At 40.3% G+C, this 287640-nt stretch overlaps 14 protein-coding genes, 2 long non-coding RNA genes, 2 other non-coding genes and 1 pseudogene across 40 annotated transcripts; 14 read left to right on the top strand and 5 right to left on the bottom strand.

Annotated features, from left to right (window-relative positions):
• The first annotated feature begins 23262 nt into the window (after positions 1 to 23262).
• On the top strand, positions 23263 to 62939 carry LOC116047560 (CD166 antigen homolog A-like). 2 transcript variants are annotated; one of them, XM_031296434.2, is made up of 16 exons: positions 23263 to 23547; positions 49146 to 49252; positions 49495 to 49708; positions 49838 to 49902; positions 50325 to 50412; positions 50653 to 50826; positions 52954 to 53078; positions 53219 to 53351; positions 53699 to 53811; positions 53900 to 54026; positions 54743 to 54864; positions 58487 to 58619; positions 59445 to 59474; positions 59952 to 60063; positions 61104 to 61239; positions 61329 to 62939. In XM_031296434.2, exons 1-15 carry the CDS (start codon positions 23487 to 23489, stop codon positions 61204 to 61206), a joined length of 1707 nt encoding a protein of 568 aa, XP_031152294.1. In that variant the 5' UTR covers positions 23263 to 23486; the 3' UTR covers positions 61207 to 61239; positions 61329 to 62939. The 2 variants fall into 2 exon arrangements, with proteins under 2 accessions (XP_031152294.1, XP_031152295.1); XM_031296435.2 differs by lacking the exon at positions 59445 to 59474.
• Positions 62940 to 69606: 6667 nt separating this feature from the next.
• Positions 69607 to 81911, top strand: dyrk1ab (dual-specificity tyrosine-(Y)-phosphorylation regulated kinase 1A, b). Of its 5 annotated transcripts, none has more exons than XM_031296436.2 (12): positions 69607 to 70423; positions 72272 to 72341; positions 74011 to 74207; positions 74541 to 74633; positions 74773 to 74961; positions 75537 to 75684; positions 75797 to 76083; positions 76246 to 76392; positions 76767 to 76907; positions 77029 to 77332; positions 77646 to 77770; positions 78276 to 78863. In XM_031296436.2, the coding sequence occupies exons 2-12, from the start codon at positions 72329 to 72331 to the stop codon at positions 78861 to 78863; spliced, it is 2232 nt and encodes a 743-aa protein (XP_031152296.1). In that variant the 5' UTR covers positions 69607 to 70423; positions 72272 to 72328. The 5 variants fall into 5 exon arrangements, with proteins under 5 accessions (XP_031152296.1, XP_031152298.1, XP_031152299.1 ...); XM_031296437.2 differs by lacking the exon at positions 69607 to 70423 and adding an exon at positions 70989 to 71299; XM_031296438.2 differs by lacking the exon at positions 72272 to 72341.
• A 225-nt stretch (positions 81912 to 82136) lies between these two features.
• trnap-cgg lies at positions 82137 to 82208 on the top strand. Its single transcript has one exon. It is a non-coding gene; the product is annotated as a tRNA-Pro (tRNA).
• A 160-nt stretch (positions 82209 to 82368) lies between these two features.
• trnap-agg lies at positions 82369 to 82440 on the bottom strand. Its single transcript has one exon. It is a non-coding gene; the product is annotated as a tRNA-Pro (tRNA).
• Positions 82441 to 83034: 594 nt separating this feature from the next.
• On the top strand, positions 83035 to 88920 carry thap12b (THAP domain containing 12b). The gene is made up of 5 exons (XM_031296440.2): positions 83035 to 83387; positions 85380 to 85500; positions 85607 to 85714; positions 85826 to 85862; positions 85993 to 88920. Exons 1-5 carry the CDS (start codon positions 83299 to 83301, stop codon positions 87906 to 87908), a joined length of 2271 nt encoding a protein of 756 aa, XP_031152300.1. The 5' UTR covers positions 83035 to 83298; the 3' UTR covers positions 87909 to 88920.
• Positions 88921 to 89397: 477 nt separating this feature from the next.
• On the top strand, positions 89398 to 96912 carry map6b (microtubule-associated protein 6b). Of its 5 annotated transcripts, none has more exons than XM_031296444.2 (4): positions 89398 to 90570; positions 92285 to 92540; positions 93136 to 93184; positions 95061 to 95146. In XM_031296444.2, the coding sequence occupies exons 1-2, from the start codon at positions 89825 to 89827 to the stop codon at positions 92538 to 92540; spliced, it is 1002 nt and encodes a 333-aa protein (XP_031152304.1). In that variant the 5' UTR covers positions 89398 to 89824; the 3' UTR covers positions 93136 to 93184; positions 95061 to 95146. The 5 variants fall into 5 exon arrangements, with proteins under 5 accessions (XP_031152304.1, XP_031152305.1, XP_031152302.1 ...); XM_031296442.2 differs by having other exon boundaries at positions 89402 to 90570; positions 92285 to 92498; positions 95061 to 95297; XM_031296441.2 differs by lacking the exon at positions 93136 to 93184 and having other exon boundaries at positions 89403 to 89729; positions 89806 to 90570; positions 92285 to 92498; positions 95061 to 96912.
• A 5432-nt stretch (positions 96913 to 102344) lies between these two features.
• zgc:112083 (uncharacterized protein LOC550461 homolog) lies at positions 102345 to 111045 on the top strand. 3 transcript variants are annotated; one of them, XM_031296447.2, is made up of 10 exons: positions 102345 to 102487; positions 103017 to 103210; positions 105845 to 106071; positions 106153 to 106264; positions 106357 to 106509; positions 106605 to 106679; positions 107381 to 107501; positions 109289 to 109427; positions 109514 to 109638; positions 110406 to 111045. In XM_031296447.2, the coding sequence occupies exons 2-10, from the start codon at positions 103060 to 103062 to the stop codon at positions 110836 to 110838; spliced, it is 1536 nt and encodes a 511-aa protein (XP_031152307.1). In that variant the 5' UTR covers positions 102345 to 102487; positions 103017 to 103059; the 3' UTR covers positions 110839 to 111045. The 3 variants fall into 3 exon arrangements, with proteins under 3 accessions (XP_031152307.1, XP_031152308.1, XP_031152310.1); XM_031296448.2 differs by having other exon boundaries at positions 102386 to 102452; positions 103018 to 103210; XM_031296450.2 differs by lacking the exon at positions 102345 to 102487 and adding an exon at positions 102521 to 102538.
• Positions 111046 to 111148: 103 nt separating this feature from the next.
• On the top strand, positions 111149 to 114410 carry LOC118495091. Its single transcript, XR_004897415.1, has 3 exons — positions 111149 to 112389; positions 114101 to 114165; positions 114234 to 114410. It is a non-coding gene; the product is annotated as an uncharacterized LOC118495091 (long non-coding RNA).
• Positions 113497 to 118792, bottom strand: LOC116047567. 4 transcript variants are annotated; one of them, XM_036001463.1, is made up of 7 exons: positions 118522 to 118792; positions 116751 to 116963; positions 115526 to 115663; positions 115284 to 115358; positions 115061 to 115129; positions 114501 to 114624; positions 113497 to 114408 (listed from the first exon to the last, which is right to left on the bottom strand). In XM_036001463.1, the coding sequence occupies exons 3-7, from the start codon at positions 115616 to 115618 to the stop codon at positions 113528 to 113530; spliced, it is 1242 nt and encodes a 413-aa protein (XP_035857356.1). In that variant the 5' UTR covers positions 115619 to 115663; positions 116751 to 116963; positions 118522 to 118792; the 3' UTR covers positions 113497 to 113527. The 4 variants fall into 4 exon arrangements, with proteins under 4 accessions (XP_035857356.1, XP_035857358.1, XP_035857357.1 ...); XM_036001465.1 differs by having other exon boundaries at positions 115526 to 115660; XM_036001464.1 differs by lacking the exon at positions 118522 to 118792 and adding an exon at positions 118449 to 118465.
• Positions 118793 to 124623: 5831 nt separating this feature from the next.
• Positions 124624 to 147455, bottom strand: LOC116047565 (mediator of RNA polymerase II transcription subunit 13-like). The gene is made up of 30 exons (XM_031296446.2): positions 146573 to 147455; positions 145563 to 145797; positions 144698 to 144866; positions 142266 to 142411; positions 141219 to 141416; positions 140430 to 140624; positions 140157 to 140313; positions 139961 to 140068; positions 139145 to 139861; positions 138818 to 139034; positions 138068 to 138095; positions 137830 to 137951; positions 137582 to 137672; positions 137292 to 137488; positions 136984 to 137183; positions 133524 to 134413; positions 133230 to 133397; positions 132886 to 133109; positions 132565 to 132760; positions 132090 to 132459; positions 129867 to 130083; positions 128535 to 128726; positions 127771 to 127994; positions 127511 to 127653; positions 127251 to 127409; positions 126959 to 127141; positions 126652 to 126797; positions 126109 to 126273; positions 125671 to 125771; positions 124624 to 125559 (listed from the first exon to the last, which is right to left on the bottom strand). Exons 1-30 carry the CDS (start codon positions 146636 to 146638, stop codon positions 125427 to 125429), a joined length of 6357 nt encoding a protein of 2118 aa, XP_031152306.1. The 5' UTR covers positions 146639 to 147455; the 3' UTR covers positions 124624 to 125426.
• On the top strand, positions 140062 to 140650 carry LOC118495092. The gene is made up of 2 exons (XR_004897416.1): positions 140062 to 140325; positions 140424 to 140650. It is a non-coding gene; the product is annotated as an uncharacterized LOC118495092 (long non-coding RNA).
• Positions 147456 to 148020: 565 nt separating the features above from the next.
• Positions 148021 to 151412, top strand: c18h3orf33 (c18h3orf33 homolog (H. sapiens)). Of its 3 annotated transcripts, none has more exons than XM_031296457.2 (5): positions 148021 to 148267; positions 148713 to 148772; positions 149084 to 149243; positions 150559 to 150719; positions 150870 to 151412. In XM_031296457.2, exons 1-5 carry the CDS (start codon positions 148079 to 148081, stop codon positions 151122 to 151124), a joined length of 825 nt encoding a protein of 274 aa, XP_031152317.1. In that variant the 5' UTR covers positions 148021 to 148078; the 3' UTR covers positions 151125 to 151412. The 3 variants fall into 3 exon arrangements, with proteins under 3 accessions (XP_031152317.1, XP_031152316.1, XP_031152318.1); XM_031296456.2 differs by having other exon boundaries at positions 150867 to 151412; XM_031296458.2 differs by having other exon boundaries at positions 148204 to 148344; positions 150867 to 151412.
• A 1566-nt stretch (positions 151413 to 152978) lies between these two features.
• On the top strand, positions 152979 to 217203 carry plch1 (phospholipase C, eta 1). 7 transcript variants are annotated; one of them, XM_031296453.2, is made up of 24 exons: positions 152979 to 153332; positions 161107 to 161228; positions 178109 to 178255; positions 182077 to 182320; positions 182572 to 182701; positions 185122 to 185292; positions 186168 to 186261; positions 189484 to 189687; positions 191869 to 191989; positions 194616 to 194787; positions 198671 to 198778; positions 201406 to 201561; positions 202276 to 202338; positions 204585 to 204676; positions 206758 to 206855; positions 207564 to 207743; positions 208628 to 208735; positions 209076 to 209200; positions 209386 to 209470; positions 210886 to 211032; positions 211509 to 211588; positions 211714 to 211773; positions 212251 to 212638; positions 213487 to 216236. In XM_031296453.2, exons 2-24 carry the CDS (start codon positions 161150 to 161152, stop codon positions 216234 to 216236), a joined length of 5802 nt encoding a protein of 1933 aa, XP_031152313.1. In that variant the 5' UTR covers positions 152979 to 153332; positions 161107 to 161149. The 7 variants fall into 7 exon arrangements, with proteins under 7 accessions (XP_031152313.1, XP_031152314.1, XP_035857352.1 ...); XM_036001462.1 differs by lacking the exons at positions 152979 to 153332; positions 161107 to 161228 and adding exons at positions 171334 to 171740; positions 213070 to 213094 and having other exon boundaries at positions 213487 to 213617; XM_036001461.1 differs by lacking the exons at positions 152979 to 153332; positions 161107 to 161228 and adding exons at positions 171334 to 171740; positions 213067 to 213094 and having other exon boundaries at positions 213487 to 213617.
• Positions 217204 to 218427: 1224 nt separating this feature from the next.
• LOC116047588 (extracellular calcium-sensing receptor-like) lies at positions 218428 to 222707 on the top strand. Its single transcript, XM_036001529.1, has 11 exons — positions 218428 to 218681; positions 219122 to 219300; positions 219481 to 219572; positions 219732 to 219911; positions 220030 to 220218; positions 220327 to 220872; positions 221013 to 221222; positions 221337 to 221460; positions 221544 to 221737; positions 221886 to 222167; positions 222273 to 222707. Exons 1-11 carry the CDS (start codon positions 218428 to 218430, stop codon positions 222693 to 222695), a joined length of 2673 nt encoding a protein of 890 aa, XP_035857422.1. The 3' UTR covers positions 222696 to 222707.
• Positions 222708 to 233079: 10372 nt separating this feature from the next.
• On the top strand, positions 233080 to 236658 carry LOC116047589 (extracellular calcium-sensing receptor-like). Its single transcript, XM_036001673.1, has 7 exons — positions 233080 to 233318; positions 233436 to 233530; positions 234980 to 235189; positions 235304 to 235427; positions 235511 to 235704; positions 235860 to 236141; positions 236229 to 236658. The coding sequence occupies exons 1-7, from the start codon at positions 233126 to 233128 to the stop codon at positions 236649 to 236651; spliced, it is 1521 nt and encodes a 506-aa protein (XP_035857566.1). The 5' UTR covers positions 233080 to 233125; the 3' UTR covers positions 236652 to 236658.
• A 16424-nt stretch (positions 236659 to 253082) lies between these two features.
• Positions 253083 to 257782, top strand: LOC116047590 (extracellular calcium-sensing receptor-like). The gene is made up of 11 exons (XM_036001593.1): positions 253083 to 253589; positions 253842 to 254083; positions 254230 to 254312; positions 254675 to 254854; positions 254969 to 255157; positions 255279 to 255779; positions 255924 to 256133; positions 256252 to 256375; positions 256485 to 256678; positions 256895 to 257176; positions 257267 to 257782. Exons 1-11 carry the CDS (start codon positions 253330 to 253332, stop codon positions 257687 to 257689), a joined length of 2688 nt encoding a protein of 895 aa, XP_035857486.1. The 5' UTR covers positions 253083 to 253329; the 3' UTR covers positions 257690 to 257782.
• Positions 257783 to 259592: 1810 nt separating this feature from the next.
• LOC116047591 lies at positions 259593 to 263923 on the top strand (annotated as a pseudogene).
• On the bottom strand, positions 263910 to 271520 carry LOC116047570 (extracellular calcium-sensing receptor-like). The gene is made up of 10 exons (XM_031296459.1): positions 271330 to 271520; positions 270825 to 271119; positions 270585 to 270671; positions 270063 to 270332; positions 269636 to 269842; positions 269255 to 269530; positions 268648 to 268872; positions 268418 to 268541; positions 267449 to 268339; positions 263910 to 263932 (listed from the first exon to the last, which is right to left on the bottom strand). Exons 1-10 carry the CDS (start codon positions 271437 to 271439, stop codon positions 263910 to 263912), a joined length of 2508 nt encoding a protein of 835 aa, XP_031152319.1. The 5' UTR covers positions 271440 to 271520.
• Positions 271521 to 273633: 2113 nt separating this feature from the next.
• On the bottom strand, positions 273634 to 282970 carry LOC116047573 (extracellular calcium-sensing receptor-like). Its single transcript, XM_031296461.2, has 9 exons — positions 282492 to 282970; positions 281923 to 282217; positions 281683 to 281769; positions 281153 to 281422; positions 280731 to 280937; positions 280362 to 280637; positions 279757 to 279981; positions 274651 to 274774; positions 273634 to 274571 (listed from the first exon to the last, which is right to left on the bottom strand). Exons 1-9 carry the CDS (start codon positions 282728 to 282730, stop codon positions 273661 to 273663), a joined length of 2634 nt encoding a protein of 877 aa, XP_031152321.1. The 5' UTR covers positions 282731 to 282970; the 3' UTR covers positions 273634 to 273660.
• Between the last annotated feature and the right edge of the window lie 4670 nt (positions 282971 to 287640).

The following is a 287640-nucleotide window of genomic DNA, read 5'->3' as shown; positions in this document are numbered from 1 at the left end:
ATACGGTTTACCATGTTCACCATTTTAGTTTAGCATGCTAACATGAGCTAATTAGCACAAAACACAATCTGAGCTAAGGCTGATGGGAGTATCATTAGTGTTGCAGGTATTTGGTCATCACGAATGTATTGGACAATTACATGTTTGACCTGATGGTGGCTCTAGACAGGTTAACTAAAATTATTACAATGTATCCTATGAACACCATGGATATCAGGGCCAGATTTCATGGCAATCCATCAAACAGTTGTTGAGATATTTCACTCTAGACCAAAGTGGGGGACCGACCTACACACATTGCCGTTCCTTGAGCCTTATGGCTAAAAAAAGGGGAGAAAACAGTATTTGTTCTAATCCAAACCATGTGGCATTTGTGTCCTACTTTGTCTGTATAAAGCTGTGACATTCAGTGTTTAGGTTATAAATACAGTGAAGGTGAGTTTCAATTATGTTGTTACATCGACCAGAAGATACAGCTTTATCATCTGCTAAGAGATAAAGGTGAGATTAAGTTTTTCAGTCAAGTGGCCTAAGGGTAACAGAAATGAACCTAGAGAGGAAGCAGAGCCTTTTTGACTAGAAATAATCTACAATTTCCAGCCCTAAAAGAGAAAGTCCATAACTGTGTTAATGCTGTTTCATGGCAGCACCGTGTTTGAGCCTGTCAGGGAGAAATCTCATGATCAGTGGTGTCAAAAGAAAGCCACAGAATGGTCTAAAAGGATCAAAACAGATGTTTTTCTTGTGTCGGCTGCTAAAAGACATCCATTTAGGGCTTCCATAAAAGTGAGTTTAAAAGCCAGACTGAAACTTCAAAAAAGATTATTTCTATTCTTAATGCAATCAGCTGATTAGCAATCATTTGTTCAAGGATCATTGAGTTGGCTCTCTGGCTCCCTAAGAGTGGATGAATAGCTTCCCAATAGTCAGACATTAGTGACCTGGAATAAACCTAATATCCTGGTGGCCAAAAGTGACTGGATATCTTCGTTGCATGTCACTCCACCACTTGTTTTACTACCAAATGTTTTAATCCTCACTTCTTTTTACCCTTGCGTAATAGGGCAAACAAACATCCGTCACACCTGTTCACATGTAGGAATCTTTAGCCCATTTAACCCTTCTTATAACTCGACACCAACGTGGTGCACAGAGGGCAATGGGACCCGCAGCACTTCACACAAACAACTGCATCCCCTCATACAATACAAATGCCCTTCGACACCACCAGCTGAGATGGGCAGCTTTGCCCTCAATCCATCTGTGGCCACTGGGGAGCATGCAGGGATCATTGTTCATAATTCATCGAGCCAGACATCCAGAGAGAGACAACCCCAGGCAGGCAGGCCCTTTTCATTATGCATTGGATCTCTTTAAGACTCAGAAAGCAAATGCTGGATGCTCTGTGATTTCTTGAGAGCTGTGAATGTGGGTTATTAGCTTAGTCAGATGTGCACACAGTCACACTCTCTGGGCTGGCAGGATATGCTGAATATATAGTAATTGCATAAATTCCTATGTGAAATAGACTCTGCTTGGCGTTTGCATAGGTCAGTGATTAAGCTGGATGAGCAAGCGAACTCCCGGGATGTAAAGCAGCGACAAACAGAACTGCACTAAAGGTTTTGATGAATCTCTTCAGTGAAGTTAGACTCCCACTTCTCAGTTAAATCCTGCAGAGCTGCATCCTGAAGAGTTAAGAGAGATGAGAAATACTAATAGGGAGTTGAGGCCAGAATTAAATTACTCTACTTTCACCTAAGTCATATTTAAGGTGATTTTATTATTGTTTTACATGTTGTCTCTAATACCCTGTGTTGTTTTATGCCGCTGAGGTATAATATCCACTACAGGGGACAACAGAATCGCATTGTATGATTTGTCTGTCTTTAACTATATAGAACAGAGGTCTGCAACCCAAACAGAGCGCAACAAATATTGGTTCTCTTTTCAGCTTCAGGCTCAGAGCCACTTATTTCTCTCAGTAGTTGGTGGAGACCTAAAGTAGAGCTGAAAGGACAGTGAATATCAGATGAATATTCATCAGGTGGCCAGAAACACAAATGAATGATTATGTTGCTCTACATCTGTTGGATGTGTGAATAAATAGCACATTCTCCATATCAACTTAAAGTATGCCAATGTTGTCTTTACAGCTTGTTGCCACCAAAATTATCAAAAATCAGTTATTGCAGGTGGAAAGAGACAGATTTCTCTGTTTCAGGTCTGTGCAGAACTCAAACATACAACAGTTGGAACCTCATGTTAGCAGGATTGAACCCTGCTGGAGTGTCTTTGAGCAAGGCACTAACTCTGCCAGCTCTAAGGGTGCCAGTCTGATGCTCGCTTTACACTTTGACCTTAATGTGCTTAAAGTGAAACACGAATGTTCTAGTGGGACCAATGAAATATCACATTATTATTGAACTGCTTTAAATAATTTAATGTGATGTGAAGCTGATTGTATCCGGTTGGTATTTCCTCCAAGCTTTCAATCGATTGATTGATTGATTAATTGATTGATTGGTTGGTTGGTTAAAATTAATTTGATAAACATTGCTATATTAGGAAGGACAAACACAATAAAGCTGTTAATGTCTTGCGTTCCATCACTGATAATAATGAAGCTATAACCAGCGGACATCATAGTTAATAACATATTACCATTATGGTCCATAGATTGACAAAGTAGGAATGTTTGCTTGTCTAGCAATCACACACTCCATAACTCTCTCACACATTAAAATATTTGATTCCACCTTCAGTCGAGCAGAATGATGAATTGCATTTTATGCTCCTCATTTGTCTCTTCTGTCTTCATCAGCATTTCTTTTAAACGTCCTCTCATTTTTCTCTCTGATAGAGTGTGAAAGAGGGATTTCTCACTTTAAGGTGCAGACGTTCAATGACTTCCTTTTTGTCTTTTTCTTGTTCCACCTGCAGCATCTGTCTCCTCTTGTCTTGGTCTGATTGACTCTTTTTGTTTAGTTTGTCATAGTTTCTGAAATATTTTGGACTATTTATGCATACTAATACTGATGCAGCCTCTCTTTGTTGTTTTTACAGCTTGCTGATTGGGCCATGTATATGACTTCTACCCACTTCATACTGTGCTTTGCAATTGTGCACACATTCATATGCATGTTTGTATAATTAGGAAGAAAAAAACCCCTACTGCCTGTGTTTCCTATGTATTTTCTCTTTTCATCTTTCTTATATGTACATGTCTGCTCCTGTGAGTGCGTGTGCATATGATTTTTGCAAAAGCAAAGACTCAAAGTGAGTAGAACGCAACCTCTTTGAAGTAATTTTTCGCTTTATAGAAAGAAATGATGACACGTTATATTGTGTGGTTGTACGCCTGAGTGTGTGGCAGAGTATTTTCAAAGATTTTCTTTTAGTAAGTAGTCATTTGTTTGAATGGCACCAGCCTTTAGATCAACACAAAACAGAACTGCCTGCCTTTGAGTATATGTAGTTTGCAATCTTTTTGTGCTTTCAAGCTCCATGAAACCTCTACAATGTGACTAAGTGCCTCTGATTTGCTAAAATACTTTCCCATATGCGTGATGAATATCGTCAGTGTATTATAACACTTAACGTGAATGCGGTAATTCAAATAGCACTCAGTGATGCATTGGTTACAGCGTATGAAACCATGTCTAAAGTCTAATGCACCATATGGTTATCTCGCTGAAACTTCCATCTCTTGCTGCCATTAATGTGTTTCATTCATAAATAATCACTTCCTCATTTTACTGCAGCTGTAATGCATGGTTTGCAAGCAGCACTTATCATAAAAATCTATATACTGTCAAGACGCCTGTAGTCTAAACTACTAAAGAAGAGAGACACTCTTGTAGTTAGCATTCCAGGAAGTAATCAGTGAACAACAATGTAGATGTACATACATTAAAAAGGGGGGAAATTGTCTTTTAAAACAGCAGATCTGTATAAAATAGGACCCCAGTGTGGAGGCATCATTTCTGTTTGCCAGACAAAACTTGAATCAGTAAAAAAATATACTTCTCATGAATCCTACATACATTTCCTGTGTCATTTTCTTATTCAGCTCATCCTCAATTTGGTGAAAACTTAATAAACAATCTCACTTTTGCATGTTTATATTAGGACTGTTTTAGATATTTGACTGGAGGCAAAATGATTAACTATGTGCTTCAGTACCTCCTGTTCCTAACCCTTTTGAAAATGCTGAAATAGTGCAGGGTCCCTGTGGGAGTTTCTGAGGAGGGAACCCGAAACACAGCAGCTTTAGTGCACAGAGAGCCGCTCCCATGACACATTTGTACTGGAGAAGGGGATTTATCCTGTTTTGGGGGAAGCAAGATCTCAGATCTCAGCATCTGCTCTCCAGCTTGGCACTGTGAGTGCTGGAGGCAAGGCACATCACCACCGTTTGATTAAAGATTTATACCCTTTCAGACATGTTTTCTCTCATTTTTAGCAAACCATATCTCCTGCGTTTTGCTGAGAGATGTTAAAGGTAAGGGAGTGGCTCTCGTCTTTATTGTTTTGCTACGGTTTTTCAGCATCTAGAATCTCAAATAACAGAGTTGTGGATTTTTAATACATGTATTCAGTTGGGCTGAGTTAAAAAAAATGCTGTAATAAAGGAATGTTGTGGGGCAATATTAGGGCTATTTACATTTTCTCACATATTGAAACAGAGCAAAAATAATGACACATTTCTCACAATTGTATTGATTTTCAGGTTTGGATTATCTCCGCTTAATGCATGACTGGGCCTGGAGTTGAGCTCCATTCACTCTCTATACTAAACAAATGTTTAAAAGCCTCCATTCAGCACATTTACATTTGAATTGGAGATGCCTCAGCACTGTCTCCCGGTCGGCTATTGTACTGTAGCTATTGTACGCGTGGATTTCCCCCCCTCAAGTTTATTAAATAAACAGACATTTTTAATTAAGCCATATTCATATGAAAAACATCCTGAAGTACAATTTAACATTCTGAGAGATGACAGTGCATTTAAAAACACATCTATAAAAAGGGGAATAATATGACCTGTAAAGAGTATTCCTGGATCCATGTTGTTACTTCAGTGGGTCTGTCCTCAGATAACGGACGAAAGGATGGGCAGCAGATGTTAATATCTAGATAATTCAGTATCGCTGTGATACAGATTATTGGGACAACATCCTAAATGTCCAATCTTTCAGTGTGAATCCTTCACAATTTCGAAGAAAAGACTTCTTCTCTAATAAACAGGCTTTAACTTAAAGCGTGCAATTCACACTGTTAATATTTTGTGAAAGTAGTGGACCAAAGATATATTAATGGACCAACCAGCAAGGGAAGAGTAGGGGGGTAACTAATTTGCATTTAGAAGGGGCCTACTACAGAAATCCATTTAACCATAAGTACTTTTTAATTACCCAGCAGTAGTAGTACTTACAGTGCACACAGAGAACCAACAAGCTTAGCCATGTCCTTTTCAAATAAAGGCTTTTTTTCCCCAGCAGACATCTGAACTTGTCATAATAGGAAAGGCACAGGTGTTACTAATAACATTAACAATGTCTCTGTTATCTTAAGTGTCCAATCATGACAGTGTGACAGCGATGCACAATACCAGGACCCTGAAGCTGAAGCAGCTAAATCGTATTCAGTCATCATTCATTAATTTACATCTATGACACAGTTTTGGTCACAATATGGATTCATTGTAACCCAAAACTGCATCAATGTTCCCCGGAAATGTATTATAATAAAATAAATTAAAAAAAACATCCACATAACTATTTTACAGCTATGGCAGTGAAGGTGCACCCTTGTTCTTCTTCTAAGTACAAAACAATGACAATGTAAAGTGTTCCAAAGTGTTTTTGTAACAATATAGCATTTTAAAAATAAATAATACTAATTTTAGTATTTTAATTACATATCATTTTACACTTTTTATTGATCCCCAGTGGGGAAATTACAGTTAAGTACTAATTGTATTACAATATCAGCACTGTTACACACAATGTTAGTCATTCGTGCTAACCACTTTACTCCAGACTGAAATATCTCAACAACTATTGGATGGATCGCCATGAATGGATGGACAAGTCTCAAGTCTCAAGTCTTGCAAACAAGTTTCATCAGTGTTTATTGTTCCAGACCGGATAATCAAACGTTGAAGTGGATGAGCCAATATTATATCTTTACAGTGATCTGTCTGTTTTCTGCTGGTGAGGAGGGGATTCATTCAGGAAACCTTTTCACTGATGTAATTCCCTTTGCTGGAAATGCTCATTGGAAAGAAAAAAAACGGTGGTTGCCATAGTCACACAGTGAACCCCGCTGGCAAGTTAACAGAGTTGAACCATGATAAACTTAGTTGGCAAACAGCCAAATAACCGTAGAAACCCTGTAGTCTTGTTTTTGTCCTTTCACGTTACAATATTGTGTTATGTAATTGTAAAATAGGTACTTAGTGATTAAAAAAATACTTGTACAGTGTCATTTATTTTACACGGTAAGTCATTTTTGTGTAATATTTATTAAGTCCTGTATTCCCTAACCTGTTGTTTTCTTCCCTTCTACTTGTCCTGGAAAATGTACCTAGTAGGTACAAAATAATTACACTGTAATTTGCGGGGGTGCAGTCAGTCGTAACTGGACATAGTGCAGCTAAAAACCATGATGTGTTTTGAAAAAGGATGGTTGACTTATGTGTTTTCTCCACTGGAAAAAAAATAGTTCTCTGACTTCACTGTCCCTGTTGTTGTCGCTTTGAATCTACATGCAACATGTATGGGTGGATTCTGTGGGGAATGTTGAAAGTATTTCTGAAAAACATTAACTGAGGAGAAAATAAGAGCGGCAGGATGAGGTAAAGAGAAAACAGCAAATGTAAATTTAAGCTCTGGATCATAAAATGACCTCCTGGAAAGCCTTAAACATCACAGACTGATTGTGCATGAGAGGAGTAATTTAGCTTTAAAGGATATTGGTTAATGTCCACCTGAGGGTGTCAGTCTGTCTGTGCCCTGCAGCCCTGGACAACACCAGTGACTTTTAATTGGTCTCTCTGTCGGAGAATCAAAATGCAAATCCTGCTTTGAGCCCTTTAATTATGCACTGGTTTGCAGGAGGAAGAGCTTCAAGAAATTTCTTCTTTTTTTTTGAATGTCATAAGATGTAAATGAGCAAGTTTTAATGTGTCATTGCAAATGTTCCCTCATTAGATGTAAAATTGGTTTTGGTGATGTTTTGCTGAGCGACGTCAGGGATCGGGCGAAAACAATTAGCTCATTTATTGATTTATTTTATTTTATTTGTCCATCAATATTTCCTCGAGGAAAAACACGGACACCATCAGGTCAAATCAGTCAAAAATATGGGAAATATGGGATTAAATATTGAATTCAGCAAGCGAGCTTGAGGGTTAACTCCAGGCTGAGTTCATTTTTTATAATACGTGTGTCAGAGTGAGTGAGAGATGAATGTGGAAGCGGTGGACGGTGATTCATTACTCAGGACACTTGATGGACTTGCTCACAAGCACATCATTGTTGCTCTAAAGCCTCTGGAAATAAGAGGTCTCCTCTCTGAATTAGAGAGGGTACCCGGCTGTCAGGATTCGGGGAAGGGTATGGAGCTGACCTCTGACCCCTGTAAGAGGAATGTGGCCAGCGTCTGCGAGGGCGCCTTGTTTGGAGGGAAAAGAAAGTGCCAGAAGGCCATGAGGGGGCCTCAGTAGTAAACCGTCCCTGGAAGCAGAGATACCACGCTATGGATCGTTTACTGGAAATGATATAACGTGAGTTTTAAGGAAATTGTGCCTGTGTTATAATCTCATGACAAGAAACATGAGTCATGAGATTATAACACAGATGCTAAAAAAAAAACAATTCACACAACAGCAAAATTACTTGGTAGTGAGAATGAAGGTGAAAGCACCTGGAATGTTTGTTATAACTGTGTATATAACATTAGAAAATGACCTTTAATGGATCAAACTTGATCCTGGAAGCAGCTCTGCAGCATCTACAAGATGTTCAAACTGAGATCAGGGTTCACATCCTGACTCCAACGTTGGCAGGTTTAGGCAAGAAAAGCACGGTTGGTTCTGGAAATATCATAGTTTGGGCTTAATATTGACATCCTGTCTCATGCTCAAAAAACTTTCCTCATTTTGTTGGCTATAAAATGATCAAGTTTCTCTCAAAATGTACCATCTGTTGCAAATTAGCAGAATATCAATATCATTCCTTGGAGACAGGGTTGTGTTTAAAGCGATATGATTTAGTGTGACACTTCCATAAAGTTGGGAAGCAAATTTTTTAAAAATAAATGTGAAAATTGATGCAGCAGAGGTTTTAATAACCTGACTTTCAGTCCCGAGTATGGATTAGGCTCTGAAAAACACTTGATGTTACTCGTTGAATCTTTCATTAGGCTCTTTAGAAAGCTTTTCAAAGTTCTCTGAAAACCACCGAAAACATTAAATCTCAAAGTGGATATAAGATCAAAGCAATGCTAAGATGTTTTTACCTGTAGACACAGGAATGTATATTTCAAACACTGAAATGAGTGAGTGCAAGGACAAATACAGAACGAGGTTTGGTATTCTGGCTAATATCACACATTAGAAATTATCGAGCGTAGAGGCTCTTGCAGGTGTTCTCAGGAATGTGACAGGCCATCATGCTGTCCACGTATCCCACCAGATTAATGGTTTGTTGTCCCTTGTGGCAGTTACCAAAGCTGCTGGAAGATGAATGGTGAATGATGAATGTGACTTGCTTCTGTAGAAAAGGGACGCCGGGATGCACAAAGAAGGATTTAAAGAGATTGTCTAGTTAGAGATAGAGATAGGCAGTATTACTCATTATCAAGCCATACAGACATCCAACATTAAAACAGGGTTGACAGCGGTGAGTAATTGCATTACCCTCACCTCTACCTCCCCTATACTGCAGCTATATATACTCAGCAAAAAAAGACACGTCCTGTCATTTTCAACTGTTTTTATATTTTAAGCAAACTTAACATGTGCAAATATTTGTATGAACATTAAAAGATTTAACAACTAAGACATAAACTGAACATTTTTTAAAGACATGTGACTAACAGAAATGGAATAATGTGTCCCTGAACAAAGGGGGGGGGTCAAAATCAAAAGTAGCCCTCAATTATCTGGTGTGGCCACCAGCTGCATTAAGTACTGCAGTGCATCTCCTCCTCATGTACTGCACCAGACTGGCCAGTTCTTGCGGTTGTTGTTACCATCCTGTACCTGTCCCGCAGGTGTGATATTCGGATGTACCGATCCTATGCAGGTGTTGTTACACGTGGTCTGCCACTGCGAGGGCGATCAGTTGTGCTTCCTGTCTCCCTGTAGCGCTGTCTTAGGCGTCTCACAGTAGGGACATTGCAATGTCTTGCCCTGGCCTGCTGTCCTCATGCCTCCATGCACCATGCCTAAGGCACGTTCATGCAGATTAGCAGGTACCCTGGGCGTCTTTCTTTTGGTGTTTTTCAGAGTCAGTAGAAAGGTCTCTTTACTTTCCTAATTTTCTTTTAACTGTGACCTTAATTGCCAACCGCCCTTAAGCTGTTATTGTCTTTTCGACCGTTCAACAGGTGCATGTTCATTAATTGTTTATGGTTCATTGAACAAGCATGGACAACACTGTTTAAACCCTTTACAATGAAGATCTCTAAAGTTATTTTGATTTTTACAAAAGTATCTTTAAAATACAGTGTCCTGAAAAAGGGGCATTTCTTTTTTTGCTGAGTTTATAATATGTGTGCCGATTTACCCACATGAGCAGGACACAAGATACACCACTTCAGTGTGACAACATACACTGATGTTTTTTTAATGTTATCAGCCACTTGTTGTAGCGTATAGTTTGGATTACTGCTGACCATTTTCCAATTTTTGAATGTGTTTGAATGCATTTGTATTACTTTCAAAGTTATCTTTGGATTCCATATATTATAAAATAGAACCTGAAAGTCTCAGCCTGAGAGTTCACGTCTGCCAGTCATCTGCGGAAATACAACCACAACGATGAGCTGTGTTGTTGTTGGAAAATCAAATCACAATATGACGAGATGATGTGAATTTATTTCTTGTTTTTTTTAATTAGGCTATGTAATTCTTAAGCATAGGGCTGCAACTAATGATACATTTCAATATTGATTAATGTACTAAAGTCAAAGATGAGGTCCTAAAATAGTTTTTTTTTGGTCCATCCAACAACCCAAAACGCAAAATATCCAGTTTAAACTCACATAAGACTTTAGTTCTACAGCCACACTAGCAGTACTGTGAGGCTGTATTTAGGCACAGTGGTTTGAGCTAAATGCTACTGCTAACATGCTCGGTGCAAACATTCTGATGTTTAGCAGGTATAATTTTCACCATGTTCACAGTTTTAGCATGTTAGCATGCTAACATTTGCTAATTAGCACAAAGTTCAGCTGAGGCTGATGTTCTGCAGGTATTTGGCCGCCAAACAAAACAAAGTATTTGACAATGTAAAATCTCAATGAATTCAAGTTATTACAATTCATCCTTAGCGGGACATGAATATCTGTAACAAATTTAAATGCAATCCATCCAATAGTTGTAGAAATATTTCACATTGGAAACGCTGGAACCATTGATTGTTTGGCTTTTTTGTCTGAAAAATTACTTAGACGATTAATCGATTATAAAAATAGTAGCTGATACTATGTCTACTAATCAACGAACTGTATCAGATATCAGAGTGTCCTTGAACGTACCAATGGTCAGTTTTCAAAACAGTCTTTAGTTCCACACACCAAATCACACAGCAAACATATCATTGACTAAATCAGAGGCGGAAAGGTGGTCATAGTGATAGATTAGCTGTCTCGAGCGAGTTCCAAATCTCTGCAAGCTGATTTTAATAGCGCACTGAAATGAATGGAAAATAATGGCTGGCTGGAAGATAGGAAATCAATCAGCAATCATATGGTTTGCTCTGGAAAACAGCCAGTACACATGAGTTGTAGCTAATGGGATGGAAGATACAAAACTGCCGTTATGATTCTTTAAAGGCCTCTATGATAATATGGGGTGTGCAGGAGAAACTAATTCACACACCATGTGGCCCTAATGTTAAATATTTTGCAGTGTGCATGCATGGAGGCGTGGCAGGTTCACAGGAGGTGTAAGCAGCCCATTATCCATTAGAGCAGCCCCGGCTCGCTAGAGACAGCTAATCTTGTTTTACTTTGCAAATGCATTTGCTTGCACTTAATTGCAGCTGCAAGCCGTCTCTGAGTGGATCAAAATACAAATTTGAGCGATTGTTTGGCCTGATTTTGACCCCTCATAAATTTCAGGGTTAGTCTGGTTAAATTACTGACTAATTAATTAAATTTAAAAAAAAAGTGATCCTCACAGAAATAGCAATAAGCCAGGGAGAAAGCAGAGAAAGGTTTACATTTGACAGTCGTAATGGACAGTGCAAAGGCACACAGAGCTTTTAATGGATATCTCAAAATACTATCCTTCACCTAAGGTATTTAAAAACAGGACTGTATCTTTTTTTTTTAGAGCCGAATGGTTTGCTTACGATGACTCTGATATTTGCATGGCTGACTCAGACACTGCAGAAACTTTCTCTGCATGATAAAATGCACCTCCTGATTCAGCCTGACAGCAGCCCGACAAGCTAATAATGGTCCAGTGAGTCACTCAGGTTTCCTTTAATGTTTTCCATTTCAGTAATATAAGGCTTATTGTGATGGCAAATGCATCAATCTGACTGAAATGTTTATTAATGAATCTACTGCCATCATCTAAAACTGACCTCTTGAGCCCTTCTTTTACTGAAATGCCCATTACTTCTTTTATGAAAGTGCATTTCAGAAATTTGAGGTCAATCAAAAAGTGCACCTTAAACTGGAACAATCCACTGTGCAATATCCAGAGTAACTCTCTATCTCCATCTTTATAGGACAGTAAAATAGTTTTCTAGTTAAAGCAACACTGACTGATCACTTGGGAAAGAATAACATGTAGGGTGGCCTAAAGCCTATACACATTCCTTTTTATGGTGCCCTAAAATATTAAGCTACTCTTTACATATTCATATATCATCATGTTTTAATGTCAAACATACTTGGAAGGCACAGTGAATCCATAAGCCTACCTGTATCATACGTAAGCGTATCTTTAATGTTGTTGAGGTTGTTTTTTGGGGGTTTTTTTACAAATATTTGGCTTATTTATCTTTGCTAATAGTATGTTGGATTCATGTCAATGTATATCTTTTTAGACATATTTTAAGTTTGGGGGGAAATAATTCAGCGGCCCCCCTGCATTGACTCTGAGGACCCCCCAGGGGTCGCACCCCCTGTTGAAGTTCTCTGCTGTAGACGTAACATTGGCACATTATCTGTCATGGTTTTGAATTTTGAAGTCCTCCTGTTTGCTTAATTATGCCTGTGTCTAACTCTGCATTCATTTCAGACCCTGCCACTTCCATCTGCCTGCCCTCCCATCACTTGATTCCCTTCACCTGCTCATCCTCCCCACTCAGCTGTTCCCCATTCACTCATTAGCTTCCTAGTATATCAGTCATTTCAGAAAGTCATTTCCACTAGTCCTCTGCCAGGTTGTCTCAGTGCTCTTGCCCTAGCTTTCCACTGCTTGTTTGTTGCTCTGAACCTTTGCCTCAGCCTTATCCTCTTATGTGCTTTTGTCTGCCTGGAGTCAAATGAAGACATTTTGCCTCTATTTTTGCCTTGTGTGTTGTGCTTTTGGGTTCCTTTGTCTCCGATTCCTGACATTATCACCTTATTAAAGGGGCTGTGCTCGACATTCAGAACATTAATATAGCAGCAAACTAATATTTGCTATGTAAAGCTGTAATGGAGTAATGGTGCCTGAGCAGAGAATGAAGTCACCCTGCCTCTGTGTGTGTGTTGTAATCCGAGCTTCTCTGTTTTTTGTTTTGATAGCCGGTCAGCCGTGCGTGCATGTTGGTGCATGCAACCGGGAAAAAAAACTTACATATTTTAGGTATTGGGAAATGGCCTTTTTACACATCCAACAGATATGGAGCAACACTATATTTCTTTGGTGTTGTGTTTCAGCCCACCTTAAGCTGCTAAATGCACACTGTGTCTGTTGCCATTTGGTGCTGCACCGGGTCATAAACAGGTGGTTTTTGAGGCTCTTTTACTGAAAACAGCTTCCTGTTGAGGCTGGAAATGAGGTTGAAGAGACTGAACCAAAAGACATAAGATTTGTGGGCTGGAAAACCAATTCAATAACCTGATAGATTCTCTGCAGAGCTGAGGGGAACAGCAGAGTACAGTAAGACTGCATGGGATTGTCACCATGCGTGACACCCTAGACAATATAGGAACTAGTTGATCCAGATTTATTGATTAGTGCAGCTTTAAGTCTATTTAAAAAACATTTGTATCTGTGCTGCCACGTACACAGTGTAAACATAACAAGTTCTCACTTTTTAAACTTGGTGTGACTTGTGTAACTCGTGTGTGAAAGGGTATCAAATCAAAACGGTTTCTCTTCAAATACATTTTGTCATTTAGAAGTTTAACTACTGTCTAAATGAGCTACTTAGAAATCACAGGCATGCACCATAACACCTTCTGTGTCTAGAATGATCAGGTTTTGCTGTCACTTCCCTTTCAAAAAAGGCTATTTAGAGCAAACCAGCCTCAAAGAAGTCATGAAATTCAGACCTGTCTTGTCAAAAGCAAGTTTTGACTTGAATGGCACAGCTAGATAGTCTCCACATGAAATGCACACAACAAAAGGGAAAATTAGCTGCAAAAAGTAATTGTTAAGAAGGAGGCATAGAGAAAGTAAGCACGAGAGAGTCAAGGCAGCAGGGCAGAAACCCATCCGTTTTTAGGTCAAGTAATGAACTATATACCCTGTAAATGTCCCACGAGTTCACACGCAGATGCAGTTTTTGCCCAAAGTATTATTAAAAGAATCAGGATTCACTCTGTGTTGATTTCCTAAATAGAACCACTTTGAGGAAAATGCAGAATCGATGCTGGAGCCTGGTGAATTCCGATCAAAAAGCTGATTTAAGCCTGTCACGTCTATACAATTCTTTATGCCGTAAACAGTTCCTAGTCATTGGAATAATTTGATTTTAATATTTTCATCACATAACGGTAAATAAATTCACAGAGAGACAAAACAACGCATTTAAAGTACAGCCGAAAACCAACACAAATCAAACAAGTCAGTGTTCCCTGAGGTGCCTCGCAGTTATTTAAATGTAAACCTGAACCACAGGGCAAAACATGTGGACAATAAACACAGGGAATGTATACAAGGGCAGGTTGTAGATGCTGTTTTTCGGCCTCAGGCAGGTTTCAGGGTCATTTGCATTCTTAGAATCAGTCCTAGAATAAAACAATGCCAAACACTGTGCCCTCCTGTCCTGTGAGCTACGACAGCAGCCAGTTCTGAACCATCCAGCTGTCTCTCTCTCTCTCGCTCTCTCTCTCTCTCTCTCTCTCTCTCTCTCTCTCTCTCTCTCTCTCTCTCTCTCTCTCTCTCTCTGCAGTTGAAGTTGCATTGTCATGGACACGGCATGAGGCGAAGGGAAAACTGGTTCGAAACAGAGCCGATTGTTATGGTAACCCCCTTTCTGGAGGTGTGTTGTAAATGTAGGTGTGGCTAATTGTACTAATGTTCTCGTAAGTCACCACTTGTGAGCATAAAGTCCATGGCTTGTTATTCAGAGCCCGAAGGCGTTGAAGAGATAATGTCAGCCCGGCGTGGGCCAGCAAATAGAACACTGCTCCTGCCCCAGACTGGTTAACCCTCCGGGGCAAAGAGGCTTCAATCTTTCCACATTCTAGAGTCAGGGGGCTTTAGTCATCCCTCTCGTCTGCAGTGCAACAGCCTATGTTTAAACAGTCTTAATCAGATCTATGTGTTGGACTGTTGAGGGCAGGGTTAGATCCGCATTGTTGCTGTAGACAATGACGGGCTTTACAGCAGCGGTGTGGGGTGACACCTGTAAGGCGTTTCTTTCACACCCTGCAAACAAGGGTATAAGGAAGTCAGTAAGTAAGCAAACTTTATGTATGTGGCGCTTCTCAAAACAGGAGTTACAAAGTGCTCTCCAGACAGAGGCCAAAGAAAAGGTCATCAAGATAAACAGACAAGACAATACGCAACGACATGGAGGCATTAAAAGCAGAAAACTATAAAAAAGGTATCATCTCCGCAAAAATCTAAAGTGATTGCAGAAGTGCTGTTTATAATCAGAAGTTCAATCTAGTCCCTAATTAAGTTTCATTTGTTGGCGTTCTCACAGTTTCAAATCCTCAGGTAATGTAAAATAAAAAATGTATTTCAGCTCTGTCTGTAAAATGATTGGTTGTTTAGTTTCTGTCCCTGGCACTTCAAACTGACTGATTTGATCGCTGCAGGATGCAGAAGACGCTTCATCTGTAATTGTTCTGTGAGGGATTCACGTAAATCATCTAGCAAACATCTAGCAATCAGGAAAGTCTGGAGAGAAATCAAAATGCATCTGATAGCAGAGGTGTTTTGGAATAACAGAAATCTGTAAAGTTAAAACCAGAAACAATGAGCAGTAAAACTGTTAACTGTGCCGCTAAGGAACTTGCAATCAATAAATTCAGAAAACAAAGCAAGGTTTTTATCAATGCATGCAATGTGTTGTTATTTGTGTGTGACTGTCACCAATTGGGACCTGCACAGGGATCGTGAGCAGTGGTGCATTCAGAAATGTGACACCCCTCAGAATAAAAAGACAAGTCCTATTCTCAGTTGGAAACGAGCAGAAATACAAAGAAGGTTGGGGAGCTGTGGATGTTTATTTCCTTCACTGCAAACTAGCTTCACTGGAGATGAATGCAGGCTATTTTGGAAAAAGCCCTGGTTTTATTACATGCCAAACTGGAATAAATCAAGAGAGGGTTCGATCAACAGCAGCAATAAAAAGATAAAAGCATCAACCTCCCTCTTTAGGTCAAGATTTAAACCAATAAAACTAAGTAACAGGAATATTCTTTAAGACAGCAGCACTCAGTGGTGGAAAGTACGTTTACTCAAGTACTGTACTTTAGTGCAATTTTGAGGTAGTTGTACTGGAGGATTTCCATTTTCTGCTACTGATACTCCACTACATTTCAGAGGCAAATATTGTTCTTTTTACTATACTACATTTATTCACAAGGGATTCACAAGCAAGCAGTGAATGGAGTAATTACAATATAGTCCCACCTTTACCATCTGCAACATTTAAACGATGTACACATATATGCATAACTAATTATAACCTAATAATATAATATATATTATTCTGTATGAAATGGGCCATTCTGCATAATGAGCATTTACTTTTGGTACTTTACGTATATATTGGATGTTGAGCAGGGTTGTAAAAAACATTGAATACTACTGATGCATTGCAGTTATATTCATTGGATTATTTATTTTACATTTAAAGCTGCTATAATTTATAAAACTTCTGATAATCATCTCCCAACACTACAGTTCCACTCAGCTCTACGGAGCTTTTTTGCATCTTTCAGCTTATTGTTTTTATTTTTTACAGCCTGCAAATTCACTGTTTTTGTTCACTCTACGTGACCTCATCATCTTGTTTTCAGACAAAAGAAAATGCCCTAAACTTACTGTAGGCTAGGCCTACCCAGCCAGCACCAAGCAAGCAGACAGGCAAAGTTAGCAGCTAGCTGGTGAACACAGTGGAGCATTCAGCAGCTAAAGAGCCAGATGTTTCTCTTTGGAGTTGATGGAAACAAAAACAGAGCAAAAAGTTGGTGAATGTTGGACTTACATCCATCAGGTGGACACAAACACGAATCCAACTGATTTGTTAAGCTTAAGTTACCGTGCAACTTGTACATGAAGCATCTTAAGATGATTTACTGTATAATTGTGCATTTTTGGATAGTTACCTCTAGCTAACCCAGTAGAGTGTGCGCCCCATGTACTGTAGGCGGAGACCTTGGCAGCGACTCGGTTTCCAATCCGACCCACGGACCTTAGCTGCATGTTGTCCCTTCTCTCTCAAAAGCCCAAAATAAAATCTTAAAAAAAAAAAAAAAAATCACATCATCATTTCAAATGTGCAAATATTAAACATATCTGTAAGTGCCAACACAACCAGGCTCCTCAGGCACTCAGTGACATGGGGAAACCTCTCGGGGTTTCTGGCGCAGTCACTCAGGGGTATCTTCAGGGCATTGTAAGGTGCCATTTTGGAAAACATTATCTTTCTGTGCCATCCTCACGAATGCTAAAATTTAAGTTGAAACAATTTGTCAGGATCAGATATGTAGTCATAGATGATCAGGTGCTTTCAGTTTTTAGGGTATTGTTTTCTGGTATTACTGTGCTTTTTTGTAAGGGTTTTCCAGTTATGTTGTGTGTATTTGTATCAAGTCCCAAGTAGGAGCCAGTTTAGGCTATTGATGCTGTGTTATTTGGAATTTGTCAAAGCTATGTTAAATAAACTAAGTTATAACAGTGACAGCAATCAATCAATATAGCTACTTTACAACAAATAACCTTCCAAACTCTCAAACCCCATCTGGTGAAACATTATCAAACAGCCGAATGAGAGCAGGATTATTGTAATGTATGCAAAGCTCAAGACAAGAACATCCTCTCTGCGACTGAAAGCAGGAGTCCCTCTTCTTCTACATTGTACAAACTACCTTTCGATTTCCCAGCAGTCTTTACTCCCAGACCATAAATGGCACCAGTTGTTGGAGAAAAAGAGTGTTCATCTTTCACATTTGATTACGTTGTCGTCTGTTTGATATTCTTGACATGCCCTTTTCACTCCAATATATCAAGAGATTGTATCTCACATTGGCTGGTATCTACCCCTTCTTTTTTAAAGATTAACCGGCGAACAGAATGTCAACTTGCTTTCACCACTTTATTGTAGTAAAAAAAAAAATATGAGAGAGGAAAGAAATCACCAGCAAATGACAACTTTTCCTTTGAAATCCCTACGCAGCGAGGAGTTTATTCTTTTTCAATTCTAATAACAGAATTGCCATAACATGACTTATCTTTTGTTTAAGAGTTAATTTCATGGAACATTTGGGTGTTGCACTTCATTATAAGGCAGTAGCAGAAGATGTATTCCCAAAACATTTGCTGCCATAGTAAAGAGGGATAGAAAGAATCTGCCATTTGTGTTTATTCTGAGTTGTTGCTCGAAGCATCAGCCTGCAGCAGGCGGCATTTAAGTACTGCCGATTCCACCGGCAACAAGCCGCCATTAACTGACAAACCAACAACATAGTGTCAGCCTTAGCTGAGGAATAAACAATACTGACAGATGCCTGAGTTGTAGCAGACCGGTCTACATCTTCATGAATAATTTCTCTGCCTTTTATGTTACATTTATGCATTCACAACCAGGTAATTTGGGGAAACAGACACAACCAGCAGCCAAGCCTGCCACACTTTGCCAAATATATCACACAACAACAGCTGCGTCCAACACAGGATGCAGGCAGAGACAGACTGTGAACATTTCACCTGTAACACATCTGAACTCTATTTTTTCCCCCCACAGCTCTCAGTGTAATTGATTCTGCCTCACAGATTGTATCCCTAATCAGCAAGGTTGGTTTCCTTGGCCTTTATATGAATTCCTCAAATAATCCTTGTTTCTTGTGTTAAAGGTTCTCGGTTAATATGTGGATGTGTTGAGACCCAGAAACCTGTTCAATTACATGACAAATATGGAAATGTTTTCATCATAATCATCACTGTTGAGCAAGAATTTGCCGTCTTTGAAGTCTTGCTTGGGTGCCTTGATCTAAATGTCAAGGTAAAGGTAATGTCTCATACAAGAGCCTTGTTTACTCCACTGTATAAATGTGTGTGATGTCCTCTTTAGAAGATCTATATCAAATGTTGTATAATCATTAAATACATTCAGTTTATTTTGAATTGACTCATCTGCGGTAGTTACTCTGTAGCATCAGGCCATGGGGCCTGAAGGAATCGCTTTCTTTCACTAAATGCAATGGTTTCACAAGGAATTTGTCTCGGTAAATTTGCGCTGACATGATACACGGTTCCACAATACAGGATTAACTGACTGCACGCAGGACAAAAAAAACTCACACGTAGTGAAAAGACATACACTGTTATATTAAATTGGAAAAAAAGAAAGAAACTGAGAAACTGTACCAGTGGGTCATCAGGTTAATGGCGTCAAAGTGCTAATGTAATGATATAGTGTCGTAAATAATGTAGGTTATTGTGTTTGTTATTTGAAAGGATCTTTACAAGCTCATTTTCAATGTCTTAATGCACTCAAAACCACCTTTCCAATCTGGGAGGAGACTAGCGTGGCAAAACCTTGTTTTTTTCAGCACTCTGTTGCTACAATCCTACTCCTTCTTTCGCTATTTAAACTGCTACTGTTCTACTATCAATGGAGTTGACAAGAATGTTAAAGAACCATGAAAGACAGTGAAAGAATAGATTATATAAAAGCCAATGACAAAGCATCAGTCAATGTTCTGATAACACTGTAAAGCTGACTTCTTCGGACGTCAGATATTATAACCTGTTAAAGGGATGGCTTGGAGTAATTTCACCCTAGGGTCCTTTGCACCATGACCTCGAGCCAAACACCCCCCCAGAAGCTTTGTGTCCCTTGGTCTAACATTAGTCGAGTTATCGCTATCAGCCGAATGGCTTAGTGCAGGCGCTAATGGATCCAAAGGTGTATCTCGTAAATGACCCCACTAATAATGCCCGGAATGGTACCAAACTTCTAAAGTAGTACGAATAGGTTCTGTACTCATAAAACTAGGCATTGGAAAGTTTGTAAGTACACCAGGAGTTTATTTAAATAATAATTGCATGATGGCTTCTGCTCTCTGCTGCTACTGCTACCGCTGCGTCTACGTCACTTCCGTGATTGTTTGATGATTGGGAGTTTGGCTCGAGGTCATGGTGCAAAGGGTGAAATTACTCCCAACCATCCCTTTAAGAAGAAAAGCTGCCATAATCAATATGTTTGTATTAAAATGGATCAAATAACTACATGCAATGTGGAAGGGTCCCTCGGATTGACAAACCCACAGAGAATTATCACCCGACTCTGCAGTTCCCTTCAGCTCTGTGGAGCGTTTCAGTGTCTTTCAGCTCGTTGTTTTGGTTTTACAGCCTTCAGCTTGGTTCACTCCCAACGCTCTCATTAGCAGCGTTTTTAGCAGGCAGCTGTTTTCAGCAAAAAGCTCTAAAACAGACAAAGTAAGCGACTAGCCGCTGAACACAGAGCGGCATTTAGCAGCTAAAAAGCCAGGAATGGTGGAGACAGGGTTGCCCTTTCAAACCACAAGTAACATTACAACCTGACAACACAAGACATGCCATTTGGTCTCCTTGTTTGTTTTACTTGTTGCTATCAAGAAGCAGTTTCTATTGATCAGCTTTAATATCACTGAGGTATGGCTGGCATGAGGAGCTCAAACAAAAAGATCCATTTTCCTTCGTGTAAATGTGCGGATTAGTTGGGGGGGGAAGTTAGGCTCCACAGGGAACAATGAAATCAATAAAACGCAGACTCCTCACAGAAAGAGAGGTAACTCTGCATCGACTACAGGCTGCTCACACACTCAATCAGATTAACTAATGAAGCAATTATCGATCTAAAGTGGGGCTGCTGGCCGGCACAGGACTAGCCATTAAGTGGATCTTCCCCTCCCTTGGCCATGCAGAAAATGTCAGGGTCAATGTGTTCGCTGCTTGACACAGTTTACTGAAGCCCAATCTGTAGGAGACTAATCACTTGTCTGCCTCCCAGGAGCTGTTGTGAAGGGGCCAACACCTCCATGGGATAGGGGAGGTACAGTTGTTCTCTTTCAAAGCCAAATTAATGTGTGTCATATTTGCTGCTTCAACTGGGTGAAAATGAAGGATTGGAAGAGATAACTGACCGCAGCGGTGCAGCGAATGAGCAGTATCCTGTTCAGTCTGTAGCTGCACAGCCAGGTTGTGTTTACTGCTTTTGTTCCATTCATTCTGACATATCTATACTTGAAACACACCTATGACAATTAGTGTACACCTGCAATATGAGCCAGTAGGCAGAGAGAGGGGGGGTCTGCTGCTGTCTGCAGCATCCCCAAATGTCAAAAATGTGTACTTTCATTGCCCGAGTCCACAGCAACGCAAGGTTGTTTTTTTCCACGCTCATAGTAGGAGTAGTGTCACAAGATGTCTCACAAGATGTCAAAATAGGAACGTTCATTCTTTCATCAAATACGAGACAGCTGGAGCTGGTGCGGTTCCTCCAATATGACATGATATATTGTAATTCATTAGTCTCTGTGTAATCTCTTTCTCCAGTCATGGGGACTGACTGAAAATGCTCTCCCGTGAATACAAAATGAACCTGAGCCTCAGCTGCATTTACTCCACAAAAAAAGAAGTTCTAGCACAGCCGACTCACAGGTTTACTGTAGATGTTTTGGTGACATGTATTTGGGGTTTCTGTTTTTATTATTTGGTGTTTTTTTTCAATATTTAGTACTTGACCAGCCTTACCTGAAATCCCAATTATGACCAAGATGTTATTGTTTGGTAACTGTACATCACGCTCAAGGCTCGGTCTCATTCTCTTTCACTCACACGGGAAAAAAAGCAAATAGTTCTTTTTTTCACACGGCGCACTGAGGCACGGAAAATATTGCTTTGCAGTTAACTTCTAATCAAATTGCATTAGGTTTTCACAGCCTGTGCCCCCACTCCATTTGCACAAACCATCACAGACCTTCATGAATTTCACACCCAGGGTGAGGAATAGTTACTTCTTCGCCCTGATAGGTTTCCTCCCCCAGCCCAACTCACACTGTGCACACACACACATACAGACGCACACATTTTGTGATCAGACAAGCATGATCATGCAGTTACAGCACAGTTGTAAATCATTTTATTTGCAGCGAGTGTGGTTTTAATGACATTGTACACGCTCTGATGTTATTTTTACCAACTTCTGAAATGGACTCGCTGAGACTGTCACTGTTATGCCCGTTTTAGAGCGTGGTACTTTAACAGCCAACAGCCTTCATCTATAGTCACAATCTATTTGTTATCACACCGAAAATCTCACTTGAAACCACCACACGACATGCAAGTAGATATAGACAGCTAGACATAAATGAGTACAAGTGTAGAGAAGGCAATGCCAAAGCACTTAGATTAATTCTAATTATTAACATAGTCATTGTATGGATATTAATTATTGTGGCCCTGCTCTTGAATGTGCTCATTAAAATAATTGTAAAGTAAGGAGACATGAGCAAGGATTTAATTAATTAATTACAGCTAAATTATTTATGCGGACATTTCTTCATTATAATTAACCTTGGACTCACATCCTATAGACTACCCTCTGTCTTCTGCCTGTGAGGCACAAAGCTTCAAGTCTGAGGCAGTGGCTGATTCAAAGTATACCTCAGCATGTATGTGTTTTTGCGTGTGTGTGCGTGTGTGTGAGTGTGCATGTTGGAGACAGCACAAGTGGAAAGTAACATGGACATTTACTCAAGTACAGCAGTTAAGTGCTACAATTTTGAGCTTCTGCCACGCTCCATCTTGGCATTTACTTTTACAACATTTCAGATGTAGATGTTGTACTTTGTACTTCACTGCAAACCTGTTTAGGCAAGTTTCATTATTTATGCATTTACAGTAGATGAACACTCTCAGATCAGTATTTGTAAACTGCTTTTATAGCCAAATATGAATGTGCTTTAATGTACTTTTCTTTTTACGTCAGTTACGTTTTAAATTCAGGTTAAGGATTAGGTATTTATTCCATCTCTGGCTATTCTGCATATAACAAGAGTGAGGTGTTGCTTGGTAGAAGACTCCCCCCCTTGTGTGTGTGTGTGTGTGTGTGTGTGTGTGTGTGTGTGTGTGTGTGTGTGTGTGTGTGTGATTGTCTACATGTGTGCTTTCATGCAGGGTGCATGATGGAAAGAAAGAAGGGTGGGGGGAGAAATAGAGGAGTTGAGGATGAGTAGGGGGTGAGAGGGAGAGAAGAGGGGAGCGGGGTGAGTTAAGGGGGGGTCTTAAGAAAAAGGTGGGGGTGCACTTGTGTGTGAGGAGGGGGAAGGGGGAGCTGCTGGAGGGGAAAGGGCGGGTGGGGAGGTGTGAGGGGCGGGGCTGCAGGCAGTATCCCCCGCCCTTGTCTGTGCGCCCCTCGCAATTACCTGTTCCGCCAGAACTGATGTGAGCGCGAGTTGGCGAGCACATGCCACGTTGGGAGAAGAGCCAAAATCAGAAGTGAACTGCCTTTACAGCACCAGCAACAGGGGCTCGCGAGGACCATTCTAATTTAATCCACCTTCAAAAAAAAAAACCTCAACCAAGTGGTTTTAACAAACCTTTGAAACAAGCAGCCGACTAAGGATCTGAGAGACCCGCAAGGATGCACTTGTTGTCCGCCAGCTGCGTGTGTGCCCTCCTCATCACCTCGCTCCTCCGCCAAGGTAAGCTTTTGTCCCATTAACCGGCTAGTGGTGGTGCTCACGCGGGGTGCGCCCGTGCACTCAAGTCGCAGGTAGCTATATGAAGAGGAAAGTCCCAGCAGTCACACACAGGTGCGACAAACTTCAGCCCGGATTATCGACCACATTACCGGCGAGATGTGGAGCAGTGAAGCTAATGTTTAGTTATAAGTTTATTGCGCTGTAAATTAGCCTAGTTTCTGTTACTCGTATTTAGTCACTGATGCTCCTTTTATGTGAATTTGGTTTGCGTAGCCTACATTTATGCTCAAAATAGTATTCTCTTTTTAAAAAAATCACAAATCATAAAAAAATAAAAAATAAAAAAAATATATTTTATTGTTTTTGGCAGCTTATAAACCACATATAATGCACTGCTCACTTTTAGCCATGGCAATTGTGTTAAACTATGAACAAATCTACACCTACATATCTATAATGCATGACAAAAAGTCAAGATAAATGAGGCCAAGCAGTTTCTTTTAACTTCACTTACCTCAGTAAATTGTTTATGGTCATACATTCTTATATTATAAAAGTGACTTTGTGCATAAACTGCTTTTGTGAAATATTACATGAAATATTGCCCATTGTGCCACCTTTTTTTTGTTGTTAGCCCTCACATAATGGGAGAGGCAGGCAGTGAAGTAGTCATCACCACCCAGTCTTTACATGTGCTCATGCCATGATGTCATCATGATGCCTCGTTTTCTTTATGTTTTCTCTCCTGTTAACGCAGGCTATTGAGCAAAAATGATGCTGCATTTACATCCTGTCTGATTTGTTGTAATTATGGGCTGCTTGCTGGCTGGGTTGGAAAGCGCTCATGACTAGTAATTACATGTAGAATGGGACTAATTTCGAATGTGGGCAGTTGTAATGGGTTGTACAAGTGAATTCTTCCAGGTTTTAAAGAAATTAGGTTCTTTGGTGATGTGAATGCAGCAACTTGGCATTAAGTGGTCATTTTACCCCTTTTGGGTCTCTGAAAAGAAATGATGAAACAAGGACAAAGTATGCTTCTAATCTTTTGCTTGGTATTTAATGTGCAGAAGGTGTTTATGCCTTTCTCCAGGCTTCCATATTGTCTGCTCTGTAAGGCCAACAGGTAGCAGCACCATGTGCTCACATCACTCACCCAGGCCATTAAGCAAAAGTGCACAGGAGCTCAGAGTACTCTCTTGGAAAGGAAAGGGGCGCAGAGGTTGATCTAAAGCTTAAGATGTTAAGATCAACCTCATCTATCTCCCTTCCGCCTTGTCACGCTAGAGTGGCGCCTGTTGTTGTAAATTAACACCATGCAGCACCTATCAGTCAGGCTCAGGTGGTTTATTTGAGAGGAAACGAATGGCTCTTTCAAGGTGTTTTTACACCTCTGTGCTGCTGCAGTGTCGTGTGCTTGAAACAGGAGAGTGCACTGAGTTGGTACTGATGTTAGATTTTATGGTCGTCCACACTGCTGTGTGTTTAGCAGGCATGCTGCCTGAAGTGATGGTCAAAACGTGTGTGTTTGCTTACACAACAGATGGTCAGTCTTCTCCATGTCCTTGCAAAAACTTGAGCTTTCTCTCGAGTTGTTACAAAGCAGAAATATTTGTGATTCTTCAAATTGCTCAATATGGGCAAACAAATCTGACTTTAAGGGTTTATTGGATTTGGGATTTGCAATAAAAACTGCATCAATACTTGTAATAAAAAAACAGGCCTGTGTTTATTATATTATTACAGACAAAAAAAAACAAACAACAGCTCCCAGGGCTTCGGCATTAAAGGGCCGAGCCATGGCCAGTGGCACAACCGGATAGAACAGGAAAAACAGAGCTCTGAATTACTCTTAGAACAAATAGTCAGAAAGATGCATCTGTTTTTTTGTTCACTCCCTTGTCGCCACCCTTCCCCCCCCACCCCCCCCCCCCCCCCCCTCCTGAACAGACAGGCAGCGCTCGGTGTCACAGCTGGTATTACTTGTCAAGCGAGTGCGGTTCTCCCTTTAGCTAATGGACTAATCTCTTGCGGGGGGTCACCCAATTTCACCTGAGATAGATTCGCTCCCCTCTCTTTCATTTTTAACTAGGTTATGTCCAGACCTGCCTCATGAATGTTGTGATGTTAATGCACAGGAAAAGGAAAAAAAACGACTTTGATTGTATACCTGCGTTACATGTGACATTCTGTACAGCTGTGTATTAGTGGGCTTGTGCACGTCTCAACTTGTCCATAGACGGTTTTCCTCTTGATGTTTGAAGACTGCTTGTGGTTGTTTCTTCTTTGAAAAGAGATTTCTTTGTGACTTGCAAAGTATTGTATCCCTTCATGCAAAATTCAGATGCATTCATGAGAAGGATGGCAACTCAACCGAATCATGGCTTTGAATAGAAATGCTGCATCTGTAGGCTACTCACTTTAATACTTCCTCTCTTAAAAATAGTTTAGCTGTGTGTTAATCAAATTTTGCAAATGGCTTGCTGGCTAGCTACAGAACATAATCAAATTGTGAAATCAAGATGAACCATCTGAATAACTGAGGAAATACATGAGGAAATACGAGAATCTGCAGAATTTAAAGAATTGATTATGGCTGCAAAAGATCTTAAACGAACAAAGGGAACAAACCTGCTTATGATCCGTAGTTCTTCTCACTTATTAGAATAGCAAGGCTTAAAATGGCCCCAAATGTGACATCTACACAATTCATCATAGGGATTGATGCTTAACCCAAATTTGGTAGCTCATTATGTCTCTCTGGAAGCTCTGTATGACTCTCAGTCCTGTGTATGGAGCGTGTGAAGTGGAATCTTTTCCAGTATCACACATATCAGCATTATGTCCTCTTCAGGCCTTGATCAGAATAAGAAATAAGAGGAAGTGTGAGCAGAGGTGCTGTTGATGGAGAGAAAAGGGGGACACTTTCATGGGCTCCTCAAACAAGAGAGGGCCATTCAAACAGGCGAGGTCATACTGTAAATTAAAGCAGCTTTAGGGTGGGGAGCCCAGTGTCACTTCCCAGCGGGGGGTGCAGGATTCCTACTAGCGCCCCTGGTAGCAGCGCTTTACAGCCTGGATGTGAAGCTCAAGCTTAATTAACTACTGACATGGTAACTTCAGCTTTAAATTACAAATAACTAAAAATATAGATGAAGCCTTGCGTGACTAAAAATATCTATACAAAGAGCAGATTGTAGTGCAATTTTGAAATTGGGAAATCTCATCTTGGAGTCGATACTAATGATGCTAACCTGCTCTATTTCTGTGAGAGGAGAAAAATCTTTAGATACAACAATATCCAAGAAATTAGGCCGATGCATCAGCTTGTCCCCAGAGAAATGATGCTTATAACATATGCATCTGGACCATATGGTGTGGTAACACCTCACATACAGTAGACCTCGGATTAAACAGACAAATCAATGCTCCTAGATTGTCCAAACAAGAGTACAGTTCCACAAAACTGTAATTCTGATGTAACACAGTTGAATATAGACTAGCATTACTGACACTGATACTTCTTTTGGTCTTTTGTCTGCCACCGCTCACACAGTGTGTTGGAGTGGTACACACACACACACACACACACACACACACACACACACACGCACACGCGCGTCCCCCACACACATGTTTCTCTCCACCCCCAGCAGGACACCGAACAGGTGGAGGAGTGTTGGTTTTAAGGGCGTCTCTTTATGATTCCTGTTTGTGTGTGCAGTTGTTGAAAGAAAACATTTTCTTCCCATTGCTCACGTTGAGCTAAATTATGGCTTTCATGTTTTTGCCTCAGTATTCACTTGATTATAACTTTTAGAGGTATTTGTTCTATGGTTAAAGCTGTAAAGCAGTTTGAGTAACGTCAATGCTTTTAGATTTCCCATCACTAAACCAAACTTCACCTTTAGATTAGATGTAAGTGAGACAGCGGTGAGGAAATATGAGCTAGGACATTAGCACGCTGAGTTTCCTACATGTCAGAGAGAGCAATTCACTCTTTGCTGGACTCACCCGGCAGAGAGATGTATGAGTGGCTTTGCCTTGAGAAAATGAAAGGAAAGCAATCACTCTGAGGCAATGACTCAATGAGGAAAAGGTCTTTTGTTCGCCTGTGACAGTTTTACACACAGGATTATCAGTAAAACAGCAGCAAGTGAATCTTAATTACACTTTAGTGATTGGTTTGCCCCACTTTTAAAGCTGGAGTGTGAGATATATATTCAATTTTTATCCTCGCAGTTAAAATGGCCTTTTCAGCTGTTCATTTCAATGTAATTTGCCAGCCAGGTTAAGAAAGGCTGGTTGAATTTAGCCCTTTATTGGCTTCTTTATACATTGTTGTTTTACAGTTTACGTGCTTATACTGAGGGGAGACCATTTTAAAGTAAGAGAAACCATTGTAATGTTTTACCAAACAGACTATCATCTAAGTTTTCTCTTTGCCATTTTCTCACTTTCCTCTTTTTGCACACAGGTTCCTCGCTCTGCCGTGCAAAATAATGGTTTATTTGTTATCCAAGGGGAGGGACCAGAGTTCTATTGTTTCAGGTTATAAAGAAAGGCTTAACAACAGGAGAGGGATGACTGTGCTATGCGGTAGTGCTTCGTTCTTTATGCAGGAATACCCCCATTGAAATGCATGAAGGCATCCTTGGTTTTGGTGAAAGACCAACAACACTCTGAAATTGGGCAGCCCTTGTCTCAGGGACAAAAAGTGAGGTTGTTTCTGTCTTTTGTCATGGACGCAGCCCCCAGCTTTCACTGGATTCCTGTGGACTCCCGCCGACTGTATTGTGAGGCTGGCTCTTTTTAAACAAATGAGTGTATGATAGCGACTTCTTGCTCCCGCTCCTCTCTTTGTCATTAATATGGAACAGCACACACCCCTCGGAGAGGGCACAGAGTAGCTGCTGCCTGTCCCTGCACTTCACATGTGCAACCTGACTGGGAGGGGGAGCATCCCTCCTCCATATGAAAAGCCTGTGGCCACACCCATATTTAACAGGGCCTGGATCTTTGTTCGAATTCTCCATTAGAGTCGTTGCTCTGTTTTATTGAATTCTTTGAGAGGCCGCCATTAACTGTAATGGTAATTGTTTGACCTTAGAGAATATTTAAGGAATACCATAAAGGGATACATGTGTATGGAAAGCCAGAGAGTGGGTACTTATGTGTCTTTTGTTTTTTGTAAATTACATTTAATGAACTTCTTTTTATCATTAAAATGTTTCTTATAGATTAGGCAAAGACAAAGACACTGTTCCCACCACTGGCAGCAGAGTGTCAGCAGCAGGGGCTCCTACTGGCCCATGAAGGGGGCTAGTGGTGAACCTTTTGATATTTATGCATGCAGTCCCATGGAGTCATTATCCCTGCCTATTTATGAGAGTCAAGTAGCAAGACAGGAGGTTGCTATTTTATCAGGCCTTTACTTTGACTTTGTCTGAGGTTCAGGGAAGTCAGTCGAGATGGCACAGCTGTTGGGCAAAAGGTGAAACATCCATGTGGAGCCCGGGGGGCAACTTATAAAATGACATGGAGGTTTGTCTTCTATTCATTACTGAATCATCCTCTGTTGGGCCAAAAACGTGTTTGCAAGAAGTCGCTTTATTCATTCAAATGCTATTTAGCAATTTTTCATTCATGAAACATTGCACTGCTTCCCCGTTACGCACTGCCTTTGGGACTCAACAGAATGGCCTTGTGTCTGCATTTGACCTCAGTATTCACATTCTTGCCATTTTAAAATTGTTTCTTTGTGCTGATGTCCAACACCCTATCCTCATAGACTGCTGCAGCATTCTGCGATGCCCGAAGCTATCTTTGATTGCATGCTGCTTCGGTTGAACTTGCAGGAGACAGGAGTTCTCATTCAGGGAGACTCTCTTTCACAGGGGATAGCAAGAGTAGAACTCTGATTGGAATTAAAAGGCTGTTATTCTGTTAGTGCCTGAGTACGAAATAAGATAGAAGATTAAATGGTTGGCCTGTCTTCTCTAAGTCATCAATGTATCAATACACTTGGGACTACCCTTGAACCTTTATAGAGGTCTAAAACATGCTCATGGGAGGGGGAGGAAAGCCCAAGCCTGCTTTCACATGCTGGATGCCTCTTCAAAATTTCACAACCTGGTGTTTTTCCTGCAATGGTAGTTATCTTTTTGTAAAACCCGTTATACTGGATTTCAAGCTGCTCTATAGATTCCCAACCGGGGGGGTACTTCTTAAGTAGCTCAGTGAATAAAAAAAACAAACATATGCACGTATTTGTGTATAGAAGGAACCATCCAAATCAGTGGTGTAGTGGTCCCTGGAGAAGTGGGTATACTCTCAGTTTTCACCTTTTTTTCGTCCAGAAAAGTAGTCCTGTTTTAGAAACAGTGACATGTAAGACTATGATTTAGTTTACCCAAAAATCTGTCATTACTACTTGCTCACTATTATAAAATTATCATGACTTGATTAGGAGCAGCTTGTAGTTACTACTGGTCACACAAGCAGCCTGGATGAATGTAAAATGTATTTATCATGAGGCAAACATGGTGTTATCTCTTCTCCTCTAAATGTGCAGTCATATTGCCACTGGCAATTTGCCAGTAGTTTAAAATAATGATTCATTTGGAAACCACCTTAAAACTTACCTCAGAATTATGTCTTCCATCAACTGGGGTGGCACACCGCCGCTTGTGTTATTTCTTCATCTGTTGTTTGGTCTGCTGCCGTTATCGTAGTCAAGTGGCACCGGCACCTGAGGGTTTTTTTTGTTTTTTTTCACTGGCACCTGAGGTATTAGCAATATTTTCCTCGGCATGACCCGCCCTACTCTGCCTCTGATTGGCTCATCAGTCCTCATGCCTAAAGTTAACCAATCTAATCAGTGAAAGCAGCGAGTACCAGCCAATTAGAGGCAGAGGAGGGTGGGTCATGGCTTCACTATCCTTGAGGAAAAAATGGGCAATCTGGCTCACAGATATTACTGAATGGTGCGCATCAGGGGGGATTTAGAAGTGGGTATACGCAATACTGACTGAAAAATAAGTAGGTATACGCCGTATACCAGCGTATACCCTGGACTACACCACTGATCCAAATAGTAGCACGCATTGGTGTGATGTTGATCTTTCTTAAATGTATTGTCACAATAACCAGCATAATAGCGACTACAATATGCTGACTGCACAGTCCACACCTCCCACCAACCTGAGTTACTTGTAACACCTTTACACCAAGAGTTGAAATAGTAAAAGAAAGGATAGACATTTGAAATATTTACCTACGTTATTAAACAGGTGAAATAGCCTTAAAGACAAACAGTTAAAAGAATAAGCTAAAACCAATACAAAAATAGTGTAAATATAAAAAGTAAATAGTTGAATGGGTTAGCTAAAAGTAAACATTTGTAAACATTGACAATTCAAATGTATGAAGAAGAATAGTAGCGTGTTGAGATGATGTGTGGGATGTGACAATATGTCAGACAGGTTAGGGAACCACATATTAGCAGAGCATATTACCAGAGTATTCTTTATATGTTGTTGTAACTACCTACTGATTTTAAGTTGTTACTGGACCATGTCCCTGGAAGGGATCCTTGCTCTTAGTCATGAATCCCATACTCCCCTTTGAAAGAAAGACATTTTCACATTCCAGTCCTTGGAAAACTTCTATCATGGCCCCAGGCAGGGTATGTACTTCCTGATGTGCAGCTTCTTGGAAAGACCATGATTAAGTGTGAAGAAATGTAATCCTCACGTCAAAACAACAGCATAGCAGCACTGTTTCTTCAGATTCAATATCAGTTTTGTTCAAAGAAGTCAAGTGGTGGCTTTTTGCATGGCGATTACACCACTAGCGATGCTTTGCCTGATAAATGACTTGTGGATGTGTTAGATGTTTTACGATAAGACACTCTGCTTTGCTGTTAAGTATTTAGCTGTTCCACTGCCAGGGCATATGAGGAAGGTGAAGAGATGCTTGTCTGGTAATTGGATGCAATACTTCATTTTCTAATGGGATGCTTAGGAGGTCAAGAATCTCTAAGCATTACACATCCCACTGGTGCAATTTAAATACCGACTTTTGTACTGACATATCCTCTTAGAACAGACAAAAATCAACGTGAACGACTCTGATTTCACTCTGGCTCGACTGCTGGGTGGTCGCAAAAAAAAAAAGATCAGGAAGATTTAATAGTATACTCACAAGCAGCCTTTCTACCCGAGGCCCTTGTCATATAAAAGTTGCTTTATTAACGTGCCTGGCTTGTCTGTAGAGTGAGGACATTGTTAAATTAACTTTGCAGTGTTTAATTTTGAGTAATGAAGATGCCATAACCCATTATGCTACCATTCGTTTCCCCTCCATACCAGTAGCAGATACGGAGATGACACATCATTTCCTCATATAATGATAGTGATTTCATTTCAGCATGCGCGGTCACACAGCAAAAAAATGGACTCTGATAAATGAACAATTTCTTTTAGAGAGTGCAAGAGTAAAGCAGCCTGGATTTTCTGCTCTTTTCTGAGGAAATCTCAGGATTACCTGTCTTATTGTGGAGGGCTTGCCAGAGCACGCTCATGTATAAACAGAGCCAACACAAACTGATACACCAAGCCAAGACAACATTACAGCCGCAGTTTGTCATTTGATCACACAATAATATCTCCCAGTGGGTTTCTAGTAATCGTTACCTTTCTGCTAAGGGTGGCATTTCCTCAGATATCATGCTTGAATGAATATATTTCTTATTGTCCTCAGTAATGTCTTGTGTTCACTGCATTTTCATATTTCAGGCCATTACATCTGCAAATTTGCATGTTCTTAATATTACCACGTGAACGCAAGAGGAGCTAGGTAAGGAGTTAGTTTTTAGATTTAATTTTCTCCCTTGTTCTGTTCGTAGTGACATCTTTTTTGGCATCTAACCAAAACCCCATATATAAAAAAAACATTGACTTTGAGACAAGGGAACCAGAAGTGCAACAATGCTAACTAATTTCTGGGTTTTAGGACTAATTACTGCAGCACTCTATTAGGCTTCATCATCTACGCAACATGAATGTCTGTACAAAATGTCATGGTAATCCATGCAACGGTTGTTGAGATATTTCAGTTTGGATGGAACAAAGTGTAAGACCAAACAACAGACCAACATTGCCATCTGTAGCCCCACGCCACAAGCGTACTTACAAATACGTGTGTAGTTTCTACCACTAAGATGTCGTTTTTTTTTAATTACAGCAATGGTCTTAATTTATTAGTGATGCTTTTGTTCTATTACAATTTTTAGCCCTTTCTGGACTTTCAGGGTAGCCGTAGCCCCAAGCCCCTGTATTTTTGTCTGACCCTGCTGTAAAAGCAGCTCGTTGCTCCAGAGGACTTTCTGAACAGCGTATTGACTCAGTTTGCTTGAAGGGGAATAGTCCTTGCACAGCAGTCCCATGGAGGTTTTTACCCCTAAGCTCATTGCAGATATTTTGTAGAACATCTTTCAGAGGCGCTTATTGACAGGTTTTGTGTGAAGTGGGGTGTCTGTCTGCTGCTCACTATCAGTTAGATCTGCAGGGCTTCTACTGCTCTTGTTCTGGATGGACCACACGGGGGTGGGGGGGGGGGGGGTGGTTGTGCTGTGCTGTGCAACGCCAGGGTGGATGGGTAAAAGCACTTACCTTGATGTATGGCTTCTCCTCATGTCATAGTGGAAGAAGATAATGCAATAGCCACTACTAATGAAATTATTATGCCTTAAAGGACCCGCATACCCAGGATGACGGTGACATATGTTGAATTACATAAACTGAGAGTGGTTATCTCATCTTGCAGAAACAAAAGACACAGACAAAAGAGCAAGATTGGGTTTGTTGTGACATTTCTATCTGTTATGTCTCTTTGAAAAAAGGAGGATAACACTTTTAGTGACCTTGCTTGGACAAAAGATAAATTGTCTTTTGGACATAAGGGAATTAATTTCGTATAAACAAAAACTTTATAGAATACATAAATTTCATCATACACAAAAACCAGCTTGGCGCCATTGAAGTTGATACTGGTAAAACCTTTCAGCCAAATCATGTTAGCGTTGTCCCGCCGCGTAAATCTGAAAGTCCTGAAGTCATAGGAAGACTCAGTGGTGGGACAGCGCATGATAATCTCCAACCTTTCACAGTACTCCATCAAAGCAGACGACGGTCCGTGGGTATTAAATGTGAAACCACACAGATTTGATGTGCAAGCAGGTACATAATCCTTTGTATGTATTATCTGCATGCCATTCCTCCCACTGCTCTCTGCTCTGTTTAGCCAGCAGAGGCTTTAGGACCTCCCAGAGCCAGAAGCTAAAGAAGGACGCAATTTGAAACTGTCATGCCTTCTTAATACCAACCAGGCTGTTTGGCTTATTGTAATGGAGAGCATTGCCTGCTCTCTTTCATAGTGAAGGGTTAGAAGGTCAGGCCTATCATTATGAGTCCACAACAGCATACACAACTCTTTGCTCAACTAATGTGAAAGTATCAGCCTCGCCACGGCAATTACAATTACAAGAGATGAAAGCTACACAAGCCATCTGCCGAACAAATAAAAATATCTACCTGTTAATATTTTGTGTTGTTTACAGCGTAACAAGGCATGCATTATTGATATGGCAAAGTAGGTGCTGTGCATTGCATTCAGACAACAGTACAACAATTGCACATTTCCGTTAATCATCCGTTTTGTGTTGGGGAAAATATTAGTCTATGGCTCATGCAGCGTCTAATGAAGCACTTTAAGATCGATAAGTGGATGCATTCTTGTTTACCCTCGTAGAAAAGTGATTCATCCTCCTCTTTCTCCACCGCTCTGGTCAGGGCTGTGTGTGGGTCTGTTGCCAGCTCTGCTGTGTAGAAAAGGCTGCATTTACCTTCAGCGGGGGGGGGGGGATGGTGTTGTTGCAGCAGGTTTCATTGGTATCCTCAGGCACCACCTGCAACTGTGATATGGTCATACAGATAGTATTATAGTAAACACAAGTGCTCCCCCAGGCCCAACGTGCTGCAGATGTTCAAAGGATTTTCTATTGAAGGAAGTGTGGGGACAGAGACAGGGCGGGGCCACTTTAAAGCAAATGGAGCACTTTTGGTACAGGAAGACACGCAGGTACTTGAACAAAAAGCTTATTTCACTTGGTTGAATAGTGTCATGTGTAGCTGCTAGCTGGGGTAATATTTCAAAATTAAATTAAAAAAAAACCTAGCAGAATCGGGATGCTTTTAGTCTGATGGTGCAGTGGATGTTTTAATCTTGACCCTAGTGTACTGTCTGTTTGGATACATAAAATGTTAGGCATGAGGGTTTGGCATGGGTCTCCTTGGCTAGGCCTGCAACTAACAATTATTTTCATTACCGATTTAGCTGTCATTTCTGTCATAAAAATATAGAGGACATGCCCATCACATGTTCCCAGAACCCAAAGTGACGTGTGCAAACCTGGCCAACAGAAGATATTCAGTTTGCAATGATATATAACAGAAAAGTAGCAAGGGTGTTTGACATACCTACTTGATTAACAGCTTTTACGATTAGCGATGAGTTACTTTTTTTTAAGTGGAAATGCCAACCAGTCTGTAGTTCAAGCTTCTCAATTGAGGATTTGCTGCTTTTCTTTCTTTTATATCACAGTAAAATAAAGATATCCTGGACTGTTGGTCAGACAAAATAAGACATTTGAAGACATCACCTTGAGCTCTGAGAAATTGTGATGGGTATTTTTTCATAGACCAAACGAGAACAATCGAATAAAAAACTATACTATATAAAACTAAGTATTTGATGAATCAGTAAGTGGACATCTTCATTAGTAGCAGCCCTAATGTTGTGCGTGAGGGTTGGTAATGGATCATAGCTAGGACTGCAACAAGTGATTCATTTCATTAAGCTGCCAAAGATCCTTTTATAAATGAACTAATCTTTTAGTCTAAAAAAATGTCTCAAGGTGACATCTTTATATTGCTTGTTTTGTCTGACAAACAGCCAAAAGATATTAAATGTACAGTCATATAAAAGAGAGAAAATCAGCAAAAAGCCTTAGAACCAGCTTTATGTTTGACATTTTTGCTCAAGAAAAAAACATGAACATGACTTCTGACAATTTATTTTATGTCAATGGATTAATCAATTAATCGACTAATCGTTGCAGAACCAGTCTGTCTCTCTTTTGCTGTATGACGTTAGTGCAGAGGACCCTTTAGGCTATGAATAAAACTGATTAATCACAGAGCAGATACTTACCCTGGAAGTCAGTCCTGCTCTAGTTGCCTCAGGCAAGCGATGCTGGCAGGTTTTATGGCCTGTATGCAAAAATCGGATACCTCCCGTCTGATGTGGTACGACTTGAAGAGACTTGGTGAAACGACGAGCACTTTGATGTCAAGAAGGTTGTTTTGAATGTGTCAAGAATATTTTAAAGCTGCCTATTAACACATCTAGCTGCACAGGGGGGAGGAAAAACGGTAAGTTGTAAGAACTTGAGGATTCACTTCTTGAACTTGGATTTATAGGTATCAGTTCATACTCTTCAGTTATTCAAAGGGCACTATATTCATTAGTAAAAACATTACTCACTGTTAGAGGCTTCGTCTGGAGTATCACACCATCTGCTGCACCTCTTTAACCCTTGTGTTAACTTCATTAGGCTGTAAACATTTAAACATTATCAGTGTGACTGCATTTTTAAGCCTTAATTGGGTTGATTGCTGGAGGGAAAATGGTCTGGGATTTTAATTACGTAGACTGAAAACAGAGTGTGTGCATTCATCTGTGTCTCATAATCTCAAACACAGTAAAAACACCAGAAAGCCGTGATCAGATTGCTGTTATCGAGGCTAAACTCAGATGCATGCAACTGAAATGTTGTGAGTCTAGTAAGATACACTAATATCCCAAGAATACACACTGTGAACATGAATCTGAGCTGCAGATGTTGGATTAAATGTTATTCTCTTGTATAAAGAAAAAAGGAAAGAGAAAAAGTGTTCTATATCAGTGCTGCTGAAAACATCGTTAAACACTGGCCGACATTGGCCAAAGATTAAAAAAAAAAGTCTTTGGATTTAAGAGCTCAACTTCAGCCCTTAAAGAGACTCTTGGCAGTGTTTCAGATGTGTGTTCAACTAACTGAAATGCAAAGCCTCTGTGATTATAGGCCTAATACTTGTTGGAACCTTCAGCATAATAACGTTTGAAGGCTCCTTGCCATATGAGAAAGTTATCACACTTAAATGACTCAGAAATAATGAAGAATGTGTGAGTGGTTTCTGATCACACGTCTGAATCAACTGAATTGAGAGTTAATAGGTCCTAGCCTTGCTATATTCTACACAAAAGCAGCATTTGAAATTAACCTGTAAACACATTTGATAGCTTTTCATTGGTGCTTTTATCTTTTGAAGTGAGAAGATTCAGTTATGAGGCATATCACTTCTATAAATGAAGGCATAGAGTCAAATGTCTTTTAGTTAGTTATATATTACCATGAAGATACAGTACATTCTGCATTAATATCTCTTTGCAGAGATGGAGTTTTACTTTATTTTTACCTGAGAAACATGGCTATCGTGGCACAGTTGAGACATGGACATACATTAACTATAAAAAAAAGAATGTTCATTCACAACCCACAGACTTGAGCGGGTCGATGTCAGAAACAGGAAAATGAAGTCATTGCCAACAGGCACTGAGTTGCATTAGGAAGGGTTAATGGATAAGTAGGAAGCGGTGTGGCTGTGCTTTGTTAATGGCCTAATGTTGCCTTTAATGGCACGCCATTAATGGGAGTTGTTGGCGGATGTTTAGAGTCAGGACTGTGAGCTCTCCCATGATCGGCCCCAAGTCTACCCACAGGCATCTCACACAAGCACTTCTCCCTTTGGGTCCCCTGGCCTGCGCCCTACATATACATAATTCACGATATAATGGACGTGATTTCTGAGTGCACTTACCACCCGATCACTCCAGCAGCAGGCTGCTGTCTTAAGAGCAGTCCCCACGCTTGTACATCTCATCTGCTGACGCGATTTATGACATTTTTTAAGATGATTTTACGGTGGCTCGTGTGGTCGAGTGTATAGAGGAGAACACTTTAAAGACTAATGATCGTGCCACAAGATCAATTTCTAGGAAACCTTATGGCAAGACATTTAGAGTGATAATCACCCTTCTTGTAATGTGCTTTTATCTTTCCCATCTGTCTCGCTCGGAGAAAAATGTAACAAAATGACTCTGTGATACTGCCAATGATGTGCAGAGGCATATACATATACTTTTTCACAGACACACTATGTAATAAGGTGTGTGTTTTCCATCCTAATTGTATATACATGTGCTCTTAAGCCTTATGGTAACATTTATTTATGCTCCCATTAATTCCAGCACCAACAATAACTTTCCCCCCAGATATTAGCGCTATTCAGTGCTTTGCTCAAGATTTGCAGAACAATTCAAGCCAAATCAAAGCCAAATTGTCTGCTCTGATTGTGCTGTCAGCATCTTTAGAGTGAGCCATTGATTTAAAGGGACTTGAACATCATTTATTAAAAAAACGCTCGACAATGGTTTCTTTTATAAATCACATATTAAACTCATCAAAGGGAAAAATGCAAGAGGTTCTTGAATCTTTTGCAGTTATCGTCTGTATTCTGTGCATTATGTTTGTTTCTCTTATCCAGCTTCAAAGCTTGGATGTTAGTCAATTAATAATGATTCAGAAATTCAGAATGCACATATAGTCGACGTATTGTTTAACTCATCAGAGGATATCTCCGATGGAAGGGATAATGGGAGAAGGTTTTGGCAATCTACGTGGGAGTCTGAGGTCTATTTTCGTTGTTTGGCACTGTTTCTTTCTTATAACCTTGGATAATGAGTCAAACGCAGACATTGTGACATCATGTTGAGATACATCCGCTAAAGCCTCAATGAAATGTAATGAAAAAACTTTACTATCTAACACATCAACAGGAAATATCCCATTTCTGATGTCACTCCCTCAGAATCACATACTTTTTTCCATTACATAAACACAGCGAAAGACAATAAAGCAATAGGTTTCTCTGACAGTGTCCTTAATGGACCAGAATGCAATGCGGTCACAAGACACCCTGTGTTTTGAGCTGCAGAGCTGGACTCACTTCTTTGTTTGGGCTTATTACTCCAGCACTTTTGTTCTCTTCACCCACACATGAATAATCTCCTGCTGATGCAAATGATTTGCACCTGTTCTCTGGGGACTATCAGCAGCTATTCTGGGAATTGTATGAAATCACAAATATAGAAGCAAACAAGATATGATATAACACATGTACTGTGCGTTCAAAAAAGCCTCAGCTTTAACTTAACTCCTGCAAAAATAAACAGATATAGATACAAAAAAAAAGTATCGGCAACTTAGTTTCAAACCTTGTTTCTTTTGATAACATTAGACTTTCATGACTAAATGAGCAACAATCAAAGTTAAAGTTTTGAAAATAAAACATTTATTAGGAGTTTAACAGTCAGAAACTCAAAAATGAGGAAACCGTCGACATCACAGATATAGTAGATGACAGAGAGCGCTAACAAAAAAAAAAACATCAGCCGTCTAGTAGTAGTAGTAGTCTGTGTAGTCTCTCGGTGGATTCATCAGGATAATTTGCTTATCTGCCTCTGTCATCACATTTTGATTCAAATATTGCTGAATTGTGATTGGTGCACAGGAGTATGTGACGTCACATTTTCCAACTAAGCCCCACCCACTTCAAATCAGTGAAAGAAACAGACAAATACAGAAATCTCTCACGTGAAATAACCAAAACTGAACTAACTTGGGCAGAAAATGTTGTTATCATCCCAGACCATATTGGTCATAGAAGGAAGCTGATTCAAAAATAGGTTTCCAGGGCCTTTTAAACCTGCATTGAACAACACCGATCTTTGATATGAAAGAAGTCTCTTGAACAACATAACATTTCTTGAGGGATGCAGCTGCCAATTACACAAGTGGCTTGAAACACCTGAAGGCAAAATCAATCTTTTCCTCCTTCTTGAGCCCTCCTCTCTTTATCTTTTGTCCTCTCGTCTCAGTCCCAGACGGGCGGAAGCAGCAACCTGATCCCTCAGGGGCAGGTCTGCACAGGTACTGAAGGCCCTCCTCAACACGAGTCTGAAACCAGAGAAAATGGAGCCAGCATTTTCAGTCACGAAGCAACAATGGGAGCCCCGACAGGTGGGACTGCTGGCAATGCATTAGCCCTGTTCCCACCTGCTGACATCTGAAGGTGTCTGTTGACCACACATGAAGCAGCAAATGAACATTGTTGGTTTTTTTTTGCCTGAGGGGGAGAGCGCTATCTATATATCTCTCTGGAAAGTTCCCACTGGAAACTCTATTTTATATCTAGTGAGAGGAGAGTTTGAAGCAGGTTAGTCTATTCTTTGCTCAGGTACGTTGAAGTATCGAGATGCATGAGGAGCACTAATGAGGTTTTATTTTCGTGACTCCTCTTATATTTTGTAAAAGCCATTCACATTAGAGTTTTTGCCTTATTTTCCTGAATAACAGTATGAACAGGAGTTCTTTGATTGTGTATTTTGTTTGCAAACCTTGAACATTATTATTCCAGTGGTCTAAAAAATGTTACCATGGTGCTGGGGTGAAGGAGGGGAGAGTCCATTATGCCTAATAGACTCAGACTAATATTACTGTGGGCTGTATACTCTATAATGTCTTCATTTGCCGTCCATCCTCCTCCTTAGCAGCAAACAGGCTCGATTTGCCCTGAGCTGACAAACAGGGCTCTGCTCAGTGCGGCTGTGGACATGTGAGAGGTTTCTGTTCATTTTATTCTCTGGCTTTTAGGGTTGTCCTGTTTTTAACCCCCCCCAAAAAAGTGCATTACAGAGCTCAAATGATTAGTTGATTTATTGATTATTGATAACTATTTTGATAGTCATTTTCAAGACATTTCAGACCCAAACATTTTCTATATTTGCTGCTTTTATCTGTTCTATATGATTATAAACCGAATATATTTGGGTTTTGGGCTGTTGGTCGGACAAAACATTCATTAAGCATGAAAACATTTCATCACTGATCTAACATTCACATTGTTTACGATAACAATTACATAAAAAAGAGAAAAAAAGAAAAGATGTTTGGTGTCTGTGCATGAAAAATTACTCAAACAATTATAGAATGCATTGATTTATTTCAGCTGTAAAGTAGAGGCTGAAATGATCTAAAAATAATATTTTATCATGTGTAATAACGGAACAAATCTTCAGTTATCTGAATGTTGGAAACGGATGAAGTGAAGTTTGAGGACATGAGCCTTGAAAGAGACATCTTGCCAATATTTCATTAGTGTGAAAATAAATGTATCTGCTGTTCATGAAAGTAATTTCCCATTCCAATATTTTTCATGTATTAGACTTTGTACAATGTTTTCTTATGGAACTTGTAGATAAGAATCCACAGAGAGTGGATCACTTATTAAAAAGAATGCAGAAACGATTAGATCTAGTTCAGCTCGTCTGCAGACAGAGCGTGCGTCTGTGAGTAACATTGTAGAAAAATAAACATTTGTCCCAAGTTTTCCTGACCATAAAGGGACCGTCTTTTTACATTTGTTCTCTCTAAAAGACCTTTACACCCTTCTCAAAGAGGTGCAGGGAGACATCTTTAGGGTAGCTTTCTGTGCCCTGGAACAGATGGTGTGGCAGAAAATGAGGCTTGGAAAATGGCTTGAAATCTCCACATCCGACTCTGTGCAGTTCATTTCACACAATGTGGCTTTTGTCAACCCTAAAGTACTTACACATACTCATGCCTGCTGCTTACCGCTGCAAAATAGATGCGTTTAGGCAGCTTGTCAACATCAACACTGGAGCTGAAACCAATTTCAACAATAATTATTCATCAACTTTTTTGATAATCAAAAATACCAAATATTCTCTGGTTGCAGCTTTTCAAATGTGATGATTTGCATCTGCTTTTCTTTATCACAATTGATAGTAAACTGAATGCCGTTATGGATTTGGGTTGTGGATTGTTGATTGCATAAAACAAGGAGAGGGAAGACGTTACCTTGGGACGTCACCAGACAAAATGTTTTATTGACAAAATAATAAGCAGATATACGAAAAATATAAATAAATGTTTGTGCACTTTTACTGAGCAGCAACTTGAAGGACAGCCGACTAAATCCTTGGATGTACTTGTAGGATTGTAAGACTTACTACAATGTGGAATCATCGTCGAGATTTACTCAAAAAAAAAGTCAGGGGTTCACCAAAGTCAGCAGAAGTTTTTCTCTTGGGAACATGAATGTTTGTACCAAATGTCAAGGCAATCGATACAATAGTTGTTGAGATATTTCATTCTGGACCAAAGTGGTGATTTATTGACAGAACGACATTTTCGTCACAAGAGCCATGCCAGCAGCATGGCTAAAAACTTTGCAAACTACTCATAAAAGTGAGAGAGGCGTAATATTTTAGGGAAATACTACCAGCCCCCTCTCCTCACTGCAACACAGAAAACTGAACATACAGGACAATTTCTTGTGTGTGTGCATTCTAGAGCTGGGCAATATATCGATATGATGTTGATATCTTGATATGAGACTAGATATCATCTTAGATTTTGGATATCGTAATATCGTAATATGGCATTAGTGTTGTCCTTTCCTGGTTTTAAAGGCTGCATTACAGTAAAGTGATGTCATTTTCTGAACTTACCAGACTGTTCTAGCTGTTCTATCATTTGCATTTACCCACTTAGTCATTATATCCACATTACTGATGATTATTTATCAAAAATCTAATTGTGTAAATATTTTGTGAAAGCATTAATAGTCAACACTACAATATGGTTGCGGTATCGATATCAAGGTATTTGGTCAAAAATATCGTGATATTTGATTTTCTCCATATCGCCCAGCCCTAGTGCATTCTCATTACATGCTTCAGAAATCAGTCACTTATCTATGGACATTAGTGTTTTTGTCAAGTAAAAAATACAAGCTGATGCCCTTAGTTTTACGCTATAAAGATACTGACAGGCAATTACAGTATGCAGGAAAAAGCAAAATTATAGAGCACACAATGTTGACATTTGGAATGGTGCCTCTGTGGTTCAGCCTGCAACAAAAAGAGAAACTATGTGAAAGGGATGTTTTGCAAGTGTGCTGTTGTCACTTATCCATCAGTGACATGATTACACCCCATCCCTCGAGAGAGAGACACACACACAGACAGAGATAGTGATGATGAAGCTGGGTGTTTTTTTTAAAAGAAAAATCTCTCTTCAGCTAGCTGGTCTGGAACATTTCCTCAGCATGAACTGGTACTCTTATAGAATTAAAATACAGTCATATGCTTGTCATAGTCAGTAGCAAATGAGCTAAGTGTGTCAGCTGCCAAAACAGCAGCCTATAGAGCTCATATATTACTAAATGGCTACAAAGGCTGCTTTGGGGAACCTGGTGGTAGACGGAGAAATTTCCCAAACATTCCCACACCTTTCCATGTGACAGCAGTCCCTCTGTTTTTCTTGACAGCAAGTAATGAGAGGTTGATCTTATTAAATCTCCGATCCCTCCTTTTCAGATACTTATTCAGCACTTTAGCACTTTTAAATTATTAAAGAAAAGACTAGGATGAGAAGCATAATGTCACGGAAGGTTAGCTTTTCTTTGATTTCTCGCTCGGCAAGCACCGTTTGCTATAAGAATCTTGCCTTTTCTCAAGTGTTATTGATCTAGTTGAAGTGATTCGGTCTGCCCCCTCAACTCCGAACCGCTTCTGAAGCGGGGCTATTTGCCGTCAAGTCTTTGCGGACGTTCGCCTTGGGATCTCCATTCACTGCACACTCCTCATTTTCAGCACTTAATAAGTTTGGGCCTCCGTTTTCTTTTGGATGTTGCAACTGAACGACGTGCACACATTCAGACACACACAAACACAAATGGGCGTAAGGTAGCAAAGAGGGATATTGAGACTAGTGTGTGGAGGTAGCTGATTTCCCTGGTGAGCTTGTATCTGAGCTGTCGTCACCTGTCTCTTCTTAGGGATAGAAGCGCCTTAATCAGGAACATGAAAGTGTCTCCTGTGGCGCTGCCTCCTGTCTCTGTCACTCGCCTGTCTATTACTTGATTTACCTTCACCAGAGTATTAGCTAATTTTTTGGTGTCCAGTGTTAGAACTCTGCGTTTATGAGTTTAGAGACATTTACATCAAATCTGGTGCGCTAAGTTGTTATTTTTAGGGCAGTTGTGGCCTAGTGGTTGCGAGCATGTGACCGGGAGGTCGCCGGTTCAATCCCCAGACCGACAGGAAAAAATCTGGGTGGGGAAAGTGAAAGAGCAGCGCTTGTCCCCTCCCTCATTACCACCACTGAGGTGCCCTTGAGCAAGGCCCTTAACCCCAACCACTCCAGTAGAACTGCTCAGTGGCCAGCAGATCAGACTGTGGTTGTACTGGGCAGGTTCCAGGTATGAATGTGTAACTGTGTGAATGTGACAGGTCGTTGTTGCAAATGAGAAGTTGTTCTCAATCGACTTACCTGGATGAATAAAGATAAAAAAAAAGAAAAAAAAAAAAGAAATTAGGTCCAGAGGACTTAAGTGCCAATAAACGATTTGTAAAGACACAGATGTAGCACATTTAGAGCTGATTCCAGCTTCTTAACCCTCCTGTTGTCTTCCCGTCGACCATGCAACGTTTTGTTTTTCTGGGTTTTTTAATGTTTTGGTTGACTTTTCGACACTTTTGTCGCTTTTCCCAATGTTTTTGTCGATTTTTTTTTTTCACGTTTTTGAAGCTTTTTCTAACATTTATTTTATGAATTCATTTTCAAATGCTATAAAATTGAATAAACCACCCAAATTCAATGAAAGTATTGAACTGATCATTTATTTAACTTGTGAAGAGCGTTGTAGGGAACCATCCACGTTGACAATTTGGTTAAAAGAAACCCCAAATTTCTGATATAGAAACGTTTTGAAAATGGGTCAATGGTCAAATTTGACACAGAGGACAACAGGAGGGTTAAATGTAATATTTTCAAGTTTTTTTACTCCTCTTTGACTGTAAACTAATTGTGGATAAAACAAGATGTTTGAGGATGTCATCTGGGCTTTGGAAAACAAACGTTTCCCCATTTTCTGACATTTTATTGACCTAAACAACTAATCAATTAATCCAGAAAATAATCAACAGATTAATTGACAATGAAAAGTATGATTAGTTGCAGTCCTAAGCACATTCCAATATAGTGTTGCTTTACCCCAATCTGCTGTTTGGAGACCCCGAGTCCTCTCAGTTTAAAAATAATACTTAACATTGTTTTGTCAGCTTGATTCTTTATGACTTTAACTCATTTTACGAGAATTGCTTATAAACATGTTTCAGAAAATAAAGATGCATTACTTCAGTTTGGAGTCTCAGAAGCCTCAGCTCTGCATGGTTAAATACAATGGATTTTCATATGATCTGTGTCTGTGATTGGTGTTAGTAGTTTGTACAGTATACAGCACCATTCCAACTAAATTCCAAAAAAGCCAATTTATATTTCTGTTACTGGAGTTTTATAACCGTTTGTTGATTATCTCTGTCCATAACATTAGTAATTACAATAATTAAAACAATTACAATGAATGATGACATGATGTACATTTTCCCATCTATGAATGAGCTTCTGGCAAACAAAAAAATATATATATTTGTTCACGTGACTTACACATAACATATAAAACATGAGATATTTCTTTATTTGGTGGAATCCAATGCATACCAATGCTTCACGTCGTCAAATGTGCGTATCAAGTTTGTGGCAAAGAGAAGAGTTACCAATGCTATTCTACAAATTGGGGTTTAATCAGGTCAGAAGAAAAGAAAAATGACTATTTTTACACATACAGTAGTGGGGTCTAAAAGTTAAGGGAATCACAACTAAACATAAGAGTTGGACTGTTTATCCATTGCTCCCTCATCATATAGACAACTGTTAGAAGATAATGTTTCGTATGCATAGTGTGCGTGTATGTGTTTGTCAACGTCAAGTCACACTATTCACCTACTTTTGTGGCGAAGGATTACCTTATCTCAGTAAGCAGCAGGAGCTTTGTCTTCTATAACTCAACATGTGCGATTTGTTCTCATTGTGTAACAGTGTAATCTGCACAGATAAAGCCTTTTCCTTCATACAGACTCTTAAAGTTCTCAGAGAGGCTGAACACAGCTTCATTTGAATATTCAAAAATGCCTATTTGAATTTGAAATGTAAGGAGTCTATTATACAGAAAGTGCGATAACCTTTCCAACTCTGTAGTGTTTGCCGTGTAACCTGAATAGAACTGACTCTTGTTACATAACACAATTGTAAGATTCAGCAGGTTGTGCAGGCCTTTCTCCTGAGAAGTTTGAGTTCTCAAAATAAGGAAAACAAACATGGACTCGGTTGCCAACTAGATTCTGAAAACCATTTGGATGTTTCCTCGACCATTAGAGTATTCTGGCACCGACATACCCAGGTGTGGCACGTCATCTAGGTAGTGACAAATTACTTTTGGCACAGTAAAACAACTCCAAAAATGAAATGTAGCAGGATATCATTGGATCTGACACATATGCAAAACATGTGCCCGTGTCCTGCACAGAGACCTCATTAACGCCCTCCTTCTAATAGATTCACAATGTCTCAATTTTCCATTTTCCGCCCAGTGTGTGAAATCTTTTCTGCCTGGACTAGAAACCTGCACGTCTAGCTAAAGCCCATTCAAGCATGAGAGGCAGTTTCATTAGATTTACATCATAACGTCAAAAAATGGAGTGCGGGACGGGTACATGAGCATGCTGTGTCACACCAGTAATCTGCATTACCAGTCCAGGTGGATTGGACTGATGTACACCCAGTTGCCAAAATATGGATGCGATAAAGACTGTGAAATGCAGGCACAAATTTGCAGCCCATTTGCTGCACGTAGACAACCAAATATAACTTACATACTAATTATCCCTGAATACGGGAATGCAGAATATGTGCAAGTTGGGTAATGCGCTAGGGGTGACATTTAACTAAGCATATCACTTATTTAGGCTGATCAATGTATGATTTGTTTCTAAAGAAACTTTTAATCCTTTGAATTCACTTTATTATGCAAGATGAACATTTCTGTAGGTGTGGCTGAGCATGGATAAGAAGAGGAATCCATGCATTAATTGTACTGCTTTTGACACGTGACAGAGCTTTTCCCTGTATTTGGTGAAGAATTCCTTGTAAAACTGTCAGCAGTTGAGATGTGGTGAGGTTTGTTTTGTCTCATGCTGTCACTTTTAAATGTCGCTGAGCCTTATTCAAATGCAGGGGTTGTATCTATGGCGGTGTGCTGCAGTATCTGTGTTTCTTAAATAGTTGTTTTTTTTGGGGTGGGTAATACTGCTTTGATGCTCAAGGATAGAGCTGATGCATAGTAATCACCACAGATGCCTTCTTAAAGCTCTTTCGTTCTCTTCTGTGTACATGTTTGTCTCCTGGTCTCTGTATTGGTCATTCCTGATGTTTTTGCATCCATCAGTCTAGCTTATTTTATACAGTAGTCATAGTGAATAAGGAAACCTACTATACGTGATATTTAGTTCAATCTTTTTGTTCAAGTATTTTCACTTTTCCTGTTTGAAGAAAGAAAAAGATTAAATTAAGATAATTTGTTGGAAAATGCACATATTCACTTTTTTTGCCGAGCGTTGCCGATAGATATGTAGCTACAGCCAGGAGATCATTAGCTTAGCTTAGCATAAGGACTGGAAACAGGGAAACAACTAGCCTGCCTCTGGTCCTGCCAAAAAAATCAATTCTAACATTTTGAATAAACAAATTGAACATTGAATTAAATATAAAAGGAAGCACTGAAAAAAAGAATGACAGTTAAGTTTTAAAGTGCAGTTGTTACTGATGTTTTCTTTCAACTAACACAAAACATCTCTGTGTCTTTCGCGATATGTCGCAGCCTTTCGCGATATGTATATTGGCGGCAGTCGATATTGCGATGACGATAAAAAAAAGAAATATTGTGCAGACCTACACGAGTGGTATCGATCTTCACATCTTACTCTCCCCAAGAGAAATAAGTATTTTCCGAATGTGGAACTATTCCTTTCAAGTGAGACCAGTGGCCACAATGAGTGCAGCGTAACATCAATAACAGCAATGGCAGGAAACAACTTCAAAAGAAAATACAGCAGAGCCAAACAAGAAGCCGAACATGCCCTGTAGAAAATCACATTATTAAAGTGTCTGTTGTTTGTCATCTTCTTGCTGTAGGTCCTTTACTAACAGGCTTTACTGGTTAGTTCAGCGTCAGACTCAATGTTATTTCCGAGCTGACAGCTCATGAAGATGAGTGACAAGTGTCGGGAATGTGAAACGAGTGTTGACTTGAGGCAAACTGTTTGATGTCAATTTGTATCTTTGTTGTGTATCTTTAGTAATGCAATGTATTATACAAGTAAAAAAAACATTTAATGAACTAGTTTAATTGTCTTGATGTCAAAATAGCACTTGGCAAGAGGGGGTTTAACATGTGGGAAAGAATACAGACGGAGAAGGAAGCAGACGTTTGTGCTTATCCTGACATCACATGCAACTGTGCAAATATGCCTTCAGGGTCCCAGTTGTTACTCTGTCCTAATGTAGACAATGGTAACCATAGTAAAAGTATTTACGTTCATTCAAACAGGATTGAAATTAGTATCACGCACAAAGCAAATGAATTAACCGCCCTATCTTTGCAACACTTTGAAGAAACCTTTAAAGGTCTGAGGGAAAGTGTGACTAAAACTTTAGTTGCAGTGCAGACATGGCATTACAGTTTGCAGCAGTTTTGTTGTGCATGAATATGATCACACAATTTCAGGGATGAATGCACACAGAATATTTGAGCATCTTTATTGTTTTATACTTTTCCTGTAAAATCCAACAAACATTACTAGCTGATTCAACAGATGGAAAGGGGTTTGGTCACTGCTTCATTTTCTTACACGTTACTTAACGGCTGATGAGCTGTTTTGGACTTTAGCTGTCGGATTTTCATCTCCACACGCCCACTCATGCGTTAAGTTAAGCCTGAACTCTGAGATGTCTGAAATGTGAATCTGAATACCAAAAAAAAACGAGCAGCACCTTATTTTCAGTCAGGCCATGGCAGCCTCTTCTTCCCTGGAGCCCTCTGGCTCTAACATCGCAGCCCATTGAGACACTGCTGCTGGCACCCTCCTCCCATCCCCCATCTTAAGCACTTTGTCTCCATAGCGATGTTTTGAACAAAATTTAGGGCAGGAACGGAGCTGTAAAATTAGCTGAACTCTATAGAAAGTGCTGTTCTTAGTGTACGTAGGCGAACACTAAGTGGTATTGATAAATGTCAGTCAAAAGTGTACAAAAAGAAGGGACTTTGAAGCATTTAAAATAATAATGGATTTCAATTTTTAGTCAAAAAATGTCATGCTGTGTTGGAGCTGACCAGATTAGCCCTTCTGAAAAAGTAATTGAAAATTGAGTCTCTGCTTTTTCTCTTTCGCAGTCGGCGGTTTGGAGACTTTTATTGGCCTGTATGGGGAAACACTCGAGATCCCGTGCAACAATGGAGCCATGAAAGCAGAGGACATCCTGATCACTAAATGGAAATATGTAAGTCACAGCGGAGGTCAATAGATTCGAAATGGTGAAGTCTGTCTGTCACCCACTTATCATGTCTGAACCACGCCCAGTCTGAGTGCATATGCAGCGCATTAGGCAGTGCACCTGTCTCTCCACATGACACTGCATGAACAGAGGGCTGGGAAAAAAAAACGGTGCGCTTTTGATTTGAACTGGAAGCCAATGCCATATGTGACAGACATGTAACAAATGCACCCTGCTCTGCTCCCCAGGACAAAGGAGATGGACTTTCGGGGGATCTGCTGGTCAAGAAAAACCAGAATGTCTTAATCAGCGCCACTGATGAGTACAAGGGCCGTGTGAGCATGGCTGCAAACTCCAGCCTGCTTCTTTCTGCAGCCAGGCTGACTGACCAACGCACTTTCACCTGCATGGTGGTGGCTAGTGCAGACATCAGAGAATTCCCGGTTAACGTTGTGATCTACAGTGAGTACAAGCTGACACGTGTCTTTTTGTGGATTGCTTTAGTTAAAGTGCTATAATGAGTGACACGCAGCACACACATCACCCACACTAACACCCTGTTAATTAACACTTTTCTTTAATGTATTGCAGAGACGCCGGCAAGCCTGGAGATTTCTGACAACGCGCAGGAACTAGAGATTGGCAAACTTACTAAGGTGGGTTTTTAATGATAAACATTGCTTATACCTACATTATATTAAGCGTTAAACCATCAAGGGAAAATTGCTCACTTGAGCTAAGGTATCTTGAGGCTTGGAAGAGACCATGTTACTACAGTAATGAGTTCTTTGAAGTAATTCTCATGAATTAGTAAAGAGCAGAACCCCCCCACTGCAATTAAAATACCCAAAGGATATGAAGGGGCTTTAAAAATGCTTTGGGCATTTCATGGTCTATTGCGTCCTCAAATGCAGGAAAGGCGTTAAAAAAGCTAATCTGCTCAGATGTTTGGTCACTTACAAAGATGCAGATTTATTCGAAAATCATGAAATAGAGAGGTTTTTTTGCAATATTTTTGTCTTTAAGTGCACATCTTTGCTGTTTTTCTCAAGTTTTGATTTTGATTTTTGTTCCACAGCTCGGGAAATGTGTTGCAAAAGACGCCAATCCAGCTGCAAATATCACATGGCTGAAGAACAACACACCACTGGTGGCGGACGGGAAAGGTGTGTATTCTTTGTTCTGTTGGATGATTATAAATGCCAACAAAACAGCTCTTTGGAGTGGTTCTGACATTTGTAATATTACATACACAAATGTATTTATTCTCTCTGACAGTTGCTGTAAACGATCCTTCAGTGTTGAATTTGGCTGCTCTCGCCAACAGTTTGAATGCAGTGTTTTGGTCATTACACCATTTTTTCCTTGTTAGAGTTTTCAGACAGAGTTGTTTGTTTTCTGTCTAGGGATTTCCATCAAAGCCTCAGTGCTGGTGGACCCTGTCACTGGCCTTTCATCCACTAGCTCAATACTGGAGTACTCGGCCAAGAAGGAAGACACGGACGCTGAGTTCACCTGCAGCACTCAGCACACTGTGGGCGCCGAGCTGGTGTCCGCTCCAGTCACCCTGACTATCACCTGTGAGTCACCCAACCTCCTTAACAACCTTCACTGGACCCACTTGCTAAACTGCACAAGCTGCTGTCTACACATGAGCTGTTGTCAGTCACTTCTGCACACAAAAAAAGCTGGTTGATGATGTTTTTTTCAGTTTCATAATCACCACAGACTATAAAAAGTTAATTCTCTGTCCTATATTTTCTTCTCCAAAGGATGCATTTTTAACTTGTTAGCAGGATTTCAAAAAGAGTTTTTGTTACAGATCAGGATCCAGCTGTGGATCCACACATTTTCCACAAAAGGACTTCTTAAAGGATTAGTTAGACAATTTGAGAAAAACACTTATTGACTTTCTTGACGAGAGTTAGATGAGAAGATCAGTACCACTCTCATGCCAGCACAGTAAATATGAAGCTATAGCTAGCACCTGGTTAGCTTAGCTTAGCATGAAGATGGGAAACAGGGAAACCACTAGCCTGTACTTACAAAGTTCTCAATGCTTCGGTTAACATTTAGGGACCCTCATTATGCTACCGCTGAAGTTTGGTGATATTTTGAGCCTTTTTAGTGGTACAAAATAGCGATTTATTTTTACTTTCCCTGTGCCCCGAATACTAGCGTTGTAAGCTAATCAGCGGTCCGCACTAGCTTCTTTTAAGCTACAAACACAATCAATTAGCATGAAAACATGTCCCAGAGAACGACAGAGTGGGTACACATCCGTTATTAACCCCTCGGTTCGTTTTGCGTCGGAATTGTCCTTTAAGATGCTTCTAGTCTTTATCTTGAGCTAAACTGAGCGTCTCCTGCAGCATTTCCATATTTAATGGACAGATATGGTAGCAATCCTTTTCATCTAACTCTCTGCAAGCGAATAAGCGTAGGCCTATTCAAGCAAACTTTTTTACTTTGGTATGCTCATATACATTATGAAAACAACAAAATGTATCCCATGATTGTCTATCACCTTAGGTATTTTGGTAGATATCCAAATCCAGATCTAAATATCGTCTATTCTTAAAAAGAAAAATTGAGACAGTTGTGCAGACTTAAACCAAGTGGGTTCTGTCTAAATGCATTCCAGTTATGCTGAAACATACCTTTCATATTATGGAAGGTTAAAAAAACACTGCAGCAGAAGGTTTCTCCACTCGTAGCAAATCACTCACAACCATTTTATACCACGTTGATATGTTTAAGAATTTCCTTGGTTGTATCTGTGCTTTCTCTCCCCCTGTTGACTGTAATGTGATTTTGTTATATTTTTTTGCAATCTGCTGCCAAATGTCACTTAATATGACATGATGTGAATTTAAAAGTACAGTCAAAGTTAACACTAGCCTGACTATTTAATTGAAGTCAAGTTTTTTCAACACCACACACAGTGTCTCGCTGGGCTTTTCAGGACTACATCAGCCGCGGCTCCTGACCCACAACCTCTCAACAAAGACCAAGAAAATCTCTTTCAAAAACCTTGGTTGTAGCCAGTGGATACAGACTGCATTAACATTTTTTTATGTCATTCTTTTGCTTCTAGTTCAAGAACGACGCCGTTGGGCACATTCATGTAGTTGCTCGTGCAGGACAAAAAAAAATTATATTCAAAGAAAGTGAGTGAAGTCCGCACAACGGAAAAAAACTTTTAATTGTGCAAATAAGGCACACACAAGAGGACTTCACTCACTTTCTTTGAATATTCTTTTGCTTCTAGCTAGTAACAGACAACAGTAACGCCATCTTTAACGGTGAAAAATGAGGTGTGGATTCTGTAGCTCTGTAGTGGGATTTATACCAAACGCAGAATTAAATATCAAAGTTTCCTGCTCAATGTGGCATTTAAAGTAAAACTTATCAGTGCCGGAATACTTTCTTACAAGAAATGTAAAGAGTTTGTCTTACATGGAGCAGAAACATTGAGCTTTGAAAGGATTGTTTGGTCTAGTGCCTCTAGAATATGACTGCAATTCACCCATCTCCTCAGCTGTAAGTTGGTCACAACCAATACTGAGGCACAAAGTTACAGCTCTCTGTAGCGTGCTGACAAAATCAGTCACTGTTAGCTGTTGGGGGTGCACGCTCCACTTAATACACCCTCCACCCTTACATACATCCCCTCTCTGACTTTCAATCTCTTATTTTCTGCACAGACACCACAGAGAACATCGGCCTTCAGGTCATTGCTCAGGACCCTCTAAAAGAAGGAGACAATGTGACTCTGAAATGTGTGGCAGATGGTAACCCAGCTCCTACCGCCTTTAACTTCCACCTTAAGGTACACATGCTCATCAATATCCCATCGAGACGTTCAGAGATGTCTTCTATTCATTCATATTTCATGCCTTGTGTTGTTTTTCTTCAGTAAGGCATCGTAAACTAATCACCAACCATTGTTTGATTGTATGTCTTTAAAAGGAAGAGTTGGTGAAAGTGGAAAACGCAGATACTTACACCATCACGAATGTCTCACGTAACACCACTGGTGTATACAAATGCTCTCTTGTTGACGACCCAACAATGGAAGCATCTAAGGACATCACAGTCAACTGTAAGAAACCAAAACATATTTCTTGAAAAGTAGAAATTACTGCAAATTTTGCCACATGCCAGCATCATTGCCAGCATCATTTTCTTTTTCTGCCTGTAATCTTGTTTGTTACTATGAAAGCGAAAAGTGTTTGCCAAACAAAAGAAAGTCCTAATGTCTCTCTTTGCCAGCCTACCTGTCTTGCTGTGCTTTGTGGAGAAAAGTGTTGTGTCAACCGCAATGCCTCTAATATGGTGCTTCTGCAGGGCAGTGAGCCAAGTGCGGGGTTGTGTGGTTAACAACAGGAATGTTTTGACACTTGTCAGGCCTCTGAACCATCTTTTCACCTTTCTCTCCTTTCTTGTTAGACCTAGACATCAATTTAAGCCCCTCTGGAAATATCGTTAAGAGTGCTGGTGAGGCCATGGATCTAACTCTCCAGATTGATTCCTCCGGAAACAACAAGGTCTCCTGGACAAAGGTAAAAGCAAAAAAAACAAAGCCTGAATCAGTGAACAAACATTTTTGCTTATTGTTGACCATGCTGGTATACTTTTCATTTAATTCAGGACAATGTTAAACTGGACAAAAAACCCAAGTTTACCAAGCTGACTTACGCTGACTCTGGCGTCTATGAATGTGAGGTGACGAATGGGGCCCTCAGCCTAAAAGCTTCCCTTAAGCTGGCTGTCCAAGGTAAGGGCTTAAAGGAAACTCAGAGATGTTTTTGGGAAACACCATTGTTTGCTTTGTTGCTGAGCGTTGGATGAGAGGATTTATACCACTCTCATGTCTGTACAGTAAATATGAAGCTACAGCCAGCAACAGTTTGATTATTTAGCCTAAATACTGGAAACACGAGAAAACATCTAGCCTGGCTCTGGGCTCAGGTTACAAAACCAGCCTAGTTTACAAATGAGCATGTTGTATCTTGTTTTATTCGTACAGAAAAACCGAAGTGTAAAAATGACTTGTGGTTTTATAGGGGGGTTGCAACCAGCAGAGATGAGCCAGTAAATTACTCACAACCCCAATTTGTCGCTTTTACACTTCATGTACAGATGAATCGAGATTTAACATGTTAGTCAGTGAGCTGTAGAGGTGCTAGTAGGCACATTTTGTTACCTTTGAAAAGAAAAGATTCCCTGTTTCCCTGTTTCCAGTCTTTATGCTAAGCTAAGCTATCCTGCTGCTGGCTGTAGCCCACGTAATTGCCATACATACATGATAGTAGTATTGATGTTCTCATCTAACTCTCAGCAAGAAAGCGAATAAGAGTATTTCCCAAAATGTCAAACTATTCCTTCCAGTAAAGACTCTCCTCAGTCATTCTGTGTGCTTGAATGAAATGCAACCATTCACGCCACAATGCACTCATTCAGATGTATCTGAAGAGTTACGTCCTGTTGCAGGTGCTCCAGTTATCAGGCAGCTGTCCAAGCTTCGCAGTGAAGACGGCAAACATAAAGTCCTGATTTGTGATGTTGAAGGTTCTCCAAAGCCAGCTGTTTCCTGGAGCATCAACGGCACCTCGGTATGCACACACACTCTCTTACCGCATAAGCCTTCATCACAGTCACACACAATTCTTCTTTTCTGATAATTGTTACAATTTCTGAAGGTCATGTCTATCGTTCCTTCTGTGCCAGGACACAGACAATTCTTCACATTCCTCTTGGCTTGAAGTAAGCTTACTGTCACAAAGACACTAACTGGAAAAACATTCTATTCAGAGATAGAGATACAAACTCAAATATGTGGAAACCATTGCAACTATTGATCACGATTCAACTATTGTGGCATGAAGGTAAAAACAAACTGTAGGCATGGGATATTTTGACCAGTTTTAGGATCTGATGTATTGGGGAGCTGTGAATGAGAGTGTGGAAATGGAAGTCCATGTTAGGTGTACACTGTCACTGTAAATAGTCCATAATTATACATTCATACAAAGATGTATTGTTTACAAACACAGTTTAAAGTTATGACCCCTAACATGTCAGTCCTGGTTACCGTGGTAGCAGTACATTTAGTTTAATACAAACACTTCTTGAGCAGCTACTTTGTCAGAAATACAACAGAAGAGCAACTAGTGTATCTGATTAAGTAAATTGAAGGGCTATTGCTGAAAAAATGCAATAATAACATCAAAAACAGGGTTTGTTTTCATGAAAATCTCAAGGATTATAACTTTGAAACTGAAATCTGTATTCTTTCACTTGTTGACACACACTACAGCAAAAATGGCATAAGCCCTTTGGTTGAAACAGCCATTACAAAACCTGTAAAATATGCCAGCATGTGAAGCTGGATACTGGTGGGCTTGTGCTTAATTTCAATAACTGAGCCTCACCTATGCATTTATCGTCAGTGTCGTGTAGGACAGTTACAACCAAATAAGCCATGACAAACCGTCTCAATCACAGATCATGGATATCAGCTTTAACAAGTGACCACACATCACGGTTATTCTTCAGGTCCTCCTCCTGGCCACCTACAGTCACACTTGGAATAACGTTTTCAAGAGACCCATCATTCAGAATGTTTTCAATGTGTCCGTCAGTCATTCTCTGACTGATAAATCAGTACTGGTTGTCATAGAAATCCATGTTGTGACAATGGTCTTCCTATGTAAGATGGCAACCGGTTTGTCCTGCAGTACAGTAACTTAGGGAACAGCATCTAAATGTTGTCATCAGAGTAGCCAAGACAAATTGTAGATGATTCCTATGTGCAGCAGGTGATACTTAGCTTCATCCGGATCTCCATAGGGATACACTTTGTGATTAAATTCAGTGCTATTTAGGCATCTGGTTCATCAAACAACTTACCGTTTACTTCACTGAACAGCTGGACACTATAACCAGTTTCTTAAGCAGTGAAGACAAACCACGGAGATGCTCATAGGGCTGTTTAAATATAGTAGTATTGTTTTCCTTAAAGCTATAGTGCGTAGTTTCTGCTGCCCCCTTGAGGAACTCTAAGTAATGAAAACAAAAGTGTCGGCGCGTCCACATAATACAAGCCTGGACTCTTCAGAAGAGGTCATTATCTTCACTCAAGTTTCTGTGTGGGAAAGTCAGCAGACGCCACAATCTTCTGAACATAGCCATACTGAGAAATACAGAGAGAGTTGTGAGGAGCTGATAGTCTTAATTAGCTTTGTATCAACTCATTTGACAATGGCTTGAATGTAACGGACGTTCATTAATATCAAAAAGTTACGCACTAAAGCTTTAAAATAACCTCAGCAGAGATGTGAAGATGTGACCAGAGACAGTTTAGAAGTGAGGCGCCCCAAGAGTCATTTCTTGTACCTTGGTCACATGGGTTTCACCACTGCCACGCCCCAAAGTCACTAAAGTAAATATTGGACCCATATTTCACAAGCCACACATCTCCTGAACATTCTGACTGACTTTTCAGACGGTAAAATCAGGACAAAATCATCTTTGTTCGAGACCTGTTTCTGTCTCAGATCTGGCAACACAGATAAGCTAACGTCAACTAACGTTCCGCCTTAACAGAACTGATTCTCATAATGCTAAATGTGTCTTTTTGCTGTGTAAATATCTAATGTTAGCAAAAGAAAATATTAAAAGAAAATTATACAAATATAACTTTTCATCCATCCACACAAATTTCACTTCACTTTCAAAGGAGGCCACGCCCATTTAGGAGACAGGAAGTGTGTACCGTTTCATACTTGATCATCTTTAGTTAGAGAGAATCTTTAGTGCGGAGTCTGTTTAAGCCTTCTCCCCTTGTGAAGAAGCTAAAAATCCAAGGTTTGCCAGTGTCTTGGTCCTCCTGACAGTTCATGCTTTGCTTTTGTCACTGAGTGAATACTCCCTATTATGTGCACAGCAGTTTGCACTGTTAGTATTTTCCCCAGCTACCACACTTATCTAGTCCAAACATTTCTGGGCGTTTGTGCTCAGTGTTTCGAAAGAGTAAATTTCTTCATTTTCTCTGAGGCTCAAACACAGTATTTTGGACCAGACTGTCATGAAGACAATTCTTTTGTCATTGTTTCTGTGGCGTACCTGTGTGCACACTGATAGCAGAACCACTCAGTCAAGCAGTTTAAATTACATGTGAACCTGACGGTGCGTGTAGGATGGTTGCAATTGTTTACAGCCCTTTCAGTCAGTGTCTTAACCTCAAACCCTGGACCTGTATGTCATAATTAATTAACTATTTCACTCAGGGACAATGGATTTTAGAGACACATTTCTACATTTCAGTCAAAGTTTATTTTTCCTCCAGTCATCCAATCCTTTAAAGCCTATTGACAGAGATAATAATGCAAGGCTTGAATACAGGCTCAGTAAAGGGTATATAAAAATTGCCACAACCTCTTGTGTATGTAGAGAATGTGAAAAGGGGTGTTGGCAGTTTGTCTTTGTGTCTGGGGTTTTCCTCTGAGACTCAAGTGTCTATATCCCTGAGCCACACACGCGTCTTTGTCCCAGATAGGCTTAGTTACATATCAATCCAACGTCGCCCCCTAGTGGTACAAAATATACACTTCTTACATGCCATGGCAGGTTAAAAACAGTGTAAAGTCCAGTGGTGGAAAGCAACTAAGTACATTTACTTAAGCACTGTACTTAAGTACAAATTTGAGGTACTTGTACTTTACTTTAGTTTTTTCTTTTCATGCCACTTTCTACTTCTACTCCACTACATTTCAAAGGGAAATATTTTACTCCACTACATTAATCAGACAGCTTTAGTTACTAGTTACTTTACAAATTAGGATTGTTGCACAAAAAACACATGTAGTTTATAAAATGCAATGTTTTATTAGAAATTAAACTAACCAACAATATACAGGCCTACAGTACAGCTAACAATGATTAGACGATTAAACACTTAGTTGATTGACAGAACTGTTTTAATCGTATCCAGTCTCTAAAGTGTGAGGATCTTTCTGCATTGAGCACTTTCATTTTTAATAATTTAAGTACATTTTTCCTGATGATACTTACATACTTTTTTTCAATGCAGGACTTTTACTTGCAACAGAGTATTTTCACAGTATTTATTAGTACTTTTACTAAAGTAAAGGATCTGAATACTTCTCCCACCACTGGTCAAGTCAGATATGTGAATACTAACATTTGTGTGTTTTTTTTTCTCTTATTGCTCAGCTTGATGAGAGTCCCTTCCTCAACGGGAAGATAAAACACAAGATCACAGTTGTGCCTAGTGCAAATCTGACTGTCTCTTGTATGGTGTCCAATGAGTTTGGCTCGGATAGCAGAACTATAAATGTGTCATCCCGTAAGTACAAAGTGGTAGAATAGTCCTCTCGTCTCTCTCCGCTTTGTGTTTTTCTTCAACACTAACTCAGTAATCTGCCTTTGTAGATGTTTTACTACTCTGCTCACTAACTCTTTGTGTCTGCATGTTGACTCTACATACTTTTTGAAATGCTTAAATAAAATCACAATAATTTAGCAGGTATGTACTTGAGGGTTACGTAATTTAGGGTTGGTTGTTTCAGTGGATAACAAATCACATAATTTTGGGCTGACATATTGGGCTGATATATACTTTGTATGTCAGTTTTATCCAAAATTGTACTCCATACTAGAGAAAGATAAGCAGTAAAATGTGAGAAGAAAAACACCTGCTGTATAAATACATGATGCATAAACTAGCAGCATTTATTTATGCTTCTGCTGAGGTATTAACAGATATATATTTTGTTACATTGGTGGTTGTTTTCCTTTTGATCACTGAGTGAAGATCTATCTTCTAACTATCACCTCACCACTTTAAAAATGTTATCTAAGCATGAACTTAGCGCTATGTACACACTGTTGTCCAACAGCGTGCAGTGTTAATATCATTCTCTGTTCTCTCTTGCTAACTCATTCCTGCGTGTTTGAGACAGCATTTCACCTCTCTTTTTCCCCCTTCACTCAGTGGTGTGTATGTTGGGATGCTGGATTTAATCTGTTCCCTCTTTTGAACTACTTGCATGCAAAAGTAGAATAGAAGTAGCTGTAGTAGTAGTAGACTAGTAGTAGTGGTCATTTTTCTGGTCATCAACCTTGTTTTCTTTTTGGTTGGAAGTTAATTTTATTTTATATCTGATTTCAGTATTTGAGGAGGTGAGAATGGATAAACAAGGTAAGTTGTAGTGGTCTTCTTGCTTGTAAGAATCGGTGGGTGGGGGGGGAGGGGAGGGGGTAAGTATAGACTATGGGGGAATCAAATGGTGCTCACTGAAAGAAAAGGCTCTTGATTAAATATTTTAACATCACCTTGGACTCGACCACTGGACAATCAATCTTTGGATAGTGTGTTTCCATTAATAAACACAGAATTGAAGGAATAAGAGGAGAGGAGCTACCAGCATCCTGACAAAATGTCAACATTGTCCCTAATCCCATTGGCTGATGAAAATGAGTCACTAACTAAGAATATCTGTCATTAACATTTAACTCAATGAGTCATAACCATGTACAGTGCGGATGTGTCCATTCATCAACGCATTTAATGCCCATAATGACTGCTTTCTTCCCTGTATTAGTATGCAGTCAGGCTGGAGTTTCATACTAACATATGTGTCTCCCAGGTCTCTCATGTTTCTGTTTTGTCTTACAGACCAATCGGATGAAAATGACCAAACCAAGTTGGTGGTTGGAGTTGTAGTCGGTCTCCTCATCGCCACTATTGTTATAGGCCTGGCATACTGGGTCTACATGAAGAAGTCCAAGTAAGAAGTCAACATTGACCTTTATACAAATCATAATCCTGTTGTATTATAACGGTTCTAATCTTTTTTAGAGGTGTTAGAGGCGCATTAGTATTTAATTCAGGTACATGGTTAAAATATTGTGATAAGAATAATAAAGTAAGTGTTATTTTGTACAGAGCCAAGCTAGATGTTTTTCCCCGGTTTCCAGTCTTTATGCTAAGCTAAGCTAACTGCCTGCTGGCTTCAGCTTCATATTTTTTTTTTTAAGATTATTTTTTGGGCTTTTCTGCCTTTAATTGACAGGACAGCTAGGTGAGAAAGGGGGAATTGTCACAGGTCAGATTCGAACCCTGGACTTCTGCGTCGAGGCATAAACCTCTAAGTACATGTGCGCCTGCTCTTCCCACTGAGCCAACCCGGCCACCTCCAGCTTCATATTTGACAGACATATATTAGAGTGGTATTGTGGCTGGGTTAGCTCAGTTGGTAGAGCAAGCGCACATATATAGAGGTTTACTCCTCGACACAGTGACCACGGGTTGAACTCCGACCTGCGGCCCTTTGCTGCATGTCATTCCTCCCCTCTCTCCCTTTTCATGTCTTCATCTGTCCTGTGGAAATAAAGGCCTAAAATGCCCACAAAAAAAATCTTTAGAGTAGTACTGATCTTCTCATCTGACTTTGGGTTATTTCTTTAATTGAAATAACTAAGAGATCAATTGACCACTGTGAATCTGGGGCTTTAGAGGCCACTTGGAGCCTCTGGCATCGGGGCAATTGCTCGTTTTGCCCACTTGGTGATCAACCTTGCAACTTTTCCGAATTAAGAGATTTAGCTCTTGATTGATCATGAACACATAACTTGCTAATGAAGTCCATACTGGCAGCACGGGGATATATGCAGCTTCCATTAAGTGCAAGGGACAGTGTATATTAGATATTATTCTGCACATGTGTAGTCAACACACCATCATACCATATACAGTTGTTTTTTATACAAATGACTGTAGAGGAAAGGAATATAAACATGTTGGGTAACCATGTTTTATTCTAAACAGGCAAGGAAGCTGGAAGACTGGTGAAAAGGAGAACGGGTCTTCTGAGGAGGAGAAAAAACTGGAGGAGAAAGTGGAGGAGAACAGCCAAAAAGCTGAGGTGTAAAGAAACAGCAACCATCCTTTGGGAATGTGAAAGGTAGAAAACATTTCCATCATATGCCTAAACAAAGATAAACTAAGTCAGTCTCTTTCTAAATAACATTGTTTTCATTCTTTTCTTTCCAGTGAGAACGTGGAACTCTTGCACATTTCTCTTCACTTCTGTCTTTGGGGGAAAAAAAATACGAGTGTACATTGGAATGAATACGGTTTGGATTTGGTTTCAGGGAGAATTTGACTAAAAAGCATATCCAAACACGCCCCGAGCCCCTCCAACCCTCACCCCTCCATTCCTAAAAAAAAAGAAAAGAATGGATACTGTATGTGATATACATAACTTGTCTGCACTACTGATACATGTGTAAACTTCTTTATCTATTATTAGGGTTCATGTTTGGAATTTGGGACTCTGAGAAAATGCAGATCTTTTTGGTTTTGTTAGTTGATGCCAGTATAATTACTACTAGACCAGTTGCCTTTGATGTAAGGATGTGTAGGCCTGCATTAGTCTGACTCTTTGGCCCTCGGAGACATAGCAGGGACCAAGGGACATCACCGTTATCGCTTCTTAGCTTCACGTAATCACAGTCAAACAACCTCTGCCTACAACATCAGTGTACTAAATCTGTTTATTTGTGCATTCATTATAGTTTGTTCATTCAGGCGTTACAAAAAAATTGAAATAGATGAAATTCCTGAAAGGGCTATGGGTATATTGTTATACTCGGCATAAGTTGTAGATGGTAATATGATTTACATGTTGCATTGCAGGAAGTAGGCCATGTGCCACAAAGTTCTTTGCAAAGTAACCAGGAGAGAAAACAACAGAAACTCAGTTCATTTTGCCAGTTTCTTTTTTCAAATGCACTGTACACTCGACATAACCACTGCATAACACAAGCAGGTAGATTATTGAGAGAATGTATAGCATAACTCAACTCATATCACTGGCTTTAATTTGGCTGTACAGATTGTTTTACATAAAGCCATCGTTTGTTTTCATGCAAGAAGAAGTCCTTGAGCCTGTAGTAGTGAAATTCCTTTTTAGTTTCAAGGCTGTAAGTGAATTCTCAATTTGTGCTTCATCAGTGTTAAGGTATGATTGTTTATTGTGTAGCTATATGGCATAACTTCGTAATGGAGCACACGGAGAGGATAATGTGTTTGTCTCAAAGTAGCCGTCATGATATGTTTGCCTTTCTTTGAAAATCTACCTGTAATGGCTTCAGTTTGTGACGTGCCCTAGGGTTCATGTTTTCATGTCAGATTTGTGTAGAATACGATGGAATACGCACAGCTGTACATGTCACAAATTTGGTCCTTTTAAGAGCATTTACTAAATTAAAAAAAACCAGGATGTGATTGTGAAGTATGTGAATTTAATTTTCTCTTTGCTATTTATATTGTACAAGATAAAATGTCCTGGTAGGCAAATTCAATAATTGTCACATAATTCATAACTTGGATTGAAACCGTAACAAAACGTAAATTGCTTGCAGACTTTACAAAAATGTAATGAAGTTGTGATTCATCAGTAGGTTGCTCAGCATCTGGTTGAATAATAGATTCAGCATGCGATCATCTCAGACCTCCAAGCTGCTGTTTGTTGCCTACCTTGTGTAAAACCATCAAATTGGAAGAATGACCAAAGAAAGTGAACATGCCATGCAAGTATTGTAAATACCTGATGTTTGTTTTTTTGTACTTTTGTTTAAAATAAAGTGTACATTTGGAAAAGTTACGTCCACTGGATATTACTTATGTTGTTACAGTTTTCACATCTTTTGAAATAAAGAGCAACACGATTAGATTATCCTGTTGATTATACTCCCTATTTATTATACTGTGTGTATATATATATATATATATATATATATATATATATTGTTTATATTAGAATCAAACTTGGAATTTGAAGAAAATGTTTCTGCATCAGAGGTACAAAACTCAAAGATTTTAGAATGTGATTTCCTATATGTTTTGATTCATTTTTGGTTCAAACTATTGTAAATATACCACATTTTTGTTATGTTTCAACAAGAGCGATATATGTTAGACTTGAAACTATGAAGAATTATGTCAACATTATCATATTACCTCCTGGCCAAGGCCGCAGTCACCAGAGTTAATTTTTAGTCAACAATATCAGGATAGCATCTTCTACAGGACAAGAAAAAAACCTGCAAGCCTGACCGTCTTAGAAGCTATTAGGCTGGATGTCACATTTCAAGGGATGTGCTGTGTCAGAAAAAATTAAACCAAATATCTTAGTTAAGATTTCATACATAAACTATTTGATCAACATATAAAATATATTTTAATAAACAACAAACCGGTGCAACATTAAGATGCTGCTTACATGTTAATGCACAAAAATAATAATCCAATAGACAGACCATCTTGCGATGGGATCACACCGGCCGTGATGCCAAATCGGGCCAGGGCCGTAAAGTGGGGAGACCCTGGCCACAGACCGTAGACTGTAAAAACAATGTACTAGCAGCAGCAACGTCACCCATTGGTTTGTGGACTACCATTTTGAAGCCTCAAGTTTGTCAATTTGGACATCGCCATCTTGTTTTTTTAAACCGGACATGGGTACTTTTGGGCGAGAGGGTGAAGCTGGGGAGGATGAAGTGGCTGAGCCAGTGTCATCTAGGGTTGCAATGGCGCTGCACTAAGCTAAATGTTACAGAGGGAAAGTTTCCGATTTTCAACCGGCTGAAGCGAGTCATCCGGCGGATTTTTACCGGCTTTTTTCCCGGGTACTGGCACCATTTATCTGCATGTACAGCAGTACAAAGAAAATCTGCAAACACAGGGCCATGAATACACATTGCTAAGCCTCTGATTGACAGGTCGGCGTGTAGCGCTAAAGCATCCCCTGTTTTACCATCTATTTTAAAATAAATAGGGCCATAATATACAAAATGAACATCATGCTGTATTGAAGAAGACATGAAATGATTGAAATGTTTACTGAGGTAATCAATCAATTGAGAAGTAGGGTCATGTTGTCATAGACTTGTACAAAAGCCGACTTGTTTTTGCAACCAGTGGAGTCGCCCCCTACTGGAAATTAGAATGCAGGTTTAAGGCACTTCTGCATTGGCTTCACTTTTCAGACCCGGAAGCTCCATCAATTATCTTTTACAGTCTATGCCGCAGACATATAAACACACCTGGCAAAGCTAGTATGTGTATCCAAGACCACATTTAGACTAACAAGGTGTAAACAATACCACAATATAAGCGTTGCTACCATGTATGTATCTAACATATATAATAACATATATATATATAAATATAATAAATATAACATGGATGATTCTGCATTATGAATGTGTTTACTTCTGGTTGACTTTTAAGTTTATGAATATATATAGATATATATATATATATATATCTATATATATTCTTCCAGCACTGCCATTAACTTAAAAAACTACGGCAAAACAATATCTTTGTAATCTATTTTGACTCATCAGTACTGGTGTCTCTGCAGGGGCTTCAACATTATGCCACAGTGGACAACATCATGGATACTATTAAATTCACTGACTGAAGCGAAAAAAGGCCTGTGAGGACACTCATGAAGAGAAAAAGCATATTTGATCTGATTGGAAGTGGAAACATAAATTTACTTTTTTACACAATCTAAATATCACATGAAAAACAAGATCATTTACAGGTCAGTTTTGCCAGCCGGTTTAGTCCCTTGACTGTGGCAGTGATACCTCTGCATATAATTCCTTTAACTGTCTTCTACTCAGCCACTTTAGTAGCTGATGCACAATCTCCAAATAAAGTGTAAGAAATTTAGAAACCATGTACGTCATCACCAGACGGTCTGGTGCTGCAAAATAAGCTTTTGCTGCCATCCTGTGGTGAAAGGATATACTGTAATGATCAGTGTTGGAATCAAGGAAAAATCTCTGTGATGTGGGAACAGAAACTGTGCTCAAACAGCTGTTTGGGCGCATGGGCTACACAATGGACTTTCCAGTGTCAGTAAGCACCCTAACCCTAACCCTACAGTTAATAATAGTTTTCAACTACTTGGAAAACTAATTCAATAAACCGACCACTGATGAACATCACAAATATATAGGGTATAGGGTACAACATCCAAACGTGGAACTATGGTATTGTTAACAGGGTTATTATAATACACATTTTTAACATGTGGTTGACATGTGAAGTCACTGGTGGAACAAAATGAATGGGGGAAATTGTATAAGAAATGTGAAGTTGGTTCACAGGTAGATGAGGACCAAGTGGAACATACAGAAACACAGAGAACATAAAAATCGATCCAATATATGAATTAAAATGATTGGTACAGTTGCTCACTTCCTGTATACAATCTGGATACTTACATAACAAGTTGAGAGGGTTCACAATGACATCTTTCTCGCCTGTCTTGACATAGAAATAGAAAGGAAAGCTTAAATGATTTCACATATTTGGAACATTTGTTGCACACTATTTTAGTCATGGGTTTGTTGATTATAGAATATTACGAGAATTGCGACAGTCTGGTTTATGTTCAAATGTGTACCTATATTTTGAGATAATTCCTTCACATATACAATAGTATTGATCTTGAAACACAATAATCAGATCATATACATAATAATTAATAATTACACCCTTGTCCTCTGTGGCCTTCAATAAGTACTGTATGTCTTCTGACAATCAAAGAAAACAGAAAGATGACCAAGAGTCTTTGTGCACCAAAGACTTCAGATGGAGCTGGAGGAACATGTAATGGAACAATGTAGCATTTTTTTAAACAAAAATTCTTTCTCAATGAAAGTTAAAAGAACTCTTGGATTTAACGTAGACCTGAATTAACTTAACAATAAGGACTAAACAAAGGCTTAAATTAAACTTCTAAGGTGGCCAAGGTGGCTTAACTTCAGAGTAATATTGTCTGTTAGATTGGGGCGGCCTCTAGCTCACCCAGTAAGAGCGTTCGCCCCACGTTGGCTGACTAATTCAGTGAAGCCCAACATGCACCAACAAGCAAGTAACTACTTATTGACATAAGCAACCGATTCAATCGTTTTTATGAAATCAGTTTCTGATCCTTGTTCACATTTACAAAGACTAACATAAGTTGTTGAAATGATTTTACTTAAACTTAGTCCAGGACTTCCTAATCCAAAAGTAACAAACAAAAGTAAAGAGGTAACACTAAGTATATGTTTTTGTTTGTCATTTTAAGAATTGTTCTACACTAAGGCCTTCACCTTTACATTACACCGTGTTATACTGAATGTGAATACTAATTCACCTGTCCACTATTGGTAAAATCTTTCATCCTCATTTTAATTACAAAATCATTTTCATAATTTGTTGATTCTCTTACATCCTAATGTGGGTTCTGCGCAGATGTGTGGAAATGTCATAACCTGCTATCAATTATATGACCTCTGCATTCACAAATTCCCAGGATGGCAGGTAGGAAGGATCTGTCCGAAACATGGGTAAACTGTATCTGCTTGTATTTCTTTCCTGTATGCTTCGAACATTAGGCGTGGCTTGACAGTATGTATCCATCTTGCAAAACGTTGCTTTACGTGCATTAGGGTCTCTGTGCTATGTGCGTTTTGGTTGCATGTGATGCAGATTGCTGTTGTGGGCTGCAAGTAACAATTTGTTGTCAATCACTCACTGATAGTACTAACTCAAAGACTTCCCCTTTAAATATAGTTGGGTTAGCAAGTAAAATATATAGTTGGCCAGGCAGTACCCCTGGCCAGTAATAACATAGAAGTGAGCATAAGGAATATTTTGCAGAAGCTGTGCATTTGGCAAAATTGTAGTGAAAATACATGACATGCATAAAAGTCTTAAAAAGCTTGTGCTTCACTTTTACTTCACAATTTGATTTGTTTTGCTGTTGTTAAATGGCACAAAAAGTTGAGGATTAGTAATAGAGAAATCATCATTCTGGGGTAAAGTATTCCTTACAGCTAATGTCTCGACCCAGAAGCATGATTTACTTGATGACTGCTATTGACTATTGTAGGGGAAGAAGCAAATGTAAACACCATTACTGCAGTTTGCCTTAATTTTAAGCAGGGTGATATTTCTCCAATGCATCCTCTGCATATTCAGGCATAGGTTTTTACAGAAACTAATGGACTGTACTGTATGTTGTTAACTAACTAAGCACATGTTTTTCTAAAGTAAACATTATATTATCAACATATTTTTGCAAAACTGCCCAAAAACAATGGAATATGTATTGCACTTTAAAATATGACTTTAGAATAGGACTATTATGCCTTGAATTTGTTTTGTGTAATATTACAGTGTAGGTACATATTTAGACAGTATACCTTGAGAGCCCCATCGCAGTGTCTGCCTGTCATGTAAGGTGTGCCACAGGGTCAATGGCATTCAGGTCTGTGTTGTGATCTGTCAGTGGGGCAATTCTGGACTGGACAGCCATTATTTAGGCATGGCAGTGGTTAGCACTAGTGCCTAATAAAAATAAGTCTAGTCTTTGATTGTCTGGGCCTGGGCCCTTTCTGTGTGATGTTCCGTGTTCCCCTGTGTCTATAAGAGTTTCCCATAGTCAATGGGCAGGTAAAGTACATTGCCCATAGGTGTGAGTATTTCTCTGTCTACATGTGGTTGCCTTGTGATAGACTACCTATAGTTATACCTAGGTATATCCAACCTGTTAGCCAAAGAGCGCTGACCCTCAACAGAATAAGTTTGTTTAGAGAATATGTGCGTATGGATGGACATATTATTTACCTAAATTGCCCATAACTGTTGGAGGCTACCAAGCTAGCTAATCATTTCTTTCTGGCAGGTGAGAAAATTGTGCAGCTCTGAGTAAATGAGAGATAGTGGCCACAAAATCAAATTCTCTAGGACCTACGTCAAGCCAGCAGGCAAGAAACCTTGGTGTCGTCTTCGACTCAGAACTAAGCCTTTGGGCAAAATATGGTGTGGCCATTTCTTTCTCTGAGCTACACAGAGGTCTCTACACAGAGAGACCAATGCATGCTTTAATATCCAGCAGGCCAGGCAATTCTCCCGTATCTGGTCTACGCAAAAAAAAAGAAGTCATTAGTCAGTTATAATTGATTCAGAACTCTGCTGCCTGAGTGCTGACTAGGACCAGAAGGAGTAAATATATGGCACCTATTTTAAAGTCGTTAACATTGGTTGCTTGTCAGTTTTTGTATTGATTCTGAAATTATTGTACTTGTCTTTAATGAAGCACTTCATCGTCTTGCACCAAGTTTTCGATGATTTAAAAAAAATCTGGGGTAAGCATACAACCAGCAGATGTCATAAACTGACAATTTTACTCAGATCACAGATACCATAGATTGTTATCTGAACCTCTTGGGCCTGGAGTACATGGAAATAATTGCTGTATGCAGTGGTTAACTGGCATAACAGTCTCAGGTGGACTAACAAGTGTTTTGAGAAAGCAACAAAGTTTATGTCAACAATGCTTGGGATAATAGCTATATTTGACTTAAAGTTGTACAGCAGAAAAGCTGCCCTTATTAATTATTCACTCATTGACATTAAAGTGTAGCCTATTTCTTGCTTTCTTAACATTGATTGAAAGTTCATACTGTTATCACATTTAGATTCAAGAAGTGTCAAGGCTACGTTAAAGGGTAGGTTCACAATTTTCAAGTCTGTCTTAAAACAATTCATTCAGAGAACCCATCTTTAAGGACAAAAGATCCCCTCTTTAAAGGTAAAATAAGTAGGCTCAGTACTATCTCTGTGCAAAACTATATCCCAAAGTTTATCTTAGGCTTCAGTAGATATATATTCCAAGTTACTGTGTTTTGAGTACAAAATTGCTTGTTTTTGTTACTATTCTTCCACTTCAGCTCAGCAGCGAAACATTGCCTGTGGAATGTTTTAGTAGGGAATTACCCTACTAAAAAGACTGTAAAGAAGAGGAGGAAATATAGTTGTTTTACATTAAAAATAAATAAATAGGCTATAGTAAATTGAACTTATCTGAATATGAAATATTAGAATTATTATTATTATTATTATTATTATTATTATTATTATTATTATTATACACAATCCTGGCTATGGCTCTTGTTGTAAAGGAGTTTTGGCCAAGTTATTCTTTAAATTACCAACACTAAAGAAAGAAAATAGGAAAACAAACACACACCGGTTACCATCATAAAGGGCAATAATAGTTTCAAATTGTAAAAATAAACACAGTAAAGGGTATATAGCCAACATTTCTGCCGGATGGTAGCAACAGGCCAAACACGGTTAAAAAGACAGACAGGGACACCACTGGAGTTATGTGTCCTGTAACTCTGGCCAGCTAGATTTTATTCGTCATTGGTGCATCCGGGTACTTTATTCTTTTGATTGACAGTTGCCATGGCAACAAGCTAGAGCATCGCCATTTTGTCAGGAGGGTTTTTTTCCCCAGCTCAGTCTTTTCAAATGTTCTCCCTTCCCGCCGGAATAATGCTGTCAGTGGATATATATTTGACGTTTTTGGATATCGAAATGCGTCTAGTGGATCGGATCAAGAAGATCAAAAGGCCGACGTTTTAACATAGTTGAAATAATTAGGCGGCGCCGCACTAACTCAGTTGTCCGTGTCTCTGGTCCACCGGGCCGGTTCACTGCGCAGGTTTGGACCGCGCGCCATTTTGTGAAAATTGACACAAAATTCCTAACCAAAATTATCAGAGGACACGGCTTCTGTTTCATGTTTTAAATACTCTGGATTTAACTGTATTGACGTATTTATCGAAGTGGCCGACGCTAAATTTGCAAAGAGAGCGTAAAATCAGGATTTGGCATAACGTTTATTTAGCGGTAGCTAGAACTGTTAGCTTGAGGCTAGCCAGGGCAGGTAGCTAATGTTAGCTGCGCTCATTTTGTCAACTAGCTAGCCAGCTCGCTAAGGTTAGCTAGTGAGTTATGCGTGCTAGTTAACGTTAGCATGTTGCTAGTCATCAGCTGATAGTAACGTTATTCAAAGTTGCTTCGATCGCTGATGTTGTTCATCAAAGCTCGGGATATGTAAAGCGTATTAAATCTGGCCGGTGAATTATTTTAGAGTGTGCCGATCAGAGGACGGGGATCAGTGGATTTAACGTTAACCGTGCAGGGAGGGGAGAATCTCAAGCTGGATAAGTTTCCTCATCATACAGGTTATTGGACTTTAAATGAAGATCGTGCCATCAGAGGTGAGACATTGTAAAATGTAATCTTTCACATTTGCCTTCGTTAGCTTAACATTTCACGCTTTCGCAGATGTATGTATTATATGTTACGTGAATGGTTAACATTGATGGACGCGACAGTGAAGTTGAGAGTGGTAACGTTAGCTTGTGCTGTGGCGGCTAGCTAACATTGTGTGGCGGTGCCGACTCCGCTAAAGCCAGCGCTAACATTTGCTTTCAGTCAGTAGGTCAGCGGACTAATTTTAATGTTTGACGGGAACAGTTTTTCAGCTTGTTGTTAGCTGGAGGATTGTATGGGCTCGGAGTGTCATTCTGGCACGGTGTTAACGGTAACGTTACAGCTAACGTTAAACCTGCGATGTTAGACACTGTCATTGTACGTTTTAAGCAAATGTTTCCGTGCTAGCTAACAGCCCCATTTGATTTACTGCCGATGCAATGTTTAACTGTATATGTGTGTGTATATATATATATAGTAGGTGTAACGTTAGTTTGGGTTTTAGAGTTATACAGTAACGTTACGGAAGCTCACCTGGCTAACGCCTGGTAGCTAATTCGGCTAACCTGGCTAATGGTTAACGCTGACTTGTTGACGAACCAGCTGAATGGGCCCCACAACCCGCTGGCTGAACACAGCGTCACAAGCTAACGTTGGATTGGTGAGAGATATGCTTGCTTGTCCCGCAGTTTTCAGGGTAACGTTAACGACGACAACGTTAGCTAGTTAAGGCTGCTAACGGTAACGTGAGCCTGAATGCGTTTGCCTTTTTATACGAGGAATTGGATGCATACACGAACGATATGTAGCAAGAGAGGACGCAAATTAACACTGAATATGCTTTCTAAATTCCAACCATGACGATATCTACCCCATCATCTGTAAGTACAGAGCTACTCGGGTAACGTTACGTCTTTATTCACGGGCGTTAGCTTTTAATTGTTTTGGATGGGTTACATTTGATTCAGCTTTGGGATGGATCTAATCAGTTGGGCGTGAGAAGATGACACATAGGTTTGTTACAGAGATCCTCAGCTATCCCTTATGATATGATACTGCTACTAATAGCAAGCTAGCTGTCGTTATATTTACACCTAAATAGGCCCGTTAATGGCGTGATGAATAGAGCCAGGAAAGGAACTGTTCATGTGTCAGTACTGAAAATAAAGAACAATCAAACGTTTAGGAGACAGTAAAGAGCTACAAGTGCGCTTGCAAAATGGCTTTGGTGGTCAAATACAGCTTAAATTTTCCCATTAGGGTTGGTGATTTTTAAAATGTTAAATCCACCCCATAGTTAGTCTGATGTCAGGTATTGTGTTTGTAAAATGGGCTCAAACCAAACTTTTTTTTACTTCTTTGTCAATTTGCATGACACAGTAACGTACAGTACTGTATTATAACGCACGTACAGTGATTTCGGTTGGGCTACCTATCCACTATTATTTAAAAAAGAAATAAAAGTATAGTGACTATGGACATGCTGAGAGGAGAACCAGTGCTATTAAGTCCACAACAATATTAATTTGTTTTGTTGAATGTTTTGTAGTCTGTGCCTCTCTGAGTGAACTGTTCATCTTTTAACAGTTTAACAAGAAACTTTAATTGCCCGGACATGACCGGCTTTTGACTGTTGATACATAAGCAGCTTGCCCTTTATTGAATTTCAGCTTTATTTTTTTAATTCTCCCAAAGTTTATACATTTACCCCAAGCACACTTTTCAAAGCTTTGGGGTGTCCTCTGTTCTTTAGGGGCCCTCTGTCCCTTCTTCTCACCAAAAGTTGAACCACTATGAAGTTATATCCCCACCAGCAATGCACAATGATAATGATATGTTTTTATCCTTTATAGTGGGTTGTGGTTTGCTGCTGGACTCTCCTCCCAGGATGATATGACATTTTACAGGAGATGATGCATCCAGGTTAGCTGCTATATATATTAAGCCTTAACCCTTTGGTGGGAAGTGGTGCACCTAAGATCTTCTTCTCTTTTATTTATTTCGCTGTTTTTGAATTTGATATCCAGGCTCACGAATGTTAGGACAGTCTTAAGTGGGGAAAAAGTCCAACTTAAATCATTATTCAATTATTGGAATTGGCGGATGTAGTATTTAAATATCCATTTAATGCAGTTTAACTTTTTATTTGATGACGGCGCTCCGAGTGATTAAAATTAGTTTGTAATAATTGTTTTTAGGTCTCAGCAAAACAAACAGGAACATAGACACACTAGTCATCAAGACAAATTATTCTGATCACTTTAAACTGTGTAAATCGCTTTAAATTGAATACACGTATAAACAGATTCAAATAAAATGTATTGGATTTAGGCCTATCTAATGTATCCACATTTGTTTTGCTTTAACATTATAGTTGGGACCATCCTTGCAACATGAGGTTTTATTTAATACATAGTTTTATTTTTATACAATGGATACATACATGTACAAATATATATATCATATATTTATATATAATATATTTATAATTATATAGTACATAAAATATCCTAGTTTTTTTTAAATACAGCCTTTGCCTGTGCCCTATCATCTTACAGTTCCTCTTATTTCTGTCAGTGAATGTGTATTTTTTCCTTTTCCAAAGCTGGGTCAGCTTTCTAATGCTCTCATATGGAGTGCAGGTTTTGGGCTGTGCAGCTATTTTGCTGTCAGGCTCTTGTGCTGAAAGCAGCGTCTAAGTGTGCCAAAGTTCAATTTTATTTCTTGTTTATTTCTTGTTTTCTCATTGGAAAATGGGAGCAGCTCTGCCCTGGCAACAAAAGTAGGCTATTTGCATACTGCGTTGTGATTGGTCTGTGCATTGATGGGCTTGCCAAATCACGCTGTATCTCTGTGGTGATAGGCTATGCTAATTAGGTGCTGTTGCTGGGATTCTGAATAGTGGTTACTGTGTAGCACTGGTGAATTGTGTTGTCTGGTGAGAGATGCTGATAGCTGAACATGCTATTTGATAATTTTTTGATTCCTTCTGGCTTAAAATGAAGGATGATTCACTGTTTAGTGTGGAGATGCTTTGTTTTCACCCCTTTTCACTGTTAAACCTGCTGTTGTGCTCCCTTTTCTTCACAAAGGTTGATATATTACTGCTATTTTTTTATTTTGTGGTTATCCTTTGATGCATTTTTTTGACTTTACATGTTAACAAAAGACATTGTATTAATCTGACATTTATCCTAACAATGAAGTAACCCTTCTTTATTGTTCGCAACATCTTATGATCATTTTTGTCTGTGTTAAAGGGTGAGCTTGATCATTTCAACATGCATGTAAATATTACAAATGCATAATTTGCATTTTGCATATATTTTTCTTTCCCAAAGGACATTACTGTGTTAAGGAAATTCTCACTGGTTTGATTAACCCACAAATAATGCCCATTTATATTAAATCAGTACAGTAAGAAGCAAATATCGCAACCTGTTTTATTTTTGGGCTGGAAATTGCTTGTGTGGAAGAGAGGAAATACTGCTGTGTTACATCAAGATTATTACACCTCTCCCTCCTTTGTGTGTTTTGTTATAATGTCAAATTAAGGTAATATGCAACTCATAGCGGTGTTAATTTCTTCTAGGAGGAGAGACTTCAGCATGCAAACCTTCGTCCGTCCGGCTTGCGCCCTCTTTTTCTTTACACACTGCTGGTCTTCAGATGGCTGCTCCAATGCCCCATACGCACCAGCAGTACAGTGACCGCCACCAGCCAAGCACTGACCAATCTGTTACGGTCTTACCGTACAGCGACCAGACACCACAGCTCACTGCCAATCAGGTACACTAACTCTACCCTACCCCAGCTCTTGCATTTCTTTTAGTCTTGATGTGTAGTGTTACAAGAATTGCAATATTTAATGGGATATGAAAGTCTACTTCCCTTTTTGCTGCTGTCACCAGGCAGAGTAGCTGCTTGTAAATGTTCTTTTAGTCTGGCCATTTGATATTGTGCAAACACATATTGTATGTCATTTAACGAATGGCCTCTAAGATTTACCATTAGCAATTTAGATAAGCCCTGTTACTTAAAAAAAAAAAAAAAAAAAAAAAAAAAGTACTGTGCATATAGTTTGTTAATGAAATGTTGTGACTTTCCCATTTGTTACTTCAGAGGCACATGCCCCAGTGCTTTCGTGACCCAACTTCAGCTCCCCTGAGGAAGCTCTCCATTGACCTTATCAAAACATACAAACACATCAATGAGGTTTGTTTTTCATTAAATGCATTTATCTATAATCATTTGTTTGTTACATTGTGACGATTTGTAAAACATTGACGTTTTAAGAGTAATATAAAACGTCATCAAGTGTGATCATGTGAATTGTTTACTTTTTGATGTATAGGTGTATTATGCAAAAAAGAAGCGACGGCACCAACAGGGTCAGGGTGAAGACTCCAGTCACAAAAAAGAGAGGAAAGTCTTTAATGACGGCTATGACGATGATAACTACGACTACATCGTCAAGAATGGGGAGAAGTGGATGGACCGCTATGAGATTGATTCCTTGATAGGAAAAGGATCATTTGGACAGGTGCTTGATTATACGTCATATACACACACACACACACACACACACACACACACAGCACACACTTGGTTTGAGTGCATGTGACAGAGAAACTTGTCTTCAATTCGGAGAAACACATGATGGTTTAATTTTAGCTCTGTATAAATCCACTTGCTGAAGATTTTTCTAGAGGTGCAACGATGAATCGATGAATCGATTAGTTGTCAACTATTAAATTAATCACCAACTATTTTGATAATCCATTAATCGTTTGAGTCATTTTTTTATTAAAAAAAAAAAAAAAATCTCTGATTCCAGCTTGTTAAATGTGAATATCTTCTAGTTTCTTCTCTCCTTTGTGACAGTAAACTGAATATCTTTGAGTTTTGGACAACACAAGACATTTGAGGACGTCATCTTAGGCTTTGGGAAACACTGATCCACATTTTTCACCATGTTTTGACATTTTTACAGATCAAACAACTAATCGATTAATCGATGTGCAGTTAACATTTGAAAAGTGGATGTTTGTCATCAAAGGAACAGTTGTGATTTTGACATTGGGAAACATGAATATGTGCTCTTGTTGACATCTTTAGGTCGTGAAAGCGTATGACCGTGCTGAGCAGGAATGGGTTGCCATTAAGATCATCAAGAACAAGAAAGCTTTCCTCAATCAAGCCCAGATTGAAGTGCGCCTCCTAGAGCTCATGAACAAACATGATACCGAGATGAAATACTACATCGGTAACCCACTCTTGAAATTTCCCCCTGATCTGACAAGACAAAAGAAATCAAAATGCGTTTCCTGTATTTAACTAACATGGGTAAAAAAAATTTTTTTGTTGTTTTTCTGCAGTTCACCTAAAGCGTCACTTCATGTTCCGGAACCACCTCTGCCTCGTGTTTGAGATGCTTTCATATAACCTGTATGACTTACTCCGAAATACCAACTTCCGCGGTGTCTCGCTCAACCTCACCCGGAAGTTTGCCCAGCAGCTATGCACGGCGCTGCTCTTCCTGGCCACGCCTGAGCTCAGCATCATCCACTGTGACCTGAAGCCTGAGAACATCCTCCTCTGTAACCCCAAGAGGAGTGCCATTAAAATAGTGGACTTTGGCAGTTCATGCCAACTGGGACAAAGGGTATCTAGCTGCAGTTTTCCTTATCAGCAATAAAACGTGTGCAAGAATGTCCCTGAGAAGTGTGTGATAGTTGTTGCTTATAGACATTGTGGTGTAATTATTAAGTCATTTAGAGTTTACAGGCAAATGGGGAGTCTGACTGTCCCTGCTTTCTTTTTGTAGATATATCAATATATCCAGAGTCGCTTCTACCGTTCGCCAGAGGTGCTGCTGGGAATGCCCTACGACCTGGCCATCGACATGTGGTCCTTGGGTTGCATCTTGGTAGAGATGCACACTGGAGAACCTCTCTTCAGCGGAGCCAATGAGGTACAAGAAACCAAAATACTTCTCAGATTTGTGCTGTGTTGTGTTTTGTAATACAACTGAGAACGGCAGTGGTTTTATTGTCATTTCTTCACCTGATGTCTAGCCTACAAATGTCATGTAGGCCTCAAAGATTGCGAAGTGGATTTCCACAGCCTAAAACGTACCACATCACTCAGTTATCAAGCCTTGACATTGTTGTCTCCAGTTATTGTGGCCACTTGCCTCAGCCTAAATGTTTTGACAGTTGAGTTGTCTTAGGATGACATTTAACGTCACATTTACTGTATATAAAAATGGATTCAGTGTGCTGTCTTTTAAATTACAGTTGTACAATGTGAACATTACAGTAACTTGATTGATACCTTGTTCCCCAGGTGGACCAGATGAACAAAATAGTCGAGGTTCTAGGTATCCCGCCTAATCACATAATGGACCTAGCCCCAAAAGCCAGAAAGTTCTTTGAGAAGCTTTCGGATGGTACATGGAGTGTTAAGAAGACCAAAGATGGCAAAAGGGTGAGTTTGCTGCAGTTTGTGTTTTGTGATTATTGTGAAAACCAAGGTAGATTGTGCGACGATATACAAAAGCCATGGCTGAGTAAATAACTTAATCGCTGTGTACTCCGCCTTAAAACAGTATAAGCCTCCAGCCTCGCGGAAGCTCCACTCCATCCTGGGTGTGGAGACAGGGGGTCCAGGTGGCCGGCGGGCAGGGGAGTCTGGCCATGCTGTTGCTGACTACTTGAAGTTTAAGGACCTGATCCTCCGGATGTTGGACTATGACCCCAAGAGCCGCATCCAGCCCTACTATGCCCTGCAGCACAGCTTCTTCAAGAAGACTGCGGATGAGGGGACCAATACAAGCAGCAGCGTGTCTACAAGCCCCGCCTTAGAGCAGTCCCAGTCTTCAGGAACCACCTCCAGCACCTCCTCTAGTTCAGGTAACGGCCACCTGAACACTCTGCTGGTCCACTGTCCTTCATTTAAAGTAGTGAAAGACATTGATTTGTCTGTTGTTGTGTTCTAAGTTAACATGAGAAATGTTATCACGTTGATGTACTCATTCATTTTCAGTTGACGTTTATCATATTGATTTTGTGAAAGTTGGCATCAACACTTAACTGTAGCATGTTATTAACCATAAAAAAAACCTGGCTTCATTGAACGTTAGGTAATCCTACTGTAACATTTGACCTATTCTAGGTCAGGTTGTTGAGACTGCACTCGTGACACTTTTTTTTGTTTAACTTTTAGGAGGATCATCTGGGACAAGTACCAGTGGCAGAGCAAGATCAGACCCTACCCATCACCACTTGCACAGTGGAGGACACTTCGGCACGGCCCTGCCTGCCATCGATGGTGACAGCCTCTGCCCACAGGTCAGTAAGATACCCACAACCATCTGAAATTTCATCTGATACTCAGTGGAGTTCTTGTGGTGGTTGTAAATGAAAATTTTGAGTGTTTTTTTTTCTTCTGTATTTTCAAAATCTTATACATGTTTGCTCATTCACCATGTGCACAGAGGCTACCCCCATTATTTTAAGCTGTTTAATGAAGATATTTTCAGAACAAATTTAAAAGAAGTTTAATACATTTGACTAATAAACAAATCCTTTAAAGAAATATCGTATTTTTCCATATTGCTTGATTGACTTGTTGATGGTCTGATCTTAATACAAGACAGTATTAACATCATATTTTAAAAACTGTGGTCTTAGAATCCGATTTAATAAAAGTAACATTGCCAAAAGAATTTGTTATGCTTCCTAAATTGGGAACTATGTCAACTCTGTCTAATCTTCTTGCAGACCATAAAATTAAAACGATGCTAGCGGCGCGGTCGTATTCCACAACTGACTCTTATTTGTTTGACATTGACAGGCAAGACAGCCTTACCCACCCCCGCTGGTGTGGGGAGGTGGCGTTGGACCCGAGTCAGTCACTGGTGAGACCCACCCAGTTCAGGAGACCACCTTCCATGTTCCACCTCAGCACCCTAAGGCCCTGCATCCCCACTCACATGCTCATCACCACCACGGGCAGATGATGGCTACGCGGCCACGCCCACGCCACTACACCTCCCCGACACACAGCTCCTCGACACAGGACTCCATGGAGGTGGTTCATGGCCATCTGTCCATGACCTCCCTGTCTTCCTCTGCCTCCTCTTCCTCTACATCGTCCTCTTCCACTGGGAACCATGGCAACCAGGCCTACCAGCTCCGCCATTTGCCTGCCGGGGCCCTTGACTTTGGTCAGAATGGTGGGCTGAGCATGGGCCTAGGTGCCTTCTCGAACCCACGGCAGGAGACTGGCATGGCAGCGCACCCTGCATTCTCCATGGGCACGAACACAGGGCCTGCCCACTACCTAGCGGAGGGCCACCTGGGCATGAGGCAGGGCATGGACCGGGAGGAGTCTCCAATGACTGGAGTGTGTGTGCAGCAGAGTTCTATGGCCAGCTCGTGACTGCACTGACATTTGGCTGTGTGTTCCCCCTGTGCGTCATTTTTAAGGTGGTGTTTTTTTACTACAAGGTGTGTTGAGAACAAAAGCTGCTCACGTCAGAAGGGAGATATCACTGAACCGCTACTACAGAGAAAAACCTTTGTTAAAAAGTATATATGTAATTTTCATCAGTTTTTCTTTTGCAATCATTAGGCACAAAATAATACTGCGGAATAACCATAGTGAGATTGAGACATCCATCTTACCATTTCACCAGTTTCATGTAACCACCAAGTAATCACCATATGGTATTATGTGGCAAAATCTTCTAAGGAGCATTTCAGAGGAAAGTTTGAAGCTGTTTTGCAGGTAGCTGTTGGTGATGAAATGCTGGCGTCCTCTTTCGGGTCATTCCGTGGACTGCCTGACATTACTGTTCCACCGGTTCTTAATTATTTTGCCCTTTTTAAGTGAAATTTCTCGTAAAAGCTGCTTGTAAATCCTGTAGCTTGACAATGAGGGAAAATGTTTGCGGTGATATTTCTTTGTTGTTGGTCGGTATTGTGTAACTCTGTTAAAGGGGAGCACATAGCAGTGGAGTCCCTATAGCATGTGCTGGCCGAGTGAAGAGGAGACCCTGCAGGTGGATACTGACACCAGTCGGGTCAAAGGAGAGGGAAGCACCACCCCTCAGGCCTAGAGGCCCCGTAGTCCTGCAAGCTGCAACCGGGCCCGGCACAGATGAGAGCAGCGATGGGCACGGGAGACGAAAGGATCCGGCCCAGTGAAAGGAAGACAGTCAGTGGCTGGTTCTAGATAACCCTTTGGCCTTATGACTCATGGACTTGGAATGGGATGGAGCTGGACATTATCATTTGAATTAAGATGGCTTTTCTCTATTTTTCTCTCTAGACAGCCCTTAATTCTTTAAGGAAATTAAAACAACTTAGAAAAGGTAAATAAGAATGGTAATTTGAGGCCTTTCTCGACAAAGATTTCTTCTTCAGCAGGGCCCCACATAACAGGGTCTTATTGTACACAACAACCTCCTAAACATTACTTCCTTGAAAATCTTATTCAGTGGAAGGAACTATCTATTCCAGAGTCTACCCTTTTACGTTTTGTTATGTTTCCCTTTTGCATGTAGTTCCTCATCAGAACCACCTGCACAAGTCTCTCCATCCAAAACATGGAAACTGAAGAAAAAAATGAGTTAAGTGACTGCCTTTTTTCTCCTCAAATTATGCTGTGAATTTTACAAGAATTTATTTTCCCTTTGGATATGTTTTTATACCAAAGCAGTTGTTTTATAGCATATAGGTGTCTGTAACCAATAATGTAGCAGTTCACCACTTTGACGCAAAGTTTATCAAGATCTTATTTTAACGTCAATACAAACAGCTGCAATATATTACTTTAGCAAAACTGGAGACCGTTGTTAAGACCGTTGGCTATTGTGTATTCGGGCCAGATTTGTTTGCAACGTTTTACCAAAACTGTTTCCATATTAATTGGTAGATTATTTTGGGAGTCTTTTAAAACTTTGGTATGTTAGAGAATTTGGTAGTTACTCTGCAGGCTCCGGAGTAGCAAGATAGAAGCTGATGGTTTAAAAAAAAAAAAAAGAAAAAAAAAGGAGACTAATGCGTTCTATTTCTGTGTCGTCGTTTTTCTTTTGCCCCCCATCATACTATTTCAAAGGGTTTTGCTGCCTTTCATACATCATTTGGTCAACTTGGCTAGTTTCTGCCGTGAAGCAAGACTTAATGTCTTGGCAGGGTAAGGATCATTGTGGCAAATCGGTTTGCGTTGAATGGAATTTTTCTGATTTGGAAGGGCAGATCCCCCATGATTGTCCTATTCAAAGGGAAAGGGTGTCCGTCAGCCCACAATCACATGCTTTGCCTAGGCAGACATGCATGTCCTGAAAACATTAGTCAATAACCAGATTTTTTTTAATTTTTTTTTTTTTATATCAGGGATTTTGAAGTGCTTTCTTTCTTCTGTTGCTCATTTTACCAGCTTTGAAATTAGACAGAAAAACCTGCCCACAGCCACCTTTCAAATTAAAGGGCAGGCCACAGGTCATGCTGTTGTCATTTTAAAGGAGAAACCATCATAAGAGATCATGCTTGGTATTTCCACAAACAAATGTAAAGCTACCTATATTGAGATTGGGGTTTTATCTGGATGTCAAGGTTAATTGCATATTTGCAATCATTTTTCATACCCCGCAGAATTTGAGACATTTAGAAATTGCCAGTGGTTTTATTACTGGCACTCATACTGGTACTAAACATTCCAAAAATAAAGACTGAAAAAGAAAAAAAATTGACTGCAGTGACTCGTAAGTGTGCGCCTATTTCAGATCATGCTGATTGACCTCTTATTTAGAGCAGTTGTCATGAAATGCAGCCCCTTTTTAATAGTTGAAATAGAATTTATGTATATATTTATATTTTTTTAATAAAGGAAGTATAGAACTCACTACCTTGCTCCTGCTGGTATGTTGATTATGTTTGTCAATTTGGTGACCATTCAGTGGGCAGGAACTCCTGTTTTCTTAGTGGCAAAACCTTGCCTTTTGGCAAAGGTACTTGACTACATCAGGACAACACTATGAGGTAGGGTTTGAATCAAACAGGGAAAGCTAGATCTTCAAACCTTAATAATTTTCACAGGGTATATTGTAAGTGCATGTACATCACAAACCTTACTTTTTGGTTATATGAGAAGCACATGGTTGAAAAAAGTTCCATCTTTCATAAGCCTGTTCAGTTTGTGGGTTATACACAAACACGTATACTTGTCGACATATCTGAACACCCAACAGAAGTTGAAATCCTCTTATTTAATTTGGATTTATCCTTTTCATTTTTGATTTCACATTTTTTCACTTTTTTTGTACATGCAACATGCACTATAGAATTGAACAGCATGGGGGAAAGGATAAGTCCATGTATCCACAGATTGTAAGATCTAGTCAAGACTTTGCTGTGTTTATGACAATGCCCTTTGTATTATATTAAGACAGTCTTATGTATGATATATAAAAAGAAGTTAATTGAATTGCTCTGTGTGTCTTTATTGTTCTCCATCTACATTAGCTAATTTCCAGGAAGAGTTCTCTCTTCACCCCTAGTAAAAAAAAATAAATAAATAATCCACAAAAATACATTATCACACAGTGCCTTTGCTATAATTAAATTCATGTGCACGTATGTAACAATGAAAATATGAATATATTTTATTCCAGAATCTTATAATATGTTGGACATTGCAAATTGACGTTCCGGCTCGTTGGTCTAGGGGTATGATTCTCGCTTCGGGTGCGAGAGGTCCCGGGTTCAAATCCCGGACGAGCCCATTATGTTTTGTAAAACTCGGCTGACTTAGCGGTTCTAAACCGTTAAGCGTCTTTACTTTTATTATAGTGTTACGGATTTTCTGAAGATACTGATCATTGACCGATGTTAATGTTTCTTCTCGAGTAGCACAAAACCGAAGATACATCAGCAAAATATGAGGGCTCGTCCGGGATTTGAACCCGGGACCTCTCGCACCCTAAGCGAGAATCATACCCCTAGACCAACGAGCCAGGTGACGATTGTATTGTCCCTTTTCATTTTAGTACTACTAGCCAGGTAACATAAGACCGATATTATTATGTTTTCATGATAGACTAGGTTTGTATACGTATTTATTCCTTTTAAAAACCGGCATTCTAGCTACGGAATTGACTTGAATGAAGACATAGCTAGCTTAATAGCTAATACTGACCGGGAGGAACAAGTAAGAGGAAGTAATGGTAATAACGTTACCGATTGCTCTGTTTTCTTTCTCTGACAGGCCGTCAGATGATTGCTAGCGTACATCACCTAGCTTTATGAATATATCCATTAGTAAATAAATACATTGACAATGGAACTGCTCGACCCATACATATTGCGTATCTATGCTGCTAATACCAATACACATGGATGTATTAAGAGAACGGTGAAACATCCTTGGTCGCCCTACCATTGTAGCTAGCTAGCTAGCTAGCTCCTGTCTTGTAGTGTGTTAGCCAGTGGATGGCAGCAGAGACATTCAAGGGTCAAGAAGAAAAAATGGTTGTCTTTTAATTGGTCGATAGAAATGATCGGTGTTGCACGAGCGACCAATAGTTATATTTCAGACTTAATCTACGTCCAATCAAGTGCTTTGTGGGCGGGACATTGTCCTGCAAAACGATCTACTCCAAATTCAACCGTTGTGTGATTGTAATCCTGAATCTAGTCTAAACTGTTTGATAGTTGTTCATGGGAACGCCTATTGGACACTATTTGAGATCATATACGTTGTTTGTTAGGGTTAGAAATCACCTGCGTTCACAAGACTCTCCAAACGAAAGCGCTAAAATAAGCAGATGATAATAGTCAGATAAATCAGCTAAGCTAACTACCTAGCTTGAAGCATGCCGAATTTTTGCGCGGCCCCAAACTGTACACGGAAGAGCACACAGTCAGATTTGGCATTTTTTCGGTTTCCACGGGACCCTGAGAGGTAAGGCATCATTTCTAACGTTAACGAAGATGTAACCCTTACTTAACCTTCTGCGCTTTCTTAGAGTTGTACTACAAGAAACGACTTTTGACTGGAGAATTATAACATTTGAAAAGTTAGCTTACGTAATAACCAAAGCATTAACGTAACGATAAAGTTAGTTAACAGTTAACTCATAAACGCGATATGTCTTTTAACCACATGTCCACTGTTTTTGGGATCAAAACATCTGGGAGCAATAAGAGCTTGTATTATGAAATTACTTGAGTTTATGTGTATCATCGCCCATTCGGCCCGGCTTTAATTTGTACTTCTTTTGTTTGTGGGGTGTCACGATATTCTGTCAAAACCACTTTTGCAGAAAAAAAGCATCCATTTCATATGTGGGAGACCTAAGAGAACATGAAAAGTATTGCTGTGCTTTGTTCTACCTCCGGTAAGGGGTATCTCAAAAACTAAAGCACTTTTAGTGGTCTTCACTCTGGCCTACACATAACGGGCACGCATTACTTGAATGTAATGTAGTCAAAGCTAATGTCATTTTTGAAAATTCAACATAAAGCAAGAAAAAACATTTTATTTATATGTATTACTTAATTTCTGAGCTGTGGCCAGAGCTTTTTTCACCTTAGTGAGAAATTTTCACAGCAGTGAGTGGTAGAGCTGGGCAATATATCGATATTATATCAATATTGTGATATGAGACTAGATATCGTCTTAGATTTTGGATATCGTAATATGGCATTAGTGTTGTCTTTTCCTGGTTTTAAAGGCTGCATTACAGTAAAGTGATGTCATTTTCTGAACTTACCAGACTGTTCTAGCTGTTCTATTATTTGCCTTTACCCACTTAGTCATTATATCCACGTTACTGATGATTATTTATCAAAAATCTCATTGTGTAAATATTTTGTGAAAGCATCAATAGTCAACCCTACAATATGGTTGCGGTATCGATATCAAGGTATTTTTGGTAGGGGTGGGAAAAATAATTGATTCTTAGATGCATCGCGATTCTCTCTAGAACGATTTGATTATCGATTCTGATAAGTTAATCGATTATTTATTTTATTTAAGTTTTTTTTTTTTTTTTTTTTTTTATGTGTTGATTTTTATTTAAAAGTTACTGTCTCCAGACAAGTACAAATCAGAAAACAGAGTAACTGAAAAAGTATGGGATAATGGACAACAACTTAGAGTTTAGGCAGAAAAAAACACACAAAAATGGCCAAAAGGAAAAACCTTTAATATATACACATGATCTAATAAGACATACATAAAATAATTAGGCAAAACACATATAGGCTGTTCATCTACTTTATCACATTACATCTGACCACCTCATGTTTATCATGTTCTAAGAAGCCAATTCTCCACCTTTAAACATGACTGGGCCTCTGACATGGAAGATTACTGGGAGAGAAGGTGACTTTCACAAGCATGTTTAAGGCTTAAGCATAGAATGACTACAAAATAAAAACCTCAGTAGACAAAACATTTCATTAAAACTTGTGTGTGACAAATACTGTATATGTCAAAATCTAAGCTTTGTCTAGCTGCTTTGTCTAGGAAGTGATTAGCAAACTCTGAGTAGCAAACTCAGATTTATATGTATATTTTTTTAAATCACGCATGGAAATGTACATTAAAAAATTGTTGCATCGATAATCGGTTTAGAATCGAATCGTTGGCCTCTGAATCGGAATCGAATCGTGAGGTGCCAAGAGATTCCCACCCCTAGTATTTGGTAAAAAATATTGTGATATTTGATTTTCTCCATATCGCCCAGCTCTAGTGAGTGGCTCTTTGATATCTGTTGTTTGTACGTTAGTGTAACAAAAGTGTCTGTCATCACCACACTCAAAAAGTTTAGTATGCTTGTTGTAATTTTTAAGACACTTGTCACTATGAAGAAGTTTATACAGACGCATCTACTGTCTCAGAGTACATTTCGGTTTTTCAAATGTCACATAAAGCATGTGTCTTTTCTAGATGCCGAATCTGGGTAGAGAACTGCCGCAGAGCAGATCTAGAGGCGAAAACATCAGACCAGTTGAACAAGCACTACAGATTATGTGCCAAACACTTCGACCCAGCAATGGTTTGCAAAACAGTAAGTATCTAACATGGTTCTAACGTGCCTGGCAGCGTGTTTCCACTTATTTCCCAAAAATGAGAGTCTCCCGAAAATGGCTTATTTAAGTTGTTTTGCTTTTCAGAGCCCCTACAGGACTGTATTGAAGGATACAGCCATTCCAACCATATTTGATCTGACAAGCCATCTAAAAAATCCTCATACCAGACATCGCAAGCGGATTAAAGAACTTGTAAGAAACATATTGATTAGCTTTGTTGTTTAAATGTACCCAGTCTTAAACTTGATAGTTTGACCAACTGTTGTCGGATTTTTGTGAATTGAATTACGTTTTTAATTTCAGACTGAAGAAGATTTAAGGAAGATCAAAGAAAGGAGATGTAAGTCAATAGGAAATGTATTCGTGCTCATGAATGTGAAACAATGGCATGTTCATTTTATTCAGTAATTTACTGAAAATGATCACTGTTCCTTTTTGTTTGTTTGTTTGTCTGTCTCTCTTGTCTCCAGTGGCGTCTTCTATTGAACAGCTTTCTTCCAAAAAAGATGCCGCCATTGAGGATAGCACGAGCACCAATGAGGATGAACCTCAGCTGTCCACAGAGGAGAAGGAGTTCCGCGAATACCTGCGATCCCTGTTTGAGGTTGTGGTCATGTTAGGGAAACAGAGCATCCCATTAGTGACTGGCAAAGCATCTGAAGCTGAACACATGTCCAACAACTTCCAGGCCGTTCTAGATTACCGCATGAATGCCGGAGATGAAGCTTTGAGGAAGCGGTTTCAGGCGACCGCTGTGAACACAGAATACCTGTCTGCAACCCAGCAGAGCCAGCTGCTGGACGTCTGTGAGAATACAGTGAGAGAGGAGATGCTAATGGAGGTGAGGGAGAGTCGCTTCTTCTCCCTAGTGACGGGTGACCTTGTTGAATTTGCCAACGAGAAACACCTGCCTTTATTTTTACGCTTTGTGAATCAGCACAACGTCCTTCGAGAGGAGTTTTTGGACTTTATGTCGTTTGCTGGGGATGAGTCTGCACTGGTAGAGAGGCTGGAGGCCCACCTGACTGACCGTTGGGGGCTCAGCATGGAGGACTGCCGTGGTCAGGCCCACAAGGCCACTGGGACGTCCACCACCAAGATGAAAGCTGTGGCAGTATTACTGATGGAGAAGTATCCCCTGGCATTGCATCTGCCTTGCTCTCATACGGCACTGAACATCCACCTGGCCAACAATCTTCCTTTTCCCAATGTCCAGGTCGTCATGGAGACTCTGCGAAGGATCGGTGCTTTCTTCACCACCCCGTTTACTCAGGATGAGCTCGAGAAAGCCATCTCTACTCACTACCAGAAAAATGAAGAGAAAGGAACTGCGGTAAAAGAAGCCTCTGGCTCAGGATGGACCGAGCAGCACAGTGTGTTTGACGTGCTGCTAGATATGTTGCCGCCCCTGCTGCTGTGCATGGACAGCATTCGGGACAATGGCGACGGCAAGTTTGCCGACGCTGTCACAGCCGATGCCTACGCGGTCACAGAAACCCTGTCCGACTTTGAGATCATCGTCACCGTCGTCATCTTAAAGAATGTCCTCACCTTCACCAGAGCCTTCGGGAGGAATCTCCAAGGGGAAACGCTCGATGTGTTTTTCGCCGCCAACAGTCTAACTGCTGTCCTGCATTCACTAAATGAGGTCAATGACAACATTGATGTCTACCATGAGTTCTGGTACGAGGAGGCTGTGAGCGTGGCCAATGTGATGGGGGTTCCCGTGAAGGTGCCGAGGCTGTTTCTTCGGAAACAGCGTGCAGCTGACGTGGGTGAAATCCAAGCCGAGGCATATTTTAAGGAGTACGTGACCGTCCCCGTTATCCATGGCGTCATGCAGGAGGTGGAGGACATGTTCTCCGAGACCAACCTCAAAGCTCTTAAGTGCCTGTCACTGGTCCCGGCTGTCATGGGCCAAATGAAGTTCAACACCACCGAGGAGAACTACGCAGAGGTTTACCGCAACGACCTGCCCAACCCAGACACGCTCCCCGCCGAGCTTCACTGCTGGAGAATCAAGTGGAAGCACAGGGGCAAAGAGGTGCGTCTGCCCACCACCATCCACGAAACCCTTCAGCTGCCAGACGTCAAGTTCTTTCCCAACGTGAACTCCTTCCTCAAGGTGCTTTCCGCCCTGCCAGTTCTGAAACTGGAGGACAACCAAAGTGACACGCCGAGTGAGCGGCTGCAGGCTTATCTTGACAGCATGCCCGCCGAGCAGTGGAACAAGAGTCTCGCGATGCTCAACATTAACACTCGTGTCAAGCACGACTTGGATGTCATGGTAGACAAATATTGCAGACTCTATTCAGAGGACGATCCGGAAGCTGAGGCCGAGCCCGAGCCTGAGGAAGCGGCTGAGGAAGATGCCGCGATGAAATGATGTGGCACGGACACTGATTTCGCTTAGGTGTTCTGGGACAAAAAAGGAAAGAAATGTATGTTATCAGTCATAAATGCATCCTCCTTTGGTCGCTCATTTATGTTTTGGTGTACGTACACCTAGATATACGTACTGAGGATTTGAATGCAGATGATTACAGGTAATGGATACCATTTGTGTCCCTGAGGTTTCCAAGAAAAAAAGAAATGACCCTTTTTTCTTATTGTATGTTGTTAAAACAATAGCTCATGGAGACTCAATAAAAAGTGCAACACCACAAAATGTTTGGAGATGTAAGACTGTCAGGGGCGCGATCTGTAAATATTCAAAGTTCTGAGTCCTTGTCAGTCTGTTTTATTGTGATTAGCCTCCTCTGTAATGATGCTGTGATCTCAAGGAAAGTATTTTGTTTCATTGTTGTTTCATTGTTATTTTCATGTTTTGTTGTCATTTATTTTATTTGTTGCATTTGGTAGATGCGATTCTTTTTGTAGAAACAATAACGGCCATATACGTCTCGTATGCTATTAACTTTTCTCCATTGTGGGCTTGTGATTCACATCCCGGAGCCAGGTGGCGCTGTTGATCTACAACACGTTGATTCCTCTCCACTGACTATGAGGCAGAAGGAGCACAAGAGGGAGCAGTTACACCAATATCAGCTGTTCCGTAAATTCATGCTCAGTGAGAAGACATTTCTTTTAATAAACAAAAAGTGTATACTGCTAGTGTGACATATTTTGGATAGTTAAAAAAAGGCCAGTATGTTGAAAGTTGATATATTTATAGGGTACATTCAGATGAACATAGCATTTGATCAAATCAAGAAAAGAAAAAAAAAATTGAATTGAAGTAATTGTATGTTATTGTGGTCAATATGTAGGCTATGGCAAGATGGTGCTTTTTTTTTGCTGCCACAGAAATTGTTGATTAACTTGTCAGATTTTACATACCTTCCCAATCTGTTTTCCATTTGGTTTAATAAAATAATTTGTACAGAAAGCCAAATTAAGGCACAATTACTGTCAGCTTTGTGGCAACATTTCTACTCTCTAGTCTTTAGTTGTATGCTTAATTTTTTTTGGATCCATCTAGTTACCACCTTAGAATGACATGCAAACACCACATTGAAAACATGTAAATGTAAATATTTGATTCATGTCGTTTTGATACATGGGAAACCATCATCATGGAGAGGTGCCAGTTCACCTCCTGGGCACTGCCAAGGTGCCGTTGAGCAAGGCACCGAACCGCTCAGGGCGCCTGTTCAGCAGTCGCAGCCCACTCACTCTGACATGATGTGACATCTGAGCATGTGTGTGTGTATTTCAGGCCTGTGTGCAGTGTGTAATAACAACAGAGGGTAAATTGTAATTTCCCCATTGGGGATCAATAAAGAGTATAAATTATTATTAAAATTATAAATTAAAATCACCTTTATATAATTCAGATTATCAGTGTCTCCTCCCTCTCTGCTGGCCAGACGGTGACGAGCTCAGGTGATAGTTCACCGTGCAAACTCATAGACCCCGGGCATCTCGAAGCATCACACGAATGTGGGTGGGGTCGCTTTGATGCGCAACCAGACAGCAACGTGCACTACACAGCAAACCCCTAAAGTCCCTTTAAACTTCAGTCAGAACAAATAGCCTGCAGGAGGACAGAGAGGGAGGCGTGGGGGATCTACTTCCCGTAGTCTCTGGCAAAGATCGGTGACAACAGAGAGTTAACATCAAGCTTTAAGGAAGAATAACCCTGACTGGGCAGAAACAGAGGGTACAGGGTGAGGCACCGGACCGAACGCTTGCAAGTCTTCGAGTCGTGAGTAGGGCGTTTATTTACACCTTCTTTATTATCCCTCGTCTAGAGTTTTTTCTGCACATCTTTTTCTCGCCAGCCTCCTAGTATTTATCATCATGGCATGGCCGTGCATCACGCGTGCTTGCTGCATCAACCGCTTTTGGACCGAGCTGGACAAAGGGGACATCGCGGTGCCTTTGGTTTTCACCAAATACTCGGATGTGGCCGACGTGCAGCATTTTCCCCATCACCCGCAGCCGAAACTGAAGAGGGCCGGAGCCATTGCCATAGAAACCCAGCCCCATCCCGGTGAGCAGGAGGCTGGGAAGGCACCGCCCGCGACGGGTGCCGCAGCGGGCAATGATGGCTCTGCGTCCGTCATGCGCCAAGACTTCAAGGCGTGGAAAGTGCGCCCCGAGCCCAGCTGCAAACCCAGAAATCAGTACCAACGCTCGGCAGCCCCGTTCAATACCGAAACTCAATACCAGAAGGATTATAAACCCTGGCCTATACCGAAGAAGCACGACCACCCCTGGATCCCCAAACCCAGCCCCACCGCCGCCACCAGCACCTCCGGTGGGCCGGAGCGGAGCGCGGGGAGCGGAGCACAGGAGCATGCGGCCACCGAGGCCGAGAGCGGCGTGGAGAAGAGCGAGCTCGAGGAGCAAACGCAGGAGAAAGAATCAAAGGAGCCGACGAAGAGAAGCGTGAAGAGGGAAAAGTCAGCAGACAGACAAACGGGTGAGAAGACAGAGGCACAAGTGGCTGCAGATGCGAGCGCCGAGCAGAGGAAAGGCAGAGCAGCAGCAGACGCTCTCAACAGACAGATAAAGCAGGTTATGACGACTTCTAGCAGCTACAGGTAAGTCTGCGAGAGCGTGAGCCATCATCATGCAGCCTAGTACGAAGGGTGTTTCACTTATTCTATGAAATAAAAGCATTTAGCTTAACTGTGGCTTTAGAATGGTTAACAACTGAGGCATTATGAGGCTATTAACGGTGTTGCATACAAGTATCCCATTTCTGAAAGCATTTCAACTAACATGCTAGCCTCTGTGGGCCACACTGCTCTGTCCAGTGATGAAACATTAGAGATCACCAAGGGATGTTTGGTAGCCTATTGCACATGGTCTCCCCTTACAATCTCCAGCGATTTCCAAAGCAAACTGATATTGCCAGAGATAAAGGTTGCATTATTGATTTATTCCTCTCTCAGAGTACTACCAAATCAATGCAGTATAGCCCATGAATGAGTAGAGCCAGTGAAAGGGTCTAAATGTAATCATGTGTCTTCATGTGGTTTATTTGCAGGCTACCTCTGAATTTAATTAGGGAGGCATGATGCATGCCAGTTAACTTGCTGGTTTCAGCCTCCCCAACATTCGTTGTTCTCGTACCGGTACCTTCAATTTTGTGAATAAAAGAAATGTATTCCAAATGATAATTTCAAATGAACTCAAGTGACCAATAAACTTAATGTGCCACTTATTAAACAGTGAACAGTTAAAAAATGTAATCTGATTACATAATTAATGAATTATAGATTAATAATTGGCAGTTGTACAAAAGAAGAACACAGACAGGTAGGCCTACAAGAAGAATAAACAAAGAAACCAGAGGTGAAGTAAAACCCATATGTAGGCTATTGATTAAAACAGGCTTTCCTGTTCAATTAAATAATTTCTTAGTCACTGAATAGATAGCTTTGATTTCAGCAAATAATAGGACAAAAACATAATTCAGTTATACACTGCAATACCAGTTAGTTACCAGTGATAAAAGCATTAATTATTGTTTCAGTATATAGCAATATGAATAATCTCTCAATATCTATAGTTGCTGATTTTATAAATAGGTTAATTTCCTGAAGTGGAGCATTGCATTTCTCTTGATAGTATCTTAGAAAATGTACCTCTTATTATATATAATAGGTGTGTTTAAAAGTCGATTTTAGCTTTTTACAGTCGGTAAAACAATACATGCTGCTATGTCAGGTTTTACAGAACTTAGAAAGTACATCTAAAGATCAAATTCTGACATCAATGCTAAAAAAACAAACAAAAAACAGTCAGCCAGTATGGAGAAATGAATAGGCAACTATGATCCTGTGATACAAATCAAATGTTTAGCAATAAATTGGCAGCAGAGCTCTACACAGCCTGGAGTTATCGTCAACAATAGACATTATAGACACATAGAAGAGTCTCTCATTGTCACTATAAGACCAGTCAAATTTAGTTTTGCCATGTTTTTAAGTGGACAACACTTTCTATTAAACTTAATCTAGATAGCTGCTCCTGGGCGTGAGTATTTGTCATTTATCAATTAGTTTGACCGAAAGTTAATCAGCAACTACTTTGATAATCGATTACTCCTTAACTCAACATTCTCTGGTTCCATCTTCCACAATATGAGAGTATTTAGAAAATATTTAATGCATTTCTTCTTCATCTTTAATCAAGAAAATAATAGGCCCAAATCCAAAGATATTCAATTAATCGAGAAAATAATTGTCAGATTAATCGATACTTGCAGCCATAAAAACCTCTCTGTTTGCTTGTTTCCATTGTTCTTAGGACTGAGTTCAAGGCATATAAGGATGTGAAACAAGTGAAGGCCATTAAAGCTCCATCTCAGTACAAACCCCCAGTGGAGGAGACCAGTCTGGAAACCAGCTACAGCGCCACATACAAGGGGGAGCAGGTGAAGGCTCACCCCGCTGACAACAAGCTTATGGAGCGCAGGAGGATACGCAGCCTGTACAATGAGCCTAGCAAGGAACCTGCCAAGGTGGGAGCATGCCCACACACAGATCCACTGATGGTAGTTTAGGTCTGTGAAGTACTGGTACCACCATTTACTATTTACAAGAGTTTCCTTTAAGTACACTGAATTATAGCCATGTATAAAACTCTATTAGCCCTGCTGTACCCTAGGTATAGTACTTTGTGATTAACACACTTTGTCAGTTTTACTGTGTTTTGAACTTGAGTACTTATTCACTGGAAGTGCTGCTGCGTAAATGTTATACAATGTGAACTGATGGCAGGCGAGTTTTCATTGTTTTCAGAATTACCACTAACACCAACAAAATGGCTTCATATCTCAATTTTAAGACATTTTAAATGACAAAATAAGTACTTGCCATTGTTAAATTATTCCACCATGCATATACATCAGCCAGTGAAATTTTTAAATAGCCAGTCTGTGTAAATTTTAACTAAAACAACATGCCAATGCAGAAAATATTTATTGCATCAGTTTGGCAGCCAGTGACGTCATCTCTATTAATGTAGGCCTTTATTTGAAGATATTCCTAACATATATTGGTATCTGCGTGCATGTTATCGATAGTTCAAACAACATTGGTTAATAATGTGTCTCTAGTAGTGTGTTCATATGGCCACTCCCTCTCTCATTCTTGTAGGACGTCTCAGAGACTGAGAGCAGCTCTGTTCTAAATCTGCTGTAGTCAGGTGTGTTCTCTGCTTCTTCTAGAAGGCATGGAGGCTGACCTCAAATTTATCAGACGCAAACGTGCATATTGTCCACATACACACACAGTATGCGCCTTGGCCAGTACGAGCCACAGTCACACGTATCACCCAACTGCTATATGCAACCCTGCAAAAACTATCAGCCACAGCTTCACTGTTTGCCCACTTCATAGCCTGCACCACCTTTTATGCAGCTTAGTTAAAAAAAAACTGACCCTGCAAATTCTGTGGGTTTATGCAAGAGTGTGGATTCATTGAAAAATGGAAGAAACAAAGAAGCTTATATGATACCTCTAAGTAACCGATAAGAATGGTAAAAAAAAGCAAAATGGTATTTCATCAGTTTTTACACGCCTGCACACACAATTGGCTCATCATCAATTTTACTACATACAAGTGGGAAGAGAGGCACAACAGGGTGTGTGCCAATGGCAAGTGGTATCAAACATTGGTAACACTTGTTTGCAGATGATGTTATCCTTTTGGCTTTTGATGTCTGATTTGTGTAGTAACAGTTAGCAGCTCAGTATGATGCAGCCGTGGAGATCTAATTTTATTCTTCAATGTCCAAAGCATTAAGAAAGTGTACTGAAAATTAGTAAATGTGAATCTGGACTGTATTGTGAAAATCACCATAGTGCAGAGTACACTGCTTTTAAGGTTTTTTTTGGCCATGAATGACACATTCCTCTACCACGCCCAATGTTAACATATTCCACCTTGACTAACGTGTCGTTTGTGGCAACAAAATTACTACAACCCATTTATTCACAGAAACAGAGCCCTTCATTTTTACTGTCAGAAAAAGCCTTTTACAAACATTGTCATTTCTTACAATATACAAGTTTTTAAGGTTTATTTATTCAGCAAAAGTTGAGCATGTTTGCAACTTTTTTGCTGTACACCAACTCATTTATACAAATTAAACATCTGGGAGGTTGAGTCTTTTGTTGTTGTGGCAACCCCACAAGTGCAGAGAGAAGCTAAGTGCCTTGCTTAATTTTACCAGTTGGTATGGGAATTTGAACCAGCGATCCTCCAGTCACATGCCTGCTTCCTAAATGTCTAGGTTTCGCCACCACAGTTAATAGTTGAATGTTACCAAAATATTTCATTATTTAAAGTGTACAGTAAGACTAACATCATATACTAATATAAACCCTTAACTTTGTATGTTATGGTTTCTTTAAAATGTCATAGAAAAATGCACGAACCACTGTTCTATAAAAGGAAAGGCACAAATGCACCTTTTGTGCTGTTTTTTCTTCTTCTTTTATCTTCATTGCACTAACCATATAATGCAAATATCACCTATACCATATGGTGTCATTTGCCTGTCATAACTTTAAGTAACAGGATAAAAAGGGTACGTATTGCATGCTAAAATAGGACTTTGACATGATTTAGAGTCTCCATGATTTAAGCAATCATTTGTAAGGAATAATTTGAGATTTTGGGAAATGCACTTATATGCTTTCTTGCGAACAGATAGACGATAGGATTGATACCACTCTCACATTTAGCACAAAGAGTGGAAACCATGACAGTAAGTCACTGCTCCCTGGCAAAGAAATAGTCCGGCACATAACCCCCCCCTTAAAATGTTGTTGTTGTTGTTGTACCTTTGACATAGCCAGGCTAGCTGTTTCCCTCTGTTTTCAGTCTTTATGCTAAGCTAACCGGCTGCTTGCTGTAGCTTCATATTTAATGGACAGATATGAGAACAGTATCTCTCGACAAGGAAGCAAAGAAGTGCATTTCCCAAAATATCAAACTATTGCTTTAACATCAGTTAAGGTTGAATTGACTATTTTGCCTTTAATCTTGCAATATTTTCACCTCTATTCTCTTTCAGGTGGATAAACCAGTTTCTCGTCCCAAACCAAAAAAGACACCAACAACAACAACAGGGAAAATTGTGAAAAAGTCAAAAGAGAAGCAGATTGCTAGTTCCCAGTCAACCAAGAAGAAACCGTCTTTGGGCGCCCCAGAACCAAAACCAGATGGAGCTGTCACAAAGAAGAGCAAAGAGATTAGCAATAGACTGGCTGAAGCGAAGCAGTAAAAGTAGTTCCTCTCTACACTGCGTGATTAAAAAGGTGACTTGATGAATTAGGCAAATTTCTTCCCTTTGGTTTATTTCCTTACCTGTTGTTTTTGCTGTCCTGTCATATATTGTTCACCATTGAATGGGCACTGATGTTGAGCTTTTAGAATAATCCAAATAATTTCACTGCAAAATGTGTGTGTGTGTGTGTGTGTGTGTGTGTGTGTGTGTGTGTGTGTGTGTGTGTGTGTGAGACTGTGTAAATGTGTGAAAGTATGTGATTCCTTGTATTTTGGTGCACAGAACCGCTTTTAGTATTGAGCACATAATTTGCACATTGTTTATATAACTTCTGTTTGACATTGAACTATAAAAAAGCCATCAGTACACATGTAGTATGTGTATCATAGGACATGTTTACCTTTGTCTGAATGGATAACAATTGCGATCAATATTAAAATGATTGTAGAAAATGTCAAGGGGATGCTTTTTCTCTAAGACTGTATCACATAAGAGGTTTTGTGATAGTACAAAATCTGTTTTACAGTTGCGTTTCCTAGTTACAGTGCCTCCGCTGTATGGTCCTGGTTTTCATTTCATTGTTCTGGATGATATCTGGTTTTATCAGTTTGGTTGCTAAGAAACCAAATGAACTGTAATATAATTGCTAAAGCTTGCATGCAGGACCCCGTTTTTGGTAGTAGCGACATTTTAGCAGACTATATGTCACAGTCACATTTTAGCTTGTAAATTGAGCCATTAAAGATAAACATACAGGAGCAAGACCTTTTCAAATATAATGCATGTGTAGTAATAGATTCTGGTCACACCGAAAAACAAAAGTACATACACTTAAGTAAAATCCTAGTCTAGTGGCTGTTAAAGCTATAAACTAAACACACCAGCAGTATGGTTTCACCCACAAACATTTTCTTGCAATCTAAATGGAGATCCACTCTTTCGATTTAGTAGGAATACTGCAGTTCTTATGATGACTCAGTATTTTGTGACATTGTACTCCATCCGCTCCTCTGAGCTGTGACGCTGTAATTGTGCTAAATAAGAAGAAAAATAATTATGCATATAGGCCTGAAAAAGGGAGAACCTATCGTATCTACTCAATAAATGTCACTCTGAATGGGCTGATCTCTCCAGGTGTTAAAGGACAAGGAATGGGCCAGGACTTGTCGTTCAGCTCTTTAAAATGCTGCTGTCTGAAAATGCGCAAATCACATCTGTTCATTGTGAGCATGATATGAGGTGTTTCTACTAAAACCCTTCGTGGCCAACATGGCCGCAGTGTGTGAGAGCCCAGTGGAACACTACCCACCATGAGTCTGCTTCCAGGTTTAGCTTCTGTGTGTGTGTGTGTGTGTGTGTGTGTGTGAGAGTGAGTGAGAGATGTTTTTGTGTATGACCTCTACAGCCTGCAGCCTGCTAGCATCAAGTCTGACCCAACCACTAGATGTGCTGCTATGCACTCCAACACCCTGGTGCTATATCTCTCATTGTATATGCTGTCTGGTTTGGACTGCGTGTGGCGTCAGACCAGAGTGAAATGATGAATGACAACGTCATACCGCTGCAAAACATGTTGTGATATTGTGCTTGTACTCTCAGCTTGCTCTGAATGAACTCTGATTAAAATAATGATACAGGATCCTGTGTTGTGACTTATTTTACTCATTAGTGTTTCTTTGATGTATTTTGTAAATTGAATAACTGTATTCTACCGTCACACCCATAATCTCCCAAAATATTGCTTTTGAATTGCAGAAATGTAAAAAAAAAAATGTTAAAACTATATTTTTTTTACTTAATATTTGTATTTTAATATTAAGTGTGGATTTAATGCAGCAGCCTTTAAATTCTAATGATGAGTAATTTTACTCATCAAAACATATTCTGTAAATTCTGCTGTATATTTTTCTAAATATTAGGATAATATAAAGGCATTTAATTAGCACAGTGAAATTGCAGGAGATGGTGGCTATGTTGCCGAGAATACAAAATTAACCTAAACAGCATTAAAAAACAGGCCTTAGAAAACATTTACCAGGCCTGGATTTTATTCCCACAGCACTCCTAGAGGCCAAAGTAAGCACGGTGTGTAAGGTTTTTCAGAGTAGGCATGTTGTGCCCTACACAGCAGATGTTTTAATCCTCAAAAGTCAGCCACCATTTAGAGCCATTTAAAGGGTGTTTTTCTTAATATGAGATGTTATCGGTGCATCATTTTTTCCATGTGCTTACACTGCAGGGATTTAATAACTAAGATATGCAAAATGTTTAAACCAAAGATTCAAAGTCCAAATGTAATTTGGAAACATGATTTGATCATTTTTTCAGTTCATTCACTAGCTAGCTTTTGGATGCTGGCGGTCATTTCCCTGTGAATCAGTCATCCTGACATAAAACTGCATGAATAATTCAGTTGTTATGGGCCCTTATGTTTGCAGAGCAGCATGAAATATTGAATAACAGATACGCAATGGCACTGGAGCTGCCTAAGCTCTTGTCTATAAAAGACTTATCTGGCTGGTTACAGTCTCATCTTCATTGCCTATTATATTTTGTCAAAGGTGTAGAATTGAGAATTCATACACATGTTTTACTGTGTGTGAAATATACTATATCATTTATGGGTGTCCTTTTTTGTCATGTTGAAGCAGTAACTGCCAGTTACAAAAAGGGTACAAAAAGGTCCTATAGCCATAGAATGTATGTAAACTAAATGTCCAGCAGTTTAGGACAGGCCACGGATGATAGTTGCCAGTTTATGAGTCTGCACTGAGCCATTGTTTGACATACAAGTGTGGATGAAATGTGCACCACAACATAGCTATTTTAAACACCTGCATTGTAGATATCAGTGTGCAATATTGTGTGACTTCATTTAAGTTGTAGCAACTTCACATTAGGAGACACACAGCCTCATGAAAATACTGTATTTCTTGGACTGGCATAGTGTGGTGCTGGTGTTCAGTAAATGATGACCTCTAGTGGACAAGATCTAATTCACAATCTCATAGCATCACGTGGACGTGGATAAAAAGTAAGGTGGCTGCAGGCAAAGCAAAGTAGCTCTGATTTCGCCTCCTTTAAGTCCAGTTTTTATAGGTGTCCATGCCTGTGTGGCTCTAATCTCTGTTGATATATTGGACATCCGAATGCTTGCCAACACAAAGAAACCTTTTAATACAACATGGAAAATGTGAGAGAGCAACGTAACCATAGTGAGGCTCGCTATGTCAGGATTATTAACTACACATGACAAAAACTACATTGATGGCACTGATGTTGATGTACAGATCATCAGGTCATCACAAACACATGCATCCACAATACTGGGACATACAATAATATTGGGACATACATACATACATACATACATACATACAAAAACAGAAATATGATATGAATGCAATAAAATCCCATTAAACACTAAAAAAATGGAATATTAACAAAGATTGTAAGAGTAAATCCTTATGTTTATGTATCGTCGTCATATTTCTTTGGCACTCAACAATGGAAAGGGGTGACTACAAGGAGGAGCTTTTTCTTGGGAGTGTTAAGCCTTCAACTCAAGGAAATCTATAAACAGAGTTTGGCGTGGTGGTAAAAGGTAATATTAGGCATAAAGACTTATGATTTAACAACACCCATACAACAAAACACACAAAGGACGAACATGATCTCAGCAGTCAGTGCCAGATTATATACTTGAAATTATACATTTGACCTGCAACATATTAGTGTTGCTACAGGTGAAAAAAAGGTTGGTTGACTCCCTACAAATATTCATAATATATCCTTATAATTCCAATTTAGCAAAATGTATGACTTATCTGATATGTGTGTGTTCTCTTTGAGAGAAACTAATAGTCACCTTTTTTAATGTAGCATTTGCATTGTTTTTTAAAAAAAATAAATTAAGCCATTTTATTTTTGATCCAATGTATGGTAGTTTGAAATTTTAAAAACATCTTTGTTTCTGCTGTTTAGCTACCAGGGCACCCCTGATATATATTTTTACTAGTTTCTGCTATTACAGTAGTAGTATTCTGCAGCCTTGATTATTATGTGCCCTGAGTGCTTTTTAGTGTTGGTGTTTTTATTCATTGAAATGTTTTACCTTTCAATCATGGAATCATAGTTAAAATTGAAAAACATTTATCTTCACAAAAGATTTAAGTTAAATACATCATTCTTAAAATACATGTCTTCTCATTGACAAGCTGAACTATTCCAAAGTCTAACGTTTATTTAACGGAGGGCAGAATGTCCCTGTTGTATGAAAGGTATCAGCTGTAATAAAGCCTTCAGACTCCAGAACCACTTCATGTGTGTGTGTGTGTGTGTGTGTGTGTGTGTGTGTGTGTGTGTGTGTGTGTGAGACTGTGTAAATGTGTGAAAGTATGTGATTCCTTGTATTTTGGTGCACAGAACCGCTTTTAGTATTGAGCACATAATTTGCACATTGTTTATATAACTTCTGTTTGACATTGAACTATAAAAAAGCCATCAGTACACATGTAGTATGTGTATCATAGGACATGTTTACCTTTGTCTGAATGGATAACAATTGCGATCAATATTAAAATGATTGTAGAAAATGTCAAGGGGATGCTTTTTCTCTAAGACTGTATCACATAAGAGATTTTGTGATAGTACAAAATCTGTTTTACAGTTGCGTTTCCTAGTTACAGTGCCTCCGCTGTATGGTCCTGGTTTTCATTTCATTGTTCTGGATGAAGAGTAAATCCTTATGTTTATGTATCATCGTCGTATTTCTTTGGCACTCAACAATGGAAAGGGGTGACTACAAGGAGGAGCTTTTTCAAAGTCTAACGTTTATTTTACGGAGGGCAGAATGTCCCTGTTGTATGAAAGGTATCAGCTGTAATAAAGCCTTCAGACTCCAGAACCACTTCATATTGTTAAGTTGAAAATGAGAGACCAGCTTCAGTTTACAGAAAATAAAAAAAGGTAAATATATAAAACCTTTGCTGTCGAGTTTTCAAGATGATTGTGTTAGTTTAAAAACATCCCATTTTTAAAAGACACAGATAAGGGATTTTTTTTTCAATTTTGTTTTGTTTTATATCAATCATTTTTCTGTTGTGTCAGGAAAACCGGATCACCCGGAGTAACCCTACACTTCTTTAGTTGAACCTGCAAGTCTTTGAAGTGGGGCAGGAGACCGGATCACCCAGAGTATAGCCACGCTTGCTTCTCCTTTTTGTGAGGCTGCAGTCCCAATCACTGAGCTGCCATGTCGCCTCAGAAGAGGAGGGAGAGAGGATGGACGGGAGATAGATAATAGACAGATAATAGATAATGCCCAGTTCACACAAGACTTTAGCCCTGATGTTAGAGGAGTAAAGTCTGGCGGTAGAGGGTAGTAGGTGGGGAAAGGAGCTGGGGGAATAGGAGTGAAGACGAGAAGGGGGAGGAGGAAAGAAAGGATGTTACTTCTCTCTCCTCTCCTCCTCTCGTGCTTTTTTCCGCCTCCTTTTCCTTTTTCAGTCTTTTCAATTCCTCCTTCTCTCTCTTCTCATTTTCCTCTTTCTCTTTCTTCTCTCTCCTTCCTCTCTTTCTTGTCTCTTTTCTCCATCTACTCCTTTTCTTTCTTCTGTCTTTTTAATTCCTCCTTCTCTGCCTTCTTTTCCTGTCTTTTCAGCTTCGCCTTCTCCTTGTCAGTTTTCTGGGCGAGCTCCTGGAGGCTGAGTTGAAGAACCTGGAGGTCGGTGTTGTGTTGTGTGAGGATCTCTAGTTCTTCCTCCCTTTGAGCCACCTTGATGTGCCACTCGTCCTCCATCTCTCTGCTCTTTCCCTGCAGCTCCTGGAGGCTGAGGCGGAGGTCGGTGTTGTGCTGTGTGAGAATCTTAATTTCTTCCTCCATTTGGGCCACTTTGATGTGCCACTCGTCCTCCATCTCTCTGCTCTTTCTTTGCAGCTCCTGCACTCTCTCGGAGATCTCCTCCTTTGCAGCCATCTCGCTCTGGATGACCTCACGTTCTTTCTTTTGTAGCTTGGCCACACACTCCAATGTCTCTGTTTCAAGCGCCTTCTTTTCAGTTAGTATCTTGTTGATCAGATCGTCCATTTCCAGAATGACCCGGCTTAACTCACTGTCAGAGGCCTCTTGCACAGTTCTGAGCTCGACGACTACCTGCTCCTGTTTTACAATGCACCATTTTTTCCAAAGTTGGTCTAACTCCATCAAATCCTTGTTTTTCAATTTGATAGAATTGACCTCCTCCTGCCAGGCCTGTCTCATTCTCTTGTTCTCCTCTTTAATGGATGCATTGAACCGGTTGAACTCTGAACTCCAGTGGCTTTTGAGTGACTCTGTGAGATTTTTTTCTTTGAAGGCGGATCTCTTCATCTTTCTCTCGCTCCTTGAGTTTCCTGTCCTTCTGTAAGTTTTTCCTTATTGTTCTTTCTGACTGTAGAGCCTTCAAGGTTTTCCCTTTCTCCTCCACCAGGCCAGCATTCACTGAGACCAGCTCTTCGTTTTGTTTTTGGACCTCCAGAAGGGCTTTTCTCGGGTCCTCAAGCTGTGCGCTGGGAGTTTCGGGAACGATGGACGCCATGATAGCTACAAAAAAATATTTCTGAAGATATTTTAAAGATATTTCTTGAGGTACTGGAGTATTTTGTAGTATTATTGCTGTATTGCAGTTTAGTACAAAAGTGTTTAAGTTTTGAGCTCTGTTCCAACAAAGATGTGTCTCTTAATGGAGGACACATTTAATCACATATATAATAAATAATCACACATCCTGCCATGACATTCTATGCCTTTGATCACAGAATAAAGTGTGTGTGTGTGTGTGTGTGTGTGTGTGTGTGTGTGTGTGTGTGTGTGTGCAGCATGGACTGTAAAGTAGGCTATAGACTACATAAACACACAAAACTGGCCAAACCAGGGGTATATACACAGTTAATAATAATATAATAATAATTTTAATAATAATAATTAGAAGAAGAAGAAGAAGTAATACCAATAATTTACAATACAAAAGAAATTTATCAAACACATAATTAGTTTTAATTGCAATTTAATTTAATTGGTCTCTGCAGGTCTTGATTTAAAAAAAGAGGACGAAGAAGACCAACTTCCGTTAGTTTGGCAGTGACCGGAAATAAACAAAACCAGACAAGCTCAGAGGAGGGAAGGAGAGGTAGCTCAGATAACAGAGCTCCTGCAGCAAGTGACATTAATACTCGTAAGAAGCATTTACGAAACTCCGTGTATCCTAAGTGTCGGAAACATTAGTGTGGGTTTACAAATTCCCCATTAAGATGTCAAACGGTTAAAACATTATGACAAACGTTAGCTGATTGGGAAATGTCCGACAGAGTTACATTACAAACCTGTGACAGGTTCAGCGTTAGCTAGACTGTTAGCCAAACTATTATAACGTTACTATGAACACGTACTAAGCTAGAGATAATGAGCAGTTAGCTAGTTATTGGTTTCGTTAACGAGTAAACAGTCGGAAATGAAAACGCTTGCAAATATTGTAGTTGTGTGTAACCCTCAGCCGATAACTTTCCAGCTAACTAGAGCTAACGTCGGTTGAAACATTTGTTTAAGTGAGTTAGCCTGTGTTTAAATTTCCAGCCACCTCTAGCTAGCATTATATGCTAACAAGTGAAATCGCCACTTAGCTAAGGTAACGTTATTGTAGCCCGCCGTCTATTTTTTTTTTTTTTTATCTCTGTTAAAATGTCGCTGTATGTTTTTCTGTTTAGGTGGTGTGGATTGTATGTTGCTGAGCACGCAGTGATCGCCATCATGATGACAACCAAGAGACTAGACAATTTTGAGGTGGTGTGTGAGTGGGCTTCATGCAACTTCAAGGGCCGCACCATGGAGGAGCTGAGCGATCATATGTCACTGCATTTAAATGACTACCTGGGAGACAACGATGCCTTAGAAGAGCTGGGTGAGTGAGGAGGATACAATACAAACAGCAGGCTATGGGTCACTTGTAGGGCTGAAAGATATGACCTGAAATCAAAATGACAGTTGTTCAGTCATTCTAACCTTTGTGTAGTCAGGGCATCTAGCTAATTGACATAAATATCTGATTTGCACAAGAGACTATAGCACAGTAGAATAAATAAGTACAGTAAAGATACCTAAAAGTAGTGGGATATCAAGATTTAGCCAATCATGGGATCTCATCTGTGATCTGTGAAGATGTGGCACACAGAGGCCCCTTAAGCAAGAGACATTTAAAAATGTTAGTGTGTAGTTCTCTTGTTGTTTCCAATGATGACTACAATGTTTATCTCCTGTAATGGGATAGCACGGCACAGACATGCTGTGATCAAGTATGTGATTTTTATGTCTGTACTTTTTCTTGCCGATTAGAGATGGGGGGAAAAATCGATTCTTAGATGCATCGCGATTCTCTTTTTGAAAGATTATATCCAGTGCTTAATTTGTAAAGTGGGAGGTCCCGGAGCACAGAGGGGGGGGGTGGATCCGGCGACTCAAAACGGGGGTTGGAGGTAACGGAACGGAAAAAAAATGACACTGCCTACGTAGCTTCTCTGACTAAAAAAACCTAAACAACGTTTTTTAACAATGTTTATTTTTATTTTAGAACATGCACTGCATCGGTGCGAAATGTAAAAAAAACCGATTGTTTTTACAAGCAGCAATTATCCATCGGACTATTCAATTAACCAAAAAAACCACCGTGGTCTCCACATTCTTGATCGGCAGAAACGTTTTTTGCTCATTTGGGATCTGACTGGCCAGCGTATTTGAAAAAGTTAAGCAAACTTTGATGAAATTTGGTGAAATGAGACTGTAACAGCAGTCTCAACCAGCACAAGCGCTTGTGTCACTTGAAGAGCAGCGCCGTGCTGTTGAAGTGCCTCCCATCCCTCCGTCCCTCTCACCCTGAAAGTTCACCTCAAAACGCATCGAAAATGCTAACACAAGATTTTTGTGGAACTCCAATGGGGAATAAAGACTAACAAGACAGATAACAACATTAAACACTACACAAACAGTAATTTATTTTTTTCATTTAGGCGATTCATTTTTCATGGTGACACAGGAGGTGTCCAATAAAAAAGGTTCCGGATCCAACGTCGGAGGTGCCGGAACATGTTCTGACGTGTTCCGGCTCAAATTAAGCCCTGATTATATCTCAATGCAGAAATTTCACTAAACGGAAATTAACCCTGACCACACTTGCTTATAAGCATATGGTCAAAGTACTCAGGGTCTTATGATGGAGGATAACTGAGATTTGTGTTATTTTTTCTTTATTTTTTTCCTTATTTACAATATACCAGTATTTGAGTGCCTTAACTCTTACAGTAAGGATTAGGGCCAATGAGTTGAACATTTACATTTTTCAAAATAAGTGGAGAAAAAGAAAACACTGTCTGCATTTACACCCATAATGTAAGTTATGTCTAACTAAACAAAAAGATAATGGAAGTAAATTCACCTGTTTATTTTAATTATGGATCATCACACATTTGCTATGTTCTAAAAGTAGCAAGTTCTGACACAGTGAGAAAAAATAAATCATGTATAGAAATAAATCTTTTTGACGCGTTGATAATCGTTTTATTATCGCATCGTATTCCTCAGAATCAAATCGTGCTGTGCCTAGAGATTCACACCCCTATTGGCCATGCACTGCGTGGCACTCGGGGGATCAAACTAATTCCTTGTGTTTTCTCTGGAAGCAACTACTATTTTCTGCCCATATGACTGACAAGGCACCTCCAGCGGTTTCTCCAACGTTTGAGGGAAGTTCTCTGTTTGAGTTAGACAGGAGCATTGCTGACTTCATTTTCTCTGCTATGAATGAAGCCACACAAAGGACACGAGTACACACTGAATGACAGTGACACTGGTTTAGATGTTGTTGGACTTTCAGATGCATTAGAGGACTAGGCAACAGCTAGTTTGAAGGAATCTACTGAGAATACTGATATTGCGTATATTAGTTTGGTTAAAGGTTTGTGTTGTTAAATGTTCAGTTTATTACCCAGCCCTACTTAAGGCCGTTTTATGCTTCTGCGGAGGCTCCACGCAGAGCTTTCGCCGTAGCCTACGTAAGTGGCCTGATGTTTATACTTGTGCGCTGTTGTGCGCGTCGAGCCGGCATGTGTGTGTGTGGGGGGAGTGTGTGGGAGAGGGAGAAGTGAGAGAGTGACGGCGATTAGCTTCGGAGCGAGCATTGACTCTAGAGTCATACTGAGAGAAACAAAGTGTCTCCCCTGTGCTTTCTGACCACGGTGAGACATCTTTAGCAGGAAAAGTTAACCCTCTCCTTGATTTCATGTTGTTTATGGAGAAGGAGAACCAGGAAATAGGTCGGGGGGGAAATGCAACACTGCCAAGCCATGGCCGAGAGACGTGCATCAGAGGTGCACGTCAGGCTACGGCGTAGGATCCGGCGTAGATGCAGAGGGCCTGCGGGGGTATGCCGTCGATTCGACGCAGAAGCATAACACAGCCTTTAGTCAAACCCAGTATACTCCCTGTGCATTCTGTAATAACTGTCCTTTCTTCATTGCAATAATTACTCCTTCCCTCCCTTTAGAGGAGTATGCTTGTCTCTGGAATGGATGTGAATTTGTATCCATGGGTAGCCCTGTGGAGCTGGAGGTCCATGCCTACTTCCACAACTACCACGGTAAGCTCAAGTTCGTCGGGTCACAGCTGCTCAAGTCCCGCCCTGATCTGCCCAGCTGCAACCAAGGCTTGCACAGCAACAACCTGGTTCCTGAAGGATCAGATGGATACGTTTGCCAGTGGGAGCATTGTGATGTAGGTATTTTTAAATAATCATCTGTATCAAATGACTGGCTGCACCATTATTATAGAATTTATCTTTTTGTCCTTCTATAGAGTACATTTAACAATCCTGAGTGGTTCTACCGACATGTGGACAATCACGTTGAAAGTGCTGAGCCGCAATCTTTCCAACAACATCAGCTGGCTCTCTTCTGCCCCTGGTCAGGTACGACTGAGTAAGAGGAAGTCAAAGAGACGGTCCTGGTATGTCTATCTTCATGTCTAACCTTATCTATACTTAATGTTTTTTTATCATAGGCTGCGATGCTTTCTTCAAAATCAGATACCGTTTGAGAGAACACATGCGGAGCCACACTCAGGAGAGACTCGTAGCGTGTCCTACATGTGGCAGCATGTTCTCCAGCAACACCAAGTTGTTTGACCACCTACACAGACAGGCTGAGCCAGTAGGTGAGAAGGACACTTGATTTTTCTAGGATGCTGCTGCGCTAAATATATTGCTTAAATTCTGACTTATGTACATTCACCTCATCTCATTTGAGCAGAGTCTCTGGTGTGTGAACATTGTGGCAAAGCTTTTTCCAGCGAGAGGCTTTTGAGGGATCACGTTCGTCAACATGGTAATCATTTTCTACAATTCTAATCTTAAATTCTTGTTACATTAACATTTTCAGGAATGCTTTGGTCAGATCTTAGTGAAGACTCATTACTGTCTTTTTGACAGTGTGATGATGAGCTAATTTCTTATCACTATTTGAAATGTGTAGTGTTACATCCATTGTAACTATTGCGTTATGTTAAAGTAGATGGAAACTATGATGGCTTATTAGTGCCTCTGTAGGTAAAAAAAAATAAAGTGTGTGTAAAAATAAAAATTACGGATCCGGGGAAGGGGAATAATATTCAGAGAAAAAAACTCAGAATTTACAAAATAAGAAGTTGTACATTTACAAGAAACAATTACATTTACTAAAGAAAAACTTAGAAATATTTTGTTTTTATTGTCAAGGATCCACATTATTATATATTTTTTAATCTACAAAGGGCCTAATACACTGTCGTAGGAAACAGTAACATTTTCATTATACATTTTTTCGGTCCTGATCAGATTGTCATTATGGCTGTTGATCGTATTATTGTTAAAGATTGAAGGAGGTGTTTACTCACTAATCGTGCATGGAAAAATGTTTTTCAGTAAGGCAGTTTAGGCCGTAATGCAGTCCAGTCCATTTAGATGCTCATCAAAATCATATTGCCATCCAGTTAGTTATGTTCGGACTGGCAGGTTATATTTAATAATTACTTTTTCTTTTCCTCGCAGTGAATCAGGTGAAGTGTCCCTTCTGTGACATGACCTGCACCACTTTGGCAGCTCTGAAGATCCACATCAGGTTCCGCCACTGTGATGAGCGGCCCTTCCCATGTGACTTCTGCGACAAAAGGTAGACCTTCAAAACAGCCCCTTTTTAAAGGTGCAAAATGTAATACTGACAGCTAGTGCTAAATAGTTACTGCAGTACAATTTCAAAATACTGGAGAGAGTCGTCTCCCCTGCCCCCTCCTCCCCAGACTCGAAGTTCACAGAGGTTTCCAGGCTGAGACCACAGCATCCATGTTGCTAGACGCTTGTCTCACATAGCCAGACATTACTTCACAGCACAAGCTAACGTTAGATGCTGGCTATATTGACAGTCATAAAAGCCGTGCTCACGCGGAGCTCTGTAACCAATTGACAGACACACTTTTTCGGCTTAGAATTACGGTAGGAACCGCTAAAAATAACACTACCTTGCCGTCCTCTCCACCCGACTGAACACACTTTATTGGCTTAGAATTACAGCAACAGTCGCTAAACACACTGCAAACTCAATGTCCTCTCTTCTCGATTTACAGCCCCCCTCTCTTGGCTTAAAATAATTCACCGTTATCGGCTACGGCCGCTGAACAGGCTACACGTTGTAAACAGCCATGGCCCGCTTGCCTGGTCCTCCGGTAACTTTAGCAGTTAGCAGGGTTAGCATGGCGGCGTTAGCCAGGACCAGTCAGGATCACTTTACTGGCTGTGTCTCAATTTGTTTTTGCGAGTAACCAACTCGGGTACTCTAGCTATATAATTCAGTGTGAGTACATAAATGTTGAAATGACATAAAATGTCCGTCCCTTGTAGCCGTGATAAATTAGTTTGAAGCTAATGCTTACCTGTTCAGGAGGTAATTAGCCAACTCAGCATCCTTTTGGGCTCTAAGCTGTCTCCATCTTTCAAATACATCTCTGATATTTCCCCGGGGTTCGTTACGTCTCTTGTCACGCAACTGTTAGAAACATGCCGTTTTATTTTTTTAGGTCGGGTAGAATCTATCTCCGTTGATCCCGTTTTTTTGCTGCTTTCATGGCTGTACTAACGTTACAGCTGTAGCGTGCTGGGTTTTACGTTTCTACAGGTATATCTGGCTACCCAGCCTGGCTGTCAAACTGGGCAGTTGATAACAACACACAGGCCAAAACACAAACAGAAATTCCGTCACAGAGCGGAAATTTCAAAGGAGAAAATACTGGCATTATACATTGTAGTATTTCAACTTAGCATGTTTCCTTAATATCTGATGACGCATTGGGGTCATTTTTGGATTTATTACAGTAACTATATTACATATTGGCCCTTTAATATCTTCTCCATATACAAACAGGAGCTTTACCTTAAAACTACCAAAATATGGCCTTATGAAGGCATCTCCTTACCGCTACCCTTTCATTGGATTACCAAACAATGGAAAAACCTTTTAGTAATTTATTAATTCAACATTTTGTAGTAATTGCCTGTGTATGTACTGTAAGGGTCTCTGGTATGTATTTTAACTAATTTGATTTGCAGAAAAATCATGGTTAATATGTTTCAAAATATAAATATTGTTAGTAATCATAACGTAATTAGAATGTAACCTTTGTGTAAAGTTGTATTTAAAGACTGTAAACTTCTGTTGTCGTGTGTGTGTGTGTGTGTGTGTGTGTGTGTGTGTGTGTGTGTGTATATATATATATATGTATATATATATATATATGTTATATGTATATATATATATATATATGTTATATGTATATATATATATAATGTATGTATGTATGTATGTATGTATATATATGTGTGTGTGTATATATATATATATATATATATATATATGTATGTTATATGTATGTATGTATGTATGTATGTATATATATATGTTTGCAGATTTAAGAACCAGCGCGATCTACAAAAGCACACAGAGGTTCACAACGAGGGCACTGTGTATCACTGTACGGTGGAGGGTTGTGATTATTCGTGTCACACATTCCAAACCATGAGCCACCACTACAAGAGAGTACACGAGGTTTGTTAGATCGTCAACCTGCTGTAATCTTGTTGACTGTTAATGACGCTTTCTTGTTAACATCATCACGTGATATTTGCCAACAGGTCGGGGGGATGTCCAAATATAAATGCCATATCTGTGATAAGGTCTTCTCCTGGTGTTACACTCTCACACTTCACCTTCGCAAGAAGCATGAGCTGAAATGGCCCTCTGGACATTCCCGCTTTAGGTACGTCACAACAGCCAATTACCAATGAACAGTGGTGGAGGAAGTATTCAGATCCTTTACTTAAGTAAAGTACTAATACCACACTGTAAAAATGCATTGAAAATGTTCCTTAAGTAAAAGTATGTTAAGGCCTGGACACACAGAGCCGATAATCGGCCGTTGGACAGTCTGGCGAGGTCAGTGACTCGAGTTTGACACTTTGGTGTGTTCCGAGGCACTTTTTTGACCAATTTGGTGAGACTGATCAGCCCAACTGCCTTTTCTGCCGACGTTTGGGCGTCGGCTCTGTGTGTCTGGGCCTTTAGTATCATCAGGAAAATGTACTTAAAGTATTACAAGTAAAAGCACTCAATGCAGAAAAATCCTAACATTTTAGAAACTGGAAACTATAAAAACAGTTATGTGGTTAATCATTTCAGCTGGACTTGTATGCCTGTATATTGTTGGGTAGTTTCATTTTTAATAAAACATCGTATTTTATAAACTACATGTGTAAAAAAGTACGATATTTCTCTGAAGTGTAGTGGAGTAGAAGTAGAAAGTGGCATGAAAAGAAAAGACAAGTAAAGTACTTAAAAATTTTACTTAAGTACAGTACTTGAGTAAATGTACTTAGTGACATTCCACCACTGTCAATGAAACAATTTCCCAGTTCCACTCTCCTTCTCAGCCCTCAGGGGTGCATCAAATGTAATTCAAGTAATAATTAATAAAGACTGAAATAATAAATATGTTATACGTGTTCGTTTCATGTGCTTTCTTCATAGATACAGGAAGGATGTAGACGGCTTCCTAAAAGTAAACATGGTGCGGTTTGAGACCGTGGAAGTGACGAAGGAGATCATGAAGAACATGGCCAAAAAGCCACAAAGCCTTCGGAAAAGCCAGAGAACCAGCAGCCGGAACAAGAGGGCTGCGGTCGCGCCAGAGAGCGGCCGAAGCTCTCCCGCAGGATCCTCCTCGCCCTCCTCCAGCTCCTCGTCCTCGTACTCCTCAGAGCTCTCTGGAGGTGAGGACGTTTCATCCCAGCCCAGCCCCAGAGGCAGTGACTCTCCTGTGTACTGTGTCATGAGCACCATCCCTCACATTGAGGAGGAGGCTGGAGGATTATCGCAGGAGGACTGCGATGGCAGTGGGACATCTGGAGCAGTCCAGGCCCTGACGGAGGTGGCGAGGGGTCTGGGCATGGACGTGGTGTGATTCCTCCTCGCTGCACTGCACCATGCATCCATCACAGGCACTCTTGTAACTGTTCTGCAATGACATTGATTTGCCTCTTGTATTTTTGCTGTGTAGCTGCCAGTGAAGACTGGAACAGTTTTTTTTTAGAGTGGTGTTACATTGAGATGGTTATCTCTGCACTGGTTTTGGAGACGACATTTTCATTATAGCCACTCTTATTAACTCTAATGCCTCAGCTTGGCTTTGTGACGTCGCTTGTCTATGGGATTGCCTGTTAATCCTGTTAATGTATATTAATTAATTATATTATTATTAATTAATATTAATTATCTGACAAAGCTTACATGAATGAGATGAGTTGAAAGCACTACGAAGCTAGTTCTATGAAAAGTTGTTCTTTACACACCACGTTTCATTGTCCGTGATATTTCCATGATGTTGCCTGACAGACATTATTTTTTAGCGTAGCCTTGGAATGACGCTTAATTTTATTGTTACAATACATTTTTGATACAAACGTAAGCTTTTCTTGTTTGTTTTCTTTTATTTTCTTAGTCACACTTTCTGTTGGGATGGCAATGTTGATCGGTCAGTCGATTCAGCACTTCCACATTTGATATAGGCTGTCCTGACTTTTCATCTAGCACCATCATCAGATAAAAAATTTAATTTGTCCAATACATTCGTTTATGACCAAATACTTGCAAAGCTAACGACATTCCCATCAGCTTCAGCTGCGCTTTGCGTTTACTGTCAATTAGCTAATTTTAGCATGCTAATGTGCTAAGCTAAGATGGTGATGTGTAAGGTTGACCCCATCAACAATCAACCAGCTACATTTAATTTTTTTTTTACTTTTTCTTCCTCCAAACATGAGCATTGATATCACCTGACCAATTAAAAAAAAGCAACCACATATTTAATTTAAAAAAAAATAATAATTTAATGAGGAAATTATTACAGTGTAAGTATGGCTATACAGTTGCAAAAAAACATCAATGTCAATTTTTAAGACCACCATGCTTTAGTATGAATCTTAGTTGCCTAATTAAAGCAATTCTAGTGCAAAGAGTATCGTTTGTTAATACTGGAGACATAATCAAAAGCTTCCCACTTTCGCTGTTTTTTTCATATCTGGGAGTTCTATTGAATTAAAGCAATGGGAATAGCTGATCTCCTTATCTGTCAAACAGACCGATTTCACTATTAACCGCGCTTTAAAACATTACGGTTAATCGTAAACGCTCCGCTACACCGAGTGTTGACTGGCTGCATATTTTGTGTTTCATGTTTTTTTTCTTTTTCTTTTACTGTCTATGGTTATGTGTAGCAGTGTGTGCAGTTCTTATTAAACCTCCTTGACAACATAAACGTTCACTTTTGCGCACACGGTCCGGTCACCGCGAGTATTGACTGTCAGAGTGATATACAACTCCCCGTGGAAGGATAACTTACTGCTGCAATTTTTTAACGTTAAATAAAGTTAGCAAACACCAGGAAAACACAGAGCAGAGCCAGCCCCTGACTTCAGGACAGCTGCAGCTGCAACGGGGAATTCAACCCAAGTTGGTAAGCTTGCTAGCGACTTTATTGTTTGTTAACGTTGTTAATTTGTTACCTTGTTAACGTTACCACCAGTTAGTTAACGTTGGCCTGTTAAATATATAAATAATAATAATAAATTGAATTTGTATAGCACTTTTGATGGACTCAAAGTCGCTAATGTTAACGGTAACGTTACAGTTAACAGCTAACGAGTCAGGAGCCGACGTTTGCATTTACAGTGAGTGTACTGATGAAAACGTTACGTTAAGAGGCAACACTCTAACAGCTCAAACATGTCACTGACGTTACCACTTAACGTTACTTACTTAGCTACTCCTCTTTATCCCCTATCGCAGGGTTCAAAATTAACTTTTTCGTCCACCAGCCACTTTAATAGATTACCATTGTTTTTTTGGCTGGTGACTGAAGCATATCTACCAGCTACTTGCATATTTTACCAGCATTTGGCTGGTAAATGGTGCTAATTTTGAACCCTGGACATAAGACTGCAAAGAGATCTCTCCATCGCATTTATTCCTTGGCAACATGCTGCGAATCTCCCTGTGACAGGTGCATCTTGTCTAGCAGCTCTTTTACAAACACCAGCTAGCAGGGCCGTTTCTACATTTTGAGGGCCAAAAGGACCGCACTGTTGTTGCCAACGTGGCCTTTGTTTGTGGTGTGACTGATTCACCTCTGGTCTATTCTTTTCAGATGAATTTAAATAAAAAGGTTGATGATTGATCATATAATCATTTTCAAAACATTCAAAACTGTTACTGTGTTATTTCTGTTTCTGTCAAAAGGCAGCAATAAATAACACATTAAAATCTAGAGTGTTCATGTAAAAAGGTTATTGTTTGGGCTTTTTATGGCCTTTAATCTACAGGATAGCTTGAAGACAGGAAAAGGGAGAGAGAGGAGGGACGACATGCAGCAAAGGGCCGCAGGTCGGATTCAAACTGGGGCCGCTTCCAAGGCCTCAGCCTACATGGGGCGCACACTCTACTGGGTGAGCTGGATGGCCACCCTGAGAATGTTCATGTAATTTTATACATTAGCAGTGAAATTAATTAATGCATAATAATCGTGAAACAGTGATTATTTTTCAGACTATAATCATACCAACAAAATCTGTAATCATTGCATCCCTACTGGAGACTCAGGGCCACATGTAGGATGTTGCCAGATAGCCAGGATGGTGGAGGTGATAGTTCTCGTGGCGTGAGTGTAGAAATTCCCTCCCTCTAAGGTAAATTGCCTTCTGCGGTCTCAAAGCATAAGGGTAGTAAAAAGGTGGTGTAAAGAAACCTTGAAAAGCCTCTTTTTGCCTCTGTGCTACATGAGGTATCCTGACCGCTTTGCAGGTATTCAAAGAATGGTCTGTTAGGGCGTTTTGTCTAGAGTGGAGATCCATTCTCTTGTGAGCGTCCCACATTGGCTCCCATGAAGCGGTTTGGTAGGGATGCATTTTATCTCCTGGATAAGAGATGAGTCCCTGGGGAGTTCTGGTAACATTACATCTACTGCTGTTAGGATGCAAGACGGATAAATCACTTATGTGTATGTGTTGCACTGGCATGGTGTGTAAAGATGGAAGTGTGTGAGTTGTACTGAATGGAGATGGATCAGTGTGCAAAGTCTTCGAAGAATCAAACTGGTCCTCTACAATTTTCTGCTTCACCCTCTTCACTTTAATGGAGCTGTCACTCTCTGGCTGCCTTTTCCTGTCAAGGGAGCCGCTGCGTCTGCCGTCAAGTTCAAGAGTCGCCGTTCGATCCCGAGATTTGTCTTTAAGAGGTAAATCCTTTGTTGTTTCAACTTGTTGGCTGCCGTGTTTCTTCTTTTTATCAAGTTTCTCTTTCCAGTGCAGGTTCGGGCGCTGTTCCAGTTTCTCCCTTTTGGTTGCACGGCTGTGGAAAGACACTGGTGAAGATGTGGAGAGGTCAGAGGGATAACGTCTGTCGAAGTGGCTTATGTTTTCTGCTGTTTTTTCTGTTTCACTCCTGACTGCAGTGCATGCACAGTGTCCACATTGAGAGTCTTAAAAAATGAGAAGCAGATCAGCTTTAATAATATGACGCATATTTTACTGTTGCTAAAGGTGTTTCATATATTGTTTGCTTTACACTCACCTATATTTAGGTGTGTGCTGGAGGGCTGGCCTGATTCCTTGTGTGGTTCTGTGTCAGGTAGACTGGTGGCCAGATACTCAGGTGTCAGTTCTCGATGGAGACTGTTGGTTTTTTGCTGCATTTTCTGTTAAATACAGTTTGTAAAGCACAAAATTAGTTTTGGAATCAGATACAAAAGTATACAAGTCACCATGACAATATGTCTTAACTAAAAGATACCAGAGTTTTCTGGAATTTTGAACTCAAAAAATGTACAATAATATTTTTCCTATGTTAAGCTCCTTAAAATTTTGTTTGTAAATGTTGCCTGTCAACTGAAAGACCTTATATAGACATGTCTAAACCGTTTGTAGTTATTAATAGGACAAATTAAAACAAATAAAAAATGCAATCATAATTTAAACATATTTTTCACATTACGGCTTCTTTTTAGATAACTAAATGAATCCCCAAATGCAGTTAAACTGATTTTAATGTCAGACACAAAATGCCTCAATTTGAAAAGAAGGCGAAATACTCTGAATCTTTCAGTTTATGTGACTAAAATTTTGATGCATCACCTTATGTTGTTTGTGGTAATAAATCTTCCATGCAATGGAGACATGCACTGCGCCCCATCTCCCTCGTTTCTGAAATAAAATGTCAAAACATTTGGCAACAAACTGTCAGAGGTGATTCACTAAATTTTGTTTAATAAAAAAAAAAAAGGAAAACAGAAGTAAGACAGTAGTTTTATTAAGCTGTATTGACATGTCAGTTTGGAGTGATGCATGCTGGACTCACCGTTGATCTGTAGGGCTTCTGTGTCACCGGAGCAAAAGAGGGCCTCGTTGTTGATCTGGGAGGGTGCGTGTTGAACTGTAGCAAGAGGTGAAAGGTAACGACTTGAAATTATTCTTGGTAGCAATTAGGACAAAATGGCCGAAATAACATTCAGGTCAGAAAGGGCTTCAGATGGAAATTGGTAAAGTTGTGAATAAAATCACTGCTAAGTCAATGTAAACATTAGTGAAACATCTCCTTACACTACTGTCCTGAGTTCCCATTGGAGCAGGTTGGATGGTCACGGATTGGTGCAGGATGGGTGTGAAGTCATGCTGGTGAGTGTGCTGATGCATGTGAAGATGTTGATGAACCAGGCTGTGCACATATGAAGCGGACTGCTGAGATAAAAAAAAAAAGTTGTTTGTTTTCAGTTCCTGAGCAGGCAGAATGGTTTACTCTTGAGCAGGCGTTTTCAAAGTCTGACACTGGATTCAGTATTCAGTTAGCTGTGGGCTACAACTTGAGCCCCCACTTTCTTTCTTGCCTATATTCAGAAAGTGGTACCTAAATGGCACCATTAAAAGTATGCTGAGCTAGTAGCTGCTCCTGTTTGCACTGTAATCTAGGATGTACAGACAACTAGAATACAGAATGTAGCTCAGCGTAAGTTCTTAAAGGAAGACTTCATATTCCTTTTTCATCACACCTAGTTGATCAGCTGTTTCTTGACGTGTCACTTGTCAGTAGTCAATCAGATTCAGCTGTGATATCAAGCTGTGTCGTTAGTTAAACCAATCAGAGTCGGGCATTTGTCACAAGCCTATCACAGCATGATATCCTGTTTTTAAATCTGCTCTCTCCTCTGCGGTTGTCAGTTGTCGTTTCATGAATAGAGAGCATCCCGCCGCCTCCCCTTCAACCACCGGACGTCTCGCCCACTTCTTCGGGTATCGTCAGTGCTTGGCTCTTGATTGGTTCCTGTACGCTACATCACCACCACCAGTGTCTGGACTCCATCGGGGGATATGTTTGGGTTCATGTACCCTTTATAACATAGCCTATGGTTTGGATGGAGTTCAATCTCCAGAGATTATATAATTCACATTTCATGTTTGTCGATACAATAAATTTGTTCATATTTACTAATGAAGTCTCTCCTGATTGAAATACAGACCCTATGAATTCTAAGCAAATTTATGGACGTTTATTGTAAGTCACACTCAATCTAAAAATATGTGTATTATGTCTGTGTGTTCAGATTTGAGTTATGACTCGGAGAAGGAGTGCCATTTCACATAGCGTCTTTGCCTGAGCCTCACGTCTCTCCCTCACAGTTTGATAACCTCTGCTCAAGAGGGGGAAAAAAAAAACCCTCTTTTGGGCAAAAATTCAGTTTTAACAGAGACATGTTGCAACTTAAACAAAACAGCAGACGATACGACAGTGATAAGTTGTTTTCATGTAAAAGAGTGTAATTGGTCATACCAGACTGTGGAGTGTGTTTTGGAGCTTGAGGAACTTGAATCAGTGGGTTTGCTCCTGGCATAAATGAGGCAGGTTGAAGGCCCACTGGTTACACTGGTCTGAAGTAATGTGTGGCTCAGTTCACTGGCAAGATGGAGCTTTTCTTGTTCAGGAGAAACTTAACCGAGCAGCCAAACATCAGCAGGTTCAGACTGTTTTTGCTTAGGGATCACCCTTATAGTCAAGACACAAACGGCACGAATCAGTGAACATTCACAGAATTATCGACACAAAAATCTTGCATCTTTTTTTATTTATTAATTTATTTTTTATTTATTTTAAGAATGCCAATACATAAACATTTGTATGACTACAAATTGTAACATATAATATACTTATCATGCAATTTGCTTTGCAAAACACATGCAGTACGAATGACGAATTAGATTTCATTACAGACTGTAATCCAATAGAGGAACCCAGCGTGCTAATCCATTTACTTAATTTAGGATCAATCCGTTCCAAGGTCACATGATTAGTAATACTGTTAGTGAGCACTGTGATATGAAGTTTATCTGTGTTGAATATAAACTAGAGAGAGGAGAGGCTACACTATGCATTTACTGTGTTGTGTATCACTCTAGCTAATGTTTGACTTGGGAAGTCTTACTGTATACAAGTCAAACACAGAGAACAGGACTTCCATAAAGGTGGTGTATCTCTTTCCTGTTTGTGAGTTACTCCTCCATCCTGCTGTTTGTGTAAGAGCCCAGATCTTAAGGCCTCAGCAATCCAATAGCCTTATCCCTCATTTCTCACAAGATTAGCTGGAGGTTACCTATCCTATGTTCTCTAAATTTCATCCATGTCAGCGTGCCACAGAAATCTCTTAATCTCATAAAGGAGCTGTTTGTAAAGGAGCTGTTTGTTAGAAGTGCAAACGACGTGAATGAGGCATCAGAGACAGCTCGCTGTGTCATCTGAGAGTACTCGCCTTCAAGACAAAACACGCTTCATCACACACCAATTCAATTCTAATACTTAAGAACGCCTTGAGATATATTGATGCCTTTTTCCTTTCTTAATGGTTCTCGGGTATCAGAAGTTAACAGATTAATTCCTATTTAACACACAACAAAATGCCAACAGATGAGTTTTACACCTCAATTTAAAGCTGCAGCTGTTGGTTTGACAAGCCGAGATATTTAAAGACTTCTTAGGCTCTGGAAATCTCTGATTTTCACAATTTAATAGATAATTTGGCAGATAACTGATTAATTGATAATGAAAATATGTGTTGTTTCCGGCCTTAAAACAGTAACAATAACAATGTAAATAGTCATGAATGGATACTGTAAATTGTTGAACATAATACCGGAGGGAAAATATATATATATCAGATAGGAGTGCACGATTCAGAAAATGTCACGATTCGATTCGATATCGATTTTTAGGCTCAAGATTCGATTCAAAAATCGATTTTCGATTCAAAAACGACGATTTTTGGAACTATGAATCGATTTGAATCGGTAGAGCTTGAATCGCCATACGAATGTGAATCAATTTTTTTGCACACCCCTAATATCAGATGTCCTTGCTTGAAAGACAATAGATATTATTTTTTAGAGCACCCCTTAAATTTACAAAGACCAAACAACCTTCTAAGCATATGAAAGAAGGTAGGAAGTAATCTAGTTTAATTTAAGCAAGCCATTTTACCTGTTTAGTCATAGTTGTTATCTGTTAATTGTTGCCAAATGAAATGCATATATATTCTAAATATGTTTCTTACCTGTGTGATGAAGCGAAGTGAATGTAAAATCTCGACTTCCTGATGTTTGAGGGTTATTTTCCGGTGAATAACATCCAGCTCCTTCAGCCTGTTTATCAGCCAGCAAAGTTAGAAGATAAAGACTTAAAAATATGTCCTTTTACTATATTTAAATATCAGCCACAATAATAGGAGAATGAATCCTGTTTTGTCATCCCTCAGCAGACCCTGAACACTGACTTCAGTTCAGCACTGCCTACCTGTGAGCTAGTGTCAGCTGTCTGTTGCCCCTTGGTCAGTTAGTCAGTGTTACTTACCAACACCAGGAAAGACCATTAACTACTCCTAATGGCTTACACTAATCCCATCAACCCCCCTAAACCCTTCTGATTCAGTTTAGAGAAAAACACGGAGGGGCTTTCAAATAGAGACGCTGGAGAGAAAATCGGACATACAAACAGAACCCCACGTCCCTAAATAATGTGCTTGTGGCAATGCCCTGTATCTAAACACTGTATTTAACCTTCTTTAAGGTTCATTTTGTTTTTAGTTTATGGTATTCTTTTTGGTAATTCTTTATACATTTTGGTATTTTAATATTTTTAGGTTATTTGACCTCTGAATTGCAAACCTTATCACTTTAAGGTGTATTATTTTTATCTTTTGTATTTATGGTACTTTGCGCATTTTCAGTGAAATATATATATATATATATATATATTGTCATCATGGGCAATGTTTCGCTACTTGACCATCCTCAGGCAAATGGTGTTACATCCTGAGAAGCCATCTTTTGTAGGAGGTGAGGCAACAACTTCCACATGAAAGGGAGGGGGTTGTATTGAAGTTTAAGCTCTATCAATAGTAATGGATATGTGAATGAATGTTATGTATTTATGCCTGATTTCTTGTGGAAGTAGTTGATTGGTGCACAAAAAACAGTCGTCTAATCATGACCCTATTATTGTTCACAATACTAAACACCACATACTGTATGCGTCCCATATATGTACCACATGTCCCTCAGTCTCTTCATCATCTCCTACATATTTTTAACAATTTCAGCCAGATCTCTGGATACAAAATGAACTGGGGAAAATCTGCACTATTGCCTCTTAATACTTCTGCCAGGCATTCAGCTACCCCATGAAACATTCCAATGGTTCAGAACCATTGGTGATTTTAGACCCTTTTTAGGGGGGCTAAATTTCATCTCAGCCCCCCTAAAATTTATGATAATATTTTTTTTATACCAATTTTAGTGCTTCAAGTTAGAGTTTGCGAAGTTGTCTGTTAGTGACACAGGACAAACAATTACAGGTTCAAAGGGCTTGAAACAGGTTTAATATCCTGTGTGTCTGTCGCCGATGCTATGCACCTGTAACCCAGTCAAGGAAAGGGTTAACAGAAATGTAGTGTCGGCCAATCGGAGGTGGTTGTGCCAGACTCCCGCCTTTGGCTGAGGCTCTATCTGATCTGTCAGAGGGAGAGCAGGAGTGTGGTTGTGAAGTTTAACGTTGGTAGTCCGACTCCCCAGAGAAGAAGTTGGTCATTTCATGGCTCAGATTAGAACCCACATTGAAACGTAAGCAACTAAAATGCGTAATACGTAAGCTGTTAGAACTTTGTGTCAAATTGGTCATTATTACTATGACTTATAAAGTGTCAGGTTTAGTTCCATCATAGTGTTAATAGTGTCAAAAAATGTTAGCTGCTGTTGTTGTTCAGTAGGTAGCTCAGAGATTATCAGCTAATGAAATTACTGATTTAGCAGGGGGTGGAGGGGGTTAACAGTTTTGCAAGGCAACGTGTCACATTCTAATTAAGGGCTGAGCCCCTCCTAAAGGTCTGATCCTAGAATCGCCCCTGTTCAGAACCTTAAATATTTGGGGGTTTCCATTCACCCGCCATTTACAAGCACTGTGTCAATTAACTACAAGAAAATGCTTGCAGAGGTAAAGACTGACCTACAAAGGTGGAGCACCTATCACCTCTCATTCCATTCACCTACCTTATTTCAGTTCTTAAAATGAATAACTGAATACGCCACAAATTTCTCTGGCACCACCCAGTGGTTTTTGGAAGGAAATACATTCTGCAGCCACCAAAGGTATATGGGGGGGAAAAAAATAAACAAACATAGACTTAAACTTGTAACCCTCCAGAGAACAAAATGTAAAGGTGGACTGGTACTCCCAAACTTCCAATGGTACTATTGGTCATTCGGGAGGATGTCCAATATCATTCACCCGGTGGAATAATAATGGTGTTCACACTCTGGATGATGTTTTTGCATCGATAAGTCTCATTCCAAGACATTCTGAAGCACTTTAACAAATCTGGGGGGGGAGGTAAGAAGAGGAGGGGGCGGGGACGGAGGGACTGTGGGAGGTTCAGTATGTTTTTGTATTGTTGCACTGTAATACAAGATTGTATGCTTAACTTCTCCCCTCTGTGAATTAAGTTTATAACCACGCCCCTGTATTCTTACCTGTAAGAACCAATCAAAATTGTATCACAAAAGATTTTTTATTTTACACAGACTAATTTTTTTCAGACACATCAGGTTATTTTGAGCAGCTCTGAAATTACATTATCGAAATTTGAAAAAATATAGCAATATTCCAGACACCTAATAAAGCAATTATTTAAATTGCTTTATTTGTATTATTATTTATACTGTATGTAATACTATGTTTATTACATTTTCAGAAGCAATATTCATAGTTTAGATATTCATATCACACAACAACAAATACTTTATATTTCACTATCTTTGAATGACAAGACTATTGCTGTGTCCTAGTTCCATAATAGCAATTATGCAATAATGTACCAATGGACATTGTTCAGACTACAGCCACAACTTGGTTTTCCAAGTGTTTTCTGGAGTTAAAATTTTTTGCAGCAGTGAGCAGCTCCTCCATTTCCTTTGTGTGTTGCATTGTGAGGCATAATAGTGTCTATTAAAAGCACAGAACTCATTTGTAGTATGGAACTGGGACACAGCTGATGTTTTGTTGTACACAAGTATAATGGCAATACATTTCAATTGACTTGGACTGTCATAGCTTTCTCTATGCACATAGCCTTGTTATACACTACAGAACCCTGAATTCAGTTAATGTAATGCCTCATTTTCACATTGCTTTTGAAGAATAAAGGACAGGTTGATAAAATATGAATACAATATGACTTAAATCAGCAGTTCACCAACTTGATAATTAATTTCAGAATTAATCAATTTAAAGTTAGGATAGATAGATACGCTTTGTTGTCCCTTATGTTGTAACGTATGTTCCTGTTTCACATGGATATACATGATATACATGCAGAAAGATGCAATTAATGTTGTTGAGCATCAACAACATTTAGGGGTTACCTTTAGTTTAATTCAAGATCAGACTGTTTATTTTACCGTTTAAAGGAACTTATTCCACTAACATTTTACTTTTCTACTACTAAAATCAGTTTGCTGCTTTCAAACGTATCAACTCCCAACATAGCTTGAATGTTTGGGTTTCCTGATGAGATGCTTTAAAATAGATTCTTTGAGTTCTCGATCTGGCTTAAGCTTATAATTGTCCTGGAATCACCCCAGACAAATTGGGCTACCCTTCAATTGGATCCCATTAGACAGAACATAAGACGGTGATTGGATGAGGACATGTTCTTCTTGATTAGCTAATTCCATTCTCACTAACCATCCAAATCCTGTTAGTATGGGCAGGAACAGTGTTCACCCGTCCATGACCCATTACCCCCTAAAACCCGCAATCCACTTATGTGCTAAGACTTATAAATAAAGCAGTTTCTTCAACAATAAGTTATTGTAGACTCATTTTGGGCATACTCATCTATTAAAATGTTGTATAATAATAATAATAATAATAATAATAATACTACTGTATCTGTAGTATGATCATGCAAATATGAAGTGGTAAGAAAAGTAATATTGCTCTCTTTCTGAAGAAGCGGATGCCAAGACAGGACCGCCCAGTGTTTAACTTAACCATTATTGGCTGACAGATTCAACCATTTTAAAACCATTATTACTTGTATCTTTAAAGTTTTAAGGAGAGTATTCTTTTTTCAGAGTCTGACATATGTATTTTCTTATTGTTGTGCCGAATTTAAAATGGATCACTTTCATAGCATGATCGCTTTATGTCTTCATCCTTATTTCAAATGGAAATTTTATACATCTGTATAATTCAGCATAGAACATGTTCTGTCACTACGCTGAACTGAAGAATCTGTGAGGTTAAAAGGGGAACATCACTGATTGTACATGTGAAAGTAAGTTTACTGCACAGGGAGCACTGCATTCTGGGAGGACTTTTTTCTCAGATGGACCCTGAGAGAATTACTTAAATTAGCCTACATAATTTAAGTAATGCTTTGCTTGGAGACTAAAAATGTGTAGCAGAAAGCTTGGGTCATTACATTTGAAAGGCATGAACTTAATTCTCTAATGTGCACTAATTACGTGCAGGTAGGAGTTAAGTGTTTGCGATATATATTGCAAATGAGATATACTGAAAAAAGTCAGTATGCATACAAAAAATGTGCTATTGATGTACTATACTTTTCAATTCACAAACAAATGCAATTCACGGCTGTAACAGATGTTGTGTTTGGTGGTGAAACACACACACACACACACACACACACACACACACACACACACACCATACACCACACATATCCACATCGCTGACACCTCACAGAGCTACCCTGATATGGATAGAGAAATCCATGAATGACTATGTGCTAACCCTAGAATCCTGGAAATGAGGCTATTTATACTTAAAGGGGAAAGATTTTGTTTGTGTCTCTTTATTTCTTACATAGATGGAGAGGTCCAAGTGCTGCTAACCACGAGAACCACCCTAAAGGTGGAAGGGAAGCCAGAAGGGATCTATGCCACAAGGTGCGGGAGATTCCACACAGGGGAAACAAGCGCACAGAAGGTGCCAAAAAGCAGTTGCTTCCAGCGGAATTGTCTTCCTTGAATGACAAAGGAAGAGGATCACCTAAGCACTCTGTTGATTATAATACAGAGAAGTATCCTTATCTTTAACACACTAATCAGAGTGCGTTGACCCTAGCACCTCTGAAGGACAAAGAAACCGTCACGGAAAAAGACAGTCTGTTACTAAATATGCTGTCTCTAGTTTGCTGAACCTTTGCAGATAGGTACATGTTTGACTGGCATGATTTGTGCAACATGTTCAATGAAACTAGGTTGCTAAGGTAAGGTTACGTTCCAAGTCACCACTTACTGTACCTTCTTTCCCAGATTCACATAGAGAAGCAGTTGATTTTATAGTGGCACATGTTACTCTGTGGTATATATACTATAGACGTTTTTATGGCTGCTATAGTATGATTTTTTTTAAATATTTCATACTTATGCTTTTTTCTTACTTTCAAGTCTACTTCCAGTGATCAGCACCTCACGACAGCCCTTGGTGTGCATTACTTTTCTATATTATATACTATACTATTTACAATAGACTTTTTAATGACTTTTTTTTTGGGAGGGGGGACATTTCTTATGACATACTATATTCTGAATTATATTATTTTATTCTCTTGTGCTTTGTTCCCTCCCCGTCTACCTGAATGATGTTGCATTGATACAGTGGTCCAAAGAGTTATCACAAACTAAGACGGTTTAGTTGTGCCATCTTAAAATCAATATTTAGTAAATGCCGCTAATGTAAGCTCTTAAAATGTATGGAAAGGGTCTTAAAAAAAAAAAAAAAAGGTCTTAAAATGTATTAATGTAACTTCAGGATTCCTGCATGTATCCTGAAATGATCTGAATACCTCTTCCACCACTGATTATCAGTAGATGGTACATTATGTGTACAGTTAGTTTGTAGTACAGAATTGGGGCACCAGGCAAGGGATATTCTACCAAGTTGCATTATGTAAAGTGTGGGATTTATTGTTTTGGTGCTTGAGCCATAAAACTCAGCATATCGTGTTCTTTCCTTTGTTGATTTTGATAAATTTTTTTTTTTTTTATCCCATCTCTTATTATAAAGTATTTATCTATCCAAAGCTGTTCAAACATGTTAAATGTTAAAAACAAGTCAACAAGAACAAAGAGGGTAAGGTAGACGCACTTTATTCCTAAAACAGAAGCTGCACCATCAGTAGCGGCACACAATTATATGTACACATATACACACGCAATTACCTAAATCTGTTATATAAAATATATAATCTGACAATGTACCTTTTAATTCCTCTTCAGAGCTCATTGAGTTACTGTGCGAGAGACTCTGGAGCCAAAGCAGACAGAGAGGTAAGTCTCCTCCACTCATTGGGTGGGACACAAATGCCCAGGCCAGCTTTTACTTCATTTTTACAGCATGGCAATAAAAAGGTCTGTACCCTTTGAAAAAATAATATTCTAAAAGCAATCTACAGCAAATTCACTTGAACAGGTTTTTCCGTGTTGTAATTGAGAAAATTACACTTTTTAAACCAATTCCTTTACAGTGAGATGTACACACCCTCTAGGATTTGTAATATATAAAAGATATTAAGCATTAAAAATTCCACATTTAAAAACTTACAATAAATAATATATGCAGGCATTTCATTAGGATAAAATTTCATAGATTGCAATCTACAGTCATTAAAAAGACAATTTATTCTCCTTTATGAAACGTCCCTTGATCTTCCAAAATGCGAAAATGGATTCTTGGCATCTGATTGATTGATTTGGAAACTTGTAGTCAGTCAGTGTTGTGTGAGATACACCGGGGAGGAGGAGGAAAGATGCTTCCTCCACATTTGCCCTGATGGAGCGCGAGGTCCTTTGAGTGTCGGGGATCCTTCGTTGTTACTCCACGATTCACCCGAGCGAGCCGTCCAATCAAATCTCAGCAGTTTGATCCTGTTAGAGTTCAGAGCATGTTCATGATAAAGTTGTACATCTGGGTGAGCACCACAAAGTGAACAGGCAGACAGGAGCGTCGGTCCTGGGTCGCAGGGTCGCATGTCAGCCAGGAGAGGGCGTTGTATTGCTCTAGAACAAATCTATTAAGTAGAGGGCAGAAACAGCTATGTTAATGCATGTCCCACATCATTCTTTTCATTTTAACCTGCAGTTCTTAACTTGTCCAGACTCTTCTGATGGCAGCAGCTTACCTGAGCACATCAGAGGTGTGGTTGGAGTCCAGTGGGTGGGAGTGTTTACTGTGCAGGAGCTCGTCTGATTGGACAGAAGACACGTGCAGGTGCAGAGAGGCCTGAAAATAAATAAATAGATGGAGACACAAATGAAATCCAAGTCTTTTAGATTCATATGTGCTCGTTAGAGATACAGACCATATTTAAATGGTTTGATAAAGCATTTAATAATCATTTGTCAAGCTAAAATACCAACATTTATCTGGTTCCTGATTGGAAAGTGAAAATATCTTTGCATTTTGGACATTTTTAGATGTCACATTTGGCTTTAGTGAAGTGTAATGGCCATTATTCAGTAAAATCAGCCTATGAATCTATGATTAAAAAAAAAAAAAAACGTGGTAGTTGTAGCCCTACTTGAATGTGACTGACTCCAAAGGTCTAGTGCTAATGTACCTTGAGGAAGAGTGGGCACTGGTTCTGGGCTTGAGGGCAGGCAGACCAGAACCAGTCAGGCAGTGGTCCAGCCTTGGCTGTGGAGACAAAGTAGCCCAGCGCCATCGGCTGCTGCAGGATGTTCAGAGCCTCCTCATGGGACTCCATACGGTCGGCACTCTGGCCCTGCGAGACAACATTGATGAAATGAATGAACAGAGCAAGACTTGTTTTCTACAACATAAGCCACAAGGTCTATTTGGTGTTATTTATGTCCCGTTTATAAACTTCAGGCTTCATCTACAGGCAAAATGTGATTCAATTTTGAAGTTGCTTTATCTCTGTAGATGATGCAAGAATTAAGAGACCATACAATATTTTTACACTACTGTACCGTTACCAATTTCAGGGTAAAAACAAATGAAAAAAAATAAATAAAAATAAACCCTGTCTTGGTTCTTCATCATAGCAGGTAACTAATCTTCATGGTTTGTAATAGACATTTAAAATTAACTTTCGTTTCATCATTTAGTTATTAAAAAAAAAAAAAAAAAGGTGACAGACCTTGTTTCCATCTCCTCCCTGGTGGTAGTGGGAGCCAGGGGAGTGAACAGGCGAGGTTGTGGGGGAGTTGGGTAAGATGTTGATGAGGTCTGGATCCACCATGTCGTTGTCAAACAGGTCAAAGATGCCCATTCCGTCAGATCCATCTGCAGAGAGAAAAACAAACATGCCCAGAGCTCAGAGTTTGTCCGGGGCTCAACTTAAGTATACTGTATGAAACATTCAGGAATTAGCATCTCTTAATGATAAGCAAGATGATGTCGAAGTGATGCATTTCTTTTGAGGCCTTGTCAGCTGCAGAACATACCGGGATTTATGGGATTGAAGTTGATGTCAATGGGCTCTGAAGTGTTAGTGTTGACCTGCACCATGGCTGAGGTGGGGAACACCAGGATGTGTGTGCAGGATGTGTCCTGAGGTGTGCTCAGCTGCGATGTCTGCATGTTGAGTGTGGTGCTGCGGCCAAACACTGAACCCGTTGACACAGAATCTGCAGAGACGAGGCAGACAATCAGATTTAGAGTCAGCGTGAGAACTCGCAAACGTCATTGGGCTCTCTGTTACAAAGTCTAAAAAAACGGATTAGTCTTTTCTTTTACCTGGCATGATGACAAAGGAACCCTGGGGCTCCATGGCAACCAGACAGGCGCTAAGGATGCTGGGAGTGTCAGCAGCAGAGATGCCACACAGCCTACACGTCTCCTTCAAACGTTTACTAAGAGACTGCAAGTTCCTCCTGCTCAGCAGAATACTCCAGTCTTTAACAGGGACGAGATAAGAGCTCATTATTGTGTGTTCATTTGTGAAAACATAACATGTTCTACAAAAATTGCAGGTGTGTGTGTGTGTGTGTATGTACCTCTCAGCTCGCCGTGGCCCATTCTACCCAGCCGTCCAATGACCACCCTCCATGGCAGCGATGTCACCTGCACCAGGCCGAGACACCACTCCCACAGCTTTTGCAAGCCCACTCGCCTGGCTGAGCCCTTTTTCCTGCGAGCCCTGTAACAGACACACCACATTTACTTTAAATACAGACGCAACTTTATCAATAACTAAAAGAGCGATCCTGTGGAAATGATGCTTCTTTTTTTTTTTTCTGTTCACAAGGTCACATACCGATTGGGTACATCAATACTAATGATGCAGGTCTCCAGCAGTTCTCCGTGTTGGTCGGTGCAGGAGGCCAGCAGCCAGCGCTGGTCATGGGACAGACAGTAGCCGACAAACAGGACGTTGTACTTCTGGGAGGCCTCGCCAAACGTCTCCCCGAGCTCGGTCTGCTTGTCTTTCACAGGAGCCAAAATGAAGGGCGGTGTATACAGACGCAAACACTCGGGCCTCTGCGCAGAAGGAAAACTTGTTAGTTTAAAAGACAGGGTTCATACGCATTTTAACCAATACTTTTTCATGACTTTTCAATGTTTTTTTTCATAACTTTTCGGCAAATTTCCATGACTGTGTATTCCTGAAAATGTCAGTCGACATTATACAATAAGAATAAAAATCTGTGTTAAAGTTTACCCTCAAAGGTTTAACAATAAAATGAATGACAATTTATGTTGTTCACAGTGGGATTCGTAATATCGCGTCCCGAATAGAACGTTGAGGTTAAGACGACGTGAAATACATTTATTAATCACATATTATTATGCGGTGTTAAAAGAAAATCCATGACTTTTCCAAAACTTTCTGGGTCTTTTTATGTTTCCAAAACCTTTCCAGGCCTGGAATTTGCATTTTTCAAATTCCATAACTTTTCCAGGTTTTTTCAAAACGTATGAACCCTGAAAAGAGAAACAACAGAGGACACCACAACCCAATGCCAGACTCTTCACCAGAAGTCACACCACTGTCAGATATGCAGCCCGAGTGACAGTTACCTCTGGGTTCTTGAGTGCCATGTCGATGGCAAGACCAGGGCCAAAGCCCGTCAGAGCCTTGAAGTTAGTGGAGTTGGGCAGAGGCCGACGACACTGAGTGAACACTGAGAAGGCCAGCGACTTGAGGTGCTGGCCGTAGAGGTGACGCTCCCCACTGCGCACTGGCTGCAGCAGATACTGGCAGGGAACAATCTGACAAGAAAACAATCAACAACAGTGGTACTTCAGAAAGGGTTGAGTATGTGCGGTTTTCAGTCAGGCATTCTCCATGTAAACATCACTAGTAGCTCTTTGCTAACTTTTAGTTTTCAGTAATTGTGGTTAGTTTGCTTTTGAAAAGCTGATGGAAAATTCTGGGTTGCATCAAATGAGGTATCTTCATTCTTGCTTGCTGCAAAGTGAGTAGCAGGCACTAGTAGAAAAAAAAGTTATAATAAACTAAATACATTTTAGTTTGTGACAACATATTCCAGCTGTGTTGTACGCTTTGTCTAGATTCAATGAAAATATTCAGCTTCATCCAAGCGGTTACATTTTTTTTTTCATTTTTCATTGAGTAAAATGCCCTTTACACAGGGAACACAACTAACAGCACGGCATGTGCGTACTAACTTTTTTAAGATTATTTTTGGGGCATTTTTGAGGCCTTTATTGACAAGACAGCTGAATAAATGAAAGGGGAGAGAGAGGGGGAATGACATGCAGCAAAGGGTCGCAGGTCGGAGTCGAACCTGGGCCGCTGCGTCGAGGAGTAAACCTCTATATATGGGCGTCCACTCTACCAAGTGAGCTATCCGGGCGCCCATGTGCATACTAACTTAACAACAATGAGTGAAAATCAAATACTTAAGATGCATTATATTCTGACAGTATTAAAACAAAATGCAATATACAGTGACAACCTAGTAGAAGGATATCACTGGCTCTATTTTATCATTGCTGCACTAAAGATTAATACTGAAACTAATAGCACATTCACACCTCTAGGGTTTCAAAATCCCCTCTGGCGGGTTGATGCAATACTGTGACACTATATCACAGGTGTGGCAGTTGCCACCTCAATTAGTGTCCGCTAATGAGTCCCCTACTCCTTCTCACCTCCCGTTGTGCCTGCTGGTAACCTGCTCTGCTGAAACTAAACTGGCAAAGGGGAGTAAATTAGTTAAACTAAGGATGACATCAATCACAGCTCATCAGCAGACTCCTGTGAGAAAGACAACTAACTGTGTGATCTTAATGTATCCATATAGTAACACTATTCCATCCCTATATTCACTCAATTAGAACAGAAAGAAACCATCAAAACACTGGGACTGTACGGTTGGCCTGTACCTGTACTGAGACAGCGTTTCTGATGTATGCAGGCAGGAACTGGAGCATCTCCATGTAGCAGCGCAGCAGGCCCAGTGTGTAGGCGCTGGAGTGGACCTCCCTGACGGCGTCTTCGTAGCTGAAGGGGTCGACGATATACACCACAATGGCAGGCGGGTAAGACACAGCGTGGGATTCTCCGTCTGTTGGCTTCCCCACTTTGTCTCTCTCCATTGTGCTGTTGATAAAAAAGGCACATAATGATTAAGATATCAGTCCTAAAGAAACAACCCACAGGAGATAAACAATATAACAAACAGAAAAAGAGGAGGAGCTTTGTTTTGCATGTCAATTAAGCTAAATGACTAAATTCTATGCTGTTGTTGCTTAGCTGTTGTTTCAGACCAACAGACAGCTGTTGTGCGTGTAGGTGCGGTGCTGTCAACAGAGTGGACTCAGCGGAGGAGATCGATAGACAGACAGAACACGTCACTTAGTAAGCCTGCTTGCTTTTCGTGGTTGTAAATAGAACTTTTAGGCCTAACTTTATTTCCCCTCCATTGTAACAATCCACAGACAGAAGAGAAACAATAGGGGAGTTAAGGGACAGTTAAGGTGCTTACACACCAACCAGACGGCCGCCCGTCAGCAGAAAAGGCAGTCGGACTGATCAGTCTGGTCCCCGAGGTCCAAAAAAAAAATGCCTCAAAACACACTGAGGCGACGCCGACTTGAGCGTACGCTCTGTGCGTGCATAGCAGCAGGCGACGCTTCTCTGTATCGTTTCCCAGAAAATGAAAACCGGCGGCTGATAGGATGAACGCGTCACGTGGGGTTTTTTTCTCTGGAAATTCATAGCCAGACTGTCATGGCGGCTTGTTCAGAATACGATCTCATACTGTACTAAAATAGTTCACCGAAACGTGCTTCTGAAAACATTTTAAGCGAGAAATAGGCCATGCAGTTGCTGAATCTGTCTTCATTTCAGATCCACAAAGGTCAGTTTAAAAGATTGTCGTCAGATTTTGAGCGGCTCATCCGCTCGCCATTTCCAGGTGAGTCCCGACTGCCCTGTCTCCGACTGAACATGTCAGGTCGGCCAAAATGAAGGCCGACGGCTCCTCGGACGGACGACGGCACGGAACACACCGAACAGACTCGAGTCACCGACCTCGTCAGGCGGTCGATAATCGGCTCTGTGTGTCAGCGCCCTTAGTCTCGCATTGCCAGACCTTCCTCCACAGCGCTGCGGAGGAGGGTCTGGCTAGTCCAAACATCATTCCGGGATGGGAGAAAAACGTGCTCTGGTTTATTGGCATTTCTTTAAACCAATCACAATTGTCTTGGGCGGCGCTAAGCCCCAGACACAATGAGGGTATCTCTGCAAAATTGCCTCGGGAAGGAACTTGTTTTGGTGGACCATGTGTACGTTCAAAAGTTGTTTTAGTCGTGCAACATAAAACTCAGATTGGACAGATAGTCTAGCTAGCTGTCTGGATTTAACCTGCAGAGATCTGAGGAGCAGTTAACCATAGTCCTCAGAAATCCACCGGAGTTTAGAACGCCAACACAAAGGAAGCGGAAGGTGAGGGAGAGCCACCCTAAAAAGAGGGACATCCAGCGGAATTTCCGGTGGCATCTAAACAATCCCGAAAGTGGAACGTCCTCGATATAGACTAAGGGACAGTCAACAAAAGAGAGCAAAGCAGCTGTTTCTAAGCTCCTCCCCCTACTGATTTGGACAGAACCGTTCTGATTTGGACAGAACCATTCAGTGAGGACAAAGATCGGGGTGAAAATGGACAGCTGCACATAAGTATGTTGGTGGCACTTTATCATGATTTGTTGGGAGAAACCAAGCAATTTTATGCAAGATCAGACATTCAGCATCCCCGTATAGCCAGAATGGAATGATCCTTTGTTTCATAACCACATTTTCCACCGCTGCAACGATTTGACTGCGAGATCGGCAGCTGAATCAGGTTCCTTAGATCGAATTGTCGAATAGACGACTATTTGGGGTCACCCCTAGACTACACTATTACAAAACGACTAATGGTGGATACTGAGATATTAAATGTTTCATAAGCACAATTAGAGCATATCCATAAACTAAATGTATCTCTCGTGGAGGGAGTGACTGCTTTGTAAGTAAGAAGTATTAAAACAAAACTACCCATCAGCAACAACAGAATTTAATCTCTCCGTCTGGATGATTCATTGACTCTCATTGTGGTAACCTACCTCTCTGGCGACTCAGTGGGCCCTTGAGGCTGGTTGGCAGAGGGTCCGTTTTCTGCCAGCCCCCCTGCAACCGGTGGGTTCGACTGGGGCCCATTCTGGGACGTGCCGCCCTGCAAGCCTGCTGTACCAAATGGCGAGTAAGAGCTTGGCTTGGCTGCGGCCATTCCCCCGATAGTCTGGGAGCCTGAGGAGGGAGGGGTGCTGTTGACCGGGGCTGGTTGGGCAGAGCTGGTGCTGGTAGTGTTGGTGCTCTGGGGTCCTGAGGAGGCGCTGGAGGTCTGGAAGGAGAAGGAGGAGGAGGAGGAAGCCACAACTGGGCTGCGCTGGGACAATAGGGAGCTATCCAAAGACTGCTCTGACAGGTACGGAGCTAAAAGAGGTGACAAGGTAAAAGGAAAACCATCAGCTATCACTTTTACAAACCATCTGAGCTTCCTAATTTGGGGTTTTTAAGATTAAGGAGTAAAAATGTTACCTAGATCATAGCGGCACACTTGAGCAAAGAGTTTGAGCTTATTAAAGGCTTCATTGTTTCCGTCTCTGGCAGCCATCTTAAGGAACCAGTCACTAAGGGGCTGCTCTGCCATGCTCTTGCCTTCTGTTGTGCCGACTTTCAATACGCCCTCTGGGTGACTCTTACAGATGGGCCTGTGTTGCCCAAGCTGGCATGCCTGTCGACAAAAAGGGAGTGAAAGCAAAAATTAAACAGTGTGAATCACTTCATGAGAGCATGAAAACTGTTTTCATGGGGCATGTCAGTACAAGGAGGATGGCTTTCATCCTGCCAGGTGCGTACCTCATATATACTACTCAGATCTTTGAAGAAGGACTTTGCCCCGCGGAGCAGAGCTTCATTTTCTGGGCAGATGACAACATATCCCACATCTCTCTGGGAACCAAAAGGATCCAGAAGAAGCTTCTCCCAGTAGGGCAACCCAAAAGGTGACAGCACCACAAAATCATACTCATAACCGACCAAAAAAGTGGGGATGGGCAGAGGCTCAGGAGACTCGTCTGTCCCTGTAGTGGAAAGAAGACAAGGGTTCATCTTTCTTTCAACAACCACAATATTCCGAAGAAATTCTCTAAATGTGTAAGAGATAAGACTGATAAAAAGGTAGGAAAACACTTTTCACGTACCATATGATCCCCTCCCAGCCATCTTGTGGAACTGTTGCCAAGTGAGCGGTCCCTGAACGCCCCAGGAGCGCACACTCCTCTTCTTCTGAATGGTGTCCTGCAGCACAGGCTGGAGGGACAACAACACCCGCAGGACATCCTGAGAGAATAGCTTGCTCATGTCTGCTGCTACAAAAAAGGAAAAACAGAAAAAAGGTTTTTTTAAACGTGTAAAGTTAGGAATGAAAAAAGGGGAGGGGGGGGGGGGGGAAATAAGCTTGTACTAAGAAGAAATGGTGATACAAAAATACATACATTTGCATTTTGGCCACTGATGAAGACAGGTGCTTTTCACTAGTGTTTCATCTACTTTGCCTCCTGACATATTGTCCATGAACTGCCTGCCATGCTCCAGTGCCATGTAGCAGTCATTATAACAGTCTCTCTCGTCCACCCTCAGAAATGAACTGGGGGCAGAGCTCTGCTTGGGGTACTCCACGCCCGCCATCGGGGCAAAAGGGTTGGTGCACTGGTCCTGCAGCAGCAGGATTAGCTCATCTGGAGGTTTCTCCGTCAGGCTGCCAGCCTTGTGCGTTGTGGAAGCTCGCAGCTCTTCGAAACACCGCTCAGTGTCCCGACTGGCGTCCGAGCCCCGTACCACCACGTCCAGCTCGTCCTCCAGAAACAGCCCGGCCAATTGGCCAAAGCGGCGATTGGTGACGGCGCTGAAGCCGCACGTGCAGGGGTACTGGGCCTCGCCGTTGTCCTTGAGGTACACGCCTACGTCCGCCCCTCTGATGTTCATGTTGCAGACGCACACGCAGCAACTGTCAAAGTTGCAGTCCTTGAAGAGGTTCATGACTGACTCGGAGAGAATGAGGGTGACGTAGAGACTGTGAGCCTCGGGGATGGAAGGTACGGTGGCCGGCTCAACGGAGCTGAGTGGTCGGCAGGTGGAGGCAGTGGAGGCGGGGGAGTAAAGGTCAGAGTTGTCATACTTGAGTGAGCCCTGGACGCTCGATGGGCCGCGGGGAGTCCGTGGAGTGCGTGGCGTTCGAGGCGTGGGCACGGAGAACCGTGGCGTAGCTGGGGAGGGCAGGATGCCTGTGCCGCTGTTGCTGGGAGGGGCACTGCTGGACATGAAGGGTGTGTGGGTCTGAGGGGTGTAGGTCTGGCTGTAGTCTGGCTCCACACTGGGGACGTTACTGTTACACAGAGACAAACAGGGAGTCAAATGTTTTTCTAAATCATTGTTCCAGGAGATTTTCTACTTTAAAAAGAAATCATAAATGCTATTTCCAGACTATATTCTTTTCTTTATAATTGGATTTGAAGATTTTCGTCAATTATTCAGCATTATGTGTAATGGCCTGTTAATAACTATCAGTTTAGGCTTGAGTTTGGCTGGAGACACAGTAATGACCACAATAATTCTTCTTGAATGTTCTAATAATTAGTTTCAAAATCTTAAACAAAATTACTAGGGCTGTCAAAATAACGCGTTAATTTCGATTAATTAATCTGAGAAAAAAATAAAGCAGATTAATCCATTCCATATTGAACTTTGACCCAGAGCCGTTCTAGCCACCATTCGACTGTAAAATGAAGGAGGAAGAACCTTATACTATTACACCATCTCAATCGGGGGTGTTCTTAGGCACAGAGGAGTTGGAAGTTGTTAATGAGTTTAAATATTTGGGGGTGATTATAGACTCCAAACTCTCTTTTAAAAATCATGTTAAAATGATATCCAAAAGAATTAAATTCAATCTTTTTAATTTTAAGCAAATTAGAGGATCTCTGTCAGATGCAGCTGCTCTGATGTTCCTTCACTCGATGATATTTTCACACATGAACTATTGCATCACCAGCTGGTCTATGACGGGTTCTACTATCCTAAAACCAATTGAGCTTTTGTATAAAAAGGCACTCAAAACTCTAGATAAAAAACCTTATTTTTAAATCATCATTGCAAGATCTTAGAAAAATACTTATTAAGTTTTGATAATTTCTGTAAATTTTCCTCAATATGCTTAATTTATAAAGTACTACATGGCTTGGGGCCACCACCACTTCAAGAGTTTATTAAATACAGACAGACTCGGATTACTAGAGCTGTTGTAAACAAGGACTGTGAGGTTCCTTTTAAAAAAAAAAAAACTCTTTTAGCCATAATGCACTATCTATTAAAGGTAGTGCATTATGGAACACACTACCCCGAACTATAAGGGAATGTCCCACTCTGGCCACCTTTAAGAGCCAGGTAAAGGTGTGGCTCAGAGCTAATCAAACGTGCAATCACCTCTGACTGCATGCTGTACCGTATCAGCCCAGTAGAGCGTATTGGTGAATCGTGTCTCCGTTTTAACACTTACTAATGAATTGTTTAGTTTTCTTTCCGTTTTAACATCTATTAATGTGTTATCCTGTTTTTCCTTCTCGTTTGTCCTGCTTTACCTAGTTTGATATAGCAAATGTTGCTGCTGTATATTTATTGTTCTTTTTATTGTAATGGACTACAGATGGAAATTAGCCTTTGGGCTATAATCTGGCACTTTTTACTGTACTTTTGTATATGTTCATCAAATGTGCATTGTCCTGAAATAATAATAAACTAAACTAAACTGAGAATGTGCTGCCTGGATCATTAATTGGAACATTTACTTATAAAAATCTTCTTCCTGAATAGGGTTGGGTGCTGAAATCCGTTGCTAATACGGCACAGGTGCCTTCACGACCTGTATCTACCGGACCGAATAGCAACGCGGATTTCGGCGCCTCATTTCGGTGCCACTGATATGTCCGCGCTTCTCTCGGATGCTCTGAAACAGACGTTACAGGCAACAGAAACACCGCTGCACGCGACGCTAGTTAACACTATACTCAACAGCAGCTAATGTTAGCCTACCGCTAGCTAGTTAACACTACACTCAACAGCAGCTAACGTTAGCCTACAGCTAGCTCGTAGCTGGATTAAACACGGTTACAATGCTGACAGCTAACGCTAAACGGTGCAAAGTTTTGTCTGTATTTTACTGTAGAGGATTCAACACCAGGATGTAACAATCTGCAGCTGCTGTTAGAAAAACAGACGGTGCGTTCAATGAAACTGGTAACCTACAGCCTTGTGGTGCATTCAAAGTTGTTGTTAAAGGCCCTTTTCCCATCTGGTGGTTGTTTTTCTCATTCAACAGCAATTTACTAGTGAATTAAGTTATTGTTATTACATTATTATTAAATCATTTAATTCTGACCATATGGCCTTAGCAATACACAAGCCGTTCTTTAATGTTGCCGACTGTTTAGTGCCCTTCTTTTTTTTTCTCTTCGGTTAAGGCACCGGGCAAAAATTATTTATGCGATTCATTTAGATTAATTAATCACAGAGTATGTAATTAATTAGATTCATTTTTTTAATCGATTGACAGCCCTAAAAATTACTTATTAAAATGACCAATCTCCGCTACTAACAGTAGCGTGTGTAGTTGTAGTACGTTTTTTTCCAACTCAAAATCCTTTTCTAAAGTCAACAATAAACTTTAATGGCAATTCATTTTTTTTCAATTTCAATTCAAGATTGTTAGTTGGTTAAAATGACATAAGAAACCTGTACTTTTTCTTATAAGTTATTTTGCATGATCCAATGTGCAGCTGTAGATGTCAGCAGCATTTAAAACCAAATGCCATATGAATATTTGTGGCTGAACATCCCCAAATGGTCCCCTTCCCCACTTCTCTGAAACACTGACCCACTGTTAACACTAAATGCACCAACCTGTCTTTGGTGAGGAGATTGACATTCGTTACTGGGGGTATCAGTTCCATTTTGCCCATGGTCCAGCTGGGCGTGTACACACAGTCTTCTGGCACTTTGATAGGCAACATACACTGGCTGGGTAGCATCTTCAGGGGTGCGTACATTGAACAGCCGATTAACACCTGACACGTCTCCGGCTTGTATACAAAGGAGAAGTCCTAAAAGTAAAAAAAAAAAAAAAAAAAAAAGACAGTGAAAATGGTTAACACTGATGTAGCTACATTTCCCACTTTCTTTATGGTTGGCAGGTGTGCGACATGTCATACCTTTATTTCGGATGGCTTCGGGCTGCAGAGTCCCTCCTCCACCTCCATCTTGAAGTGGTTGTTGAGCTGGCTGCCGTCCAGCAGGGTGAGGCCCGTCCCTGCTTCCATGCTATCCTTGCTCCCGGAGTTCATGGGGGAGTAACCCTGCTGCTCCAGGGAGGGCGGGGTGGGAAACATCTGGTGCAGGTCCGCTGAGCCTAGAGAAAAAAAAAAAGACATTGTTACTCCTCTTTAAACATGGGTAAAAACGTTACAAGACACAATGATTAACTGATGCTCGGTCTCCTTACTTATGCAGGACAGGGGGTCCAATGCGGCTGCTTTATTGTCTTTACAGCCGAACTTGTCTTCTGTTCCAACTCCAGCTCTTTTGGATCCAGGCTGTGCAGATGGGGGGGAAGAAACTGTAAACTCAATACGTCTTCAATGTCAATGTTTCAACAGGCTTTACAGACCCGACTCGAGCATATCAGAACACTGAAGAGTAAGATGTACAACTTTCAACTAACAATGTCGTTCACCGTACTGATGCTCTTACCGCTAGCTCATCTTCATCTGAATTGAAGATTTTATCCAGGTCGCTGTAGGACACAGCCAAGTCGTTCTCATGGATAAGGCTGGTGAAGGCTAAAGGTTTACTGCCTGATGGACCCTGACCATCTGCACCACAAAACAAATTGGGAGAGGAGACCCTGAATAAGACGCCAAACTCCAAACATTAAATTTAATTAAATGTCAAACCTAGCGGCCAAACGAAGAAGGAAAGGCATTCTCACCGTCTGCTGTTCCAGCTCCTTCGTCCACCTGGGTCAAAAAAAGAAAAACGATCGCAGGAGTTATTGTAATGTTGTAGGACGACCATTACATCATTTTGCAGTAGATGTATCAGGGAAACTGCCATTTTTACTTGCATACAATGCTCTAATTATCAAACTTATTCTGAAAATCATAACACGTTTGTTTACAAGAAAACTCCACATTTACCATGATTAGCCAAAACAACCAAAAGTTCATGAGCTGTTATGTTACAGTAAATTATATTTGATGAACTTTTGTCTGTCTGTGTAACACAACATTCTAACCTGAAATTTGGAGTTATATCTCCAAGAAATATAGAGTATAGAAATCAAAAAAGGAATACTGGTACAGCTGGGGATTGTTTGGAAATCTTTCAATACTAGAAGGACATGACATATACCCAAGTTTCAGTACTGATACCAAAATGATGACACTTTTTTTCAATACCTCTATCATTTAAGGAATAACTATTTTCCTACACAAATTATTAGTTTTTTATTTAACAACAGAAGCCAAACTTCTCACATGTTAAATGCTGTCTATAAACAAACACATTTTGGTCAGTGCCAATAAAGTATTAAGGTTCAACAAACTTTGTTCATACACGCACACACACATCTCAGGGTTCCAGTCGGTACTTAACCAGGAAACGGAAGCAGATTTTAGCGTGAATTCCTGCGATATACCGGGATCTCAATCCGGTATATCAACCCTAGTCAGGAACCCACCTTGTGTTTCTTGCTGCCCTCTCTCTCTGATCCAGACTTGTCCTTCTTCTCGGTGAAGCTGAACTCCTCATCTCCCTCTACGAAGGCGTAAGGGTCTGGCTCCTCACTGTCTTCTCCGTCTCCTGCGGCAGAGGCAAGATGGCTGTTTCTCCGCTGGGCGTAAGTCTTGATCAGCTCCTGGGACACCTTCAGGGGGTGTGCGGAGCCCGACATCAACCTGAGACGGAAGGAATTGTGCAGAGATGCTCAGACAGATGCAGGTATGCCGTTTAAATGAAAAGCTACATTTGTTTTCATGCAGTTGAGGATTAGTAATTAAACACTTACTCAGTGACAGACACGACACTTTCTGTTCCTCCGCCTCCCCCAGAATCATCTCGTATTTTATCCACAGGTAGCTGGGGCGTCAGGAAGTTAAAGGCCTTCTTCCTGGGCAGGTTAAAATACTTCCAAGGGTTGTGGGTGGAGTCTTCATTGGGGTTGATGGCTGAACCCACAAAGACGGTGGGTTCCAAGGTTTCACTGTAGGTTGGGGGGAAGGGCAGAGGCATAGGCATGTTCTCCAGCTGAGGCCCCTCGGATGAGCCCTTCTGTGGCAGCAGACAGGGCTCCACTGACGGCGGGTAGAACGGTTGGTGAATGGGCGTGGACGAGTTCTTCATGCCACCTGGAGTCATGTCACCCTCTACATGGTCGCAGGGATGAGGGCTGAGGGGCGGGGGAGGCGGGGATCCAACGAGGTCTGCAGGGGGGCCGTGTGTGTGCAGCGTAGGGGCTTTGGAGGGCACTGTGTCTACATGGTGCAGGCTGGGATACGAGCCCTCCTCCTGTGATCTTAAACAAAGCCTCTGGGTCTGTGGCTCCAGGGACGGCTCTTCGCTCACAGAGTTGCGGTGGTGGAAAGGTGTCTGCGGCCTCTTCTGCTGCTTCTCCCCCTTCTCCAGCTTCTCGCCCAGCTTGTGCTTGGGGGCCGGCTGGGCAGGCTGGCCTGATGAAGGCGGGTGTCCTGAGGTGCTACTGGATCGCTGTTTCTGATTCTTATGTCTGTGTGAAAAAACACATGCTTTTTTTTTTTAAAGATACTTTCTTTTGATTGTAGACATACAGCTCAAGTCACTTGTGAATGCATTCTATTCAACGTACCTTGAGCAGGTGCAATGTGGCCTGTGAGTACACTCCACAAAATCCCAAAGTCCAGTTTTGTCCGACTCCTCTTCACAGGTCCCATTGGTCAATGTAGTAAACTTCCTCCTAATAAAACAAAAAAAACTCAGTCACCATGGAGGCACTTATATGACTGGCAATGGTAATTTTGAGGAAGAGATGACACTGAACATACTTGTTCCCTGTACGGTTTATGTTACACTCCTGCCACACAGACTCCACCATCTGGCTGGCCAACCTGCGAGGGATTTTACCCCCGTGAAGAGTGTTGTTAGAGCTGTAGCCATCCGCCGCAGAGGACAACTTGAGCCACCTCTGGGCAGGCTGATAATCTGTAAGGGAAGGTGAGACAAAAGAAAAAATCCAATACCGTTAGTACGCACTCTCTCAGAAATAAAAGGCTGACCAATGTGTTTAATTGTGGTCAATATGCTCCTCCTAGTCTTACCAGTCTGAGCCTCCTCCGGTGACGTTGGAGGAGTCAGAGTGACAGAGGACATGGCAGGGTCCCTGTGAGCAGCCTGGCCCTGCTGAGCACCACACAGGCTTCCTGAGGTGTTGACCGAGCCCTGAGGGACCACAGGAGGGAGGTCCGACAGGGGGAGAAGCACCAGGCAGGAAGGGTAAACCATCCTCACTCCCGCTGCAACCAAACAAACACCATTTATTATTTCAAAAACGTCTAACTGCATGCAGAAATTAATTGCACGACGCTGCTAACTTATAAGTCATCATCTTCGTTTCAGTTCAATCAAGGGTCTCTGGAAGGCTTTCATGGGCCAAATAATTGTTTCCAACATGCGTTTACCTCATCAAAGGGTTTCACTTTACTATATGGTCGCATTTATTATGTACAATGAATTTAGAAAAACACAGAATTACTTGAGCATTTAAACAGAATATTGCTGCAGCTGAATCTTTTGTATTTTATTATTTCTTTCCATCAATTCTGTTTAAACCCACTGGGCCATTTTCGTAATTGTTGGTGGAAGAATCAAACAGGCGTGGAAAGCTGGAGGAAGCAAGAGTGAGACTTTCCTACATTTTTTAAACCCTTATGGTCTCTGTTGCAGCCGTGTGTCAAAGGTACTACTTATACTTATAAGATACATTATATTATTTGTCAACGAATCCCATGAAATTACCAAAATTAAGTCAGTTTCTCAAACCTAACTTCTCCTTGAACATTCAGCAACATGAAGTTCAACACCTCATTTAAAACATTAGGATGTCTTACCGACAAGGACCTCCACAGCTGCCAGGGAGTCATCCTCCCAGTCCGTATCCTCCATCTTGTCTTCCGGGACCTCCTTGGGATTGGGGCTGATGGGATAGAATTGCCTCCACTCTTCTATGAGCTTCTGAGTAGGGTGGTCTGACATCTTAAAAGCCTGACCGGTGAGGGTCCCATTCAAGCCATATGGGCTCAGGATGACTGCAGGGCAGAGAGGAGTCACAACATGTATGAATGTATGTAGCATTATGTTGTATGGATTAAAGAGTTCCTCACAGACCGACCACAGAGAGTGGGGCGCAGTGATATTCCCTCTGACCGTTCTCCTGAATACAGGAGGCTGTGTGCTCTTACTGTCTAGTTTTCCATAAACACTAATGAAATGCAAATTATGAATTTATCCTGCCAATTGTATAAATGCGCTGATGATATTGTGCTCTTATGCAGACAGGGGACACAGTGAGTTTACACATTTTCACCATATGTGCTTATTAAGTGATGTAAAGAAAGTGCCCTTTTTATTAACGAAAGCACGAATAAGGAGCTGGTTAGTTATGAGTCACCACAATACAATAATTTGTTGTCACCGGTTTCGATTAATGATGAGCCCGTTTTAGCAGCAGAGGAGTTTAAATATTTAGGAACCTTTTTTTATTGTACTTTTAGTTTTGCAGCCAATACAGAATACCTTTTTTCTTTTTTAAAGCAATGGAGCGCTCGCATCTAATTGGGAAATTGGATTCATATGATATAAACAAGAATATGTAAGAGACTGTTTACAGATGTCATGTTGAAAGTATTTAAACTTTTAATATGTGTAAATAGTATGGGCACCTGGGGACTAAGAACAAAATTAGATTAGAATATACTATGATGTGTTATAACCAACCTGTGAAGCCAAAGGCAACATTTCCACATTGGTGGACAATTAGCACTATCATTATTATTGATATTAATATTATTACTAATAAACCCATTGGAAAAAGTATTAAAAAAAAGACATCTAAAACGTTATTTTTTTAACATTGTGCACAGCTGGTGTGTTCCTACCTTGCAAGGGGCTGGAGCTCTGCTGGGCGAGGCTGAGATGCTCCTCGTTCAGGCGCTGAAGAGGCTGATGTTGAGCGATCTCCACACTAGTGCACACGTTGCTGTCGCCGTGTACGAAGAAGGTGAATGCGCAGGACAGGTGCTCGCTGCAGGGCGAGTCAAAGACAATAAAAAAAAAAAAAAGGCATTCAGCTGTTAGAGAGATTTTTCGCCAAGCATATGCAGATCATTAAGTTAAAAAAACACTTGACTAAAGCCTCACTTTGCAGTCAGCACCCAATACAATAACTAAAGTAAACCCCTGCAGGCAATCTGCGGTTATTAATGTCCTCTCCATCACTCATTGTGAAGGAATGACTCAAGGGAGAAGAAAGGATGGAGAAAGGGTGGAGACGATGCAAGTACAATTCCTTGCATTTCTGGCGATGATCCATATCATGCTTTCAGGTGACAACTGTTGCTTTAAAGAGAAATTGGGCAGAGAACACAAAGGCCTAACAATACCAGGTATTGTCAGATGGTGCACACATAACACACTGCTTAAACACAGTTTAAACCTTTATCAAACCTTCTTGCAAGGCACAGGCTAACATATGAGTCAAAAATAAACACGGGAGATTATTATAGTCCTGAAATGTTAAAACAATATTCATATTTATTTTCTAACTACTACTGGAAGGCCAGGCGGCTAAATGCACTAAAATAGTACTTGTTGACATGGTTGCTGTAAAACCACAGTGCACACTCAGCATTTTCCAAAGACTGCCCTGTTCACTAGCCAGAGAGGGCAGGCGACAGAGAGACTGCCAGACTCTTCTGTCAGAGGTGCTGCTGCCTGCCACACACACACACACACACACACACACACACACACACACACACACACACACACACACACACACACACACACACACACACACACACACACACACACACACACACACACACACACACACACACACACACACACACACACACACCTTTATGTAGAAACAGAAGCTACACACCAGCGAGCAAGAAATCGCCTCCTGTTCTACACTAACAACTCTTTTATATAGCCACTCAAACTCTCTTTGACAAAGCGGCCACAGGGAACTGAGCCAAAGGGCTGTGCATCAAACACAAGTCAGCTTGGATCAACGCAGCCAAAAAGCAGAGGCTGAAATTACCTTGTCAGGGAACTCCAGGATACACCAGCCCCCTCATTCAAGTGCAAGGGGACACTAAATCTATGTCACCACCCTTATGTGCAAGAGGGAAGGAACTACAGCCGTGCAGAACCCCACTCTGAACCAGTAATTTATGTGCTGCTTGTATTTCCACAACAACACAGACCAGCTTTACCTTGCAGTTGGGAAAAGTGGAGGAGTGGACATAAAGCGTTACTCTGCCAGTGTTGTGCTATTACCTTAAAAAGTCTAAACTGAAATAGAGATTATGCAACATGCTGGATGACTATTACTTAATGTGAAACTAGGTGTAAAATGTGTAATGCTGAGGATGTAATTAAAAAAAAATTGTAATAATCCTGTCATACAACTGTATAGGAGTTCAATCAGAGGGCAGTCAACAGTCTAGTGAGTCATGGCTACACTGCTTACGGAAAGCCTTGTGTGTATTTGTTCAAGCCATTTTTCTTTCTGGAAGATGATGTCCCATTCCCTTAAACAGCAATTAGCTTAGTACAACACAGTTGAAACAATACAGCTGCAAGCACCATCTCTCCAGTTGAATCCCTAATGGGATTTTTAACAATTAAACCCTGTCAGAGGCCAGGAATTGTTATTGGAAGTTTGAAGCACAACTTCCATAACATTGAAGACATCTGCCCAGTGAGGCTTTCCACACTGGAGTACACACATGTATAACACTCAGTCATTTGTCTTTACCGTGTCTTGAATAAGCATACAATGTTGCATTCATGCATCAATCACTGTTCCCAACAAATATGTCACACTTGACAGTAAATCCACCTCTTTATAAAAGACAACTGTAATAGCCAACCCCCACATGCTGCACATCTTGACCAGTCCTCCAATACCAAATACTGACTAATGTTCAGCACACGTACAATTCATGACATCTTGCTCTGTAGCCATATTTATTCTTCAGCAATTGTGCTGCTTCTTTTCCGTTATAAACAAACTGCCTTAAGGTACATGTAAGCCAGACATGTATGGTGTAGGTGGAAAAGGACTGTAGCTAAAGCTACATTTGTTGATAGTGACTAGATTGTTGTCACAAATTCAGCTGACCTCTTTTTGGACTTCTGAATAGGTTTTCTGACTGATTGAACTTTTTTTTCCACTCATTAAACACATGTCAGCATGTTCATATGGTTCATGTTCATTCACATTAATAGCAACTTAACAATGCCAGAAGTAAAAGATAACTCATAACTTTTCGTTCTGCTGTTAAGAAGCGGGACACACCTTTTATTAATGGTCTTCTCCTCCTTCTGGTATGGCTTAACAAACCATTTGCCGATGCGAACAAAGCCACGGTTCATGAGACACCGCTCCAACAGGTTGTGGATGGCTTTGAACAGGAGCGTTCGACACTCGTAGGACAGGCCACTCTCCCACTCCCCATCCTCCTCACCTGAAACAAGGCAGATACATTAAATCAAATACGTTTAACAAACAAACCTCTCTCCTTCCTGATAAAGAAAACTGCCTGATGGCAATTGTAAACTGTTGTGCACTAAATAGATTTGATCCCCTATAAAGGAGACTTTGTAACTTTTTTTTAACAAGTGACCATAGTAATACCTGAAGTGACCAATTTGAACACATGAAAAACATTTGATTTCAACATTCATCTTACCGGTCGTTATTATACAATAACATGATCCAAAATAAAATAATTCAGCCCCTTGGGGGTTAACATGAATGACTTATGGGACGGAAAATTTACTATTTTGATCATACAAAGTTAATAGTGAAAAGTTCTGAGTTTGTTCTGCATGTGAGGCCTACTCATGGAATTTATTTTGAATGCTCTTCTGGACAAAAATATTTTATCAAGAGCCATACTTCATGATTGAATGTAAATGTCCATCTCCAAATTAAACCTTCCAAATGTCTTTGCAGTTTATCTGCTCTCTCTGTCTCTAACCAATCTGTGTTGTCTTCAGGTAACACTTGACCCTTCTTGAGACAGAATACCTGGTCAGTGGCATAGTTTAGGTTAGACGTACAGATATTTTTTGGTATTTACACTGGGGTCTGGGGAAATTTTTTATATATTTTAGTGTAAGCAATTCTGATAAACATGGAGAAGTTGTTCAGCACTTACTTGAAAGCTCATTATGAATAAGCTCAGCAAAACTGGGGTCATCCCCCCACCAGAAAAGCCAGAGCTCTCTGCGACCCGGGGTGTGGTGCCTTCTCCACACACTTAGCACATCTGCCGCCAGGCATCGGCTGAAACTACACAAGATAGGGTCCTCTTCGGTCACAGGGAAAAGGATGGGCGAAGAGGTGGGCCCTTGCCACACAAAACGTCGCCATTTTATTCCGGTCAAATCAGCCTAAAGAGAAAGAGAAAAACAATGTGAGAATGAACACACAACATAGCTGCACAGCATTAAGCCAATCATCTGTTGTTGACTGCATAACTCAGTGAGTGTGTGTGTGTGTGTTTCTTCCTCTACACACACAGTGATGTGAAGCTGAAGACTGTTGTCATACAGAAAATCACTTTGAATGAAAAAAGTTGAACACCCTAACCCTGCTGACATCTTGGAAAGTTTTGCAATACTTTGTACATGTGACATCACAATCTTGCCTGAAAACATAACTGTCATGCATTAATTTACTAAGCAGTTATTAACTAGTGACGCACCAGTGCAAGTCAGTCTAAAATCAGATTAGTTTGTCTAATGTATAACAGTAACTGTGTATTATTGACCAATAGGCATACCGTTTAATATTGCAGTGTCAACTTTAATAACAGAAAAATAATGTTTTTGACAGGTTTTCAATAATTCGCCTGTTGGCTTTACCTGCTACCATCATGTAACTAACATTAATGTCAGTTGAGCATTTCTGTAACCAATGCAGTGTAAACTAGCTATCATGCTATTTTCATGAGCGACTCTTCAATATAGTTACTCTGCAGCATGTGCCGTCTCTATTATGAAAGTTAGCTAGCGTTAGATCACGATTTGTGAGTTGCAGGCCCGATGCCTTCACGCCAGTCTGCAACTGACGTTACAAAGCTTGTTGCCTGATTAGCCAAAATGGCTTTCTGGCCTCTCAGTATCACAGCTAACGCTAGCTAGCGCAAAGAGCAGAGAGTCTTACCAGGCAGAAGAGATTGGAGTGGCAGTCCTCCAAACTGGCCCCGTTTGGTACAAAGCACGAACTCATCCTTTCACTGCGTGGTTGTAACGTTAAAGTCCATTGTCTCAATCACCATCGGGGGCAATAGCTGATCCAGTTAACTCGCTGGCGAAGTGGGGTTCAGTTTTAATTATCCCGTTAAAGCGCTGACCAACTTGCTAACTACAGCTAACTACAGCTAGCTACCGCTAGTCAACCAGACAACTTCTAGCCAGCGCTAGACACCACTAGCCCGGTAGCTAAGCTAACGTTAGACAGGCAGCCAGATAGCGTCAACTGTAAGCTTTTAGCTATTCGATTCATCAATCCTGTTTGAAATGTATTGTCTGATCTGCTTAGCCGCAAGCTTGCTGCTACATTACCTTAACATCAAATAGTCAACGTTAACATGACCTGAACAGACTAAAACCCAACACCAGAAAAGTTAAATGCGCAATAAAAAATACGAGCTCGAAAACTAAAAAACTTCACCCCAAAAGCTTAGTCCCTGGTGTGCTAATGCTAATGCTAATACCAGCTAGCTGATCTGAAACAATTTCAAAGCAAAGGAACTCTCCCCTCCCCCTGGTCTCCTAGCCTACTAGCACAAAAGCTAACATACCAGAGCTCCAACGCTAGCTAAATAAAACAATTAGCTACACCGCCCTCCTTCTCGCTAAAACCACCAAAGGGCTCCGTCATAGTAAAACTACTCTTCAAACGGATGAAATGCCAAATTAGCGAGACTACTCATCGGCTACTTTTCTCTGCCTGATCCATGGGTCCTGCAGATTTCCATTTTTTCAGTTCATGGATTGAATTCTTTAATGGCGGCCAGGAGGACAACTCTGCCTCTCAACTCCTATTGGCCAATTTGTGGTAATGGGGGCGTCATCCGTCTTCAAGTAGCTCCATGACTTCACAGTTTACAAGATGAGAGCTCCAGTGCATCTGTCAGACAGTCAATGGTCACTCCTCAGTGATGTCTGTTACTGAACATGATTCACTGTGCACCATCTGCTGCATGTGACTGCTATAAGAAATTGAGAAAATGCTGTCTTTTTGCACATCATATGGATTATTATAAGAATAAGAGGAACATTAAATTGTCTGACTAAGCATTTGTTGCTATTTTGCTTTGTGCATTGAATTATAACGCAGGTATGGAGTTATCTAGGTCAAGTTGTGCAGACAAAGATGGGGACGTCACTGATCCCAGCGGTATTTATTAGGCTAATATTTGATCATATGAATCTCAGCTGGAATGTGCATGCACTACTTTGGCCCTCCACTATTTAACTGTGCTAAACTGAGCTTTTAGCGGTTAAACAACTTTGAAAGTCACAGTGCAAAGTCCACATTAATGCAATTTTGAGGGCTTTTCTTTCAATAACATACCCTAATATCAACTTGCATTCAGGCGCACGTCAACGCCATCCTTGTCATGCAAACTAAACCACAGGGCGGAGACTTTACACAGGCTCTTGTATGCCCCTCCCACAGGCGGAGCGCCGGATGCATCAAGAAAATGTCAACAACATGCCGGAGCCTTCCAGAGAAACCGAAACTGACGAGAGAGTGACGGACAGACAACAAAGAGATCACGGAAACCAGTCCTCTCATAACATCGTGGCTTTAATATCTCAGTTCGCAGATGATAATTTAACACTTGTGCGGGTAGGAGTCTCCTTTGTGTGACCTGCAATTGACTGGTGATGCATGAACGTGCAATATGGTCGCTTCATTGCCGTAGTGTACGTGAGCCACCTGCATCTACAAATCTTTAAGTGGGTGGTAGCATGTATTGGTAAAAGAGGTGGCGGGGGGGGGCATCAGAAAAGAAAAAGAATAGCATTCCCCACTCAGAACCAATTCCCTCCAAACGATTCCTCGATCTGTAGCCTATCCCTGCCTATAGTATGGTGTCCACACTGAGAAGATAGCATACCCTGTCAGGCATCACCATGTGTCCTCAGTTGGGTTTTTATGCCTCTTTGTCACTTAAATATCTCTGTCAAAGTCTTTCTCATTGTCTTATCCTACACATGTTAAGCTGGGTTGATGGTATCACTGTCATCCTGTCATCTCTAAACCTTTCACTGTTCTCTTGTCTCTCACACAGAACATAAGCACCGGACTGGCAGTTGCTGGTGTTATTGTAATAGCAAGGAGTATCAAACTGGTAAGAGAGTAAAGACCTACACTGGGGCAAAGGGACCCTCTACAGACTCGGTTAACAGTTGGATTTAATGTGCATTTGCTGTTTCACAATAATAGCCTCCTTCCTTTGTTTAAGGTTACATTTTGACACTAATACTCCTCAGTAAAGTGAGAACTGTATAGATTCTTGCAGACTAACGGATTATATTCACCCACTTAATTCCAAATCTCATTGCGTCTTATAATGTTATGTTAATGAAATGCATTTTGAGACATTTTACCCAAATGAGTCATTAAATGTGGCCACTCAGTTGTCTCATTCAACCTCTTCAGATCACCAAATTTCAAGCTGCGTCTGAGATCCCTGCTCGTTTTATTGAGAGGAACATCAGCCTCCGTGGGAAAGTTCATTCAGTCACAGAGAGAGGACTTGAAGTGGAACATGTCCCAATTTATCTGCCAGTCCTCTCTCCGTTACTTTCGAAACACAAAGGTAATGTAGAGTATCCTTTGAGTGAAATCATGAAGGCACGCGCACACACACACACACACACACACACACACACACACACACACACACACGCACACGCGCAGACAATCAGTACATTAAATCTTGTCTTGTTAGTTAACCAGCATGACAGTTTTCTGCAGGTGCACCTTTTTATCTTGTTACAGCCAAATTACATTTTTACTTTGTAAATGTCAGACTCAAGGCAGTTGCATTTTATCATCTTTTCATGATGGAGAGTGACAGGTAAGCTTGTTAGCTGCAATATCAAATCATGATATTCACTGAACAATAAAGTCAAGCAGCTTATGCTTTCCCTAGAGTGCTCCATCAGCAACTTCAGTGTGAAGGACTCATGAACAGATTGGCTCTTGTCAAGCTATTTCAAATATTACCTTTGTCCCACTTGACCTCCCACATTTTAAAGCTGGTTAGAGCCATCGTTTGGGACTGTGGCTGTTATACAAAGATAATTTACTGGTGTTTATTTCATAGATGTGTTTGGTCTGCATTTTCTATTTTTCATATAAGGTCTCAGTGAATCTCAATAACTCAAAAAACAAACAAAAAACCACCGGTATTGAAAACTCGTTTGTCATGGCTGGCATCAAATGTCTGGTCAAATTTGCAGTCTTATTAGACTTATTAGACTATTTTATGTAGGCAAAGTTCTTGTACAGCTGATTTGTGTTCAGACAACATTTGACATTTGAAAAGTTTATTTTCTTATATATACAGTGGAAAAACTTGATATTTTCAAAGTAAGGTAACAAAAAAGGTATTTTTGTGTCCATACCAAAACTCAGGTATCATATGAGCGCTAATATTAAATTAATCAGTATTTTACAGTGTGCATAACTACTGGTCAGCAACGTTTCATTTGTTCCGGTGCCGCTGGAGGTTCCGCTGCATGTCCCTCATATTCGGCCAGCTGTCCCTCACCTTCCACTTTCTTTGTGTTGGCATTCTAAACTCCTACTCCGACTATGGTTAACTGCTCCTCAGATCTCTGCAGAGTAAATCCAGACAGCTAGCTAGACTATCCGTCCAATCTGAGTTTTCTCTTGCACGACTGAAACAACTTTTGAATGTACACATGTTCCACCAAAACAAGTTATTTCCCGAGGCTATTTTCAGATGCACCTCTGTCCGGCGCTTAGCGCTGCCCATGACGATTGTGCCAGACCCTCCTCCGCAGCCTGTGGAGATACTGTAGGTCTGGCAGTGCAAGACTGGGTCAGGTATAACCTATGCTTTACTGTAACACATATGGTAAATGGCTCTTCTACGTCCTCTTTAGGTGTATGCACATCCCTGATGCTGGTGCATCTTGCAGGAGTGGAGTTGACTCCAGAAGGCAGGGTATGGCTGCAGAAGAACCTGGCTCCTGCCCAAACAGTCTGGCTAAAACTTATCAGCCGAGAGGACGACATGCTACACTGTTTGGTGTCTCAAAGCAGGGTGAGGCATCTAATAACTGAGGGAAAAAAGGCTTTCAGTCTCTCTGTCCGTAGCTGAAAAAACAATAGTTTATTTTTCATAACTGTATACTTGATGTCTGACTGATAGGAGTTTAAATTCCATGAATTAATTTCCTCATCTCTCCAGCAGGGGTTGATGTGGAGCTACTGTTTGAGTGAAAAGGTCCTCATGCTCGGTCTGGCTCGCACTGCACCCTTGGTCGGGGTCCTGCCTGACTCTCGCCTCTATTGGCGTCTCCACAAACGGCTGCACAGGGCAGAGGTCAAAGCTGAGAGGAAGGGGCGGGGACTGTGGAAGCAGGACAGCCTATGGGAGAGGGCCTCCGAAGCTGTCATGGACAACCCTTTATTCAGACTGATGAGGAGGATCTTTAGGAGGAGTTGATGCACTAAGTGATCCTAATCAAAATGTGACAGCACACAATCAGTTTTATTTATTCAGTATACCTGTTATTGTCAACTGATATATTGAGTTTAAAAGTCGCACTACAGGCTACAAAAAGTGCCATCCATCTCTAATCTCTCATGTATGGCAGATATGCTTCAGTGCTATAAAAACAGTTACACTCTCCTGATATTACAACAAATTACACCTGTTGCAAAGGTTTGTGCTTTATGTTTACTGCATTCCACCGTTTTTAGAAGTTTGAAATGATTAAAAAACTATCTCTAATCCTGGTACTAATCCCTTGGCTATCACCTACCCCATTAGACCACAGCTAAACACAGCCTCCTCTGTTGGTGTGTGTTGGGGACACCCCACTAATCACAAGACGGGGGCGGGGGATGTTAATGGTGTTGAAAATGGAGAGGGGGGGTCCACTTGTCTCTCTCACAGTTGCTATAGAAACACCAAATGTGAAATACAAAGCGAAGCAAAGGCTAAACTCTATATTGGCCGCCCTCAAACCCCATGGGAGCCTTGTGGGATTGTGTGGGGGTCTTTAAGTACCCACAAAGAGAACCCTTTTAGCCGTAACGTGACCACGGCATTTGAGTATTTAAGCACTGAAATAGAACAGAAACGAGCAGATAAGAAGATATTTGATTTTGAAAGTAAATCAACCCCTCCTGAAGAAGAAGCCCCAAAGCTAATTCCCCGTGTGTCCAGGATTACGCTCATGTCATTATTGTTTGCAGAACAAGTCCACTGCCAGAATTACACCTTGTGTTTCCATGTGCTGTGGTTGTCATACATGCTTCATCCATGCAAGGCAGAGGAGAAGGAGGATGATGAAGAAGAAGAGGATGAGGGCCTGCAAATGAAGCCAGACTGTGATGTGTGTCCTGTGGGGTGCAGAGTGAGGGGGTCTCCTTGCAGTGAGAGATAGCACTGAAGCAGTCAATCCAATGGGCTCAAGGAGATTAGTGCAAAGGGTTAGAGGGTCGCAGGGGTAGAAGGGGATTTTGGGACCGAGGACAAAGGCAGGAGAGGAGGAGTCACAGTGGAAGGGGAAAGGGAGTGAAGGAAAGGGGAGGCGAGGGGGGGGTTGATGAATCAGCTCTCTTTTGTTGTGCAAATGTTACTAGCGACTGTTACGACCAAAGAGGCCTGTGATTGGTGGGCTGGTTTAAATTGTAAGGTGCATTTCAGGCTGATAGCTGTTGCTGCCAGACTTTGACCTGTCACTAAGGGAGGAGTGGGAGGGAAACCCTGGCTGAGACAGACAACAGGGGGAAGGTAGAGTAAAGTTTTTGAAGATGGAGATCACAGAGAATAAATGCTGAAGACACATTTCAGATGTGTTTCAAATGTTTAGTGTGACTGCATCTTTTTATCTCAACTCAGATGATAATTTAGTATTTGTGCAGGTAGGAATTTCTTTGAGTGCAATCAACGGTCAGAGACATTGGCATCTGTGTACTTCATGGTCACCTGCCATATTGTAGGCCTACATTACTCACCATTTGTCCAAATGTAATCTTAAAATAGCTATTTAATGATTCAAAAAGGAGCAAGATCATTTATAAAATCAGAAATTTGGTTGAAACATCAGGAGAGGATTGATTTAGTACAATTTGACTCAATGCCATTTTTCAAAATAAAACTGGGGGAAATGACTGTGGATTAAAACAAAAATAATTACAATGTCAAATATAGTACAAGTTAACATCCAATTAAAAGGAAGAAAATAAGGTATTGTCACAATAAAGTCATCAGCTTATAGAGGTTTATGTCAGTGTTCTTTAATTTGGATAACACAATAATGTAATTTAATTTTTTGTCCCTAAAATTGAATGGACGGACAGTGAATGAGTAATCCACCTCTTTGGTCTCTTGTAGAAAAGTAGTCCACTCTGAAATCCATCCCAGGTTTTCTCAAACCCACTGGTCCCAAACCAGTAGTAGTCGTTTGAAAAGGCACGGTGCTTGATGCAGTGGTGGGTACTTGCCCACACCAGTGAAGTTGTTGGGACATTCTCTCTCCTTGAAACCACACTGCTGGGACTATCCCTGACTTTTATAACATTTGTGCCCTGTGCCATGGACGTTGGGAGCCTGAAGGACTACCGTTCTGGTGAAAGTGGCAAGATTTTGTGAGGAAGCTGACAACGTGGTCTCCGACTCTGAAACTAAAGTGACAGAAGTACTGTAAGTAAACCTGTGATGCTTGATTTGATGCATTGGCATTTTGTTTTCTTCACAAGGTGCATTTTCCTTACTTAAAAAAACTGTTTCCTGGAAGTTAACTGCACTTTTCTGACTATGGGAAATCTGCACACAGCTGTCACTTTAAATTTACTGTTGGTAGGATACTGTATACAGTATCCAAGCAGATGTGCACCTGTTAAACCTGTGTGCCCGGACACAGGCTGTGTAAAATAGAAACACAAGACATTTCAATCCTTTGCACCACTCCAGGTAAGCCACATGCAATCGGGTTCAAAACACTTTTTTTGTTCATGGGTCATTTTGACAACTACAAATTGCCTGAGCTAATGTGATCACTGAAATATTTTTGTCATGTAGGCCTAAGCTACTTTGGCTTGTTTGCTACTCGTATCAATTCATCTGTGTGATTGATAAAGCATTTTCAGCTGCATGCGTTTCACATTTTGGTGCTCCTTCCCATTGCGCTTTAACAACAGAGGTTTGTAGCAGGGCAGCAGAACAAAGGCCTTTATTACTCTCAGCCGGTAGCCATCCCAGAGAGAAAGAGATGGGGCACTCCCCCGTCCGAGAGCAGAGTCCTTGGGGATTTTTTGATTTGATTTGACTTGTTGTGTGTAGCTGCCCGGGTGTGAGAGACAAAGAGATTTTTAAAGAGACCGCAAGCTGATGTGACACTCACTGAAAAGCACCACAAAAAATACAAAGGTAACTCTCCAATGTGTGCTCCTTCCTGATAAACCTTACACAGTGTTGTCAGCATCTCATACAAGGAGTGTCTTTGTCAGGCGCAGTTGGTAAAGCTTATATGTAAATTGATATAGGTATAAAGGCCTAATGTCCGAACTCAGTCCTTTTTTATGAGCAGTCAATTTTTTTTTCTCCAAATGAGGCAGATATTGGATTTTACCTGCGGTCACAATGAACAATACTGGGAAGCAACTACAAAACAAGTAGCTTTTCCATCGTGCCGTAAAGTGACTCCCTTGTTATTATGTGACTCGAAGTATTGTGAACAGTGTATCGGCCTGCAGGTGTAGGGTTGTAGGAGTGGGAACATGATTCTTTGTGGGTGCTGTGATCCCTCATGAATAATTTAAGTTTTTTTGGTGGAAAAGGAAAGGAGGAGGACTGAGGGTGAAAACTTTTGTGAAATGAACCACATTGTGTGTGTGTGATTTAATACAAGTGTGTGTCTCGGTAAAAGAGAGAAATATAGAACCCAGCAATGAACAAGCTGTCACGTTGTGCTACTGCATGTCAGAAGCCAATCACAGATGTGCTCATGTCCATTTACAAACACTGAAATGGGATGGGAATGGCAAGCTGATGTGTTTTCAACTCAGCAGTCTCCCCAGCAAAAAATGAACAGTCCTCTCTTGTCAATGAGGACATTAAGCAGACGGTTATATTGTAAAACCTGACAGTAAAAGCAAAGGATAGGAACAGGAGGGAAAGGTGAGGGGTGTCTGCTTGAAATAGATCTGAGGGTTTGACTCATGACCTTAACCATCCCTCAATTTCACAGTAAAGCAAGACGACCCCACCACACACATTCTACCACACACACGTGCACAGAGCAGCACACATGTAAGTTAAAATAAGATTGAGCTCTTAAAGTTTTCAATACATGCCCGTACACTTGATATTCTGGCTCTGGAGATGGGATTTTCACCTAAAGAGGATGGATGTTTACAAATGGTATAGATCAATAGCATATTTCGGATTAAATTAATAATTTCTGGATGTCAGAGAAAAGATTTTGAACCTTGATCCTCTTCACTAAAACATTTTATGTTAGGCGCTTCATTTTTAAAACATAAATGCTCTCGTGATAAATAAACTTTGCAGTTTTGCAGAGGAGATTTTTTTTACGGCTCCATAATGTTAATACAGCGTCTGTTGATAACCTCAGATAGCCTCACTGCCCCTCTGTAACAACTCTGACCACTCAGTAACCTCACTGCCTCCAGGGGCGCTCTGTTTCCTTATCAGGTCAAAGGCTCACTGAAGCAGCACAGGCCGGACAGTTTAGATGTTACAACTTACAACAATCAACTTATCAAAAATGTTCCTTTTCTAGCTTGTCAAATGTGAGGATTTGCAGCTTTCTTGTAATTATAAATTGAATATCTTTGGGGTTTTGAAGTGTCGGTTAGACAAAACAAGCTATTTCAGAATGTCACTGTGGAATTTTTGCTATATTCAGATATTTAAGTGAACAAACAATAAATAGATGAATTAAAAACAATAATCTAAAAATGAATCAACAATAAAAATCGGTTTAATCGGTCAGTTGCAGCCCAAGAGTTTTAAACATGATGAAATTCCATGTAGATTATCTTGAAAATGAAGTAAAAATGTGACCTTTGAAGTATAAAGATAATATACAGATAATTAAGTTGATTAAATGTTTAGCAGCCTTACAAACTGTAGTGATGCACCACACAGTACAGATATATGACAGGCCGCCTGTGACTCTGAGTCTATCTTGTTAAATATGAAAAAGACTGTCTGACCCCACTAACCCCTTACACATGAAGCAGAAACTTTATTTTAAAAGAAGATAGATCTCTGGTTTGTTACAATGCATTATTACATGCATGAAGAATGCTTTCTTGTCCCCTATACCTTTTATACTTCTATATATCAATGAGTTATTGAGTTAGGGAGCACTCAGGTTGTTGTGGAAACCATCTGTCTAGCCATCATCATACCAAGACTGTTTGCTCTCTTTTCTGATAACTGCCTAACAAGCAATTTCAAGCTACTCATTGACTCTATAGAAAGGCAAGGTGGTTTACAGGCTGGATGCCATTAGGATCTTCATCCTCCCAGTTGACTTGTAGTGAAGGGAGATATAAAGGGAGCAACATTACTGTGTTGGATTTAAGCCTGTATTTGTGCTTTACAGAAAGGCATAACCACAGACAGTTGCAGATTAAAAACAAAATTCTAATTATGGTTAATAACTCGCATTTATGGCAGCTGGTTCACATAAAATAGAACCACCATTGTATATCTCATTATTCATGTCTAAATAGAGTGCTCTTTGGCATGTGTCAATGTGGGGTGACAGATGCTGCTGTTTTTGTGCCTGTGTGTCACGAGAGGGCCCTTGTTACATACATATCCATATATGAGGGGTGATTCGTGCCATGCCACATGTGCCGTAAATACTAAACAGCTCCTTTAAAAAGAATTATGGTTTATTTATTACAATATGGATCTTATGTTCATAGTTTTGGCCATAATAACACGGAGACATTGCTACAATGAAGGCCCATAAGGCAAAGAAAATGAGCAGTCAGGCAAAATTATGGCTATATCATGTCTAACGTTAGACAAAAAAGTGTTCTTTAATAAAAATGTAGAAGTACTGGACATCTCATCCATTTAGGGCTGGGGAATATATTGAATCAATATGATTAATCCATAGCTGTATTTTTTGAGTGTGCTTAATGATGACAGACTGGCAGGTGGTACAGTTCTTTTTATTATTGCTACTCAACTGCACATGAAGACCTAAAACATTTGGTCATTAAATTGAAAATGGTCCACAATCTTGAGGCCCAAATCTCAAGGCTCAAATTTTTGGCCCTACATGTCGTTATTATTTTTGCTTCTATTTTAATACAATATTTTTAATTGCTGCGACAAATAAGGCCTGCTCTCAAATGTTATATTTGAAAGACTAGCCTAGACAATATTAACCCATGGGCCTAGGGTGCAATATATACCGCCAATGGTTATTCAGCTATCTCCTGCATTAGCGCTGCATATTCCACATCCTGTATATAGCCTACAACAAATGGATTGCCATCCTGTCAGGTGTGTGTTTTTCATGCAGGACAGACAGGAAAAGTGAAAGTAGCATACTAAAATGCTGCTTCCCACCTGTTTCAGATTGTATTACTTCTGTTTGATTTAAATATCTACTACAACAAAACTTTTTTTAACTCGGGGGCATCCTCGACCTACTTCCTGCCAGGGCCTGAGATAGAATGGCTCATCAGGCAGTCTGGCAGCGAAACATTTATTTTAAGCTGCTTTCTCTCCCAGTAGCCTGATAGACTAAGAGCAGGCTGTATTCCCCTGATGTTTGGGCCCTCCTATAGATGAGAAGGCTGCTAGTGTTACACACAGTCGGAAGAATGGAGTCATTTTACTTACTCACTTTACATGCATTGACACACACTTAGTTTGTACTGGTTTGATTTATAAATCATATGCATTTTTTTATTCATTAACCTGTTGCTATTATTAAAAGGAATAGTTAATCTGTAAAAGAAACAGCCTCCGCTGGTTCGCTGGCAATCTCACAAAAACCACAAGACTCCAGGAGGTCACTGCTCTCGGCCAAGAAATAGTCCGTCACATAACACTTCCGTTTAAACAAAAGAGAATGAATGTGTTAATTAGTGAACTTTTGGGGTGCTGGTAGATGGATTTTGTTACCTTATGACAGAGCCAGGTTCTTCCCCTTATATCCACTATGCTAAACTGAGCTAACGAACTGCTGGCTGTGTAGCGTCATATTTAATGGACAAACATAAGAGTGGTAACAATCTTCCCAGGTAACTCTTGGCAAAAAAGCCAATTAGTGCATTCCCCAAAATGTTGAACTATTCCTTTAATTTGGTAGTGGGATACTTTGCTTTCACTGGTCAATACAAGCCCAGTATGCAAATATGTAGTAAATGCCTTTGGTTCAATTCGATTATTTCCATTTTTCACTTATGTTTGTGACGGTACCACAAAAATACGACTGACCAATGTAAAATGATGAGATGTTAGAGCATTATAGACACTTTAAGATCTCTGCTCATATTTGCTGTGTAACTTTGTGCAGCATTTGTAAAGCTAACTAACTTGCACATTCTGGTAACTTCTTGCAATGTGACTTCAGCGTTTGTGATTGATTCATAATCTAGCTGTATCACCACCTGACATGCTATTGAAGCTGCTCAAACAGTGTCTCCAGTCATCCACCTCTGCTCGGCTCCTATCTCTAATTTAGACTCTGTTATGAAAACAAATGGTAATTTAGAAACATCATTCTGTAATTAAGCAGTAAACCACAAGGGGCCGCTCTGCAGTGAGTACAGAGCAGCTCAGAGGCACTGCAGGCACAAGGCGAAGCAGAGTTTAAATGACTATAAAGAAAAGCAGACCTCAGATGTTATATTGGTTTTTTCTCCAAGGCAAGGCAAGGCAGCTTTATTTGTAGCACATTTCAGCAACAGGGCAATTCAAAGTGCATTACATAAAACATTAAAGAGCAGTTAAAAAAATAGAAAAGCAGATAAAATACGAGATTTTAGACTGCTAGTATGGTACAATATATAAGCCGTTGCTCTATACACGTAATCCACCCGCAATCCTTGCCATTCCCAGAACAGGCTGGTCCCACCGGTCTTACTCTCTTATATACGCTTATATAGATATATACAGTTTCAACAATGCAACTTCAGTATAAGAAATTAACAATTATTTAAAGAAAGGCAGCATCAAAAAGAAAAGTCTTCAGCCTTGATTTAAAAGAGAGAGTGGGTTAGTATTTCAAATTCAATTTTCATTTAAAACTGAGAGTTGCGGCGGACCTGCAGTTTTCTGGGAGTTTGTTCCAGATATGTGGAGCATAAAAACTAAACCCTGTTCAGTTCTGACTCTGGGGACAGAAAGCAGACGTGTCCCACACAACCTGAGAGGTCTGGGTGGGTCATATTGTATGTCTTGTTGTATAAGTTAATCTTTTTGCTTTATTTTAGTTTCAGTTTTTTTTACGATGTTTCTGTTAACCTTTTTTTGACTTCTTGGGATGTCCTGCACCAGCACCAACCAGAGTACAGGTTAATATTGAATCGCTTATAATAAAACATTACTGGTGATGAAAAGATTATTAGAATAGAATAGACTTTAATTGTCATTGTGCAGTAGAACCATACAACGAAATGTGCTTGTGCAGCCTCTAAAACACACTCACACAATAAATAAAATAAGAAAAATATATAAAACATTATCAAGGCATCCAATATTGCACTGAGTCCCATTGCATAGAATCCCTATCTAGAAAGTGTAACTGTGGTGGGTGGGGGGGCATGATTGTTCAGTTCTGTGATTGCCCTGGGGATAAAACTGTTCTGCAGCCTGTATTCTTACATTATTCAAAGGAACAGATATTAAGCATTGATTATTTAATCTAGAACTATAGTAAAAGAGCAGATATTTATTGCACAATAAAAATAAACTGCTAAAATACGTTACGGTTCTCCATGTTGGCTGCATTCTCACACACTGATTGTTGGCTGCATTCTCACACACTGATTCACCACGACATGGGTGTCGTATTACAGTAACAGAATGAGTGGGTCTTTGTCCATATGGTCTGCCATAAACACCACAGACATTACAGGCTTCTGTGTTTTCAAAGTGAGGTGGTGGCAGGGTCACAGGAAGGTACTTTCACCTCAAAGATACTTAACCTGTGAGCTCTACTTGTTCTACCAGACAGTCATCTCTCCACGGGTCAGCCGGCACCAGACGCCAATAACTGTCCCAGAGGCTCCGAGCCTTTCAGGACCTATAGTGTGTGTGTGTGTGTGTGTGTGTGTGTGTGTGTGTGTGTGTGTGTGTGTGTGTGTGTGTGTATAATCACAGAAAAGACAGATGAGCAACAGGTGGGAAAACACTAAGCAGTGAAACTGCCAGTAGGAGAGGTAGGAATGTAAAGTGATCAGGAGGAAGTAGTGGAAAATTGGGAATCAGGAATAATGGCGAGGAGAAACAGAAGGAAGATGAATGAGAACACATGGAGAGATTTAAAAATTCAAATGGGCACAAAAAGGTGAACAACGGGAACTGGAGGGATGTAAAATGGTAGGATGACAATTTAGTAAAGATCAAAGAATGTTTTCATGATAGAGATATAGAGACAGCATTTCATGATCGCAACAACAATAAAAAAAATGTAAAGATCCGAACAACATATAGGCTACTATATGGTGAGAGGTGGTGATGCTGCCTCTACCACAAGAAGAATACATTTCAAAATAAAATCTACATTGATTCAAACATTTGTCTTGAATTGCAGGGTATAGCAAGTTCTGTCAATATTCTGTCTTAGTACAATCTCACAAAACAAGCTACCAGAGAATAATTCATGAAAATTGAATTTGAAATACTAACCCAGCAAAATCTCCAACGTTTTGCCTTTCCTCCATATAGTAACTCTATCTCTTATACTGTATCATTCCTGCCGTAAACCAGATTTCTTCTTTTAAACTGCATCTTGTGCTGTTTGTCTTGAGATTTGGGAGCACAAGTTGCAGTAGTTTTTATTATATAGCACATATTTAATAAAATTACCTTTTTTAGATTAATGTAATACCTGCAAAATGTTTGGATAACACAGTTAAATTTAGGACTGCAACTAGTGATTATTTTCATTTTCAATTAATCTGTCGACAACCTTTTAATGAATCGATCAGTTGTTTGGTTTATAAAATGTCAGAAAATGGTGAAAAATGTGAATCAGTGTTTTATCCACAACTCAAAGATATTCAGTTTACTGTCATAGAGGAGTGAAGAAACTAGAAAATATTCACATTTAGGAAGCTGGAATCACAGAATTTTAACTTTTATTTCTTGAAATTTACTCAAATTGATTATCAAAATAGTTGGCGATTAATTTAATAGTTGACAACTAATCGATAAATCATTGCAGCTCATCATTACATTCTCTTCTCTTTCATAGGTCATCCAATTGTTCATCCTCCTGCGTCCCTCCTCATCTCACCATGAGCTCCTGGGTAGTGAACAGGAAAGGAGAGCCACAGTACCGCCGCCACTTCCTGACAGACAACAGCACCTTTCATGGTAAATAACACACACACACACACACACACACACACACACACAGACAGATAGATTAATGAACAGAATATAGTATACATTCTCTTTGATAACTGCATGTCATCGGAATGAACAGCAGAGGGAGACTCGTCTCCACTATTGTGCCTCAAACACTCATGCTTTTATATCGCAGACAGCACAGCCAAGATTAGTCTTGTGACATCAATATTATTACTATTTACTGAAACACACCCTGCTGCAAGCCAATAAATCATTGTCTGGCATGAATAAAAAACTGTCCACAGAACTTTATTCAGTGTAAATACAAAATGTGTACTAGCAGGCTACATCACCTGACATAATGCAATACATTTCTCTTCATGGATGATTTATACCTAGAAGTCATACAGTGAAAAGTTCAAGTAAAAAAGAGAAACCAACATACATGTCCAAGGTGATGTACGTACTGTTCTTCTGCTTAATATCTGCATGCATCAACTTGAGTACCCTGACATATATATAGTACATGCATACTGGTTAATGTTATATTACTTATGATTTAATGAATCACAGCAAATAGTGCATTTTTTATTCTCCTCAAAGCCGAAATGAGTCCAGACATCAATTTGATTGAGTTTTAAGGCGCTCAGGCTGCACGCTGATAGATCCGCCAGACAAATCCATAACAAATCTCTGATCTCTGTCTGCCTCTGTGGCTATCACACCTACAGCAGACTGCCCACTTAAAGCCTCGCCTTGACTTACTATAGCCAGCGTGTGTGCTACACACTGAGTGTGTACTTTCTATTTGTCAGCGAACTGTAGTAGCTATCAGGCTTGACTGCTTCAGTACTCTGTTGTGCATGATGGATTAACTCGATTGATGCAGAGTTTCTCCAAGCCAGAGTTGACTTTTCTCAGAATTTGTGGTTAATTAAATGAAAATGAATAGCTAATACATTTTCATATAGTCCTATTAAAGTGAGCTTGCACCACCGTTCCACCCCCTCCAATCCATTTCTTACAAGCTAACCTATTCTGCTAACATATTGTTAATTATTGTATAATTATATAATTGTCTGTTGTATCTTCACCAAACTTCAGATCCTGTTGAACTCTGTCTGTATTCATCCCATCATGCCCCAACAGTTTGTCCTTTAGTCAGAAACCATTTTGAAACATATGACTCTCTCATCTTTCCCTGTTTTTTCCCCACATGACTTTGCTTCACTCTGCCTCTACCCTTTTCTTCCTGGTGTTTCCAGTCTTTTGTATGGTGGATGATGGTTTTTGTTTGGCCATGGTACATAAATCAGTGTGAAAAGGGGGTTCGAAGGGAGGGGGACTGTCTGTGATCAGGCAGGTGTGGATGAAAAGCTGTTTATAATGTAAATCAAAGTGAGCAATCACTGGAAAGCAGCATGTACTTGCTAATACACAGCGTGCACGCACGCACGCGCACGCACGCACGCGCGCGCGCGCGCACACACACACACACACACACACACACACACACACACACACACACACACACACATACACACACACACACACACACACACACACACACACACACGGTCCTGAAAGGCTCGGAGCCTCTGGGACAGTTATTGGCGTCTGGTGCCGGCTGACCCGTGGAGAGATGACTGTGGTAGAACAAGTAGAGCTCACAGGTTAAGTATCTTTGAGGTGAAAGTACCTTCCTGTGACCCAGCATTGAACTCAGTGTGCACTGGTGGTCAAGTTTTTCTTCCAGACAGCACTAATCAATTTAACCTCTGACTCTGGCTCTTGGTGTTTGAACACAACAACACAACTGTGTGTGTGTGTGTGTGTGTGTGTGTGTGTTTAGTCACTACGTAGTCTAATTGTCTTCTGCAATCCTAAATTAAATGGCTTTAATGTGGACCAATGAGCAAGACTAATCTGGGAGCTCTTGATTGACCAAACTTTCATTAGGGAATTTTCCTCAACTAAACTTGAGGCTGACACACACACACACACACACACACACACACACACACACACACACACACACACACACACACACATACAGAATGAAAAAGCTATACCTACTAATGAATGTTTACACAGAGCTCTCAGTCGTATGTTTCCTGCTGCGTCTCTGAGGAAGCCTTCATATACTGTAGCTAAAACGAGAGACACACAGCGTAAAGTGGGTCATAGCGCCGGCATCCCTAAGCAATGGTGACTGTTTTTTTCCCCCTAAGAATATTCACCAAGGAATAGCTGACTAAAAAAAACAAAAGCCTGTTACACGAGTTAAGTTTGGTGGGGAATTCAAACTCTCGCCAAACAGCTGAACCAGACTGTCGACCAAAGCTGTTGGAATGCCCAAAATGCCCAACTCTGGCGATTAAGCCACTGCTCTCGCTCACTCTTGCTTTTTAACAACCACTCTCCGTCGGTCCAACGAGCTTGTGAGTAATCGGCTTATCGTTTTGCTTCTGTGTTGCGCCTGGTGAGAGGAGAAGATGTGCGCGCAGCGGCTGTGGATGCGAGAGGTTTGATGGTTTGTGAATTCACTCCGCAGACTGCAGGGAGGCAGATGCGGAGGCGCAGTTTGTTTATGGGCTCGTTTTTTTTGGGACAAAATCATCATGGCGCGTTTGATGTAAACGTCTAACCATCATGGAGAAATGGACTAGTCAGGCATGTTTTGATGTTTTTTCGAACCGCTACAATTAGGAAATAAAAATGATGTCCAAAACGCATGGAGGGACCTTATGAGACCAACAACCCCAGTCCTAAATGGCAGAACTTGAAGTTTGCAGAAATCTCAGTTTGGAGAAGGGTAAGTGATGGGTTTCAAGCTTTTCCCCCCGGATTAGTTGTTTCATCTTTCAGTCTCATATGGAGAGGAATAGCTATACTCTGTGTGGCGAGCGCATTCCTTTGGATGACTAGACTACATTGCAAGCAGGCTAAAGCCCAGAAAGCCCAGAAAGGAATCTTAATTGACGATTGTCAATTTGCATGAAGGATTTATTGTGCAATAATGAGTGTTTATCGACATTATTTTTTATATATATATATATATATATATATAGATATATAGATATATATATATATATATATATATATATATATATATATATATATACATACATACATATCAGTTGATTTGTTGTTCATTGACATTTTATGCGAATTTATAAACTGAACTGATTTCGTCAGTTTATATGATGAGCTCTTGATGAAGACCAGCAGTGGAGCAGCGGGACACTGTCCCTGGTGCTGAAAATGTCCCTTTGTTCTTGTCACTAGGGGGCAGAAAAGCCTCTGAATTTTGACAGGACTTGCTCTGTCCTCAGTCCATAAAGCAGCACATAGGTGTGGATGTGCCACATCCTTTACAATCCTGCATCCTCCGCACTGTTCACAAAAATAACCATCCCTGAGATGTTTATAGGTTCTGTCACTGCAGCGCCTCCGTGTGAAGATGCCACTGACAGACCGCATAGCATTACCACATGCCACAGCTCAGTAACCAAGGTGGATTGTATTGTTGTTGGCATCATCAGAAACTGGAGCCCCTTGAAACCCAGGCAGGGCATGTTGAGCCCCCACACTGTGACAGAGCTTTGGGTCGAGCTTTGATGACAAAATTGATGTCCCAATAGTCCCCGGCTATTAGAGCGACCCTTTTGCTCTCTCTTATGCTGTCAAAAATGACTGATCACTGAATCCCTGGCACTTAGAAAGCAGGATGTGTCAAGTTGTCAGTCTTCGCCCCTGCGGCGCCTGTTTTCTCTTTATCTATGTGAGCGTTGGGGAGTGAGAGGAAGGCCCCTGTTATCTTCAGTGTCCAAGAGGGCTACCTCCTCATTCATTTTGTCAACACTTGTGCTAAGAAGAGTTGCATGGCACCATGAGTACTTGCTGAGAGAGAAAGAGGAGAGAAAATGATGGAGGGAGAAAGGTTTGGAGGCACATGCATGGTTGCTAATCTCCTCCACATGGAGGAAATGAATTTCCATGGAAAATGTGTTTTTCCTCATGTGTCTCTCCTGTACTTATGATGATGAATATTCCCCCCCAAATGTCTGATCAAATAGTTCTTGATTTAAATCAAAATCTCATGTCAAATTTAGGCAAATTCCTTGAAGTAGGTCTAAATTTGATAGTACCAACATTTTTGAATCAATAGCTCTCCTCTCTTCTCCTCAGGGTATTGTACCTCAATACTATTTTGGTCCCGACTGAAATGTGTTGCTTTTACTATTGAAAACTGTCAAGTGCCAAAAGTTGGTGTTGGACATCTGATCAGGTACTTCCTGATTAAAATATTGTCTTGCCAATTCTAGAATCTGTTATGTAGGCTCTAAGTAAGGAGTAATGTGTTGATACTGGTACTAATACTCAGGCTGTCAAACTATACCCAGTTCTACCTCTCCTCTCCTTCCAATACTTTCACATGTTTAGCAAAACTATGTGTCACATTCAATATTGTCCATCAACTAGGGCTGAACGATTAATTGCATTTGCGATAATATCGCGATATGTAAAGACGCGATTTCCTAATCGCAAAGGCTGCGATTTGGTCACGTGACTCGCAAGAGCAAATCAGTCTGCACCCGCAGAGAAAGCATCAACTTAGCACGCTAACGCTACGCCGTACCTTGAGCAGATTTCTGTCATTCAAACATCTCTGAGTTGTAGTTTAAAACTTTTACAGCCATTTTAATAAAATGAAGGGTTTTATTCGGGCTCGAGTCCATACATGCAGTTAATGGATACAGGCACGCAGAACTGAAGGCTCGGTTTGCAACGATTAGCTCTGATTAGCGGTTAGCTCCAGTTAGCTAGCTCCGTTATAAAGATATGGAGTGGAGGAGACTGCCACGGGGAGGGGTCACAACCAGACTCTGATAAATGACGTTCGGGGAGCTTTCACAGCAGCGTGGCTGCGTTGTTTCAACGGTTTTATTAGTACAGTTAATTCCACAGCAAGACCAGCAGCAGCATGCTACTACTAACGTAACGATAGCCTCTCTGTCTCTGAGTTTGAGTGCAATGTTGACGCTGTCATGCACGCGGCACGCAACTTCATGAGGGGAGGGAGGGGCTGAAGGCAGCTCCTCTGTGTACGCTGTAAAAAAATACACCGTTGTATATACTGTATATACTATATTTTTACTTATTTAACTGTCTAGTAAAGTTCAAAGACAGTGTTTAAAAAGTGCAATCCACATGTTTACATATGTTTATTACAGTAAATAATAATTAAATGTAAATACCACTAAGTGTGGTAAAGCCACATATTTGTTTTTATATTTCTGCAATCTGCCCTTTAGTTTGTGTGATTTGTTTCTGACTTCCATATGAATGTTTACACCAGGCTTGGTCAGTGCTCAATATACTACTGTGACTGAAGTAGTTAAATAAAAGATGTCATTCATATAAATTCATGCCTCACCTAATTTCATCATCACATACAGGTCTGGCCTCCAGGAAAGAACAGTTTGTTTAATCTATCTAATCTTGTATTGTTCATACTATACACTGATTTATTGCTTGTCTTTGTTGAATAATACAGAAGACAAAGAGCTTAAAAAATAATCGCATATTGAATCGCAATCGCAATATTTTTGAAAAAAATCGCAATTAGATTATTTTCAAAAATCGTTCAGCCCTACCATCAACTAGCTTCACATCTCTGATATCATGGAGCCACCAACATCCATCTTTGTCTTTTCCACTTGATCCTGAAGCACCATGATTTGCATTTAGCCTACATAGAATTTCACTGACAATGAGTTACTGTGTCAGCCTGCATGTTGACTTAGCCGCTGGCACGTCATATTTGTTCTTGCATAAAGCACATGGGATGGGATTGTGAAACGTCAGCTTCTAAAATCTAGTGGGAGGCTATCCTCTGTGTAAAGTTGCTCTACCTGCGTCACGGCGAGAAATGGGAAGCAAATTATCCATAACAACTGGCTTTTATTTTACTTGCTTTCATCCCCTCAGCAGTTAATAAGCTACCCAGAAGCTCAGTCCACTTAGCTATGTAGCCAACACTTTTAGGCTTGTCCTGCGTCCCGATATAAAGCATCAGGAAAGCAGCTACAGGAGCTTCTCTCCAACGTTTGAAGCAGTTGAGATCAGACAGTTTGCATGGCAGTCTGGTTTTGCAGCCAAATATACGGTATCTCAATCTACTCACAGTCATCCAGCCTGGCTTAGGGAGGAAGAAAGAAGAAGCTTGAAGGAACATCAATACACACACACACACACACACACACACACACATACATACACACACACACACACACACACACACAGGCTTTAGTTTCCTCTTTTGATGTTAGTCCTGAACTACTCCACTCGGGGAGCCCCCTGTAGCATCTTTGGTGAATGCATTATCATGCTGCAGTTGTCATGTGTTCATTTTCATTCCGGTGCCGCTCTACACTCTGCACCTGTGGGGGGACCTAGGAACCCATTTGTAGCATTGCCGGTTTGAGCGCTGCCTTGAGCGCTCTTAATTAGGCCGAAGTGAGTGACTGTTTGGTGTGTGTGTGTGTGTGTGTGTGTGCTTGCCCTCTTTTGACTCATCATTTCCCTAGGTTTCCTAACCTTTTATGTTGCTAATAAGAGGGTACACCAAAATATATTAGACTTTTTCCTTCCAGGTTTTGTGCATTTGCTTTAAAAGGTATTTACATTTGAATATGTCCCCCCAGGTATGAAAAGTTTAAACTCACTTGCATTATGCTGCTGTAGAATGTGATGCATTGAAGTACTGCATGTAGGCAGGAATTACAAGGTAAACATAAAATCCAAACCCTGAAAACCACATTCTGAGTCTGTCTCTCAAAATGAACAAGACTGAATCTACATGCTAGCGGTTCTTTACTAAATGCTCACATCAGCATGCTAACATGCTTACAATGATAATGCTAGCATGTTGATTTTTAGCAGGCAGCTATCATTTCCACCATGTTAGTTTAGCATGTTACCATGCTAACATTTGCTAATTAGCAACAGTAACAGAAAGTATAGCTGAGGCTAATGGGAATCACATTAGTTTTTCAGATATATTTGGTCGAGGTATTGGACAAAATGAAATTCTGATCAGATGACTGAGCTACATGAAAAGTCAGGAGATTCAAGTTAATCTAACTAAAATAGAGAGTAGCTCTTTCTGTCTGTCTGTCTGTCTGTTTGTGTCTGCCTGTCTGTCTGTCTGTCTGTCTGTGTCTGCCTGTCTTACTATTTTCCCGACAACTGTTCATCCGATCGACTTCACACTTAGTGGGTGTATTGCTGAGGACGTGCAGTGTTGAGTTTGAGCTTTTGCGATCTATGGGACATATTTATTAACAGTGTTATGTACACACAGTGTAGTGTATTGAGAAAGGACCCCTATTAACTGTTACACCACTGAACGACATGCTGGGTACAGCTTGCTCTCTGTCACTCCTTACAGTCATAGACTGTATATAATACTAGACTACAGTACATTCCAGAAAAAAGAGAGAGAGCAGATATGTTGCATTGTAGCAAACTTAAACATTTCAAACATCAGCAATGTAACTTTTGTAATGATCTCTTTTGTTCCTGGAAATAGCCTGGTCCCAAATAGCTCGCTGTTAGCAAATGAAGCAATCTACCATTGCTAGAGAACGCAACTATTTCATGGCAGGTGTATTGCTCAGGACCCAAGGAAGTGCAATGTGAAGTTGTTTGTATGAGTGGGTGTAGAGAAAGCTGCAAGCTTCCAAGTGACCTCTTGTGGTTGTGTGAATGAAGACTGTTGTCTCTCAAGAGAAAAGGCAGAAGTAAAGTAATGTTGTTTAAGAACTCCAAAACCTCTTAATGGGGATGTTGAGTGGTGGGATGTACAGATCTCGTATTCCACCCAATGTTGAAGTTAGTTTCTTTTAACTATGGCCGTGATTTTTCCCGAGCCTCAAACAAGTAGTTTTAATTGCCTAACCATAACCAAACATGAAGAGAGGTGCATGAATTAATTTTGTTGTGGTAATTTGTAGCGGTCTGGAAGATACTGACAAACAATGTCATGCCAATAGGGGTGCCAGATCAGAAAATGCTCAAATGACTCATGTATGTTGGATGGCGATTATAGGATCCTTTTATGAGCACTGTTATGTGTCAAAGTTATCACCATTCTGATTAATTAACATAACATGAAATATTTCTGTATTTCTGCTCTTGAAATGGCTGGGGCCTTGTTCGAGGATGGGGATTTCACCAATCAGTTTGACATTTTGAATCACAATTGTTGGGTTGTATGTCTATGTTCCCAATTTGCGAACATGCTCTCTTTATGTTTTTTTCATTAAACAAAAAAATAGCCAGTAAATGACATTGTGGCTTCGTGTTTAGTTCCACTCCTCTCTGTGTGCAGTCTGTTATCTCTGCATTCATGCAGGGTTTTTTTTTCTGTGTTTCCTTTCAATGACACACATCAGGTGGATTAGAGACTCCAGCGGTCCCACTGGTATGAGTGTCTGTCTATCTGTGTTAGCCTTGAATGACAACTAATTCAGGCTGGCCCTCCACCTTCAATGCATGCGGACAATGGCTCCAGGCCCGAACAGAAACAAGCAAGAAGACAAAATGAGTAAATGTCACTTCCTTGTTTGTTCATTATGTATGATGAATGCTTGAATGAATATGACCACCCAGTAGTCACTGGCCATGAGACTGGTGGAGCAGGTGATGGGAGTTTTGTTTTGCCAAGGCTCAAGCCCAGTACTGTCACAAATGTGCTGCCGACTTTTGTCCTTCCATGGAGGAGCCTGATTTCCCCGCACATTTATACCAAAGTCATCAAGCTGAAGCTGTGCGCCTGACTAATTTAATTTCATTAACTGTTGAATCTCCTAAGAGGAACAATGAAACATGGTGCAGACTGGATGACGTAACCCCAAATTCATGAAGAAGAAATGAGAGAGATGAGATAAGTCGAAGTGTCATTTCGGGTTTATCATCTGCTGCAGTGATATTAAAAATCCTGCTGCCTGCTTAACTACTCTGAAAACAATACATTTTTTTTCTAGTTTGATACATTTTTCTAACTATCAAATTACTAATTTTTTAATTTAAACTATAGAATTTGACATTGTTAAATTCAACACAATTACCTACAATGCAGTGGCAGTAGACAGACTGTAATAATGTTTATTACTGAAAGGTTGCACAATGAACATCCCCAGAAAAATAGCCCCATGTATCCACCTGTTGATTGTACAGTATATCCCTCCCACTGGTAATATATTCAGTTCTTCCATGTTGTGTGCACCCAGCTGTGCCTGGTTGCCAAAATTACTAAATTTGATGGTCATGTTGATTTGTGTTTTCCCCTGGAGATTTTACTTGCATTTGCTTTTGTGCCCTATTTTAGGAAAATATAGCTCCATGGGTTTCCCATTAAAGTCAAATCAAATCATGTTCTTAGTTTATATGGTATTGTGTTGCTCCTAAATAATGGTGTCTCCCTGATATACTGATCTAGTATGAAAATGTCAGTACACATAGTGGAACGTGGGCGAAGAGGAGTTCACCCTTAGGAGGGAAAAGCCTTAGCCTGGAAATCCAGACCCAAATCCGAAAGCAAATTCAAATTGTGTTCTCGCGAGAACTATGGATTTCCAGGGTAGAAAAGCTTGTGTGAAATGGTTGCAATGGTGGTTTAGTACAAAATGGACAGATGTGCTGTTGGTGACTCTTCCTGTAGCACACACACAGACACCCCCCCCACATGTCATCCCATTAAATCATACTTTTACTAATGGATTTTCATAAATGTTATGTCATCGTTCTTATCCTCATATTCCTCTAGTTGACCCTTGATGAACCCAGCAATATGCAGAGACAAACATCTGCTGCACTCTCCACTTTCCTCCCTTACTCTTCATAATCGCTCCGTAAACAATACAAAAATTACTGGAGCTGTTAAATGCTGAATCTAAGTTTGAGCGTCAGTGTTGCATGTTGGCAGCCTCACTGATACAGCGACACGTCTTCTGAGAGACCTGCAGACATCAAAGAGAGGCGGATGGGAAGAGCAGGAAGTGGGAGTAGAGAACAGATGACCAGGAGAAAGGTGGAAACGTGTGTGTTTTCAGAGAGGAGACTGTCAGTTGAAGGTGTCGCCACAGATCACAGGACGGTACAGAGGAGGATGAACAGGAGTTTTGGTGTGCTTGCTTGTTGTTTGGACCGTGGAGGCTTTTTGTCTGAAGCCAGTCTATCAAATCTGATGTGAGGAATAGCAAACGAGTTTTAGCTACAGGTGGAGTGTGTTGCAAACTGGGACTGAGCAAAGGAGGACTCCTACTGGCTCCTTATTTTCTCCAGAGAAAATGGAGGAAATTAGTTTTGGTCCCAATGCATTATCTACTCATAAAGTACGATCCACCTTTTTTTATGGTTCTGCTGAAAAATCGTCTTTGTTAACTGTTGCGACTCTCCTGGCGCGTAACGTCTACCATATTGGTGGCACCGTGGCTGTTCCACAGAAATGCAGGCTTACACAAATTGGTAAGTGTGTGTGTGTGTGTGTGTGTGTGTGTGTGTGTAACCCATTAAAACCTAAGTTTTTCCACTGCCTCTTCCAGTTAAATTGATATATCTTGTGTAAAACCTCTCGTCCTTATGTTTTTCTTACTGCAGGTTGTCTTTCACAGACTAAATGTTTGTGTGTGTGGACAAACATATTGCATATTAAACATATTGCTTCCTGGTGCTATTTATAGCCCAGGAAAAGAGCAGGAGCTCATGTTTATGTATCAGAATATCCCCAGGATGATCAAACTGCTTATTTTCTGCTATCATAACTTTGAACCTGTATAGCTTGTCTTAATGAGATGTTGCTCATTACATGCAAGAGAAGATTTTTTTTTTGGGGGGCTTTTCTGCCTTTAATGGATAGGACAGCTAGGTGAGAAAGGGGAGAGCGAGGGGGAAGACATGCAGGAAATCGTCACAGGTCGGATTCGAACCCTGGACCTCTGCGTCGAGGCATAAACCTCTGTTTACTTGCGCCTGCTCTACCCACTGAGGCAACCCGGCCACATGCAAGAGAAGATTTATCTTGTTTGTGTGTTGATTGCTGTGCATTTTACCGCTCATCATAGCAATAATGTGTAAATGTGTAAATGTCATTCAGTTTTTGTTGTGTGGACAGTCAGTTAACCAAAACTGAATCACATCTTGAATAAACTTCAGCACACAAAACAAACCTTCAGGTCATAGGAGCTAACACAGCAGTGAGTGAAGAATTACGACGGCGTGCCTCCATTCAGTTTTATTTTGGTTTGATTGCTGTGCCTGTGCTTGTGCTTGTTGTGTTTCATCAGCAGTAGGACTGACTTGGGTAGTTCGGGTGGCGGTGCCTTATGTCACATAAATAGTGCATGAAGGATCAGGCAGATGCTGCTGAATATGAATGTATGTAATTATGAATAATTTATAATAAACTTTTGGACTGGATCTTTGGTCTATTTGAGTCATCACCCTCTGACCAAATCTTAACAAGAGATCTCACGCGGAGCTGATCGAGAATTTAAATATTATCCCTAACTGATAATAAACTCCTAGCAGTGAGGATAAAGGGATGGCTAAAAGGAATATCTCATCATGTTGAGATTAAAAATGACAGTTAAGATTGGAAATGATGAATGGAAACTGCTGCGGATGCTCTTTTTCACTCTCCTGGCGTGAGGACAGGCTTTGTTCATCAGGTTATCACAGAGGCTTCTCTATCACCTACCCCATTAAAATATGTTTGAATTGCCTGGGCCTCTTTGGTAAGACAAAGCTTTGATCTGCTTTCTCCGCTCTGTGCTGACAGAGATGATGGTTTTTTTTACACATGCACACATAGATGCACATAAAGCCAAACACACTCGTTTAAAAGAGGGGAGCCAAAAAGTAGATGTCGCACAAAGAAAAAAAGATGCTTCACATATTTTTTTTTATTCACCTACCTAGCTGAAAATCACATTTGTATATACTTTGGTGGAGTTTGTCTTCTGTGAGGTTGCATGGAGAGAACTGGCAAAGCACAGATACTATGGCCGTAGATAGCAAAGCATGAAGATTAATAACCTGCATACAAATGCCAGGTGGGGTTAAGAAGACACATAACTATTTTTTGTTTTAGATGTCCAACAAGATACTGGAATTGCAAGTTTGAATGAAACTGTAAATTCAAATCCTCACGCTCGGATGGTTTGAGCATTAATGCTTGTAGAAAACGAGACAAGGGACAGGAGTGCAGATGTGAAGGGCACTCCTTTGATTCGGCCGTCACAGCTCTTTTAAGAGCCACTTACATTAGTTCTCATCTTTGATTACGAGGCAGCTCCCCTCTCCTGGGCAGATATTAAACCTGCTTCCTCTTCTCCTTGTGTCTCTTGCCTCTCAATCTTCAACTATAACTAGGTTTGAGGTTTGACTCTTATCATTGCTGATGGAGAGTTAAGTGACTGGAGAGTGCCTGCAGAAATGTCAAGGAGTAATTGGGTTGGATAGACCTCAGGAGTAGAAAAAAAAATAAAACGGAGGCAGAGTATTATTCTTTTAAGTTCTGTTTCAATACAAAATAACAGACAAACAGACGATGAATTGATACCTGTACATGTCAGTCCTCCTATTTCTATCTCATGTTGGCTGTTGAGCTGGATGGAAAAAAAAAGCGGACTTCTGTATTCCCTTTTAGCTTTTTCTTGTGAAATATATCTGGAGAAACACTCTTACATATTTATACTCCAGGGGAATTGCAGGAGAATGGGCATGTACTCTCTAGTGATGGCGAATAGTGTTTATTCACTTTAGGACTGATTTGTGATGTTACATAACTAAGCACTGGAGAAGTGTTGCTGGAAACTTGTCTAGTCTGAGTCATGGATTTTGAGCCTGAAACCGTGTGAGATCAAATATCCCAGAAGAACATGCCTGCTCACTGGAGCGGAGACTGCAGATGTGATCAATACTACAATAAACCCACATTGGACAGTGACCTCCATTGAATTATGTCGTTAATGAAGCTGTGAATTTCAGAAGTGGCTTTGTGAAATAAATAATGCAAAATGGCCAATTTTCTTGTTTCTGATTCAATCTTTTCCCAGAGTCTCTCTTTGTCTTCAGTGCCCCATTATTTTCTGCAGCTCTGAAGAGTTGTCACAACACTTGCTGTACTTGCGTTATGAACAGATAGGAGATTGTATTGATTCTTGATTAATGATCAACAAATCTGTATGATAAATGAATTAAGGACAAAACTTAAATCTGGAAATTATATACAGTAAATATATTTCCTTGACCATGAGCTGATCTGTCACTGGATGCCCAGTTGAGACTTGTCTTGGTAAAGCCATTATGGAAGTCTGTTAGAGGAAAGATCCCGAGTTTACCGTTTTATTTACATGGCTACTTGTTTCTCTTCCCACGTACTCCATTGTGTTATCAACTGTGTGGCCATTAGTGCATTCATGATGCATTTGTCATGCACCTTGGGAGAAAACACAGGCTCAGGGCCATGTGCTTATGCTTGTGTGTATCTGATACTGTCCCTGGAGATAGCATCTACGACTCCAAGAAGTCATCTATTTTTGTTAGGTATATTTTTTGTCGTATATTTTGTTCTCGAATATCAAGAACATTTGTGCCATTGCTAAGCCTATCCTCAGGACAGAGAGTCTGTTAACAAGTACTCTGCTCAGCGTGTGTTCTGTTAAGTATGCTTGAATATGTGTTCCATGAGATCCATGAGAGGTTTGACTTTACTTGTCTTTGAAGATAATCACCCATGTCCTCTCAAAAAATGCATTTTAATAGTTTTGTGTATACGTGCATGTGCTCTTCGTGAGTCAAGAAGATTACAAGTGTCCTACAACTTTCGAACATTTTGTTTTTTCTCGTATTTTTGTAAAATAACATCTGTGATTATAATACATTTATACATTTAGTTGTGGGATACATATGTAACATCTTAACCAGGAATTTCTAAAAAACATGATATGCAAATTGTGTCAATAGTCGGTATCATCGGTGTGGTTTGATTTGTTCAGATTCTCTTTGGGAACTGCTGTAAATGTGTGAATGTGGTCTTTGCTGCAGAGTTTATTTTTTTTATTGATCTAAAACACTGTAAATGTGCAATGGGAATCTTGAACACAGCTACATGATGTTAGGGTAGTAAGTAAGTAAGTAAACTTTATTTATATAGCACCTATCACAGACAGAGTCACAAAGTGCTTTACATGCAGCAAGTTTAACAATTTAAAAAACATCATACAAACATAAAAACAATGATAGCTCAGTCAAGTGAAAGCTTGTCTGAATAGGAGTGTCTTCAGCTGTTTTGTAAAATAAACGATAGAATCGGTCACACGCAGCGACAGGGGCAGGGCATTCCACAATTTGGGAGCAACTGCCTGAAAGCAGCGGTCTCCCCGAGTTTTAAGGCGGGTTTTTGGGACCATCAGGAGATTTTGACCTGAGGAACGAAGTGTGCGGAAAGAGGAGTAAGGGGTCAACAAATAGATATATTGGGTTTAAGATTGGAGTTTTGGTACATTATGGTAGCAGTTAATGTTAAGGCGAAAGGCTTGTAATCGACAAATGTGTTCACACACAAACTATGGTGTGCTGTTTCTTTCCATTCTTCCTGCTGTCTTAAACTGCGTGTTGTAGAAGATTCATCACATTAAGGGATTAAAATTCAAAGAACTGTGTAATTCCTTGTAGTACTTGCCTACCTTTTCGGCAATTTGGGATTGCACCCATTGAGTTTTCAACAACTATCTTAAACCTCCCTTGCTCAAACAAGTAGAATCTGTCCTTGACAAGCATCCAACCAACTGAAGTGTCCTTAAGAAAGCCCCTTTACTCTTAGCAGCTCCAGAGGGGAGGCTGTAAAGCTGCAGCTCTATTGAAGCACTTTTTTTGTAATTACTATGTTAGCTACAGTATATATTTGATGGTACTTTACACCGTTGTTGTAGTGCATTTTATCCATTGTGACTGGAGACAATTTGATTACATAAAAATGGATAACAGTGGCTTTTATCAGACTTAACCTCATCCATTTTAAATTAATGAAGTGCCCCTAATATTTTGTACAGTGGTATTGGGTAGTTTACTCTTCAACTAGGCCTATATGTGTTTCAATTCCTTCTCTGCAGTCAGGAGTTAAACCAAACTGATGTTTAAGAAAGAGGAAAGCGAGTCTTGTTTCTCTGTGCACGTTAAAAATATGGATGCAGCCACACATAGTAAAATATAGTCCTGAGTCTGTGGCCACACACCTGAATACTTTACAGCCAAGGCTCTATAGAGTGAATTCTATTAATTAAATATTACATTTCTTCATATGATCTGTTTACAATGTTGTTTTTTAAGCTCTTTATTTACTGCAAAGACAAATGATGGGCTATATGTGTGTACTGATGCATGTAAACATATTGTAGACATTGCAACATACATGAAAACACGTGCTACAGTACATTCACACATATGCATAGCCAACCACAAAAACGCACGCACGCACGCACGCATGCACGCACACACACACTCTCCACTAATGAGGATGGAAATTCCGCAGTCTCTCTGCTGTCATCCCCGTCTGTATCCCTGCCACCAGCTTTCACAAAAAGTAAAAAGTTTTGTCTTTTATCCTTTCTCGATGCTGGACAGTGCCAGGCAGCACTCAAACACAAAGTCACTTTTCACATCATTTCAGTCCCTCTGTTCTGCTCTTCAGACTACTCCACCGTTATTTTCCTTCTTCTGTTCGTTACAAGTGTCTCTATTCCTTTGCATCCTGTACATATATGCCAGAAATCGAGTTTTTTCTTCCTAGAATATGATGACAACAATGCATTGCAGTAACAGATTAGCTGTCATCAGCTTGTAATTTCAAAATATGAAGCACCGGTTTGCAGTCAGCATGTGGGTGCGTCGGTGTTGAAGTTGATGGGTCAGAGACGTTTATAATTACCGCAGTATTTAAAACAGCCATGATGCAATAGCAACTGGTACCAACACCTTGCTACCTGTTTAAAGGGTGAATTTACCCAAACTACAAAAATAACATAGATTGCCTCACTTATGGTATCTAGCCACGTAGATAGTTTTGAATTACATGCAACTACTCTGATATTTGTTCGTTTAAAGAGCAACATTTCATTTAAAAAAATGGTGTCCTAGTTAATCTGGATAATCTACAAATCTCCACTGGACAGATTTAATTGTCACTAGTTTCTTCTGAAGATATAGTTCCAGTGCAAACTGTTAGTAGTGCTAGTAGCAAGAATACTGATTCTGGAAATAACTTTGTCATGTTTCAATGCAAATTAAATTGCATTCACCTTGTTGTACAGATGAAGAGACAGATATCTCAAAACCAATGCACAAAACAAATCTGCAGAAGTATGTTTTGTTTGTTTAATTTTTGTTAAATGTCATTTGGGTGAAGCGATATTTTAAATCCTCACTACAAAATTAAACTTTAATGGAGTCGTAGCTTCCACCTGCCTTAGCATGATGTGTAGATTTCTTCTTCTTGAACAGCCTACAGGCCTTCTGTGAAACTTAGAACAGAGAGACACACATTAGCTCTGTCTCTCTCTATGAGATCTCTCCCTTTCTTCTTTCTCTCCGTTGCTTTCGGCAGCAAGTCGGTGGGAAACAGAAAAGCAGCCCTGTATGTTCACACAGTAGCATCTCTGTTGCAGTTTGGACTCTGACCCACATCAGCTGCTGGCTGCTCCGCTAATTGCGTGACACTGTGACACTTTGCCTTACTTCTTCCTGAGAAAAGACAAGTAAAGCCAGACACCTGGTCCCTTTGTGTTTAATATAGTGCTCCATTGACCCCAGTGTTTGTGTGTTTTCTTCTGCAGTGGAGCGATGCATGGGTGTGATGCAGTCCGGGACACAGATGGTAAAGATAAAGGCAGGATCCAAAGGGCTGGTGAGGCTCTTCTACCTGGATGATCATCGCTCCTGCATTCGCTGGAAGCCCTCACGCAAGAGTGAGAAGGCCAAGAGTGAGTATGCATGGGTACACACACACACACACACACACACACACACACACACACACGCACATGCACAGTGTTGAGTTTGAAAGATGTGGGTCTAACCATAGACTGTATAAAATAGGGTCTAGCAAAAGACTGTATGGAGTTGCATCATAGGAATTGCAGGTTCCAGCATTTTTGGAGCCTGAAACGTACAGTATACTAGCCGCATCCAAGGTGGCGCGCGCCATTGTGACGTCAAAATGACATAATATCCTGCCGGCGCGCCCGGATTTATGGAGCGCGAGCAGAGGTCGCGCACGGCTCTTTTTTTTTTTTTTTTCAGTGGCACGTGACAAAGCGGAAACAGGAGGCCTGAACGATTTCGCCGACAACCGGATGCCAAGACTCTCAGAGTGACTGCAAGTCTCTCTTGTAAACTTACTGGGTTAAGATGAGTTCTTTTATGGTGAATGAAAGGCTTGATCCGACCAAGTAGGTCATCGAATCAAATCGAAGCATTGACGGCAATGCTGCTGCCAGTTCTGCCGTTGCTAAACCTTTTTCTTCTTCTTCTAGTCCGTAGAAAGAGCAACATCGGTAGCCTTTGCTCATTGGTGCCACTGCTGTTCAGGAGAAGACTGCAACTAGTGTCACGAGCACCAGCGCGGGTATAAATAGTCACGGCGATCCCATGACGTCACATATGCGTGCGCCAGCTGGGCTGCGTTACTGTGAAACACGCTTCACCTTTGCCAGGGACTAAAACATTTTAATTAAGAAATGTTGTTAATTTAATGAATCTGGCAAGTTACTGTAATGTTAATAATGAATGTATCAGTAAAATCTTCAATGACGACAAATCGCAATTGTTTTATACAAAAATAATCATATAAAACAATATCCGTTCGCAACAACTACAGCATTTTCATGGTTATGTTTAGGCACTGGCAGCACTTGGTTAAGGTTCGGGAAAGATCATGTCTTGGTTTAATGCAGAAAAGGTCTGCACTGACTTGAAGCACGAGACACAATGTGTCTATTAACATTTAACCATCATCTTTTCCAAATCTTAACCAGTGCTCCCACTATCTAAACCTAACCAAACGCCTCTTTGTCTGACTGTCCATTTGTTGCCCTGTTGGACTTTGCTGTAGTAAACTGGAATTATTCTTTAAACTTACATAATGTAGTAATACCATACTATTTTTGTAGCAGGTATCAAAGTACTTTGCAGATTGTCTCTATCTCTACCCTCCATTCCCCCCAGAATGTCTGTTGAATCAGCCACACTACTCTTGCTCTGAAAGGATTACCATTATATATTTCATAGCCCCCTCAAAGCATCACTGTCACTTTTCTACTTTACTGGTTTTATGTTTAAACCTACTGAAGCATACATCTGTCTATAGGCATGTCATTACATGTGCAAATAGCTGTGTGTGTGTGTGTGTGTGTGTTGGCTGCATTAGAAAAGCCTTTAAGATCCTCTCCATTGCCATGATTAAGAGAAACAAACAACAGCTGCCCAGTTCTTTCTTTGAGTACATGTGTTTTCTGTCTGAGCATGATCAAAATAATGCTGCTATGTTTAAAGACAATGGAGTAGAAGCTCTGCTGGGTCTTTGCCTCACATACGGGTGCTCTTCGGATACTTCAGGTGTACTGTGCTTATTCCATCTTGTGAAGGGCTCATTGCATTGGTGGAACAATGTGGCAAAAAAATATAAAATGCAAGTTTCCTTCAAAAACAATCCAAGGCACACGGTATGACTAGCCATAATGCTGCCAGTCATATCAGAATTTCAGAGATGAGATTATGTAACGGGATGAGAGTGTAATGGGGATATGGACACGGATAATTTTGGAATGGCTTATGACAGTATTTTTGGGTGGGTAAGAAGGCAAGTAATTGAATAGAATAATAATATCATTAATTATTTAATCAATTAATCCAACATGACGGTGTTTCCCAAAACATTAAGGTTCATTGTTCTGAGGAAAACACATTAGTGCATTGATGAGGGTCATTAATGAATTGATTTAATTGAATGAGACACATGTTAAAGTTTCACACCTTAGAGACATACCCTGAGGAGAAAATAAGCGAGGTGAAAAGACGTGTAGAGCATCTGTGTAAATATGTAGAACAGGACGTAGTTCAGTGCAGGCTGTTTCTCTTTCCTAACAAAGACACAGAATCAAAAATAGCTGAGTTTATACTCTAATCTCATTTGAACGTGATACACTCTGAAGCCTACAGGAACTGCTTTCTCTGTGTGTTTTTTTTTACACATGATAGAGAAAAGAGAGGAACTCATGGTTATTTTTCAGAAAGCTCCAAAAGTTCCGCTATTATTCCATTTCAAACTGGTCAAATTATTCTGCCTCCATCCTTCTGTCATCGTTATACTGTATTGGGAATTGTCAAGCAATGGGTCACAGTATTAAAGGATAAGGCTGGTGTTATTCTGTTTTCTATTGTCATCAAATCATAGGAAACAACCAAAACCAACAATGTTTTAGTACGCCTCTCAATACTTTCTGACTTCCCTACCCTGTCTGTGGCTCTCAGGTCCAAGCCCATTCGTCCCTACGGAACAGTAAATCTCTAAAATCAGGTCACACATTAAATAGTTTCACTTTTTTGATAGACCCAATCATTTCCTAAAGCAGCTGGGCACTGAAGTTTTTAGCAAACACTATGCAACAACAAGAGCACATACTGCATATGGGTGACTATTTTCAACTGTGGATTAATACACATTGGGTGCTCTTGTGAGCATTCATTACATTACTTGTCATTTAGCTGACACTTTCATACAAAGCGACTTACAATTGCTATATATATCAGAGGTTGCACGCCTCTGGAGCAACTAGGGGTTAAGTGTCTTGCTCAGGGACACATTGGTTACTGTATCGCAGTGGGAATCAAATCCAGATCTCCCACACCAAAGGCATGTGTCACATCCACTCTGCCATATGATTCACAGCAACTGGACGGTGTATGTGGGCTTGAGTCAAAATAAACTACAGTACCCATTAGGGGTGTGAATCTTCACTGGTCTCACGATTTGATTACGATTATCCTGTCAACGATTCGAATCGATTCGATATCACGATGCGTCACCTCCTCAATATTATTATATATTGCTACACATGGTTTTCATCAACAAAGCAGCATCAATCAGTGAGATATATATATAACCCCCCCTTTTATTGTATATGCTCTTAGGCACCGTCAGACACCACCTACCAAGAGCCTGGGTCTGTCCGAGGTTTCTTCCTAAAAGGGAGTTTTTCCTCGCCACTGTCGCATTAGCCTCTACTAATGCTTGCTCTTGGGGGAAATACTGGAATTGTTGGGTCTTTGTAAATTATAGAGTGTGGTCTAGACCTACTCTATCTGTAAAGTGTCTCGAGCTAACTCTTGTTATGATTTGATACTATAAATAAAATTGAATTGAATTGAATAAAAAAAAAGACTTTTCCTGAATATAGCGAAGTCTCAACACAACAGACAAAAGTCAAAAACTAAAAAAAAATCAACAAGTAACATCAGTAGGCAATAATCGATTATGGTCTGTCACTGCATCGATGCAGAATCGCGATGCATCGATGCAATGATTCATTTCAACACCCCTAGTACGCATGTTCATGGAAATGAAGGAACTTGTCACCCCATGCAACGGTGTGGCTCATGGATGTGTTTTTAATAGTTTTTTGGACAACAAAGGAGGTCAGTGAATAGGATAAATTCAGTGTTGGTGTTAGACTTTTGTTTTAAACAAAAACAAAAATATCTCCAGCCTTATCCAACAATAAACTAGTCTTTTCCGCTTCCTCAGTCACCATTGATTCGCTGTACAAAGTGACAGAGGGCAGTCAATCGGACATCTTCCATCGGCATGCAGACGGCAGCTTCGACCCGGCCTGCTGTTTCACGGTGTACCATGGAAACCACATGGAGTCCCTCGATCTGGTGACGTCAAATGCAGAAGAAGCCAGAACCTGGATAACTGGCCTCCGCTACCTGATGGCCGGGATCAGCGATGAGGACTCGCTGGCCAAACGGCAGCGTACACATGACCAATATCCTTTTAACAACTGATAACAATTTCATGTTCATGTCATTTTGTTTTCATCCACCTCTGGCCCAGTGTTCCTGGTCTTAGTTTTCATTTGTTTGGACTCTGGAGTGTTTGTGCACACTAAGTGGGTCAAAGGCGAGCACCGGCTCTAAAAAATAATATTATATCGAGTTATAATGCTTGAAATTATGCAGACAGATTTCATGTAGACATGATACACACCTCATTTTCCTTAATGTGTGTGTGTGTGACGTGGCTGAAGCAGACGTTTGAGGAGGCGGATAAGAACGGAGACGGTCTTCTGAACATTGAAGAGATCTACCAACTTCTCCACAAGTTGAATGTCAATCTGCCGCGCAGGAAGGTCAAACAAATGTTTCAGGTCAGAATATGAAGCCATTTTATTTTATTTACTGCCAAATCCTGGTCAATACGTTATCAGTAATAGTCCCTACAATTTTAAGATAAGGTAACATTGTGGCATGCTAATTAAAAGGATACGTCTAAACTAAACAAGAACCATACAAACATTACATCTTACAAATACAATAAATTGCTCTTACATTCATTTTTGAACAGTGAATAGAAATGAATTACCAAAACATTTACGAACATATGTAAGCCCTCTTATTAAATAAAAATGAGGTTTGCTTTTAGTTAAACACATTAAATTCCTTGTGTATAATTATTTAAGATCACTGATGTCACATTACTGTTGCATTTTTTATTTGTATCTGCATTTGTGTAATTCAAATAAATGTGTGAGAAATATTTCATATGTTCATTCGCGAGAAAGACACTTAGAGTGAAAAGATGAAGTGTGTGGAGATGGCTGTTTCAATTTTTAAAACAAAAGTCGAACTGAGTAATGTCAGAAATCCAAATACAGTGTCTACGGGCTTTTCCAATGTTGCACTCTGAAGTGTAGAGTCACAAGGGAGATGCTGAGGGTCTAAACAGATCAAAAATATAATCAATACCTGCAAGTAACTCAGCACTCAAAGGACCAAGGAATGCGTGGCAGGCAGAACACAAACAGGGCTTCAAAGTTTAGCCAACAAGGCAATAAAGATAGTGTTGGGAAAAGCCTGTGTCAAAATCTTAATTCCTTAATCCTTTTATTTTATATTGTGCCTACAATGCACATTCCTAAATAGATTTATGTTTGTAGAGTGTGGGCAATAGGGGCCCAGCACCACATTTTTGATTATGGGGAACCCTAACAGGTTTATTTATATATAATGAAATAGTAAAGTAAATCTTTTATTAAAGTTCCAAACTGAACCAGTTACCTCAAGAATTAAAAAAAGGTCTTGTCACAAACCAGGAAATCTATATTTCAGCTCATCTTCAAACTGGTCATAATAACTGAGACTGCCTTGCAGTATGTATTTTCGTAACATTTGATAAAACTATCCAAACAAAGTATCCCCCGAAAGCCTCCTCTTCTCCACCCCCAACAGTTTAGAGCTGATACAGTGGATTTCATAGTGTTTTTATCTCTTCGTAATGGGCTAAACTGTAATTTCCCTCTCTAAAACAATTCACTCTTTGGGCTTAGATTAGATGGAAAAAATAATTTGATTATCTCTTTCCATTTAAGCATTGGCAGAAAACGGCATTGCAAACCAGAACAGCTTGTGCAGTTGCTTAAAATACCATGATTCTGTTTGTTTTCTGTCCATGCATATCTAATGAAGTCCACCACAGTGATATATCCTGCGGGTTGTTTATGGATCCTTTCTGTGATCGAGCCCCCAATGCACACAGCGAGCTCATTATGGGAGTGTGATGGAGGCATTAGCTGGTATTATTAGATTTGGTGTGGAGTCGATGGGCCCCCGTGCGATCCAGGTAATATGAGACGCCCGATCCCAGCGAGCAGGCAGAGCGAGGTGAAGGGAGAGGATGAGCAGCGATCTGTGCTGTGTGTGTCCTCGGGCAACATGTAGTGAGATATGAGGTTAGGAAAGAAAAAAAAAATGGTTGAAAAGGTTAATGTGTTTGTGCCATAAAGACTCGTACAGTGTGCAAGCTTTCCAGTGTGAATTTGTGTTTGTATCAGTGTGGAAGAGAGAAAAATGACAAGAGGTGGAGGAAAAAAAAAAAAAAGATGCACAGCTGTTCCCACGTGCACACCTTCACAGCTGACAAGTCTATACTAATTTTAGACTGTGCATTGACCGATGTATTGGCAGAGCTTATAATGGTTTATCATCACTTAGAGTAATTATTGGTTATTGGCCATATGGCATAGCCATAACATTTCACTCACATCCATTCAGTCTTACATTGTGTTCATGTTAGCTGATTTGTAAGGAGGCGAGTCACTTTTTTTTGTCTTAACCAATCAGTAGTGAGTGAGGTCCGACAGACACGGAAGCTGCTGTTGCTAGGAGCAGCAAATAAACGTATTTCACATTTATCAAATTTTTTTAGGTGTGTCATTCTCATCCAGACTTGCCATTTTTTGTCACTATTTTCCATGAATGTAGAAAGGTAGCTTGCTATCTACATAAGAAAATGACATCCCCATTTTTAATCTCTCCTACTAAGCTCTGATTGGTCGACTGTTATTACAAGCTGGGGATGGAAGCTGGACGTATTTGAATTGCTCAAGAAATCTGACAGTTGGGCGGCAATTTAGAAGTGTAGAACCAGATTTTATGGTTTTTAAAATGCTAAATGAAACTCCGGTCAACATAGATTCAACCATAAAATCACACTGCAGGCCATGAGTTTCACAAAATATGTATAATAGCGATGTGTCATTGATGACATATCACTTCCTCAATCTCACAGGAAGCAGACACGGACGATCAGCAGGGCACGCTGACATACGAGGAATTCTCTGTCTTCTACAAGATGATGTCTCTGAGACGGGACCTTTTCCTGCTGATGATGGCGTACAGTGACAGGAAGGATCACCTGACAGCGGAGGAGCTGGCCAACTTCCTGCAGAATGAGCAGAAGGTGAGAAGTCCAGCCGGTCTAGGGTTAGGGCCAATAAAATCCTCAGCCAGTGAGGTTAAACCCAACACATTTTTTATGAGGTGTCTAAACGACTTTCTCCCTAATCTCGCTTTGCTCTCTCCATAGCGCTGTGTCAGCGCTGGAGTATGGTCTGGCTACACCGCATATCTATTCTGGGATAGGGGAAAAAACGCTTTGGCTTGTTTATATTTCTTTAAACCAATTACAACCGTCCTGGGCAGTGCTAAAAATGATAGATAGCGAGAGGGGAGGGACATCCGGCGCGTAAGAGACGTGCCAGCTGTCAGGCTTTATCCCAGCAATGTACATCTGTTGAGCCAGACTACTTTCTCCCCAATTAGCCATTTTAATATATTCAGATCCAGCCACACAAAAGACATTAGGTTCCTGTTCCCCTTAGTCTAACATGTAACTCTCTTTGTCTCAGCTGTCTGCCCAGAGGAATCTGCTCCACTAAATCTATCACACCTAAAATTGGTTTGTCTCATGGGTGCCCTTTTCTTGTTCTTCATACTTTTTCTTTGCTCTTTTTTTCTTTCAGTTTTTTTTCTTTTGTGTTTCTGACACACTCTTTTCTCTATTACACTGCAATGGTGTCATTTTTCATCATGCTGTATTTCCCGCCTTCAGCCTGCGATACACATCATTAATACCATTCTAAGACTGTGCTGCTTGTTTGACATGGCTGTAAATTCATTTAAAGGCAACACAATTGTGTTTTAAAGATAGGAAATCATTCTGACTCCATTTAGCATTTACACTGAAATGTAATCATTGTTATTTACTACATTAATTACTACACTAAAGAGTCTAAACAAGGTCTTAACATGAATGTTTCTCTTTTTTCTCTACAGATGGCCAGTGTGACTCCAGAGTATGTTGCAGAAATCATTGACAAGTTTGAAATGTGTAACGAGAACAAACAAAGAGGCGTCATAGGAATTGAAGGTAATTTTCTCCCATTTCCTGTCTTCTGCTTTTTCTTTCCTTTTTTCATCTTTCCCCCTTGTATCCGTCAACCATCAGTTTACCATCATCAATTACTTTGTTACATCCTCTCAAAACAGATCCCAAAATCAGGTATTGATAGAGTTTATGCCATTATGGAGTTTAGGAGGTGTCAACCTGCAAGAGCAGAGTCACACATTGTGTGGCTTATTACCAGCCACGACAGTGACGCTGGTAATGTTTTCTGTGTGTGTGTGTGTGTGTGTGTGTGTGTTCATGGCAAAATGTGGTCCTGGAGACATCTACTGTAGCGGGAACTACCATAGAGGCGGTTTTGAGTACTTTGCCAGGTCTTGTATATGCCTGCAGCCAGATAGTGCCACAGCGATAGCGTTGCAATCGTGTAAGATGCAGTCACGAAACTTTACAGGTGTGTAGTTGAGATCAAAATGAAGATCAAATTCGAAGATGGGTGTGGTCCGAGCAAGGGCGCCGGAAGTAGGGGGGTAGGAAGTAGAGAAGGGGCCTTGGCCCCCACACTTTACGCCCCTGGACCGATTTGACGTCGCGGCTGGTGTGATCCAATCAGAAGATGGTCTCTAGTTATATGTCTGCAGCCAGATTTTGTCACCGTGATAGCGTCACAACTGTGCAAGATGCAGTCATGAAACTTCACAAGTGTTTAGTTGGGATCAAAATGAAGGCCAAGTTTGAAGATGGTTGTGGTCCGAGCAAGGGCGCCAGAAGTAGGGGGATAGGAAGTAAGGAAGGACCCCTCCCCACTTTATGCCCCTGTCCTGACTTGGTGTTGTGGTGGGTGAGATCCCATCACAAGATGGTGTCTAGTGATTATGAGATGTTTGCCAGTTCACAAAATTAATGCTAATAGCTTACACCACTGTTAACACTGAATAAATGATGTGCAATAAGTTGAGTGATGAATTAATGAGTGTAAACGCTATATACATATTTTTTTTCCAGCCTTTTGAGACTAAGTTGGCAAACTTAAACACATCAAAATTAAATAACTTTTTAAAATTGTGATCATCTGTACAGGAGAATATTTTCAGGGTTTTGTCGAGTATCTAGGCCTACAGTCCAAATTTAAAATGACACTCACTTTGTAGATCTTTGGCTTTGAGCAAGATGTAACATGATGCAAGAAACTTTTAAATGAAATTTAAGTATATCATAATAATTCCATCACCATTAAATTTTAGAGCAAATATACTAATTCAATTTACATTTCCATCAACCACGTTCTTTTTATTATTTACTGTGAATTCCACCCCTCATAATAAAAACCTTGAATCCTGACAATGAGTGGCTAAAAAGAATAAAAACGAATGACCATGAATGTTTTAGGGTTTTGTCTTTTGGCAAGTGTTCTTTTCTGAGTGTGATTTAAAGTAACACCACGTGCAACTGAAGGGTGAGCTTAAGGGAGAAGATGGATTGAGGAGCGTAGCTGGAGTGAGAAAATTGGGAAGTCAGAATGAGGGCGGCGGGAGAGAGAAAATGAGAGTGTGACAGAAATGAGGGAAGTGAGTATAGGGAGAGGAGATGCAAGGGGGAGGAGGAAGGGTGAGACTAATCTGGTTGGAGGCATGAAGGACTGATCAGACCCTGAAGGCCAGAGATTGTGTGTGTTTAAACATGCTTTGTGCACAGATGTGACAATAATGTACAGATTCATGTTAACATACTTTTACAGTGTGATGAGCTGTTATTAATGGTTTCATATCATACAGTGAACTGTTTTTTTTTTACTGGATTTAACCATGCTGGCACCATGACGAGATTGTGTGTCCAGTCTGATCACTGACTTTCCGTATCCAAAATATTTCCAATATCTGCGTCACATTTTTCTGTTTCTCCTCCACATTCTACTTTTCCACATTAGCTGTCTGCTTCGTTTATTTGTGACTTTTCATGCTCTCGGTATTTTTGTCACATTTTTATCCCTCCCCTCTGGATGACAGGATGCTTTCTTCCCTCTCATTCCTCTTCATGCTGTACCAAAAGTTTTGGCTGTGTGAAGTATATCCATCAGTAACATGGTTTCAAACCTCACCACTCTGGTTTGAAACCACAGCGCTCTGGTTTGAATGTGCTCGTCTGTCATCCTTTGGTATTTTCCCAGAGATCAACTTGCAAAATGAAGAGATATTCTGTATATGCCACTGTTGGAAGCTGTTAGAAGGTGTATGACATGATCTGGAGACTGGTAGTTTGAAATAGAATAGTTCTTGTGTAACGGCGTTCACTTTTCTTTTCATGACATTAAATCTAAATGTAAATGAGATGTAGGAGTAGCAGTGACAATGCTAACTCATAACATGCTTGGGCAATAAGTGCTACACACAGCAGCAATCAACTTGAAACAATATGTACTGTAAAAATGACATACAACAAAGGATATGTAAATGTTGCACATGTCCTGTGAGGTAAAATATATAAATACATAGGTATTATAAAAAATGAGGAAAGGAAATCATGAAAACCATGATACATAATGCATACAACTAAATGCAACAGTGCCTTTTTGCCTATGGACTACATATAAGTAAGGATTAACCGGTTTTCTTGTTGAGTAGTGTTATAGATGTTGGGAGGAAAGAAACCTGGGAGTTGTTGTTTTTACCTTTGCTGGCTCTGTAACGTGTCATGTTAAGCAGGTATAATGTTTCCTGTTTACCAATTTAGTATAGCTTGTTAGCATGTTAACATTTTTCAATTAGCACTAAACACAAAGTGTAGCTGATTGTCATTGGTTTTGCAAATAGTTTGGTCAATATTCTACAATTTAATTCATCCTGTGGGGCAACATAAATATCTGTATCTAATTTAATGGCACTGGGACATTTCACTCAAAACCACAAATGTCAACCGCAGGGTGGGGCTAGAGCAAAAGTCAGGAGATCACCAAAGTCAGCAGGATACATCCTCCAGGGAACATGAATGCTTGTACAAATTTCACAGTGATCCATCCAATGTTTCAGTCTGGACCAAAGTGGTGCACTGACAACAGGACAACAGACCGACAGCATTGCCGTCCACATGACTGCCAGCATGGCTAAAAACAAATGATGGCTGAGCCCATTTAATGTTTTTTATCCAGTATCCAAAGCGATACATGATAATTGAAACTAAGCAGAATTCTTTAACAATGTCTGGTTTGATTCAAAGTTATTTTTTCCAAACATTTGTATTTTCCTTCAGGTTTTACAAGTTTCATGCGCAGTCCAGCATGTGACATTTTCAACCCTTTGCACCACGAGGTGAATCAAGACATGGAGCAGCCTCTGTGTAACTACTTCATCGCCTCCTCTCATAACACATACCTGACTGGAGACCAGCTCCTCTCCCACTCCAAGACCGACATGTATGCCTGGGTGCTGCAGTCCGGCTGCCGCTGTGTAGAAGGTAAGGACAGACAGACTCCCTCCCTCGGGGGAAATTTGTTTTCATGCACATGGCAATATATACGGACAAATACATCAACATATAACATGAAGACAGGTATAGATAGATAGATACATAATTATATAGATTTGTATTTTTTATTTGCATCTTTTCCAAGTAACAGTTTGCCACAGTCTGTACAGAGCCTCACATACTGTAAACACATAGGTACATGAATACATCATACACCCCAGTATGTCGAAGCATACATCTATATTAAAATATGGACGCCATGCAAAGCTATAATCTGACTGCGTAAGCCTTTTCCACAGAAGACATTTTGACATGTCACAGTATGAAAAGCACAGGTGTACATAATAACATTAAGCGTGGCTGAATTGGTTTCAGTTTCTGCCATCATGGTATCGTGCATCACTCTCACACTGCCATGGCCTACTGGGGCACTTCAATAGAACAGAGCTATCAGTTATGTTATTGGTAACACCTGTGCTTTTCCTACTATGACAAAATGTGTGCTGTGCAAAAAGCCATTTTAATTGGACAAGATGGCTTATAATTGCAACAAACTCAGTTTCACTCTATATCAAATGGTATCACTCTGTTTTGTGCTAAATGTGGAATAAAAATAATTGCTGTTAGGGATGTTTATGGATCTAAAGGATGTTTACTGCTTAGCAGTTTGGAACCTTTTTTGTTAATGTTTTTAAATTAAAACCCAACACCTGTTTTTGCTGTGTTTTATGATTGGGAATACAATTTGCAGATGCAGCAACACTGAAAAGTAACACAATCTTGCACATGCTATTGCTTGAACATTACTTTCATTCATGCTATGTTGTGTCCCACAATAATTTCACACCGGTGTTTGTTAGGAGAATGTGAAACAGCTGAGAGATCAAGTACAATTAAAGGAGAATTCTGGTCGATTCCAACCCGTAGCTCTGTTGTTTGTAAATTAGGAGTACTGTCAGTAGTGAGAAAAGCGAAACCAATCGGTGCTTCCTACACCGAGTTATCCTCCTGCTAGCGTTAGCACCCAACAGGCTTAAACAGGGCTTAAACGGGGCAAGTTTTAAACGTGTTTTTAGCCTCTAAACATGCTCGAAATGCCATTACAAGTGCTTAGCCATGTGCAGTTATTCCTTCCAAGGGAACACAGCGAATTTGACTGCAGTAGATGTGACAGAAAGCCATAAAAGTTGTGTTAATCCATACCTCTGTTTATTTCCTGGTTTATGGTGAAGCCCACACTAGTCGAATGCCGATCTCATACAATCCAATATTCCAAAATGTATTTTTTCCACAAAAAAACGATTTGCCGAGGTTCTTTCCATAGTAACTGTCGGTACACGATCCGTTCTGCCTGCACGATCCGTTCTGCACATGCGCAAGATAATACTGTTTTACGTATCCATACGACCTGCACGGTCTGTTCCACGCTAGCCTATGGCTAGCCTCCACCGGGAAGCTAACGTTAGTTTAGCTAACAGCTAATTCGGCTAACCGCTAGCTGACAGCTAGATTCAGTCTAAAATAACGTTAACTCAAACGTAATGGGAAAAGCAGGCTACAGCTAAATTAAGACTTCACAGTAATAACAATAAAGAAAAGTATTGAGTGATTGTATTTTAAATGAGCACAAGTAGAACTGACGTAACAGCTGTTATATATGTTAGGTGTTTATTATATATGTCAACGTTTATTTTCAAGTTTTATTTTGAGGGTCTTTTAAAGTTATTACATGCTGTCTCAGCTAGCAGTTAGCCGAATTAGCTGTTAGCTAAACTAACGTTAGCTTGGCTGTCGACCGGAAGCGTGGAACAGATCGTGCAGTGTCGTAAATCCTCGTACAACCGCGCATGCGCGAACATTTTGCGCATGTGCAGAACGGATCGTGCAGGCAGAACGGATCGTGTACCGACAGATACATACGCGTTACTGTCGGTACACGATCCGTTCTGCCTGCACGATCCGTTCTTTTAAATTTTTTATTCTGTTTTCATGTAAAGCACTTTGAATTGCCCTGTTGCTGAAATGTGCTATACAAATAAAGCTGCCTTGCCTTTAAAACAGACTCTTTGCTATGTTCAAAGCTGAACACGGAGAAGAGACAGAAAACTGAGAACAGTAACACGATGCAGTGTTTTAGTCATGCATCATTTCTTCTGTTTTTCTCTGCAGTGGACTGTTGGGACGGTCCTGATGGAGAGCCGATGGTCCAACACGGCTACACTCTGACCTCCAAAATACCGTTCAAGTCTGTCATAGAGACCATCAATAAATATGCCTTCATAAATAACCAGTGAGTCAAAGCTCCCTACAGTGTGTGTGTGTGTGTGTGTGTGTGTGTGTGTGTGTGATATTTTATGGAAAGTAGACACTTCCTTTATCCCATAGGTATTGTACAGGAGAAAATGGCCCAGAATATCATTTTACTTATGTCTCCTACAGTTTACTCAGTCATATAAATCTGACTCAAACATTCAAACATCATTTTAGTAGAGCAAATAATGATCTTTGCTTCAAGACAAACAGCACAACATTTTTGCATGTGCTAACACACAGATTGTATTATTAATTGTACTTTTTGATTGTATTTTGTCCTCTTCTGTTTAGGTGAGTTGCTTTATCATCCACTTTGGGATGAGATATAAGAGCATCAGCTTGCTCATAAAAGAGCTGCAGAACTATAGTTTTCCTCATAAAACTAAACTAGCACTTCTCACACTGCTATAATAAAATATCTATGAATTTGATAGAAGGTTTCCCCACAGGGTTTAAGGAGGAAGATGCAACATTTAGACAGCCAGGTTCGTGTTTTTCAGAGAACACTATGATTCCTGGCAGTAATTAGCACCTATTACTCTACCATCTGCTTAGCGGCGTTTCCTCTGGCTCCCTGAGGAGCCACTGTTTGTCTCTGCTGGGTCCAACAATACCCAAACAAAGTGGTGAATGATGCAGCTTCCTGCTGCCACATTGGCTCGCTTTGACATCTATTGCAGCTACTTATGAGTACAGCGCCTGTGTTATTAAAGCATTTGTTCAAGTCAAAGGTAGAGACAGTGTTGGAGTAGATTCAATTTAAGTAGAAATGTAAGTATATCTGGCAATAGCTTGTTGGAAGGTTTACTAAAAAGGCTGTGCACCTGCCTTTTAGACTTTATCTAGTCTTCAACTTCTAGACGTTAATTCTTTCAATTCTTAGCAGGTAATATATGTAATGGTTTTAAAGGAGTAGTTCGACATTTTGAGAAATATGCTATTGGCTTTCAACAAAAACAAACCAGATAAGTTTAAATTGGTGAGCTTTAGAGGTGCTGGTAGTTGGATTGGACAGAGCAACAGTTTCCCCTTCGCTCCAGTCTTTATGCTAAGCTAAGCTAATATGCTGGCTGTAGTTGGTCCATCAAATTCTCGGAAATAAATTAATATGGGTATTTCCCAAACTGTTACTTTATTGCAAGCTGAATTATTGTAAAAGTCTATTGTTGTCTTAATTGAAATGCAATTTGAGTCTTTATTTTCCCTATATGTTTATAGTTAAAGTGCTTCATCATGCATCAAGATAGGAGATTTTGCAGGCACATAGCCATTCTACATTTCTTCCTTTCTACAATCAATCCCAGATCAAAACAGGATAACATTCAACAAAACAGGGAAGCAAAATGGAGGGCAGAGGCACAACTAATTTCAGAACATGAATCAAAAACCCCATGAAAACCATTTAATGGCTGTCTCTCATGTTTTTTGACCAATCTCCTTTATACCTCTTTTTCATTTATTTTTTAGTATTGACTCTACTCAGCATCATTTGATAATAGTTTAATTGTTAAAGTCAGATATATCATTGTCTTATCTTTCATCTTGTGGAATTTGCTGCTTTTCTTTGTGATAGAACATTTGCCATTTGAACATTTTATTGGCCAAATGATGAATCAGTTAATTGAGAAAATAATTGGAAGATGAATCTATAATGAAAATACTTGTTGGTGACAGCATTACTACAGGTATAGCTTTTTTAAAATGTTTGATAAAGTTGCACTACTTTTCCTAATTAATTTCAGTTGACAAAACATTTTCTCCTGATGGTTACTTTGTTTTTTCCTCTGTAAATTAAACTAAAGTCCATGTTTAATGTGGCCTCCTGAAAGAAAACATTCACACGAAAATATCTTTATATTCTCATAAACTCACACCATATTAATTAGTCAGTTGTAATAATTCTGACAGCAAGAACAGGTGAATACATTAATCACCCTGTGCTTTATCTTGTGTCTCCCTCTCTGCTGTTCTCACCTTTTACATTCAACCAATGTTTTATCATCAGTGCCACCTGTTCATTTGATTAATGGCTGTATTCACACACACACACACACACACACACACACACACACACACACTTCATTGAGCCGGTGTCGCCCATGTGTCAAAGTGAAATTACTCTGGATGTTCCTCTCTCTTGTCTTTTTTTTATTTTGTGTGTGTGTGTGTGTGCCCGCATGTGAGTGTGTGTTTTGTGGATCAGAGGTGGAGTTGAGAGCAAGGCTGTGTCCCCTGAGGGTGAGCTGTCAGTCTGACAAACCTGACATTTGAGCTGCGCTGCCGTGTGGCCACAAGTCATTTCACCTTTTCTAAATGAAAACACAGGCGCACACACACACGGCACTTTGAAACACATACACACCATGCCACAGAGGTGAAGAGGTGTTTATGCAACTGTATTTTAATCATTTACTGCCTAATGGTTCTCTTGCTTGGAGGTGAGAAATGGAAATACAATTTGAGATGTGGTTCACACTCATATCAGCAGATAAGTCTCACTTCAGTCCATTGGCTGCATTCAAGACACGTTTTCTTAGTGCAGGTTTTGATGTAATTTATGGAAATCTGAATATGAATGTGGATTTTTTTTCTTTTTCTTTCAGGTTCCCAGTAATTCTGTCCATAGAGAACCACTGTAGCATCCAGCAGCAGAAGAAGATTGCTCAGTACCTGCGAGAAATCTTTGGAGACAAACTGGACGTGAGAGATGCACTGAGCAGAGACTCCAAAACATTACCCAGTCCTCAATGCTTGCAGGGCAAGATCCTCCTCAAAGTAAGAACAAATCTATGTATACCGTTGATGGATGGTGAACAGACAGAAATCCAATCCAACTTTATTTGTAAAGCACATTTAAAACAACCAGGTTGACCAAAGTGCTGGACATTGACATGATTTCGAACAGATTCTAAACACACAAGTAACAAAAAAACGAACATTTAAAACAAGCGACAAACTGGAAAATGAAAATGCAGAATACAACTCTCAAGCAGGTTTAAACGCCAATGAATAAAAGTGAGTTTTAAGTCGTGATTTAAAAATGTGAAGGCTGGGGGCCAATCTGACATGCGGAGGCAATTCATTCCACAATCTTGGGGCCACGACTGAAAATGCTCGATCTCCCCTATTTTTGAGCTGCGTTCTAGGGACAACAAAGAGTAGCTGGTCAGCAGACCTTAACCTCAGAGGAGCATGCCACTTCAGTAGTTCAGCGATATAAGCTGGGGCTTGACCATGAAAAGCTTTGAAAACGAACAACAGAATCTTAAAATGTATTCTAAAGCAAACCGGTAGCCAATGAAGGGAGGCAAGAACAGGTGTAATGTGATCTTGTTTATGAGTTCTGGTAAGGAGTCGAGTGGCAGCGTTTTGAACCAAAATAAAATTGCTAAATTAAAATACGCCCAGTCAGTTAGTGCACTTGCAAATCAAAGCATCTGCATCGCATGTCTCCATTTCCTTCCTCTTATTTCAGTGAAGAAAGCGAAGCACTCGTTATCTCTCCATATCTGACTTCATGTGCGTTGCTGTACTGACGATGGGGACTGGGAGAGGCACTGCGACGCAGCTAATTATTGCCCATAAACAGATGAAGAGAAGGAAGGGAGGACAAAACTAGGTCATTGTATTAATCATAGAGGGGAAAGGAGAGACGGACGAGATGGTGGCATATGATAACTGAGCGACAGATTGTTGTGTTTTATACTTTTGAAACAAACACATGCACAAACAGAGGCACACATGCAAACACAACCTGCACGGCGACTCAGTTGGGGCTGTCAAACTTCATTATTTCAGCTGTCATCTAATGTTGAATAAATGAATATTTAAAGCATATTTAAATTCCATTAGAAATGTACACAGAATCACAGTCAACCCTTTATTTCTTAAATCCCTGCTTAAAACTAAACTGGAAAGTAAAACTTTAACATAAAACAGTTTTTTTCATAATTCAGATGCAAAAAAACCTAGTAGACTTTTTTTTAACTTACCATAGAGGCTCAAAATGGCAATTTTCTCTAAATGATTAATTATAAATAATGCAGTTTTTCATTAACTTAAAATTAAGTCACCATAGGTAGAACACATATTCAGTCCTTAAAACACTCCTAGCACACATTCAGACTGATGAGTTGCTCCAAAGGCACTGGATTGTAAACTGGTGCACTCCCTTGGTTAATGTTAGTGCTTTTTTACTCTGACATGTATAGAGGCTGCCTGTCCGAGGAAACATTAGCATTTGCTTTTTCTTTGAATTAGATTTAGAAGTTGAGTTAGAAGTGTGGGTGGATGTAAAAACAAGTTCGTATAAAAAGGGTTGTTCACATTCTGTCTCTCACCACCAGTCAATGAAGGTTTCTTTTATCTATAATCATCAGTTTGGAGACCCTGGGCCTTTTTCATCAGCTTGATACTTGATGACTTTTCCTCATTTTATGAGGATTGCTTTTTGAACTTATCTTTCAGAAGTCAAAGAAAATTGATGTGTTACTTCTTTTTGGGGTCTCAGAAACATAGTTAAATTAAAGGATCTGTTATATTTTTGGCAAACCCCTCCCAAATCCCAAATAAGTCTATTGGGATTTCTGTTTGGGAGTTTTATAGCACCTCCTTTGTCTGTAAATTACTTTTTGGCAAACAAACATAGTATAATTGTTCAAGAATAGCCCATTAGACATATTAAACATGTAAGATTTCCTTATTTGGTGTAATACCAATGCTTTACAAGCATTTTTCAAAAGTCTAAAGCTCATTTTGTGGCAAAGGCATGGTTTAACACTTCTAACTTTTGTACATATTTTGTACGTATATATGTTATCTCCAGTCTGCTGTAATCCCAAAAGGCAGGACGGGTGCCCAGCCAGATGATCTGTGAAATATGGTTGATATGATCATCCTCAAAAAGACATCTTTTTTTTTTTCCTTCTTTTTTTTTAAACATCAGCTTTCACTTTGAGGGCCATAGACCCAGAAGATCCTTATCCACCAGCGCAGGAAGACGAAACAGAGCATCTTGCTGAGCAAAAGCTCTCATCATTTATTGGATTTTTTTTTTTTTTTTATAAGAACTGAAATAAATTGACTTTATCTGTAAAGTGAAGAAAGCGGGTAAAGTGAAGAAGTCCCTCCCCAGCCAGATGTCTGAAAAGTAAAAGAGCATTATTGATTTTCTATAAACCCCTTTACTCCTCTAACAGTTTTTCCTCCATCTCTTTCCTCACCCTCTCTGCCCTCGTTTGAGAGCCTTTCACCTCTCTCCATCTCCCGGTGGAGCAAGAGACCATAGAGTCCCAAGACAGTAAAGGAAAATGGCGTAAGGGTTTTTAACAGTCACAGATAGAAGGAAGAGGCAGTGGTTGAACTCGTTGAAACGAGGGCGTTGATGTCAGCCAGTGAGAGACTCAATGTACTGTGGGAAGCTCAGTGTCTGCCATTGATTATGGAAGAAGCTTAGAACATCTTGACTCCCACTCACACCTTCAGAATGGCTCACTAATGGGCTTCCACTCTGCCGAAGGAGCTGCTCAGGGAGCTGCTCACACAGCTGGTCAGAAAATCTGCAGCTGATTCTACAATTTGTGTGTGTTTTTGCATGTGCACAACTGCTCAATGTGTGTCTGTGTGGCAGTAATTGCTTTCACTCTGTATATAAATACAGGGAAAGGAGCCACATAACAGAGATTACTTTAAAGTGTATTTTTGTATGTAGAAGATTGTGTGCAGTTAAAGGAATACACCGACTTATTGGGACTTTAGCTTATTCACTGTATTCCCCAGAGTTAGCTAAGTCCATACATACCCTTCTCATGTCAGTGCGTGTCGTAACTCTGTCTGGCGCACCCACCTCTAGCCTAGTTTAGCCCAGATCCTGGAGGTAACTGGCTCCATCTAGCCTACTGCTCCCAATAAGTGACAAAATAACACCAACATTTTCCTATTTACATGTTGTGATTTGTATAGTCACAGCGTGTACAAATAACAAGGTCACATGAGACACAGCCATCTTCTAACCGTATACAAACTGGGAACTATTCTCTGAAGGCAAAGCACTGCTACTTGGGAGGAGTGATTAGTGCAACACCTGAGAAGCACCGTTGTTACTCTCTGCTCCTCACCACGGGGCTTCTCAGGTGCTGCGAGCATATCACTCCACCCAAGTAGCAGAAGTAGCAGTGCTTTGCCTTCTGTGGAGAATAGTTCCCAGTTTATATACAGTTAGAAGATGGCTGTGTCTCATGTGACCTTGTTATTTGTATGTAAATAGGAAAATGTTGGCGTTATTTTGTCACTTATTGGGAGCAGTAGGCTAGTTGGAACCAATTACCTTCAGGATCTGTGCTAAACTAGGCTAGAGGTGGGTGCGCCAGACAGAGTTACGACACGCACGGAGATGAGAAGGGTATGTATGGACTTATTTAACTCTGGGGGATACGGTGAATAAGCTAAAGTCCCAATAAGTCGGCGTGTTCCTTTAAGTAAATGTCTGTGTAAAACATGCTGCATTCTGCTGTGTTATATTCTCGGACTATCTTAGAGGTGCAACCTGTGTGGGCGTTCTATATAAAAGAGACAAGCGAGGATGTAAGATAAATGCATGGGTCAAATGTATGTTTGTCCACTCTCCTCTCATCTCTTTGGCTGTCCTCTCTCTATCCAGGGAAAGAGTCTGCCTGCCTATCTGTCAGCGGACGCCGAGGAAGGCGAAGTGTCTGATGATGACAGCGCTGATGAAATTGAGGATGACTTCAAGCTTAAGAGCAGTAATGTAAGGCAGAGAAATGTAGCTATAAATAATATGTGCACACAAACATGCATGAACAATCGAGTTACTTACCACCCCCAAACAGACACGTTACTTCACATTACTTGAGTCTTTCCTCCTTTGTTTTCAGTAAGTTTTTGTTCTCAGACCAGTTGTGCCCATCTATCGAGTTAAGCAAGTGATGTAAGTGAAAAAAGGCTTGGGCGATCTTTACATTTTTCACTGTTATCATAGTAAGATAATTATGTGTATTGGCAAAGTAACCAGTGGCTCAGGAAGCCCCTTTCCATTTAAATTAGTGCAAAACAGCTGAAATATGCCTTTTATTCACCTTACACAGAGCCCTTATTCCTGTTTTTCTACATACCATTGAAACCAGAACAGCACTGAAAGGATTGTATCCTTCAACAAATTAGAACAATATTTGATTGATACAACAAATATTATAAATGAAACAACATCGCAAAACTCAGCTTTTTTAACTTTTAATTTAGTATTTTTACCTTTACAACATATTTCCGTTTTTTTTTTCTCCGACAGCTGTCAGTCTCTCAATCTGGGCAGCAGCAGCTTCCCTTATGATTATATTTGCACTTATCTTTCAGTTATTTAAGTGCTGCTTAATCAGTTCGTTAAAAAAAAATATGGCATCATCAACATCCTATCTTGGCAGGGACTAATGTTAGAGAATCAAAAAACTTCACATACAGGCACCACAAACAGAAGTTTGTTAGATAATGGCATCTTAATGACATTGTTGTGCTTGATGTAATGACTTCAATAATTGGGTAGTAATGTCGGTACTTGTAAAGTTTTATTGATCATCATTGCAGTAATGTTTAGGAATAATCAATGCTTAATGGTGCATATATAAATATTAAGTCAATGCAAGCATTTAAACTTGCAGTTTTTGTAATAGATAAGTAGCTCAGAAACATGTAAAACAAGTCAGAGAATCTCGTCGCTGCTTGTTTTTGCAGATCACTCCTGAACTTGCCTTGGGCCATTTTTATAGCCATTCCTAATCTTGTTTTGTCATTCTGTGAAACAGTAGTGCCAGGGTACTCCTCACCACATTTAAAGCAGGAAAACACACAGCTATTTTCCAGATGGTTCCGTTGTGTAACTAGAATATGGCATCATTCTTCCACATTTAGCTGGAGGCATGAGGCCGCAGATGCCACTTTGGATGATCACTGCCATTTTAAAAAGGGTGGATGGCAGGTTTCCACTGATGAGAGGTTTTGTACTCAGCTAATTAAACCATTATGTTTTCACAGCAGTCACCACTAACATTGCAGTGATAGTGTGATATATAGCTTCTGTCTGTGGGAAAAAAAGGTGAATTGCATAGTGTTGTTTACTCCTACTGCATATGATGCCGGATAAAAATCAGCCTAAAATCTCAATTTACAGCTCACTGCAGACTAAACTACTGTCTGTTGTATAGAAATACAATAGTAAGAGTGAACAAGCGTGTAATTTTGGACACAGCTTATGTGTCTGTATAGTTTTGATGTTTTAAATTTTAGACTCGTACCACCTTTTGGCAAGATTAAAACAATGTGATGCTAACATAGCCTACAGTTAGCATGTTTAATGTGTACAATAAAATAAATACATTCACTCTTGCAGCAATGAAAAAACCCTAAAGTGGTAACACATGGGCTGCAGGTGGCGCAGGAGTCAAAATTGCACCAGCATTTATTTTCTATACCTGTAGATGGCGCACATCTGTACGTCTACATCTGCAATCTTAAACTGCTGCTGTAGCAACGCATTCTCATGAACGGATTTGTACGATATCGTACGGAAATGTATGAACACCAATTAGGATGATATCCTACGAAATTAGGCACGTCACGTGACGCTGGTTACAGAGCTCCGTGAGTTGTCGGTCGTATCAGCGGCAGTTGCTAGTTGAGTTTAGCCGACAATAGGTTACTGGGAGCCGGCTACAGAGCTCTGTGAGCTGAGGGTTATATCAGCGGCCGTTGCTTGTTGAGTTTAGCCAACAAAAGGTTACGTGGAGCCGAGCTACAGGGCACCGCAAGATGGTGGTCCTTTCAGGGGCTGTAGCAGTTAAGTTTAGCCGACAAAAAGTGAGCGTCATGCTGCGACGACAGTTAAGTTGAGGCACCAAAGCAACTAGTTAAGTTTAGGAAAAGGACCATGGTTTGTAGGGTTAGGGTTAGGGTTGAAAGCGCTGTTCTTTATGACCCAAATATCCACCTCGACCTCCCCCCTATGTTCTTATACAGCAGCAGTCAATGTGGTGTACACAGCAAAAATATGTGAAAACATACGAATTACACTGCATTACTTTTTGTAGCTATGCGTATGAATGGTTCATGAGAACAGCCTGGCTGTAGTTACTTTACTTGCTAAAAGATGGTGCTGGTGGTACTGCGGCTCAGCAGTTGGTTAAGATTGGCTGGGCCTGGTTTCAGGTGCTTCGCATCAGTGACAATGTGTGTCGGTGCTCCAAGATGACACAACTCTCCATCATCTCCTGTCAACATATGTTTCCTTGCTTCTTTATTGAAATGACCTCCTCCGTGTTTCTCACTTCCTTGCCTAGCTGTCTTTCTCCTTCCCTTTTTTAATGACTCTCCTCTTCATTCACACAGGGGAATGGTCATCACCAGGTGGAGTCTCACATCAGAAAGAAACTGGACTCTCTACTGAAGGAGTCTCAGATCGGAGACAAGGAAGATACAGACAGTTTCAGCATCCGAGCTCTGCTCCGGGCTACGCACCAGGGCCTTCAGAAGAACCTGCGGCAGGTACCACCCTAAGGCAATGTGTAGACTAGAGCTACACTCATCATCAGATGAAGAGAAGAAAGACAAGGGGGGGAGGGAGGTGGGGGGTAGTTACTCAACCAATCACAGGTCAAACACACCTACTGAACACATAAAAATGGACAGTCAGGCAGGACCTCCTCAGGCCAGTCTAGAGGGACTGCTGTGTTTCCACCTCGGTGGTGTTTCATCCAAAGTGTGTCAAAACACACCAAAAGGGATGAGAAACTAAATGTCTGCAGTGTTACTTAATATTTAATTTCCCTGCTTGCCTCTTGTGCTATTTTTAGAAGCTTCAGTTTCCTGACAGACATTTTAATGTACTGGGTGTTGTGCATCAGGGTTTCCTATTCTCTTTATTCTACTCCTTCTTTGTTGGTGATTCCCCTTCACCTCATTCTGTCTCTAAAGTCTTTTCTTCTCTCTGTCTTCCTTACTGTAATTTTCCTTCTTCATTTTCTCTCTCTTTCTTATTTCTCACCCACTCTCTTCTTCAGCTGCGCTGTGCTTCATTGGCTAATGTCTGATGCAGCCCCCCCCCCCCAGCTATTGAGCTTTAGGGTTTTCGTGTCTCGCTGGGCACTAATGTGGTAGTGATTAGATTCACATCAAATGATCCACACACAAGAATGTAAACAAGCACACACACAAACACGCATATAAAAGAGTCTCTGAATGTGTTATTCTTGTCTCTAGAGCTCCAAAGGGGTTCTGAAGAAATCCCAAAGCAGATCCTTCATCACGACGCTCAAGCAGAAGGTGAGGAGCATGGAAGGGACTTTTGCTCTTTTTTTCCTTGATTCTTGAGCTATTCTTGTGAGGTCTCAAATGGCAAATTCAGGTTAGTTGGTAATGAAATAATACTTCAGTACTTCATACCCCAATAAATACAGAACTTTTGTTCTCTCCTTTAGATAATGTTAATTGGACAGCATCCGACTTTCTATTTACCGACACCAGGTTCGGGTCCTGACACGCCAAACAGGCCCTAAAGAATGAACACTGTTTTTTTACTTGAAGAAAAAATAGGCAAGGCGCACTAAATGGGTAAAATCCCTGATTTTCTCGGCTGTACAGCTAGTCAGACAGAAGTCTCTCACCATGGCCTCGGCTGTTGTTTGAGCATGTTCTCTGTAAGAGCCGACGAGAGCCAATGGTGCTGGAAACACCACGCAATATAAGCGAAGACTGTTTTTGTTGAGGACAACTAATTAACTGAGGTGACTACAATGGCTGGGCCATGTGCTCGGATTGGAGACAGAGTGCATCCCAAAGCTTGTTCTGAGATAGACTTCTCTAAGAAAGACAGGGAGTCTGGAGCTTTGACAGTCACTAGAAATAACTACACCTTTCAGTGTGACTTTAATATTCAACACACAGCAACACAAACTACAGCCACCAACACTTCTCTAAAACAGTTTCAATAAAAACAGAACATGATAGCCTTCTTGAAGGCAGGACTTATTGCATGGCTATGTCATTAGACTGCATTAAAGGTGCTGTAGGTAGGATTGCGAATATCCAGGACTTAGCCAAAAAATGTGAACATCGACAACTTCTCAGTCCCTCCCCCCTTTCTGCTAAAGCCCAAACGGTCTCCTAAGCCCCTCCCCACAAAAGGGACAATGAATGTGTGTGCATGAGCAGTGATTGACACGCAGTTAGGCACCCCCCCTGTCCCTGATTGGTGCATCTGAACAGGGAGCAGTGGATTTTTGCACATCACACTACAGGCTGTAGTTGGTGCCAGAGGAGCTGGATTTTTTTTTTTTTTTAAATTACCTGCTTCATGTAGTTCTACTGGAACATAGGATCAGTTTAAGCAAATATGACAGAAAGTTAGTTTTATAAGTCTTACCTGCTGCACCTTTTAATCTTTTTATTTATTTTTTGAGTTCCCATTAAACTGGTCAATGAGTGTATTGTTTAAACATTAAGAATGATTAACTGATTTTCACTTATGGGAAGCAGAAATGAAGCCTCCTCACTGTTCTTCTGAAGATAAATCTCCTATAAAGTCCTACATGAGAACATGCATTTACAAAGCGCCCTTTGTAGTGTTCTCTTCAGCCGATGAGAGGTAGCAGAAGGATAATTAAGACTGCCACACTCTTCCAATTCCACAGATCAATGCAGTGACATGTGTGCGTTATTCATATCTGTGAATTACACATGCAGATCAAAAGCATGTGCAGTTCCTCTCGAAAGTCTGTGTTTTCTTTTCCTTGACGTTTTCTTTTGAGATACAGTACATCAATCCATTTTATCACTCATTTTACAGTATTACATTGGTTTGGACAATAAAGTTGTATGTGTGGGTGTTTATGTTACATTTCTTCTACGTTCCCTTATTTCTCTGCCTGACTATTTGCCACTCTGAATTTCTTTGTCTATCAATTTACTTCATTTTACCTTCCTCTACCCTGTCCTCTGTTTACCCACACATCTCCTCTTCATTCTTTTATGCCTCCCTCTTTGCATATTATGCATCCTCCCACGTGTGTGTGTATATATGCGTGCATGCATGGGTGCATGTAATCTGTTGGCAACCGGCCTAAACCCTGTAATTACTGCGACCCTCATCCTCTCCTCAACTCCACTTTAGCCCCAATAGAGATGTTGCTTCTCTCAGAAATGAAAGCACACTTCACCAACTACACACTTGCTATAATTACATACGTTTTGCATAAAACACCCACCAGCATGCACAACCAGACACTCAAACTGCTACAACCATATCATGAATCACACAGAAATACAGATAATTTGCTAAAGACAATTTATCAACCGCCCTTGTCCACTTAAGAACTTGTAAACTGTGAGTTAATGTGGAGGTGGTATCATGTATGATGTATATTCATCACAAATTCAACTGAACATGTGGATAAGCAATGCAATTATTTTCTGCTTTCCAACCAGTAAGGAAACCTTTTATTATTGTGTGTGTGTGTGTGTGTGTGTGTGTGTGTGTGTTAATTTATATATTGTGTGTTTCCATTATCCAGAGGCACTCCAAATCGAGGCTGTCGTGCCAAAGCGTGGACAAGGAGGACGACGGGGAGAGTTCTGGGAGGGAGGCCGGAGGACAGTTCAACAGGTGACCTTTGACCTGCTTCGCCACAACACTGACAATCCCTGACAGCGGGGAGGTTTGATAGTTGCTGACTGCTGGGTGTATAATGAAGAGTAGTGCTATACAAACCACTGCAGCTTCTGCAGTCATTTATGTGTGAGGAAAATAATAATGGACTTCAAGCCCAGAGCTACCACTGGCAGCAAAGAAAGGGAAGCCTGATTGGTTTTGATTCATTCTTCTTTTATTTATCACCTTAACACATTTACAGTAAATGAAGGACAGCAGGAATGCTAGGCTGTGTTCACTCTGTGAGCCTTGCAGCTATATCATGACTTCCTGCTCACATCAGATTGTGTATTTTTTAGGACTGGTTTAATGTATCAAGTCACTTTACTGAACTGACTCACAAGTGCAAAACATCAAAGACAGAACACCCATGATCAATAAAATTGAGTTGAAGACTACGTTGCAATCTCATATCATGTTATCACACAGCTCCAGTGGCTCACAGCAGTGTTAATTATAGCATAATATCATCAGAAATAGACTTGTTATTCAGCCGTGGCTGCTTCTTATATTTGCTTTGACATTAAATCCATTCTCCTTTGACCAGTGGTTGCAGTATAAGATCATTTATTAAGTAAAAGTAGCAACGCCACACTATAAAAATACTCTATTACATGTAAAACTCCTGCATACAATATTGTACATTAGTGAAAGTACAGTGGCACTGGCAACAAAAGTGACTTGGAAATATCAAAAGTGTCCATTATGCATGCTGACCCCTGCAGGCTATATTTGATTTTTGTATTGATATTAGATTATTATTTTTGATGCATTAAAGCACAATAAATAACACACTATTCCTAATAAAAAAGGAAAAGTTGAATCCATAACTAATAAATGATCCATAATTATTATTTGTGGCCAGAGTGGCTCTGTTAAACAAAAGTTACATAGCACACTTAAAGTTGTAGTTGGTCGAGGTGGGGCTGATTTTAACTGCTTTATAAACTTTTAAGTAGTTTAACCTATAAACAGTTTCTAAACAGATACAATATTTTAGTTAATAAAGTCTTAATAATCTTAAAAGTAATAACTATAATTGTGATATAAATGTAGTAGAGTAAAAAGTGAAATATTTTCCTCTGAAATATAGCGGAGTAGACGTATGAAGAAGCCAAATATGGAAATACTCTACTAAAGTAACTAAAAGTTGTTATATACTTGAGTAAATTTTCTTATTTACTTGCCCCCACTGCTGTCACTCTGTTTGAATTGCACAGACAATATTCCACCTGACTGTCCCTCCACTGAAAACCTCCAATGCTGCAGTCCTCTTTCAGTATGGAGTCATACATTTTTTTTGCAATGTAGTAACATACAGTAAATGCCACATGTGCTCTCTCAGTGCCCTCAGTAGTATCAGTATTGGGATACACGTTCCATTGCCACAAATTAGATATTCACATATGAAAGAGACCCAAATCACAATTCAAAGTGTCTTCTTTCTTTCACAGTTATTAAAAAACTGATGTGATTCACTAGTTTTATCTGCATCTTGAATATATCCCAGTTTTCTTTCACACACATTCTTTGTCCACCTCTGTCTCGCTTTTCCTTCTTCTTTGTGCGTGAGCATTGGGCAGGAAGTATGGGGAATGCAGCTGTGTTTTTCTCCCTTGAGCGCTCTCTGTGTATAAAGCTTTTGTCTCTCTTTGTTCTCCCAGTTTCTGGTTGCATATTCATACATGCATGTCACAATGCAGATTCCTACAAGCATGCGTCTGTGGCTACGTGGATGACTGACTGTCTTTGTGCATGACTGTGTGTGTATGTGTGGAATCTTGCTGCACTGCATGTGCTCTGGTCCCCATTAAGGTTTTTGCCTTTGATGCTCTTTCCTGCCGTTTGCACGCTGCCTCACTGATGGACAATCCTCTCTTGCCTTGCTTTGCTTTTGCCACTCTAAATTCTTAAGCAGCTATATGAGTGTGTGCATGTCTTCTTACTTACCTGTCTCATATATCTTTACTGTACAAGATCTCACTCACTCCCCTCTGTCCTCTCAATTGTCTTCTGTCATCTGGCAATTGTTTTAGGGGAGGAAGGAAGAGGAAGACGATGAAACTGAGTCGAGATCTGTCAAACCTGGTGGTGTTCACCAACTCTGTTGCCTCACAGGAGTGTCTGAATGAAGGTGAAACACCAAGCAAAGCTCTGACACCTTTATATATACACACACACACACACACACACACACACACACACACCCACACCCACACACACACACACACACACACACAAATAGACACATTGCAATCTTTACCTCCAGGGTGCGATTTGCCAGGGGGAATTTCCCCCTTTCTGGTCTACATGTACCTGCCTCTGCAGAATTATTTTTTATCCCCAGTGGGGACAGAATGTATCCCCCCCCCTCAAAGACCATGGCCTCTTTCAAGGTCCATGGTAGTTGAGTTAAGCCAGAAAGAATGAGCGTCATGCAGCACTGACAGTTAAATTTAGGCACCAAAACGACCCGTTAAGTTTAGGAAAAAGATCGGATTTGGATTAAAACGCTCCCGAGGAACGAACGAGCGTTTCCTGTGTAAAAGTATTTTGTTTTTGCCGCATATTGAAGTTTGCTCCCTGGCTTGTACACGCTGTGTTTTATTATGTTGACACCATGTTGTGCTATTTCATTTTAAGATTATTTTCCATTGGATATAGAATATTGAAGTGCATAAGTGTTTTGGCATGGCTGGCCGAGTGGCGCTATATCCATGGTATTGGAAGGGGGATTTTGTTTTGTTGTGCACGATCAACAAACCCCCCCCCCCCCTCCCTCTGCTTTCTTCACAAATTGCACGCTGTTTACCTCTAAGACATAACCCATGTTTCTTTTCAGGTACTCCAGGTGATGTTCTGTCATTCAGCGAGACCAGAGCCCAATCTCTGGTCAATCACAGAGCCGAACAGTTCCTGGCTTTTAACCAGAGGCAGCTGTCGCGGATTTATCCCTCAGCCTATCGTATCGACTCGTCCAATTTCAATCCCCAGTTCTACTGGAACGTGGGCTGTCAGTTGGGTAAGACAGCTGTCTAATGCTCTAAGCTTTTGACCTGTACGGAGGTGGTCTGTTGATGAAAACACCAGACGTCTTCCGTTGAGCCACATACCTGTCATTACACATAAACTGACACACATGCATTTCCTTTGTGGCCTGCACACTACCCATTTCCCTTACACACATCACATTGTTTAGTTTGCCAGTGGTCATGTGTGCAGAGACTAATTGATATGAGTGTGAACACTAACTCAGTTGTGCAAGATGTGTGTGTGTACTATTTGTAATTGCATGTAGTGTGTGATTGAGTGTGCACCTTAAGTTGTAGGGCTAAAGCTCGATCAGTAAATTGTGAGAATTAGGGAGAAATACATACATAAATAAAAAGTAGATACACTCTTGAAAAGGAGTCAGAACAGAAATATTTGTATCCGTTCATAAATGAGCAGTGTCAGGATATCCAAGATCCAAGGAATCCCTGCCTGTCCCAGCCAATTAAAAAAAAAAAGAATCTGTTAAATTCAGAGAGCAATATTGAGCTCCACTTGCGAAGAAAAAAAAGATAAATAAACACCAAACACTGATCTTAATTATCTTTGAAGCAACTGTGATTCTTCCTTTTTGTTTCTGCTGGTTTCCTTTCTCATCTGGTTTTCCTAATTAAGGTTTCAAGGTCGTATTTCCATACATCCTTAATGAATAAAAGAAAGAGGAAGATTTGATGAATGCAAAATGACTTTACCTGACTAATCAGTCTCCTCACATGATTTTTGCTACAGACTATTGAGCATCCTCAGGGATTTTCACAGTTTACTGCACCAATATCTGGATAATAATTAGAAAAAATACGCGGGCAGGTTTAGCGACAGTAGTATCTAAATAAATGTTCTTTCTTTCTCTTTCAGTTGCTCTGAACTACCAGACAGAGGGCAGGATGATGCAGCTCAACAGAGCCAAGTTTATGGTGAATGGAGGTATTGGCTACGTCCTCAAGCCCCCTCCCATGTGTAAAGGTATGGCAACAAATGGACCGCATGCACACAAATAAGCACCAATACATGCATAAAAACATTGTTTATTCATACAAATAAAAACTGAAGCGCAAATCTTCAAATCAAAAAATCAAATTTTTTGGTTTGGATGTATGAAATAATAAGTTATAGGCTTAGGGACAGCACAGGTATGTGTAGGAATGGAACCATACTGGATGGACACCACATTATTTTCACCCTATATTTTGCATATAAATATTGCACATAATGGGAACAAACAATAATGAAAGAGAATTGGATTTCAGGATTGAGTGATGGCATGAATCAAATTTCTTGCTCTGCTTTCTTTCATTCCCTCCAGGCTCCTTCAACCCATTCTGTGATGACCCGCTTCCAGCTTACCCCAAGAAGCAACTCATTCTCAAGATCATTAGTGGACAGCAGTTGCCTAAACCACCAGACTCCATGCTGGGGGACCGTGGAGAGGTATGAACACACCAAAACACTCTCTCACACACACACACGCACACACACACACACACACACACACACACACACACACAAACACGCACGCACGCACACGCACACTATTCAGACTACTCAGAAATGTTCAACTTGCTCTTGTCATAAAATAAAATCGTAATTTCTTTTCCCCCTTTCTCCTCTATCAGATTATTGATCCATTCGTCGAAGTGGAGATCATTGGCCTGCCAGTTGATTGCTGCAAGGAACAGACACGAGTTGTCGATGACAACGGTTAGACACACACAGATCAACTTGAACAACATCAAAAACTCATTGAACCACTGAAGAACATGTCATCTTGCACAATGGAAAATTGCTTAAAATGGCTGTAATAGCTATTTTAATAAAAACAACGTATCAAATGACAATGTGGAGACAATATGAAAGGGGTCGCTCGTAGTGAAGAATCTACAGAGAATGATCAAGTTTCAGCTCATTGTTTAGCTGTCCTGTTTTGGTTCACTCTCACCGCTCTCATAGCATCATTTTCAGCCGCAGCAGGAGCTGTTTTCAGTCAAAAAAAGCTCTAAAATCCCACTGTACACTACCTGCTTAGCACCAAACAGTAGACAGGCATAGTTATTCACTAGCTGGTAAACATAGTGGACGATTTAGAAGCTAAAGAGACAAATAGTTCCCTCAGGAGTTTGGTAGAGACCTAAAGCAGAGCTAAACAAGAGTGACTATTGGACTTACATTCACCATGTGGCCAGAAACATGACTCCAAATTAATGCTTATGTTTATCTGTAACTGCTGAATGTGTAAAGAAGTAACTGTTGGCTAACAGGTTTGCCATATCCACTTAAAAGGTGATGATATGTCAGTGTTGTGTTCACAACTTGTTTCAGCTGCCCCCAAGTGACCGTAAAATGAGTTATTGCAGGCTTAAGCTGTACTTTAAATCTAAGAGCGTATAGCCTTTCTCCTTCTTGGCTTCCTAGCTGCTGCAATTTTTTACTTCTAATAGAAGACTGACTACTTCCTGTTGGTGGGTAATAAATATTTCTTGTTTTATCTAGCCAGGCATGTATATTTTTGACAAACACTAGTAGAGAATATCCAGAAGAGAACCCAACAAATGAAAAAAAGATTGAGAACCTCTTGCATAAAACATAACAGGAGGTCCTGATTCAGCTCTCTGTTGGCAGTTTTACAATATAAATTACTTAGAAACATACAGTCCAATGTAATCTAGCTCAGAGGGCTCTGATAATTTGCAATGACCTAATCAAGGATTGGATAAATGAGGCAGTCACACTTTTTACCTCATCTGTGCCACATACTATATGTATATTACACTTTACATGCTATGGAACATAATGTATATTTTGCATACAAACAAAAGCAAATATAATCTGATGTCATCTATCCTCTTCTAAGAATTAGTGCCATCATTCCTAAACAGCAACAAAAAAAACACAGCAGAGATGAAACGATGCCATAGTCACAGATGCTGCATTACTGACTTTGGGTGGTGGAGCACTGCTGGGATTAAAAATCATATTATTTAATTAGAGGCATACAGGAAGCAGAGCAAAGGGGTCTGCTAGTGTCACCCCTAATGTCCCCAAAGATGAGATATATATAGGCTACTGATGAAACACATCCTAATTATAATGAACATATATGTGTGTGTTTCCCTCAGGTTTTAATCCAGTATGGGAGGAAACTCTGTCCTTTACACTTCACATGGCTGATGTGGTTTTGGTGCGTTTCCTTGTCTGGGACCATGACCCAATTGGACGGGACTTCATTGGTCAACGGACAGTTGCCTTCAGCAGCCTGATGCCTGGTCTGTGCAGAATTCCTCAGTGTTTTCAGCTTTATTTGAGAAAAAATGTAACTTTTTGTGTGTGAATGACATGAACTTAAGAGGGGGCACAGTATGTTACTACCAGTTACACTCATTATAGTTCTGCTAGTTAACACAAATAAACAGACACACTCATTCACTCACAGTTAAACACAATTTCCCTTATGGCTTTGGCAGTGCTATGGTTATGGGGCATATTATCTTGTGTCTAGTGAACCATGATTTGTTTGATTTGTATAGTAAAAGACCTGTGGCCGTGGCGGGTTATTTTTTGTTGTTTACATCCATCAGAGTTGTGCCTGAACTCCTGATGCCCTCTCTTTAGGCAACTACTACGCAATCACCAGTCTGATGACAGTTGACATATTTCTTTGACTCACTATATCGCTCACTCTCTCTCTCTCTCTCTCTCTCTCTCTCTTTCTCTCTCTCTCTCTCTCTCTCTCTCACAACAGGTTACAGACATGTTTACTTGGAGGGGATGACTGAGGCTTCCATCTTTGTGCATGTGTCCGTGCATGATGTCTATGGGAAGGTAAGTGCTGTATAGTGTTTATTGTAGCATTGACCCTAATTTGTCAACTGAGTTAAAGCAACAACAAAAAAACGTGTTTCTCTCAACACATCAATCCAGTTAAGCTCAATCCTTTGTCTTTCTAGTGGAGCCCTCTAGTCCTGAACCCCAGCTTTACCATAATGCACTTTCTAGGATCTAACAAGGTATCCTGATGCCCTGAGGCTCTGTGTGGTGCTGCATGAAACAGCAATGCATGATGCAAAAGTGCAGTTTGTGTTCAGCTGTATGTCCAATGACTTGTTTGTGTGTGACATTAAACCACTGAGTTATACAGTTTGCTAATAAGGGCATTTAAAAATAAATAAATAACTGTGTCTCATTTTCAACAAAGATGGAATAATTTGCAATGCAAGCATGCATGCATCTCTTAATGGCATCTTGCTTATTGTTTGTTGTGGTAACTTAAGGAGTAAGGGTGCCATCTGCAGGCAATGCATTTAAAAGCATGAGATTGTCAACATTTGCTGTCAACCAAGTTCAGTATGTGGCATATATTTTCATTGTTTTCATGAAAATGAACGCTTTAATTTCAAACTGTAATGTGTGAAGATTTTCTGAGAAGCACATCTTCCCCTCTTTCTTCTCTTATTTCTTTCCTGTTCTGTTCCTCCTGCCCTAAGGGTCATCAGCTGCGAGGTATCCGGGGTTTGTTTAACCGGTCTTCCAAGTCCTCTGTGGATACAAACTCCAGTGACCTTCGGAAACGCTCCATCAGTGATCACCTACTGCGGCGCACAGCCAGCGCCCCAGCAAAGGGACGGAAGAAGACCAAGATGGCACTATCAGAGTCACTGGCTTCAATATCAGACCAAAAGAACGGTGCCGGTGCAGGAGCAAGAGCACAGGGCATGTCAGGGAAAGAAGGAGGTGTGGAGAAGCGTTACCAGCCACGAGGCCCCCTCACCCACAGACCTATCTCCATGCCCTTAGACAGGCTGCTGCAAGGGCAGCTATCCCTCTGCTCCCCAGACAAGGAACAGCATGATATGGGCTCAGACACTGTCATCGGTGGGTGTTTTTCTTAAATCATCCCAGTCAAAGAATTAAGTATATTTTGGAATTATGCAAATTACACCCAAATTACATCCATTCTAGTTTAATTCGCATAATACATTTGTAAGATTATTTGTAAGATTCATGATGTTTTTTTCGAATACTAACACAAACCAAGCCACATCAAGGCATCAATGACAGTTGCTTTTGGCTTTGGGAACAGTAATACTGTGTTATTTAAGTAATTTCTTTAAACTGTAGGACACAAGTGCTACTTTGTTTGTGATAAAATGCTTGCAGTGGACATGTCTTAAAGCAGCATTTTGCATTGTCTTGTTTTGGACGTTGATTAATATAAGTTTTACTTATCCTGCTGCAAATTTGTAAAACTCATGTTAACATGCCTTTTCTGTCCCATCTTCATTTGTTGTGCTTCTTTATAGTAGAGAACTGACTAGGATATTCCTGCAGGTAATCTAAAATACCTATTGTCTGAAGGTTGCATCGTCCAAAAACATACCAGTATTGCGTCCACCCAGTGTATTTTGTCCGAAAGTGGTCTGAGAAATATATTCCTGTGTCATTTGATCCCATTCGACCAAACTAATCCCATTTGACCATCTCTTTCCTAATCTGATGTCTGCAAACCTACTTTTTTGAACCTCTTTTTTTAAGCCTCATTTTCCAGCTTCCCCTTCACAGTTGTACTTGGTGATCCATTTGTCTGTGTATTGCGATTGCCTTGTATTGGCTGGACTGTTAATTGTTGTCATTCAATGGTTGGTTGGCTTGGTGTTCTACATCAAATGGTATATATAAGCCTATCTTTATTAATCATTTGGTTCAATTATCTGTGTTCACAGGAGCATGCCCCTTCAACAGGCCCAGGTCTTCCTCTTTGGACCCTTTCATCGAATCCTCATTGTCTATCGAACCAAACATCTCTTCCCCTTCTAAGACATACATCAGTAGAAATAAAGAATTTGACCAATCAGAGGAGGGTTCCTACCTGGTTATTGGTGGAGGAGCAGTAAGAAAGGAAGATGATTATGCCAATTACCAGTCAGAAGACAATGGAGTCAACAAATCAAAGATCCTATCCACAGAAGCAGAGACAAAGTGCTTTGTCTCTGCTTCCAAGAACAGCCAGATGAGATCAGATAAACCAAAAACATCATCAAACAGCACAACATTCACAGTTGCACCTTCAATCTCCTCATCCTCCTCCTCCGCCCCCTCGTCTTTGCCCCCTCTTTCCCCTGTCAGTATGGACTGTGATCTGAAGAGTCCCAGCTCTTTGCATGACAGCACCATCTCCAGACTCATTGATGCTGTGTCCTTAGGCAATGAGCTAGACACATGTGGCTCCATTTCTGCTCTGATTGGTCATTTTGAAAGCACTGTTGAACAAAATGATTCACACACATTATCTCATGATCATACCCCTTTCCGTCTCTCAAACTTGAAGCCTACCACCCCTCAAGTGCTGCAAGATTTAAGGTCTCCTCAGAAGACCAACCCTAAATCTACTACCAAGAAACACCTAATAAGTCCCCAAAAAGTAGCTGAAAAGACAAATCATGAAATCCATTCAGCGCGCAATATTTCCCAGGCAGATGCACCTGCTCCAGCTCTCCTCTCCAGCCCAGAAACCGCTGAGGTTGAGGAGGTCTACACCATTCTGGATGAGGAGGTGCTGTTGCCTGTGTCAGTGTACAACCTAAGGAAACAGATGATCCATTTTCAGGCAGACACTAGGGAGAGCACACCCTCAAATAGCTTGAGGTCCTCTCCAGCAAAAGTGGTCCAAGGATTAGGGGAAAGACACAATGTGGGCTGGGATGATATGAACAGAAAGAGGGGCGGGAGTGAACAAATTGAGGAGGCAGAGGAGAGTGTATACGAGGAAGTGTATGATCCCCCAGCACTACCACTACCAGGGATACCAGTGATAGAGCAGGGTACTTCTAAACGGTACATGGGCTCCTCTGTAAACAACGACTGTTTCCAGTTTTTCCATGAATCCGCTGGAAATGCTTTTGCAGAAGTGGAGATAAATGTCGATGAGGATCCATTGGAGATGATGATGACCTCACCTAGATGTGGCAGCCAATGGGAGGGACTCATAAGTCCAACCAAACGGCATGCTATTTACCAAAACCACGAGTCCACTCCCAACTTCTCGCAACAAAAACAACCTTCATCATACTGTGATCTTCAACAGCAGTACCCATCACATGCATTTGCACAGTGTCCCTCCCCAATGAATCAACCTTCCTATCAGCTGCCCAATCACCACCAACACCAGAACAACTCCCAGCCTTCTCCCTTCCACAGACCGGTCAATTCTATACCCTCCAACCCTAGTCCACTGCGTCAGAACAGCTACCCCGTTCCTCAGAGCAATTCTGATGCCTTTAACAACAGCAGAGACTTCAGCAGTTCCTACACACAACAGAGGAGCTATAATGGCAACCAAATCCTAAACAAGTCTCATCACGATAGGCTTGGGTATAAACAGATGGAGAGGGAGCAAGTAAGGTGCTTCCATAATGGTTTCTCCTCTTCTGAAAGCCTCCCTGGCCAATCTGCTGTGTCTACAAACATCAGTAGAGACAGAGGCCTATATTCCCCTTCTTCAGACTGCGATGCATTGTACAGCCACCTGGACTATGACTGCATTTCACCCTCATCAGAGTCTTCCGCTCCTCTGAACACCCAGCCACATTCCCAAAGTCAAACACAATCGTACACCCCGACTCATTCATGGAACCAAAAGGTTTCCCTCATCACTACAAGGCACCAGTCCCAGCCTGAATCCAGGGATTCTCTGCACTCAATTTTAGGCCCTTCATCAATTCAACCCCACTCTGATACCATACACCCCACAGCTCCCAGCCCATGTAAGTCCAAGTCCCTGGGAGACCTGACCTCTGAAGACATATCATCCAACTTCCAGAGCAAGTACCACATTATTAGTCGCAGTTTCATCACTCCCCATATGAGAAAGCAAAAGAGGATGGGTACCATGGGGGAAGTAACTTTCCAATCACAGTCTTGTGATCCTCTTACTGAACAGCTACGTAAGCTGGTCTCGCTGGAGGGGGATGAAAGTGACAGAGATGGACCCCATCCTCCTCAGTTATGCCAGGAAGCAAAATCCCCGCTGTCACAGCCACATGCAACAAGTGTCTCTCCTGTTGTTTCCAGCAATGTAGATGATTCCCCTCCACTCCTTACCCGTCGCCTATCTTCTCGGAGCCAAAGCCGAGTGCGTCACATCAACAGCCGCGCCCGTGAAAGGCAGCAAGATGCTCTAAAGCCTAGGGCAGGTGTGGTGATCAATAGTACAGCGGGCATTGGTGGGGTGGTATTGAGGAATAAACCAGCCTCACAGAATCCACCAGCTAACAGACACTCTACTGGTTCTTACATAGCAGGCTACCTTAGTCAGCTGGAGGACAGGGGACTTCCTGAAGGAGCTTGTACATCGTTACGTTATGGAAATGGAGATCATTATGGAGATCGGTCCTGTACAGACGACTCTCTTCCACCTGCTGACTCCAACTACTCTGCGTCAGAACCCGAGGTGTACTTTCTGCTCAGACTGTAGCTCTGACCATAACCTAAAATGAGATTAACTATCAAGCAATGATTCATGATGATGTTCAGTTACACCAAAAGCCAGAAGATTAAGGAAATAAATACTTGGCATAGTTTGTTCCTATGTTCGCAGATCCATAGGTTTCCATTATAACAGTTAAATAAATGTTAATCTGGGCTATTTCTAGAGAAAGATATAGTCTGTACAATGTAAGTGAAACGTCACATGTAATCCATGGTTGGATTTGACAGCATGCATTTCCTGTATGAAATGTCTACTATTCAATGGTGAATGGTCTTTCTAGTCTGGCAGTGTATTTTCTATATTCTACTTAATGTGTAAATGTACTTGGGAACTTTGACTCCCTCCAAATGGCTTCCTAGACTGATTGTACAGATACTTGTTATCTTTGTTACTGTGATGTACTGTCCAAACTGCGTACATTGAATATGAAGCAAAAAGAAGAATTGAGTCTTAAGCAGAGAGGGAATGTCTTTCTATGTATCATTTGAATGTGTAGTATAATCAAACAGCTACTTTTAATAGATAGGGTTCATCTTTTCAAAGATCAAATGTAAGTCTTCCTTCTCTTTTCAGTGGTATTTCTGTATTTGTGTTGTGTGTAAATATTCATGTCATTGTTTTTAATCTAAGATGGGTTTTAGTTAAGAACCAATTCTAACTGTACATTTATGTTTGTGCATGTTACCTGTGTAAACATGTCAAGCATGACTATGCACCAATTTATACAATAGATGTTGCATCGCCCAAAAACATTTGCACAGAACAAATAATTGCATTGGATACAATAGAGGACGTAGGCTTGTTTAGGTGCAATATATTACATCAACTTCCGTGCTTGGACTTGTTGCTCTCTATGATTTGTATTTGAAAACATGATTGCAAATTTGAAAGATTTGGAGTTGAAAGGTTTTTATTTTTATAATTGCTTTGATACAGACTGCAAAAAAAAAAATCTTTGTTGGTACTGGTTGTTTAATTTTGTATAACTTAATGGAATGAAAAAACAGAGTGACATCGACACAGGGTCAGGCTGAGGAGTGAAGGGTGGCAAAGCTGCAGTTTTGTTTTTTATTGTGTCAGTGTTGCACCATTCTTTTTTCTTTCTATTGTTGCTCATCAGAGGACTGTGAGCATTTTCCTACCAATGCAATAAAATACTGAATATTTGATTTTAACAAATCTCATATTTATTTCACGTTTTACTCAAAATGCTAAACAGAACATACAAAAGATAAAGCTTAAGCTTAAAATTAATTTTTGTAAGTCACAACAGCATCATCTTTCCCCATATGCCACCTTAAACATAATGGGATGTAATTGCTCATGAAATTACTGTGTAATAGAGCTGACAAGCGGCACACCTGTTGCTCTGGGCATAAAATTCCCTATACTGGTTTTAACAGACTGCCACACTTTCTTAAGTTATATTGCTCAATCACAGTACAATATTCCTTAGAAATCTAAGAGGAAAGGACACAAAGTTGAATGATTTCTTTCATATTTGATGTCCACTTTGCAGCTCATTAAAATAAAAGGTAAGCAGCCTCTCAAACCTTTTCACTGTTCAGTATGTGAGTTACCCCACACACACACACACACACACACATACACACACACACACACACACACACACAACTTCATACATGCTAATCACTTGTAAGCATTCAGTTGTTTTTCCACCATCACTCTAGAGAGGAATAATTTGGGCTTGTGTTCTGCTTGTGTCATCAGTTTTTCTTCCTTTCTTCCTTTACACCTATTATAAATACTCACAACAACAATTCACTAGTGCAGACTGGGGGGTGGTTATGTTTTAGTCAAGATACCATTTTCAGCTTTTTTTCCCCAACTATTAACCTTGTGATATTAGCTGTTTAACCAAGGAAACATATTTCTGTTTACAATGTCCTCTCTTTTTGCCAGTAACTGACATGAGGCTCTTATGTTACATTTGGACATTGGACCATTGGACCATTTCATGGCATTTGTCTTTGGTAACAGGAACTGTTGAACATTGTTTGTGAGGTACCATTTATTCTGAACTTAATTCACTCTATTTTCAGGTTTGATGTGACTTGTGTTTTACTGTGTTTTACAGACTGAATCTACTGACACATATTCTGACATTCTGATAACACTCAGCTATATATGTTAAATGTCCAGAACAGCTGCATCCATGTCTTGGTTCCCCTGGCTCCTCACTCAGTGGCCCTCCTCAGCTCTCTCCCTGCTGCTTCTCAGTGTAGTGGGCAGACAGATGGGACTGGAGGTGGTTCAGGCGATAGTGTGCTCCCGGTGGGGTGCACCGAGCAACAAAAGCCTCTCCCAGGATGGAGATGTGATTATCGGTGGACTTTTTAATCTCTATTACAAACCTTCATATGGAGAGCAGGTCTTTACCACACTGCCACATTATGAACCTTGCACTGGGTAACTTAATCGGTATATTGTTGTTGAATGTCTGGTGGTTATTATGTTGCTCAGCACATCTGGGTTTTTTATAATTTTGTCATGCTCATATGTTTCTGTTAAAATGCAGATGAAAATATAACAAATCTACTAAATGTAGAACTAGAAAGTTACAGTATGTATGTTTATAATGGTACAGCATATATATATATATATATATATATATATATATATATATATATATATATAAAAATATGAAATATAGCTGAGATAAGCAAATTTGAATTAGTTTAATTATTTCAATAGGTTTTGCTGTAATACATTTATTTTGGTATATTTATGACATTTTTGGATATTTGCTGTTTTTATTTATGTGCATGACGATTATTTTTTATCTGTCATTAATTAATGTTGTAGTTTACGTTATGTTATGCTATTCCCCTCTACTCCTGTGGTTTCAGATTAGATCCAGAGGTATTACAAAATGTGTATGCCATGGCATTTGCGGTGAAGGAAATCAATCGTAACAACATCCTGCTACCAGGAGTGAAGCTGGGCTACCGCATATTTGATAGCTGTGTCCGATACCCCTGGGCTCTGCAAGCTGCATTGTCACTAGTTGCAGGAGACGAACACAGCTGCAACGTAACAGCCTCCACGTCTCGTACTGCAGCTGATGATCAACCCGGAGAGACAGCAGGTATCACTTGATATTACTCAGTATGCTACTAACATTTGCTATATCCATGAAAACATCAGTTGATATTTGTAGTATAAAAAGATTGTCCCCATGTAATTTTATGTCCAATGCTATCAGCAGGTGGTCAACCTGTTCCTTTGCTCATTGGTGATGCTGCATCAACAACAACCATATTTCTGTCCAGGATCCTAGGGTCTCTCTCTGTGCCATTTGTGAGTTTCATTATATCAAGAAATAAATCTCTGATGAATCTTTTTTATGCAGTCTACACCAAGAGGCTGATACTCTTTTGAAAATGTTTAAATAAAAATAAAATGGTATTATTGCTGTAAAAGCAGTGTCCAAATAATATTGCTGTGTTTTTCTCTCAGATCAGCTACTTGTCAAGCTGCCCCTGTCTAAGTGACAAGAATAAGTTTCCTAACGTCTTCAGAACAATCCCCAGTGATATTTACCAAGCCCGGGCCATGGCACAGCTGGCCATACGCTTCCGCTGGACTTGGATGGGAGCGGTGGTTGTCAACAATGATTATGGTCTTTTGGCAATACAGGTGTATGTCTTTGTTATTATTCTATAAAATGCCTGAAAACTCTTGAATAAACCTCCTTCATATACTTAAGATAACAATATCCTATTTATATGAACATATTTGTTGTTTTGACCTCCAGGCATTTCAGGAAGAGACTCAGGGGAAAGGGGTGTGTTTGGAATTCATAGAGACTCTCCGCAAAGAAACTATTGAGAGTGATGCCAGACGTGTAGCCCTCACAATTCAAGCTTCGACTGCGAGGGTGATTCTGATCTTTTGCTGGTATACAGAAGTAAAGAAAGTATTTCTGGAACTGGCCAAGATAAATGTGAGCAACTGGCATGGAAATAAAACAAAGACATAGGCTATAGTTTGTCAAAACATAATGCCATCTGTTTTTCTTGTCGTAATTTATTTCGATTTCCTCTTAATGTAGGTGACGGACAGACAGTTTCTGGCAAGTGAGGCTTGGAGCACCAATAATGATCTTCTCCGAAATCTTGCCATCTCTAAAGTGGCAAGTGGTGTTCTTGGTGTGGCCATTCGAAGTTCTACAATACCCGGATTTGAAAATTATCTCAGAAGTTTGCACCCAATTCGTAATCCTGATGATGACTTCTTACGAGAATTCTGGGAAAATGAGTTTGGATGCAGTCCTGGAGCTTTGCAATTACATGCAGCACCTCTCTCTTCACCACTTAAAACAAGGTCTGACCATGTGGCAAATGTTTCATCTTCATCTACTGCCAAGGCGTCCTTTCAGAAAGCTTCTCTATCACCCTGCAGTGGCACAGAGTCCCTGGAGGGACTGCATAATCCCATCACTGATACCTCTCAGTTAAGGGTGACGTATAATGTCTACCTTGCTGTTTATGCTGCAGCCCACGCCCTTCACAGCCTTCTCTCCTGCCCCGACACAGACAGCTCACACGGAAACAACAGCTCCACCTGCTCTTCTCCAAAACACATCAAACCCATAGAGGTAAACATAATTATCCCTGTGAGTCATAGTTCTTAAAAAGATTTTGAACTAAATATTGTAATATTTATATTGTAAATGCATTTATTGTAGACAGATTTGTTTTAAATATCATTGGTCTCTTTAACATTTGTTGCTTTCAGCTGTTGCAGCACTTGAACAACCTGCATTTCACCACACCACAGGGGGAAATGTTTTACTTTCAAGGTGGTGACGCTCCAGCAAAGTATGACCTTGTCAACTGGCAGAACACCCCTGAGGGGTCACTCAAACTTGTTTTGATTGGTCGTGTGGACGGGTTTGACCTCCACCTCAACCAGTCAGCTGTTCAGTGGAGCACCGGATCTAATCAGGTGGTCACATCGACAAGTGGTGTCAAGGCTACAAACAAATTTGAGGTTGAAATAAACGCCTGTTTCGAGTCACAATATTATGTCGTTGAGAATATTATTTGTCTTGTTGTTTAGGTGCCTACTTCAGTGTGCAGTGAGAGCTGCCCCCCAGGCACCCGAGTGGCCAACAGGAAAGGAGAACCTCTCTGCTGCTTTGACTGTATCCCATGTGCTGATGGGGAGATCAGCAAAAAACCTGGTGAGGAAATTATTCCATAAAGACAACTTTAATTTTCCCCTTTGTGTTTTATTTTTCTTCCCTCTCTTCTTCTCTTCTCCCAGGTTCCCTTCACTGTGAGCGTTGTCCATTAGAGTTTTGGTCCAATGCTAAACGAACTGCGTGCATCCCTCGCCAGCTGGACTTCCTTTCCTTTAATGAAACCTTGGGAATTACCCTGACTACAGCAGCTGTGTCTGGTACTGTGGTGACAACAGCTGTATTTGTAGTTTTTCTTTACTACCGTCAAACACCTATGGTGAGTATCTTAAATAATGTAACAGAGACGTTGTTGTATGCATTTAAAATAATTTCACATTTTTCCTTTCATTTTTTTCTTCTTTATAGAACTGTTGTGTACTGTTTAAATGGCCACATATTTGTCTGTTAATCTGATTCACATCAAGGTACGAGCCAACAATTCAGAACTGAGCTTCCTGCTTCTCCTGTCACTGAAGCTCTGCTTCCTGTGCTCACTGGTGTTCATTGGTCGTCCATCAGTCTGGGCTTGTCGGTTCCAGCAGGCAGCTTTTGGGATCAGCTTTGTACTTTGTGTTTCCTGCCTCCTGGTCAAAACCATAGTAGTTCTTGCTGTTTTCCGCTCAGCTCAGCCTGGTGCTGAAGCATTGATGAAGTGGTTTGGTCCAGGCCAACAGAGAGGAAGTGTTTGCCTCTTTACATCTATACAGGTGTGAATATTTGTAATTGACTAAACAATGATAAAAACAATGATGAATATCATTGTTAGACTTATACAAAAACATAACACTTACATGTGTTTACATTTCATACAGATTATCATTTGTGCCACATGGCTGTCCCTCAGCCCTCCTGTGCCTCAACGTGATCTGGGTTTTCAGGGGTCAAAGGTCACCCTGGAGTGCGCTATGGCCTCTGTGGTGGGCTTCTCTCTGGTTCTAGGTTACATTGGTTTGTTGGCCTGCACCTGCCTTCTCTTGGCCTTTTTTGCTCGGAAACTCCCTGACAACTTCAATGAGGCCAAACTGATCACCTTCAGCATGCTGATATTCTGTGCTGTCTGGGTGGCCTTTGTCCCTGCTTACGTTAGCTCTCCTGGGAAATATGTTGTCGCTGTGGAAATCTTTGCAATCCTGGCCTCTACCTATGCTTTACTGCTCTGCATTTTTGCCCCCAAATGTTTCATCATTCTCTTGAGGCCTGAGAAAAACACTAAGAAACACCTGATGGCCAGGTAGTTTTTCTGGCTGAAATGCCCCCAAAACCTTCCCCAGCCTGGTAGCATGCAATTTTCATGTGTTTTGTCAATCATCTTTCTACCGGAAGTCATCTAAATAATGCTAAATGTAAATGTGCTTATATGAAATTAAAAAAGCGTCTTTCAACCACACAGTTATGTGAGAATATTTCTGCTGTTCTTAGAGATCATTACATGCTAATATAACACTTCATCTCAATCATTAAAGAAAAATACACAAATTAAATGCTGCTCACTAAAAAATAATTGATGTATTTTGCAGTAATGTGGTTGTTCTCCTTTTCTGTATTTAAAAAAAAATACTCAACGGTATAAAACTCTCCACCAGTCCCTCAGAAAACGAAAACATTTTGATTAAAATGACACTACATTAATGGATTTTTGAAATAGAGGTCATTAATTTATTCAAGAAATATTATGTAGCTTGTGTACCATCCTGTGCATTTTTTATTAAACTGTTTTCATGCAATAATTGATAGAAGTAAATAAATGTATTATTTTCACAGTGGGCCAATATTGTACAGTATATTCTGGCTTTATGTTGTTCACTGACATCATAGTTTTGCTGCATGTACCAAATAAAGACCACTAGATGGAAGTATCATACCATCTAATGGAATGATGCTCTGATGCTTCTTTCCTCATCTCTCAACGAGGTTTGTTCCTTGTTGGATATGCTAGTCAAATGCCAAAGACCCATCCTGCACACCTATTACACATATACACCAGATGGGTGTGGGAAAGAGTTCCTTGCCTACTTCACTTGTGTATAATGCCAAGCAGGGTGTGTTGAGTGTGGCCTTTATCTTACCATTGCCAGTGCTGAAGAAGCATGAAAGGGCTGTGTGCTCTCTCCTGAACAAGTTCCTGCTTCTTCATGTGTCAGTTTTGGAGATGAAACCTACATGTCATTTTCATTTTAATTACTTGGCATACAATTCTCATGCATTAAATAATGCCATATCTCTGCGTAGAGGATTCCACTTCCATATTGATTCATTTATGTCAAGAAATCATGGGTCGCAGTTTAATGTGACAATGGTTTGGTAATGATGGTGTCACAAAGAGTGCACTTCCTATATCATGACTTCCTGCTCACATCAGATTGTGTATTTTTTTAGGACTGGTTTAATGAATCAAGTCACTTTACTGAACTGACTCACAAATGCAAAACACCAAATACGGAACACCCATGATCAATTAAATTGAGTTGAAGACTAGAGGAATCACATATCATGTTATCACACAGCTCCAGTGGCTCACAGCAGTGTTAATTATAGCCTAATATTATCAGAAATAGACTTGTTATTCAGCCGTGGCTGCTTCTTATATTCGATATTTGCTGAAAAAAAAATAGTTTTACAGCTTTGCTTTGACATTAAATCTATTCTCCTGTGACCAGTGGTTGCAGTATAAGATCATTTATTAAGTAAAAGTAGCAATGCCACACTATAAAATACACTCTGTTACATGTAAAACTCCTGCATACAATATTGTACATTAGTGAAAGTACAGTGGCACTGGCAACAAAAGTGTCTTGGAAATATCAAAAGTGTCCATTATGCATGCTGACCCCTGCAGGCTATATTTGATTTTTGTATTGGTATTATATATTGATATTAGATTATTATTTTTTATGCATTAAGCACAGGAAACAACACATTATTCCTTATAAAAAGGAAAAGTTGAATCCATTAGTAATACATGATCCATAATTATTATTTGTGGCCAGAGTGGCTTTGTTAAACAAAAGTTAGCACACTTAAAGTTGTAGTTGGTCGAGGTGGGTCTGATTTTAACTGTTTATAAACTTTTAAGTAGTTTTACCTATAACAATTTTATAAACAGATAAAATATTTTAGTTAATAAAGTCTTAATAATCTTAAAAGTAATAACTATAATTGTGATATAAATGTAGTAGAGTAAAAAGTGAAATATTTCGCTACTGAAATGTAGTGGAGTAGACGTATGAAGAAGCCAAAAATGAAAATACTCAAGTAAAGTAACTAACTTATATACATAGTAAATATACTTATTTACTTCCCCCCACTGCTGTCACTTTATTTGAATTACACAGACAATATTGCACCTTACTGTCCCTCCACTGAAAACCTCCACTTCTGCAGTCCTCCTTCCCTCAAGTATCAGTATGGAGTCATACAAAATGTTGCAATGGAGTAACATACTGCAAATGCCACATGTGCTCTTTCTGTGCCCTCAGTAGTAGCACTATTGGGATACTATCACTCTGAAGTGAAATGAGTCCGTCTAAACAGGAGGTTTCGTTTTTAGAGCAGCCTGAAAAAAATAGTTAAATATACCTTTCATTAGCAGCCTGAAAAATAGTTAAATATACCTTTCATTAGCAGCCTGAAAAAGAGTTAAAAAAAATGCCTTATTTTGGACATTTTCAAAGTCTTTAATTTTAAAACCCTACATCAGAATGGTCCAATAATACCTGAGTGACAGTCTGGGGGTGATGTACTATCACTCTTAGTCCGTCTAAACAGAAGGTTTCCTTTTTTAGAGCAGCCTGAAAAAGAGTTAAAATATAACTTTGGACATTTTCAACGCTTAATCATTGTGTCTACAGCAGAGAATCTGAGAACGATAAAGTGATTCTGTTAGTATGGGTAGATGACTTAATCATAGCGGCGAGTAACAACACCTTACTCAGTGATGTAAAAGAAATGTTGAAGAGAAGGTTTAAGATGAAAGATATGGGTCCACTTAAACACTTCCTGCGTATCGATTTCAGTGCGGGAGAGATCAAAATGACTCAAAAGAGACATAGAGAAGATGTTAGCGAAATTTGGAATGTCCGAATGCAAACTGAGATCTAACCCATGTGAGCAAAAGTTATTGACTCAACAGGATATAGAGATATAGTAGGTAGCTTGATATACATGTACTAGACCTGACCTGAGCTGGGTTGTTAGTAAACTTTCACACCTAGCAGAACCAAATCAACAGAGTTGGGCTACAGGAAAACACTTACTGAGGTACTTAAAGGGTACTGTAGATCAAGAACTACACTACCAGAAATGTGAGGAAAGCCTACAGCTTGAGGGATATATGATGCTGATTGGGCAGCCGATAAAAATGATAGGAGGAGCACAACTGGATACTGTTTCATCTTAACTGAGAATGATCCAGTTATATCGTGGAAGAGTAGGAAACTGGCACTATCCACTTGTGAAGATGAGTATATGGCACTAGCAGCCACTACTCAAGAGAGTATGTACCTTGTACAACTACTTAAAGGAATAGATAGTCGTAACCAGCATGTATCAGTCAAGCTATATGAGGACAACCAGGGGGCGATAGCTTTATCTAAGAACCCAGTATACAGACATACATAAAGTATCACTTTGTACGGTCTGCACACATAGAAGGGAAAAGATCTATAGAATACTGCCCTACTGCAAACATGGTAGCTGATGTCATCACTACAAGGCACCAGTCCCAGCCTGAATCCAGGGATTCTCTGCACTCAATTTTAGGCCCTTCATCAACTCGACCCCAGTCTGATACCATACACCCCACAGCTCCCAGCCCATGTAAGTCCAAGTCCCTGGGAGACCTGACCTCTGAAGACATATCATGCACCTTCCAGAGCAAGTACCACATTATTAATCGCAGTTTCATCACTCCCCATATGAGAATGCAAAAGAGGATGGGTACCATTGGGGACGTAACCAATCACAGTCATATGATCCTCTTACTGAACAGGGGACTTCCTCAAGGAGCTTGTACATCATTATGTTATGGAAATGGAGTTCTATTTGAGTAAGCATTCTCCGAACCCGGGAGACGGACGGCACCAGTGTCCCGCTAAGCACCGTTCACCAGGGTCCAAGGCAAGACAGAAACGAAGTTCCCAGTGGTCCCACCACTGCGGCAGAGCCTGGCCTCCATCCTACTTCCGAAGGCCACTTTTTTTCAGCGGACGGAAGCCCACACCGCCATCTTCCTGGGACCAGGTCCATGCCCGGTTCACTGACCGCGTGTACCTGTGTGCCACCTAGGTGACCGCGGCGCAGAACAACATCGCTCTGCTGTCTCCGCTATGACCACTAAGCCTTTGGCTGTTCCCCGGAGTTATATCGACATTTGGCTTCACGTCACAGCGGAACATCTGCCTGCACAGGTCACAACTCCCAGCCAATAGCATACGTGTGCTCTTGGACGGTCCCATTGCCCCTGGTGGGTTGTTTGGACCGCACCTTGGACAGCCAAGAGCTATAGGTAGTGGAGGAGATGTGGAAACACACCTCCTGGAGAGGGGCGCCTCGGCCATAACAGCGGCACCAAGATGTCAGCTCGAGGAGACAGCGCACCGCAGGCTGCAGCCGTGCCTCCCCAAGCCCCGATTTCCAGGTCCACCGTACCGTTCTCCGTACCGTTCGCGACTCCGCCGAGTCGCGAACAGAGGCGTCAGTGGCAGTGACGGGGTGCCGGGAACGCATATCTCACTCCAGCTGAGAGTTGGAAACATAATGACGCTTTTAAGGGACACACAGTTTCTCCTAAAGAGCAGTTTTCTCTCAGTCAGTCCGCTTTTGTCCCTTCTGAGCATCTCGCGGCCACTGAGACACACGTTTCCCTCACACACACAGACAACCACACTCAGAATTAACAGGAGCAAACACTGACCCCACCATGCATCCCCAGCATATATCGGGCAGCAGCCACACTTTCAACTCTGCCTACCACGGCTTGTGAGAAATGAACAAATTTCTTCACACAGCGGCGGGGAGGGCACGATTCTCACTGCTATGTAAACAGACAACACACAGACATGTGTGTGCCCATTCTCGAAAAGCTGTGCTGTGTGGAAAAGCATATTATCCATAATGGACACATGGATGTTGAAGCTAATCACAAACAGTTATACGCTTCAATTCGCCAGCCCTCCCCCGGTTCTTACCGGCGTGGTAAAAACTATCATGCTATCTCAAGATCAGATAACGGCTCTGACGTCAGAGCTGGCGGAGCTGCTGGAAAAATATGCTATAGCCTAATCTCCCGTGTCCCTCCAGAGGAGGAGAGCGATGGGTTTTACTCCCGTTATTTCCTCAAACAGTCGCAAACGGGAGGGATGAGACCCATGCTGGACCTGTCTTTTTTCAACCAGTGCATCCTGGAGCGACCGTTCACATGTTGACTGCCGTACATGCGTCGCAGTGTGTGCGCCCGGCAGTTGGTTCACTTCCATCGACCTGAGGGCACGTTCACATTCCGGTCATCCCCAAACACAGAACATTCCTGTGTTTCTCCTTCCTGGGAGTTCAATAGACTGGCTGCCATTCGGCTACTCTCTGGCCCCTTGAGAGGGTGACGTCACACGTAACAGACACAGACGCATCTCTCGTAGGATGGCAGGGCAAGTCCGAGTCCCAGGTTGTGGGAGGGAGATGGGGAAATCCTCCATCTCGCCACATTGCCTGGAGCTTGCCACGGTGCTGAAACACTTTGCTCTGAGTCTGTCAGGTGGACGTGTTGATAAGAACAGACAACATGACAGCGGCGGGTACACTCAGGCCGGCTATTAGAAATAGCCAAGAACCTGCTGCTGTGGTCACACAGACACCTGCTCTTAATCAGAGTGGCGCACACTCCGGGGTTACTAAACCGTGCGTCAGACTTGATGTTGCAGGGGTCCCTCTCACAACGAGCGGAAATTAAATCCAACTCTCGTTCAGATGCTGTGGAACAGGTTGGGAGGGCGAAAGTGGATCTATTTGCCTCATGAGAGAATGCAGAGTGCGCACTGTGGTTCTCTATGAAGGCGCGAAACTGGTCTCGCTTTTCCCCCTGTCCCCCTGACTCCTCGTCTCCTGGCTCGCATTCAGGAAGAGACCCTGCAGTGATAAGCCAACGGCTGTTGCCCTGGCCGCTGAACGGGAGCGCTCGGAGAGGTTAGGGTGTCTCGTTGCGCTACTTAGGCAACAGCTCCACCCTGTGGTTACACAGGGTATGTTGATCTGTAACAGCAGAGCCCACTGTGTGAGCCAATATGCTGAATGTGAATACACGGATCTTAAGTCACAGAATGACTAGCGGCCTTATTAATTCAATGTGTTACGCTTGACGGCGGTCCCCTTTCGAGCGCTGGTGTGTGGAGAAAGGCTCGGACACCACCTTGTGTCCGCTGCCTCTCGTGTTAACTTACCCTCAGACACTGCTGGATAATGATTTGGCTAAAGCCTATGTTGCGGCCTTTTTCGTTGTGCCACAAGGACTGTGTAGAGAGATGGGTTTTTGCGCATCCCTTAGTGAAGCGTTTGTTGAAGGGGATCAGGCGACAGAAACCTGTTGTGCGTTCTCTAGCACCTTAATGGGATTTAATCCGAGTGCTCCGGACTCGGAGGTTACCCTTTTGAACCTCTGGCACAAATCTCTCTCAGAATGTTGTTCCTGACAACAGCGCTCCTCATAGCCTTGACGTCGGCTAAGAGAGTGAATGAGTTATGCGAGCTGTTGGTCTCACCGTCCTGCTTTTCTATTAGAGAGGACGGGAGCGCGGCTACTTTACAGCCAAATCCTTCATTCATGCCGAAAGTCAAAACGAACTATTTTCGGCCGAGAATTTCTTACCTTGAGTGTTTCTTCCTTTCGCCTCATAACAGAGAAGCGGAATAAGTGCGCGCGTTATCTCAGTATGTTTTATGCACGGCAGACATCAGGCGGAGCAGCCATTCGTTCACTATATAACACTCACGCAGCTCTTTTGAAACAGCGGCTGTCTCACCGGCTGTGTAAGGTTATCACCCATGCTTTTAGTGTAAAGGGAGTGGAATCCTTGCACACTCCAGTTACAGCGTTATCAGCACCCAAGGCATTCGAGCGATATAACAGGATGTAGTTTCTATAAACAGAACCACAAAACCAACAACAGTTTGTTTCCATCCAGAGGAGTAGAGGGGAAACAACTCTGTGCTGTATTTTCAAGGTGTAGTGCAGGGAAATATGACCTGCCGTGAGCACGGTGTATTTTATTTTGAAAAGTAACCGGATGTTTTATTTTGTTTCTGTGCTCGACTTCCTGTCCCGCACAATCTGAATTGTGCTGAATTGCTGCGGAGCTCTCCGTCGTCCGTCAAAAATAGAAGCTCTGCGTATCTGCTCCGGAGGGCTGCGGACTGACGGAACTGGGACGGAGTAGGGACGCAGACGTTCTGCAGTCAGTGGAAATACACACATTAACTTTAATGGAAACCTAATGACTCCGGAAACGTTCCGCAGACGTTCCGCAGACGTTCCGCATCCAGTGGAAATTACCGGTCAGATCCACAAAAATGTGCAAAGTTGTACTACTTTGGACCGTCTTTGACTTTGAATAAACAAACGACAATTCCCGAATTTAGGGACGTACATCAACTTCCGTGCTTGGACTTGATGCTCTATGATTTGTAAAATTTGAAAACATGATTGTAAATTTGAAAGATTTGGAGTTTAAAGGTTTTTATTTTTGCAATTGCTTTGATACAGACGCAAAAAAAAAAAAAATCTTTGTTGGTACTGGTTGTTTAATTTTGTATAACTTAATGGAATTAAATAACAGTGACATCGGCACAGGGTCAGGCTGAGGAGTGAAGGGTGGCAAAGCTGCAGTTTTGTTTTTTTATTGTGTCAGTGTTGCACCATTCTTTTTTCTTTCTATTGTTGCTCATCGGAGGACTGTGAGCATTTTCCTACCAATGCAATAAAATATTGAAATATCTGATTTAAACAAATCTCATGTTTATTTCATGTTTAATCAAAATGCTACACAGAACATACAAAAGATAAAGCTTTAGCTTAAAATCAATTATTGTATGTCACAAACAGCCTGAGATTTCCCCATATGCCACCTTAAACATAATGGGATGTAATTGCTCATGAAATTACTGTGTAATAGAGCTGACAAGCGGCACACCTGTTGCTCTGGGCATAAAATTCCATACTGGTTTGAACAGACTACCACTTTGTTAAAGTGATGGTTCAGAGTAATTTCACCCTAGGCTGCTTGGCACCTTGACCTCGAGCCAAACAACCCCCCATAAGCTTCCCTTGTTATAACATTGGTCAAGTTAGCATTATCAGCTGGTTAGCTTAGTGCAGGCGCTAATGGATCCACTTTTGTATCTCGTAAATTACCCCACTAATAATGCCCGGAATGATACCAAACTTCTACAGTAGTACAAATAGTTTCTGTACTTATAAAACAAGGCATTAAAACGTTTGTAACTACACCAGAAGTATATTTAAATAACACTTGCCTGATGGATATTCCTCTCGGCTGCTACCGCGTGATAGTGCAGTAGTATCCATCAGGCAAGTGTTATTTAAATATACTTCTGGTGTAGTTACAAACTTTCTAATGCCTCGTTTTATAAGTACAGAAACTATTTGTACTACTGTAGAAGTTTGGTATAATTCCGGGGATTATTAATGGGGTAATTTATGAGATACAAACATGGATCCATTAGCGCCTGCACTAAGCTAACCAGCTGATAATGCTAACTTGACCAACGTTATAACAAGGGAAAAAAGCTTATGGGGGGTGTTTGGCTCGAGGTCAAGGTGCAAAGCAGCCTAGGATGAAATTACTCCAAACCATCACTTTAATACTGCGTTCTATTTACCTTGCAACTCGTTTTTTTATGAGGTCAAAGTCGTAAACACACCCCCTGATCTCGTATTTACAAGCTCGGAACGCGTACAACCTCGCAGTAGCCCGAGTTCAAAATCCAACATGGCTGCCCCCTATATCAACAGTTGTGAAAGCTGCAGTAACATAAAGTTATAAGCACTTATATCTTATTTGTGTCTCACTAAATCAGTCGTTCACACAGGCATGTTCAACTGTGGACATGTTGTTACGCTGTTTGCATGCACAAAAAACGGCGTAATGCGTTATTATCAACTGGTATTGCTAACAATAGCTAACCGGGCTAGAGCTAATGAAAACAATGAAAATCCGACTTTTAAATAGAACGCATTCAACTCGGGTATGACGTCATTCCCAGTTGCGGCTTCCGAGTTCCAAGGTAAATAGAATGCGGCATAAGTTATATGGATCAATCACAGTACAATATTCCTTAGAAATCTAAGAGGAAAGGACACAAAGTTGAATGATTTCTTTCATGTTTGATATCCACACACACACACACACACACACACACACACACACACACACACACACACACACACACACACACACACACACACACACACACACACACAACTTCATACATGCTAATCACTTGTAAGCATTCCATTGTTTTTCCACCATCACTCTAGAGAAGAATAATTTGGGCTTGTGTGCTGCTTGTGTCATCAGTTTTTCTTCCTTGAATAAGGCTTTACACTTATTATGAATACTCACAACAACAATTCACTTGTGCAGACTGGGGGGTGGTTATGTTTTAGTCAAGATACCATTTTCAGCTTTTTTTCCCCAACTATTAACCTTGTGATATTAGCTGTTTTACCAAGTGAAACATGTTTCTGTTTACAATGTCCTCTCTTTTTGCCAGTAACTGACATGAGACTCTTATGTTACATTTGGACATTGGACCATTGGACCATTTCATGGCATTTGTCTTTGGTAACAGGAACTGTTGAACATTGTTTGTGAGGTACCATTTATTCTGAACTTAATTCACTCTATTTTCAGGTTTGATGTGACTTGTGTTTTACTGTGTTTTACAGACTGAATCTACTGACACATATTCTGACATTCTGATAACACTCCCCTGGCTCCTCACTCAGTGGCCCTCCTCAGCTCTCTCCCTGCTGCTTCTCAGTGTAGTGGGCAGACAGATGGGACTGGAGGTGGTTCAGGCGATAGTGTGCTCCCGGTGGGGTGCACCGAGCAACAAAAGCCTCTCCCAGGATGGAGATGTGATTATCGGTGGACTTTTTAATCTCTATTACAAACCTTCATATGTAGAGCAGGTCTTTACCACACTGCCACATTATGAACCTTGCACTGGGTAACTTAATCAGTACATTGTTGTTGAATGTCTGGTGGTTATTATGTTGCTCAGCACATTGTATGTTTTTTTTTTTTTTTTTTGTCGTGCTCATATATTTCTGTTAAAATCTTAAATCTACTAAATGTAGAACTAGAAAGTTACAGTATGCACTGTTGTACACATCATGTTTAATATTGATTGTATTTATTATATAATGTAAAAGTTATAAAGCAATATATATCAGTTTAATTATTTCAATAGATTGTGCTGCTGTGATACATTTATGTGTGACATTTTTGGATATTTGCTGTTTTTATTTATGTGCATGACGATTATTTTTTATCTGTCATTAATTAATGTTGTAGTTTACGTTATGTTATATGCTATTCCCCTCTACTCCTGTGGTTTCAGATTAGATCCAGAGGTATTACAAAATGTGTATGCCATGGCATTTGCGGTGGAGGAAATCAATCGTAACAACATCCTGCTACCAGGAGTGAAGCTGGGCTACCGCATATTTGATAGCTGTGTCCGATACCCCTGGGCTCTGCAAGCTGCATTGTCACTAGTTGCAGGAGACGAACACAGCTGCAACGTAACAGCCTCCACGTCTCGTACTGCAGCCGGAGAAACATCAGGTATCACTTGATATTACTCAGTATGCTATTAACATTTGCTATATCCATGAAAACATCAGTTGATATTTGTAGTATAAAAAGATTGTCCCCATGTAATTTTATGTCCAATGCTATCAGCAGGTGGTCAACCTGTTCCTTTGCTCATTGGTGATGCTGCATCAACAACAACCATATTTCTGTCCAGGATCCTAGGGTCTCTCTCTGTGCCATTTGTGAGTTTCATTATATCAAGAAATAAATCTCTGATGAATCTTTTTTATGCAGTCTACACCAAGAGGCTGATACTCTTTTGAAAATGTTTAAATAAAAATAAAATGGTATTATTGCTGTAAAAGCAGTGTCCAAATAATATTGCTGTGTTTTTCTCTCAGATCAGCTACTTGTCAAGCGGCCCCTGTCTAAGTGACAAGAATAAGTTTCCTAACGTCTTCAGAACAATCCCCAGTGATATTTACCAAGCCCGGGCCATGGCACAGCTGGCCATACGCTTCCGCTGGACTTGGATGGGAGCGGTGGTTGTCAACAATGATTATGGTCTTTTGGCAATACAGGTGTATGTCTTTGTTATTATTCTATAAAATGCCTGAAAACTCTTGAATAAACCTCCTTCATATACTTAAGATAACAATATCCTATTTATATGAACATATTTGTTGTTTTGACCTCCAGGCATTTCAGGAAGAGACTCAGGGGAAAGGGGTGTGTTTGGAATTCATAGAGACCGTCCACAGAGAAACTATTGAGAGTGATGCCAGACGTGTAGCCCTCACAATTCAAGCTTCGACTGTGAGGGTGATTCTGATCTTTTGCCTGTATATAGATGTAAAGAAAGTATTTCTGGAACTGGCCAAGATAAATGTGAGCAACTGGCATGGAAATAAAACAAAGACATAGTTTGTCAAAACATAATGCCATCTGTTTTTCTTGTCGTAATTTATTTCTATTTCCTCTTAATGTAGGTGACGGACAGACAGTTTCTGGCAAGTGAGGCTTGGAGCACCAATAATGATCTTCTCCAAAATCTTGCCATCTCTAAAGTGGCAAGTGGTGTTCTTGGTGTGGCCATTCGAAGTTCTACAATACCCGGATTTGAAAATTATCTCAGAAGTTTGCACCCAATTCGTAATCCTGATGATGACTTCTTGGTGAATTCTGGGAAAATAAGTTTGGATGCAGCCCTGGAACTTTCCAATTACATGCAGCACCTCTCTCTTCACCACTTAAAACAAGGTCTGACCATGTGGCAAATGTTTCATCTTCATCTACTGCCAAGGCGTCCTTTCAGAAAGCTTCTCTATCACCCTGCAGTGGCACAGAGTCCCTGGAGGGACTGCATAATCCCATCACTGATACCTCTCAGTTAAGGGTGACGTATAATGTCTACCTTGCTGTTTATGCTGCAGCCCACGCCCTTCACAGCCTTCTCTCCTGCCCCGACACAGACAGCTCACACGGAAACAACAGCTCCACCTGCTCTTCTCCAAAAAACATCAAATCCATAGAGGTAAACATAATTATCCCTGTGTTATCTCATCCACAACACTCATAGTTCTTTAAATTTTTTAACTGAATATTGTAATATTCATAGTGTAAGTGCATTTTTTTTGTAGACAGATTTGTTTTTAAATATCAACGGTCTCTTCAACATTTGTTGCTTTCAGCTGTTGCAGCACTTGAACAACCTGCATTTCACCACACCACAGGGGGAAATGTTTTACTTTCAAGGTGGTGACGCTCCAGCAAAGTATGACTTTGTCAACTGGCAGAACACCCCTGAGGGGTCACTCAAACTTGTTTTGATTGGTCGTGTGGACGGGTTTGACCTCCACCTCAACCAGTCAAATATTCAGTGGAGCACCGGATCCAATCAGGTGGTCACATCGACAAGTGGTGTCAAGGCTACAAACAAATTTGAGGTTGAAATAAACGCCTGTTTCGAGTCACAATATTATGTCGTTGAGAATATTATTTGTCTTGTTGTTTAGGTGCCTACTTCAGTGTGCAGTGAGAGCTGCCCCCCAGGCACCCGAAAGGCCAGCAGGAAAGGAGAACCTCTCTGCTGCTTTGACTGTATCCCATGTGCTGATGGGGAGATTAGCAATCAACATGGTAAGGAAATTACTCCATAAAGACAACTTTAATTTTCCCCTTTGTGTTTTATTTTTCTTCCCTCTCTTCTTCTCTTCTCCCAGGTTCCCTTCACTGTGAGCGTTGTCCATTAGAGTTTTGGTCCAATGCTAAACGAACTGCGTGCATCCCTCGCCAGCTGGACTTCCTTTCCTTTAATGAAACCTTGGGAATTACCCTGACTACAGCAGCTGTGTCTGGTACTGTGGTGACAACAGCTGTATTTGTGGTTTTTCTTTACTACCGTCAAACACCTATGGTGAGAATCTAAAAATATTTAACAAAGAGTTTGTTGTTTTCATTTAAAATTCCTTTACATTTATTTCTTTCTTTCATATTTTTGGTTTGTTTATGAAACGGTACTGTATTGTTTAAATGGCCACATATTTGTCTGTTAATCTGATTCACATCAAGGTACGAGCCAACAATTCAGAACTGAGCTTCCTGCTTCTCCTGTCACTGAAGCGCTGCTTCCTGTGCTCACTGGTGTTCATTGGTCGTCCATCAGTCTGGGCTTGTCGGTTCCAGCAGGCAGCTTTTGGGATCAGCTTTGTACTTTGTGTTTCCTGCCTCCTGGTCAAAACCATAGTAGTTCTTGCTGTTTTCCGCTCAGCTCGGCCTGGTGCTGAAGCATTGATGAAGTGGTTTGGTCCAGGCCAACAGAGAGGAAGTGTTTGCCTCTTTACATCTATACAGGTGTGAATATTTGTTATTGACTAAATGATGAGAACATTATTACACTTATAAAAAAATAACCCTTACATGTGTTTACATTTCATACAGATTATCATTTGTGCCACATGGCTGTCCCTCAGCCCTCCTGTGCCTCAACGTGATCTGGGTTTTCAGGGGTCAAAGGTCACCCTGGAGTGCGCTATGGCCTCTGTGGTGGGCTTCTCTCTGGTTCTAGGTTACATTGGTTTGTTGGCCTGCACCTGCCTTCTCTTGGCCTTTTTTGCTCGGAAACTCCCTGACAACTTCAATGAGGCCAAACTGATCACCTTCAGCATGCTGATATTCTGTGCTGTCTGGGTGGCCTTTGTCCCTGCTTACGTTAGCTCTCCTGGGAAATACACTGTTGCTGTGGAGGTTTTTGCAATCCTGGCCTCTAGCTATGCTTTACTGCTCTGCATTTTTGCCCCCAAATGTTTCATCATTCTCTTGAGGCCTAAGAAAAACACTAAGAAACACCTGATGGCCAGGTAGTTTTTCTGGCTGAAATGCCCCAAATCTTCCCCAGCCTGGTAGCATGCAATTTTCATGTGTTTTGTAAATAATCTTTATACCGAGTGTCATCTAAATAATGCTAAATGTAAATGTGCTTATATGAAATTAAAAAAACATCTTTCAACGACACATAGTTATGGCTTTCATTGGTAACTGAGTTGGAATATTTCTGCTGTTCTTGGAGATCATTAAATGCTAAAATAACAATTCACCATCAATCAACGTCTTAAGAGTCGCCTGCATTTTCAAGCTTTTTGGTCTAAACGTCATACCCAAATTAAAATTGGTACAGCTCCCATATACTTTGACACTCAGGGATGTGCCTGGTATCACTGGAAAGAAAACACTCAAGTTTTTTGTTCCAAGTGTCAGGGTGATTCTAGGCCTTACTGACACAGAGTTACAGAGGCTAGAATGGAGGGTTTCTATTTCCGTCCAAGTCATACATCTGTAAAATGATTAAAATACACTGCTGTGAACACATATTCCATCTGACATACAATCCAGGACATTAGCCACATGTCTCAGCTTACTACAGAAAAAACCCAGAAGCCAAAAGACTCAAAAATTGATTTTATATGAATTTTTTTCTACCTATATGTCTGTGCGTTTTTCTGATTTCCATTTGAAAAGTGCAAAGAAAAAAGCCAATAAAATACAAAATAAAACACTTCTCAAATACACAAACACATCCACATCAATCATACACATACTTGAAATAACTATATACATAAATATATAGAAAGAAGTCATTATAAACTGCACAGGGTGTGAAATGCTTATAGGAGGCCCTGTTTTTGCTTTGACACAGCTCCAGCCATTACAGGGTTAAAATTTCACTGGCACATTTGGTATCTATCGACTTGTCTGCTCATTGGCTACAAATGTAGACGGGTCTTAGAGCATTTAAATCTAACTGGTCCGAGCAAATGTCGATCATTTCCACGTGGGCCCAAACGCGTCAGAGGAGACTTCAGCTTTCTTATTGGTGTATCACAGCCAAACCTGCACCGATCGGCTTATTGACCCTTTGCACGTGACGTCACGCTCCACTCGCGCGAATTATGAACGCCATGACGGACGGCGGAAGAGCTATGCTGTAGATCAGGGATTCCCAAAGTGTGGTACGCGCACCCCCAGGGGTACGCGAGCTGCCACCAGGGGGTGCGCGAGAGGAAAAATGTAATGGCGGTCTGTTTTTTTAAGTGGGATTTTTCCATACAATAAAAAAACATGAACAGTAAACATTTCCTTTGTAATCGCTTTTATTTTAAATAAAAAAAACTATAATTTATTAGTTTTTGATAGAAACGTAGAAGAAGACAGCAGCTGTCTTCTTCTACGCACTGCTCTTCTTTTATGCACTGCAGCCGCTAGGCTACATGTGTGCCAACTCATTTCATTCATTCCATATATATATTATAAATATGCTTAACTGGCTGAAATCAGGGAAACTGTCAAGTGGGAAGTCTTATGATAAAGTTGTTAGTCACAAAGGAGGAGAGGGACCAAGAGAGAGTGAGGATTTGGAGGCAACAGAGACGGAGAGAATAGAGAAAGAAAATGAGCGGGAGTCAGAAGATGCGCCGGAGGAAACCGAAGAGGAGGGAAGGAGATGGCAAAAAAGAGGTGATGAGGGTGAACACCAGACGGGGAAAAAAAAGAAGGAAATATGATGACAATTATCTGGGTCTGTTCTAGCAAACAGCTGTCTGAAGCCGTCTTATCTCCGTCGTCACCTGCACACGAAACATGGCAATTTAAGTCAAAAGCCCCTTACATTTTTTAAAGCAAAGTTGGAGGAGTTGCAGAAAAGCCCAAAAAAAAAAAGCAGTTTCATTCATGCGTTGGGTCTACGAAAGACGCATTACGGGCTTCATATCTGCTCAGTTACAGAGTAGGGAGAAAGGGGCTGCCGCACACAATTGCTGAAGACGTGTGTTTGCCAGCGGCCAAAGAGATGGTGGAGTGTATGATTGGAGAGACAGAGGCAAAAAAGTTGGACGTGATTCCTGTGCAATTTAATTCAATGTACTGTCGTTCTAATTTCCATAACCGTTGTGTTATGATGATGATGATGAAGCTAGCTCCACGGTCATTTAATAGGCTTAGCCTATTGCTGCAATGTTTCTTTTACGCGGCTGAAAATAACCGTGCTTTCTGTTACTGAGCCTGTGTCTGTCACTTGTCCTCTTAAAAGTGGAAGCTATTGGTAGCTTTGTTGCATTATATTGAAACTTTGTTGATGTTGTTATTGTCATGCGTGTTCTGGTTATTTGCGCATGATTAAACATGAGTCTTTATATGGCGATAAAACAAAGCTTTGTTGCGTTTTTTTTTTGAAGTGGGGATTGGGGGTGCGCCAACCCGGTTGGGACATAGAAGGGGGTGGGCAGGAAAAAAGTTTGGGAACCGCTGCTGTAGATGGACGGCAATCTAAACTCGTACGTTTTCGTTCGTGTTTGTGTTCTCACTTTCACAATGTGCAGAGTAATCCTCACCAACACAAGCATGTGTATGTATTGCCTTTCTGTTTCAAATGGAAATGAGTGATAACTAAAATGATCCTCAACCAGCTAGCTGCCGTGCTAACCAGCTAACAGGTCCAACCCGTTGATGACCCACATAACTAGCTAACATCGGTTATTCACTGACCTAGCTACATATCCAAAAAAGAAAGCTGTTCCATTGATCATTTAACTTAACACTCATACAAAAAAATATCGGTTAAATTAAAGATGACATGGCATGGAAACTAGCTTCAAAAACGAGTTAAATGCGGGTCTGCGGAGCTCCTACCCCGGCTAGCTGACGAGCTAGCTGCAGCTAGCTTTGGACGGCTCGCTAGCTGCTGCCCATCGCGTCGAAATATCCACCGGTCAAATCTAAACATAGGCTACGCAGCGAATATAATCACAGATAAGAAGATGGCTAGATGTTACAATTATGTGTGGTTACTACTGATCATAGACACTCCGTGATTTACTGCATGGATTAACGTGTGATAGATAATTAATGACTGCACTTCCAAGAGCTGGGATATTTTCAGGCATCCATTAGCTAGGAAGTTGCATTGGCACACCCAGTGAACAACGGTATGGGTAGCCACGACCGACCATGTCCTCTAAAAACATGGGCTACTTGTTATATAAATCTTTACTTAAAGGAGAATTCCGGTCAATTTTTACGTTAGTCTTGATCGCTATGCTACGCGAGTACTTTCGATAGAAAAAACCCCGACCCGAATCAGTGCAGGTAACACGGAGAAGCTGCAGCTACGTACTACAAGTGTCCACTGAGCTAAAACAGCAGTGGTCGGGGCCTTTGTGCCTCTTAACAGACACAAAATGCAATTAATATGTCTGTGCCACATGAACAGGGCCCTTATGTGTCAACAAGATGCGTTTTCAACTCAGGCATTGTTTAAATTCACCTACCCTGGTCCCTGTCTCGATCCTGCTGGTAGCTAGCTTACCCTGCTAGCTGATAGCTGATAGCCGTTAGCTGCTAGCTGCCGTCCGGTGAGTGTCGTCCAGCTACTACCACACTACTGTTTTTTTTTAGGGGGGAATAAACTTCAAGACGTGACATGACCTGTCCTCTGGAGGACATAGCCACACCACCGCCGCTCCGCGGAGTATTATTGGGATGATTATCACAGAAGCCTGTCTGAATACTCACCGGACGGCAGCTAACGGCTATCAGCTAGCAGGGCAAGCTAGCTACCAGCAGGATCGAGACAGGGACCAGGGTAGGTGAATTTAAACAATGCCTGAGTTGAAAAAGCATCTTGTTGACACGTAAGGGCCCTGTTCATGTGGCACAGACATATTAATTGCATTTTGTGTCTGTTAAGAGGCACAAAGGCACTCTAAAACTTGCCCCGACCACTGCCGTTTTAGCTCAGTGGATGCTTGTAGTACGTAGCAGTAGCGTCTCCGTGTTACCTGCACTGATTCCGGTCGGGGTTTTTTCTATCGAAAGTACTCGCGTAGCTATAGCGATCAAGATTAACGTAAAAATTGCCCGGAGTTGTCCTTTTAAGTAAAGAATAGATGTTAATACAAAATAAACCCTAGATTGATGTCTTATCTTTGCCATTATGAGGTACCTCCCCCCGCCGTTAGCGTAGCATCACGTACCTCTAACCCAGCCAGCTACAAAGAACTGGTTAGCATCCAGACTTTTAAAAGCTTTGAGATCAGCACCAGTATATGGGGATATCCCGTTTACCACATAGTGGTACAGATCGTGTGGACTGAAGTCGGGCAGACTCTGTGATTTAATGAGGTCCGTGAAAACGGAGGGAGAACGAATTAAGGGTCGGTATCCAATCCTGCTATCTCCAACTTCTCCAAATACTGCTCTTTGTGAGCACCTACCAGATGCCCTACCTCGACCGATAACGGCACGACAACTTGTTGTTCAATAGAAGAAGCCATATAAAGCCACAAATACAGTTTATTTAGTGTTATGTATTTCAAACTGATTGAAACTATGAAACTTCCCGCTCGTCCACTACTGTTTAGCCTGTGCTTCCGCCGTCCGTCATGGCGCCGTCACGTGGTCGTGTGACGTGTTTGCAAAGGGTCAATACCAGGTATCCATGGAAACCTTAGAACTCAGGGAATAGAGTGACGCCCACATCAAGTTGCTAGGACCCTCAGGAGAGAAGCGAGCGATAGGGGAAAAATGGCTGCTTCTGGAGGAAAGGAGCGTAGACGTTTGTCCATTGACCGTGAGCTTCGGGCGGTTGGTAACAACTGGACTGTGAATGGTCAGGGGTTAGGAAGTGACGGATCAGGAAGTGAGGATGGGGAGATGGATGTTGGACGCGGGAATGTGGAAGCGTGGAAAGTAGTTAAAAAGAAACGCAAAAATAAAGACAGGGATAAGTCGGATGCTAGTGACAGTGATAAAGGAACAATTACGGTGAAAAGGAGTGAAGATGAGTTTAAGGTATTTATCAAACTGTTGCAAGAAGGGACTACTTTTGATAAGTGGAGTCCAATCCTACTAACCAAAGCTCTACATAAAGATATTGGGGAGGTAAGGAGTGCTAAAAAATTGAGAAATGGTTCCTTACTGGTAATGTGTAGAACTGTGGAACAACAACAGAAAGCAATAAAGATAAATAAATTAAATGGACAGTGAGTGAAGTGTTCAATGGCGTTTGACAAGAAACTTGTTAGGGGTGTAATCTCAGGGATTCCTCTAAGTGAGTCAGTGGATTCAGTGAAAGAAGGAATAATGTTAAAGTCAGGGAGGCAAAACGACTAAAGACAAGATGGAATGGAAATATATGTGACAGTCTTTCAGTCTTGTTAACTTTTGAGGAAGAGAAACTCCCAGAAAAGGTATTAATTGGCTACATGAGTTATGATGTCAGGGTTTACATCCCTCCACCACTGCGGTGTTTTAAATGCCAAAGATATGGGCATGTAGCTGCGATATGCAAGGGAAAACAAAGATGTAGCAAATGCAATGGTGAACATGAATACGGAAAATGTGAAGAAGGGGCAAAACCAAAATGTTGTAATTGTGGAGGAGAACATAGCGCAGCATATGGTGGATGTGAGACTAATAAAAGAATGCAGGAGGTTCAGCGAGTTAAAGTAGTCCAAGGCAATAAAGACTAGGACTGAAGTTGTAGGGGAATGTGTAAAGTGTGATAAATTGAAAGAAGAGACATTGATTGTGAGTAAAGGTGATTTTGTGCTCTTCATGGCTGAGATAATCAATTGTTCGGCACAGACCAGTAGTAGAACTGAAAGAATTAAAATAATTGTTAAGTCTGCCGAAAAATACTTGGATGCAAAGGGAATGCCTTGGGAAAGAGTAAGAGACATTCTTAATGATGAAGCACAACAATCTCAGACATGGGTTGGGGATACATAATGGTTTTAATTATACTCCAGTGGAATGCTAGGAGTTTAATAGCAAATGGTCAAGAATTCAAGACATATGTCGACAGTTTTAAAGACAAACCTAATATAATTTGTGTACAGGAAACTTGGCTAGTACCTAGGTTGGATTTTGTAATAAAGGGGTATAATTCTATAAGAAGGGATAGGGAAATAGGTAAAGGAGGAGGAGTTGTAATGTTTATACAAAGAGGGCTTCAATATAGGGAGATAAAGACAGGGAATGACTTGGAGTACATAGTTACAAAAGTAAGGATGAGCGAGGAGAAGGTGACAATTATAAACTTTTATAATCCATGCAGGAAAATGGAGATGAAACATCTGGAGGACATTTGGAAGGATTTGACAGGGAGAATTGTTTGGTGTGGGGATTTTAATGCACATAGTACATTATGGGGAGAGAGGGATGATGTTAATGGAAATGTAATTGAAGAATTTATGGAAGAGAAAGAGTTGGTATGTCTGAATGATGGTTCTGGTACCAGAATAGACGTGGCAAGGGGTACAGAGACAGCAATAGATCTTACTATTGTCACAAAGACAGTTGCAGTTAAATGTACTTGGGAGGTATTGGGGGAAAATACAGTAGGAAGTGATCACTATCCTATTAGAATTCAGATAGGAGTGGAATTAAGAAAGGAACATGACATAAGAGAAGAGAGATGGATTTTAGATAAAGCAGATTGGGATAAATATAGAGAAGTTAGTGATGAATTATTGATATCTATTGATAATGATCATGATATCGAGAAATTATGTTGTGAAATTAGCAGTGGTATAATTGTTGCAGCAGGAGTTTCTATTCCAAAAACTAAGCCTAAGACATTAAATAAAATAGTACCATGGTGGTCGAAAGACTGTAAGGAAGTAATAAAAGATAGAAATAGAGCGTTTAAAGAGTTAAAGAGAACACATAATTTTCAGAATTTAGTTCGATATAAAAGATCGCAGGCAATAGTCAGGAAAACAATAAGACAAGCAAAAAAAGATCACTGGAAACAGTTCTGTGATTCTATTGGTCGAACTACAGTGGACAGAATTTGGAACATGATTAAAAAAATGAAAGGGAATGGAAGGGAATATGGATATCCAATGCTTATTGAGGGGCAAAGAACTATCACTAGTAGTCAGTGTTGGGAGTAACGCGTTACAAAAGTAACGCAATTACAGTAATGTATTCCTTTTTGCTGTAACGCAGTAATATAACGCATTACTAATTAAATTTCGGTAATATTATACTCGTTACAATCTCAGTAACGCGAGTTACAATGCATTTTAACGCAACATTTAGTGGTGCATTGGTTTTTTTAAGAATTCACCAACACCGCGACACATTTCTTCACAGGAAAAAAAAAAAGCCGTATTATTTTCCTGTCGCTGTATTCGATGGTTGAGATGACTGCAGAGACAAATACATTTGCGAGATGGATATTATTTTAAGGAGTTATTACGCTGCGTTGAAGTGAGCTGTCCTGTTTCTGTTCCCGTGGTCAGAGCTAGAACCAGAGACGGTACGGACAGCATGTATGTCCCAACAGGTGACGGTACGTCAGCGGCTGACAGATATAAACATCTCGGGAATTAATGTTGAGGCTTGCTACACGTAAATATCATTGCATTTTTATCAGCCGTGGAGAGTAACTCTGCCTGTAGTGGAATGGCTTCGAATGACGACCAAAAACGCTTGTCTTTTACTGTGACCATTTACTGTTCAATATGTTGCAGTTTTACAAACAAGAAAGTGAACAACTGGAGCCTGACGGACATGTTGCATCTCAGTAAGCTAGCAAGAGTAGGCTACACAACAGACAACTTCCGTGTAGCCTACTTCAAAATAAAAGCACTTCCTTTGACGGTTCGCAGTAAAACTAAATTAAATAAGGTTGTGTAGGCTACCTTTTCACAAATCAGCTGTAAATCAAGTATTGTAAATAATGTTAATAGTGAGTTTTAATCACACTATAAAAAGAACATTTCCTTTAGTGTTTTAACCTAAACAACATGAATTTCTTATTGAAGTGCTATAAACAAACATTTTACAACAATGCCATACTTTTGAGTATTTTCATTTTCTCCTACTTGCCTATTATATGTTTTACTTATCTATTTTGTATAGCTTTAGTTACTTTGCATATTTATATTAATTATACAAAATATGAATAATCTATGATGTATTAAAGTGGATAAAGACGAGACTTTATTGATCCGGTGGTGAAATTCACAAGCTAGCTGCCAAATCAAACTTCCCCTGTTATTTTGGTGAAAGTAACTCAAAAGTAATGCAAAAGTAGTGTAACGCATTACAATTCAGAGACAGTAATATTGTAATATAACTAAATACTCTCAAATGACAGTAACTAGTAATCTATAATGTATTACATTTTGGAAGTAACTTGCCCAACACTGCTAGTAGTAAAGAAAAAGCAGAGGTTATGGCAAAAACTTTAGCTAAAGTGCACAGCACAGGAAATTTAGGTCATGAAGAAAAGAGAGGTAGAGAAGAAACACTTAAAACATAGCAGTATGTGTTTGACGATGAGGATAGTGGAGGAGGTGTGTTGGATGTATTATTTACAAAGTCTGAACTCAATAAGGCATTGAGGAAATTAGGTAAGTCATCTCCAGGGAAAGATAAAATCTGTTATTCCATGTTGGAGAACTTAAGTGATAAGGGGAAGGATGTGTTGTTGAGTATGTATAATAAAGTATGGATAAATAGTTGCATTCCTAGAACCTGGAAGGAATCTATAATCATTCCTATTAGGAAACCTGGGAAAGATCCTCAAATAGCGAATAACTATAGGCCGATTGCTTTAACGTCTCAGATGGGGAAAACTATGGAGAGGATGATAAATGACAGGCTTACATATTGGATGGAACATAAAGGCTTAATGCAAAATTATCAAAGTGGTTTCAGGAAAGGTAGAGGTACCATGGATCCCATTGTATACCTAGAAGATACAGTAAGGAAGGCTCAGGTGAATAAAGAAACTGTAGTGGCAGTATTTTTTAATATTGAAAAGGCATATGATATGTTGTGGAAAGATGGTATGCTGATTAAGTTAAGAATATTGGGAATAAAGGGAAGGATGTTCCAGTGGATAAAAGGGTTTTTATCTGACAGAACTATTCAAGTTAAAATAAATGGGGAACTAAGTAAGAGCTACAATGTGGAAAATGGTGTCCCACAAGGGAGCATTATCAGTCCACTATTATTTTCAATAATGATTGATGATATTTTTAAGGATATACAAAATTCAGTTGGGGTAGCATTGTTTGCAGATGATGGAGCAATGTGGAAAAAGGGAAGAAATATAGATTTTGTAGTGGATAAGATGCAGCAGGCAGTAAACAAAGTCCAAGAATGGGCTGTTCAATGGGGATTTAGGTTCTCTATAGATAAAACAAAGACTTTATTCTTCTGTAGGAAGAAAATACGTATGAATATGAAAATCAAGTTATCTGGGACAGAGTTAGAACGAGTGGAATTCTTCAAATATTTGGGTATTTGGTTTGACAAAAAACTGACTTGGACAATGCATATTCAAAACATTATAGATAAATGCAAGAGAGTGTTGAATGTGATGAGATGTTTGCGTGGAGTAGAATGGGATGCAAGCAGACCTGCTTTGAAATCCATTTATACAGGGCTGATGAGATCGGTATTTGATTATGGGTGTATAGTGTATGGGTAAGCTGCTAAAACATCATTAAAGAAGTTAGATGTCATTCAAAATCAAGGTTTGAGGCTTTGTTGTGGGGCAATTAAGACCACTCCAGTGGCAGCAGTTCAGGTAGAGATGGGGGAGATGCCTCTCCATCTTAGAAGAGACCAATTGTCTCTTGTGTACTGGGCGATTTTGAGGGGTCATGGTGACAAACATTTGAGTCAGTCAGTTCTATGGCAATGTCAAGAAAGAGAGAATGACCTAATTAAAAGTTTTGGATGGACAATAAGGCAGAAGGTAATAATGATGGGAATCAGTGCACTGAAAATAAGCCCTTCAGTTGTTTATCCAGTTGTTCCTCCTTGGCTTTTGTCAGAGGTTCCAGTGGACTTAGGCTTATTGGGGGAAAAGGAGGTTAATGAAGTGGATCATTACAGGGTACAGAGATACATTTCAAGGAAATATAAAGAAGGAGTCATTATATACACTGATGCATCTAAGAAGACGGATACGAAAATGGGAATTGCTTATGTTATCCCTCAATTAAACATTGGATCTGCTAAAAGAATTAATGATGATTTAGCTGTATACACAGCAGAACTGTTAGCAATATGGATGGCCTTGATGTGGGTAGAGAGCAATAGACCTAAGCAAGCTGTGATTGGCTCAGACTCCAGCTCAGCTTTGACAAGCATTAAGTTTCTTCACTCTGAGTCTAGACAGGACATAGTGTATGAAATAATGCAACTAGCTAACAATCTGATTAAGTCCGGTATTAGTACTACATTTATATGGGTACCTGCCCATATAGGTGTAGGAGGTAATGAATTGGCAGATAAGTATGCAAAGAAAGCAGCAGAGCTGCCTGATATAGAGGTGGATATTAAATACAGTAAAGCTGAAGTCAAGAGTATAATTAAAGCTAAAACAAATAAAAAATGGCAGTTTTTGTGGGATAATGAACAGTCTGGGAGACACCTGTATAGAATTCAAGGAAAAGTGGGGAAGAACAGGAATACATACAGAAGTAAGCAAGAAGAAGATGTGGTGTCCAGGATGAGGCTAGGACATACAGGATTAAATAGAACATTATTTATAATGAAAAAGCATGTTGATGGAATGTGTGAATATTGCGATAGTCAAGAGACCATAGAGCATGTAATTATGTATTGTCCTAAATACCATCAAGCCAGACAAAGATTGATTTCACAACTGGGAGAAAACCAGATGACATTAAATTTACATGATATACCGCAAAAAGGATCAGGTGAAATTAGTTTTTATTTTTTGTTTTCTTTTTTGAAGATAACTGGGTTATTAAAAAGGATTTAAGAAAGTGTAGGTTGACCTTTTGATCCACACTCCAGTCCAGATGGTGGCGGTAATGCTCCAAAAAGCTGGTTGCCAACCGCCATTCAAAAACACAAGAAGAAGAAGAAGAAGAAGAAGAAGAAGAAGAAGAAGAGAAGAGAAGCGAGCAGCGTTAGAAGTGTGTGTCGGTACACGTTCCGTTCTGCCTGCACGATCCGTTCTGCACATGCGCAAAATGTTCGCGCATGCGCGGTTGTACAAGGATTTACAACACTGCACGATCTGTTCCACGCTTCCGGTCGACAGCCAAGCTAACGTTAGTTTAGCTAACAACTAATTCGGCTAACCGCTAGCTGATTGTAGCGGTCTGCCGTTAGCCTCCACAGGCAAGCTAACGTTAGTTTAGCTAACAGCTAATTCGGCTAACTGCTAGCTGAGACAGCATGTAATAACTTTAAAAGACCCTCAAAATAAAACTTGAAAATAAACGTTGACATATATAACAAACACCTAACATATATAACAGCTGTTACGTCAGTTCTACTTTACTTGTGCTCATTTAAAATACAATCACTCAATACTTGTCTTTATTGTTATTACTGTGAAGTCTTAATTTAGCTGTAGCCTGCTTTTCCCATTACGTTTGAGTTAACATTATTTTATTAGACTGAATCTAGCTGTCAGCTAGCGGTTAGCCGAATTAGCTGTTAGTTAAACTAACGTTAGCTTCCCGGTGGAGGCTAGCCATAGGCTAGCGTGGAACAGATCGTGCAGGTCGTATCCTCGGTAAAACAGTATTATCTTGCGCATGTGCAGAACGGATCGTGCAGGCCGAACGGATCGTGTACCGACAGTGTGGAAATGAAAAACAGTTCAGCGATTTTCCGTTGTGATTCGGCCAGAAACGTCAAGATTGTGAAGCGAACAGCTCGTTTTGGATATAATGGCTTGGATATTCTATTTCCTTGGACTCTTGGGGATTTAAGAAAAAAAAGTTTTGGGCAAAAAATCCACGCAGTGGCTAAAGTACGGTGGCCCTGCAACTTATGAAAACACACACAAATAGACAAAACACAAGCAATTTAAGAAAACAACTTTGTTAATTTGACAACACATGTGCAGCATTCAGCAAACGCACTGCAAATACCACAACACAACCAAATACATAAACGCACTGCAAATACACACAACACAACCAAATAGATAAACGCGCTGCAAATATATGTTTTCTCTCGTTTGGTGGGTGTGTCTCGGCTCAGGTCACAGGTGATACTCACTCAGCAGAGACGTGTCTGTAAACTCGTGGTGATAAAACATTTAAAACTGCATCAGCGTTTAACGTTGACGTTTGTTTAAGCCACATGAGAGGGTTTAATTTCGAGGTCCGAAATTACTGAAGTGTAGGCCTCCTACCAACGGTTACCAACAAAATAAGTGATTAATCTGTATTCATATTGTGGAGCAATTCGCTCTTGAAATACAAAAAACAGACAGGATTTATAGTCCCTCCCTGTTAGTAAACCAGCCAATTTACCGTGGGATTTATCAAACTGAATAAATCCCGCCCGCACATATAAACACAAAACTGCTTTGCTAACTCCAACGTGTTGTAAGTAAGACATCTGGTGAAAAAGTTATTGTATTCATTAGTATGATTGCCGTACTGTTTAGTTCACAAACATCCAACACACCAAAGTACAAACACATAGCGGACCAGGCGCGAGGTTTTATTTTGAAAAGCTGAAGCTCGGGGACAGCACCAGCCGGGAGGGCATGAGACGGGAGCAAAGACTGTATATTAATAATATATTATGTTATTAATAATAATAATAATAATATGAATTTAATATCGGTTAATAACAGTCGAAAATCCAGCTGTTCCACTAGCTGCTCCCTCTAGAGGTCTGGAGAACTTCCGTTGTGTAATCTGGATGCTGCGTTTATTTGTTGCATTTGTTTTCTGGGTTTGTGTGCTTTTCTTTTTGCATCGTTTCATATTTGCAGCGCGTTTATCTATTTGGTTGTGTTGTGTGTATTTGCAGTGCGTTTATGTATTTGGTTGTGTTGTGTGTATTTGCAGTGCGTTTATGTATTTGGTTGTGTTGTGTGTATTTGCAGTGCGTTTATGTATTTGGTTGTGTTGTGTGTATTTGCAGTGCGTTTATGTATTTGGTTGTGTTGTGTGTATTTGCAGTGCGTTTATGTATTTGGTTGTGTTGTGTGTATTTGCAGTGCGTTTGCTGAATGCCGCGCATGTGTTGTCAAATTAATGAAGTTTTTCTTTTTGCATCACTTCTTTTTTCGGGGTTTGCGTGCTTTTCTTTTTGCATCGTTTTTTATTTGCAGTGCGTTTATCTATTTGGTTGTGTTGTGTGTATTTGCAGTGCGTTTGCTGAATGCTGCACATGTGTTGTCAAATTAATGAAGTTGTTTTCTTAATTTGCTTGTGTTTTGTCTATTTGCGCGTGTTTTCTTAAGTTGCAGGGCGTCTGCCCCTGTCGACCACCGTACAAGGAAACAGGTAAGGATGCACTACACACGGGCTGCGCTGTTTACGCTGTATTGTTTTATTTATTATAACTTTGTAGCAGTTGTGTAACTGCTGTAAATCATCTTATGCTTTGTGTGTGGGCTTAATGGAATCCTGAGACTCTAAGCTTTAAATTGGTGTGTCGCATGGCTGTATATTTTGAAGATTTAATGCTTTAAAGTTATAAAAACGTTTAGAAATGTCGATAACAGCGACGCCACAGCCACAAGCTGTGCCGTAGACGGCACAGCCACAAGCTGTGCCGTAGACGGCACAGTGACACTTAAAATACACATTTAAATTAAATGCTGCTCACTAAAAAAAAAGTATTGATGTATTTTGCATTAATGTGGTTGTTCTCCTTTTCTGTGTTTTGAAAAAATACTCAACGGTATAAAACTCTCCACCAGTCCCTCAGAAAACTAAAACATTTTGATTAAAATGACACTACATTAATGTATTTTTGAAATAGAGGTCATTCATTTATTCAAGAAATATTATGTAGCTTGTGTACCATCCTGTGCATTTTTTGGTAAACTCTTTACATGCAATAATTGATAGAAGTAAATAAATGTATTATTTTCACAGTGGGCCAATATTGTACAGTATATTCTGGCTTTATGTTGTTCACTGACATCATAGTTTTGCTGCATGTACCAAATAAAGACCACTAGATGGAAGTATCATACCATCTAATGGAATGATGCTCTGATGCTTCTTTCCTCATCTCTCAACGAGGTTTGTTCCTTGTTGGATATGCTAGTCAAATGCCAAAGACCCATCCTGCACACCTATTACACATATACACCAGGTGTGGGGAAGAGTTTCTTGCCTACTTCACTTGTGTATAATGCCAAGCAGGGTGTGTTGAGTGTGGCCTTTATCTTACCATTGCCAGTGCTGAAGAAGCATGAAAGGGCTGTGTGCTCTCTCCTGAACAAGTTCCTGCTTCTTCATGTGTCAGTTTTGGAGATGAAACCTACATGTCATTTTCATTTTAATTACTTGGCATACAATTCTCATGCATTAAATAATGCCATATCTCTGCGTAGAGGATTCCACTTCCAAGAAATCATGGGTCGCAGTTTAATGTGACAATGGTTTGGTAATGATGGTGTCACAAAGAGTGCAGAGGTAGAAGCAACCTTTCTTCCTCTTCTTTTTTTAACCTTCTTTGCAATGCATTTTTTTATGTCTATTATGCAGATACTGAATCATAGACAGTGGAAATTTACCAGTAATTATAAATTCCTAAGTCTGTTTTTTGAATGGCTACATTATTCAATCTATTCCAAATGTTGAACTGCATACAGTAGCTACAGTATAATTTATCTACTGTAGATAAAGAAATGTATCTACTGTAGATAAAGAAAAATACATTTGACACGGTCTTAGCTATGATCTACAAAACCATGAAAAACAACCTATTTTTCCCCTCTGTACTTCCTCTCTGTCAGTGTGTAATTGAATGTAATTGCTTGTAAAATGAACAATAATGGAGGTGAGCAATTGCACACCTGCAGCTCATCATAATTCTGATGTAACTTAGTTCTCTGAGATGAGATGACCTTTTGAGCCTTTGAACCAGGCATGCCCCAGGCTCAGTGAGCCTGGGCAAAGTCAGCATTGCTTCCCCAACCAATTTTCATTTTATCAACTCAAAGCATGCAAACCCTTGTTTTTCACTGTATGTTTTTCTGTTGAGTCCTTTACTGATGACTGCCCTCCTGATGCCATGTTGAAGCTCCTTAAGGTCGTAATAGTCTATATATATATATATATATATATATATATTCTTCCTTGAGAACGCCTGATTTTGCATAACATAAACACAACTGAATATGATGACTGTTACTTTAGGTACTTTAGGTTACTTTATTTGAATTTTAAGATCATGGGCCCAAAAGGTAAAAGCAACAAAGAGCTTGGTTAGTCTCTTTTCCAAACATTCTTCCATTGTTGTTGTTGTTTGCTAAGAGTTTGATGCTGACCTTAATCACTGCCCCCTGATGTTCATGTGCTTATATACACGTTGCATTCATTTCTGACATACTTTCATACATACTTTTAATTTCTGGTGGAACAGTTCTGGACGAACCGGTGCTTAAACAGTATGTTAAACCACAGAAGGCCACAGCTGGTTAGGTGTATGTGGACAGCTAACATGCATGGTTGAGAGATGATTGGTTGTGGACCACTGGTGTCGCCCTCCAAGTCTGTGTTGCAGAGGCTGATGGATGTCAAGTTTACCAGAATACAATGTGGCAATACAGGCGGAGGGACTATCCTATAGCCTTGTATCAGTGACATTTAGCAAAAAAAGTAGTGTATGAGGGCTTAGAACTATACTTGAGATGTAGCAGATGTCCTTGTTTCTATCTACTGTAAGCTGGAAGGGCAAATGGTGGTGACTGGCAAGGCCATGGCCTCCTTCTTTGTAGTTGTCCATTTCACAGGCCTGCACCAGTAGACTTGCTCATGCTGTCTTACCATGTTTGGGCCAGATGAAAGTAAGATGCTCCAGCAGGCCCAATGTGCGTTTTGTTGTACTCCTGAGATGTTTGGGGTGCTTTGAAAACTGGAACAGGGTTGTTGTGACCTCATTGCTTTCTATCTCTATGGAACTCGGACACATGTGCATTATAGAACGCTGTGGAAAGTTTTAATTAGAACAAGTTTACCAAATAACAGCCCACAGTGAGTATATATGTGTATATATATATATATATATATATACACAGTCTTTTAAAAAACATTTTTTCAACTCTATGGGGATATCTGTGGTCACTGCCCTCCAGGTTAGTACTGTAGTTTCTATATCACACAGCTGTCAGTTTTTTTCTTCTTGTTTTGCTCTCACCTTTGAGAGAAGTGATTTAGTGCAGTGTCATCCTGTTTACTATCATTCCGCCATGGGCTTTACAGCTGTTATAAATACACAGAACAACATCTATGTTGTGCAGAGCTGGAGGGGGGCAGTATGTCATACATCGTCAGTTGTCAGTGCATATTGTATCTGTTGTAATATACATTTTGTCACTGGAATTTATTTTGATTTACAGGTGGATGTCTTACGGATATATTAAGAAGGATTCAAGATAATATTACTTTTTTCATTTCAGGAACTTTTAACTGTTTACTGTATTACACCTCTTTTGTGCCAATGGGAAGCCATCTAACTTGGTATATTGTACATATTTAAAGTGTCCAGAACAGCTCCATCCATGTTTTTCTGGCTCTTCACTCTGAAGCTAAGCTCAGCCCCATCCCTGCTCCTTGTGGGGCTTGTGGGCAGACAGCTGGGGCTCAGGATGGGGTTACAGGTGGTTCAGACAGTGTCTTGTTCTCGTTGGGGTACACCCAGCAACCAGGGTCTGTTTCAGTATGGAGATGTAGTTATTGGTGGGCTCTTTAATCTTCATTCCAAGCCTCCAGCTATAGACAATGACTTCACTCGGCTGCCTCACTTCAAGCCTTGCACTGGGTAAAACTCACATAAAAATCTTTTTACTGTGTATACTGCATAATTCATGCACTCATCAGCTGTATATTTATCTATTCCATAGACAGTTAACTATTGGTAGTTTCTTCACACATACATGTTAATTTTCTTGTCCAAAATATTTTGTTATAATTGCTTATTTAATGATGACCAAAGATTATTACAGATCTTCACAGTCACTTTGACAGCATTTTGACTGATATTTTTCTCATTTTTTCTCTCCTGTGGTATCAGTTTGGAAAATCTTCCATTACAGTATATTTATGCTATGGTGTTTGCACTGGAGGAAATCAATCACAGTACAACCTTGCTGCCAGGGGTGAAGCTGGGCTACTATATTCGTGATACCTGTGGCATACCCCTGTTGGCTATGCAGGAGGCACTGTCACTGGTTGGAGGAGACAGTGCCAGCTGTAATTCAACAGACCCTCCAGACTATTCTGCTGGGTATGGAGAGGGAATCAGAGAAAAAAATGGTACTATATCAAACTGCATGGTTCATACTTTGTGTATTAATACCAAGCAAATACATTGATGACAGCCTAAACACTGCAATGTTGTGTTTAAAACAGAACCAAGCCCTAACAAATGACTATTTCATTATCTTTTATAATGTCATCAGGTGATCAGCCTATTCCTTTGATCATTGGTGGTTCTTCATCCGAAGAAGCCAAGATACTCTCCAGATCCCTGGGGCCACTCTCTGTACCTTTAGTAAGGTTCCACTAAAACCCCAAATTATATTGGTGTTTATTTTGAATATATAAAACAAATTTAAATAAAAATTGGAAGTAAAAACTCAAAATAACTTTCTGATTTTCACTCGTAATGTGAAACACTCTGTGGTTTAAAATTACGTTCATAGTTTTTTTTTTAACCTATTGATGAACTTTGGTGCATATGGCACATTTATGTTTTCTCACCTTCATTTTGCTGTAAAAGGAACAAAAAAACAATCCCTGGGTGAAAATGAGATTATAACAATCTTTATGTGTATGAGATTTCAGAATAAGTATGCGATTTTAGAATATCCAAGTATGTATGTGTTTTTTTGCCTTTTACTGTAGATGAGCTACACAGCTAGCTGTCCCTGTCTGAGTGACCGGCGCCAGTATCCTAACTTCTTCAGGACCATGCCCAGTGATATTTACCAAGCCTGGGCAATTGCCCAGCTTGCCATACGATTCAATTGGACCTGGATTGGGGCTGTGGTAGTAAACAACGATTATGGCCATGTGGCAATAAAGGTGTTTCCATTTGCACTGCATTGCTATGGACTCTATACAAGATATACATGAATACAATATTTGAATATTTTTCATTCAGCTAAACTTTTTGCTCCTTTCAACTTTTAATGTCAGGTATTTCAGGAGGAGACTCAGGAGGCAGGGGTGTGTCTGGATTTTGTAGAGACTCTCCAAAGGGAAAACATTGTGAGTGATGCCAGACGAGCAGCCCTCACAATTCAGGCCTCGACTGCAAAAGTGATTCTGATCTTTACCTGGTACACAGATGTGAGGGAACTGTTCCTGCAACTCTCCAAGATAAATGTGAGTAAATGGAACACAATTGGGTATTTAATCTATAAATAATAACCAAACTGATCTTATTCAAAAAAACATAATAGCTTTTTAAAGTTATCTTTTGATTTTGTTGTGTTGCTATCACTAGGTGACTGACAAACAGTTTGTGGCCAGTGAGGCGTGGAGCACAAGTGGTGATCTTCTCCAAGATCCTGTCACTTCTGTAGTGGCAAAGGGTGTGCTTGGTGTGGCCATTCGAAGTAGAGCTATGCCTGGATTTGAAAATTATATCAGAAGTTTGAACCCATCTCGTCGTCTCGACAATAGGTTCTTAATAGAATTCTGGGAAAATATGTTTAGTTGTAGTCCTGGGGCCACACAATTCTCCACATATGCCTCTTCACTACTATCTCAAGCAGACAGGTTGCTTCAAAATGCTTCTCAACCACCCTGCAGTGGCACAGAGTCCCTGGAGGGAGTGCAGAATCACTTCACTGATACCTCTCAGCTCAGGGTGACATATAATGTCTACCTTGCTGTTTATGCTGCAGCCCACGCCCTTCACAGCCTTCTCTGCCCTGTCAGAGACAGCTCACCTGGAAACAACAGCCCCACCTGCTCTTCTCCAAAACACATCAAACCCATAGAGGTAAACACCAGTATGTCTATTTCAACACCACACAATTTAATGGGGACGTTAACAGTACTAGTGCAATTTGTTATGTGACAAATGCAACTGCTTAATCTACATTTAGATTTAAAAAAAGATTTACTACAATGTTGATCTTCTTAGCTGTTGCAGCACTTAAACAACGTGAACTTCACTACGCCACAGGGTGAAATGTTTTATTTCCAAGACGATGACACTCCAGCAAAGTACGACCTTCTCAACTGGCAGAACACCCCTGAGGGGTCACTCAAACTTGTTTTGATTGGTCGTGTGGATGGGTTTGACCTCCACCTCAACCAGTCAGCTATTCAGTGGAGCACGGGATCTAATCAGGTGGATAAAAAGAAACAATATTGATTTATGTCAATGCCAAAAAGTCTATTGAATTAAATATTTACTGTGATTCACAAGACGTTATCTACTTGAGAATATGGTTTTACTTGTTGTTTAGGTGCCTACTTCAGTGTGCAGTGAGAGCTGCCCCCCAGGCACCCGAAAGGCCAGCAGGAAAGGAGAACCTCTCTGCTGCTTTGACTGTATCCCATGTGCTGATGGGGAGATTAGCAATCAAACTGGTGAGGAAATTACCACATAAGATATTTACTGACTTGTATAACTTTCAGATCATCTACAGTGTCCCCAGTTTTTTCCTACGGCCCTTTTTGGTATGTCTTCTTCTCCCAGGTTCCCTTCACTGTGAGCGTTGTCCATTAGAGTTTTGGTCCAATGCTAAACGAACTGCGTGCATCCCTCGCCAGCTGGACTTCCTTTCCTTCAATGAAACTTTGGGCATTACCCTGACTACAGCAGCTGTGTCTGGTACTGTGGTGACAACAGCTGTATTTGTAGTTTTTCTTTACTACCGTCAAACACCTATGGTGAGAACCCAGAGTAATGTAATTAAAACTACAGTGTTCATTTTCTACAACTCATTTTTGGTTTGTAATTGTTTAGGTTAATTACTCGGACAAAATAGAATTCTGCATTAGAGCATATTAAATTATATTTGTTGAAAATAATCAGAATGAATCCATATTGAGTTGTTATTGTGCTTGTCGTTTTAATACCAATTTAATCCCAATTCTCATTTGCAGGTACGAGCCAACAATTCAGAACTGAGCTTCCTGCTTCTCCTGTCACTGAAGCTCTGCTTCCTGTGCTCACTGGTGTTCATTGGTCGTCCATCAGTCTGGGCTTGTCGGTTCCAGCAGGCAGCTTTTGGGATCAGCTTTGTACTTTGTGTTTCCTGCCTCCAAGTGAAGACCATAGTAGTTCTGGCAGCTTTCCGCTCAGCTCAACCTGGTGCTGAAACCTTGATGAAGTGGTTTGGTCCAGGCCAACAGAGAGGAAGTGTTTGCCTCTTTTCCTGTTTACAGGTCAGAGTTGCAGAATCACTTTTAATAACAAAATTAATACAGCATTTACTTACACTAAACTGACATTGTTTAATGCTTTTTTTCATCAAGGTTTTCATTTGTCTTATTTGGCTATCGCTCAGCCCCCCTGTGCCTCAAGCTGACTTGGATATCCCAGGGTTAAAGGTCACCCTCAAGTGTGCCATGTCCTCTGTGGTGGGCTTCTCTCTGGTTCTAGGTTACATTGGTCTGCTGGCCTGCACCAGTCTCCTTTTGGCCTTTCTTGCTCGGAAACTCCCTGACAACTTCAATGAGGCCAAACTGATCACCTTCAGCATGCTGATATTCTGTGCTGTCTGGATAGCTTTTGTTCCTGCTTATGTTAGCTCTCCTGGAAAATATGCTGTTGCTGTGGAGATTTTTGCAATTCTCGCCTCTAGCTATGGTTTACTTTTCTGTATCTTTGCTCCGAAGTGTTTCATCATTCTTTTGAGGCCTGATAAAAATACAAGGAAACACCTGATGGCTAGGTAGCGGAAAATTTTAACAATGCACCTAATTCATTATTTCCTTATCAATCTGCCTGCATTTATTTAATTTAATAAGACTAGCTACTATTTTATTAGTTTGTTTGACCAAAAATAGTTAAAAATAGAACTGAAAACATATTTTACTTCAATACTTACAACTATTACTAATGTAACAAACCTGGTACACAGAAACATTATTAAACATAAATAAAAACATGTCAAAGTTGTGTTTCTGTTTTGTTTATGGTAATGCAACTATTTGCATCACAGGTTGTGCCATGAACATTTATTTTGAGTTGAGTTTTCAGTGATGCACTTCAAAATGATTTACAGAAATGCCATTTTGAGGAGATCAGCTTAGAATCACAAAAGTGAAGTACTAGGGAGAGTAATAAAATGATGGTAAGAGCACGAGAGATTCCATGGAACTCTATCATTTCATTATTAGTACCAATGCTGACTCATTTAATTTTGGATTTCTTACAACATTTGAGGAAGTACCTAGGGAAAAGAAGAATGGTTTTGAGGACTTTAACCTCTCATTTAAAATACACATCAAAATAAATCAACCATTTTAAAACAGTAAACTACCATGATCTCGTTGTTATAGAAAACAAACCCTGGTCTTTGGCTTTTTCCTCTCCAAATGATCCAGTTCTTTGAATTTATACAAAGAATGAGGAACGGGAAGAACATGTATCCAAGTAACTCTATTCATCTTTATTAGTGAAAGTCCTGCATAAAGGGCAACAACATGCTCGTGTTTTAAACAAACTGGCCTTACTAAAAAGGTTTTATTCTAAATAGGTAATACCTGTAATGTAAGTTGTCTGTTTTTGCCACCCTGCAAGTCAAATTTCCCATGCAGGAGAATAAAGATTGAACTGAACTGAATTTAATTTGATCTGAGAGAATTGGCAAAGACTGAGTAGCTGTTTTTTGAGAGCCATAAAAACCAATTTTGACCAAAAAAAGTAGTAGTGTTAATAATAGTGTTTTTATTAGCAATGGGAAAGATATCTGGATTATGCAGAAAGGCTTGTGCCAATGATTCAGACAGACTTGGCGTGTCCCTCTACAACTGTAAACAAGGATATGGGCTGAAACTGATCATTTGTAGTTTTGAATGCAAGTCATTTTCCACTGAGCTAATGTCCCAATATCATGACAGAGATCTAGTTGTTATATATCTGCACTGACAGTGTATTCCCTTAACTAAATATCATTTAATGACAACAGTTATCCATATTCATAAGGCCCGCTTTTATAGCATAGTCTTACATGTACCCTTTCAAAAAGGGGTATCTGTGTGATCCTTATAAGTTTTGCTTCGAATGTGCATTAGTGCAAGATGTTTGTCTCATCATGCCTGTCTCATCAATAAAGCTAAGGTCAGCAGGAACTGTTGTACACCAGTCTGGCCTATTTGAACCAAATATGAAAAAAAGAAGTTTGATCCTGCATGTAAGAAAAAGTACTGAAAAACTAAATTTAATAAAGGAAAAACTAACATATTGGCTTGCATGTACACACACTTTGCACTTCTACCACCTACCTACACAAACAGTAATCATTTGCAATCATGCTGTTGTTTTAATGTCACTCTTGGGAGGAGTGATTTGGGGTTGTGTTTACTTGATGGCAAAAAGGCTTTACATGTATTATAAATATCTACATCAACAGTTCAAATGTTCAAAGGAGGAGGGGGGGGTATGTCACAGTTTAGATACCATGTCAGTTGCCAACGCAAGTTATATCTGGTGTATGAAAATATGCATTTTGAACTTGATGTCTTAAGAAATATTAACTTTTGTTCTTCTGCATTCGAAGGGATTTGATCTGATTTTACTTTTTGATTGCACAACTGTTTATGGATATTGACTGCACTGCTTTTGAGAAACCTGAGTGTATTGTACATATTTAAAGTGTCCAGAACAGCTGCATCCATGTCTTGGTTCTCCTGGCTCTTCACTCTGTGGCCCTCCTCAGCCCCACCCCTGCTCCTTGTGGGGCTTGTGGGCAGACAGCTGGGGCTCAGGGTGGGGTTACAGGTGGTTCAGACAGTGTCTTGTTCTCGTTGGGGTACACCCAGCAGCCAGGGTCTGTTCCAGGCTGGAGATGTAGTTATTGGTGGCCTCTTTAATCTTCATAGCCAACCTCCAGCTATAGACAATAACTTCACTCAGCTGCCACACAACACGCCTTGCACTGGGTAAAACTGTGAACTGTACTATTTTCTGTGCTTACTGTGATAATAGCATACAAATAATGTATTGTTTTTTTATATGACAAAACATCAGAATCTAGATTAGCACTGGTGGCTTTACATAATCCAATTTTGCCTGATATTTCTCCCATTCCTTCTCTCCTGTGGTCTCAGTTTAGAACATGTTCCATTACAGTATATTTACGCTATGGTGTTTGCGCTGGAAGAAATCAATCATAGTACAACCTTGCTGCCAGGTGTGAAGCTGGGCTACTATATTTTTGATAGCAGTGGCCGACCACCATGGGGTCTCCAGGCAGCACTGTCACTGGTTGGAGGAGAAAGCGCCAGCTGTAATTCAACAGACCCTCCAGACTATTCTGCTGGGTATGGAGAGGGAATTGGAGAAAGAAGAGGTAGTTTGTAATCTGTCCTATGTGATTCATAACCACATGAAATCATGACAGCAAAAAAAAAAAGCTGCGCTCAAAGGTACATTCTTTTGTTCCGGAAACATTATTTTAGGAGTAACAAACCCTTTATTTAATCTTTTAACACTGTCATCAGGTGATCACCCTGTTCCCTTGATCATCGGTGGTGCTTCATCCCAAGAAGCCAAGATACTCTCCAGAATCTTGGGCCCACTCTCTGTACCTGTAGTAAGTTTTGTTTTGAATACATCATAAAGACTATACTGTAACTTGTTTCTCCTTTTTTTAGGGAGATGGTGCCATATTTTACTTCACTATCTTTTTACCTGAGGCATTGTTTTTGTTTTACTCTCTGGGAGAAGACTCATTTTACTCTAAACTGCAGTGAAATGTTTTTTTCTTTAGGCAGGGAAACAACATAACTTTTGGGGATGAAGAAAAATCGGGATGGAAATCACTATGAACATATCTGCCTCTGTTGAGAAAGAAATGGATAACACAATAAATTATGTAACTTTTGTGTCTTTCAGATTAGCTACCTGGCAAGCTGTCCTTGTTTAAGTAACAGGCTTCAATTTCCTAACTTCTTCAGGACCATACCCAGTGATATTTACCAAGCCCGGGCCATTGCCCAGTTTGCCATACGCTTTAATTGGACCTGGATTGGGGCAGTGGTAGAAAACACTGATTATGGCCATGTTGCATTAAAGGAGAACATTTATATTATCCATGAAAATATGTACTAATAAATACAATATTTGAATAGCCTACTTTTCGATTCATCTAATATTTTTGCTCCTTTCAACTGTATATGTCAGGTATTTCAGGAGGAGACTCAGGGGGCAGGAGTGTGTCTGGCATTTGTAGAGACTCTCCAAAGGGAAAACATTGTGAGTGATGCCAGACGAGCAGCCCTCACAATTCAGGCCTCGACTGCAAAAGTGATTCTGATCTTTACCTGGTACGCAGATGTGACGGAACTGTTCCTGCAACTCTCCAAGATAAATGTGAGTAATTGAAATACAATTGTGTATTAAATATAGTAAATCCAACACAGAACTGAGACATATTATTATAACAACATCACAGCTTTTTATAAATCATTTTAACTTGATTGTATCATCTTGATTTCACTAGGTGACTGACAGACAGTTTCTGGCCAGTGAGGCTTGGAGCACCAGTGGTGATCTTCTCCAAAATGTTGTCACAAGTAAAGTGGCAAAAGGTGTTCTTGGTGTTGCCATTAGAAGTTCAGCTGTTTCTGGATTTGAAAATTATATCAGAGGTTTGCACCCAAATTATCAACCTGATGATGAGTTCTTAAGAGAATTCTGGGAAGCTGAATTTGGATGCAGTCTTGGGGCAGTGCCTCTCTTTTCACATTCCTCTCCATCTGTAACACCTTCACAAAGGTCTAGCCATCCATTAAATATTTCTATTTCAACTCCTGCGAAAACTCTTCAGAGAGCTTCATTTTCACCCTGCAGAGGCACAGAGTCCCTAGAGGGAGTACAGAATCAGTTCACTGATGTCTCTCAGTTAAGGGTGACATATAATGTCTACCTTGCTGTTTATGCTGCAGCCCACGCCCTTCACAGCCTTCTCTCCTGGCCCGACACAGACAGCTCACCTGGAAACAACAGCTCCACCTGCTCTTCTCCAAAACACATCAAACCCATAGAGGTAAACATGATAATCACCCTTCCCCTGAAAGATCTAACATTTATGCTTTAAAAATTAAACCTCCAGAAACTACATTTGTCACAAGCATTTTTTGTACCGGCTGTGTCAGTTACAATGTGAGCGTTTTCAATGATTTCAGCTGTTGCAGCACTTGAACAACCTGCATTTCACCACACCACAGGGGGAAATGTTTTACTTTCAAGGTGGTGACGCTCCAGCAAAGTATGACCTTGTCAACTGGCAGAACACCCCTGAGGGGTCACTCAAACTTGTTTTGATTGGTCGTGTGGACGGGTTTGACCTCCACCTAAACGAGTCAGCTGTTCAGTGGAGCACCGAATCCAATCAGGTGGATAAACAGGAACTGGAATATTGATCCAGGCCAATGCCAAAAGGTCTATTGAATTAAATATTTACTGTGATTTACAAGACATTATCTACTTGAGAATATGGTTTTACTTGTTGTTTAGGTGCCTACTTCAGTGTGCAGTGAGAGCTGCCCCCCAGGCACCCGAAAGGCCAACAGGAAAGGAGAACCTCTCTGCTGCTTTGACTGTATCCCATGTGCTGATGGGGAGATTAGCAATCAAACTGGTGAAGAAATTACAATCTAAAACATCTGAAACTCATGTCCCTTAGCCACCACAATGCAGTAACCCTGACTCCTAAATCTGTCTGCTTTAACCCACCTTTCTTTTTACTCTCCTTTCCTGTCCCATCTTTTCCTCTCCCAGGTTCCCTTCACTGTGAGCGTTGTCCATTAGAGTTTTGGTCCAATGCTAAACGAACTGCGTGCATCCCTCGCCAGCTGGACTTCCTTTCCTTCAATGAAACTTTAGGCATTACCCTGACTACAGCAGCTGTGTCTGGTACTGTGGTGACAACAGCTGTATTTGTGGTGTTTCTCTGCTACCGTCAAACACCTATGGTGAGAATCTAGAATACCTGTAATGCAAACAAACCAATACTGTACATTCTCATTGTTGTACACAGTTGCAGATGTTTATGGTTGAATTGGTTTCATTTGATTCCCTACCATGACTTTTTAAATGGACTACAACACAACAAGTGAATAACATATTAGGTTAATCTGAATAATTTCCTGTATGGCTGTCAATGTGCTTGTCTTTATTTTTCATACGACTTTTAATTTGAATTTAATATTCAGGTTCGAGCCAACAATTCAGAACTGAGCTTCCTGCTTCTCCTGTCACTGAAGCTCTGCTTCCTGTGCTCACTGGTGTTCATTGGTCGTCCATCAGTCTGGGCTTGTCGGTTCCAGCAGGCAGCTTTTGGGATCAGCTTTGTACTTTGTGTTTCCTGCCTCCAAGTGAAGACCATAGTAGTTCTGGCAGCTTTCCGCTCAGCTCGACCTGGTGCTGAAACCTTGATGAAGTGGTTTGGTCCAGGCCAACAGAGAGGAAGTGTTTTTCTTCTTACTTGTATACAGGTACAAATGCACTTTTCATTTTATACATATTTACGTAACTTATGGTATACTATATTTCATAGTTCACCCTGGAGTGTGCCATGTCCTCTGTGGTGGGCTTCTCTCTGGTTCTAGGTTACATTGGTTTGTTGGCCTGCACCTGCCTTTTCTTGGCTTTTCTTGCTCGGAAACTCCCTGACAACTTCAACGAGGCCAAACTGATCACCTTCAGCATGCTGATATTCTGTGCTGTCTGGGTGGCCTTTGTCCCTGCTTACGTTAGCTCTCCTGGGAAATACGCTGTTGCTGTGGAGGTTTTTGCAATCCTGGCCTCTAGCTATGCTTTACTGCTCTGCATTTTTGCCCCCAAATGTTTCATCATTCTCTTGAGGCCTGAGAAAAACAGCAAGAAACACCTGATGGCCAAATAAAATAGATTAATGACGATTGTAGTTAATCACTATACATCCATTGTTTAGGTCCTCTTAGTTTTCCTTCCTTTTCAATTTGCATGCATGTATATTATATTTATTCAGTATTGTATCATGGAAATAAAAAAGTTACTTTATAGTTTTGATTTTCCAAAAATAGGAAATATATAATGGCCCAGTAAATATTGTTGTTAATATTGTATCTGTACATTGCCTGAAGGCCCTATCTATAACTACTGAAGATATTAAACCTTTGACGGAATCAAAAAGTGTATTTTGAATTCTTGTCTGTCAAGGGCGATTCCAGGGGTACATCTTTATCAAAATTCAGCATAGAAAATATGCTCTGAAATATAGGAAATATTGGATAGGATAGAACAACATAATGTAATTCTGCTAAATAAAACAATATATTCATTATTAGTTTCACGTGTTTTCATTTAAACAAATTGTATATCCGAATACAAGACACATTTTTTGTAGGCTCAGTCTGCCACTTCTAAAAAAACAATTCCAGGGCTGGTTCCATTTTATCCGAATTTGGAATAGTCATCATGGAAACATGAATTGGTCATGTCAGGTTGGGGGGGGGCACCAGGGGGGGCAATCATATTTCAGGAGGGTCGGTGCCACCCCATGCCCCCCTTCTAGCCCCGCCCCTGTTGTCTGTGTTGTAAATTCTAGAAGTCCCAGGGTGAAATCAGGCTGTTGTTTTGTGTTAAATGTTGTTTGTACTGGGCTGGGTTGTGACTTTTGAGATTGTACAATGGATGTACATTCCAGGTTTTTATCAGTGTAAAGTATCAGTATCTGTACCAGATACCTGCAGACATGTTATGAAGTTACGAATTTGAAGTTATGAATTACATGAGATCAATATAAGGAAGACAAATACTAGGTAGTACAGTAGCCACGTGGGCTCAATGGACTGCAACAAAAGAAAATAATTAAATACAATGCAGTTTTGAATTATTTGAATTTTTTGAGCAGCTCATTTGATGACAATATTTTATTGAATTAAAAATGGGATTTCATCCAGAACAGTGCAGGTTTTCCTGTTTTTAACCTCTCCCAGTGCATTCATTTTATACCACTAAGTTGCTGGCAGTGGCAGTTCACATTAAAATTCAAATGTTGGTGGAAGGATATAAGCCTTCTAAGGGAGCAACATTTGTTCTGTCACCCCCAGCTACTTAACTCGTTCTTGCATGAGAATTGTTTCATACATATGCAAAGCAACTCTTCAGAGATAACAATGCAGTCATTGAGTTATTTGAGAATAAAAAGTATAGTGGCTATGTTTGTGGAAATTATGGAATATTCGCCCACTGTTGATCACCATGTGTGCGCGTTTATGCTTTTTGATGCTTTAAACTGATTATGAAATTCTATGATATGGATAACAAGCCTAATAACTGATATCAAGCATAATATTGATAATATTAAAAAGATAAAATAACTAGCATTATTTAATGTTTGTAGAAACAGCATAGCTGGTGTTAAAGAGCAAAGCTCATACATTATAACCCTAGTTATATGGTGTTAAGGAGAGTCTTCTAACCTTGTAACAGTGCAATTGGTTCGGAGTAATTTCACCCTAGGGTCCTTTGCACCATGACCTCGAGCCAAACAACCCCCCATAAGCTTTTTTCCCTTGTTATAACGTTGGTCGAGTTAGCGTTTTCAGCTGGTTAGTTTAGTGCAGGCGCTAATGGATCCAGGTTTGTATCTCGTAAATTACCCCACTAATAATGCCCGGAATGATACAAAACCTCTACAGTAGTACAAATAGGTTATGTACTCATAAAACGATGGATTGGAAAGTTTTTAAGTACACCAGGAGTTTATTTAAATATCACTTGCCTCAGTGGTGTAGTCCAGGGTATACGCTGGTATACGGCGTATACCTACTTATTTTTCAGTCAGTATTGCGTATACCCACTTCTAAATCCCCCCTGATGCGCACCATTCAGTAATATCTGTGAGCCAGATTGCCCATTTTTTCCTCAAGGATAGTGAAGCCATGACCCACCCTCCTCTGCCTCTAATTGGCTGGTACTTGCTGCTTTCACTGATTAGATTGGTTAACTTTAGGCATGAGGACTGATGAGCCAATCAGAGGCAGAGTAGGGCGGGTCATGCCGAGGAAAATATCGCTAATACCTCAGGTGCCAGTGAAAAAAAACAAAAAAAAACCTCAGGTGCCGGTGCCACTTGACTACGATAACGGCAGCAGACCAAACAACAGATGAAGAAATAACACAAGCGGCGGTGTGCCACCCCAGTTGATGGAAGACATAATTCTGAGGTAAGTTTTAAGGTGGTTTCCAAATTAATCATTATTTTAAACTACTGGCAAATTGCCAGTGGCAATATGACTGCACATTTAGAGGAGAAGAGATAACACCATGTTTGCCTCATGATAAATACATTTTACATTCATCCAGGCTGCTTGTGTGACCAGTAGTAACTACAAGCTGCTCCTAATCAAGTCATGATCATTTTATAATAGTGAGCAAGTAGAAATGACAGATTTTTGGGTAAACTAAATCATAGTCTTACATGTCACTGTTTCTAAAACAGGGCTTTTTTCTGGACTACTTTAAAAAAAAAAAAAAGGTGAAAACTGAGAGTATACCCACTTTTCCAGGGACCACTACACCACTGACTTGCCTGCTGGCTTCTGCTCTCTGCTGCTACTGCTACCGCGCAGTAAGAGTGCTTAGGGACGTCTACAAATTACAACACCGAAAAGAGATACAACAAAAATATTTATTAATTTAACTTATTTTTTAAAAATAAGTGCTGTAGTACAACTAGCAGGAGACAAGTTATAATTGAGGTAAGTTTAGAGACACTACCTTATTTAATCACTAAATTAATAAATATTTTTGTTGTATCTCTTTTCAGTGTTGTAATTTGTAGACGTCCCTAAGCACTCTTACTGCCCGGTAGCAGTAGCAGCAGAGAGCAGAAGCCAGCAGGCAAGTGTTATTTAAATAAACTCCTGGTGTACTTACAAACTTTCCAGTCCATCGTTTTATGAGTACAGAACCTATTTTTACTACTGTAGAAGTTTGGTATCATTTCGGGCATTATTAGTGGGGTCATTTACGAGCTACAAACCTGGATCCATTAGCGCCTGCACTAAACTAACCAGCTGATAACGCTAACTCGCCCAATGTTTGATCCAGGTGAAAAAAGCTTCTGGGGGGTTGTTTGGCTCGAGGTCATGGTGCAAAGGACCCTAGGGTGAAATTACTCCAAACCATCACTTTAAAGCAACACTATGTAACTTTTCCCACTTCGGTTCCCCTACAGGTTGTCACATTGGAACTACAGCTTGCGCTACCCGCCGCTTCGGTCCTCCTGCAGGTTGTCTCATTGTAACTACAGCTGCAGCTAACAGTTACATAGTGTTGCTTTAAGCATTCTCACAAATACGATCCAAGTTATTTGTCATCAGCCCTGTTTTCTCAATTACTATCAACCTATTTTTTACCTGTATTTTTGTTTAGTACAAACTGTTTTTTAATTCTGAATTATGAAACTAAGTGCAGGTTTTATGACTCAATGCCCCGACCCATGATTGCTTTCTTTGTGTTTCTCTCAGGTCTCAGCAGGATTATGTAACATTTGGGTCCAAACAGTGCCACTAAAAGGCCAAAACTGGAGGCCAGGATGGCAAATACCTCCAATACATCTGCATATTTGCCTGGTGAGCTGATATAAGCAGGTACAAAGGCAACCCACACAGCACAGAAGATCAGCATGCTGAAAGTGATGAGTTTGGCCTCATTAAAACTATCTGGAAGATTCCTCGCCAGAAATGCTAACAGGAAGCTAAGGATAGCCAGCAAGCCAATGTAGCCAAGTAACACAGCAAACCCCACTGTAGACCCAACTACACACTCATAAACTATCTTGTCATTGTGGTATTGAGTGTTTTTATGAGGAGCTGGTGAGGCAGAGACAAGCCAGGCAGTGCAAATTGCTGCCTGAATAGAAGTCAGAACCATAACTGTCCCTCTCTGCTGCAAAACACCAAACCACTTCAGACTGTCTCCACCTCCTGGCTTAGAGGCCCTAAACACCGCCAGAACCACCATAGTTTTTACCAGGATGCATGAGACACTAAGTACAAAGCTGATCCCAAATGCTGCATGTCTCAGCTGGCATGTCCACAGCCTGGGACGGCCGATAAACAGCAGTGAACACAGGAAACATAGTTTAAGTGACAACAATAGATGGAAACTTAGTTCTGAATTGTTGGCGCGTACCATGGGTGTACTGCGATAATAGATAAAGATCCCCAGGACAACAGCACAGATAAATGTGCCCAGCAACGAGGCCGTTGTCAAGCAGATACCCAGAGGCTCTTGATAGGAGAGGAACTCAGTTTTCTTAGGAACACAGTGGTCACGCTGGGCATTGGACCAGAAATCCTCTGGACAACTGGTGCACTCCATGGAGTCTATGAAAATAGGGAAAGTTTTATCATTAATGCCTGTATTATATCTCCAAACTGCAATATTTAAAACTGAATATCTACCAGTCTTATTGCTGATCTTTCCCTCAGAACAAGGGATGCATTCGAAGCAGCACTCTGGTTCCCCCTTCTTTCTGGCCATACGGGTACCTGGAGGACAGCTCTTGCTGCAAACTGACTGGGGTGGCTGTAGGGAGAAAAATAAATATCTTTTATTTTACATAACTTTACATTGATTTATTGACTTATCAATATAAGTTGGCACACAAAATGTCTGAAAAATCAGAAGTAACCTGTTTGGATTCAAAGTTCCAGAAGATTTTGTCTTCATCAAGTATGAGTTCTTCACCTTTGACTGACTCTTTAACCGCACCCACATTCTGAACTTTAGTTCTTCCATCAGGGAACCACAGCCAGTTCATGACATCATATATTGGTAAGGCATCACCATTCTCATCAAATGACACTTGATCACCAAATGGTGTTGTGAAGTTGACTTTTTCCAAATAATACACAAGCTGTGAATATCAGAATAAGGGATGGAGAAAAACCAATAAGGACAGAGAAAAAAGAAATAAACATGACCACAGTGAACACAGCGGCACATTCAATAATCAGACTGCATACTACAATTATAAACGTATGAAAATATTAACAATTCCAACAAAGCATTTTTAGTGAAGTCAAATCACTAATAATACTGTATACCCAGTGACAAGACATTGTTGTCTCTGACCTGATAATAGTATCCACTGCGGTCACTTAGCGGTTGGGGAAAATCCTTTCAACTGTCTGCTATGCATAAAGAAAGCTTTGTAATCCTATACCCTAAATGCTACTCTGCAGGAAATACTAGAGAATATTATATAGTCACATAAGCAGTGTAAACTGATATCACACCTGCCATGGCTCCAGTCTTTGCAAATTGCCACAGCTGTGTCCGCTGAAAGGCCCTCTTCCAGACTCGCACTGCAGCATGTTATCAAGAGCATACGCCAAGGCATACACAGCCTTGTACACGTTATACTCTGGCCTGAGGTTGGAAATGTCCAAGAACTCAGTCTCCACATTCTCTAGATCTTCATTTCCAGTGCATAGTGCTCCCCCAGCTTCCACCCAACCTAGTGGAGGTGGTGCAAATCTACACTGAAATGTGTCTTCCCAAAACTGATTTACCTGAAATGTATTCAAAATGATGTGTTATAAATAATGACAATATACTGTTTTTTTTTTTTGTTTTTTTTTTACACATAACAGATTGGATTGCAAGGTTTAACTCACAATGCTATTTCCATAGCTGTTGTTGTGTTGTAGGTCAGGACGTATTTTTAACAGGAAGTCCCTTAACCCTGGTATTTCTCCTCGACGGATGGCAATGCCCAGAGTGCCACCCAGGTATGGCATTAGGTGGGGGGTCTGCAGCACAGCAGCTGATGTCCAGGCTTCACTGGCCATCCACTGCAGGCCTGTCACATTCTGCTTCACCACCTGTGCATTGCATTATATAAAAGATATGAATTCATGACATGGTTGACGTCTTCTCTTATTTCTGTGTTTTACACACCCTGCTAACAGCGCCTTTAACAAATAAGAGGTGTGATTATTTAATTAAATCTATTTGTTACAGGACAATATTATATGTTAACTTTCAGTTTGAAACTTAAACATTAAGTGGTAGAATTATATAAAGTTGTATTTCAAGCACAACCTCTTCCATGAGGTTAATCATGTGACTCTCATGTGCGAACACAATGACCACACGAGCTGTAGATTTCCTCATCACATCCACAATCCTCCTTAGTTCAACTTGGTCATTGCCCCAGGGCAAAACCTCTAAGTAGGCCAGACAACCTCCACCAGCCTGAACCAGGTCAGATTGGAAGGATCGGGCAGCGTGGAGTCCATAGTCATCACCACTGACCAGCAGACCTGTCCAAGTCCAGCCAAAGTGACTGAGAATCTGAATCATAGCACGCACCTAAGTAAATACAGAGTTAAGGTATTAGTGCACAGGCTGGAATACTCTTTCATTGGGAACATGCTAAACAGGTTCCACAATCGACCATGTTTAATTAGCATTTCAGCTTGCCAAACAGCTCCATCAATGGCACACAGAATGTGACAGATATTACACAAAATGAATATTTTTTTCATTGCAGTATGTTCTTTCTTAGAAATGTTTGAATGCAGATGCTTTTTATCCATTTTAATTTTGCTGATTGATGATCACCTGGAAAGCATCACTTGGAATGGTCCTAAAGAAGGATGGAAACTTTTGCCGATCACTCAGGCACGAACATGTGGCAAAATAACTCACCTGTAACAGACATAGACTGTGCATTTTAAAAGCATTCAAAGCCTTTCTCCAGTTTTTTTCAACTTTTCAAGAGTGATTAGTCCATGTTTAGAAGTGACATTTAATATGAAATAAAATCAACATGATCCAAAAGAATGATGGCAGAAAACTTACCAGAGGTACTCTATACAAACTATAGACAGTGGAGATGGCAATAGAACGGGTAGAGGAAGAATCACCCACAATCCCTAGGATTGGAGGGGTTCCTACACAGGTTTCGTCTAATACAACCTTCTCTTCTTGACCACTGGCTAATGACAACGCTGCACGGAACCCAATTCCTAGTTGGACGCAGTTATCATAAAGACTGTATCCAAGAGTCACATTAGGTAGCAGGTTGGAGTTTCTGTTGATCTCATCAATAGCAAATGCCATGGTCTGGGCTTGCCTGAATCCTAGAACATCAAAACTAACACAAAAATAACACTGTTGGAAAATGCAACCTGATACAGTAACTGTGCTGACATGTACATGTTGCACAATTACAATTTTTTAATTTAAAAAAAATATTTTTATATGTAATTCTGTCAGAGTAATATTCTATTATATTAAATACAGTGTACTAATGGGATAGATTTCCCCTAGTTTCTGCTTTTTGCTGTTTCCCTGATAAACTCACCCATAGCAGGTAGGCTCTTGTGGCTCTGAGATAAAAGACTGGTCAGGAAAGACAGAAAAGAAGTGGATCTCAAACACCCCACCCAGAACCACATCTCCAGCCTTGTGCATCCCATTTAGGTGAAACTGTCCCTGTAACTGGCAGGAAGTGGAATAAAGAGGAGAGAGCGCAGCAGAAGAAAAGTAGGAATACAACAACATGAAGTACACGAGCAAGTTGATATTACAAAATGCCCACATGACTTTCCTCCTGCTTACCCCTTTTCTGACCCAGTGTCAACCCCTTTTATTGACTTGCAGTATGGTTTAAGCTTGTACACCACCTATCAGGGTATAAGAATGACTAGGGGCAGGGCTGAATATGCATTTCATTTGAGATAGGTTTTTTTTTTTTTTGGATTTATTAATTTGTGCACTTTAAATAATATCTCACCAAAGCCATTTTAGCAGCCTTTCCAAACCAAATTTAAGTTGCGGATAAGCACTATGATGGATGTCTACTGAAATTTAAATAACTCATATAGTCACATTGTATTATATCTTTATTATTTTTTTCATGTCATAAAATGGACTTTAATATTAGTTGTCGATAAAGACTGTTTTTCCTTCCAGTAAAACATCTACTTGCCTTTTTGTAAAATACAAGTGTTCTTCCAAATTACTCTGCAATTTAATCAAAAGAGCCACTTTATAGTATAAGTATAATCCAAAATTTGTATGTGCCAATCCTACTAAATCAAACTCACCACATGCTCAAATCAGCCCTGAGAATGTCCACTAGATGGTAGCAGCATACCAAGACATTTGGAGAAATAATACATCTTCCCTTGCACTGAGTCTGTTTGATGGAGGGCTATTGTATCTGGTTGGCACATACAGTAACTTGACAGCTATTAGATATGATCAGTTCTGCAGAAACATGTGTGTAAGACAGGTTTCCCCGTTAGACCTTAGTCTGTCCTGTTATAGATTTGGTAACTGTATTTCTATGATTACAGGCAGAAACCTGTAATGGTGCTTTATTTACTTATTTATAAACGCATTAATAGTGAGTGCATGCAATTAATTTTCCAGGTAGGATTAATTTACTCAGCTATATTTCCCCTTACCTTAAATGTAGCAAAAATATTGCATCTCTTAAAACATAATACATATTGCATCTGTTAAAACATTGGCATTGTCAGACCCAAACCCAAAAAAGTATTAGTAACACTTTACTTGAAGGGGTGTACATGACACCATCGTAACCCTGACATGACACATGTAATGAACATGATAGTCTTTTTGAATGCTTATGACTGTTGTCATTTAGTGTAATTTTGTAAATGATGACACTTTTGATGCAAAGTTAGCATTGTTTGAGATGTTTTTATTAAGAAAACTTGACATTAACCTAGAGAACCATGTCTGAGTCATGACAACTTGACATTGAGCAAGACAATATAATCTGTCAATGCTTTTGTTATGACAACTTGACATTAACCTAGACAACAAAACCTGTCATAAATATGTCATCGCAGGCCTAATTATAAAACTTAAAAAGCATAAAGCTTTATTTGTTAACATTAGATTAAAATGTCATATGTAGTTGATTTTTACATTGGCTTGAGACCATTATAATTGTGTCATATACCGTTTATCTAAACACTATGACACCGCATGACACCGAGCTGGATTGAAAGCAGCAAAGCATCTTTATAAGTAGTTATTAGTTAATAGTAACTTAGATTAAAGATGGTCTATAGTTAGTTAAAACTTAGTTAATAGTTTGTCAGTTAATAGTTTAATAGTTACTAGTTTGTTAATAGTTAGTTAGTTAGAAACTCATAATTTCCAAATGTGAAATTTTGTTTCATTTGTGTATTGTTGCTGACATTGAGTATAATAGGTGCTCTTTAAGCTTTGCATTCACATGTAAAGTTAAAAATGTGTAGTGTCTTTTTACGTGTATTTTAAGATAAACATGTCATTTCCAATGTCCATGTTAAATGTTTCACTTCACATACAAAATCAAGCTTTTCACATGTGAAAGATTGCATTTCACGTTTTATTTTGTAAGGGTAAGGATGACCTTTTGGGACCATGTATGCCCCCAAAGAAGGGATGTGATGAAAATGCAGTTCATAAAGAGTGGAGGAAAGAATCACTTACATCATGTTTTTTCATTTCTCAATTCCTAAGGAATTTTAAATAAAAGATCAGGCAAAAACTGCAACAATATTGTAAGACTCATTTTTATTAACATTTCTTCATTGCTTTTTTTTGATTTATTGAAAGCAAAATACAGAGTGGATCAGATAAATTGATACATTTACTTAGAGCGCTGGTTATATTAATTGGTGGTTCCTCGACCCATGATAGCTTTCTTTGTGTTTCTCTCTGGTCTCAGCAGGATTGTGTAACATTTGGGTCCAAACAGTGCCACCAAGAGGCCAAAACTGGAGGCCAGGATGGCAAATACCTCAACTGCATCTGCATATTTGCCTGGGGAGTTGACATAAGCAGGAACAAAGGCAACCCACACAGCACAGAAGATCAGCATGCTAAAAGTGATGAGTTTGGCCTCATTGAAGTTATCTGGAAGATTCCTTGCCAGAAATGCTAACAGGAAGCTAAGGATAGCCAGTAAGCCAATATAGCCAAGTAACACTGCAAAACCAACTGTGGACCCAACTACACACTCATAAAATATTTTGTCATTGTAGTATTGAGTGTTTTTATGAGGAGCTGGTGAGGCAGAGACAATCCAAGCAGTGCAGATTGCTGCCTGAATGCAGGTAAGAGCTAAAACTGTTCCTCTCTGCTGCACAGCACCAAACCACTTGAGACTGGCTCCTCCTCCTGGCTTGGAGGCCTTGAACACAGCCAGAACCACCATGGTTTTCACCAAAATACATGAGACGCAAAGCACGAAGCTGATCCCAAATGCTGCATGTCTCAGCTGACATGTCCACAGACTTGGATGGCCCATAAACAGCAGTGAACACAGGAAACATAGCTTAAGTGACACCAAGAGCATGAAACTAAGTTCTGAATTGTTGGCGCGTACCATGGGTGTACTGCGATGATAGGTAAAGATTACCAGGACAACAGCACAGATAATTGTGCCTAGCAACGAGGTGGTTGTCAAACAGATACCGAGAGGCTCATAGTAGGAGAGGAACTCAGTTTTCTTAGGAACACAGTGGTCACGCTGGGGGCTAGACCAGAAATCCTCTGGACAACTGGTGCACTCCATGGAGTCTGACAAAAAATGGGAAGATGGTGAGATACATCTTAATTTCATGTCTCCAAAGTACAATGTTTAAAAATGAATACCAACCAGTCTTATTGCTGATCAGTCCCTCAGAACAAGGGATGCAGTCGAAACAGCACTCTGGTTCCCCCTTCTTTCTGGCCATGCGGGTACCTGGAGGACAGCTCTCACTGCAAACTGACTGGGGTGGCTGTAGGGAGAAAAATAAATATCTTTTATTTTACTCCACTTCCCACTGCTAAAATGACTTATCGTTGGGACACAAAAAAGTTGTCTGAAGGGGGAGATCACATGAACAGCACCCACGATGCTTGCAAGAGACTAGGGCTCCCACATTCACCTCCGTATTTCATTAAATAACCAGGTCTATTACTTTTTCTTCGACGCCAAATCGTTTTGTCTGTTATCACGGTGACTCAGTGAAATGCCTGCAGGCACAAAAAAACAATCTAGTTGTCGCCTTAACTACCTACTCGTTCAGAGAAATCCACGGAGGGAGGGAGTGCGCCTTTGCTGCAGCCGCGGAGCCGGCGTTTTCTGTCTGGAACTGGATGTGGATGATGGCGAGACGCTTGCACGGACCACTGCGCGTCCCGGCCTACCGCCCGCTGAGGTGGAACTTCACGTTTGGCGCTGGGACTGAGGCGGGCGGACTCAGCACCTGCGGACTGACGGTATTTGGACATCTGAACCGAATTTGACTTGAGGACACTGTGTGTAGTTTTTTGGAGCCAACTTCAAAGGAACATTTAACCAGGCTATAAGAAACAATGAATGCTGGCTACTCAGTCTACAATCTATGTTTTGTGGACATTTAACCGGGCTGAAAAGAATATGATAAATGCTAAGGACACTGTATGTAACTTTTGGACCCAAGGTTTAAAGGGATACTTAACCAGGCTGTTAAAGTACATGATAAATACTGGCTGGACAGTTTACAGTTTAAGTTTGTTAACATTTAGCCAGACTGAAAGAACATGAGGGATGCGGTCTGTTCAGCTTATAGTCTGTTTGGTACTCCAACTAGATTGGTGTGTTTTTCACATACTTTATCTCAGAAATTGATTGTCACAAGGTTAGTTCAGAACTTAATAGCTGGTTGAGACCTAGTTCTACAGTTTGTATTACATTGTTCATGTTTAACATAAGAGTTCACTAGACCTGTTTTAATTAACCTGTGACTGAAGACAGGAGGTGTAGTTTTGAGCTGGACTTTTGCACGAGCTGCGTTTGATGTGGTCATGCATCTTACAGATAGGGGAGGGTTCTGCGGTCTCAGAGGGTTAGGGGATTTATTTAATTTTTTATGTTTTTGTTACACCTTGCACAGAGCTAACAGCTCACCCTTTGCTACAGATTTGTCAGCGAAATCCGGTAGGGTACCCAAGATATGTATGCGTGTAAATTTTGAAGATGGCTGAGCTTTCAATCCTTTCAGTTAACATCAGTGGGCTAAACGGGCCGATCAAACGAGCTAAATTCCTGGACTATTTAAGAAGGAAAAACATAGACGTGGCGCTTATACAAGAGTCACATTTATGTAAAAGAGATGCAAACAAAATACAATACATACTGTCTACAAAATAAATACTTCAAGGTTGCTGCCTCATCTAGTGACGACACCAAAACCAAGGGCTCCATTGTGTTGCTCTCGCGGAAATGCACACTCACCGTAGACAAAAGCAGTAAAGACCTATCGGGCAGGATATCTTATATATGTACCACGATAAGGAGAAGGAAGATAGCCTTTGTTTCGGTATATGCACCGTCTACATATAATGAAAGCTTTTTCCCACGCCTAACCAATGAATTGCTCTCTCTCAATGATTACTCACTGATTACAGGGGGAGACATGAATGCAGTACTAGATTTGAACTAGGATAGATCAGGTGTCAATCACACCAAAGCCCAGAAACATATATCAGACATGTTCAAAACAGTTGTGGAATCCCACCATTTTACAGATATATGGAGGATGCACAATCCTACTAGCAAGGACTATACCTTCTTTTCCACACGTCACCTCACCCACTCCTGCATTGATTATTTTTTGTGCTCCAGTGAACATAAGGCAATGTTCCACACAATAGCAATTGAACCAGCAATTCTGTCTGACCACAATGCACTGATAACCACATTCCATTGTGATATGTTAGGAGAAAGATCTAGAAGGTGGCAATTTAATAATTTCCTTCTCCAAAACACAGATTTTGATACAGAATTTAGAGCCAAGCTGGCAGAGTTTATATGAATCAATACTGACTCAATTTCGGACCCGGCCTACATTTAGCAAGTCACTAAAGGATTTATTAGAGATTTCACATCTTTCTTTGCGGTCAATTTGAAGAAAAAGAGAGAGGCAAAAATTGCGGAGTTGGAAGAACGTTGTAAATCGTTAGAGCAGTCTCTAAAGATATGTTTTTCTAAATCTACACATACTCTTTTAGTCACGAATAGAGCAGCGCTAAATGATTTGCTAAGAAGGAGAGCTGAATTCATAATGCACAGAGTGAGGCAAAATTATTATTTTAATGGTTGCAAACCAAGCAAATTGCTGGCTCTGAAATTGAAACAAAACGAGTCCAGGGATGCTATTAACAGCATCCGCACGGACCAAGGTATCTCAACGAATCCTAAAGATATCACTGCCACTTTCAAATCCTTTTATTCAAAGTTGTATGAATCCTCCTGCAATCCAGATCCGACACAGTGCCAAAAGTTCCTGAAATAGCTAAACCTGCCTCTTCTTGACCCAGAGGAGGCAGTTTTACAAACTTTAACCTCGGCCATAGAGAGGGGCACCTTTCATCAACAAACCAACACTGCACTAATCTCGGTCATACACAAAAAGGCCAAAGATCCTACGGAGTGCTCAAACTATAGGCCCATCAGCCTCATTGGGACTGATATTAAGCTCTATTCCAAAGTCTAGGCACTACGCCTAGAACGTTTTATTGAGAAGATAGTCCACCCCAACCAATCAGGGTTCATACCAAATCGTCACACTGCAGACAATATACACAGATTATTCCATGTAATAGAAGAAGCCAAAAACCTTCCAACAACGGCAGCAGTTTTATCACTTGACCTGGAAAAGGCTTTCGACCGCCTAGAGTGGAACTATTTGTGGCAAGTAATGGAGAGGCTTGGTTTGGGAGCCAAATTCATTGACATGGTACGTACTTTATATGCAAATCCCACAGCCATAGTCTCAACCAATGGCCTGCACTCACAGCCATTCCCCATCACATGGGGCTTGAGACAGGGATGCCTGCTTTCTCCCATGCTATTTGCAATCTCTCTTGAACCGTTAGCCCAAGCCATAAGGCAACATAAAAAATAAAAAAATATATCCAAAAAAAAAATAATGTCCAGATTAAATCCAATAACAACTCAATATCGTTATTTGCAGATGATATTTTACTGTACATCTCTGACCTTGAGGACTCTCTTCCAAAAATTCTTAAGATCTTTAACGAATTTGGCTCAATCTCCGGCTATAAAATCAATTGGAATAAATCTAATCTTCTGTTGAACAACAGACAGGTGACATCAGCTATTAGTGATACAATACCAACCCAAAGCAAAATTACATATTTGGGCATCACCATTCATGCATCGCTACAGCGAATTGTCCAGGACAACTATGAAACTATACTAAGTAGTGTTCAAAGGGATCTGGCCAATTGGACTGCGCTGCCGGCATCACTACAGTCCAAGATTGCTGTTGTTAAAATGAACATTATTCCTGTGAATTTCTTAAGTAGAATGATCCCCTTACCCCCACCAATAAATTTCTGGAAGAAACTTGATACCGTAATTCGCCAGTATATTTGGAATAATAAACAACCTAGGCTAAAATACTCTACCCTGCAACATACCACAAACACGGGAGGCCTGGCCCTCCCTAACCTTAAAGTGTACCACAGAGCCTTTCAGCTACGGGCCCTCAGAGTGTGGATGGACCCCTCGTCTACAGTCCCATGGAGAGAAATAGAGCAAAACCTCACTGGAAGACCTTGCTTTTGCAGGTGTGTGCCCAAAAAGGTGTATGCTAGCCTATGGCCCTATTATCACCAACACACTGACCAACTTTAAAGCACCTACGATACACCAATAAGTGGCATTTGAATACCCAAATATGGCACAATGCACACCTAATGTCTGGTAACAAACCCTTTACTTGTAACTAGTGGAGTGATAGAGGTATTTATACCTTAGACCAGCTATTCAATGAGGAAGGTATGTTAAGTTTTGAAGACCTGAGAGCTAGCTTTGAGGTCCCTAGGACATTATTCTTCCTTTATCTCCACTTACGATCAGCTCTAAAATGTTATGAAGTGCCATGGGGGAACAGTCTTGAGGCGCACCAAACCATTAAATGGCTTGTTGATTCTCCTGTGAGAGGATTAATGTCCAAGATTTATGCTATACTGATGCAAGTATCCGTAGGAGAACTCCCAATAATAAAGAAATGGGAGCAAGAGCTGAGCCCTGAGGGTAACGTAATTAATTGGGAGACCATTTGGGACAACATTTCCCACTGTTCCAAGAACCCAAATCACCAGCAGATCCACTTTAACATATGCCATAGGACATATTGGACTCCTCAGAAGAGATACGTCATCCCGACTCCCTATTGCAGGTTCTGTCAACCTGAACAAACTGGAACTTTCCTACACATGGTCTGGGAGTGTGAACAGGTGGATGAGTTTAGGAATAAAACAACATCAATAATATCTGATGTGATAGGATGTTGAATTCCTACTGACCCGATTGTTTTGTTACTTAATGACGACTCTAAATTACACTTGCTTGGGAGACAGAAGAAAATTTGGCTAGCCGGATCAACCGCAACCAAAAACATTATAGCTCAACGCTGGCTACAGCAAGGATTATCAAAGCCAAGTCATCGACTATAGACCTATAGAGAAACACCACAAGAATTAGAAGAGAGTGACTAGGCAAGGTGTGATTTTAGTTTTCTTGTATTTTGGTTTGTTTTGTTTTCCTTGAGACCGCAGAGGGTGGGGGTGGGTGAGGGTTTTGGTTCCTGTTCGATTGTATTTGTTTGTTCTGTATGTTGTGTGTTCAAAATATAAAAAATAATAAAAAATTGATCATAAAAAAAAAAAAAAAAAAAAAAAAGTTGTCTGAAAAATCAGAAGTAACCTGTTTGGATTCAAAGTTCCAGAAGATTTTGTCTTCATCAAGTATGAGTTCTTCACCTTTGAATGACTCTTTAACTGCACCCACATTCTGCACTTTAGTTCTTCCATCCGGGAGCCACAGCCAGTTCATGATATCATATATTGGTAAGGCATCACCATTCTCATCAAATGACACTTGATCACCAAATGGTGTTGTGAAGTTGACTTTTTCCAAGTAATACACAAGCTATAAATATCAGAATAAGAGATAGAGGAAAACCAAAAATTATTATATGACCATGGTGAACACAGTGGCACCTAATATTCATTAACCAAACTGCATACTACACTTACTGTATGAACATGTGAAAATATTAACAATTCCAACAAAGCATTGTAAAAAGTAAAGTCAAATCACTGATAATATTGTATACCCAGTGACAAGACATTGTCTCTGAACTGATAATACTATCCACTGCTGAAACATCCTTTTAGCTATCTACTGTGCACTTTAAGATTATTAATCACATAGCTTTAAAATCCTATATCCTAAATGCTACTCTGCAATAAATACTAAATAATATGATATAGTCACATAAACAGGTGGAGTGTAAACTGATATCACACCTGCCATGGCTCCAGTCTTTGCAAATTGCCACAGCTGTGTCCGCTGAAAGGCCCACTCCCAGGCTCGCACTGCAGCATGTTATCAAGAGCATACGCCAGGGAATATACAGCCTTGTACACGTTATACTCTGACCTGAGGTTTGAAATGTCCAACAACTCACTCTCCACATTCTCTAGATCTTCATTTCCAGTGCATAGTGCTCCCCCAGCTTCCACCCAACCTAGTGGAGGTGGTGCAAATCTACACTGAAATGTGTCTTCCCAAAACTGATTTACCTGAAATGTATTCAAAATTATGTGTTATAAATAATGACAATATACTGTTTTTTTCTTTACAAATAACAGATTGGATTGCAAGGTTTAACTCACAATGCTATTTCCATAGCTGTTGTTGTGTTGTAGGTCAGGACGTATTTTTAACAGGAAGTCCCTTAACCCTGGTATTTCTCCTTGACGGATGGCAATGCCCAGAGTGCCACCCAGGTATGGCATTAGGTGGGGGGTCTGCAGCACAGCAGCTGATGTCCAGGCTTCACTGGCCATCCACTGCAGGCCTGTCACATTCTGCTTCACCACCTGTGCATTGCGTTATATAAATTATAATTTTTTTTAAAGCGAAATCTATATGAAATATATAAATTCATACTGTCATAAGGAGTAATTATTTGATTAAATATATTTGTTACAAGACCACATTTTATCATTATAACTTAAATCTTTCAGTTTGACAATTAAAACATTAAGTTGTATAATTCTATGAAGTTTTAATGAGGTTGTATTCCAAGCCCAACCTCTTCCATGAGGTTAATCATGTGACTCTCATGTGCGAACACAATGACCACACGAGCTGTAGATTTCCTCATCACATCCACAATCCTCTGTAGTTCAATTTGGTCATTGCCCCAGGGCAAAACCTCTACGTAGGCCAGACAACCTCCACCAGCCTGAACCAGGTCAGATTGGAAGGATTGGGCAGCGTGGAGTCCATAGTCATCATCACTGACCAGCAGACCTGTCCAAGTCCAGCCAAAGAGAATGAGAATCTGAATCATAGCACGCACCTAAGTAAATACAGAGTAAAGGAATTAGTGCACAAGCTGGAATACTCTTTCATTGGGAACATGCTAAACAGGTTCCACACTCAACCATGTTTAATTATTGCATTTCAGCTTTGTTAGCTGAGAACAAACAGCTCAATCAAAGGCACACAGAATGTGACAGGTATTACATTTTTTTCATTGCAATAGCCTATGTTCTTTCTAGGGAATGTTTGAGTTCACATGCTTGTTTATGCTTTTTTATTTTGCTGATTGATGGTCACCTGGAAAGCATCACTTGGAATGGTCCTAAAGAAGGATGGAAACTTTTGCCGGTCACTCATGCACGAACATGTGGCAAAATAACTCACCTGTGAAAGACACAGACTGCACATCCTAAAAACATTCAAAGCCTTTTATCAGCTTTTTCAAATTTTTAAGATTGATTAGTCCATGTTTGCAAGTGACATTACATTTTTAAAATAAATCAACATGATCCAAAAGAATGATGGCAGAAAACTTACCAGAGGTACTCTGTACAAACCATAGACAGTGGAGATGGCAATAGAACTCGTAGAGGAAGAATCACCCACAATCCCTAGGATTGGAGGGGTTCCTACACAGGTTTCGTCTAATACAACCTTCTCTTCTTGACCACTGGCTAATGACAACGCTGCACGTAATCCAATTCCTAGTTTGAGGCAGTTATCATAAAGACTGTATCCAAGAGTCACATTAGGTAGCAGGTTGGAGTTTCTGTTGATCTCATCAATAGCAAATGCCATGGTCTGGGCTTGCCTGAATCCTAGAACATCAAAACTAACACAAAAATACCACTGTTGGAAAATGTGCTGACATGTACATGTTGCACAATTACAGATTTTTGCAAACAATTAAGCCAGTTGAATAGCAACAATTATTGCAATAGTCTATTTGAATTAAATATAAAGGATACTGAAAAGGTAATATGTCTAAAATGGCATAACTGCCCATTTGTAATTCATGAGTAATATTCTATTATATTAAATACAGTGTACTAATGGGATAGATTTCCCCTAGTTTCTGCTTTTTGATGTTTCCCTGATAAACTCACCCATAGCAGGTAGGCTCTTGTGGCTCTGAGATAAAAGACTGGTCAGAAAAGACAGAAAAGAAGTGAATCTGAAACACCCCACCCAGAACCACGTCTCCAGCCTTGTGCATCCCATTTAGGTGAAACTGTCCCTGTAACTGGCAGGAAGTGGAATAAAGAGGAGAGGGCGCAGCAGAAGAAAAGTAGGAATACAACAACATGAAGTACACGAGCAAGTTGATATTACAAAATGCCCACATGACTTTCCTCCTGCTTACCCCTTTTCTGACCCAGTGTCAACCCCTTTTATTGACTTGCAGTATGGTTTAAGCTTGTACACCACCTATCAGGGTATAAGAATGAGCAGGGGCAGGGCTGAATATGCATTTCATTTGAGATAGGTTTTTCTTTAGGCTTGATTCATTTGTGCACTTTTAATAATATCTCACCAAAGCCATTTTAGCAGCCTTTCCAAACCAAATTTAAGTTGCGGATAAGCACTATGATGGATTTCTGCTGAAATTTAAATAACTCATATAGTTGTATTATATCATTATTTTTTTTATGTCATAAAATGGACTTTAATATTAAGTTGTCAGTAAAACATCTACTTGCCTTTTTGTAAAATACAAGTGTCCTTCCAAATTACTCTGCAATTTAATCAAAAGAGCCACTTTATAATATAAGTATAATCCAAAATTTGTATGTGCCAATCCTACTAAATCAAACTCACCACCTGCTCAAATCAGCCCTGAGAATGTCCACTAGATGGTAGCAGCATACCAAGACATTTGGAGAAATAATACATCTTCCCTTGCACTGAGTCTGTTTGATGGAGGGCTATTGTATCTGGTTGGCACATACAGTAACTTGACAGCTATTAGATATGATCAGTTCTGCAGAAACATGTGTGTAAGACAGGTTTCCCCGTTAGACCTTAGTCTGTCCTGTTATAGATTTGGTAACTGTATTTCTATGATTACAGGCAGAAACCTGTAATGGTGCTTTATTTACTTATTTATAAACGCATTAATAGTGAGTGCATGCAATTAATTTTCCAGGCAGGATTAATTTACTCAGCTATATTTCCCCTTACCTTAAATGTAGCAAAAATATTGCATCTCTTAAAACATAATACATATTGCATCTGTTAAAACATTGGCATTGTCAGACCCAAACCCAAAAAAGTATTAGTAACACTTTACTTGAAGGGGTGTACATGACACCATCGTAACCCTGACATGACACATGTAATGAACATGATAGTCTTTTTGAATGCTTATGACTGTTGTCATTTAGTGTAATTTTGTAAATGATGACACTTTTGATGCAAAGTTAGCATTGTTTGAGATGTTTTTATTAAAAAAACTTGACATTAACCTAGAGAACCATGTCTGAGTCATGACAACTTGACATTGAGCAAGACAATATAATCTGTCAATGCTTTTGTTATGACAACTTGACATTAACCTAGACAACAAAACCTGTCATAAATATGTCATCGCAGGCCTAATTATAAAACTTAAAAAACATAAAGCTTTATTTGTTAACATTAGATTATAAATGTCATATGTAGTTGATTTTTACATTGGCTTTCATGAGACCATTATAATTGTGTCAAATACCGTTTATCTAAACACACTGGCATGACACCGAGCTGGATTGAAAGCAGCAAAGCATCTTTATAAGTAGTTATTAGTTAATAGTAACTTAGATTAAAGATGGTCTATAGTTAGTTAAAACTTAGTTAATAGTTTGTCAGTTAATAGTTTAATAGTTACTAGTTTGTTAATAGTTAGTTAGAAACACATAATTTCCAAATGTGAAATTTTGTTTCATTTGTGTATTGTTGCTGACATTGAGTATAATAGGTGCAATATTTGCATTCACATGTAAAGTTAAAAATGTGTAGTGTCTTTTTACGTGTATTTTAAGATAAACATGTCATTTCCTAAGGTGACATTTTGTTTCACATGTTAAATGTTTCACTTCACATACAAAATCAAGCTTTTCACATGTGAAAGATTGCATTTCACGTTTTTTTGTTGTAAGGGTAAGGATGACCTTTTGGGACCATGTATGTCCCCAAAGAAGGGATGTGATGAAAATGCAGTTCGTAAAGAGTGGAGGAAAGAACCACTTACATCATGTTTTTTCATTTCTCAATTCCTAAGGAATTTTCAATAAAAGATCAGGCAAAAACTGCAACAATATTGTAATATATTATATATAATATTGTACTTTGAGTGCTGGTTTTATTAATTGGTGGTTCCTCGACCCATGATAGCTTTCTTTGTGTTTCTCTCTGGTCTCAGCAGGATTGTGTAACATTTGGGTCCAAACAGTGCCACCAAGAGGCCAAAACTGGAGGCCAGGATGGCAAATACCTCCACTGCATCTGCATATTTGCCTAGGGAGTTGATGTAAGTAGGGACAAAGGCATCCCTGAATCCTAGAACATCAAAACTAACACAAAAATACCACTGTTGGAAAATACAACATGATACAGTAACTGTGCTGACATATACAATATTACAACAACATGAGCAAGCACAAGTACATGAGCAAGTTGACATAAAAAAATGCCCACCTGACTTTCCTCCTGCTTACCCCTTTTCTGACCCAGTGTCAACCCCTTCTATTGATTTGCGGTATTGTTTAATCGTGTACACCACCTATCAGGGCATAAGAATAAGCAGGGGCAGGGCTGACTATGCATTTCATTTGAGAATGATTTTGTATTTTGTGGGAATTAATTTGTGCACTTTTAATAAAATCTCACCAAGGCCATTTCAGCAGCCTTTTCAACCCAAATTAATTAAGTTGGTGATGGCTGCTATGATTGATGTCTATAGACATTTGCACAATATTCATAATATATTGTGTTCATTTTTTTGTTGTTAAACCAAGTTTATGTTGTTCATTTTTTTGTTGTTAAAATTGTATATTAAATAGACTTTGAGATATATATATATATATATTGTTGTTGATAAAATAAATTGTTTCACCTTCCAGTACAACATCTACATACCTTGTTGTAAGTTGTAAGTGTTTTCTTCCAAATTGCTCTGTAGTTTAATACCTGAACAGATACATACTCTATGTATCAGAAGAGGTACTTTATAGTATAGAGTATAATTCCAAATTTTTAAGGGCCAATCATACCAAATCAATTTTACCAAATGCTCAAATCAGTCCTGAGTATGTCCACTAGATGGCAGCATCATACCAAGACATTTACCTTAATTGTTTTTTCTAAAATTATTTTTAGTATTATAAGTCAATTCACACAATCCACAAGTCAATTGGGAGTTGAAATGTTTCATTTACAAACCTGTCTTCATACACACAATATATACATGCAATTCAGGCAGTAGCTCAGGGTACGCTGACCTTAGTCTGTCCCATTGCAACGTTCTAGATTTGGTAACTGTATTTCTGGGATTACAGGCAGGAACCTGTATTATTATTATTATTATTATTATTATTATTATTATTATTATTATTATTATTATTATTATTTACCTTAATACATTAATAGTGAGTGCATGGACATAATTTTCCAGGCAGGATGACCTTACTCGGCTCTATTCCTCCTTAGCTAAATGTCGAAGAATATTGCATCCATTAAAACATTAGCATTGTCAGACCCAAACCAAACATAAAATGAAAGTTGTTTGATCTTGGACTATGTTCCTTTATTAAGGATGAGCTAGTTCATAGTAAGGTAGTTAATAGATAGTTAATAGTTAGTTTATAATTACTTTATAGTTAAAAGTTAGTTAATAGTTAATAGCTAGTTAGTAGTACATAAATAATAGTTACTTCGTTAATAGTTAGTTAATAGCTGGCTCATAGTTAGTTAATAGTCAGTTAGTTAACAGTTAGTTAAAAGTAAGATAATAGTTAAAAGTTAAATATTTTAAAGTTAGTTTATAACTACTTAATAGCTAGCTAGTTAGATAACATTTAGAGTTAAAAGTTACATAGGTAATAGCTATTAGTTCAGGCGGATTTTAGCAGACTATCGCTGCTCCGAGTTACGAGGGAAAGCCACACACTGTTCACCTAAATACTCTGCCCACACTGCCATGACACAGAGCTGGATTGAAATCAGCAAAATATATCTTTAATAGTTCATAGTTAGTTAATGGTTAGTTAAAAGTTAGTGAATACTAAAAAATGTGTTGTTTATTTTATGTGTTTTTTTTTTTTTCAGTTACAAAATTGTTATTTCAGTGCTTCTTTTTTACAGTATAACAACAGAAAAAAAGGAATGGAAATAAGGATAAATAAAAACAAAAAACAAAAAATTACAAATGAGAGGCCCTAATCCCTACCCACAATACCCCACCCCGGACTGCGATCAGGAAACTACTTGTCCTGTAAGATAAGATTCCAAAGGTCGCCAAATGTTCTCAAAGTCTTTTAGTTGGTCCTTAAGGATGTACCGGATCCTCTCAAGGTGGAGTGTGTCCATCATCTCCGTGAGCCATATCTTCAGTGTTGGTCCCTCTTTTTTTTCCAGAATAAGAGGATACACGTCTTTGCAGTGAGAATTCCATATGCCAAGAAGCGCTGTTGGACCAGTGTCAGTCTCTTTGCTTCATTGGATATCCCTAAGATTACTAAAACTGGATCTGGGACAATTTGAATATTTAACACCTTGGACATGAAACTAAAGACATCACTCCAGTGACCTTGTATTTTGCAACAGAGAGCTATTTTATGTGTTTTTTTTACACATCATTTCAAATGTGACATTTTGTTTCACATGTTAAATGTTTCGCTTTACATGTGAAATTAAGCTTTTCACATGTGAAAGATTACATTCTACATGCTTTTTTTGTAAGGGTAAGAATAGTCTTGCATTGCCAGACCTTCCTCCACTGCGCCGCGAAGGAAGGTCTGGCGAGTCCACACAGCATTCCGGGATGGGAGAAAAACGTGCTCTGGTTTATTGGCATTTCTTTAAACCAATCACAATCGTCTTGTTTTAGTCGTGCAACAGAAAACGCTGTCTGGATTTACCCTGCAGAGTTCTGAGGAGCAGTTAACCATAGTTTCATGAATCGACCTGAGTTTAAAATGCCAACACAAAGAAAGCAGAAGGTAACGGACATCCGGCCGAAATGACATCCTGCGGAATTTCCGGCGGCACCTGAAAAAT

This window comes from Sander lucioperca, chromosome 5 (genome assembly GCF_008315115.2).
Source record: "Sander lucioperca isolate FBNREF2018 chromosome 5, SLUC_FBN_1.2, whole genome shotgun sequence".
NCBI lineage: Eukaryota > Metazoa > Chordata > Actinopteri > Perciformes > Percidae > Sander > Sander lucioperca.
This window is presented reverse-complemented; position numbering and strand designations above follow the sequence as displayed.

Excerpts from the sequence above, each read along its gene's own strand:
- LOC116047560 (XM_031296434.2), top strand. The coding sequence starts at position 23,487 with ATGCACTTGTTGTCCGCCAGCTGCGTGTGTGCCCTCCTCATCACCTCG. Across the intron at positions 50,827-52,953 it reads AGTCACCCTGACTATCACCT|ACACCACAGAGAACATCGGC; the intron begins GTGAGTCACCCA and ends TTTTCTGCACAG. Across the intron at positions 59,475-59,951 it reads GGTGAGAATGGATAAACAAG|ACCAATCGGATGAAAATGAC; the intron begins GTAAGTTGTAGT and ends TTTGTCTTACAG.
- dyrk1ab (XM_031296436.2), top strand. Across the intron at positions 75,685-75,796 it reads CGAGATGAAATACTACATCG|TTCACCTAAAGCGTCACTTC; the intron begins GTAACCCACTCT and ends GTTTTTCTGCAG. Across the intron at positions 76,084-76,245 it reads CATGCCAACTGGGACAAAGG|ATATATCAATATATCCAGAG; the intron begins GTATCTAGCTGC and ends TTCTTTTTGTAG.
- thap12b (XM_031296440.2), top strand. The coding sequence starts at position 83,299 with ATGCCGAATTTTTGCGCGGCCCCAAACTGTACACGGAAGAGCACACAG. Across the intron at positions 83,388-85,379 it reads TTTCCACGGGACCCTGAGAG|ATGCCGAATCTGGGTAGAGA; the intron begins GTAAGGCATCAT and ends TGTCTTTTCTAG. Across the intron at positions 85,715-85,825 it reads GCAAGCGGATTAAAGAACTT|ACTGAAGAAGATTTAAGGAA; the intron begins GTAAGAAACATA and ends TTTTAATTTCAG.
- map6b (XM_031296441.2), top strand. The coding sequence starts at position 89,825 with ATGGCATGGCCGTGCATCACGCGTGCTTGCTGCATCAACCGCTTTTGG. Across the intron at positions 90,571-92,284 it reads ACGACTTCTAGCAGCTACAG|GACTGAGTTCAAGGCATATA; the intron begins GTAAGTCTGCGA and ends CATTGTTCTTAG. Across the intron at positions 92,499-95,060 it reads CTAGCAAGGAACCTGCCAAG|GTGGATAAACCAGTTTCTCG; the intron begins GTGGGAGCATGC and ends ATTCTCTTTCAG.
- zgc:112083 (XM_031296447.2), top strand. The coding sequence starts at position 103,060 with ATGATGACAACCAAGAGACTAGACAATTTTGAGGTGGTGTGTGAGTGG. Across the intron at positions 106,072-106,152 it reads GCCAGTGGGAGCATTGTGAT|AGTACATTTAACAATCCTGA; the intron begins GTAGGTATTTTT and ends GTCCTTCTATAG. Across the intron at positions 109,428-109,513 it reads ACTACAAGAGAGTACACGAG|GTCGGGGGGATGTCCAAATA; the intron begins GTTTGTTAGATC and ends ATTTGCCAACAG.
- LOC116047567 (XM_036001463.1), bottom strand. The coding sequence starts at position 115,618 with ATGCATCAGCACACTCACCAGCATGACTTCACACCCATCCTGCACCAA. Across the intron at positions 115,359-115,525 it reads TGGGAACTCAGGACAGTAGT|TTCAACACGCACCCTCCCAG; the intron begins GTAAGGAGATGT and ends CTCTTGCTACAG. Across the intron at positions 115,130-115,283 it reads AGAAGCCCTACAGATCAACG|AAACGAGGGAGATGGGGCGC; the intron begins GTGAGTCCAGCA and ends ATTTTATTTCAG.
- LOC116047565 (XM_031296446.2), bottom strand. The coding sequence starts at position 146,638 with ATGAGTTCGTGCTTTGTACCAAACGGGGCCAGTTTGGAGGACTGCCAC. Across the intron at positions 141,417-142,265 it reads GAGCTCCAGCCCCTTGCAAG|TCATCCTGAGCCCATATGGC; the intron begins GTAGGAACACAC and ends TCTGCCCTGCAG. Across the intron at positions 125,772-126,108 it reads AGTGCCCACTCTTCCTCAAG|GCCTCTCTGCACCTGCACGT; the intron begins GTACATTAGCAC and ends ATTTATTTTCAG.
- c18h3orf33 (XM_031296456.2), top strand. The coding sequence starts at position 148,079 with ATGCCCCTCCCACAGGCGGAGCGCCGGATGCATCAAGAAAATGTCAAC. Across the intron at positions 148,268-148,712 it reads ATAATTTAACACTTGTGCGG|AACATAAGCACCGGACTGGC; the intron begins GTAGGAGTCTCC and ends TCTCTCACACAG. Across the intron at positions 150,720-150,866 it reads GTTTGGTGTCTCAAAGCAGG|CAGGGGTTGATGTGGAGCTA; the intron begins GTGAGGCATCTA and ends TCATCTCTCCAG.
- plch1 (XM_036001457.1), top strand. The coding sequence starts at position 171,563 with ATGGAGGAAATTAGTTTTGGTCCCAATGCATTATCTACTCATAAAGTA. Across the intron at positions 185,293-186,167 it reads TCCTGCAGAATGAGCAGAAG|ATGGCCAGTGTGACTCCAGA; the intron begins GTGAGAAGTCCA and ends TTTTCTCTACAG. Across the intron at positions 211,589-211,713 it reads TGCATGATGTCTATGGGAAG|TGGAGCCCTCTAGTCCTGAA; the intron begins GTAAGTGCTGTA and ends TTGTCTTTCTAG.
- LOC116047588 (XM_036001529.1), top strand. The coding sequence starts at position 218,428 with ATGTCTTGGTTCCCCTGGCTCCTCACTCAGTGGCCCTCCTCAGCTCTC. Across the intron at positions 218,682-219,121 it reads CATTATGAACCTTGCACTGG|ATTAGATCCAGAGGTATTAC; the intron begins GTAACTTAATCG and ends CTGTGGTTTCAG. Across the intron at positions 219,573-219,731 it reads GGTCTCTCTCTGTGCCATTT|ATCAGCTACTTGTCAAGCTG; the intron begins GTGAGTTTCATT and ends TTTTTCTCTCAG.
- LOC116047589 (XM_036001673.1), top strand. The coding sequence starts at position 233,126 with ATGGCATTTGCGGTGGAGGAAATCAATCGTAACAACATCCTGCTACCA. Across the intron at positions 233,531-234,979 it reads GGTCTCTCTCTGTGCCATTT|CTGTTGCAGCACTTGAACAA; the intron begins GTGAGTTTCATT and ends TGTTGCTTTCAG. Across the intron at positions 235,705-235,859 it reads ACTACCGTCAAACACCTATG|GTACGAGCCAACAATTCAGA; the intron begins GTGAGAATCTAA and ends ATTCACATCAAG.
- LOC116047590 (XM_036001593.1), top strand. The coding sequence starts at position 253,330 with ATGTTTTTCTGGCTCTTCACTCTGAAGCTAAGCTCAGCCCCATCCCTG. Across the intron at positions 253,590-253,841 it reads CACTTCAAGCCTTGCACTGG|TTTGGAAAATCTTCCATTAC; the intron begins GTAAAACTCACA and ends CTGTGGTATCAG. Across the intron at positions 257,177-257,266 it reads GCCTCTTTTCCTGTTTACAG|GTTTTCATTTGTCTTATTTG; the intron begins GTCAGAGTTGCA and ends TTTTTCATCAAG.
- LOC116047570 (XM_031296459.1), bottom strand. The coding sequence starts at position 271,439 with ATGCACAAGGCTGGAGATGTGGTTCTGGGTGGGGTGTTTGAGATCCAC. Across the intron at positions 269,843-270,062 it reads TGATTAACCTCATGGAAGAG|GTGGTGAAGCAGAATGTGAC; the intron begins GTTGTGCTTGAA and ends TGCAATGCACAG. Across the intron at positions 269,531-269,635 it reads ACAGCTATGGAAATAGCATT|GTAAATCAGTTTTGGGAAGA; the intron begins GTGAGTTAAACC and ends AATACATTTCAG.
- LOC116047573 (XM_031296461.2), bottom strand. The coding sequence starts at position 282,730 with ATGTGGGCATTTTGTAATATCAACTTGCTCGTGTACTTCATGTTGTTG. Across the intron at positions 281,423-281,682 it reads TTCCAAGTGATGCTTTCCAG|GTGCGTGCTATGATTCAGAT; the intron begins GTGACCATCAAT and ends GTATTTACTTAG. Across the intron at positions 274,572-274,650 it reads ACTGATCAGCAATAAGACTG|ACTCCATGGAGTGCACCAGT; the intron begins GTTGGTATTCAT and ends ATTTTTTGTCAG.